Below are 248,955 nucleotides of genomic sequence, written 5' to 3'. Positions count from 1 at the left end.
CACTAGACATCTGGTAAGACACTGTAGGAGCAGAATGAAGGACTAGAGAGTTCTTTGGTGGCTCCAACAAGGACATTCTTCCCATATTCTTAATTTACCTAACTGGGTTCTTGTGAAAATAAAATTGGGGAACCATATAAAACTGCATCAGGTTTTCTAAAAGAAGGATAGCATAGAAATGTACTCAAAAACTGTACATGTTCATCTCCACTCTTCTTTTGCTGAAATGCAAGACTCTAGCAGCAGTGTGATTCTGCAACTTAATGCACATTTAATTGAATGAAGGAATTGTGTGCTGGATTGCAGTCATAGGTTTTGTACCTCCCCACTCTACCCCAAGCTGATGAAAAGTAAAGAGTGTCTTTATGAAGAAGATCTGCCTTTATGTGGCAGCTCAAGCAGGGATTTGTTGTGACAAAGCACATGTAAGCATGCAGATATCTGTCACATTCAGAGCAACTAAAGATGTGACAAGGCATATCATTTTATATTAATGAAGCTAACATTCATGTGCCTGAAGCCCTGTAATAGATCCACGTTTTTCCATTTTCAGTGTCTGTAAGATAATATTATTCTCACACACAACTATTCCAGAAATGCTTGCACTCTGACTAGACTCAATTGATGATGTGTGACAAAATAGCTAGAGAGGGAAAACTGGAGAAAGGGTACCAATTTGTATGATATACTGTATTCATGTTCTCTATAGCTGGTGGCTCATAAGGGAGAAATTTTAAAAGAGGTGTTTGATGAAATGTTTGAAGCTAAATGGTCCATGGAAGTTGAGTGAGACTCTCAGCTGGACTTGCTGTCTCGGGACATTGGTTGAAGTCTCAGGAAATTCCTATGCTTCTTGTGGCTCCAGCTGGAGAGACAAATTTCAGGGCAAGTGATGCTGGAAGAAGAGAGCACTTGATTGTATTGTGTGTGGTGGGTCACTTGAGTACCAGAGCTCGCACTGAATCAGTGTAATTGTGTTTATATGTACGTTGCATACCTAATATTTATTTAGGCAGTAGGATGGGAAATCCATATACAGTAGTATGTCTCACTCTCATCCAAAAGGTGCACACACTCAAGCAAACCTATTTGGTTTTGCAGTTTCTGCTGTCAAATTTTAACTTATAAAGCCCCCCCCCCACTGTTTGGAACCTTGTTACCTGGTGAAGCACCTTTCCCCAAGAATATTGACCCGGGCTACCAGAACCTTGCTGGCCATGCTCCTACAGATTGCCACACTGAAGGAGGCCAGAAAGATTTCCAGTAGAAATTGGTCCTTCTCTGCTGTGGCACCTTCCCTCTGGAATGGGCTTCTGGTCAAGGTGTGCCTGGCTCCCTTCCTCTCAACCTTCAAGAGACTCCTAAAGATGATGCTCTTTATTGAAGCTTTTCAGGGCATCCTTTCATGATGACTGCTAAATTTTGTTTTCCTTTGCACCTATTGTCTGATGTTGACTATTACTTTTTATATCAATTAACTCACTTAATTATACTTCCTTTATTGTTGTTATACTGTATTAGTTGCATTGTTAACTGCCCAGAATAGAGCTTCAGAAGATCAATCAATCAATCAGTCAGTCAGTCAGTCAGTCAGTCAGTCAGTCTCTCTCTCTCTCTCTCTCTCTCTCTCTCTCTCTCTCTCTCTCTATCTATCTATCTATCTATCTATCTATCTATCAACCAATACCATGAGGTATTGAGAAGATAGCCATTTCAGGATATTGGCAAATTAAATACTCCCTCTACTCCATGGAAGGGCAGATGAAGTCCCCCTCCCAACTCTATTAGGGCAGCAAAAATGTACTACTTTCAAATAATGGGAAATTGAAAACTTCCTTTCAAAAACAGGATGAAACAGGAGGGGGCAAAGAGGGGCAATTTTCATTTCTTTCCTTTGTGATTTGTCTTATGGTTGGGTTGAGAAGCAGCCTGCAGCTGAATCCACCATTGATGGCCCATGGTGTATTTGGCTGCAGGTAGGTTCATGACCCAACTTTTAAGTGCTTTTGACCTCTACGCCTGCAAAGTAGGAATACCAAAATACTCACAAAATATACAGGTGCCCGGTAGGTGATCAAGACAAAGCCTGTTTTTAGTACCAACACTCTCTTATTCCCACAACAATTAAGCTGTTGTAAAAGTCTATGTTTTATCAAAGGTGGTGAAAAAAAGCCAAAAAGTTTAATGATTCTAAATAATTTCAAAAATTATAGAAACAGTCAAAAAGCCATGGAGAAAATAATCTTTCTTCTTCTTGCGATCTCCCAAATAATTGTTTACAAGTATTTTTTATATGCAGGCAAAAATGCTGTGGCCACTGGGGAAGGAGGAATTTTGCTAGCAAATAGACACCTGTTATAGCTGGGTTGGGGGGCTCAGCATAAAACAGAACTGAGTTAAATGCAGAAAGGTGCGTGGTATTTTTCCTCTCCATCAGAGCTCACCCAATGCCCATATATTTGGAAGATATCAAAAGCACTGTCACAATCCGGTGAACCTCCATCACAGTCAAAATATTGTACATCTCTTTAGCTTCAGCTTTCTGCTGACTTAAATATGTTTTAAGATTTGTTGCTGCATTAAAATAGCTGTGTATGCTTTTGCAGACTAGGAGATGAAACTATTCCTTCACTGCAATCAAATCACCTGGCTATTCATAGTGCAACATCTAAATCAGGTCACGTTGGAGGTGTACCTTGAATGCCTCTGCCAGCCCATCATCACAAACTACTGCACTCTGTTCAGAAGAAGAACATTATCGTGAACATAACTGTTAAACTTCCAGCCGTGCTTGTTATGTACAGTATGAACTGCTGCAATTTATTTTTAATTTAAAATCTACAAAAACACTGCAGGGGGCCCTGCAGAGGAGCAAGACAGAGGTTGCTTCCACTTGGCTGAAGAAAAGAATGTCCACATTTGTAAAGAGAAGATTTCCAGTAACAATTTCAAAAGGCCTGATTTCAAACCGAGTTGTTGACAGGGCCTATGATTTAAATATTTAAGCTTTCATTCTTGCCTTTTCTCCCTGCCACTGCCTGTCTAATTTTAGGTATAAAAATAGAATAGGAGAGATGTGAACATTAGTAAGGGCACATAGCTGAGATTCAGCATAGTTTCTGATTTGTTTAACTGCTTGGAAAAATGCTACAAGAAGAGAAAAGGCCTTGGCTTTGCAGCACCACACTAGATTTTGTTTAAACCAAGGATGGGCAACCTCACCAAGACCAGGGACTCTTTCCTGTCCACTGCACATGCTATATGCCACACCAGTGTCTCTTTACAAACTTAGACCACTTTAAAAAATAAAAATGAAAAGTACCTCCAGTTTTTCCTTGGGGGGAAACAAAACTGTTTTCCCTGATGAAACAACGTTGTTTAAGAACATAACTGTGCCCCCTGGAAGCTTCTGAAGCACAGTTCCCCCATTTTTGTAATGGGTAGCTCTTAGAAAAAAGTATCTTTACTTACAGTTATTAGTTATAGTTACAGTCAGAAGAAAAAGCAGGGGGAAAGGGAGTCTCTGGCATGCAGGAGACTCTACATGCTTGCTGTTTGGAGGATGGTCAGAGCAAAAAGAGGGCTATCAACCATACAAGGGAATCAAAAATAAACTTAGAGAAGGTGGGGACTTGCCCCAAATGCTAAAGGTGGGAAAAGAACTTTACCAATGATGTTAATGGCAAAGGACAATCATAGTAGATTGCAAAGCCCCCTCCCACTGGTAACCAGTGTTAGTTCATGCAAGATTGCTGTTATCCCAACATATAGGAGAACAGTATATTTGGCACCACAGGCTGGCTGCTTGTGGCATTCAAGCATTTTGATGTAATCAAGGAGTTATGTAGTTACTTTCCAGAAATGACTTGTAAAATAATTGTGGCTATCCTGGTAATTAATTACTAGGAGGGGGTGTCAGAACTCAAACTATAACCAATTAGCATTATAACTGTTAGTCCTAGAGTACAGAAAGTTAGTAATAGTTATAATGCTTATTTAGTTTACTGCATTGTTTTTTCTATAGCCTGGCCAGTCATGGATCATCCAAAAGGGTGAAGATAGTCCTTCTAAACTCCCGTTGTTACCAATATGTCCCCATCAGCGCCAAGCAGCCTGTCATGTTTACCAGATTGCATTGCTCAATTTCACTCCAGGTGTCTGTTTTCTACACACATGTGTGCATGGCCACCATCCAAAGAACCATGCAAACACTTGGGCAGGACCTGAGAAGTTTCTGTTTTGTTTTGTAAACAAGCAACAGGGTTTTTCTTCCTCCCTTGTCTCAACAGGGAAAGCTTGGGGAATTTTTGAAGTAGCTTCCAACACTGAGTGAAAAATATGATGGTGAGGCTTGGTACTGGAGAGAGAAACAGTGATAAGAAGTTTTACTAGATCAGCATAGGTCTGTGCAGGAGTTATTTGGATTGCAGCCTGTGTATATGAATTGCAAAAAATTATAACCATATAATACAATGCTGTTTTCAGATAAAAACTGTTGGAGTTTTGTTTGCAACCTCACATGCTATATGTAGTTTGTGTGACTTGAAACAATTTTTCTGGGTTGAAGTCACTGTATATCTCACCAGCACTAACCAATTGTTCCTTCCAGCCTTTGAATTCAAAGAGAACCCTTTCTGATGAGTGCTTCTTTCCCTTTCTTTGGTCTGTTGGTGGCTGCTGTTTGTTTGCTGTTGATCTGTTCAGTTGGAGTTACTAAGTATGTGTGCAGTAAAGAAAGCAGCATATACAGGTCTGTAATTCCAAGCAACTGTAAGTAAAGAAATGTTTTTTATTCTTTCTCCTACAAATGTGTCAGAGTGAATTACTGAGACTTCATGTGCCAGTTAATGATAAAGAGGTAGAACTTGTAGTTAATCTCCTTTATGGATCTCTGTACTTTTACTGCATAGCAAAAAAGAATTTTATCAGAAATTCAAAACTCTACAGTAAAAAACATGATAGCAAAGCTACTGGCAAATCAGTTCATCTGGAAGAGGTTTACAAGCAGTTGTTTTATGACCTCTAAGAAGTGTTATCTTGACAGCCAACAGGTCCTGAGACATCACGTACTTTGGAAAATACAGTTTAGAATGAATGCTGATTAGATAATGATACATTCAGTCCTGGAGTGAAAGCAATCAACATCCACATCTTCAATAATGATTTGTGCAGCAAGCTGGCTGCATATCTGGGATAGCATTTGACATGCATGTCAGGCTACCTGATTGTTCTTAGATGACTGTCAGTTCAACCTCAAAGAAAGCAGACAGGAGGAGGAAAGCAATGCTAAAAATTCTAGGCTTTTTAGCAGAATACATCTTAAGATTCTTTTGATTAATGGGCTTTCCATGCTAGGGGGGGAAATAGTTTTCACATATTTTAAATAAATAAATGTCCAATTACCAATGTCCCTGTAAGGTGATAAAAACATGATGCTGAAGATTTAAGACTGAATCTCTTACCATATTTTATTTATAAACAAAGTATGAACGGATAAGGGAAGTGCCAACCTACTCTGGCAGGGACAAAAGAATGATGGTGGTGCTTAACCCTTCCTCCCTACAACATTCCCCCTCCTTCTTGTGGTGCACTGGAAGTGCCGCCACTGTGTGATGTGAGTTCGATGCAGGACAGCTGCAACTGCACCCACCTACATTTGTTCCTGGGTGATCAAGAATTCTCATTTTACATGACTTGATGTCATGTTATACATGTCATCTTATACCCATTTCATTAAAAATAATGATGTGCTGTCAAGCTGACTCCAACTTATGGTATCCTTCCCAAGGTTTTCTAGTCCAGCTTGTCCAAAGCCTCGCACGTGTCAGGGCATATCTGAGTGATCTTCAGTAGCCTCTTTTCAGGAAGCACAATGGAGATTCAAACTCTGCTGTGCTTCCATGTCCAGCTGCTTCAATCCACTAAGCTATACCAACACATAGCCCATTTAAGTTAACTGACATTAAGGACATGTAATTGCTGTACTTGGGTTTGTGCTGGGCAATATCATCAGTCTCACAAACCCTTTCTAAAGTGTGTTGAAGTGATACCAAACGCTTGCATAGATGTTTTTTCAGTTCACCTCTCAAAGTATAGATTGTCAAAGGTTTTCACCTGCATGTAGAAGTGAATATTTGATTGGTGGCAACTGGCATTGTTAAAGGAATTTTTGAAAACTGTAGGGATGGCATATCTTTGCATGACAAATGCAATCAGTAAGCAGCAGATCTTTTCATGACAAAAGGAAGAAGAATTATATTTCTGCATATGATCAGGCTGGATGTGATTCATTAGGATTCTGCCAAGGCACACACAGTGCTCATGACAAAGAACAGGTTCAAAAGAACAGAAAGGGCAAATTCTTCAAAGGAATACACTGTTACTCTCTGATGGGTCACAGTGAGATTGTTCTATGAGACAGCAATTTGTCAAGACAATGGATCAGGAATTGTCCCTTCCATCTGCCTTCCTGCCCCTCTTCACGGCTGCCATCTCCCTGACCCAACTTCTGTCCCTGCCCACAGAGTGCCTTTTCTGCCCAGCTGATACTGACTCCACTAGTCCACAAGAAGCTGAATGTCACTACTTAGTGTACATTAGTGTGTAAAACAAAAATACAACAAATTGTCTTATGTTGATTTAATATGCTTTGCATTTAGTTGCTCTTTATTACTGTATTTTATTGGCTGAAATCCTATTCAGATAAATTCCATGACTTAAGGCTTATTATATCATCAGGCAGGACAATTTTTGGATATCAAACATTCCCTCCTCCACCCTGAAGCCTCCACAGATTCCATGTAATCCGTTTTATCATCTAGAACCCATGGGGGCCATGGGATGTGACGAGAAAGCCTTTAATTAGTGAAAATCACCAATGTCATTAAGGTCATCTCAGTAGCTAAAATTTTCAGTAATTAATGCCTTCTCTCTCCCATCCCCCATAGGTTCCTGATGAAGAGATGACTTGGGATCCATAATGGCCATTGGACAGGAAGAGGAAATGTTTGATTTTAAAAAAATATGATCCTGCTGCTGATGCCATCAGCCTTATACTACAGAATGTCCATAGTTTGGGTTTGAATTATGAGCTATTAGCTTTACCAAAAAAATCCCCTTCTTGTTTGCTATTACTGACTAATGAAATGTTCTAAATTCCTTGATTCTCCTGCTGATGAGTGCCTGCGTGTCCAAATTTATCACTACAATACTGCTCTCAACTGGATTTAAAATTTAAATTTGATTAGCAAAGATTTTTAAAGGGCATCCCAGACAGATTTTAGAAGTCACCACTGTCATCTCTGGCTACTGTTCCTCTCTCCTCCTCCTCCAGCAGCTGAAGCAGGAAGGAAGGGGCAGTGCAGCACAAAAGCCTCCCAGCCTCCACCTCTCTCTTTCAGCAATAAAGAGAATGCAGTTGCCCAGAGCTGCTGTAAACCTTCTGCAATGCCACTGTTTGGCGTGGCCAAGTTATGATTTGCTTGTTGCCATTTTAATTCCTTAACTGTTGAAAAATTCTTTAATAAAATACACAATCCCAAATACCTCAGCAAAACACAAACCTATCAAATCCTCCTGTCTCTAAGCAACAACCCAGCCTAGATGCCAAACCTGGTCAAAAGAAAAAGTCTTTGCTGCCAATGGAAGGACAACAGAGAGGCACCAGCTTAGGCTTTCTATGCTAAGAGTGTTAGACACGAGGAGAAAAGAGACTTCACCCCTGGCAACTCACCTTCTTAATGCTTAAGGAAGCCTTGAGCAAGTTACACTACAAACCTGTTTCATCAGGAAAAAAACCCTAAAGAATTCACTGGAAATTAATTTCTCAGTGAGTGGTAACTCAGTGAGTTTTCTGCCTGCGTAATTCTCAGTGTCATTTGCCGCAAAAGGTTGATGTGAGCAAAAAAATGTCCTCAGCGCACATATGCCACAATGACTCCTTGGGGAAAGGGTATGATAAATACCATATTTTTCCGTGTATAAGATACCCCCATTTATAAGATGCCCCCCACTTTTCTAATCCAAAATTAAGAAATCTAAGTGGGGCTTAGCAAGTGTAGGGGGAAGGGATCAAAGCACTGCAGGATCGCTTTGATCCCTGCTTTCCCCTTCACTTCTCAGCTTACTTCCGTGTATAAGACAACTCTCAATTTTTAGTCTAACGATTTTAGAAAAAAGTGTAGTCTTATACACGGAAAAATATGGTATATGCTAAATGCTGCCTCGCACCATGTTTGTTATCTGAATGTCAATGTCTTGTGCAGAAGCAGAGGTTTTGGACTATAACTCCCAGAATCCTCCAGCTAATATGGCTATTAATTATTATTTATCTACTATTTATCCAATCTGTAGTCTGTTCAACTTCCAAATACCTTCTTTTTAAAAATATGAGATGCTCCATTGATAAACTGAAATGCTGCATTTCTGATTTCAAACTTTGGAACAATATTTGTTATGTCAATTAAATGTGGAACTGTTTTTCCTTCTTAATTTTTATTCCTAGCCTTTGGTTTAGGCTTTTTTGTTAGTTGAGGACATGCACTTGAGAAAGGCAATGTAGTTGTGCCATCTGCCCCCTGAATGTCAGTGTCCTAGCAATGGGCCTGGTGAGCATGCAGACAAAAAGCAAGAGGCAGACATGAAGTCATGCAGAGAGAGAATGACAGCTTTAGGCAGTCTTCTTGCCATTTGAAATTCATAACCCATAATCTAATTAGCACTCAGCTGCTTCACTTAGAGTGATGATTGAAATGCTTTTATTTTCTTGGATCGTTGGAAGTAGGGAGTTGAAGACACCAGTAGCTTACTAATGTATGCGCTGCCATGGGCTATCGACCTACTAAAAAACAACACTTTTGTCACCACTTGGAGCACAGGAGAGATAGACAGGGATATAAAATGAGGACTCGCCCAATTGCTTCCTTCGTTCTTTGAGTTGCTGACATGGTCTAAGCTACTGCTGCATAATTTTGGTTAGCACATTGTCCTCTTGATTCACAGTATTCCCCCCCCCAAACTTCAACCAAAATACATGGAACTGTCGTACAAGGTTGGGGGGTGTAAGTTACTTGTGGGTTCCTCAGGACCGTAGCCCTCCCAGTCCGAGAGATACTGAAGGCCTTCCTGGTGGATTCAGGAGTCTAAGATCTGACAAACCTCGTATTCTTCCTCACCAAACGGGTGGAGGTGGAGCCAGGGGTGGACATCGGGCAGGGTCCAGTGCTGCAACAGGGATAAGGAGGGACAGATGGAAAACCGGATGAATACGGAGACTGGCTGGGAATTGTAATCAAAAAGCGACAGGGTTGATTTGATCTGTGGTTAAATAAGGCCCCACAAACCGAGGGTCCAACTTGCGTGACTGGCCAGGTTGGCAGAGATAATGGGTAGAGAGCCAGACCTGGTCCCCTGGTTTCAGAGGTGGCCCTTCTTGCTGTTTCCTGTTGGCCACTGTCTTATAGGCATCCATAACTTGCTTAAGCTGCTCTTGGAGTAAATCTTGGAGAGCCTGCAACTCGCATACATGAGCATCAGCAGGAGGAACTATGGTCAATGGCAGGACAACTGGGAAAAAACGAGGGTGGTATCCATAGGTGGCTCCAAATGGGGTTTGTTTTGTGGACGAATGTATGGCGTTGTTGTTGGTGAACTCAGCATGGGGTAGCAATGTAGCCCAATCATTTTGCTGACAGCAGGTATAGCAACATAAATATTGTTCAAGGGTGGCATTAATACACTCAGTCTGTCCATCTTTTTGAGGATGGCACACCGATGATAAGTACACCTGGGTACCTAAACTGGTGTGCAATTAAGTGTATTGGGAGCCTGCGTAGATGAAAAACATGTTGAAGACAGAGCTGAGCTGTTTCAGGAGCTGTGAGAGGCTTGGAACACGGGACAAAATGAGCCATTTTGGTGGACAGGTCCACTATTACCAGAATGCAGGTGTACCCTTGTGAGCGTGGTAGGTCAGTGATGAAGTCCAGAGATACTGCGTCCCAAGGGCCAGCTGGTATGGGTAGTGGAGGTAGCAGCCCTGGAGGTTTGGCTGATACATCCTTGGCTCAACGACAAACCTCACAGGAATCGACGTAACGAGTGATGTTACCGTGAACCCGGGGCCACCAGAAGTCCCGTGTGAGTAGATGCAGAGTCTTATACTGACCAAAGTGTCCTGCAGGAGGCGAATCATGGATCAAATAGAGCACATTGGTTTGGAGGAGCCCTGGAGGAACATACAGGCACCCTTGGTGCAACAGGGGACCCTGGTGGTTAGCAAAGTCTCCAGCAGAGCCCTCTTGGAGTTCCTGCAAGTGTTGCTTGGCCCAGGAATCTTGAGCTTGGCTGGCCTGAATTTCCTCATCCAGGGACAAGCGGGTTGTGGTGGCTGTGAAGACTGAGGGTGATAGGATAGGTGCATATATGTAGCGTTGAATTGTAGTTGCTCCTAATGGTGTTGGATCTGGGTCACAGGGCTGGAGCGGAGGATACGCCCGTCTATGGACTCAACTAGGGTCGGGGTTTCTTTGTCCTATACAGGGATCTGGTGTTGGTTCACGAAGGCTGTGTCAATGAAAGTGGTTGGTCCCAGAATCGACCATGGCATAAACAAACAGCCAGCGCCCATCCAGTAAGCAAAGTTTCACTGGCACATGGAATGGACTCTGGATATAACATAGGGTTCAGGGGACCCGGATAAGTGCCCCACATCTGGGGGTCCACTCAGACATGGGGCAAATCTTTTACTGATGGTGGTAGCGCAGAGCTGGGGGGTGCGTCACTTGACCAAGCAGTTGGAGGTGAAGTGTTCTGCTGCCCCACAGTACAGGCAGAGATTCTGGGAACGGTGTCGTATTTTTTCCTCGGGGGTGAGGTGTGGCCGAGCAGCCCCCAACTGCATGGGCTCAGAATTCTCTTGTCCAGTGCTAATGGGCATTGAGGGTGACTGCAAGGGACGGGAACCACCCCGTACTAGGCGTCAACTCTCTAGGCGGCCATCAATGCAAAGGCACACCGTGATTAGTTCTTGCAGTGTATCGGGTCGGTCTGTACATGCCAGGTCATCCAGGATATCATTAGCCAACCCCTCCATATATTGGTCCATGAGAGCTGCCTCGTACCAGAGCAAGTCTTGAGCCAAGAGTCTGAACTCAGTGGAATACTGGGAAACTGAGCCCTTACCCTGTTTCAGGGCCCGAATCTTCCTATTGGCAGTAGCAGCTTGCAAGGGATTAGCAAAAGCTGCTGAAATATGGTCCAAAAGTCCTAGTAATTTGTTAACAGGGGTGAAGGAGCAAAGAGTAGAGGAGTAGCCCATTTAGTTGCCTGTCCCTTAAGAAGGCTGACTATGAAGCATGCCTTGGTTTTGTCTGTGAGAAAGTCTCTGGCATGCAGCTCAATATACACTCTGCCAGGAATGCTGGAAACCCCTCCACCTTTTCTCCAAACTTTTCTGGAGGAAGCAGAGGGCACTTGACCTGGGCAGCAGCGTTGGCCTGGGATTGCAGTTGTTGCTGCTGAAGCTGTGCCACCATTTGTGTAAGAAACTGCACCTAAGTAAGCACAGCATTCAGCTGACCAGAACCTTTGCTTGCTTCTCCCTGTATCTTGAGGAGAGTGTGTGTGGTGGAAGCAATCTGTCACGTTCCCAGGGGGTTTCAACAGGCAACAGTCCAATAAGCCAGTCCAATATCAGAAGTCCAGAAGATGCAAAGCAGATATCAAAATGCCAGAGCCAAAACACAAACCGTAGTCAGCAGTCAGAGCCCAAAGCCAAGGGTCCAGAGAACAGGGTACAGAGAACAGGGTACAGGATAAGCAGGAGTGTGGATGCGAGCCAGAGTGTTGACTTGTTGCTTCCACAAACTTCCAAGCCTCTAGGTGCAGATTTTATAGCAGCACCAGTCATCTAAACACTTTGTCCTGCTAAAACTCAGGGCTGGTTGACCTGATATTCCTACAGGAAGCATTCATGCGATCCTCTGTCTTTGTGTCATGAGTCTTTTCCGAAGCTTAGCCCTCACCCTGGCTAGTGGAGGAGGAGAATCTGGTGGTGATTCAGCTTTCTGTGCTTTTAATTGCCCAGCATTTTCCTCAGCTGTAATTAACACCTCAGATTCCAGATCTTCTTCTGCTGAACTCACGACAAGGTGTTGCAAACAGTCCACTCCTGCCCTGTGCCAAATTTGGGGAAGCTTAGATAAAGGGCTTTCAAGTCATTATTTTAAAAACTAAAACTATTTAACCTCTTGTTCAGAAATAAATGACCCCAAACAACCCCAGATTTAAAACAGATTGCATACATTGAAAAGACCAATCCTACCTATCTTGAAAAAGAATGGTTGGCCCCATCTACTTTTTTTAAATTTGGAAAGAATCCAGGCTACAGGGTATGAAATTTTAATGCTCAAAAAGGCCTTTCAAAACAGTAAAAAAAAACCAGCCACTTTGTTATAAGATTGACCATAGGTGGTACAGGCTTGCCAGCAGGAGGTTCACAAAATGAAACGCTGTAGACATTCATGGGGAACGACATATCTAGAGAGGTGCAGAGCAACAAAAGGCCACAGAAACAGACAGAAAATACATACACTATGCTTTGAACAAAAGTGAAATGATTTGATTTTTTAAAAGTAGAAGAGCCTCTGGTGGTGAGGAAAATCTACAGATTGGGGCTGTGGGACACTGGGATGTTTCACATTTCTTGCTGTGTCGTGTGATCAATGGGAAAAATATAATAAGCCTGCCCCAAGCCCGTAATATTTCCTGCATTTTTCTCTGTGTAGTCAGGCTCATGTTGACTTTTTAATTCCTTCCTGGCCAAAGGTATCTTTTCTACCATGATGTCTTGATTTTTTTCTGACCCTCTCCATGGTTTGCCTTTTTCCACATTTATCATAGTCAAAACCAAATAGTTAACTAAGAGGATAACATAATTCAGATGGTTCTCAAAATTTATATATTCAAACAGGTCCATGGACCAACAAATTGTTGCCTTTTGCTATAATTTCACTTACTTAAATGAATGACATGGAAATATGGCTGGTTCAATATATACAACTTGTATACATTGACAATGAAATGTATTGCATGCTAAAGTTAGTACCAAATAATGGGGGTGGGCTTGTTTTCCTGTGGTGTTAGTGAGTTTTAGATAGTGACATGACATTTCAAGAAATATACTGCTGTACTGAAGTGGCAAGGCAAACGCTTTAGGAAGCAGCATTGGTTCATGTTTCTTTTGAAGCAATTTTTTCTCTTTATCGCAGCTGCGGTACAAAACAAATCAAAGAAAGCTCCCTTAAGGCTCATTAACCAGCTTACTGCCAACACATTAGTGTATTGTGCTAAACATATTTGCTAAAATTCATGTCAGCTAACATTTATGAAACGCTTACACAATATGAGAAGAGTGTAGAAATATATTAAGTGCTCCACTTAAGAAAATCATATCATATTTAGCACCAATTAACCATCCACAATTGCAAAGCATCAAGTCAATACAGCTCAAATCTGAAGTGTTAACATTGTTTGATTTTTATGGAACAAGGGTTGTTAAAGGGACAGTTGTAAATGCCTGAATTCCCAGAAGATGTGTTTGTTTTGCTTAACCACTTAGATCATTATTTAGTAAGTGCAGCAGTTCTCTTGGGAGGCTAACCTATAACTAAAATCTAGGACAGGGTTAAATATGTTTAAGCCCCTTTGACATCTTAACTGTAACCACTTTACTAAGATCAATATTTTTGAAATGCATAGATAAAGTCTGTATAACTGGCAGTTGGAAAGCAAATCACAAGTCAGGTACTGTTTAATATTTTATGCTTCATAATCTGAAGCACTCTCCACTTGTTTAAAAAGTGCGGTACCAAGCAGGCAAACAGCAACAATAACTACAGGATGTTTCTTTTGCCCCTCAATAGCCCTCACACATGGGTGGCAGCTTGGATTCAAGATGTGACATTAAACAACTATATCTTTGAATTCTGCATTAGGAGTTAATATTCTCTTTTCCTAAGACTAACAGCAGCTATGGGGGTTCCTAAGCCACATTGCAGATCAAAGGAAAGGAACCTACTTCTGCTCTGTTTTCCTGCTGCATGCCACACTCCTTTTGCATAGTATTGCTATTTGCAATATATTAGAGTAAAAACATGCTTAGACCTGCTGTACATGTGGTAAACATACTAAATGTTGAGCTTGTTAGAAGTGACTTGAGGCAACACAGTTTAAACTCAAGAAGAGGCATATCTTTTCATGAAATAGAGCATAGAGGACCTCCTTGGTTCTCTTGACCATCCTTTACCTGCTTTACCATCCTTTATGTTCAACCTTAAATTCTTTTACTTTTCAGATTCAGCCAGCAATCCATTAAGGCTCAGCCAAAATGTATTGTTATAAAATTCACGGAATTAATATTATAAAATCACTGTGCCCAACAATAACCAAATGGTTTTCATAGCAAGAAACACAGTCACAAAATCTGTACAAACACTCACTGACACTGACTGACTCAGCCTCTCTCTTCCCGTGGCTTCTGATTGTAGTAGCAAGAAATGTCATGTGCTGTCTCTCAGCCACTCAGTGTCATTTACTTGTATGTTCTCATATTTTCATAACCAATTTTTACTTTTGTTCGTTTTTAAGGGAGTCGGTAGGTTAGAAAAGCCAAGATTTACACAAACGAGGAAAATTAAGATTTTGTTCTATGTTTCCATTCCTCATTTTCTTTTCTTTTTCCTTCCTTCCTATTTTAACTGCAAAATATCATAACATTTCTTCAAACCTTCATGGACTCTTTGTGAGGACATGGTTCCCCCCCCCCCCCACGGGTGTGCAGACCACAAGTTAAGAACTTATGGTCTAGATTGTGCTCAACAAGATTGCTTTGAGGTATGGTATTGTCATTTGAGTGATTGCTGCATCCACATGCAAAGATCAATCACAACGCACTTCAAGCAACCTGTTCAAGGCTACTTTCTCTTTGAAGGGAAAACTTCCCTTTAAATCTTCCTTGCCACTTTCCCTTTGTATCTTTTTGCCACTTATCTTTGGATGGGAAGGGAAATTTTCCATTTCTTAAATCACTCTCTGGGCACTTTACAATTTAATTAATTACATATTATCCCACCCCCAGCAAGCTGGGCACAGTACTTGATTTACCAACCTCAGAAGGTAGACTTTCTCTGCTATAGAGAAAGTCCTATTTTGTGCACTCATCCCTCCATCTTTTTTCAGGTGGTGAGACACACACAAAAGGACTTTTCAATTTAGACCTGGGAGATTCTGGGTTGGGCTTATGCAGGTGGAGATGGTGTTTTAGCTGTTCTTGCCAGAAGAAGTTTACAATGTTGTAGGCAAAAGCTCAGTACCTTGAACTTTGCTCAGGAACAAGTTAGAAGTCGGTATAATTGGTTGAAGACTGATGACATGAGATCTCTTAAAGTCTCTGTCATACAAAAGTCTGGCCATCAAAAATTTAAAATATCACAAATGGAGTATTGTTAACCTGACATCTACCCACATCTGTTCAATGTGAAATAAAGTATGAGCTCAGTCACACTGTAATAAGAACTGCTGTTGAATTGGGCTTTGCTTAAATAAAATCAATTTTAAAAAGAATTGTGGCTTTTAAAAAAATCAGAAGCAGGGTATTTAACTGGGCCAGTAGAGGGTTGTTTATTTTAATGTGGATGTAAAATCAATTTATTATTCATTGGTTTGTCACATGTGAATACCTCTGTCAGTATAAATTGTATAGTATCTGTTGCCTCATGCTGGCTGCCTCCTATAGCCACGTGACAGTGAAAATTGACTAGCCAGTAGAAACAGGTAAAGTGAAACTGATTGGAGAAATGTACAGTATCTGGAGCTCTTTCACTTTGCAAAGGAGTGAGTGCTTTTTAATTTTTTAAAATTGAAACAAGTACAGAAAACAAGAATTAGCATAGAATTAAAAACAAGCCCACAGCAGAAGCAGAGGGTGGCTGTGGGAGGCAACCAACGTGAGGGTGGGTGGGTGCAGGACAAACCTGCAAATACAATTCTAAATGCATTGCAATATTGAGAACATGTCCGTAAGCATGCTGATTAATGAAATGATTTAAAATCTCACCTATAGTTTCCCGAAGCAGTTTGGAGTCTCTACTTTATACTGGAGTAATAATTTTCAAAGTGAATGTGCAGAGTGATGCAAAACCATGGGACTGTAAATCGATTTAAAATACATTGGAGCAAAACCTGATAGAACCAGGAGTGTGATCCTGCCCTATATTAGTATAAGTGGCAGAAACACACATTATTACATGAAAAGAGCTGTCTTAATGGATCTGATAATTAGATGTATCTTTTACCATCTTAGGTAAAAGCCTGAGAGTTCAAAAGATAAAGTAGGCAAGCTGCGAAATCAAACAGTTTCTTTTCCATATTCACTTTTTTTTCTTACCATTTTTCCTCTCTGCCTTCTGTAATGCAGTAGAACCCCAGTATTTTGAACAGACTGAGGAGCAGATTTAGTCTGTGGCAACAGCAGAACTCCCACCTATGGTTGTGCTAAACCACCCTTAGTCAAAGCAGAAATGAAAGAGAAGGAAAAGAAATTCCTATTAACAACTTAAAAATTAATTTTAAGAATACATTTCAGTTAAAAAGCAAGCAATAGATAATACTTTTCAATGCTCTAGTGTTAATACACATCTTCAGTAAGAAGTTTGATTTGTATTGATCAGCATGCTGATGACAATAACAACAAAAATCAATGTTAAACATATGTAGTTAGGTTAGTTCATGGACTACTGGTCTGGATTTTCAGACCATATCCTCAGGGAAGCTAGGGCCTCTCTCTGTTCTTATGTCTTGCAGCTGCTCAGAAGCAGGCATGTCAATTAATAAATGCTCCATTCTGGAGTTGCTCTTCTAGACTGGGCTGAAATGAGGTCAAACGTAAGGAAGCAGCCAGCCCACCTAGAGTTCTTGCTCTGATATAGAGACTACATATCAATAGCATCCCTTACCTCTTCAGACTCATATCTGCTTGTATAAGCAAAGGTATGAGGAAAGGTGGCAGGGCTAGCCTCTCCATTCTGTTCTTATGATCCAGGATTTCAAAAGACTGAAAAGGACTTAGGCGATGAAGTAGACAATCTGAACATATTAAAACAACTATCAGAGGCTTTATATGGCTAGGTAGAACCCCACTGGCTCTTTATGACATTTGACTCTTAGTGATGTAGCACCTGCAGCAGTATGTTTTGGCTATATGCAGTGACTGTGTCTCAAAGCAGTTGTCTCTTACCTGAAAAGCTCTCTCTTTGTAAACCAAGTGTAACGTCCCTGGATCTCACTCCCAGAGTATTGAGTTTGGTAGTTTACCTGTACTCTGAAGGCCAAACTTTACATTGCAGATAGTATCTTGTTAGAAGGTAAAATTGCATTATTGTTTTAGAAATGTGATTCTTTTTTTTTAAAAAAAATTATTTTTTTATTTTTAAGAACTAGGGATAAGGTAAGGAGTACAAAAGGTAGAGGGAGATATGGGGGGGGGAAGAGGGGGAAGGAAAACACAAAATGTACTGTAATCCAATCTGTTTGTTCATGTTGTGATATCAAGTTGACTTTTTGCTTTTCTACAATTTGATTGCCCTCCAGATTTCAACTTACAGTTACATTTTAGTTTAATTCTATGTTATTCAAGCTCTATCTGGTGACTCAAGCCATTTATATAATAAACCCCATCATTCAATTGTCTTTTGTACTGGACAGTCTTTCAAGACTTCTGAAAGTATATCCATTTCTGCTGCTTCTCATATCTTCTCAATGAGTTCCTCTTGTTTCGGTATCTCTGATTTCTTCCAGTTCTTAGCATACAGAATTCTGGCTGCAGTGACTATATATATAACTAGGTAGTTCTTTGTATATATTATCTGGTATAATGCTCAGTAAAAACAATTCTGGGGTTAGTGGAACATTACAAAGCAGTATTTTTGTAACAGAATATGTACTGCTATCCAATACTGTTTCACTACTCTACAAGTCCACCACATATGGCAAAAGTTTCCCTCTTGCGCTTCACACCTCTAACAAACATTTGAGACCTCTGTATAAATCTGTAACATTTTTGGAGTCATATGCCACCTATAAAACATCTTATATATGTTCTCCTTGAAATTTTCCAATTTTGTGAGCTTTATGTTATTTTTCCGTATTTGCAACCATAAATCAATATCAATATTATGTCCTATATTTTGTGCCCACCTAATCATACATTCTTTTACCATCTCATCTTGCATTTTAGTTTCAAGCAAATAATCATAGATTTTCTTAATTACTTTATCATTTGAGCCCAGTAGAAGTTTATTGAATATTGTTTGTTCTGTGTAAATGTCTTCTATTTTATCTTTTCTATACCTAGATTCCCCTTGTGCTCTGGACCACCAGTCTAGATATATGTTTTGTGTTTCTAACTCTTCTTTGGACCTTAATGCACAATCATTTTTAATAGATCTTGATATCTTAAAAGTTTCACTTCTGTCATGAGGTTAGGTTGTGTAAAGGCCTCTATGGGTGATACCCAGCCTGGTGTTTTATGGTAAATCTGCTGGATGGTCTTTTTCCAAATCCCTAGTAGGGCTCTTCTTATCATATGTGAGTTGAAAATTTTCTGCTCTTTATCTTTTTTGTACCATAGAAAAGCATGCCAACCTAACTATAAGATATGTCCTTCCAACTTGAATAGTTATCCTTTATCCAGACTAATGCACAGGCTCTATAATACAATACAGTGATGCCTCGAAAAAGTGATCGCAAAACAATGTTTCCTATGGGGGAATTTCGCTTTGCGATGATTGGTTCCCTGCTTCAGGAACCGATTCTCGCAAAATGACAATTTTTGGCCAGCTGATCGGCGGTTTCAAAATGGCTCCCGGGTAAAAAAAATGGCTCCCCGCTCTTTTCTGGGACGGATTCCTTGCTGCACGGGCAGCGAAAATGGCCACGCTATGGAGAATCTTCGCTGGACGGTGAGTTTCAAGCCCATAGGAACACATTAGTCGGGTTTTAATGCGTTTCTATGAGCTTTTTAATTTCGCTTTACGATATTATCGTTCTACAGCGATTTCGCTGGAATGAATTAACATCATAGTGCAAGGCACCACTGTACTGAATCTGGGAGACCAAAACCTGCTCTGTGTTTCTGTCAACCTTTGGTCCCAGCAACCATACTTGCAACCAAAACCTATATTTACCTCCTCGTGTGTGTGTATAATGTCCCAAGACTGTTAAGAAATCAGGCTATACAACATTATGGTCGGTATATGGTTGTAATAAATAAATTAAGAAATAACAATGGATTTGAGTGTATCCAGAGATATATTGCTGGGTATCTGTAATCACCTTTTTTGATCAGATGCACAATTCTGTTTATGATAATGGGCATGGGCAAAAGATTATTCTTGTTTCCAAAAACCAGTTGTGTAGATTGTTGACCGCCTGACTCATGACACTCATGGAATGGCTTGCCTCTGCTTCTCCCAGCTGGCTATGCAGAAACATGATTGGCCGGCTGACCACTGACATAATTCTGAAACTACATCCTCTTCTTTTACTCAAAGCAGTGCTTTAATAACAAAATAAATAAGTAATTCTAGATGGGGGGGGGGAGGTTAAGTGCTGCAAAAATTGGGTTACTATGCCAGGCACAAGAATTTTTTTTAACCCCAAAGTCTGCCCCTGCATCAGTACTGCTTTTAGAGCTTACCTGCATCTAAAATTAGATGACAGAAGTACAACGGCCCAAACAGAAAGGTTACTTACCTGTAACCATAGTTCTTCGAGTGGTCCTCTGTGAATCCATACAAATGGGTTTAGACTGCACCTGTGCAGGACTCCTCGGAATATTCTAGAGCTTAAAATAAGTGATTAATAGTACACTGCCCCGTGGCGCACATGCTCCGCCCGCCCGTAAACCTCAGTTCCAAATGTTCGCCACTGTCAAAGCTCTGACCCTCACAAAGCTCAAGACAACAAGTGATGGACAGTGGGGAGGCTGGGCGGGATGTGTGGATTCACAGAGGACCACTCAAAGAACCATGGTTACTGGTAAGTAACCTTTCTTCTTCATGGCATCTGTGAATTCATGCAAATGAATGACTAGCAAGCTCACTTACCGGAAGGTGGGTCGTCATGGCAACAACAAAGTCAGCACAGCCCATCCAAAACTCACTTCCTTCTTGGCCCGTAAGTCCAAACGGTAGTGTATCACAAAGGTGGATGGAGTGGACCATGTGGCTGCTTGGCAAATGTCCAAAACATCAACGCCGCGTAATAAGGCAGTTGAAGTAGCCATGTCTCTTGTAGAGTGTGCCTCTGGTGGAACTTTGTCAGCCAGTTCGTAGGCCAATGTAATAGCAGACATAATCCACCTCAAAATCATCTGCGAAGATGCAGGAAAGTCTTCATGTGGGCCGTGGAAGCCGTGGAAGCAAACAAACAACCTGGGCTAAGTGCGAAAGTCTTCAGTTCTAGATGTGTAAAACGCCAACACACGACGAACATCTAGTGAATGGAGCATGCACTCAACATCTGAAGAAGGATCAGGAAATAATGTTGGAAGAATCAAGGGTTGATTAATGTGGAAACTTGATACAACTTTGGGAAGAAAGGAGACGTCAGGACACAAGGTTATCTTGTCTGGGAAAAAGTGCAGATATGGGGCATCAGCCTGAAGGGCAGCCAGTTCACTTGCTCTCCTTGCAGAAATTATTGCCACCAAAAACAAAGTCTTGAAGGAGAGGAGTAAAAAATCTGACGAAGCCATAGGCTTGAATGGTGGATGAGTGAGGGCCCGCAAAACGACCTGAAGGGACCACTGTGGTAATGGAGGTTGAGCGGGTGGTTGGATGTTGCGTAAGCCCTTTAAGAACATCTTTAAGGTTGGGTGTGAAGACAAACACAATGCTTCTAATCCCAGCGGTTGATATGAGACTATTTATTTATTTATTTATTTATTTATTTATTTATTTATTTATTTATTTATTTATTCATTCATTCATTCATTCATTCATTCATTTATATATATATAGCTGATATATAAACTTTGAGAATAGAAAGGGCTAAGCCCCGGTCAAATAAGTGGCGTAGAAAGATGAGAAGGGTATTCAAGGACACCAGAACAGGTAACAAATTTTTAGACGCAGCAAACTTCAGAAAGTTATTCCATTTGTAGGAATATAAAAGTTTAGTTGAAGATTTTCTAGCCTTTTCCAAAACCTCTTTTATCTTGGGAGAATCCTCTAAGCTGTGAGGTGTAGTGACTCCAGGTCTGGTTTGCAGATGTTGCCTGCATCTTGTGTGAGAAGATGTGGACGAGAAGGTAGTCTGAGGAACTCAGCTGCCATGGTCCTGAGTGTGGTAAACCACGGTTGTTGAAGCCACCATGAGGCCACTAGAATAACGTTGGCTCCTAGCTGGCAAATCCTGATCAGTGTTCTCTGGATTAGCAGGATGGGGGGGGGGGAACAGGTAGAGGAGACTGTCCTCCCAGTCCACTATGAAAGCATCTCCCAAAAACGCTCCGCCTCTCCCCGCTTGAGAGCAAAACATGTTGCATTTGATGCTGAACTGATTTTGCAAACATGTCTACGGCCAGGATTCCCCACTGATCACAGATCATTAAGAACATGAAATCGTTGAGGTCCCACTCGTGAGTCTGGTTGTTCATATGGCTCAGCTGGTCGGCTACTTCATTGTCGTCTGTCGATACATAAATGGTGATTGGAAAGACATGATGTTCGATAGGAGTAGGGGAAAGGGAAAAAAGACTCACAGAAACCGTTAAGAATTGTCCGATGTTCAATGCTGAGGTCAGTATCTGAATGATGACAACCGATAATTACAATAAAAATTTGAATTCAAAGAGAAGGTTGATAAACAGCCCGTATGTCAGAAGCCGAATAATCACAGTCGAGTACGAAATCAGTCTTGTAATGCAAAGGGATGTGGTGGCGCTCCGGGCTAAACCGCAGAAGCCTGTGCTGCAGGGTCAGAAGACCAAGCAGTCGTCAGATCGAATCCATGCGACGGAGTGAGCTCCCGTTGCTTGTCCCAGCTCCTGCCAACGTAGCGGTTCGAAAGCATGCAAATGCAAGTAGATACATAGGGACCACTTCGGTGGGAAGGTAACAGCGTTCCGTGTCTAAGTCGCACTGGCCATGTGACCACATAAGATTATCTTCAGACAAACGCTGGCTCTATGGCTTGGAAACGGGGATGAGCACCGCCCCCTAGAGTCGAACACGACTGGACAAAAATTGTCAAGGGGAACCTTTACCTTTACCTAATGCAAAGGCGGGAATCGTTAAACAGTCCATAATTCAAAAACCAGGAGACAGCTGTGACGGACAGGCCAGAAACCACACCTGTCCATCACAATGGAACACTGACTCAGTAGCCAATGGTTGTGCAGGACGGCAGAACCAGGGAATATAAGAAGAGAATGGAGGACAGTTAGAGTTCAGTTAGAGTTAGGATTTCAGTTAGCCAGGAGTTAGGTGCATCGGTTAGTGATGAGATAGGACAGTTAGTCAGGAGTTAGGGAAAGAGTTAGGTAGTTTGAAGAATTGTTTTGGAAAGAAACACTTGGAAAGAAAGTATAAGAGAACTGAATGCAACTGTTATAAAGTGACTGAAACTAAATACAAAGTAACCTGCATATTTCTAAGTTAAATGAAGTTTAATAAATACCAAATAAAATTCCATCTATGATTTCCTTGATTCTTAAATATGTTAATCTATTAATAAACAATATTATATTTGACACGATTGATTCTGTGGTCCTAATTGGTAATTGAAGGAGGATTTCCTCTGGTGGCAGCGGAAGTGGAGACAAGAGAAACTGTCATGCCCGAAGGCAAATCTGTTTGTTAGGGAGAACATACAGAAGAGTTGGCTGTGTGCGACAACAACGTACAAGCAAAGTCCAAAATCGTAATCCGTAGGCAATCCAAGGTCGAAATTTCCAGAGATACAGAGGATAATCAGAATAGACCAGAATCAAAAACCAGAAGATTGAAGAAAAGGTAGCTGTAGCACAAGAAGTCTGATCGCAGCAATGGCAAAAAAGAACAGAGGCATTACGGGTGGGTGGAGCATGAGCGCCACGGGGTAACATACTATAAATCACTTACTTTAAGCTCTAGAATATGCCGAGGAGTTCTGCGCAGCACAGTCTAAACCCATTTGTGTGGATTCACAGAGGCCACGAAGAAGAACCATTTTTAAAAGTAAAGCCAGTATCTTGTTGCATAGTTCTGCCTGTGCAACGAGAGTGGCTGTGATGTCGTCATGGGGGCAAATGCACAGATCTATGAGATAGCCAAAAATCTGGAACCCCTTCCACCATATGCCATGCCTTCATTGTTGTTGTTGTTGTTAAAAAATCTTTTGTTTTTCCTCTTGCCCATGACTTTCTTTATATAATCTCCATTCCCTACACTTCACCTTGTATTTCTTGGAGTCACTGGGAATATGTGTCACCTATGTGGCTTCCTGCAAGCATGCTAGTGATTGCTGAAGAACTATACAGTTTTAATAGCTTGTGATAACTATCTATGGTAACAGTCTCCTGCTTCTGATTTGTTTACAACAGGGAAGGGCAACATCTTGGGGAGGCACACCATGCTCTTTTGGCTGCTGGCACTGCCACTGCCACTGAAATGTTGTGACTACTACCACAGACCTTTATATCATTCAGGTCCAATCCCCCAGGTTGCAAAGACACAAGATGAGCTCACTGATAAGAGCGAGCTCTTACATGGAATATTCCAGTATATATATGAAAATAATGGCCATATTTTGCATTAACTGCTCTAAAATAATGTTTCAGAAATTATTTGGGTCACGGTGAACAAAAGAACAGCTCACAAAGCAAACTGACAAGATGGCTTTAGGGAACTCATTGTCCTCTCAGTTTCAATTAATTGCCCCAGTCTATAATATAGCAACAGTACTGACCTTGGGAGCTCTTGCAAGAGCCTATATTTTAAACATTTGAACGGAACACTATAAAATTTAAGTATTACTAACTTTTGAGTGGAAATTATATACAGTATATGTGAATTGGCTTTGAGTACATATTAGACAAGGCACATCTTAGAGCATATAAAATAAGGCATCATATCAATAGTACTGCTTTAAAAATTGACAGGTTACACAAAGACTGGAAGAAATATCAGATATGACTATGAGCACAGCACGCAAACATTTACAGAGGTGGTAGTCATTTATCTTCATTTTGTCCTGTGTCAAGAACCCATTTATTTGGACATCCCAAATGTGAGTTCCCTACAAATATATAAATCTTGTAACACATACACATACAAAGTATACAAATATTACGGATATTATAAAATATTTTTCTTGGATGACCCATTTTTGGGTCATGTAATTAGTTACACTTTGTGTTTTACTGCTGCTAGTCATGCCACTTCATCTGACTACACATGCTTTGCCAAGAGCATTTTAAAGTAGCAGCAATGTATTAGTTGTAAGGAATATAATTTTAATGCTACTTATTAAAAATGAATAAAACTAGAATTTCATTAGACCTTTGGGTGCTTACTTTATAAAATATTACAATTCTAAATCCTAATAATCATGTAAGAGTCCACATAAACCTAAGCAATTTTAAGACCCAATGATGTCCATAAGACAATAAACTCAAACTATCTCCTACACTCTCCCATTAAAATTCATGCCTAACTTCAACTTTCATCATCATTATCACCACCACCAATATCTGCACCATTATCATTACTTGCTACCTTATATTGCTGTGTGTAATTTTTCTTTGTTTTTAACTCAGCTATGCACAAAGGTTGCCATAGTGGAGGAGGAGGAGCACACAGATACTTAAGTCCTTGCACAAACAATTTGTCACAATAAAACCCACAATAAAACCATGAAAACAGGAAGTTGCCTTGTTCAACAGATTCTTTTGGATACAGCTAAATTTTTCTTATAGAAGGAAAAAAAACCACTCCTGCAGAAATCAATTTCTGCATAAAGAAATGATTTTTTGTCATAAACAGGGCTTTGTAATGATTGTAATCAACCACAGATACACACATTTGGGAAGAAATCTTAGCAGTGGACATGGTTGTCTTTTTGTGGAGCATGTTTTAGGATAACTAGTGCTACACTTTGCAATCTTCTATCTACTTAATTGGTTTGGATATAAAGAACAACCCCTTGTCTTGCAGCTATGGAAGCTATCAGATCTCTCACAAGTTTTCTCTCTGCATTTTAAGGACCAGAAGCACAATCCATTGTGAAACATGCAGAACCTCTAGGAAATTTTTAGTTTTGCTGTTAAATCTCTGTTCTTGCACAATTTCAGTGGGATATATGCAACAGAGGGTTCCAGATGATTAAATTCTGAAGCAATATTACTCAGTGACTATTGGATACAGTTTAACACAACAGGTATCTCTATCTGAAATAATACTAGGAAGCTCATTTGCACTATATTAATTATCCTTTGGAAAGTAAAGTGTTCTTACAATATACCAACAAGCATCTAGATAAACTGTTCTTGTCTCACATTTTTAAAATACCCCTCCCCAATCTATTATCTACAGAACAGGACACAGCAGAAAAAACAAGACATTTTAGTACTTTCAAAAATAATAAGGGAGTCCAAAACTAGTCAGTATTTCTATTTGATGGAGAAAAGTAATAAAATAAGAACACAAAAGAAATGCATATGATTATTATGCTATACCTATGGCAATTTCACATGTCATTGCTTATTTGATTACATCTGTTGCTAAGAAGAAGACATACAATCCAGAAACTCATGGCATATACACTGGCAAAAGCCATAAACCATGAGAATAACAAGACTCGAGGGAACGAGACTAACAAAGACTACCCCAAGGGTAACTTTCTTTGATACCAGTAAGTAAATCCCTAAAGGCAAGGAACTAAAATATAGCAAGCCCAGCAACCAAACTAGGACTCGAATCGAAGTCTGGAAGATCAAGGAGGTACAGTTCCACACTGTCCAGTTGTGGGGCACAGATGCAACCGAGTCAAAGCTTGTGGGCCTGTAGAATTCCACAACAGGGGTTGAGTTCAGTGTTGGGGGGCTCTCCCTCTGCACTTCCATAATAGTTATTACTAGACAGTTGGAGGAAGTATGTGAAGGGCTAACAAGAGAGGCCAGCCTTTTGGGAGTCAGCAGGAGTTCAGTTGGATTGTCTGGCAGGCACTTCTTCACCTTTCCCCCATAAGCCAAATTTATCAGGATGTTATTGTCATCAGGAAGACTACTAACCTCATCATCAGGAAGACAGGTCTCAAACCTGCAGAATGGGCACACAACGACTCCCTGAGGAGAGTCCCCAAAATCTATGATCTTGCAAAGGCATTTGGCACATACTCTGTGGCAACACCCTAGTACTTTAGGTTTTCTTTGCCTCAAGTTATAGCGGTTGTAACAGATCTTGCATTCAAGCTCATCTGAGCCCTGGGACTCCACAGTATCCTCTGGCAGTAGACTGGTCATTTCTTTTTACTGCACTTTAGACTCCTGATGACGTCAGCCAAACACTGGTCCTTTTTTCTTTCTTTCTTTCTTTTTAATAAGCTACAGTTTTGGAGCTTCTTTCTGATCATCACATCACTCAGGTCATTCAGCTGGGGAGGAAGCGTCCACCATCTTCATTAATAGCATCTCTCCATCACTATCTGCTTTGTCTTTCAATAAGTTGCATAGAACCATGTACAAAATAATGATATATTGTTGCTAGAGGGAAACAAAAAAGATAGATGAATTCATATCAAGTCTCTATTAACTATTTCATTCAGTATCATGTGCATCTGGAGTCAATGAGATACTACATTTTGTACATTAGGGTTAATCATATATATGTCTACCTCCCATCACTTGTCCCAGCTCCTGCCAACCTAGGAGTTTGAAAGCATGTAAATGCGAGTAGATAAATAGGTACCACCGCGGTGGGAAGGTACCGGCGTTCGGTGTCTAGTCATTCTGGCCACATGACTACAGAAACTGTCTACAGACAAACACTGGCTCTATGGCTTAGAAACGGGGATGAGCACTGCCCCCTAGAGTCGGACACAACTGGATAATTTGTCAAGGGGAACATTTACCTTTACCTTACCTGAGAGTAAACACCATTACCTGAATTGGACTTACTTCTGAATAGAACCTGAAAAGTTACTTTTTTCAGTTGTCATATTGGCTAAGGAATTCAGGGAACTATTGTCCCAAAGAAACCCCCAATGCTTCCATTTTTTTCAGAATATATGTGTAGGATCACACTATTACCTATTTTTCTAAGTAGCTTATAGGAGTTGCTACTACAGTAATTCTGTAAGGCTAAATTACACTAAGGGTAGAAATAGAGGTTACAGATAAGCTATTTTTAGAAAAAGAAAATCTTTAAGGGCTGTTTGTGAAAGTCACAACAACAGATGCTCTTCTAACCTCCTGAAGTTTGCAAATTAGCTTGCTTTGTTTTCTGATCCCCAGAATTTAAGCAAGGGTTTACTTTGAAGTGTCAAGATTTTTGAATAAGTCGCCATTAGCAGCTCTCCAGCACTATGTCATACTGTCTATAATGTCTACTTTTGCCCTAAGAAGTGTTACCTGCCACGAGGCCATCAGTTAGCTTTATGGTGCAGTACATATTTTAATTTAGTTCTGGCTGAGGCCCACTACTATATCTACTATTTCACACCTAAGATATACATATAAGAAAATTTGAAGTAGCAAGTTTCATGTTCTTGTAATTTTACTTCCTCCATCTAAAGGAGTAGTACCTGATTACAGCAGGATTCAATAGCAATAAACAGTAGGTGAGAGTTAAATCCACAATTCTCAAGTCTGTACTATATGTTATGTATTTCTGTATTCATTTAATTACATCATTTAAACTCTGATATTCATCAAAACAAGGCTGCAAGAGTGGTTTACAAGAAAAGAGGGGGGGAAAGAAACAAGACATTCGATGGCACAAAACTTATAATAATTATAGCAAAAGAAAAAAAAGGGGGGACAAGGAAAAGGTAAGAGGGGAAGGGAACAAAAAAGCTAGCAAACTTAGGCACCAGTTCTTAAAATCATTATGTTTTTATAACAATCAGCTCCAATGAGAACATTTCAGGGAAAGGAGGAGCCAAATGGAGATGGTCTGTCAGCAGGCTTGATAGACTGGTCCTACTTCCCATCTTTCCCTCCAGATACTGCTGGGTGAACAAATGCATGTGAAGGCCAGTTTAATTTTTAAAATACTAATTCTCTTATATTTATAGGACAACTCCTTGTGCTTTCTTAGAATGCTCTATTGGCATTAGGCTGGTGAAAACTCATTGATCATTTCTGTTACTGTCTCCAAAATAAATGGAGGAGATACAATACTTGTGGTAAGAAACCTTAAACTATAAACAGCATGTTCACAGATGTATTTTCAATCATTTGATAAGTGCTAGTGATAGCTTATGATATTACTACCAGTGGTGTCACATCACATCAAGTACTTTGGCAGCAGAAGCAAGGTGGGCTCTTGGTTAAAAGCCCTCTGCTGTGCCTTTTCTAATACTGATGCCCTCTCTGGTTTAGTTTATGAGAATGAGAGTACTGCGAGCAGGCAGAAACACTGTAACCTCAGCCACCTGGCACATTGCCTACTACAGTATGTCTCTGAGAAAGCTTGACCCTGTGGCATTGTGGTTAAAGAAAACAGAAGCCACTCCTGGGCCTGGCTGCCTCAAGGACTTGGTCCAGTCGTGAGCCCTCTTTGGAGACTGGGTTCTCATAGCTGCCTGATGATGCAAGGTGTTGACCTTGACCTTGAAAGAAAGTAATTTGTTCTGTCTTGTTTTATTCTTCAATTAGATTTATATCCCACCTTTGTCTCCAAAATGTGACCCAGTGCTCCTCCCAATAGGATTAGATAACACATTATTTCAGACAACCATTTTCAGTGTTTTCTAGGTAGAAAATGCTCAGAAGTGGTTTCACAGTGTCGTTTTCTGAGGGCCTCTCAGGACTGTGCAACTTGCCTAAGGCCACACTGGCTGGTTCTTTTCCCTGGAGGCACAGTAAGGAATCGAATTCCCAACCTCTGGCTCCACAGCCAGATGCCTAACAAGATACCTAATTTGTTGAACTATCCTGCCAGTATAATCCATGATTTGCATAATATGCAAATAAATTGCTCAGATTTGGAGAACTGTAATATGGTGACCCTAACAGAATCTTCAATGATGCAGAAGGTCTGAGATTTCTGGAGATTGGGAAAACTTTTTCCCTGCACCATGAACAGTTGAGTTCTGTAGTCAAATTAAACAAACGTACAACTATTCATTTTTAATTAGCTGTGAATAGGCAGCTGTATATTTTAGAATAAGCACAAATATATTTTGCATAATTTATTTTGCTTTTTGCTGATTTCAGGGGACAGGAGTCTTACAAAGGAGTAAAAAGCCCAGTCCTTGAGAAATTTACATCCTGATCATTTCCCTGCTTCTCAAATATTGCACTTGAGGAAATGTAATGTCATCACTAATGATACAATTCATACTGCTCATGATATTCTAGACCAGTGGTGGTGAACCTTTTTGGGCTCCTGTGCCCAAAATGGGGGGGGGGGAACAGCAGGTGGCAACGGACCCAGACTCGGAAGACTGGAACCGGAAGTGGCAGTTTATGGGGGAATCATGGTGACAAACCTGGAGGACCCAGAACTGGAAGTGCGGTTTAAAGGGGGATCATGGCGACGGACCCAGAGGACCTGGAAGTGGCAGCGGAAGGGGGAATCCCAGCTGCCTCATGAGGTTTGGCTGTGCAGGGAGGGCAGGGGGATTAGCGACCTATGGCTCGCATGCCAGAAGGGCTCCATGTGCCAGCTGTGGCACCCGTGCCATAGGTTCGCCATCACTGTTCTAGACGTTAATAGGGCATGTTACAGGAAAGTCTGAAATGTAAATTGGGCTTACTTTAACCAGTTTCAAATCCATTTGATGTTTTTCACAGATGCACATGCAATATATCTGTTGAGGAATGACTTTTTTAAAATGGCTGTTTATTAACAGACTGACTATTTGAATTCATAAATTAAGGCAAACACAACAAACATCAGATTCATGGGTCACTCTTTTGAAGCCAATGGCAAAGTCCCCCTTGATTTTAATTCATACACAGATTAGAGATCCATGTGATTTCTGTTTATGATCAGATATGAATATTAAAAACCAACAAACTACTCAGCTATCCAGCAGTTTTTTTTGCAGTAGGCAAACTGTGAAATAAAATCACATGTGGAAATAATAAAAGGCAATGATTGCTTTGCACAAAAGAAGCATTCATACAAATAAAAATAAAAATATTTAGAAAATATTTATTTTATTTTATTTTTTAAACTCCTCCTTTATCCTTAAAAGGACCCAAATATTTGTGCAGCATATTCATCCTTTACCTCAAATGTACAGCAAAGTTTCTAACAATGCACATGTATTTTGAACTGGACAGGTGAATGAACAGTTCTTAACACTGGGGGCAGATGAAAGTACATTAGGTAATTTTCTTGGACTTTTTAAGAACTGTTCTAAATCATCTAAAATGCTGATGAAGATGAGAAGATAAAAGGGCTGCTTCACTGGTCCCAGGATTGTTGGAGTGTTGCAGTGATCAAATTAATGCTGAGATGGGATTTTTCAGGCATCAGGAAAAAGGAAAGTGATGATCTTGTGCATTAGGAAAGGAAGAATAGCAACAATCAGAAGCTCAGGCTATCCTGTTGACTGAAGCAAAAAGGCCTTCCTGTGGAAACAATAGGTCTCTTTATTCAACTGAGAGGCAGAATCTTTGCAGAATAAAAACCCTTCTACAGTGTCATGGACTGAAGGACAGTTTAACCAAATGGCTTCTTAGGCTCAGACTATGGTGGCCTTTTGACACCCAACAATTTAACTGGGTGAACCACAATGTGCACTAGTATCTCTCATGGTTTATTCTGCAATTTGACATTCAGTCATATACCTCTCTATCCAGGAGGAAGTACAACAATGGAATGCAATGAAATTTACCATAGTAGATGAATGCATACAAGACTGCAGCTCAATGTACTTGGGAAGTTGGTTTCAGTTTCTGTTTGTAAGGAAATTTAGTATTTCTGGCCAATCTTTTGAATGTTTAATTATCTTTTAAATCTCAGACTATGAACCAAATACAGTATGCATCTGAGATCATCTACGACAAGAAGTCTGACCACTTAGAAGTATTATTACATTTATGTGTTGTGTGGGTCACTTGACACAATCAGTTAACACAGGTCAGTTAATAGTCTCAGTGATTAACTCATATGTGAAAACAGAAGTTGCCAGATCACAGTAATCTATCCTCTACAAAATATGGATGCCAGTATATTGTACTCGGTATCACATACCCAAACCTCCACGCTTCCTGTCGTCATTTAACTGCAGTGGCATTATTAGGTGTATTCTTCAGCAGCATAGTGACAGATGTGGTCTGGCACCAGGGCTAGGGAAGAACTGCAAAATTTTGGGTAACCTCTCCCAGGGTCATGAGTTATTCCTGTCAATTGCTCGAAGATGTGCATTTTTGGAATTCATTAATAGCAATGCACTAACATTTTTGTCACTTTCACAATTTCCCCCCTGTACACTTACCACAAATGCTCCCAATTAATGATATTATTTGTTACATGTATTTAATAGAAATAAAATAATTAGTTAGATAAATCATTACCATATTGGAGTAGGATCCCATCAAAATGTCTAAGTCTTATAGCTTTAAAATATGTTGTGTGCCATCAAGTCACAATTGACTTACAATGGCCCTAACAGTGTTTCAGAGAATGTGAGATATTTAAAGAGTAGTTTTAAAATGCCTCCCCCACATGGCGGTTCCATGGCTGAATAGAGATTTGAACTATAGCATCCTGAATTCTAATTAATTATTCTATGCACTACACCATACTGGTTCTTCTTGCCCTTAAAAGTGCTCACTTCTATTTTGCACCTTCTGTGCAAATTGGATGAAGCACATTGCTGCCTCCTTTCCCAATAAATGATGTTCTAATACTCAAGAAGTCAAAAAAAGTATGTGAATTATGCATTTTATAACATTACATGGCATTTTATATCAGTTAATTTTCAATCTGCATGTGTTTTCCGAATACCAGTTTAGTACAATACAGAAGACCGTAGATTGTCATAATTGTTTAAAAGCCTTTAATCTTGTTTTTAATCAGTTGCCAGCTCCTCACCTAATAATATCCATACCATTGATGCATAAAGCTGCAACTGTATGCCCACTTTCCTGGAAATAGGCTAGGAAAGGTGAACAGTAAAACCTGTTCAGTCTGATGCCAACTACAGATAGGGGGAAATGGATAGTTTTGATTGAAGCACAATGCACATTCTGAGGAAATATTGTGAGGAGCACAAATTCCTCACTAAATTTCAAGATCAAGAAAATTTAAGGTTACTAATACAAATTTTTGAATGAAAATTAAAAAATTACTTTTTAAAACTATGCAGTGTTTAGCTCTATAATATCCAGTGGTTATATACAAGGCAAAGGAAGGGGTTGCAAGTATCTGAAATTCATAAGGACTCAGTAATGGGTGTGCAAAAGTATTTCTAGAAAGACAACCACAGCAAACACTAGCACTTACAAAAGCCTCAAATGGATCACCTTCCCATGCACACAAGCTACTTCCCCAAAGTATGAAAAACACTTGTGCAATCATCCTCACCCACCTAACTTTGCAACAGAATTTGTATTGGATAAACCACTACGGCTTCACATCTAATTACTGTACTTATGAAGCAGCTTGTATATTTTCTATAAATGTCAGTTATGCACAATTTTGAAAGATGAAATCTATGCCAGTGGCATTGCACTCCTATAAGAATTAAAACAGATGTGGAGATGTGAAAAATACAGACTTTATACACAATTCCCTGTAAAGTTAATCCACTCTTACACATGTGTCATGGAGTCACCCAATTTTACAGCAAATCAAAAGAACCTAAACCTGAATTAAATAGATTTTTAAAAAAGCAATGTAACCTTCTATTATTCTAAATATGGTCAGGATTAAAAGTGTTAGTATCAGACCTCTAAGAATATAGTTGCGTTGACCGTGATCTAAGAGCAATCTGAGTTAACTATGTGTCTTCAGCTTTGTTAATGTGACTCCTGCAACCTTTAGAGTTTAGACCAATTCTCCCATTACCTTTCAAATTTATTTATTTTGTGAGTTCATATGTGTTTTAGGTATTAAAACATATTCTGTCCTTCCCACAATTCCTTCCTCTGTGTCGTTTGTTTAAAGAAAAATCTTTCTCTATATATTTTGTGTGTATGAATCCAACTGCGTATTCCTCTGGACTTTGCCTGGGAATTTATCTTCTTCAAAAAGCACACATAATATGAACATGCTGTATATTTAATTCGTATTGTGAATCACAACCACATGCACTATTATTTTTTTATTTCTTATTACATTCATATTTTTATGAGCAGAACTGCATTTAATTTCCAGTGCATTATATTTTCTTATTATTTCAACACAGACAAATATATAATATATAATATAATCATGTGCCGTGAAGTCAATACTTATAGTGACCCTTTTCAGGGTTTTCCGGATAGAAAATAATCAAACGTAGTTTCCTGTTCCCTTCTGGGATGCTCTGGAAGCCTAGGGCAACATAGGCTGGCTCTACCCACAGGAAGCACAGATCTCCTGGAAATATTCATGACTAGATACAAATGTAACAGTTTTTGCAGACTGTACAAGCAGTTATGATTTATGACCCTGTTACAGACTTGTGAATAAAAGGTTATACTGTACTGTATGTTCCTATTACCTCTGCTTGCATATAGCTGGATGATATGTGGATTTCTGCACACTACTATAAACCCTAAGAGAAACCATAAAACCTAACAGACATCCCACCTATATCTCTGGTAGAATTCCTTATTACCCACTTAAAAGCATTGTGGTGGATTAGAAGCAGTGAAGCAAATTGGGACATAAGATCCCAAGAAAAGTCACCAGAGATTGAGATGAGCTTGGCTGTGACTGCTATTTTGGGATTTAAAGAACTGCTGGAAAGAATAAAGTTCTGTGGCACCTTAAAGGATTTTCTTTAAAGCATAAGCTTTCCTGGGCTTCAGGTAATTTCAAATGAGAAAATGACCACATTTTCATTTAGTTTGTGTCATGACTAATACTTCTAGTATGAATTAAATCAACAAAATGCATTGTTGAAGTCAACAACAAATACTTTGGAGGCAGATAGGTTGTCCATGGGGACTTAGCGTAGTTCTAAACCAGCACTCTGTTCTACAATACTTTTTTAATCCAATGCATCAGCAGTAAATACATCTGAGACAGAGGCATTAAGAGGGAAATTAGAAATAAGATGACAAAAATATTGTCAAATTATAATTTCATACATGCTAGTATGTATATTCTTATACATCTCAAGATACATACTGTAGTATCAGTCACACTATGTACAACTGATAGCTAGTGTGTTTCACACAGACACAATGTACCCTCTAATTTTCAGCCTCAATGGGCGGGGCTCTGCCTCTCTCGGATGTGACTTCACCCCTGTGCGCACACATGACTCTGCCCCACTGCCTGCCCACAGGGCTCCATCGCGACCAGAATCCAAGGAACAAAACCACAATTGCTGCACGGAGGGAACTGTGTGGAGGGAAATGGAGTCATGTGCGCCTGCCCGTATACTTGGCTTAGAGAGAACCTTGTACAGACTCAAAAGACCTGGGTTCAAATCCACAATTGGCCATGAAAGTCATTGGACCATCTTGGACCAGTCATACTTTCTCAACCTGATTTACCTCATAGAACTCTTGTTATGATAATATAAGAGAGCCATGTTAGAGGAAAGGTGGAATATACTGTAAATATAATGAATGGAATACAAATATGTGTTTGTTCATTTGTTCACACGTGACATAATTATATTATATATTTTTAAAATATAATATAAATAAAAAATAAAACTATATGTCAGCCTTGAAATATTATAGGCCTACAAGTGTTGAGAGGTATATGTGTAAATTTCAGTTTTCAACATCTTTAATCTGTCTAGCAAACATGTTTTTTGTGCTAAAACTCCTATGACTGTCTTGTGAAACACTGTGCTGTTCTCTGTAGATAGCATTCTTCCTGCTACTCCATTCCACCTTTCTGAATACATTTTATATATGGTTCATATGTGGATTTATATGTAGAAGTTAATGTTAGATCTTATGATAGTTGGTTTTTTTTCTTGTCTGTTAAAAATGCACAAAAGGCATAATTTATCACATGAGGTGAAATACAGTATCTGAGAAGTCTGGCTGGTAGCCCCTTTCTGATCACTTTTTAATAAAAAATTGCAGTGACAAATAAACATCTACATGCAAAGAGTTCTTTCTGTGCATGACAGCATCACGAAGCAAGCCTAAATTTAGTGCCCAAAACAGAATAATACCTAAATTTACTCTCAACATGATATGTTTACACTTTATGAATAGCACTGAATCAAAAGGAGTCACAAATCTAATATTCTATCAGCATAATGTGCAAGGATAATTTATAGTCCAAGAACAATTCCTTCCGCAAGGATTTCTTACAAATACTTCCCTTTTCAGGACCATGTAGCACACTGATGTCATTGGTGAAGGTTTTCTTAGAATGTATGTGCAGTTAGGGGTAAAGCTTCATGAACTAAATTTCACCTTGCTGCTCAACTATTTAAATGAACAGGAGTGCAAAACAAAAGAAAACAAAAGAAAAAGAGCAAAACTAACTCTGCTCAACCTCAAACTTATCAATACTGTATGTCTCTTCCTGTCAGCACAGTTAATCAATCAGTACCATCCAAATGTCAATGAGAAAAGCAGGAAAGAGGTACATCACAAGTGGTGCCTAAACAGTAGCAATACTAGATGGCTCATGCAATTGGTACGCAGAGTTAGGGTAAGGAGAATGCTGTGATATTACTGTATGAAGTCTTTCCCCCACAGCTTTGTCAAGATTGCTTTTTGCTGAGATCATGAATAATGTGTTGCCACCACTTCATTCATCACACGCCTAGTGTTCTGAAAAAATGAATTGGTTAGAACATTATACTCTTGGATTATTTTTCAGAAAATATAGGCTTTCTTAACTACAGGGCTGATCTTACCATTAGGCATTCCTATAGTGTTACTATATTTTACTGTCAGGGATAGAGAGAGGTACTTGTGGGATTTTCTGCCTCAAATGCCAAAATAATTTGGTTGGCCTTGTGGATTAGATACCTTGACTTCAGTGAGTTAAGGGCGCGCTTGGATGGCAATATGTCTTGGGCCATTCCTACATAACCAAATTCTTCCACAACACTGAAGCTCTCAAGACAAAGCACGGCTATACAACATTACCTTCCCTAGCAGTGGCCACAGATGAATCTCTCTCAATAATACTCAACCCCACACACATTTCCTACAAGAACAATTCAAACATCAGTTTTATTAATCTCTGTCTAACAAGATCTAAAAAAGTATAATCGGCAACTCTTTTTCTTCTCTACAGATTTATTTCCCCATTTCCACAGGGTTCAGTTTGTGCTTTTTGTTATGAGGCCCAATACTCTGGGAAAAGTCACTGAGAAACTACTGAGACGTGCACTATTTTGCTGAGACATTATCACTATCATTCTCTCAATTGTGGATTGGGCATTCTTTTTCAACTCAGGCACTGATATAAGAACAGTAAAAGCATACAAAAGTCTTGAAGCCTCAGATCTAGTGCTAGGATCCTATCAAATTTCACCTCATGTGGAGGAACATACATGGTAGAAACTTTCATTTATTTCTACTCCATTTTGCATATATATTGGGTGAAAAGAATGAAATAAAGTTTCCTCTTAGGACTTTTCACTTGCAATCTATTTCCCGTAGAGCAGAAATATATGTATTATCTAGTATTGTTTTCATTATTTGTTTATTACATTTTTATCCCACCTTACCACTAAAAGACAGCACTCAAGGCAGCTTACAATTTTTTAAAAAAGAGTAAAATCAAATGTTAGTTTAAAAAACCCAGGTAAAACAGCCCCATCATAAAAATGTGGCCAATGATTAGAGATAAAAGCACTTTAGCTTACTACATTTGCTAAATCAGATTTCAAAAATATTGGAAGCCCTGGAAAGGATTCCCATAAGTCAGAATCAACCTGACAGCATGAGATATTATTATAAGCCTTGAACACAAAGCAAGGTAATTTGCAAATTAGGTGATTTAGCAGAAATTCCTGCTGTGTGCTCACATATTTTCATTAGATCAAGAATTCTCTCTTCTAATCACAAGCTATCTGTTATTTATGCTTCCATCCTGTTTCTATGGCCAAAATCCTGTTGGCACAATTACACCAGCATAAACTAGATTGGGATGCAGAAAAATACTTATTAAGTGGTGGTCATCTGGTGGCAAATTTTGACTATTAAAAGCTTCCCCCTCCCCCACTGTCCCAGCGCTCCCAAAGGCTTCCCAGGAAAAAGGGAACCCTAGGAACCCTTGAATACATTTTGACTGAAACAGAGGAGGAGCAGGAAACTTTAAATTAGCTTAAATTAATTATTAATTATTTATGGCCTCCCAATCTGCCCTGTATGTGGATACAGCAAAATGAAGGAGATACAACTGGAAATAGTGCTCAGGACATGGGATATATACACTTGCCCCAGCTTGCATATTTAAAAATTTTATGGAGCCTGCATATATTTCATGCACACATTCAGAATAGCAAAAATAGTGCTTTGCCCTTCAATGTTTTCAAGTTTTCTTGGGGCTTTCCAAAGTATCATTGTTCAACCAGAAATACCACTTATTAACCTGGGCTCTAATCCTATAAGTCGGGCCATATTCTTAATGCCATATTCTTCATGCCAGAAGATATTAAATCAAAATGTATTCAATGATCTCTTCTGCACACCCAGAAATGCCCACAACACTGCTCTCCCTACATTTTATCTTGTCTATTTATTTAAAAAATATATGCCCTAGTACTTTGCAATTCAAGGTATTTTATGTCAGTTAATAGTAGTTGACATTTTCTGACCTGGGACCCTTGTTTAGTACCCACTTTTTAATTATTATTATTTTTAGTATATGTGTGCTTGGAGTGCTGCTTTTGCTACCCACTTTATGTCAAAATGCAACATAGTAGTGATTCATGACCTATGGGCTGTACACCTCAAAACATCTAGAAATTGTTTCTCTCAATTTAAAAATTGTGCTACAAGTCTGGTGCGACAGAAAGCCAATCTTTATAAATCACAGAATCAGCTCAGGTTATCATCCTCTTGGAGAAAGATGTGAGAGAAAGATGTGAATATGTGCTACTGTCCAGTCAGTTCTTCTTGGCAGTAGCTCCTAAGAAAAATAAGAGTTAAATGCTCAAGTACACTCTGATTTTTACAATCAAGTTTATCAGATCAAAATGTCAGGACACAGACTACACAGTCTTCTGTAAGGAAAAGATTCACCTTGACAATTTTTGTCCAGTCGTGTTCGACTCTAGGGGGCAGTGCTCATCCCAGTTTCCAAGCCACAGAGCCAGCGTTTGTCCGAAGACAATCTTCCGTGGTCACATGGCCAGTGTGACTTAGACACGGAACGCTGTTACCTTCCTACCGAGGTGGTCCCTATTTATCTACTCTCATTTGCATGCTTTCGAACCGCTAAGTTGGCAGGAGCTGGGACAAGTGACGGGTGCTCACTCTGTCACGTGGATTCGATCTTACAGCTGAAGATCTACAGACCTTACAGCATAGAGGCTTCTGCGGTTTAACCCACAGCGCCAACACGTCCCTACAGTCTTCTGTAGGCATGTAATATTCAGCAAAGTGGGGCCCTTCTGGCACAGGATTATTTTTTTAAAAAAAACAAGGACAATTTTTTACAATAAGAGATACCATTGAATTTATGGGATATCTAGGTTTAACAAAGAACAAATTATTTCAGATATGAAATCAGAACAAACAGCATTTTCACACATGGACACTTGGAAAGTATGTATGAATAGCATCATGGTTGAGGTGTTTGTTGATGCCTTGTTATTGCTACATCATTAAACTTCAGAAGTAACTACTTTTCAGAACATCTTTAATGGCCACAGGAGATTTCTCCAACACACCTCCTGTTAAATCTCCTCAGGGTATCATAGTAACAATGAAATCACTATCTCTAAGGGGACCCTGGCAAATGTCTGTAAGTATCTTAAGTTGCTACTGATAGGCACCTAAACCTTCAGGAAAATGTATTTGAGACATTATACTGTATTCCAACTGCTGCTCCATCCTCACTGAATTTTGAAAGGCATGCCTCTTCTTCTCACTCTTAAGAGGACAACTGGATGAGGAAAAAAGGCTTTAGAATGTTTTTTAAAATATATGTTAGACTGTAGTTTATGTAATTTCAGTGGATTACACAGTGTACAATAATAAATGGTAAAGATACTGTAAGATATTTTGAGCATGGTGTTCACGTTTGGGTTTCATAAGGACAGTATTATCCGCTATACCAGGGATCTCCAAACCACGGCTGGCGGGTCACATCTGGCCTGCCTTGCCTTTTTATCCGGCCCAGCATGCATCCATGTAGGTGGGCAGGCATACACGTATGTTCCTTTGCCCCTCGAAAATGTGGGAAATTATGATGTGGACCTCACGGTGAAAAGTTTGGAGACCGTACTGTATTAGTTTCCTGATAGTAACAAGCAATTATTTCACTATATATGCAAACATTGCACCCTTTTATTAGAAGCAGGCGTCTTTTAATTTCGTTGCTGCTGTCACCATCTGCAGTGATCATGCAGCCCAGGAAGGTAAACTCTGTCACTGCCTCCATATCTTCCCCTTCTATTTTCCAGGAGGTGATGGGGCCCCTGGCCATGATCTTAGTTTTTTTATGTGGAGCTTCAGACCATTTTTTGCACTCTCCTCTTTCACTCTCATCAAGAGGTTCTTTAATTCCTCCTCACTTTCTGCCATCAGAGTGGTATCATCACTGGTTCTTAACCTTGGGTTACTCAGGAGTTTTGGACTGCAACTCCCAGAAGCCTTCACCACCAACTGTGCTGGCTGGGGTTTCTGGGAGTTGCAGTTCAAAAACATCCGAGTAACAAAGGTTAAGAACCACTGATCTACATCTCTAAAGTTGTTGATATTTCTTCTGGCAATCCTAATTCCAGTTTGGGATTCATCCAGTCCAGCCTTTCGCATGATGTATTCTGCATAGAAGTTAAATAAACAGGGGGACAACATACAGCCTTGTCATACTCCTTTTCCAATTTTGAACCAATCAGTTGTTTCATATCCAGTTCTAGCTGTTGCTTCCTGTCCCACGTATAGATTTCTCAGGAGACAGATAAGGTATTCAGGTACTCCCATTTCTTTAAGAACTTGCCATAGTTTGTTGTGGCCCACACAGTCAAAGGCTTTTGTGTAGTCAATGAAGCAAAAGTAGATGTTTCTCTGGAATCCTCTGGCTTTCTCCATAATCCAGTGCATGTTAGCAATTTGGTCTCTAGTTCCTCTGCCCCTTCGAAATCCAGCTTGTACTTCTGGGAATCCTCGGTCCACGTATTGCTGAAGCCTACCTTGTAAGATTTTGAGCATAACCTTGCTAGCGTGTGAAATGAGTGCAATTGTACGGTAGTTGGAACATTGTTTGGCACTGCCCTTCTTTGGGATTGGAATAGAACTTAGATATGAGTAAAGAAAGCATAACATTGGGCCATTAACATACAAAGTTGGGGGCTTTCTTTTGTGTACAAGGATGACTTCTAATGTCAATTCCGTGTTAGGTTCAAATACTGTATTTCCTCTTTTTTGTGCCATGCTCATGTGGACATCTGTGACTCATTGAAAATATATAAATTGAACTGATTTTTCATGGCCAGATATATACCTTTTATTTATCATAGCTCTTAGAAAATGATCTAGCAACATAATAACTCTTTCTACTAACCTAGTAATACAGGTGACTGACTGGTGCAATGAATTTCAAAAATACAAAAGGTGTCAAAGTGCTACATAATAACCATCAGGTATTGAGAATGACAGTGCTTTTTCAAAAACAAAACAAAACAAAACAAAAAAACCCAGCTGAGTCCCTAGTAGACAATAAAAGGAAAATATTTTGACACTAAGTATTGCATAAAGCCAATCCCAAAGAGTGTTTTACAGTACTGTATTCTCATAAAACTCACTATTTCATATTTTATTTTCTATAAATTTGAGAGAAGGATACGACAGTTTGAAATTAGGATATGCTCCTGCGTACACTCCAATAATAATTCCTTCAAAGGAAACCTCAGACTGTAATCACATATATATTTACTTCGGAGTGAAGTGACACAGTAGGATACATGACATTTTAAGCCACTGACATATGTAAATTTATCCTGTGAATATAATGGGATTTACTCCTGAATAGTGGATTGCAGCTAAAACTGTGCTCACGACCTGGGGTTCAAATCCCAGGTAGCCGGCTCAAGGTTGACTCAGCCTTCCATCCTTCCGAGGTCGGTAAAATGAGTACCCAGCTTGCTGGGGGGGGCAATGTGTAGCCTGTATAATTAAAATTGTAAACCGCCCGGAGAGTGCTTGTAGCGCTATGGGGTGGTATATAAGTCCAAAAAAAAAAAAAAAAAAAAAATAGAGTGATGGACTAGGACTCAGGAGGTCTGAGTATGAATTCCTGCTCAGCCAGCGAAGCTCACTTACCTTGAAAACCCTGTTAGTCCCAACCTGATGGCACACAGTACAACAACTCCCAAATAGACATGTATAAAATTGCAGTACATCTCATACATATGCTACTAGACAAAATAAAAATAGTTTGCTAACTTTTCAGAAGCAGGCTGGGACTCTATCAGCTACATGAGAAACAAATATTCAACAGATGAAATGTTTTCACATCACAGCATCTTCATGTGAGAAAGCCTTCACTTTCTGAATTGGTGCAAGTTACACTGCTGTTCAACATACGGAAACTTAGAAAAAAATGGTAATTATGCATTCTTGAACTATGAATCTTGTTGCAGTTGCCTAAATTCTGGGTTCTGTGTTGACCTTTACTATTTATTTATTTATTTGATTTATATCCCGCCCATCTGGTCTGGATGACCACTCTAACAACAAACCTTTAGTCCTATACTCTCTTTGAAAGTTTGCAAATTTGAAAAGTAAAATAAAACTGCTTAAGAACTGCTCCAGTGAATTACCAAATTATTCCTTTTCAGCTGATTATTAGGCGCACCAGAATTTTCATAGCAGTAAGCAGTACCAATGTTAAATGTTAACACTGACTGTACTACAAGATGAGATGTTAATTAAAATGTCAAATTAATGTTAACTAAATGTTAATTCAGCTATAATTTGCACTGTAGACCTGTAAAAACTTGAAAATGGCTCGGTTTTTTGCCACTGAACAGACAAACCCAGTTTCCCCTAAATGACTAAAAGATAGTATTCACATATAAAGTTCTTCCCTCCAAGTCTGTCAGAGACTGATAGCCATTTAAGACAACCTCATACCTTTTAAAATAAGGATTATATTTAAGGATATAAGGCTGTTTCCAATAACATTTCCAAATGCATATATTTAATCCCAAACCCAATCAGACATCTGTCAGCAGAGATTTTTTACATAAAAAAGCAAACATCTCCTCCTCAAAAAAAGCAGCAGCAGCACCAGTGCTAGCTGCTGTTAATCCCACTTTCTGAAGCTCAGGAAAAGAAAATGGAAGAAGTCGTCTCAGTTCCCTGTAAGAGTATCATTAGACAGATTGCCAGTACTTTTAGTCTACTAGAAGAAAGTGACTCTCATTAAGAAAGCAGTCACTTGTTTTCTATTATTTCCACACCTCTGTGAAGCAAGGTCATAACAGACAACAGATCAGACATTCCCACCCACCCCTTTTTTTTTGCTCTATCATGTCCAACAACCCTGCAACATCTCTATAAATTACTGGAGCCACACCGAGCCCCACTTAAAACAGACTCAGTGAAATCAACAAAGACCTGCGTTAATAATCAGTAACCTAAGCCTCCACTGATTGGAATGGGTTTCCTCTAAGTATATATAAGGGGTTGGAGCCAACATTTCAGAAAACAGAGTGCAGTCCAACTCTATTGAAAGGAAAGGGAGTTTTGCCACTGATGAAAACTAGTGCCCCCCATGACATACTGAACTATAAACTTCCCATTCCTGTGGACCCCCCCCCCGCAGCCCAGATAACGAAAACTTTCCCCAGGTGTTACTGAATAATCTTTGCCTCCACTTCGATCCATGTCACTTGTTCCCATTTATTTCCACGGAGTGGGGCTGCCCTGGTCTCCCCATCCCACCCCACCCCCAAAATCCAACTTCTCTCCGTATTACCCCCTGACACTCACTTGGACCCTCTGAGATCTGTGAGTAATGAGACAGCAGAAGAGGATGTTTATGGGGTTGTTGTTGCAGGAGCCTCCTCAGGCGCGCCTCTGCCTCTCCCCTCACCCCCCACCTTTTGGAGAGGTGATCCCGGGGACCGTAATAAAAACGACAGCACGACCCAAATGTGGGCTCTGTGTGTGTGTGTGTGTGTGTGTGTGAGTGAGTGAGTGAGAGTGAGAGTGTGTGTGTCTGTGTCTGTGTGTGCGTGTGCGCGCGCGTGTGAGGGGGAGGGGTGAGAGGACGGGATGGGGGACGCGGTGAAGGGCACAATTCGCCTCAGACTGTACCTTGTCCGGGTGCTGTAGCCCGGCAACCCGGGCTGGCAGGCGGGCAGGCAATCAAGCAAGGCAGGCGAGATTTCTTGTGGAAACGCCGCTCGCCCCTCTCTCGCTCGCTCGCTCTCTTTCTGAGCTGCAGCAGCTTCGCTACTACCGCGAGGAGCGCAGGATCAGTGCCGTCGCTATAGAAACTGGCGGCTGTGCCACCGCCAGCGATGATGTCGAGGAGGGGCCTCCACATTCATTGAGGAATATTCGCCCTCCCGCGGCTCTGCCTCAGCCAATCCTCAGCCCGAGCGAGGGAGAAAAGGCGGGTGGTGCTGCCTCACCTAACGGTAGCTTTCATCCGAGTCCTCCCCTCCTGCCTCTTAAGGGCTTTGAGGACCTGGATAATTCATTTTTCAACCCTCCTTCCTCGAGGTCTCTGAAAGCAACCGTCCTGAAAGGAGGGGGCCCTCGTCCCACCTTCAGATGCTGCCCCATGGCAAGGGAGGATGGGACTTGTTGCCCAACCAGACAGAAGCCCTTGTTTTTTTTCTGGCAAGTTTAAATAGAAGGTCACACCCCAGTAATGCAGACGGAAATGATTAGGGGCATCCTCCTATGGACCAAACGGCCTCCTGTAATGCAGCACTGTTGGTTACCTCAGTATGCGTTTGTACCTGTCTTTATTGTTTTTAACACTTGTGTGCGCAGGTCATTACAATAACCCTGCATAATAAGCAAGGATATATGCTGTTGTTCTTATATGCTGTCAAGTCATCTCCGACTTATGATGATCCTGTGAATGAGTGAGCTCTAACATGTCCTCTTCTCAGCCACTCCACTCAATTCTTGTCAACTCAAGACTTAGTTTAGGGAGTCAATCCATCTCATATGTGGTATTTTTCTGCTGCCTTCCCCCTTTGCCAGCATTATTGTCTTTTCCAGAGGATCTTGCCTTCTCAAGATGTTCCCAAAGTAGGACAGCCTCAGTTTCAACATTTTTGCCTCCAGTGATGCAACAATAAACTGTAAACTGCCTCCAGAGATGGTTCACACTTGATTTGATCTAGGACCTCCTTGTTTGTCTTCCTGGCAACCCAGGGTCTCTGCAAAGCTCTCATCCAGCACCATACTTCAAATAAATCATTTGCCCCCTGTCAGCTTTCTTTCCTGTCCAGTTTTCACACCCATACATGGTGATCAGAAATACAAGAGGATGGATGATCTTGGCCTTTGTCTCCAGTGACACATCCTTAGACTTGATTATCTTTTCTTATTTATTAATTGCTGCCCTTCCTAGTCTCAGTCTTCTGATTTTTTGGCTGCAATCTCCATTTGGATTGATGATTTAACCAAGGTTTACATAATCTCTATTTCAGTTTCTTTATTCTCAATATTAAATTTTTGTAGGTCTTCTGTAGTCTTAATTGTTGTCTTCTTAACATTCAAGTGCAGTCCTGCTTTGCCACTTTCTTCTTTCACTTTAATCAGAAGTCATTTCAGGTACAGTATTGATGTTTCTTTCACCAACTTTCACTCCTCCTTCATCTGAATCTAGTCTTACTTTCTGTATGACATGTTCTGCACATCAATTGAACAGATTAAGGGATAAATGCTCCCTTGTCTGACATCTTTGCCTATAGGAAACTATTTTGTCTCTCTATATTCTGTCCAAACAGAAGCTTCTTCTCCACAATGCAAGTTATGTATTTATTTTTATTTACTTATTTATTTATTTATTGGATTTTTACCCTGCCCCTCTAGACCATGTCTACTCGGAACAATCAAGCTCTGTGGCACATGCATTTCTTTTGGAATAACCCATAGTTTCTCATCTACACAGCTGAAAGCTTTGTTATCGTCTATAAGGCATAGACTGATTTTCTTCTGAATTTTTTGTGTGCTCTCCAGTAGCCAGCAGATATTTGCAATATGATCTCGAGTGTCTCTTCCTTTCCAGAATCCAGCTTGAACATCTGGCATCTCTTGCTCCATATAAGGTAAAAGCCTTTGTTGCAACATGTTAGGCATCACTTTACTTGCATGGGAAATAAAAGGAATAATCTTACAGTTACTGCGTTCCTTGGCATCACCTTTTTTAAGCAACTAGAATGAATAAAATGTTTCTAGTCTATTTTGTTTTCTATATTTTTTGCATATTCTTCTTTGGGATTTTGACAGATTCAGTCTCTATGGCTTGGCTTGAAACAGTTCTCTTGCCATTCCATCTATACACTATGATTTATTTCTTCCTAGTACTCTCAGAGCAGCTTTCCTTTCACTTGCTGGAACTAGAGGCTCTTTGTTACATGATTCCTTTTCAAAGGAGTCTGTCATTCTTTTGTCCCTTATGTATAGGTCTTCAATATATCTTCTCTTTATTTTCTCCTGGCCAGATAGCATGCTTCCTTGTTGGTTATTCAGCATTCCTAAATTAAGCTTGAATTTCCTTTTGATTTCTTGGATCTTATGGAAGAGATCTTAGGTATTTCCATTTTTGTTGTTCTTTGTTTCTTTGCACAGGTTGTTCTCTTTGTCTCTATGTGACAGTTGCTGAAAAACTGAGCTCAGGGTTATGATCCTACTTCTCTCACTTTTTACTTTTGCTTGCCACCTGTCCTTTGCAATTATATGTTTCTTCCATCATCCATCTAGCTTATTATCTTTTTTAAAACTACAGGCATTTTCTTTTTCCCCTGATAATCTCTCTGGTTTCACTCCATAGTTTTTCTGGGTCACAGTCAATTGAGTTTAGTAGTGTACAACTGGTTTTTTATGTGGACTTTAAATTAATCAGGAAATCTGTTCAGAATGTATTTTGGAACTATGATTCTTTTAGGGTTTTTTTTCTCCAGCTGAACTCTAATGTTGAATACCACAATCTGCTTCTGGTCTTGTTTTGAGTGTAAGAATACAGCTTCTCCATCGCCTGCTTCCAATTACATTGTTTATTTCATTTCTATTTTGTCCAAAGTAGGACAGCTTCAGTTTCAACATTTTTGCTTCCAGAGATAATTCAGACTTACTTTGATCTAGAACCCACTTGAGGTATCTGCACAGCTCTCCTCGAGCTACACATTTCAAAAAAATCATTTTTTTCCTGTCAGCTTTCTTTATGTAATATCCAGCTTTCACAAGATACATGATGATCAGAAATACAGCAATATGATTATATTGGCATTGATCTCCAGTGATACATCCTTACACTTGATCTTTTCATGTTCCTTCATTGTTGCCCTTCCTAGTCCCAGGTCTTCTGATTTCTTCACTGAATCTCCATTGGGACTGATGACTGAACCCAAGTATGCAAATTCTCTAAATATTTCAGTTTCTACATTGTTAACATTAAGGTTGTGCAGCTCTTCTGTAGTCATGAGTTTTGCCATCTTCTGTAGTCATGAGTTTTGTTCAACTGTGTGAGCCAGGAGGTGAGTTTGAGTCACCGCTCGCTGGAGCGCCATCCATTCCCACTAACAAGACAGAGAAAGGAGGGGAATATGGACTCCGGATGACTCCAGAGAAAGCCCCAGAGTCCCTCTAGCGGGCAGAAGAGGAGGAATTATCCCAGGGCTTGAGGGGGATAGGAGTAAAGGAAGAGCAGTTAAAAGAGGTGGGAAAAGGAAGTAGAGAGAGGGAGGAGATAGAAGTGAGGGAAGGAGAAGTGATAGAAAGAGGAGACACATTACCTCCATGTTGGGAATGGATCTGCTTGCAAGATACTTGGACTCAGAAATGGAAGAGACTGACGGTGCCTAGGGAAGAGGCAGGAGAAGGGTGATGATTCCTCTCAGACCATCTTATTGGGGAGAAGCAGAAGCTAGGGAGTGGAGGAAGAAGTTAAGAGAAGAAAGAGAAAGAGTAGAACAAGAGAGAAGGGAGAGAGTGAATGGCGAGCATGGGAGACGATGAAGATGGTAGACTGGATAAGGCCTGGGAGGCGCTGGAACCCGGGGGATATCTCAAGTGGGAGGATTTCCTTGGAGACAAGTCTGTGCCCCTGTTGCCTCTACTGACAGGAAGGACGATGAAGGAATGGTCGCCATCAGAGCTGCCAGGACCATGGGATTCTAATTTTGGTAACTCCTTCGTTTTAGAAGATTGGAAGCCCCTTCCCACCACATTGGAGGAAGGAGAAAGAGACTATATGCCAGTTCAAGACAATGGTTTATTTGTCAGTCCAAAAATAAATGTTCCATCATTACCAATGCAAATGGTGTCTGGTGAACTTATTGGGGAAAGGAAAGAATCCTGGGATCGTCACATCGAACCCTCACAAACTGTAGTTCTGTTTTGCCACTTTCTTGTTTCACTTTAGGTCATTGCTGCTTTCTGCCAATAAGAGGGTATCCTCTGCATATCTTACATTATTGCTGGTTCTTCAACCAAAGTTCACTCCTCCTTCATCTAATTCTAGTCTGACTTTCCATATGATATGGTCTGCCTCCAGGCCGAACAGAGAAGGAGACAAAATGCACTCTTGTCTAGCCTACAGGAAACCATTCTGTCTCTCCATATTTTGTCCTAACATTAGCTTCTTGTCCACAGTACAGTTATTACATTAGGGCAACCACACCCATTTCTTTCAGAACAGCTCACAGTTTGTATGTAGATATTTTACTCATTCAGGGAAAATTTTTTCTCACATCTTTATTAGAGTAGCGTCTAATAAATCATTAATTATAATGTAAATGAGGTGCTTCTGCTATAGAGTTTGAAATGAGATACTGCTTTCCCTTGTTGCTTATTTCCTATATACTCTTGCAGGGCACCTTCTCTAATTTATTCTGCTCTCAATTTTATAGGCTTAAGTTTGCCTCCGGAGATGCAGCTCATACCCTTGTTGGTTTCATTTGACTATGCTTCTGTTGGATTAATTATTCAGTAATTATCTCCCTACACTTCTCAAAAACCGTCAGAATTACTGATAATAATATACAACTGACAAATCAGTGATATCTTTGGCATATACATCCTATATGATATCTCCATAATACATTCAGGGATAATTACAATGCATCTCTGAGATTTATATACGCACTTGAACTAAATATCAACGGTTCTTGATACCAGAATCCTTGTGATTACATAGGTAAGATTTACTCTGTTCAGATTAATCCAGGTTAAACCAATTGGTTCCATATTCACACAACTATTAACAACTACTGTTTTCACTTCACCCTGACTATACCAGGATATTATGCTATGTTTTCAGTATATTAAAGGCTGACCATATTCATATCAATAGAGTGTACACTCTGGATACTTGAAGACAGAAATACCTTAACTGTGCATTTTATCAGGATACACCAGATGACAAATTCTTCATCTTTAGTTACTCCATATTACTAAACAAAACAAAAAACCAAACAATCACCCTGTGCTAGAGTACTTATTCAGGGATTTTATTTCCCTCCCCTTCACAAACAACAACAGTTTCTAGCAACAGCTGCTGATGAGTAAGCACAATTAATTATATGAGCAAACAAATGAATTTGTTCACCCTTCTGACATCCGTTCTTTTTCAGCAGGCATATTCTTGTACACATCCATCAGTTAAGAGTTTGAAATTACAGAGTATCTTTTCTAGTAGATTAATTTATGTAGATTTTAATCCCATAATGTGTTTACCCTCCCTTTGCACATGCCATCAAGGTTACAAAAGTGCAGTAAAAAGAGTGGCCATTTCCATCCTATCAGTGCCTATCTGTGGCACATTACAGAACTGGAAGAGGAATGCCTATGATTCCTGGGGAAAAAAAGAACTGGTAAATTCCCACCAGTTTGTCTAGACTGGGATTACTAAACCTTCTGCCAACAACTTCTTGCTTCACATCACGTTTATGGGAAGGCAGGCAGGCAGGGCAGGGCAGGGAAGGCAGGCAGGCACTTTGGAAATTTTTGCAAAAAACAAACCAGAACTTTTAAACCTCACTGGTGGCAGTGAGGGAAACAAAGACTGGAACCTTTGTGAGGGGACAGAAAGTAGGAGCTTCTTAGAGGTGAACATCACAATTACCTACTGGTGTGTGGATGTATTACCACAGTTCCTTAAAAGTTATAACAACAGCATTCATAGAACTATTAAATGTAGACCCGTAGATGTGAATCATCACAATCCTCTGGCTGTCTGGAAAAGGGTCTATGGGACCTCTACTGAAACAAAAAAGAGGTTCCAAGACTCAGAAAGGGAGACTGTGTGAGGGTTTCTAAAATGATGGGGGTATTTGATAAGGGATATGAACAGAATTTCACCACTGAAATATTTATAGTGGGTTGGGTTATCAAAGGAGCAGAGAGCTCTCTCATAGGATCATGCAAATAAGCTCTTGAGCTTGAGTGGCAGGAGTGACAGGGCCAATCACCACAATCACAGAAAACATCTCATAATAAAAACAAAGAAAAGCAGCAAATAGATTAAAACAGAAAAAAAAACTAAGCAACTATAATGCCTGTGCAAACAGAACAGTTTTGACCCTGCACCAAAACAATTCTATTGCTGGTTCCAGGCACACCGCAAGGGGAAGGTTGTTCCAAAGCTGGGTGCTAACAAAGAAGGCCCTCTCATCCTCACTGCAGGATATTTAGAAAAGAACCTCATTGTTAATCTTAAACCATTGGCTGAGTGAGAAAGGTGGAATGATATAGGCAGAAGCACTTCTACAAAAACTTGGGTAGCAACTGATTTAGGCCTTTATAAAAGCACAAATGTCTTCAGTTGGACTCAAAAGCAAACAAACAGCTAGTACTGCATTTTCAGAATTGGTAAAAAATGGTTTCACTGGTTACAATTCTGGCTGCCAAGTCCTTCCCTAGTTTTGGAATTATCTTCTAGAACAGCCTCATACACAACACCTGATAATAATTCAATCAGGAAGTTACCTGGTCATGAACCACTGTAACTGAACTTTCCCTGAGCAGGAGCAATTGCAGTTAGCAAATCAGCCGAACTTAATGGTGCTCCTAAATGATAATCCTAAATACTGGGGCTTCCTGAGCTTCAAGTGGCAATGCTGGATCAAGGAGTATCATTAAATGAGAGACTTGCTTTTTTCATATAGAAGAAGCTTCCAGACCCATCCCTGGATATGAAAACCACCTGTCAAAAAGGCCTACTTTGTCAGAATTCTGTTTCTGTTTATTCACCTGATCCATTACTGACTTGAAAAAATCCTGTTCAATACCTGTATTGCCTCAACAGATAGCAAGGTGAAACTGTGTTGTGTCAGTCGATGGCATATTTCACCAAATCTTCTAAAGATCTTATCTGTTGGTTGCATATCGATAATAAAGAATAAAGATAATAAAGCTCAGAAGACAGGATGGATCCTCGTGAGATCCTACAGTTCAAATGCCAATGAATTTAGCAAAAATGCCCCCATACTACTTTCTGAAATAGATTCTGCAGATACGAGTATGACTGACCATCATACCACTGTGCCTCTCTATTCAAAGTGAGATCAAAAGCTGCTGAAAAATCACAGAATATCAACAGATTTACATCCCAACTGTGTTTCTCACTTCTTACAAAGTCATCTGTCAAGCCAACCAAACTTCTTTTAGTAACAAACCCAGGTGTCAAACTAAATTGGAAGAACTCCATATAATCTGCTTACGGCCACTAGGATGCTGACAGAATCAAGGAGTTATAATAGAAAAAGTAAAATTTCCAGGATTTGTCATAAAATGCATGTGTTCTGAATGAACCCTTGCTCAAATATTCCTGGCTAGTATTTACTTTTATTCATAATTTTTTAAAAATGATGAAGGACAAGCTTCACGTACCCTTGTATATTGATACTACTTGTTAGACTAAACTTTAGTTAAACAAAATCCAATTAGCAACTCCATCAGCAATAACTGAGAATATGACCTTTATCTCCCCGCTCCCGACATTGGTTCCCCTCCCCCCATATTATGGCTTCAAGAAAACAATGTAGTGATCTGCGAAGAAAGTTGCACAATGTTAATCAAGACTTTGATATAGGTTAGATAATAATGTTACGAGACTATCTCTTCCCTGCGAAATGTAGGGAAATTGAAATGATGTCATATCACTTTTTATTATTTATGTCAATTGAACATTGAGTTACGTGGGCCTTTCCCCTCGAGAATGGCATGGAAAACTTTCTAAATATAATACAAGCTGCAGTTTAATATATTATGAACCTAAATTTATCATGGAGCTATCTCTGTCTGGTGCCAAGCCCATGCATCTCTTTTATTATCCCTCTGTCCTTAGCACATCCAGCATCTACAGAGATTTGAAGGTTGTCTGGACTGATGTTGGTTCCTGACAGAGAGATTAAAAATGTGCCTTCTTGTTCTTTGCTCAGATAAAGAGTACTAATTGCTCAGTGGTACAACTGGTCTTGTACATTCATTTTGAGATGCTTTTTTTTTACACTTGCGTTAGTCCTTACATGTCAAACAGGAGCAGAATGTGTAGCTGCGAGCCTGAAACAAAGGGTCTCCAGATATTTACTCATGTGTTAGCTTCATTGTTAGCATTATATTAACCAGAGAATATTTCTAGCATTCTTGTCATCTTTACTTCTTTTCTGTAACTGTTTCTCACTCATGCTTTCCTTGATCAAGCTTAATATTCCTCTTTGTTGCCTAATTTGATTTCTCATGTTCTTTTAATCTTTGCTCTTCTTTTGGAAACAAAACTCAAAAAAAAAAAAACCCTCAAATGCTTGTCTTGTTTTCATTGTGCTTGTAGCGAAACCCCCACATCACACCTGTCCATCATTGGAAGCTCAAGGGGAGGAGCCAATGAGAAGACAGGAGGGGCGGAACAAAAAGGACAGTTAGACAGTTAGGCAGACAGTTAGGGAAGAGAGTTGGAGAAAAGTGGTTTTGGAGATAGGGAATTGAAGAGAGTGAGTTAGGAGATTGAATTGAGAAAGCTATGACAGAGATTGGAAAGTTGGAAGGTTTGAAAGAATAGGAAAGAGTTCAAATGCATAGAGAATAAGTAGATAGTCAAAGAATATTGTAAAAGTAAATAAGAACACCTACAAACCCAAGTGAAAGCAAATGATATTTAATGAATAATTCTAAACATCTGTGATTTTTCCTGTGATTTGCATAATATCTATATTATCAGTAAATCTATTGTATTGGCAGCATGTGTCTTAGATTTCTCTATTTGGTATTGAGGGAATAATGCCTGGTGGCAGCGTGAAATGAGGACAAGCATCCAGAGGGTGGACTTGTGTTTAAGAGAAAATAAACAAAGGACACAGGGTGTACGTCACAGTGCTAAATCCTAATCTTAGTCCGAATCAGAGTAGGCACATTGAATGAATGGGTATGTTAATGTAACTAATGTAACTCCCGTTGATCTTATAAATTTACTCTAATTAGGATTAGAAATAGTCTTTAATAGCCTATAGTCTTTAATAATACCATTTTATTGCCTAAAATGGTAAATAAATAGCCTATAGTCTTTAATAATTCCATTTTATGATTACTAATAATACAATACTGTCAAAGTTTTGATATATTTCTTTCTAGCTTTCTTCTTATTTCAATACTTTAATATTCAGGTAAGATACATATCAGATGCTGTTCAATTTTGTTTCATTCCGTTTCGGGCTTGTGTCATTTTGTTCTGACTTCCTATCTAGTTGTATAGGTCATATCCGTGATCTCGAAATAAGTTTGCTGTCTTCAATACTCTAGAAACTGTTTGGGCTAGAAAAGTATATGCTTCTTACTCATTTTTCCATGTTTATTACTTGGCCAGGGATTGCATGTACAGCTCTTTTATATCATGTTGTAAGCAGCATTAAGGATACAGATAAATTTTAACTTGATAATCAAAGAAGGTTCTGAATCCAAAAATATTTTTATATTATTATTGAAACCTGTGAGATGTTTAAGAAGAATTATTCTAACTTGTAAGATACAGAGGTCATATGAAACAAAATATTGTATGCTTTTCTTAGCTGATGAATAGTAAGAAAATAATTTCATTCAATTCCATTTTTTATTGTGTTAATTGTACTCTTTAACTAATTTGCTTAATTTATTTATTTGCTTATACATAGGACTGCCATTTCAAGAAGCTAGGTGAAAACTTAGGAAATTACTAAGCTTCTTCAGGTCCCTGGGCAGGGAGATAATGCTGGGATAATAGCAATCTTGCATGCACTAAAACTGGGTATCAATGGGAGGTGGCTTTGTGATTGTCCTTTGCCACTAACCTGACTTGCAAATTTCTTTTCCTGCCTTTTGCTGGCATTTGAGACAAGCCCCCCCACCCCCTTTCTGTTTGTTTTTATGCTTCTGTTGTTTTGTTGATGACCCATCTTTCTTCTGCTGACCATCCTCTAAGTATCAAGCATGCAGGGCCTCCTGCATGCTGAAAAACCCTTTCCCCTCTTTTCTTCTGCTGACTGTTGTTAACTACAGTTGGTAACTGTAAATAAATACAGTATACTTTTTCTACTTTAAATGCTTCTAGAGTGATCTTATCATACAAGGTTACAAAACCAGGGAAGATGTTGATGAGACTTGGTTGATCTCTTCATGTTTCTGTGTTGTTGTTGGTTTTTCCCCCCTTTGTTTTGCCTTATACTCTTCTAATTAAAAGCAATAGCCAAATTTCTAGAAACCCCTCTCCCTTTCACCATTAAGAAACCCACCATAGCTACATCTCTGGAGAAATGGTGCTAGAGGAGAAGTTTTTATGTGTATCTGTGATACGTCTTTGAAGCCCAAGCACTGTTGTGTCGTCCCTATGGTAGTAGGGCTCACTGGCTCAACACAAAGTTATTCATATATCTGCAATACACATACAATATTTGCTCCTTTTTCTTTTTTGGTCTGTTAAACTTTTAAACATTACAGATAATCCATCAGTAGAAGATGGAACTCTTTAACTGCATTTTAGTGTTACAGCTGGATTTTCATATTCACTGCTTTCTTTTTGTTTTTGTGATTGTTATTTGGGAGATAAGCACAGCCTTGTTTGCAGATCTGATATGTCAGGCTCTCACTGGGCAAGACAATGATTATGCACATAGAAGCACTGCACCATTAAGAGGAAAATCTGTTTATATATACATATCCGCAAAGGCTTTCATGGCCAGGATCTAATGGTTGTTGTGGGTTTTTTGGGCTCTTTGGCCGTGTTCTGAAGGTTGTTCTTCCTAACGTTTCGCCAGTCTCTGTGGCCAGCATCTTCAGAGGACAGCACTCTGTGCTCTGGTGTAGTTGGCTTGGGAGTGCAGTATTTATGGCTGTGAGATAGTGCTCTACCCAGCCACAAGGACAGGTGATCACTACACACAAAAGACCAGCTAATGACACCCATCAACCACAGTGACAGATAATCCCTTCTCCTTAGCACAACAATACACCCACAACAAGACTCACTAATCACCCATCTACAGAAAAAGACAAAAGCCTATCTCACAGCCATAAATACTGCACTCCCAAGCCAACTACACCAGAGCATAGAGTGTTGTCCTCTGAAGATGCCGGCCACCGAGACTGGCGAAACGTTAGGAAGAACAACCTTCAGAACACGGCCAAAGAGCCCAAAAACCCACAACAACCACTCTGTTTATATACATTTAGCAAATAGGCTTGCTTTTGTTTTGCAATTCATCAACTAGGAGATAATATGGCTTTGTTTGCATGTTTATTGTTTCAGGACCATAGCACCAAAAGATTTGCGTGCCTGGAGGGGAACCATTGTCAGAGAAGAAAATAAGCACTCACCTTAATGTAAAATCTGACCCTTAGATACAAAAGTATGTCTGAATCTTATGCCTGGGACAGAAACATGACAGTTATAATGATGGGAGACCTCTAAAGTAAAGTTTGGACCTTTGTTGTTTGCCTTGCTCCCTCTTCTTGGGTGTCTTCCTTTCTTTCCTTTCATCATAGCCATGTTTTCTTCCACCTCTATTCACTTTCACTCAAGTTTGAAGCATTCTATATGTTTATTGATGCAGGTGGAAAATCCACAGCTTTGTATAATTTGTGTAGCACAAACTCATAATAATACCCACATGCCATTTACACAGGTTGGCTCTTCTCCTAGATGCACAGAGGAAAATCAAACCTCTGGCTCTGCAGGCAGATACCTACATCACTAAGCTGTCTAGCCAGTTGGCAGAAAATTATAAATCCCCCTAAAATAGCAGCCAGCTTTTTTATATTTATTTGCACACATATACAGTCATGCCTACACCTCCCCATACACACATTCATACAATTTTTTTTAAAAAAATATTGGAGCTGTGTTTAAATCCTTAATGATGCAAGTATTTATGACAAAGCTGTCCCTATAAAATCTGCACATTGTGGCCAATGTGGCTAGTATCAAGCATTTATATGAGGAAATAAAACTTTCATTTAACTACCTCATTGACATTGATATGATATGCTTAACTTATCATATCAAAACTGGATTTTGCACTGTGGGTAGATATATGATTACTTAATCGAAGCTGCCAATGTAATACCAAGAAGAAGAATTCACAGAGGGAGCTTACATAGGCTTAAATTTAATTCCAGAGCAGAATGTGAGAGCAATTAGGTACGGTAATTAGATACACATAACTAGTTTCCAGTTGGCTGGATAGCTCAGTGTGTTAGGTATCTGGCTATGGAGGCAGATGGTGGCAATCAATTCCTCAGAAGAGCATTCCAGAAGAGCAAGCCTGTGTGGCCTTGGGAAAGCTGCCCAGTCCCAGAATGTCCCCAGAAGAATGGAATGGTAAACCACTTCTGAATACTCTCTCCTTAGAAAACCCCTCACAAGGGTCGCCATAAGTCAGAATTGACTTGACAGCACACCATTACTATTATTACTATTATTAACCAGTTACTTTATTTAGGTGGCTGTAACTCAGGTGGCTCTAACTCAGTGAGGGATAATTTCACCCCTTTTGAGGAATAACTGTTACAAATTGGGTGTGCAAACCATAGTTATCACGTGATTCAAGCACTGGCATATATCTCCTGCTCTGTTAGTCTATTAAGACCGAATAAACATCAGACACAGCTCATAATTAAAGCTGAAAGCATCTTTGTTTGCTTTCCACCACAACTGCATAGTTCTTTTAAGAGTCATAACTCTAATGGTAATTAAGTACTTTGGGGACCTTGAAATTAAACTGTAACAATTGGGCTGCAGTTTCTGGTCTAGGTTCAGCATTCTCTAACTGTAAACCCTAAAGCACCAATATTCTTACTAACTTCTCAGCTGGCCTTTGGTATCAGCAAAACAATGTCTAAATATTAACTAAAATGTGAACACTCGTGTTGACACTTTAGAGTTGGAGAACTACAGATTCAATCATGCAATTTCATTTTGTAACACCTACACACGTATTATCTAAAAACTATTGTTCACAATCATGTAGCCACCCTCATAATTGCTATGGTATATGGGGGAAGGGAACTGCACATGGTTGCGGTATACTGTATGATAATCTCTTAAGTGCCTTTGAACCTAACCAGAATCTGTTACCATCTACCAGAAGCTTCCGGAATTGCAAGCTCATAATTCACTAAAACTGCAGACCATATTTTCCTGAAATGTACAGGAATTTCTGGAAAACATGAAAAAGCCAGCTCCAGTTTTTAAAACACATACAGTATTAAGTCTATTATGGTAAAAGCATGAAGCTTGCTGTTGCCACCTAGGGTTGGATTAAGGGAACAGAAAGCTTATTATAGAGGATACCCATAATAACTCCCAATATTCTAAAAGTTCTCTGGTACTTTGACATATTAACTGGAACACAATCATGAAACTATACAGCTATAAAACCTTGTGATTTTTTAAAATCTTATTTAGAAAGAAGGATAGAATGCCAGAAGGTATATCTTTACATCAATGAATACAATTTGCTTTCTGCCTTATAGTTAGATGAAGCTTTCTAACTCATACATGAGCCGTGATAAATTATGTGCTCAAGTCTTTTTTCTGTTGTGATTACTTCTCTTTTTCAAAAACAAATGTTAATCTACAAGGACACCCACTCTATTTTCAAAAGCACCTACTCAGGAATCTTGCTTCTCCTTTCACACTGAAACTATACTCATTCATTTGTTATTTTTGCCACTTAATGACGTCAGCCACTAACTTTCATTCTAAAGTTCCTTATTTTCACTACCGCTGTTTAGTCTTTTTGAGTAAGGGATTGGTAAGTATCTCTGCCAGCCTAATCATTAATTTTTTTTAAATAATTTTTTTGTGAACTGTAAGAGGACAGTGTCACCTGCACAGCACCACCAGGGACCCTATGGGCTTGAGCAGTAAAACAGAAAAAAGAAAAGGAAGCAGCCAACCGGTCAGGCAGTCACTGCCTAGCACACTGAGACACCCACTCACCAAAACAACCACCAATAACAGAACAACAAGAACAACAAAAAGAAATTCCAGAAAGACCAATGACATAGTGGAACATTTACAATGTTAGCCCCTCTGGCCCACACCCCCTCACATAAAAAAAACCCAAAATGGTCCCAACCCTCCTAAAATATACACTTTAAACAAAATTAAACGAAGTAAATTAACCAAATAATAATTCTTTTTTTAAAAACAATCGAACAAGGAAAACACCTGTCCACGGTAAAAACAGCAAGAAAATGAAGAGAGAGAAAAAATACAGTTAAGGCTCTTCTAATAAAAACTCCTAGAATATAGGGAGATTTCTCCCACCACCACCACCACCACTGGATGCCTCTTCTTTGAATACAGCAGGCAGCTGCAAAATAATACAAGGAAATGACAAATCCCCAAAGAAATCAGGAAGGATTTTTAAAAAACAGTCTAAAGGAGGAATACTGGCATATGTAAGGTGCCTGGGAGCAGAAAAAAAAATAATCCAAACAGATTTGAGGGATTCCCAAAAAATCAAAGACTAAAAAAAAAAAAGGAAACTATCCAAGATGGAGAGTGCCAGAAGCTTAGTAGCACATAGTAATTCCACAGGAAATGACTGACACAAAGAGCATTCCTCATTGTTTTCCAGGCCATTTTACAGATTGGAAATTCCATCTCCTCCCAGACATTGTGATTGGGTGCTAAGAGCAGGCCTCACAATGCTTTTAGATGAAAATTTTCCCAAGGCAATTACACAGATAAAGTGTAAAAGAAAGGTTACACAAAAGAGGGAGCATGAAAGAAACCCCAAACTATTGTGTACATCTCTTTCTTATACACAAATCATTGCTGTCTTTTTAGAGGTTCTCAGCAATCAGTGGAATAACATGAAATAAACAAAACAGAGCTTTTATCATAGTTCTGATCTTTTTTAAAAACACAAAAAGCCCATCTTTATTGATGATCTTCTTAAACAAATGGCTGAAATCCTGCTGCTTAGCATAACAAGTCACATTAGAGTAGGAACATTGAATCAATGGGCAAATTGATGCATCAGTTCCTCCATGAGTCCCATTGATTCAAATGAGCCTATTCTAGTTTTGCCTTACTTTGGCGTACTAACTTACAACTAGAGTAGGCTGATTTGAATCAATGGAATTTACAAAGAGGTTGACTCACAAAATCCTCACTGACTTAGTTGGCCTACTCTAGTGCAACTTATTACACTAAGCAACAGGATTTCAGCCAGTATGTTCTTGTTCCTAATATTGGTCTCCATACTGGGTAATTGAAAAGTGACCAATGTAACATCAAGAAGGGATGTAGGAGAGATCCAGGAAATAAAGGCAGGTTATTTAATGGCTATTTAAAATAAAATTTAACAAAAGCATTATGAAGTACAAAATGACCCAACATTAGAGCAAGTCCTCCTGAAAAAGATTTAGCATGGCTTTGGCTCACTATGCTTCAAGACTATTTCAACATGTGTATAAAAGTGACTGGCAGACATTGTGCACCTGGACTTCCCCAGGGCTTTTAAGTAAGTCCTTATTAAAGGCTTATTCAGGTACCTGAGTCTGAGATCTTTTAGGACTTTGTAATCTTCTTCCTTTTTTAAGGACTAAGAAGGAGAGATATCTGTATATGCCAATTAAAAGCTTTTTGCCAGCTATCTAATTGTTTTCTTGTCTATCAGAATTTGTTTTATAATCATGCTTTTACTCCTGTTGTACACTGCCCAGAGTAGCAGTTTGCTAGATGGGTGGTATAGAAATGGAATAAACAAACATGTACACTGGTGGGATCAGAATCAGTGGAAACGGCTGGGAAGGAGTTCATGGTATCAGCATGGACAGGCCAATTAAAATGTTACCTCAGCAGCTGTGAAACAGGCAAATATCAGGTCAGGAAGTATTAGGAAAGGGGTTGCAAATAAATTACCATTACTAGTTGTGAATGCTTTTCTACAAGCCTACAGTCAATTATGCATTCAACACACAATGCATATTTCTAGTTTTTGTGTCTCAAACAGGATATTAAGAGCTGGAAAGGCGTAATCAAAATAATCAGAGGGTGGGGGTATAAAAAGAAACAAGTCCTAAAAGGTTATAATTCCTAAAAACGTTGGGTTTCTGATACCTGAAGAATTAAGACTCATATTCATATGAGTCTGCTTACATATTTCCATCTTCAAAGGAGGTCCTACTGTCTGTCCTCGTGGATGAGGTGCAGCTAACAGTCATGAAAGACAGGGTCTTCTCACTAGTGGAGGACTGCAAGTAAAATCTTACACCTTTTTCTATCATCCAAGCACTAAATTTCCTAGTATATTCAGGAAATATATTGACTAAGAATATTTGTTGTTACAAAGAAAACTCAAGCCTTACTCGACTTCCTTAGCTAAACTTTGAGAAGCAGCAGGAAGCCTTCCATTCTTATTTTTTCCATCCTCATTCAGGTGTTCAGCTTGAAAGTGTGTCAGATTCAAAGAGGGGTAGTGACACGGAGAAACCTCTCCTACAGCCTCACCTGGACGGCATTCAGACTTTGGTGAGTTAAGTGAAAAGGTCTGTGTATATGCTTTATGGAACAATTCCAGCTACTTTCTGAATCTTTAAGACAGGTATGTTGAGTCTAGAGAAAAGAGGGTCAAGAGGTGATATAATCACCTGGATAGCTCAATGGTTTAGGTCAGAGGTCCCCAAATCCCAATCTGTGGCTGAGCCTGACTGGGCTGCGGAGACAGACCTCCCCCCACCCCCGCATGCACTCCCCTCTCCGTACAGCCCATTTGCTCCTGGCCACAAGAGCAAGTACTACACTGTCCTTTGTGCATGTACAGGAACTCCTTTGCACATGTGTTTACGCGGAGGGGTGCCCCGCCTTCCCTAGCTGGTCCACGGGGCTAAAAAGTTTGGGGACCGCTGGTTTAGGTAACTGGTGGTGGAGCCAGAGTTTGGGAGTTTGTTTCCCCACTGTATCTCCTGAAAGCAAAGCCAGCCTGCATGGCCTTGAGAAAGCTATACAGTTCCAGAATTCCCCCAGAAGAAGGGAATGGGAAATCACTTATGAATATTATCTGCCTGGAAAACACTGAAGAGGGCCACAGAATTGACTTGATGGAACATGATCATTATTGTTACTATTATTATTATTATTAAAAAATACCAGACACAGTCAATCAATATTACAAAAACTTTGACTGGTATTATATAACAGGTACATGTTTTAACCAAAAACCTAAGTATCAGTGCAGTATGTATGCTGTTCCTAATATTGCTGTTTTTTGTAACTCTGATGCTATTATTTCTGAGATCTGTAACTGCTTATAATATTGTGTGAATTTTCTTGATATTCTTCCCAAAGCTCCAATGACTATGGGGACCACTGAAGTGTGTTTCACCCATAAGCGAGATGTTTCAATCGCAAGATACTGTATTTTGTTAGTTTTTTCAATTCTGACATCCCTTAGAATTGCAATGTCAATGATCCAGACATTTCTTTGTACTACGTCTCATTTTTTAATCTGTTTGTGCAGTCTTTGGACACTGGAACTTAATAATATTAAATCTTCTATCAGTGATGCTCTAATTGGGGATTTCTGCATTGGCAGAAGTTGGAAGTTGAGTAAAATTATCTTTGGGATCCCACTGAATTCTACAGACCTACAATTCTATGAAAGACTGTGGGACTTTCCCTTTCTTCTATGGTCTTTCAGACTTCCTTAGAAGGGGGGAAATCCCAATTTGCCTGTTTTATGAGTTCAGTACACAGGGCTATAGTGTCATCGCTTTCACTTCTGTTCATGTCTTTTCTCAAAAGGGCAAATACCTCCCATTTCTACAACAGAATCATGGCTTCAATACATTATGTTCAGCTTCTCTTTCTAACTCAAGGTAAACGGATTTTCTTTCTTCCTTTCTTTTTCTTCCTTTCTTTGATTTCTTTCCAGATTCAAGGTATATTCCTTTCCCCGACCTTCTTTGGAGTAAAATATTGTAGTAGTCCATGCAAAAATACAACTTCTCCTTCCTTCTATTATGTAACATAAATGTTTTGCCCCTCAACCTCCCTTGATACTGTATTGATTGTTGCCACTAGTCTATCTCTCTGTCTCTCCTTTTTAATGACAATAAAATGTGATAGAAAAATCTCCATTTGCAATTGGCCTCTCTTCAGAAAGAGTATTTCTCTGTTCATCCTTTTTTCTTGCAGTTTGGTATGTAATTCAGGGAGCTGGTGATGACATGCTACAGGTTGTGGCTACATGTCATGAAGATGTGTTGCTCCCTTGTAAGGCTTTACAGGATGTACAAACCACAACTGGGGTTGTCTCCTGGTATAAGGTAAGAATCTGTTCATGTACATCCATATTGCATTTAATATGATCTGAATAAAACTGTTGGGGGACATGTTTCTCTTAATAGTCTAATATGTGTATCTGGATAATCATGGATACAACCAGGATTGATTATGGAGGCTAGAAAACATATTGTCAAAACAATACGTCGTTTCAGTTCACAAGCATTTGTTTGATGACAACTGAGTGTGGATTGCTTTAGGTGAAAACATTTTAATGTGATTTGGTCTTTATTTGAATTAGATCTGGGGGGAGAATGTGTTGCATCTGTGTTCTTAACTGTCCTATAACACTGTTGGCACTAATTAAGTGTTAAACAGGTAATAACAGCTCTAGTGATTTTATTCAAGAAGCTAGCTGTGAGATCTTCTCTTTCTTTATTTGCATAACTGACCTTTATTTTTCTCTATGAAAACATTTAAGAACCAAGGCTGTGAGGCTATGAAGATGATAGAGTGCAGCTAGGGAACCAAATTGCAGTATTAATCACTTAAAAAAAATCTATTGAGAGCCTGATCAATAACCAGTGTATAAAGCCCCCAAAGGGCCAATTAAACAGTAATTTCAACAAAGAGTATGACATTTTGACTGTAAAGCTCAAATAGCTTTCAGGTTAAATCTCTAGTACAGGGTCATTCTGAACTATGTAGTAAATATAACTAATTAACCTTTGACGTCTGCTGCTTAAAAATATATATGACGATGATGACCGTGCAGAGTGTGCTGCTGTTGGTGTAGAATGAATTATTAGACTCTAATACCAACAATGATTGATGAGCATCTTCTGTGATGCTTCAAAGAAAACTTCCACCACCTTAGACTGCGTAATGGCCAGAATCATCCACCAATGTAACTCCATCTGTGTAAGTTTCAACAGCAAATCACCACAAGTTGAGAAGCTGACATAGGCATTTGCTGTCACACACCTGACATAACTTGTGATGGTTCCCTGCTAAAAATTACACTGACAAGAGTAGAATTCCATCCATTGGCAAATTGTTTTAAATACTTGTAGAGGAAACTTGCCACCACACCTATGAAGAGGTTTGAATGGTTTACTATACAGAGCCATATAACAATTTACTTCATTTCACCCGATAAAACACTTCACCATGAGTGCATTTGTAATTATGTTTCATTGTTTTTTTAAAAAAAATATAATTGTATTTTGCAAACCATACGTAAAATCTCTGCATCGTAATCTAGGTAGGCAAATAAAAATATTTTTAAAATACACATCTAGGCAATTTTCATGTGGCTTTTGAGGAATGTCATCCTTTTGTTGTTATGTTGCAGCACTGATTGAAATTCATTCATATATTCATTCAATTTGCCACAAAATGGTTCAGAATTTTGTAAACTTTCCATCCCAGTTGCCCCGCTATAACAACACAAAGGAAATGTTCATCCATTGCACTGGATTCCAGGGGAAACAACATTCAGAAAGATATGCATTCCATGTCATTCCTTGTTGGCAGCCTTTTTCTTTTGTGGGAATTCTCTCTGCGTGGTTGTTTTGGCTAATAGTTATGTTCATTCTACCTGAAGTAGAGCTATTTTCAGGCAACATTAGGTTACACAAACCATAGCAGCATTTTCAAGCTGGTGTCTCAGCTCCTTTTTCCAGATCCGAGGTACATGGCCAGACATCCCCACCTGATTAATTTTTGTATTGTGCTAAATTTTGCAACAAAACCAAACAAACATTAACACGCTAGAAACTTGATAACTAGCTTTAAAAAAAGAGATGTGTGAATGTGGTGTTTCAGGTTGTTATGATGGTCTTTAATCTTTGTTTCTTTTATCTCTAATGTTCTGTTCTCTGTGTTAAAACACTGCCCCAACATGAGGAAAGGGGGTACACTCTACTGGGGTCTGAAGGTTTAGATGGGCCTGGTCCATAGTGCATTTTCTTTATTACTGTGAGGAAGAAACTGAAGATAAACAGTAGATGATGCCAGAGGATATTATGGGGATGCAGGATTGTGGTGTCATTGTATATAAGGGTATTACTAGTTTGTACTAGGTCTTCCAAAATACTTGAGTCCTACAATCAAGGAGACACAAGCCCTATTCAGGTGTAAAAGTTCATGTACATTCCCAAAGTGAACAACAGAGAACTCTAGCCTTGCCCACTGTATCATCACTTGTATTAGCCTCTTGTGCAGGAGGGACAGTGAATCCAAAAAGAAATAGTTCCACTATCTTTTACATGGGACTTGGGGCACTGGAAAATTAGTAGCCTGACTCAAATACAGAACAGACATGGATAGTAGAGCTCTTCCTCTTCAGATTTGTCACTATGAGTAGGAGGGCAATGACACATAGGGAAGGGCTAGAGCACTCTGTTTTTAGAGTTCAGTTTTATTTAGGCATGTTGACAGAATGTCCTGCATTGCCCTTCAAAGGGTAAATAGAGTGGTGAGACACAAGAAAGGTATTTCAATCTGGACAATAACTTCATTAATTTTAACTGTGTATATCCCCTAACCTGTGTTGGGTCCTACCGTAGAGCATGAACGTGGAACTTCAGGCCCCTTTTCTAAGTACAATGTGGTCTTGAATTTTCTTTTTGAAATCTTGGAAAAAAACTACAGTAAATCATTCTCATTTACAATTGCAAGATAGCAATTGTGGGAAGATATACCTTAGTTTAGCAGAAGGATATGTTTCAAAATGCAGGTTTAGAAAAAGTGGGGGGTTAAAATACAGAAAAGAAGAGGAAGGAAAAGGACAGTATTGATCTCAGAGTAGTATGAAGGTGTTTTCTTAATTTTCTGAGATTTTATTGGGAATGTCATAATTTCCTTTGGCATATTTGACACTAACCTTGACATCACTGGTCTTAGCATAGTCAAATTATGTATGTGTTGCAGGACAACTTCAAGTAGAAGCTGACTGAAATGTTTGAATGATCTATATTTTGGTATTTGTAATAGTATATATTACAAGGTCATCCTATGTATCATCTTAGCACCAAGACTAAAACTGACCTCTCATCTCATCACTATAAGCATTTCGCCAATGGTTTCCGTGGTATCTTGTCTTGTGAAACAGGTGCAGAAAATGCATATGATCATGATGAGAAGAAAGGATAAATCAAACTTGGCCTTACAAGTTAGCTGTAGGAATCTACTGCTAGATAGCTCAGTGGTTTAGATATCTGGCCAGAGGCTGGGAGTTCAATTCTCCTTTGATAAGGACAGAAATCAATGATCCATAGGTCACTTCCAACTCTATACTGTAGTTCAAAGATTCTAAGATTCAACCAATCATGAGGTGCTGTTCTCACTAGGGTTCTTTGCAGATCATAATTTTATGCATCATTTCAGTCTGTAGACATGTGAACCAATTCTTGAATGTTATTCTAGTAGGATCCACTGTGGAAACAAGGAAAGACTTAGAAAAATATTGCATCATGCACTTGCAGTGGCATTTTGTGGGAAATCCAGTCCATTGCACATTCCATACATTTAATCTATTCGCTCTAAAAACTACTTGCCCAAGAAATAAGCCAGGTGGTGGTGCTTCCATATTTTTCATTGGATTGGAAGCAGAAAGATCTTAGGCTGATAGCAGATATAAATATTAGGATTAGGATAAAGCTGTATGTAATATTACACAAACATAGAAAGTACACGCAGTAGATTGTTCCACTTGTAATTACACAAAAATGAACAGAACTAGTATTGGAAATGGAAGGACGTGCTCTGCTGATGAATGGTCATCATTTCTAGAAGGTTTATGCAACACCTTGCACAGCAGCACACATAAGAGCTATGCATAAGGGGAACAATGCTGGATAAAATCCATAATGTGTCTTGACTTGAACATTTACTGCTTGTGTTTTAGTTACTGCAGGATATGGGGAGAGGTTGTTCATATTAGTAAAGTAATTCTTACATTTTCTTCTAATTAGGCAAGATAGGAAGAGAAAAATGTTGAAAGTAAAAAATTGAGAAACAAAATACAAGTAATTTCAAGATTGTAAATAACTTGGCTGTTAAAAATTCAGTTTCAGAAGTATATTTGTAAATGTCTGTTTGGAACTCTTCGGCTTCTGACAACATATTTACAAGTAATTAATCTTAACAAGAATGTGCTGGAAAACCCAGATGCATTTGGACTTTCCAGTCAAACTAGTAATTTACCACTAGATGTCTCTACAAGCAGTATGTTATTATTTAGCTGTGAAGGAATGTTGAGCATGTTTAGTCTGCATGCAACTGAAAAAAGTTGTCATTGAAGCATTAATGAATAGATCTAGCTCCATATCCGTGTATCATGCTGTCTGTTTTTCCATAAACCGGAAGGAGTGTGTTGGGGAGCATCTCTTTTGAGTGTGTTATTTACTTCTATGTATAGTACTTGAATAAATTACAATAAACACTTGAAATAGTTACTGCTCATATGATTCCCTCACTGAGATGTTAGAGATCTCTTTGGATGCTACATATCTGCATAGGAACTAGGCAGGAGGCAACTTTACCATGGATATTTATTTAACATAACTTGCTCACTGGGCAAATGGATATTTGTCTCAGCAGCACTATGCTGAAAATTTGATTGTTTCTGCTAATTTCCACCCATCATTTAGCAGGCATGGTAGGTTGCTTTGTGGCTATCATTTTACAGGAATGCTGAGTTGCTAGATAACAGCTGGAAACTTTCAATGATCATAGGTGATAATTAGCCATGTGTGAGGAAGAAGATTCCATCCTTTGGGCTATCCCGCCTTTCCCTCAAGCTGGGAAAATTTGAGGCCAGCAGCTCCTCAATAGGCCAGGGCAATGTGGATAGAATGTGTACCTGAGAAACCAAGAGATAGAAAACTCAAGACCCAGGAATCTAGAACCCCCGCTGACATCCCTGGGGAGGTGACATCAGAAGAAGACCTAGGTGAAGGGGAATAACCCTAGAACAGGGATCAGGGAAGTTTTTTACTTTTTACCCCCCAAAAATTTATATACAGTGGTGCCTCGCATAGCGATTGCTTCGGATAACGATGAAATCGCTTTGCGATGAAGATTTTGCGATCGCTTTTGCGATCGCTTTCCGATGTTCCCCATGGGGATGATTGGTTCCCTGCATGGGAAACCGATCATGGCAAAGCAATGCTTTTAAAATAGCTGATGAGCGCCGCAAGCAAGGCTTTTTAAACAGCTGATTGGCGCTGCATAAATAGGGGACAGCTGGAGGGGGGAGCAGGGCGCTCCGGATTGGTGCCTCGGAGGAGGGAGGGAAGGAGGGCGAAGGGTCTGGCCCCAATCCCCGCGCGCACTCCTGGGGTGCCGAGCCATAGAGCAGTCGTGGCGGGAAGCACTGCAAAGGAGAAGGCGCCCTCTGGGGATCGGGATCAGGGCAGCAGCGGCTGGATGGGGGGTGGCACGCCAGAAACCCGCTCCTCGCCCCATCTGCGCCCCGCCAAGGAGACCGGGCATCCAGGGTTGGCTAGCTGGAGGTGGATGGCCCGCTTCTTCCCATCCCCGGCGCTGCCTCCGAGCCCTCGCTCTTCGGCCCAAGGAGGCCGGGTGTTTCCCAGGCTGGCCGGCGAGCGGTGGGTTGATGGCGCGCTGGCGGCTGCCTGCCTCCGAGCCCTCGCTCACCGTCCAAGGAGGCCAGATGTTTCCCAGGCAGGCTGGCTGGCTGGCCAGCTGGCGAGGGGGAGTGGATGGCCCGCCCCCTTCCCATCCCCGGCGCTGCTTCTGAGCCCTAACTCTTTGGCCGAAGGAGGCTGGATGTTTCCCAGGCTGGCTGGCTGGCAAGAGGCGGGTTGATGGCCCGCCCCTCTGTGCCCCGGAACACCCAAAATGGCCGCGTGCAGCGTTTTCGCGCCCTGCCATCACTTACCAAGGGCGCGAAAATGCCTGCGGATGGGGGAAACATCACATAACAGTGAGTATTGAAGCCATTGGAACGCATTAAACTAAGTTTAACACGTTCCAATGGCATTTACTATTCCGTTTAACGATGTTTTCTTATAGCGATGGTTAATCTGGAACGGATTAACCTCACTATACGGGGCACCACTGTACGTTGATATTACCCCCCCTTGGCTCTTGCCGTCTGCGGCCGACCCCTGCCCCGCCTCTGCGCTCGCCCGGGACTGTGGCCATCATCCGGGCAGCCAAGCTGGAGCTGCCACACCGCTGGGAAAGTGCGTCCTTGGCGAGGGGAGGCAGGCGCCGCAGGGCTGACAGATCCACTGGCCATGAGCTCAAGGGAGGCGGTGTGGGAAGGGGGCCTCCTCGTCAGCGCACCAGGCAGGTGGGTGCGGGCAGGAAGGAGAGCCCCAGCCTTGGCTCTGCCGGGCAAAGAGTCCAGCTGGCCAGGTACGCCACCCTCCCCCCATACTTTGGAGGCGAGGAGGACAGGCGGGTGCCCTGTGCAGTTCCTTGCCAGGGCTCGCTCTCCTCGTGATGGAACGCCCACCTACACATAGCATCATCAGAAATAAAATGCCTGGGAGTAAAATGCCTGCTGCGACTGTCCTCATTCCCCCAGGATTTTCATTTTTACCCCATTTGAGGTAATTTACCCCTGTTCCCTGACCACTGCCCTAGAGGAGGAGGGGGCAACTGGCCCCGAGGAGCTGGGGAATAAAAAAAGCGGGCTCTGGAGGTGGGAAAGAAAGACCAGGAGAAAGGGAGACAGAAAGCAAACAGAGCAGATGAGAGAACACTTTGCAGATATGATACTGGAGGAGGCTGAAGAGATGCCTTATAGCAGAGGTTGTCAACCTCCAGTCCGCCTGTGGAGACAGACCTCCTCCTCCCCCGCACACACTTCCCTCCCCACAGCTGCTTTGCACACATGCCAGCATAAGCGCTCCCCCACCCCTTCACGCATGCGGCCTCAGAGGTTTAGCCGGTCCGTGGTCCCAAAATGGTTGGGGACCACTGCCTTAGAGGAACCCCAGGAAGTTTATCAAGTAGCGGTAGAAGCCCCAGAAGAACCAGAACCCCCAGGTGACTGAGTATGTCTACAAAGAATATCTCTGGATTGGGGTTATTATACAACTAATAGTACCCTGGAAAAAGGCTGAGGAGACACCTAAATCCTAAACCTCAGAGAATGGGATACTACTTACTCAATAACTGAAGTACTGTCTAGCCTGAGCAAGCCACTTTTCTCTGCCACATGTTATATTATTAATATAGTAGCTAGAGATGGGGATATTCGTATAGGAATACGAATACTCCTGCACAGGTGGCAATAACGAGGGTCCAGCCCCATGGGGCCAGACAGTCCACTCGCAATTCTGCTGCTGCTGCAAGCTCCAAGATCCTTCCTATCACTCCGGAGCTTGTGATCTGTGAGCCACTTTTTGGCCTAGCAGAGAATATTGTTGTCCCGCCTCCTCCCAGGAGGGGCAAGCCAATCACAAGCTCCGGAGTGATAGGAAGGATCTCGGAGCTGGCGGTAGCGGCAGAATTGTCAAGATCATGCCCACTATAGCATTAAAAACCACTAAATTTGGGGGAAAGTGATTCAGAATCATATTGACTCTAAATGCACCAAGATGGAAGAGGCGTCTTTAACTGAATATGCTGTTCCTAAGCTTCCCATATTCTAAGAAAAGAAGTCTTCAGTTGTAACATACTTGTTAGCACTTTCTGGTTGTTCACTGGCATAACTTGAACCATTATTATGTGGTTGTTTTGTAGATTGGTGGAAACAGTGAAGAACTGAAGAGTCTGCAACATAATACAGAACGTGGTTATTTAAGAGGACTTAATGAATCCTTGGAAAGCTCTAATGATACCTGGCATTCTCTGAAGATTGAAAATATTACAAGATACAGTAGTGGGACGTATAAGTGCATCTTAAGGACACCAGTTAGAACACATAACCAAAGCAGTACAATTATACTGAAAGTAATAGGTACAACTGATTAACTTTTATTTCCTATTATGTATCTTTCATTGTATATCCATGTGAAAGCATCTATTATTTTTCCTTCCAGACTGTCCTGACCAAGATGAAAAAATTAAAAAATACAGGACAGAACTTCTGTTGCTGTGCTCTCTCGGGGGTTTCTATTTGCTGCTCATCATCTTCACTTGTGTAAGTATTTTTAGCTTGTTTCTAACAGTTTCTATGCCCACATTTCACTTGCAGTTGTCACAATATTCACTAGGGACTTCATGAATGGGACCCAGTCATCTGTAAGAATTTTCCTGGTTTGTGCAAGAACCTGTCTACAGCATATCTGAGCCATGCTTACCCATTTTTGGCAGAAGAGAATTTAATAACAGAAATGGAAATTTTTTTGTTTTGCACTACAACTCCCAGAAATCCCACAACCAACCTTGTCAGTGAACATACTGGCTGTGAAATTCTGAATGATGTATTCAAAGAAAGAAAGAAAGAAAGAAAGAAAGAAAGAAAGAAAGAAAGAAAGAAAGAAAGAAAGAAAGAAAGAAAGAAAGAAAGAAAGAATGAATGAATGAATGAATGAATGAAAGAATGAAAGAATGAAAGAAAGAAAGAAAGAAAGAATGAATGAATGAATGAATGAATGAATGAATCTTGAATTACATGAGATGTGCTTTTTGTATTGCAGTTTAACACTCATTAATTTATAAGCCTGAGCATATTGTAGTTGGGCTTCCAGAAATGCACATACATACACAATAAAGCTGGCTTTTAAAACAATAAAAATTATACCTAAATAAACAATTGTTTTTTGTCTTGTTACCATGTCCACTGGCATAGACCAGATGTTATTTGAGAATACAATTTACAATAGCTCAAAGCTTAGTTTTGTACATCCTTGAGGAGGAACAACTAAACATGAACGTGTAATGAGACAGGCAGTCTTTGGCTGTAGTTTGTGTCACATATCAAAAGATCTGGTTTGATAAATTTTGAAGGAAAGTATCAATAAATCAAAAGAAACAGAAACAGAAGGTTGATTTTTGCTATTCTGAAAATGGTTAGTCAGTAATATAAGGGTTCTTTGTTTCTCTACATATAAGTACTATAAATTCCATGTTGAAACTTCATGGTTTGGGGAGAGAAAATCTGAGAGATGCTGGAGATTAGCATCTTGATGAAAAATTCTATGTAACATGTTCCCTTTAAGGGAATAATGGCTCACAGAGATTAAATCAACTTTTATTTATGTTTAATGTTGCTTAAATCTCAAAAAGGAAGCTTCTCCTGTTTGTTATACCCAGTGTTGTCTTGCAAGTTTATAATGCTGGTCTGCAGATCTTTTGATGAATGTTAATGTCACACTGCTCTATGGCAAAATCTGGAACTATTAAGATGCTGATACTGTTCAGAATGGAGACTAGTGTACAGAATCAAGACTACCAATTCAGGATGACCCTCACAGTCAAGAATCAGAACATCTTCCTAATCAAGAAAAGTTGAAGGACAACAACAGAAAAGGACAACTAGGACAAATCAGCTTAAAAATGAGTTTAATAAAACTGTGAAGAAGAAAACAGAAAAGAAGAAAAATATATTTATCTGCAGAGTGGTAGAATATACCAGATGGGCGGGATACAAACAAACAAACAAACAAACAAATAAATAAATAAATAAATAAATAAATAAAAAGTTCTAATACTGGAAACTCAGATTAGCCCTTAAGATTCCTTGACCGTCATTTAGGACATACAAGAGACATATGTTTTCACAATACGCATAATTAATTTGTTTAATTGCAAGTCAGAATCACAATCACTTGCTTAGTTGTTTTTTAATAAAGGTAAATAAACTTATGGGGTAAGGATGGGTCTATTATTATCTATGAAAGACAGCTAAGCAGACCCTTCAAAGTCAGAGGCATGGCCAAAGCTTACAAAACATACTATTGTTGGACTACTTGTCCCAGCATCCCCCGGCAAACGAGATGATTAAAAGTAAGCTACTGTAGTCTGTAACTTGCAGTGGGAAAAATAAATGCTCTTTGACTCTGAAGGTTGCTCTGCTTCTAATTGCAAAACTGGCATCTCATATATTTGTGCACCAAGCAATTTAATTACATACCCACAAATACTAATTTCTATCTTTCTTTTTCCAGACCTGCTTACAGGACAAGGGAACTTCAGGTTGCTATAAATCCAGAATGAAACAAACAGACAACAGACTTCACCTTGTCAACATCTCTTAAAAAGATTGACTCGCCAGTCTGGAGCAGCACTTCCAAGGAAACTAGTGACAATTTTGCCAGCTTGATTTCTTTGTTGAGTCATTGAAAGCTTGTCAATTCTCATAACAATGTCAAGATGCTTGATACAGACTTATAACACACAACTTTTCCCTTTGGATTAACCTGAAAAGGTCTCTTCAAAAAAAATTAAAAAACAGTAGTGTGGTCCTTGTACATCCACTAAAAACCACCACAGGTAGAATAATCTGAAACCTATACCTCCAATTTATGTCTGCAGCCCCCATTTCAAATCTTATTTTCGACAAAGAAACCCGGCATACAATCTGGCCATTATATTTGGAACCTATATGTATGTGTTTTTTGTACCGCCTGCCACTCTAGTATAAAGTCTGATGAAGACCTGCGTGAGATCAAAGAGTAGTTTATGACTGTGATATTTTAGTAGTCTAATAAAAGTATCACTGTGGCATTTGCCCTTGTGGTCCCTGCTTGTCTTTCCCTTACAAAGGCTCACATTGGTTTCTTCTAAGGTCTTCTGCATTTAAGAAAAATCTAGAATATACCATCTTTCTATATGCCTCAAAATCTCTAGCTTGCTCCAGAGGCATCTGAGAATAAAGCTCAGTTAAATCTCCATTTATTTGTGATATCAACACTAACATCCTTTCATCATCCTTAATCTCAAAGTCCCAGCACGCTCTCTCAAATGAAATCAGGAAAGATTCAGGGCAATCTCCTTTCCTATATTGGGGAAATTTCTTTAGATTAATTTCTGAGATATCCCCCTCACTAAAGTTGTTGTTTTTATTATTGTTATTTTGAGAAGTTAATTCTAATTTTTTCATCTATATTTGAAATTCCATTTCTCTTTGTCTTAATTCCATTTGTCTGGCCCCTTGCTCAGCTTTGAGCTGCAGTTCCTGAGCTTTCTCTTCAGCTCTGGCGTTGATTTCTAGTTACTTGAGATCTAGCTCCTTACCTTCCTCTTCTCCTCTGGCTTTTTCCCTAATTTCCAATTCTATGGCTTTTTTTCTCTAATTCTAATTCCATGGCTTTTTCTCTGAGTCTATACTCCTAGTTTCCATTTCTCCAGATCTAGGAAGCTTTGAATAATTTCCTTTGAGGGTTCCTCGGGTATTTGAGGGTCTCCATTTCCATTCCCCTCAACCTCTTGAGGATCAATTTCCTCAATTACTGGCTTTTTAGTTCTTTTGGGTGGCATAAGTATGTTCTTTCTTAATAAAAGGAACAGATTTATATTGCTGAGTTAGTCAGGCCTCTTTTTATAAGACTCTTACTACTCTTTTTTACTACTCTTTTTTTCTCCCAGTATTTTTCTGGGTTGCTATGTAGCTCTCACTCAGCAGCTAAAGATGGCTACACTTTCTCTGGCATCACACAAGCCACCGTGTTCCTTGGTCTGAAACAACCTTCTTGCCTCCAGACACAAAACAAAGTCTATTTTCAACTCTCTGCTTTTTATTTTCCTATCAATTCAGATCTGCTCTGACCCTGGCTTCCACATTTTATCCACCAGTGCTCCCGTATCTCTCAGAGCCTTGGATTTCAAGCTAGTCCACTAGGTCTTTCAAATCCTGAGGTAACAAAAATGATTTTTTCCTTCAGAGTCAGTTCCCTATCTTTAGTTCTCCCAGATCTGTGTTCAGAAGCCCCGCCACTAAGCTTTTCCACAAAAGCTCTAGCAGGTCACCCACTTCTTCACCACAGACCTCTGACTAAAAGGTACCCATGACTCTAGAAAATTCACTTTTAAACTTTGGCTTCCCTTAGGGAATCAATCCATCTTCCTCTTTTCCTGCTGCCTTCAACCTTTCTGAGTACTATTATCTTTTCAGAGAATATTGTTTTCTTAAGATGTGCCCAAAGTAGGAAGACCTTGGTTTCATCAGTTTTATCTCCAGAAACAGTTCAGGCTTGATTTGATCTAGGACTTACTTGTTCATCTTTTTTGTGGTGCAGGGTATCTGCAAAACTCTTCAAATGAATCATCCCCCCCCTGTCAATTTTCTTTACTGTCCAGCTTTGATACCCATACACAGTGATTGGGAATACAACAGTTTGGATTATTTTCATTTTAGTTTCCAGTGACACATTCTTACACTTCATGATCTTTTCTAATTCCTTCATTACTGCCCTTCTGAGTCTCAGTCTTTTTTAAATATTTATTTTTGAACTACTAGGAATAGGGTAGGGAGTACAAAAGGTAAAAGGAAGTGGGGAGAAAGGGAAAAATTTGAGGATGGGAGAACACAGAATAAACAATCATTCGTAGTATTCATATTTCAATATCAAATAAACTTTCTGCTTTTTTAAAAACTATTTGATTACTCTCCACTTATCAACCTACAATTATATTTTAGTTTAAACCTAAGTTACTCCAGCACTGTAAGGAAACCAAGACCATTTGTAAAATACATTCCATCGTTCAATTTCCTTTTGATTTGGACAATCATTCAGCACACCTGAAAGAATATCCCTTTCTGTCTCTTTGTATATTTTCTCAGTACACTCCTCTTGTTTCGGTAGCTCTGCTTTCTTCCAATTTTTGGAAGAGAAGAATGGATCCAAGACAGTAATCCAATTTTTAACATAAGATTTTCTGACTGCAGTGGCTAAATAGCTCACTGAGTAACTCTTTAACCCATCTGTATTACCTGGTACCTTACTCAATAAACGCAGTTCTGGAGTTAGTACAATTTCATTTAACTGCTGTTTAACATCTGATAACTTCTCATTCATCAGATCTTCTATCTGCCTGAGATGCTCATTTACTTGCTGAAATCCTGTTATTATTATCTTTTGCATGGTAGCCTGCCATTCTTCATCTGATTTTTTGCCCCTATTCCCAAATTTTGAGATTGGGCAGACAAAGTCTGCAACATTTGGTATTTTAATTTTTTTTGAGGCCATTTCAATCTTTCCAATAAATTGGGTCTGTATAAATAGTACTATATCCTTGACCAAAGTGGCCAACCCACAAATATCTTTCCGAAATTTCCACTATTTTGCCAAGATGGCTCCCGTATCCAATCCATGCTCGGGTGAATTTTCAGAGGGAAGAAATATCAGGTTGCTGCCCAATTTTCTTCCTTCTGGCACTCACCAACTGCTTCAGAGAGACCTCTCCTGGTCTCCCCTCCAACCCCCATTTCTAGAGGGACCCCAGACCGGGTGGTTCCAGCTTTTCCCAGGAGCTATTCCCGGATGCTGTTGCCAGCACTGCGACGAAGCTCCATCTCCTGAGTCTCAGTCTTCATCTGATTTCTTGGCTGCATTTGACCCTTTCTCTTCTTGCGGACCTGGGCCTCAAGGTCAACAAAGAAAAATCCATTATTGTCCCTACACAGCAGATCACCTACATAGGTGCAGTTCTTGATTCCCAGAAGGCAAGAGTTTTCCTTCCTCAGGAAACAGCATCCAAACTTCATGCTCTTATCCAACATTTCCTGCCTTATTCGTCACAGCACATATGACCCAACATCTTCTAGGCCTCATGGCTTCCACCACATTGACCAGTCAACATTCCAGATTGAAGATGCGTTTCACACAATCATGGTATCTCGCCCTCTTTGACCCTATGACAGATTCATCTTCCAAACTTCTCAGCATTACTCCCGAACTCTCCACCCGGCTCCTCTGGTGGGATACTCCAGCCAACCTCTTCATCAGAAGGTCCTTTGCACCTCTCCAATTATCCTACTGGATGGGGGGCACATTGCAACAACCTACACATTCATGCTACCTGGTCTTGCACGAAGAGCAATCTTCACATCAACAACCTCAAACTCTTAGCCATTTTTAAGGCTTTTTATGCCTTTGAACCCGTCACTCTTGGCACAGCCGTCCAAGTCACAACAGACAATACTACCACATTGTTTTACATAAACAAACAAGGAGGCACCCACTCTGTCCCACTTCTATATCTCACTGTCCAATTCTGGAAATGGTGTCTCAAACACCACATTTTCCCATAGCTGTACACATTGCCACTCAAGACAATCTAGTGGTGGACACTCTCAGTAGGATGCACACTCAGATAGACCCTCAATCAGACTGTTTTTTTCTCACCTCTGCAAGCTTAAACTGAAGAAAGAAGGAAAAACCAGTGGGCTAGTCAGATATAATCTAAACCAAATCCCTTATGAATACACAGTGGAAGTGAGGAACAGATTTAAGGAACTAGATTTGGTAGACAGCATGCCTGAAGAACTATGGATGGAGGCTAGTAACATTGTACAAGAGGCAGCAACAAAAACCATCCCAAAGGAAAGGAAATGCAAGAAAGCAAAGTGTCTGTCCAACGAGGCCTTACAAATAACAAAGAAGAGAAGGGAAACAAAATGCAAGGGAGATAGGGAAAGTTACAGAAAACTGAATGCGAACTTCCAAAGAATAGCAAAGAAAGACAAGACTTCTTAAATGCACAAAGATATAGAGGAAAAGAATAGAAAGGGAAAAACCAGAGATCTGTTCAAGAAAATTAGAGCTGTTAAAGGAACATTTTGTGCAAAGATGGACATGATAAAGGACAAAAATGTTAGGGACCTTATAGAAGCAGAAGACATCAAGAAGAGGTGGTAAGAATAAAGGGATTATACCAGAAAGAACTGGATGTCCCGGACAACCCAGATAGTGTGGGGCCTTGAGCCAGACAACCTGGAGAGATGGGGGCCTTAGAAAGCATGGCTAACAAGAAGGCCAGAGGAGGTGATGGCATTCCAGTTGAACTATTTTAAATCTTAAAAGATGACGCTGTTAAGGTGCTACACTCAATATGCCAGCAAGTTTGGAAAACTCAGCAGTACCCAGAGGATTGGAAAAGATCAGTCTACACCCCAATCCCAAAGAAGGGCAGTGCCAAAGAATGCTCCAACTCCCGTACAATTTCGCTCATTTCACACACTAGCAAGGTTATGCTCAAAATCCTCCAAGGTAGGCTTCAGCAGTACGTGGACTGAGAACTCCCAGAAGTACAAGCTGGATTTCAAAAGGGCAGAGGAAATAGAGACCAAATTATTAACATGCACTGGATTATGGAGAAAGCCAGAGTTCCAGAAAAACATCTACTTCTGCTTCATTGACTATGCAAAAGCCTTTGACTGTGTGGACCACACCAAAGTATGCCAAGTTCTTAAAGACGTGGGAGCGCCTGACCACCTTATCCATCTCCTGAGAAATCTATATGTGGGACAGGAAGCAACAGTTAGAACTGGATATGGAACAACTGATTGGTTCAAAATTGGGTAAGGAGTACGGCAAGGCTGTATATTGTCCCCCTGCTTATTTAACATATGCAGAATACATCATGTGAAAGGCTCGACTGGATGAATCCGAAGCCGGTATTAAGATTGCCGGAAGAAATATCAACAACCTCCAATATGCAGATGAAACCACTCTGATGGCAGAAAGTGAGGAGGAATTAAAGAACCTCTTGATGAGAGTGAAAGAGGAGAGTGCAAAAAATGGTCTGAAGCTCAACATCAAAAAACCTAAGATCATGGCCACGGGCCCCATCACCTCCTGGAAAATAGAAGGGGAAGATATGGAGGCAGTGACAGAGTTTACCTTCCTGGGCTGCATGATCACTGCAGATGGTGACAGCAGCCACGAAATTAAAAGACGCCTGCTTCTTGGGAGGAAAGCGATGACAAATCTTGGCATCATCTTCAAAAGCAGAGACATCATCTTGCTGACAAAGGTCCACATAGTCAGCAGTCTAGTCCATAGGCCATATAACTGCAGGCCAGTTCATTCCATATGTCCACAGGCCTTTTGTCCAGTGTATCCTTGTACCATAAATATAAGACCTGATTAACATCCTCCACCATCTATCTAGGTTTTTCTTTTCTTTTTACTACAGGAATTGTCTTTTTGCATTCTTCCTTAATGATACCTCTTTAATCCACAGTTTCAATTATGTAGTCTATTTGATTTCTATATCAACTATCTGGTTATGTTCATGTGTACAGTCATCTGGTTGGATGAAGAATGCATTTACAATAAGCAGATTGATTGCGTCAGATAACTCTGCAAGTCATTCTTTTGCTTTACTTCTGTTAAAAAGGTAAAGGTAAAGGTTCCCCTTGACATTTTCAGTCCAGTCATGTCCAACTTTAGCGCCCATCCCGCTTTTCAAGCCATAGAGCCAGCGCCTGTCCGGAGACAGTTTTCCGTTGTCACGTGGCCAGCGTGACTAGGGAACACCATTTTACCTTCCCACCGAGATGGTACCTATTTATCTACTTGCATTTATGTACATGCTTTCGAACTGCTAGGTTGGCGAGGAACTGGGACAAAGCAACGGGAGCTCACTCAGTCACATGGATTCGATCTTACAACTGCTGGTCTTTTGGCCCTGCAGCACATGCTTCTGCGGTTTAGCCCACAGCACCACCACGTCCGTGTACCCAAGGCCAAATTTTTGAGTAACATTCATTTCTGCTTTGTTTTCTGCGTTTGTGGTCCAGTCACCTATGATTAGAAATATGACTTGTTTTGGTGTGTGATCAGTTTCCACCTGGATGCTTGCATAAAAGCTTTCAATTTCATCTTTTTTCAGTATCAGTAGTTGGAGCATAGACTTGAATGATGGTTATTTTGATAGGTTTTCCACAGAGTCTGATGGATATTATTCAGTCAGACCTAGCATTATAGCCCCTAACTGCCTGTGCTACATCTTTCCTCAGTATTGGAGATACTCCATTTCTTCTGAGTTTGTCATTTCTCAAACAGAATATATTTTAGTTGTCTGACTGAATATATTCCAGTTCAGTCCACTTTAGTTTGCTGACGTGGAGCACTGAAATGTTTCTACATTCTTTTTCTTGTTTATTGTTTCCAGTTCCCCTTGACTCATACTTTTAATGTTCCATGTTCCAACTATATGTGCTGTGCAGCACTGGACTTTCCTTTCCTTTCTGTACATGTCAGTCACTAGACGTCTTTTCAACTTTAATCTAGTTGCACCATTAGCAACAGCACTATTTGTATTTTTCCCTTACTAGTCCCCAGTAGCTGAGTGCTTTCCAACCTGGGAGTCTCATCTTCCAGCACTATCTCTTGCTTCATTTTAGATTGCCCATCATAGAGTTTTCAAGGCAAGAAAATTTCAGTAGTGGTTTATTACTGATTCTTGCTTTGTAGGTAATAAAAGTTCAGCAGTGGTTTACTGAACAGTACTAAGAAAAGTTATCTTAAGTGTCATCACTGTTGCCCCCCCCCCACAAGCATCACCTTCAGCTACTGCTGCTGCCCTGTAGCTGCCGCCTCCATCACGTTTGGAGCTATTCATTTCTTCTGTTGATGTGGAGGTTACCTTTGAAAAGGGTGGATACATCTTAATCTGGGGTCTCAGCAGCGACGATTATGCCTTGGGTAGTCCTGCTAGGAGTTTAGGCTCAGAATAGAATCTGGTCTCTTGACAGCATTGTTCTTAGCTTCACTGACACACTTAACCCCTTCATCATGTTAAGGTTTGCATCCAAGAAAGGGAATGGATAGTTACAAGTTGATATAAATAGTTACAGTGTCACTTTTTAAGGTGTAATAACTAACATTTTTTCAGATAATTTAAAAGAGCATTTGAAGACACCTTCAGGAGCATTTTGAAAATATTTTTTCCCTAGGTTTTATTCTTGTATGAATTCTAAATGGCAAGGGAAGTTATCTTTTGGTTCCGTCTTCTGAATTTTTGTAAATATTTGCAGGTTGCAGTATAGGAATTGCTCACTAGAGGGAATTGTAGTAATGGTAATGTTAGAACTGCAGAGCTGGAAAGGACCTTACCGAACATTGAGTTCAGCTCCTGTCAAGGAGGCATGATGGGGAATCAAACTCCCAGCTTCTGTCTCCACAGCCAGATACCTTTGCCAATGTATTTCCATACAGTTTTCTGGTCCGCTGGTGTCAACACAACATGTTAACAATGTGTAATGCTATGAACTGCACTGAGTGGAGGATGAATAGCAATAGTGAAAAACTCTGCTGCCAAGAAGTAAAGTAACACAACAAGCTCCTTTTAAAAAGCTATATTATAAACTCTGATCTTCATGTTGGTGTGTTGTCTTATTTATACACCCTGATCTCCTACTTCTGACTGCTATCTGTTCTTAAAATGCAAAAATTTCCCACAGAGTGGGGTTGATTCTTTAACTTAGCAAAATAAATAATTGATTGAATCTGCTTTTCCAATAACCACACACAAAAGTTCCTGAAGCACATCCTTTCAGACCGTAATGCTTCTTCAAATGATTGATCAGGTGAAGGCTTGGAGGAAACATTACCGAAGCCTCTATTTCAAGTGTATAGTGTGACACACTGTATTTATTTCTGCAAATGTTTTAGGCTGTCAGATATACCCTTTATATGCTGGAAGGATCACTTGCATAGAAATGATTTCTCAGAAGAAGCTTTCCACAGAAGACAGTATCTATATATTTCTTAAAAGAAGAAACACCTGTGTTTTAAAGAAATTCTTTTAGGACTTCAAACCTATATCCACTGATTTGGAAATAAGCTACCTTAAACTCAGATTTTCTTAACTGTCCACTAGACATATATAGGAATGGCATATAAGGTCAAAGGCTACTGTGTTTTCAGATCAGTATTCTAAACAAGGAGGTTTTGATAAAGCCTAAGAGTACAATTCTACATTGGCTCAGATGAAAGGCCCACCATATGAAATGGGGCTTACACAGGAGCACATTCATAAGATTACCACCAACATGGTCAGTTCCTTTTAGTGAAAATGTTGGCAATGACTCTCTTAGCTTTATGGGTTCTGTCCACCAGGGCTCAGAACTATATGTTGATTTGATCCAATCTCTATTGAAATACTACTCTCTCTTACTTGAAGAGCATCACAGTAACATGAGGAAGACACTGGGTAAAATAGGTGTTGTTGTTGTTGTTTCTAAACCTCCTCTTTTTACATAACAGAAAGTGATGTAGAAGTTGTGCCCTCAGCTCTGCAAATGTCTAATGACATTCTGCACAAATAACTTTGCCTTTGGAGATGAAGATTGATTGGGTGTGACTGATAAAAGTTCTGTGACTAACATTTGCTAATGTCTATTGTTTCTCAACCAAATACAATGGAGCACGTAACGTCCCCATTTCTTCATAGTTTTCATGAATTGTATTCCTGATATTGCACTTCTTGTTAATAATATGTATTAAAATATTTTAATAGACTTCTGGGTCTTATTTAGCTTTCATTAGTATTAAAATCTAAACAAGCAGACTTTACAGCCAATAAGCAATGAAATGAGACTTTGAGATAAAGAAACATTCTGAGTTAAAATGTACTTATCTAAAGATGTTTACTGAATAGTAGTAAAAGAGTAAAATATGGGCTTGGTAACAATCAGGTGTTTGCCTTCAACATTTATTATTCTCTCCATGCAGCTACGGGAAACCAGAACAATACAGTCCAGATTCAGCAGATTTGACAGATAGTGGTCTAATTTTCTCTTGAATGTCCTTAGTGTTGGAGCACTCACCATCTCTCAAGGTAATTGATTCCATTACTATAACAATTAGGAAGTTTTTTCCCCAGATATTCAACTGAAAACTGGCTTCCTGTAACTTGAGCCCATTACCATGTGTCCTGCACTCGGAGATGATCGAGAACAGATCCTGCTCCCTTATCATATGACAGTTTTTCAAGTATTAGAAAAATGGTATCATAGCTCCCCTCAGTTTGCTTCTTGGTTCCAGTCCCCTGATCATCCTTGTTACCGTCCTCTGAACTTGTTCCAGTTCGACAGTATCCTGACAAATCAGTGCAGAATAGAGGGCAACGAGAACTTCATGGGATTTCAAGACTATACTTCTGTTAATACAACCTAAAATAGCATTTCCCTTTTTTGCAGCCACATCACATGATTGGGTCATATTCAGCTTGTGATTTACAACAATTCCAAGATCGTTCTAGCTCATAGTATTACTGGACCAAGTATCCCCCATCTTGTAACTGCGCTTGGTTTTTTCCCCCTAGGTGTAGAGCTTTTCACCAATCCCTGTTAAATTTCATTGTGTTGTTTGCAGCCCAGTGCTTGAGCCTACTGAGATCTTTTCGAATTCTCTTTCTGGCTTCCAGCTATTCCACTCAATGTTGTATTATCCTGTGAGACGAAGCGTCACCTCAACCAGGATCAGGAGAGTGTACCGTCCGACTCTCAAACAAAGACAGAAGAGCAAGAGATGGGAGTTATAGAAAGGGAATTAAGTAAATTAGAAGTAAAGGAAGAGATTGAAGGGGGTGCAAATCAGGCGGGAAAAGAGGAAAACAAAAAAGGGGGAATAAGGAGGGGGTGAGGTAGAAGCATGCTGGGGAAGAGAGGAGAAAGTAGAGGAAAAAGAAGAGCTTGTACAGTTGATCCAAGAAGACCCTTGGACAGGAGAGTGGGTGGAATTCAAAGTGTTCCATGAGTACTCTGAAAGGGAATGGAGACAACAGATGTATAGAAAGCCACCCAATGGGGGGAAGGAAGACAGAGGAGAGAAAGTAAAAGAAAGAGTACAAAGTGTGGGTAAAGAGGGAAGAACAGAGAAGAAAAAAGCAGAGATGTATAGTGAGTCTGAAGACATCCTGTGGGCCCAGCCGCTTCAGACCTCGATGGAGAACAGTTCATGGCTTGATAAAGGGGGAATGCCAAGAAGGTTCGACGTTCAATCCACCAAATTGAAGTGGGCAGAGAACATGTTGGAGTTGATGAGTGCCAAACCCAAGTGGTCTCACGATGTTACTAGTTATTCCCGGTTGTCATATCATGAAGAGATACTCAGTTTTAATAATGTTATGACTTATGTTTATGTAGCGAGTGCGCTGAAGCCTCTATTGTCTCAGGCCTCCAGGAGTGCTCACTATTCCTACACAGTTGCTGCCACCAATAGTATCAAATATTTAAGAACACAAGTGTTGTTTTGAAAATAAAACTGTGTTTATTTGATCAGCAAAATAAAATGGGTAAATCACAAGTTGTTAATCAAGGTCTCTCACTCACTGACACACACAGGCTCTTCTCTCACTGACTTTTTGGCTCACAGGCCCACAGTGATTTTTTGGCTGAGCAGTTAAATCAATTTTTCAGCTGTTTTGAGGTGGAAACAGGAACAACCATTGTTCCAGCACCTACTGTCTATAATACATTACTAGAATGTACCATCGACAGACAACCACTACTACTGCAGATTTCAGATGTGAGACGCGCTTTTCAGAATATTAACGTTCGAGAGGCAGCTGGACCAGATGGAATCATGGGACGAATTGTTAGGGGCTGCACTGCAGAATTAGCTGGAGTATTTATGGATATTTTCAATCTATCCTTGTTGCAGTGTTCAGTCCCCACTTGCCTGAAGACATCTATTATAGTGCCAGTCCCCAAGCAGTCAGCTGTGGTATCTCTCAATGACTATAGACCAGTAGCTTTAACATCTTTTATTATGAAATGTTTTGAGAGATTGATGGTGGATTACATTAAGGCTAGATTTCCACCTTCTTTGGACCCATGGCAATTTGCATACAGGAGAAATAGATCTACTGATGATGCTGTGTCCATTGTACTCCATACTGTATTGAGCCACTTAGAACAACAGGGAACTTACGCGAGGCTGTTGTTTGTGGATTATAGCTCTGCTTTTAATACCATTCTACCAAATAGGTTGTTTTTTAAAATGATCAACCTGGGATTACCTCAGAAGATCTGCGTGTGGATAAAGGATTTTCTGACAGATAGGCCACAGTCAGTAAGGATGGGATCTCACCATTCTTCTACCCTGGTACTAAGTACAGGAGCTCCCCAGGGCTTTGTGCTAACTCCCTTCCTCTATTCCCTGTACACACATGATTGCACCCCACTGTATAACACCAACGCAATTATTAAATTTGCGGATGATACGACAGTGGTGGGGCTCATAAATAAGAACAATGAGTCTGCTTATAGAAAGGAAGTACAAGGGTTGATACTTTGGTGTAAAGAAAATCATCTCACACTTAACATCAAAAAAACGAAAGAACTCATAATTGATTTTAGGAGGAAGAGAAATGTACATTTACCACTGTACATAAATGGTGAGGAAGTGGAGAGAGTTGGTAGTTTTAAATTTCTGGGCACTTATATCTCAGAGGACCTCTCATGGAATATAAATGCCAACATGGTAGTGAAGAAGGCACAGAAGAGGCTGTATTTCCTGAGAATGCTTGGCAAGTTAAATTTATCTCAGCATTTACTTCTGTCACACTATCGTAGCACCATTGAGAGTGTCCTAACCTATGGCATTCTGGCATGGTTTGGGAGTAACTCTGTAGCGGACAAAAAAGCTCTACAGAGAACTATTAAAATTGCCCAGAATATCATCGGGCTCCAGCTACCAACCCTGGATGACCTCTTCACATCCCGCTGTCTGAGGAAGTCACACAGCATCCCGAGAGACTCTTCCCATCCTGCTTATAACTTTTTTGAACTGTTGCCGTCTGGCAGAAGATATAGGACAATTAAGACTCGGACCACACGTTTTCTGAATAATTTTTATCCCAGAGCTATAATTGCACTTAATAATGAGCTTAAAGACCACCAGTAGTGAATAGTTAGTTGGACTGTGTTACTTGGCCTGCGGTGTAGATGTTTGTATTTTTAGTGGGGACTTTTAGTGGGTGGGGAGTGTTGGGGGATTTTTTAGTAGGTGGGGAGTATTTGGGGAATTTAATGTGTGTGCATGTGTCTGGTCTCTGGGTGTCTGTGAATTTCATTGTATGGGTATACTGTGTATGTACTTACAATGACAATAAATAAATAAATAAAAATAAAAAATGATATATTGTTGAATTTGGATGATGAGAAACAAGACTCAAAATTGATGAAGATATGTTAAATAATAAACCAGTTTTATTAGAAGAACTGAGTGTGACGACTGCTTCTTTGGACTATATTAAGAAAAAGGAGGTAGATAACAGGCGGCGAGATCACATATCCACAGATTTGATAAATATTCCCTGCACTCCCTCATCTAAATCATTAATAAAAATGTTGAATAGCACCAGGCCCAGGACTCAGCCTTGTGATACCCCACTTGTTACCTCTTTTTACCCTCTCCACGTCACTGAAATAGTCCAATGGAAAGGCAAGAGCCAATACAACTGGTTCCAGCAACGTTGCAGGAGTTGCCAGAACAGCACAAACTGCCTCTGGGACTCGGGCTCTGGATTTTGCCTTGAAGTTAACTCCTGAAGCTTTTTCCATCAGTGGATATAGCCACAAGGCAGTGGAGGTTTGAAATCAGAGTTTTCCTTCTCCTAGATGGGCTACCTTCCAAGTCTGACGAGCCCCACTTACCCGGGTAACTGAAGAGGCATTCAATATCATTGAGTTCCTACCTGTCTTGGAAGAGTTGGACAGTGAATCAACTTTAGCAGAAATAAAAGTGGCCTTGGATTCCCTCAGCTCCAGCAAGGCACCTGGGAAGGACAACATTCTTCCTGAAGTGCTGTAAAGAGATCATCACCACCAAGCTGTATGAAATATTTTGTCTTTGCTGGAGGGAAGGTGGAGTACAACAGGAAATGAAGGATGCAAAGACCATCACTTTGTATAAGAACAAAGGAGACAATAACTACCGTGGCATCTCTCTTCTCAGCATTGTAGGGAAGTTGCTTGCCCATGTTGTGCTGAAGAGACTCCAGGTGCTTGCAGACAGAGTCTATCCAGAATCACAGTGTGGATTTCAAGCTAATAAGTGTACCACTGACATGGTATTTTCCCTTGGTTGCAGGAGAAATGTAGGCAACAACAACAGCCACTCTTTGTGGCCTTCATAGATCTTACAAAGGCCTTTGATTTGGTTAGCAGGGATGGTCTTTTTAAAATACTTCACAAGATTGGATGTCCACCTTGACTCCTTAACATCATCAGGTCCTTCCATGAGGAAATGAAGGGCACTGTAGTTTTTGATGGCTCAACATCAGATCCCTTTGACATCCAAAGCGGAGTGAAACAGGGCTGTGTCCCCATGCCCACTCTGTTTGGGATCTTTTTTGCTGTCATGCTGAAGCACGCCTTTGGAACTGCAACAGAAGGTGTCTATCTCTGGGCTAGATCAGATAGAAAGCTCTTTAATCTCTCTAGATTGAGAGTGAAGACCAAAGTCCAGCTGAAATGCATGTGGGACTTGTTCTTTGCTGATGATGCAGCCATTGTTGCCCACTCTGCTGAAGTCCTCCAACAACTCATGAATCGCTTTAGCAAGGCCTGCCAATACTTTGGATGAACAATCAGCCTGAAGAAAACACAAGTCATAGGCCAGGGCATGGACTATTAGCATCTTCACACAAGAATTGGAGGTTGTTCATGACTTTGTGTACCTTGGCTCAACAATCTCTGACACTCTCTCCCTAGATGTTGAGCTGGAAAAACCCATTGGCAAAGCAGCTACCATGTTCTCTACACTCACAAAGAGAGTATGGCTTAATAAGAAGCTAACAGAATATACCAAGATCCAGGTCTATAGAACCTGTGTCCTGAGTACATTCCTATACTGCAGTGAGACTTGTACCCTTTGTGCACGGCAGGAGAAGAAGTTGAACATGTTCCGTATGCATTGTTTCCAATGCATTTTTGGTATCACCTGGCAGGACAAAGTTCCAAACAGAGTAGTCCTAGAATGAGCTGGAATTTTTAGCATGTATACATTACTGAAACACCGACGTCTACGTTGGCTCGGGTATGTCGTGAGAACGGCTGATGGTCGGATTCAAACAGATCTCCTGTATGGAGAATTAGTGCAGGGAAATCGCCCCAGAGGGAGACCACAGCTGTGAATTAAAGGGAACATTAATCAGGAAGGGGTTTCTGTGTCCCTCTGTTGGCTGTTCCTGCAGAAATGCATTGCACACAATGGACTTGGGATATCTGCAGAGCTTTGAATCACCCCTCCTCTTGTGAAATTGGCATACCAATGTTTCAGTGTATCTTCCCACAGGAAAAAAATATTCTCCAGTAATGTAGTGGCAGCATCCCCTGTTGACATACTGTTGACATACTTTTACCAACATATTGATGTATTCATGCTGCAGTAATGGCAGCCACCTTCCTGGCTTCAATTCTGAAGAGAAGCAGGGCAGGTTGTGCGAACAGGCAATTCTGGTAAGGAATACACCAGTACAGTGAAAGTACAATATAACACAACTCTCCTGGGAATGGGGAAATGATCTGCGGTCACACCACTATCCAAGAAAATGTCTCGGTCTTGACTCTGCGTTGTGTAACCAGTCCTTGTGGCTGGCTTGACCTGGGGGCCAAGTTTTGTTGAGTTTCAAATTTTCCTCTTTTTTGTTGAAGTTCTGCTGGTGGGGTTTATTGTTGTGTGCTGCAACAGGAGTTGCTGTGCTTCAGTTTAATTTTTCAAGAGCATCTAGTTTGGACTGAAGTTCCAGCTTCCCAAAGAGTGTGTGAGGGAATCCCCTTGTTATCTCTGACCATTGTTCAGCAATAACAACAAGATTCTCAACCCTTCCTGCTCAGCAACATCTGTGATGTAAATTGAATGCTGCTGTTAGTAGCAAATAAAATTACATGAATAAAACTAAATAAACTTGCAACTAGAGAGACAATCGTATAAAAATGAAGCCTGTGCCAGAAATGCTCTGCTGAGAAACTTTAGGCATATGAACAATGAAAATTGTCAGATTCTTGAACAGATTCTAATGTGTATGCCCACATCACATCTCCAGAGTCAAATTTAGTGATAATTCAAGTCATCTACATGAGGGATTTTTTTTTTCAGATTTATAATTTCCAAAGGGCACATCTGCTAACATTCTATTATAATTTTCTTAACTCCATTTCTTTCATTAAGAAGCTAATTTTGTTCCCAAGTGGATCATTAGCTTTTTACCCACTTTGATTAATTTAATTTGTACTATGAAGAGCTACCTACCTACAGCTTCATGAACTGAATAGGGACTTTTGCTTGTGTTGTAACCTAGTCTTTGGAAATCTTGTCAATTCTAATTGCACTGAAAAGAATTTATATTCATTTCCTGTGACATCATTTCAAAAGCTATAAGAGACAAAGTCTGTACAGCTCTCATCATGCGGCTCTCTTCATTCAAGAGAGGTGGGCAGGATGTGTTTCCCAAGAGTGCCTCAGTAACTCCCAAATCTCTTGCTAGAGAGGGATGCTAATCTAAGGAAATATCTGAAGCTTTTTTTCACTTCCATGTTTACACTGTGACAAATTCCTTTAATATTTTTTTTTTTTGGTAAATTACTGCCACTGATTTCCACTCGTATCAATGATTTATTCCTTGTGAAGCTTTTGACATGGTTATTGTAGAGTAATATTATGGCAGCTTGCCAACAAAGGCATTTTGTACCTATATTTCTATTCTTGGATAATATCCCAGAATGCACTTGATTCCTTCAGAATCTAACTCCTGAGAAAAGGCTAGAAGTGGCTACACATTTGACAGGCTATTTCTCCTCAGTTAGTTCTGGTACCAGAAATAATCTTAAAAGAATGGCAGATACAGGGTAGAATTTCTACTAACATACGAAACAGAAGGAAAATGTTTGTGAACACTTTATAGGGAATGCACCATAAAAACTTAGAGATAAAAAAATGGAGGCAGCCGTACAAACATAGCAGTTGTCTCAGTGATTGAATTGAACCTGACACTGGTAGGTAAACACATAATGAAACAAAATTTTAGCACTGTGTAAGCAGTGTTATTGTAGGGTGAAGAAACGGGAAGTGTTGCCTACCAGGTCCAACACCACCCTGTTAGGTTATAATAGCTGTTGGGTTTTTGAACTACAGCTCCCAGAGTTCTCCAGCCACTTTGGAAATTGTCATCTCAAAAGTATCTTTGCAAACTAAACAGGGGGACAGCTGGATGCCTTTCTGCTGGTGAAATTGGACAAGATGAGATTTTCTTGCAGGTGAGCATACCCTTGAATGCAGTGGTTCCAACGGGTGGGGTATACGTAGGTCTAAACAAACAATTAAATAAAATAGTCAGCCTCTGAGATCTTCAGTGGAGGCCTCATTGCTGGTCCAATACAGACAGAAAACTGCCAAGTAACACCACCAAGATTATCATTCATAGAGATGGGAAGGCTTTCCAGATGTCAGGATGCCAGCTGATTTATCAGGGAATGGCTATGCTTCAATGGGTCTCCATACAGGGGCATGAATACTGAGGTGAGCAGTGCTGGAGAAAAAGTTTTATTCTTGTGTGTCATTCACCATTCATTCCTAACTGGTGCCAGGGCTAACTAGCACAGTACCAAAGTAATTATGTGCATGTGATGGTTCCTTTCTTCCAAAATCTTGCCTGCCTTTCCTCTTTTTCTGATGTAATAGGGATGCACCTGATTACAGTGGACCCTTGACTTACAGACGGCTTGACTTACAGACTTTTTGAGTTACAGACTTCTCTGGCCGCAAAATTTAGGTTTGACTTGCAGCCTGAGAATTGACTTACAGACCAGAAAAAAACCAAAATGGAACAAAAACGGCCTGTTACGTTACGGGATTAATCAGTTTTCAATGCACTGTAGGTCAATGGGGACTTGACTTACAGACTTTTTGACTTGAGAACCGCCTTCCAATACGGATTAAGTTCTCAAGTCAAGACCCCAGTGTACATCAGAAAGAATTCACCTCATCTCAGGATTTGGTCTGGATCTCTAGAGAATCAGCATTCAGCATCACAGGGTCTGAGAGCCAATTTTGCCTCCCTAGACCCATCATGGTTTTTATCCCCTATCAAAAATTCAATTATTTTGCTCCCTCCCACAAAAAAATAATAATAATAAAAAAAACTCCATAAGGACACTTTTGATCTTGATGTGAAACACTGGAAACACCTCCTTCCTTTAGCCTGATCCTGTGCCTTGCCTTAGAAGAAAACTGCCACTCTTAGAGACTTCAGTAAACAATTATTCTCTTTGTTTGACCAAAAATATCCATGTTTGTTTTTCCAGCAAGGGGATCAAGGAGGGACTTAAGGGTAGCTTTGACAACATGATTTCCACCCTTGACTTAGCTTGTGAGTGATCTTCTTATTCAGACAGATCATTGTACACAAAACCTATGTGAAAGAATCCTTAAATAATAAAAATTAAGTACTGTCTGATTCAATATATGGAGTACTGAAATAGTATGCCAGTATTAGTTAGAAAATGCACTCAGGGCAGAGCTTGACGTCTATTATCACATTCAGAGTGATGTTATAATCCCCTCCCCGCCTAATTCTTCCCATGTTTGCATACCTACTCTTAGTCAGGGACTATCATGATTTCCTGGGTTGTAGACACCATTATGACTTCCATTTATTATGGCCTGCTTTAGACACACACCAATTAGATTTGAGTATATATAGACTGATTTGGATCTTAATGACCTGTATATAGTCAGCTAAGCCACTCTGATGTGAAACCCGTTAACCTCTTTAGCCTATTTATCTTGGCTGACCATCTCCATCTATGGCTCCATGAAGCTATTTCATCCAGCAGCCTTGAACATTTTCCTTTGATTGAAGCCCCCCTTCCCTTATGTCAGTGTGTGCATGCACACACCCGTTGGTGAATTATAGCTATAATGAGATAAAGATCTCTAGCCAAGGAATGATTCTTATTATAAAGTCCCTGTGTTCCTCCAAGAGGCCTCTCCTGGGTATATATTAAAGCCAAAATGGCCCTGCACAATCATTTAAATCTACAAAGCTCAATTCATTTCTGATTCCCTCCAGGCAATTGTCTTATAAGTGACCTAATAAGGACGAGTTGTGGCTGTCTCAAAAGAGTACATGGGAACATTGTACAGCCGTCCCCCAACATTTTTCAGAAAGACTAAATTATTTTAGCTTTCACATGTTGAGTTCTTGTGAAAGAATCTAGTAAAAATAAATTCTGTGATCCAGATTTGACTCAGGGGTTAACCAGAAGTTATGTATCTTAACTATATTATGTATGTGTTTCAACAAAAACCATAGATAAAGCGTGAGCCAAATACCCAAATTGCTTGTCAGTTTATTTTTCAGCTGGGCCAGTATCCTATAGACCTTCTGCTGAGCGGAAAGTCTCACCAGAGTAGTAACATGGAATCACACTCCTTGTGCAAACAACTGCTCTTGCACAAGCAATGATCTTCAGAAAATCTACCCTCCCTCCACTAGTAGGATGACAAAGCTTGCACAGGTGGTGCAATTAATTCTCTGTAAATCGTGGTATAACAGTTTTATGTGTTAATTGTTTTATATTCTCTGTTGTGAGCCGCCCAGAGTAGACTGTGTCTAGATGGGCGGCATATAAGTCCAATAAATAAATAAATAATCCCACGTTACTGTGCTAGACAGACTTCCTTCTCAGTGGAAGATCAGTGGGTCCCTGGCCTGGATGCTTCACGTTTTAAGGACTGTCTTATTTAGCAGTGGCTTCTGGGCTGCAATATCAGTTGCACAGGTCAGACACTTTGGAGCTCCATTTCATATAGTTAGCACAATCGAATCCCACAAAGGTTTTGTGACTCAACGTTGCATGTCAGTGTATGTGACAACCTTTGGGAAGAAGCAAATTCTCAGAGAACCCTGGAAGGGATAATGGCAAGAGTACTTGCCTTGCATATCAGCATATAATGCATACAGTTACAATACAATTTAACTGGATAGAATTTGGGTGGGGGCAGGGGGTAAGGGCATTTAAATGTCAAAATAGTTATGCAAACTTAGCAGAAGATATTTTATGGATATAATGATCCTGTTTTGACTTCTTTTCTTATACTCTTCTCTGCCTGTTAGTTGATGAGTCAACTAACCGTAATATTTTAAGTGAGTGGGTGGAGAGGAAAGCAAATAGCCTTCCTCAACCAGTATTTTGCATTTAACATGTATTTTGTGATCAGTCTTTGGAAAGTAAATATGACTTTAATGTTCAAGCTAGAATATGGAAGCACATATCTCTGAGCAGCTCCTTTAGAGGAGTGCAAACAGGTTGATAGGGAGAAATGCATTCCTATTCATGTATAATTTTGACCCTCTGGCATCCAGTTAAGGGCTGCCTCTTTTGACACACATTCAATTTTTAGTTTCTATTTTATTTTTGCTTTTACTGTTTTATTGCTACAGGTAACATCCTAATATTTTGCATTGTTTCAACTAATTTTTCTTTGTATGTGTATGGTTTTATTGTTTTGTGTTTTTGTAGCTGTAAGCTACAATGATGGCACTTGTCAATGGGTGATATATACAGATAATGCATGTGTATATGAACAGCTGAAATTCTGTTGCTTAGGACTATTTGAATCAATGGAGCCTACAGAGGACTCACCAAATCCCCAATGATTCAGCAAGCCTGCTTTAGTTGTGACTTACTATGCTAAGCAACATGATTTCATCCAATGAATAAATGAATTCTGTTTAATGTGAAATTGCATCCTATGTTTACAAACATCGTGGGGTGGATTTCTTATTTCTCTGCTTGCTTGTTTTAGAGATTTGTACCCCACCTCTTCCTCCTACAAGATCTCTGTGCAGTTTTCAAAATTCTAATTTTTCTAGCAATGTTTAGTACCTGCTGTGTTTTTTGGAGCTTGGTTTCTCCAAATGGTCAATAGGGCATCATTTGGTTCCTATTTTCTCCCTTGTCATTTGCGTTTATATTCTGGTAATTGCTTCCACATGATCCTTGGTAATATAAAAAAGAAATTCAGCTGCTTTTTCTATTGATGGATTGAATCATTAGCTGGAATATTTTCAGAGCTCCTAAAAGGATAGAGATGCTGGAGGGGGCTGTTTTAGAACCAAGGTTGTTTGTTTGTCGTTATGTTTATTATTATTCTTAAATTAATTTTACAAAAATTGTTCCCAATTGTAACTTTAAAAGCATCAAGTGAATATCGGAACATTTCAACATTTTCAGCTCCTTTGTGCCTACAACAGTAAATGTACAAATGCAAATTCTATGCTCAACTTGTGCAACTGAAATGTGTAAAATATACAAAATCATGTATTGTATTATATAAGCTATTACTATATATAATTTTTGTTTATCATTTATAATTCATATTTCAAGATCAAACCTGCACACTCTTCATTAGGTATAGGCATTCTGTCTCCTCTACATATTGACAATGCTATAGAAGCATCTCTGTGCTGTCATAATTGAACTGTCACTGGAGGATATGCCTATATGATGCAAATTTGCATGGAGGGTGCATACAATTTTAATCTGTATATCCACAAATTTTAGGCCAGTTTTTACTGCTCTTTTACTTACTATTATTGTCAGGACTTACTCTGAGTTGGGTTATGCTGTACAGATAGCAAGTTGTTAGATGTGGGAATTCCTTAAGTATTAAAAGTTATTTGGGTCTCTTAGCACCATATCCCCTCCTTACAAATTAATTTGCTTTGTTTTAAGATTAGTCACCAGGAAGTAAAAATACAGGCTTCAGTTTGCAAGACTGATTATGCAGGCATGAAGTTCTTTGAAATTGGTATCAGATTTAATAACCTATCTGTATTGCTTGGTTTAAGAGATGCTACTAATTAAAATCTCATGCACAGCCACTCCACTCTAATGCATCTTCTTTTGTTGATTAACTTCCCACCTCATTAACCCACCCACTCCCATTTATTTATCTCTCCATTCAGGATCTTCACAAATTCAGTTTCCTTTGGTTGTTGTGGGTTTTTCGGGCTCTTTGGCTGTGTTCTGAAGGTTGTTCTTCCTAACGTTTTGCCAGTCTCTGTGGCTGGCATCTTCAGAGGACAGCACTCAATTTTCTTTCCTTTCTCCACATGAGAGAATGAGAAGTACTTACCTACCCAGTCATTCCTCCTCTTACCCCCTACCCCAGGCAAGTGCAAATACATCATAGCTGGATGAATAATTAAACCAGCTGTACACTAAGATACTTTCTTGGTATGTTTTTTATTCCATTGTGTTTTGCTAATATTATATTTAATTGTCTTTTAATAATTTTAATTTTTTGTGTTTTCCCCTTCAGCTTCTTGTTGTAAGCTACTTTGAATTCCAGTTTGGAGACAACAGTGGCCTATAAATCAAACCAAATACAGAAATCAGTAAAAATCATAGCTGGAGAACATGCTCATGAACTCACCCTAAATAACATGCCCAGTAGGTTTGCTTACAAGGTCAGGTTGAAGTTTTACTGTTTACCACATAGCCGCTGGATTTTTTTAAAAAGGAACTATACAGTACATGATAGTTTTCAGCAAACTCATTGTTGCATGTACAGGGTGGAGTGCCTTGGCCTTGGCTGCCAAAGAGAAAGGACTGATCATTTTATATTTTTCTTTTTTTGTATCTATACATGCAGTATTCAACTCAAGCCTGAGTGAGAATAACCTCCTCTTTTTAGTATAATTCAACAGGATAAAACTGAAGACTGTAACAATTCCACATGGCCCCTGATTGTTTCACCAAACTAGGAGCTCACGCTACGTGTCCCTCAGCTGCCACCAGTTGATTTCATCAACATTACCTATTATTAGGTAATGTCCAGACCATATGTCATTTTAAAAGAACCAAATATAAATTGTTTATTGATACAGGTGTTGACAGAACAAGCAATGTTGTTAACTCTTAAACAAACATTCTTCTTTTCCACCCTCAACCACCATTCTCCTGCCCAAACTCCAAAACTCCAACTCTCTAACACTCTAATTCACCATCTCAAAATCATCTCTAAACCTTATGTCTATCTAAACTCCTCCTCCTGCTGCTAAGTCTTTTATACTTCTTGACTCTGCCCCTCTAGCACTCCTATTGGTCTATGCAAATAGCATATGGATATTCATGACTTGGGCAAACACCACAGAGACCAATATGACCTAAATAAAAATACTCTACTGTGATTTCCCTGTATACAACAAGGCAGCCACACAGTACTTAGAGGAAAAATAAATAATTATATTGAAAACAATTAAAGGAGATAAAATGAAAAGAAGAAGAAGAAAAACAAGCAAAGGACAAAATGTTGTGGTGTCTTAACGGCTAACAGTTTTCTTTCAGTATGAGTTTTGAGGAACAGAATCCATTTCTTCAAACATCAGCAGACCCCATCTATAGATACTGAATGTTCATATCAAAAACATTCTTAATATAGCAGTCTGGGATTTTTTTTGTTAATGTGTTACTCACTGGTTGCTTTGTATATCAAGTTGCTCTAGAGTAGCCCCACTGAATCAATCCAGATTTGGTGAATCAACTTTTTTGTAACTTTCAATGACTGAAATGGCCGTACTCTAGTTGCAACTTTCTGTGCTAAGCCATTATGTCATTTTGTTCAAGCCAGTTGAAGGATTTTGGCAAATATTTTTAAGGCACTACTTGTCCAATAACATGTCCCCAAGAAGTAAGTAGGACTTACTATTGAGTAGATATACATAGGATTGCATGCTGTATTCTTCCTAGAAATTTTATAAAAGTATTCCCAGTTGCACAACTAGAACTGATATGTATGCTGATCTTGGATTTTTTTTCTTTAAATCTTACTTTTGTCTTTTAAATGCATTAGATGGTAAAAGAAAGAATGTCAGATATAAAATATCAGTGTCAGTGGAAAGAACCAGAATTCAAGACAGTAGCAAATAAGAATCTGGATGATTTCAAAATGATGTGTCTTGAAAAGAACCTGGGCTGGTAAAGAGAACATGTATTGCAAATGTTACATAATAGATCTAGATGCAATGAACCAAGAATTTAGGTGGAACAGTAATTCGCAGTAAGTGGACCAGAAAGAAAAAATTGCTCCAGGGTTTATTTTAGTAAAATCCTTGCAAAGATTAGGACAATGTATGACTCTTTTATAAAAGGCAACTAGGACACTGTAGTGAACAAGGGGATAAGATATAAATCTGACAAAATGATAGGATTATTAAAAAGAGCACCTCCCATCTTTCTTGTGAATAGTGCTTTTATTGTTTCAAAAAGGGCATTAATACTTTGGAGTGGGGTCAGCTGAGGACAAACAAAACCATTTCAGACTTAAGGAAGATTTCCTACCAGTGAAGTGAAACTTTTCTTGCCAGAGAAGAGAGGAAGTTTATGATGACTAAATGAAAGCACTCGGAAAGCAAAAAGGTCAGGTTGGCTCAGCCCCTCACTGTTCCACTTTTGCCTGATTAATGCCTAATTTTTTTCCCCACTGTGAGTGTTAAAACACATGCCAGCACCTCTGTAGCTGCAGAATTGAATAGTAACCTACTTCTACCTTGCTTCCAAATCCAAATGTGAATAATTGAGTCATCAGGGCAAGACATCAAAACGGAGGCAAGCAATTTGGGGCCCATTCAGATGCCATTAGTTGTTAAGACTGCAACCCCTAGCATCCCTCATGATTGGTTATTCTCACTAAGGACAGGATCAGGGCCACCTTTACTGTAAGACAAAGTGAAGCAGCCGTGCTAGGGATGTCAGGAAAGGACATCAAATAGCTTGGTATTTGTTACTATACTTTTACTGCCTGTGGAAGGTGCTTGTGTGGTTTTCTGTCTCTTATGCAAAAATAAGTTGGTTGGTTTTGCATATTAAGCACTTTAACTTGGTTGGGGGATGGTGTTGCCTTTTCTGCTGTAGGCAGCAAGATGTCTTGGGCCAGCCCTGGCTAGAGCTGATAGAAATACAATCTAATGTCCCCTATGTCCAGATTGTGGTTCCTGGTTTCAGTTCTCAGAATGAGCAGCAAACCTTTTGGTTCAGTGCTTCCAGTGGCTCCACACACTTGAACCTAGTAACAAACCCATGACTGAGAAAGGGGTGTTATGTATTCCTACAAGCTGGATGAAACAGATGATCTCTTTTGCTTAAAATTAAGAATATTAAATGAACCATGCTGGATCAGACCAAAGGCCCTGCCTGACTCACGATTCTCTAGCTAGAGGCTTCTAGCTAGAAGCCTCTTCCACAAAGAGAGCATATGCACAAGAACACCCTCCTACTCATGTTTCCGAATTTGTGTTTAGAGGGAGAAGATACAGAAAGTCTGATTGTCATATCATGGCCAGTGTGAAAAACCTCCATCATTATACTGTACTATGATTTGGTGCTCAATGGTATGTGTGGTTTTATTAGATGGATAGTGGTAACATAGGCCACGGGGCCTATTTGCTGATGGATTCTGCAGGATGCTTGCTATAAATGAGCAGTGGTGCAAATAGTTCTTAAAAGATGCTTGCTTCCATATGAACGTACTTGAGTGTTCAGATCAGCTTCTGTGACCTGCTTCAAGTCTCCTGCCTTTGGAGGTGAGGCAGGTAATGATGCTAAGTAACAGGACTCTCCCTGTTATAGCATTGGAATTTGTTGCAAGCAAAGGTTTGCCTAGCATTTTTGTTGCTTTTCTTTTCTTCCCCTTGTTGCTAAACCAAATGTTTTATTTGTCCAGGTTTTTAGGTGTTTAGATATGTTGATCTCTGCTGGCCAGCATTATGCTGTTTGTTGTGATTTAATTATTTCATTCTTCCTAAACCTCTCCAGCTGAAGAGGGGGCCAATAAGTATTACAAAATACTCATACATGTAAATAAATGTGTACATATTATCATGGCTACATAAGCATATCCAGAGCTTGGACCACAACTCCTCAAATCCAAGAAAACAACTTTCCCAAGTTCTATCAAACTTCATGATGCTTTGTAAGTTTCTCCCCTCTGCACTCTTGTCTATTGTAAATATGTGCTGTCCTACCCAACAGAGATCTAAATAAGGAATTCCTACTATACTAAACATTTATTGTTCACTGTTAAATAATTGTGCTCCAGACCAGTGCCAAGAATAATGTTGTCTCCTCAATCGTTAATTTTAAAAACAAACAAAATATTTTGACACAAACCTGCCTTCTTTAAAAATGCAAGGTTTGAACAAGTATATGTAAAAAAACAAAACAAAACCTTGTGTGTACACTGACACTTTCTTCCTTACAGGTGTGAATGACTGTTATAAACTTATGTTAATGAAAAGAGCATTGCAGTCTGCCAAATATCTTGCCACTGTGAAAGGAGTGCATTTCCACCCCTTTTCCCAGCTGACCATGGGAAAATACAGCTCAGACTTTAGAAACCTAGGCTAAAATGATATCATGCAATAGGCTGGCCATATGTAGTACCCCAAAGAATGTGGAATACCTTCCACTTGGAGGCTTGATTGGTACCAGCACTGGCATCATTTTGGCACCAAATGAAGACATATTTATTAGAGCCTCTGGGAGTTAAGGATCGTGACCTATGATTTTAGTGCAATATTTCTAAGGAGGGGAACGCCTAAAAACCCACACAATAAGCCCAAAACAAATAGCAAAAGTTAGCATATGAATCTTTAATTTGTATTACAGGAAATGTAGATGAGAAAAATAAATTAAAGTGTACTATATTAATGCCAAGAATTGTTTTATACATGTCTCTTCTTTTTAATGCTTATTGCTTGTTAGCAGCTACCCAATCCTGCAATTATCGCGGTTGTTTCTGGAGGATTCTTTTAGATTGTGTATCAGTACCTCACAACGCTTCAGTGACCAGCTCGCACTCATGGTTTTTATTGGGAATGGAGGCTGTGAGCTGAAGTGTCTGTGAGCTGAAGTGCCACAATGGCTGCTTGGGCTGATGTAAAACTAAATGTAAAGTCCCAAATCCAATACCAGTGAAGAAAAATGGACAAAGTACATGGTTGTTGTGGGTTTTTCCGGCTCTCTGGCTGTGTTCTGAAGGTTGTTCTTCCTGACGTTTCGCCAATCTCTGTGGCCGGCATCTTCAGAGGACTGGAGTAGGAACTCTGTCCATGCTCTGAGTTCCTACTCCAGTCCTCTGAAGATGCCGGCCATAGAGACTGGCAAAACGTTAGGAAGAACAAACTTCAGAACACGGCCAAAGAGCTCGAAAAACCCACAACCATCAGATCCCGGCCATGAAAGCCTTCGAGAATACTGTACATAGAGTACTTAGTGGGCAGGGGTTTGGGAGATACCATTTCTCCATTTAGGCATATTTGGGACAGCAAAACCTTGGGTTGGCTACTCTTGCTATTAGCTTGCTCCACCTCACAGGGTTGTTGATAATGTGGGAAGGAGGTGCTACCTTGAGTTCATGCCATATAAATGTAACCATCTTCTCTTTCTTTCTGCGTCTTTTCCTATTAACAGAGGCAGCTCTTTTCTTCAGGAGCGGCTCAAGGAAACAGGCACCGATTCTGATGCCCCAGAGCCGTGAAACCTCGTTTCTATTATAAACGACCATATTCAAGAGAGGGCAGGGGTTGAGAAAGGTGGTGATCTGAAGACTTTCTTTCTCACCCTCCTTCCCACCCGCTCCACCTCATCTTCCCGCTGAGGCCCATTTCTCTGTTAAGCCGACGTTTCGCCGCTGTTTCTAAGGCTCTGCCACCACCGCTTCTTCTGCCAGGACCCAACAAGCTGTTTCTTTCGCTCCTTAGGGAAAACACGCACGTCCAACGAGAGTTTTTCTGACATTTTTTAAGATGCATTTTTAAAATTTGCTTTTGCACTATAGTTTAAGGTTGTGTGTGTGTGTGTGTTGTTTTTCAAAGGCGCTACATCCAGCGAGGTCTTTCACTTAAAAAGAGAGAAGCGTCTTTCTAAAACCGAGGAAGGTTCCCCAGCCACCCACCGCTCCCCGCCTTGCCTTTCCCTCCCGCCTCCCGCGAAACAGCCCTCGCCAGGCATGCTCCGTGCGAGCCCTTGATAGCGCGAGGCGAACCACCTGACGGCCTCCTTTCTAACTGGCTGCTGCCTGTTGCTAACCCACGTGACCACCGGGCGGCTCACGCGATCTTCCCTCTCGAAGGCGGCCGCCTGCTTGTTATCCCGCGAGCGTCCGAGACCGTCGGGCCAACCTTAAAACTTCAGAGGGGAGTTAAGACGTTTGTCTCATACGTAATCCTTGATGTAGCCGAACCTCCTTGAACAAGCACGCCCGAGGGAAAGTGCTGTACCTCAGGTGGACAGAAGATGGCACTGGAAGTCCTTCGTTTACTAGATCTCCTTCCTCTCCCTGGCCCGTTCCCTTGGTCTCTCCTTTTGTATTTTGTGTTTTAGGCACACAATAAACAATATTGCAGGACCCTTGTCTGGTTGACTCCTCTCTCTCCCTCCCCCTCTGATGCATTTAGAGGTGGATACGGGCTGTGCGAAGCAGAAATACTTAAAGATGTAATGTTTTGGACTGAATTCTGAATCCAGATGTGATCCACCCTCAGTTGATCTAGGGCACAGTTCGAAGGGGTTTTCATTGGGGTTACTTCATTTCATATCAGGCAAAACCAAGAGAAAAATAAAACAAAAACATGGCATCTTAAAGACTAACAGCTATATTTTAATATTAGGCAAAAACAAAAGAAAAATAACAAGACAAAAACTTTGTAGCACCTTAAAGCCTAATGGCTATATTTTAATGTGAGCTTTTTGAAGCTCTGAAGAAGTGGACTTGCCCACAAAAGCTTTATTTTTATTTATTCTTTATGTCTGTTTTCGTTTTTGCCTGATGTGTTAGCTCAGACTAGCAGGGCTACCTCTTCTAGAACTGCTGCTATATTTTAATGTGAGTTTTTTGGACTGGACCACTTCTTCAGTTATTCAGACTGTGACCAGATTTCTTTCTCTCTTATTCTAAGCAGGGCCCTCCTGTCTCTTGTCTGTGTTCTTGTGGCCCTCCAGATAATATACATCTGCAGTGAGATACTTTAGGATAAATTTAGTGTCTCTGTGACTGTTTCTGTGTTGTGATGTGCCATCAAGTGGCTTTCAACTTATGCCTACCCTACGAATTAGTGACCTCCAAAAGACCCTGTAAAGCTGAAAAAGAATACTAAAAGATTCGTAGTGCCAAAATATAATTCATACAACATTTCTGGTGAATTTAAAGGCCACATAAGGAACAAATTTGCATTAGTAAACCCAACTGACGGTGAACCAGAAGAACTGTGGATTGAAACCAGATACTGTATGCTATTAGGGAAGAATGCAAACATAGAATAGTAAAAAGAAAAAGAAAAATCTAGATGGGTGACAGAAGAAACACTCAAAATTGTAAAGGACAAGAGAGAAGCAAAAGTGAAAGGTGACAGAAATATTGTCAGAACCATGAATGTAACTTTTCAGCAACTGTCCTACAGAGATAAAAAGAACAACTGGAACAACCAGTGCAAAGAAAAAGAACAACAACAAAAGGAGAAAACCAAGAGAAATCAAAGGAAAATTTAAGCTTAGATTAGGAATGCTGAATGAAGTGGAAACAGGGTAGCAATGGAGGAATTAGAAAAGATCATCAAGTGTAAGAATATGTCACTTGAGATCAGGATCATTCACATTCTGTTTCTGATTAGGGGGAATGGGAGGATTTCTGTGACATGTAATGTTTTTTCTACAATCTATGTTTAATTTTATGGGTGGGTTTGAACATTATGAGTAATCTGGTCAGAAAGGCCAGATTACTCAAATATGTTTGAACTTCTTTATGGGTTCAAATGTAGGTTGCAGAAAAAATGTGAAACGTCATAGAACTCCTGTACCTACTGATCACCCTGTATGAGTGTGAAAGCTGGAAAGTAAAGAAAGCTGAGAGAAGCAAAAGCCCTTTCCCATTTTTCTGAACTTTGGCAGGCTGTATCCCCTCATAAGCAGTTTCTACATTTGGAAATTTAATCCAATTCAGTCAAACAGTAAAATATATCACTATTTTTAATTTTCTGATTATTTTTTATTCATTCATTCAATTTATGCATTTCCTGCCTTTCTTTTTAATAAATTGAATCAAGGCAGCTTTGGGGAACTAGAGCCTAGTCTTTGGAGAAGTCCAAAGTGTTGTATTTCCCCAACCAGATTCTGAGTTGAACCCATCAAACTGGGCAGCCTCCCAAATGCTTTGAGTTTTATTAGGAGAAAAGTGACATATACATAAAATGAATCAGACTATGTTGTGAATTCCTGAAGTGGGATTTAAACCAAAGTATCTCTAATAAGCCACATATACACAGTAAGATCTCCAGTGGTCATATTCTACCTCTTCCTGCACCAACATTCAAACTGACTGTAGAACAGAATGTTCAGACAATTGCATGGACAGATCCATTTGAATACTGTACTCTGTACGGTTGGGACCAATTTTCAGTTGCATCAAATTAGTGATTTATGACTGCTGAATAAAGTGTTGATAAAACAGCTGGTTTCTAAGCAAAAAGCAGCAATATATAATTACATGCAATGTTCATCTAAGGTGGATTTTACAATCTGACCCCAAACTATAATGCCTCACAATCTACCCTGTGAAAATATAAATTAATTTAAAAATGGAGTGCAGGTGAGTGAAAGATTAAAGTACATAGTTCTGAACAAATTTAAAATGTGATTGAATGAAAATAGACAAAAGTGTCTGAAAGTCAACATCAATACCATCCATCATAGTTACAAAAGAGATGAAAACTGACTTGTGTTAAGCTCACTAGACACCAGTGCTTGATAGTACATGCTACGTTCTACTTAGAATGCTGAGCCAAGTCAGTAAAATGGATTAGCATTTAGAAACATATGTAGTTGGTTTTTGTAACTACACAGATAGGTTGGGGAAGTATTGCTTCAGCAAGGAGCCAAGTGCTTTTTTGCGGCATGTGGTTGATACAGTGGTGCCTTGCTTTACGATTGCCCTGTTTTACGACGAAACCGCATTACGATGAACTTTTTGAAAGAAAATGATGTTTCCTATGGGGGAATTTTGCTTTGCGATGATCGGTTCCCTGCTTCGAGAACCAATTCTTCGCAAAACGACGATTTTCCAACAGCTGATCGGCAGTTTCAAAATGTCCGCCGGGTAAACAAAATGGCCCCCTGCTGTTTTCTGGGACGGATTCCTCGCTGCACAGGCAGCAAAAATGGCTGCCCTATGGACGATCTTCACTGGACGGTAAGTATACAGCCCTTTGGAATGCATTAATCGGGTTTTAATGCGTTTCAATGGGTTGTTTCTTTTCACATTATGATGTTTTTGTTCTACAGCGATTTCGCTGGAACGGTTTAACATCGTAATGCGAGGCACCACTGTATATCTTTTTCTGGCTTGCAGCCTTCACAGACAGGTTGAGGGATAGTTTACCTGGTTCCAGAGGACTGGTATACTTTCATCTCTGTGCTCCTATCTGGGCTTGCTGTCACATGCATTTCTGGGATCCTGGAGCTATCTGGTGAATCTGAAGCAGGAGGATGTGCTTGGTTTCCTCCAGTTCTAAGGCCTGCAGGTGTGGGACATTGCAACTGATGATGGTTTGGGGGAAACTATCAGCTTTCTCGAACTCTTTCTCATCCTTGCAACTACTAGATCTCACAACAAAATTCTGTTTTCTCCAATGCTGGGGTGTCTTGTCAAGAAAGCTGCAGGTCTGATTCAGAGGCTGGTCTGTTTGGCAAACATGCTTATCTGAGTAATATGAATGGAATTTGAAGAATTTATTTATTTATTTGATTTATATCCCACCCATCTGGTCTATGCGACCACTCTAGAAAGCTCTGGAAAAGGAGCCTAACCTTCTCCACATCTAAAAGGCATAAGTCTGGATTCTGATACACACAGGTTATGCATTTATTGACGATTAAATATTGAATGAATTTTTTTATTAATACCTGTAATACTTGGACAGTGAGAGCCTTCTTCTTCTGAAGTCTTATCCCCTGTCCTCACTTGCAGGAGTGGAGATGCAGACTACCCATTTATCACCATTCCTTAGGTCACAGAACACTGTGGCCAGGTGATCTCTATGCCTTCTGTGCAATGTGCTGATTGTCAGTGAGCAAATTCAAGGTCCTTACTTTCCCTTCTTCAGCCAGTATCCTACTGGTATTCGCAGTGAGCGTAGATGTGCTGACTCAATGGGGTTTACACGTTGAGCTACCATTGAGCAATTGATTCAATGGGTCTACTCTTAATTGAACTTAGTAGTATAATACGGGCCATAATCTTTTCAATGGTTTAGACCCAGACAACCCTTTAAATACCAAGAAGATGTAAAGCAGGAAATGTGGTCACTCTCTGTTCTTAGATAAGACTGGGGCTGAATTGTCACTTCCACCCAGGTTTTCCAGATTCAGGACCAGCTGGGCTCTTTTCTACTAATAATACGGATATAAGCTCCTGTTTATTACAGGGTATATTTGCTAAATAATTATTTGGGTGGCTCAGTAATCTCAGCATATCCTGCAGTAAACGCTCTGGGCTCAATACCTGTTAAATAAATCCATTCAAGCAAATAAATGCTCCACAGATCTATCATGCAGAGACTTTCCCATGTTCTAAAATGGATTCACTGATTTGTACACAACTATCTCCTTTGTAAACAAGTGGTTGAAAGAAATACTGTATGCTGCACTACATAAGGTCAATAAGGGTATGAAACAACAACCCATTTTATTCAGATGTAATTCAGGCTATTATTGTTTCTAGTGCTTTTGGTAAACTAAGTGGTAGCCTTCCCTGTTCTGTGCACCAGATCCCTGCATGACTAATGGAAGCCATACTGATCCTGTACAAATGCCCTATTTGTTTATTTTGCTGAATGAGGAAAACCAGCCAGGAACTAAGGTGGGCAGACAGTAAACAAATCCACCAAGGTTTGTTTTACACAGAGCCCTTTTTTCCTGGCCCTGTTTCTCAACTGTCTGGGTTTTGTGTTAAGGTATCAGAGAGTTAGTTAAGAGTGTAGACACATGTTATGCCTAGTTCTGAGAGCTAGAAGGGGCAAAAGCTGCAGAATGAAAAAAAAGAATTATTTCACATGCATGCAGCAGACCATTATGAACAAATTTAATCACCTAACAGCTTGCACAGAATGGGGACAGTGGGATCACAGCTAAGCATTTGTGTCTGCCAGAGTGCCTAAACTGGCCTTTGGGTGCAATACCCACCCACATGTGGACTGTAACCTTTTGTGTAAGGTTTAATGTACTATGCCCCCCAAACATTGCCAATTTCTAGATTCTTTGTAGACAAATTACTGCATGGAGTTGGTCTAATGCATATGGTATAATGGTCAACAGATTCAGGGGAAAGATGATCTTCTTCTCACTTTCCCAGTGTGAACAGGACTTACACTAAAAGCAGACAGGCTCTTGGGGTCCAGGCACCATTTTTTCTAACACGGAGACTCTCTGGAGCCACACTAGCCTCTCCATGTGAACCTAGAATTGAAATCAGAAGGATCCCTTCCCCTCCCCAGGGATGGGGGACCAGGTTTGGAACAAAAGAGCACTTGCCATTTCAGCCTCCTTGGTTTTCTGCTAGAATTGGGGGGGGGAGCATCTTGCTCAATAGTATAATTGAGGATGAGCTGTAATAATTTGTACTTTTCATTTCACAGTACAGAACCAAAGTATTCTAGCTTTCTGCATTTTATGATGTTTATAATCTCTTTGTCTTTGTTCATTCATCTTACTACTTATTCATTGTTCACCCTCTCAATCTAATAAATCATTAGCATTTTGCAATAAATCCACATTTCAGATGCTGCTCTCTTTTTGTAATAGTTGCAACAATTCTCGTTTTACAGTAAAAAAATATTTGGGAAGAGTGGGGAGGATCCACGAGAGAGCACACCATTCCCACTTTATACCAAGGGTGGACCAAGTGGTAGCCTACCAGATATTGTTTCACTACAGTTCTTATCAGGAGCAGAAGTCAGTGGCAAACCCTCACTGCTTTTACACACTTAAGGCTTTGTCTAGCTTGCTCACTGAATCTGCTGGAAAATATGCAATCCACCATCAATCTCACCATCTGTCTTTACACAGGACTTGACTCTGGCCTACATTCCTGTGCCATACTATTTCTACATCCTGGGGCTTACTATTGCATTGGATTTGATATGAAGCATGGGTTGAATAGTTTGCTTTCTGCTAACTTTCTATATTCATGTTTTAAAAATCTCTTGGAATGAATGCTGTTCAAACTTTCCTGCAGGATAGGAATGTAGGGGGAGTTGGGGGTTGGTCTAAGGATCACCTAGCTAAGTCCATATGAAAAGTGATGGCTTAGTTGGGAAAATAATACAGATTATTTTCTACATCCAGCCCATAGTGTATGACCGGAGCACAGAAAAATTAATTATTTGAACCATAACTTCCACAGTCCGTTAGTGGCTTAGCCAATAAGGCCACTGCCCAGGCTGGCTGAGGGATTCTGCAAGTGACAACCTGAAAAATTATCCTTCCCAAACTCTGACTAAGGGCTACAGCAGACACATTTGTCCCACTTCAGACAAGAACAATTCAAGTTCTGCCAACAGCATCCCTTACTTCACCTTCTCAGACATGCCAGGGGAGGAGACAGGGAAGGCCAGCTGTGCATTAAATCAACTTGAGGCTAGCAATATGTAAAACAGCAGTGCAGAGGAGCCCTGGGCCATTGACCCAAGGCTTCTTTTCTGTAGCTCAGTTCACAGGACTGAATACATTAACAAGCCAAGTTCATTTGACTGTAGTGCTTTGTGCATCTGTTCATCTGCAATGTCGCAATATTCGCAGGAACTAGAGCAATATACGAGATTCTGTTGCCAGTTTGTCTTGACAGAATTACTGTACTCTGCTGTTAGCTGACTACCTGTTGAATAGCTTTGGGAAACAGGATCCAGCAGTACTTTTGCGATTCCTTTTGGGCCTACAGAAATTGTTTTCCTTCTGCCTAAACCTTCTGTTTGCTGCAAGTCCCATTGCTAAAAAGGACTCACTGGAGAACTTTAGAGAAGTGATTACACGACCCATACAACAGAAATAAACTATGCAATATTACATAGTTCTACAGATTGTCACACCTTATATACTTCTGCCTATATATTCCACAGTTTTGCTATCATTTTCACACAAGGTTTAAGTGCTTCCCATGTGATGATGAACTGCATCCCAATTACTTAATCCTTGGGAACTCAGAGGGAGTTGCATGTTCCTAACTTCTTAATCCAGCACTTTAGTGCCTGTAGCCCTCTCCTGAGGGTTTAAAATTTTATTTATTTATTTTTGTTATCTATACCACTATTCCACAGCCCTCCAGATGACCCTAGTAGCTGATGATGATTAGGGTGGTAGTTCACATTTGTCAAGGGTACCAGTTTAGGAAATCTTATAGAGGTGTTCCTTGGTCCTTGAAACTATGCAGTGGAGTGCAGGTTCCAGCAGAGTCTGTCAGGCCCATAAGGCTTTGAGTGTGACCATAGAAGCATACTGTGTCTGTGTTATCCAAGGATGAGCCCAGTCATGAATCGAGAGGCTCATCACCTGAGATATGAAGGTTTACCAGTTTTGGGTTTTTTTAAAAAAAACTTTTATTTTAGGGGTTAGGGATGCGGACAGGAGATTAAACAGGGGTTGTAAATCAACGTGAACATTTTACAATATCCGTTCTTATCTATTACATTTCAAAGAAACATAAGTTTCTGGTGTAACTAATTTATAGTAGATAATACATATATATCCCCTTGAAGGAGCAGGCACAGTTTGGGGGGTACACCTAGATTCATCTTTGCTATTGGAAGTTCATGTGAGCTCAGTGGCTCAGAGAGTCAGCCGTGACTGTTCCACCAGCTATAACCATTCCTGGAGAGGGATAACCTGGTCACAGTAGTCCATGCCATGCTACCCTCCCAACTAGACTACTGCAATGAAGTCTACATGGGGATACCCTTGAAGATAACACAGATGCTGTGGCAAGTGCAGTACACAGCAGCCAGAAGGCTATCAATAACATCTTTCAGAACCCCCACAAAATCAATTCTGAAGGATTTGCACTGGCTGCTAATATCCATTTGGAGTCCAAAATACTGACAATGACTTACAAAGCCCTGAACAAATTAGGACCTGGATATATGAAGGAGTGTATCTCCTTATATAAAACTGCCCACTCACTAAGATCTGTTTCCCTCCATTGAGAACAGTTCATTATGTGGAGACATAGGGGAGGACTTTTTCCTGCTGCACCACGAATCCCCTCCTACTGAAGTCTCAATTGGCATAGACATTATCATCATTTTTCTGAGATGTCAAAAGACTCCCCTACCCTTCAGGACCGGGACCCTGCTGCTGCTGCTGCTGCTGCTGCTGCTTTGGGCAACCCCACCCCTTCCTCAACACCAGCCACCTGGCTGGGAGGGGAGGGAAGCTATAAAAGCAAGAAGCCGGTGCCAGGGCCCTCTGAGAGCAGCGTTCCTGTCGCCGGGGGAGTCGCTGGTAACATCTGCCGTCCCCGGGCACTGGGTGAGAGACAGTGCCTGGGAGTATTTCTGGCCTGCACTCCCCTACCCTTCAGGACCGGGACCCTGCTGCTGCTGCTGCTGCTGCTGCTGCTTTGGGCAACCCCACCCCTTCCTCAACACCAGCCACCTGGCTGGGAGGGGAGGGAAGCTATAAAAGCAAGAAGCCGGTGCCAGGGCCCTCTGAGAGCAGCGTTCCTGTCGCCGGGGGAGTCGCTGGTAACATCTGCCGTCCCCGGGCACTGGGTGAGAGACAGTGCCTGGGAGTATTTCTGGCCTGCACTCCCCTGCCCTTCAGGACCGGGACCCTGCTGCTGCTGCTGCTGCTGCTGCTGCTGCTGCTGCTGCTGCTTTGGGCAACCCCACCCCTTCTGCAACACCAGCCATCTGGCTGGGAGGGGAGAAGGGGCATTAGAAGGGTGTGTGGGCTTGTTTTGTTTGTTTTTAACTGTTACTGAGTTGCATAGAGACCCACAGTGGACCTGATGGAACAGGAAGGGGGGAGGGCGTTGGAGGGGGCAGCCATTGAGGTGGTGCTGGGTAGGGGAAGGAATGGTGGTGGGGGTAGAACATGCCCGCGTAGGAGAAGAGAGGTTAGATATCTTACATCTATCCCCTCTTCTAGTCCTACCTCCAACCAAATGGTATCAGGCGACCATATCAGCAAACCCTCGAGCCACACGGTGCTGTTGATGAACGCCAGGTCAGTACAAAACAAAACTGCCCTCATCCATGATGTAATTCTGGATGAGGGGGCTGACCTGGCGTGCATTACTGAGACCTGGGTGGGAGAGGAAGGTGGTGTCCCCCTCTCCCAGCTGTGTCCTCCTGGGTACTCAGTCCAGCACCAGTGTCGCTCGGGGAGGGGGAGTTGCTATAGACTATAGGAGTTCTATCTCCTTGACCAGGCTTCCTATCCCTTTGAGAGGAGGTCTTGAGGGCCTGTATTGTGTGTTGGGCTCACGAGACAGATTAGGGATTCTGTTGGTGTACCGCCCACCCTGCTGCGTACCAACAGTCTCCCTACCTGAGCTGACGGAGGCAGTCTCGGACCTGGTGTTGAGGACTCCCAGGCTGCTGGTGCTGGGGGACCTCAACATCCATGCTGAGGCTGCCTTGACTGGGGCAGCTCAGGACTTCATGGCCGCCATGACAACCATGGGGCTGTCTCAATGTGTCATCGGCCCGACACATGAGAAGGGCCACACCTTGGACCTAGTTTTCTCAACGGGACTGGAAGGTGGTGGTTTGGATGTGGAGGGGCTGGTCGTGACCCCATTGTCATGGTCAGACCACTTCCTGGTCAAGTTCAGTCTATTAGCGTCTTCTTCCCTCTGCAAGGGTGGGGGATCGATTAAGATGATCCGCCCCCGGAGACTAATGGATCCGGATGGTTTCCTGAATGCTCTGGGGGAGTATCCGTCTGATATGGTTGGCGCTCCTGTCGAAGCTCAGGTCACCCTATGGAATAGGGAGATGACCCGGGCGGTTGACACGATTGCGCCTAAGCGCCCTCTCCCTGCTCGCCGAGCCCAGACAGCTCCCTGGTATACTTCTGAACTGCGGGCGATGAAGCAAGAGGGGAGACGGCTAGAGCGCAGGTGGAGGAAGTCCCGCTGGGAATCCGATCGAACACGACTTAGAGCCCATTATCGGGCCTATTTCGTGGCAATACGGCTGGCGAAACGGCAATATTTCTCCAGCCGTATTGCTTCCTCAGAATGTCGTCCAGCAGAGCTGTTTCGGGTGGTCCGGGATCTTCTTCAATCGGGAAACCCCGTGGAGGTCCCGGACTGCTCATCAGCTCGCTGTGATGAGTTTGCTATTCATTTTGAGGAAAAAATCGCTCAGATTCGCAGTGGGCTGGACTCCACTGTTACTGCAAAATCGGAAGATGTGTCCAGTGTGCCGTGCTTAGGTCAAACTTTAATGGATGAGTTTCAATTGTTGAGACCCGAGGATGTGGACAGGGTGCTTGGATCTGTCCGTTCTACCACCACGCCGCTCGACCCTTGCCCATCTTGGCTAATTGGAAGATCTGCCAGGGGGGTTTGCACTTGGGTCCAGGAGGCCGTGAACGCCTCTCTGAGAGAGGGAGTGGTCCCTACCGCCTTGAAAGAGGCGGTAATTCGACCACTCCTTAAAAAGCCTAACCTGGACCCAAGGCTGGTGGTCAACTACCGACCAGTGGCGAACCTCCCTTATTTGGGCAAGGTGTTGGAGCGGGTTGTGGCCGGGCAACTCCAGGCGCTGCTGGATGAAACGGATTTTCTGGATCCATTTCAATCGGGTTTCAGGCCGGGTTTTGGTACAGAGACAGCCTTGGTCGCCCTGTATGATGACCTTTGCCGGGAGAGAGACAGGGGGAGTGTGACCCTGTTGATACTCCTGGACCTCTCAGCGGCTTTCGACACCATCGACCATGGTGTCCTTCTGGATAGGCTGGCTGGGTTAGGAGTTGGGGGCACTGTTTTACGGTGGTTCCGCTCCTTCCTAGCTGACCGTATCCAGAGGGTGGTGCTGGGGGACAGTTGCTCTGCCCCATGGCATTTATGTCATGGGGTTCCTCAGGGCTCGATACTGTCCCCCATGCTGTTTAACATCTACATGAAACCGCTGGGAGAGGTCATCAGGAGGTTTGGGCTGAGGAGTCAGCAATATGCTGACGACACTCAGCTCTACCTCTCGTTTTCCACCAATCCAGGTGAGGCGGTTTCTGTGCTGAACTCGTGTCTGGACCTGATAATGGACTGGATGAGGGTTAATAAATTGAAACTCAATCCAGACAAGACGGAAGTGCTGTTAGTGGGTGCTTCGCCGGACAGGTTGGAGGGCCACTTCCCTGTCCTGAATGGGGTTACACTCCCCCTAAGGGACAGGGTCCGCAGCTTGGGGGTGCTCCTGGACCCCAGTCTAACACTGGAAGCCCAGGTGGACTCGGTGGCCAGGGGCGCCTTCCTCCAGCTGCGGAAACTATACCAGCTACGGCCCTACCTGGACGAGCGGAGTCTCATGACAGTTACACATGCACTGGTAACATCTCGTATTGATTATTGCAATGCGCTCTACGTGGGGCTGCCTTTGAAGACGGTCCGGCGACTGCAACTGGTCCAGAATCGAGCGGCGCGGCTGGTGAGTGGTGGGGCCGCCAGAGAGCACATCAAGCCGATTCTGTATAATTTACACTGGTTACCAGTTGCTGTCCGGGCCCAATTCAAAGTGCTTGTTTTGACATATAAAGCCCTAAACGGCTTGGGCCCTGGATACTTGAAGGACCGCCTCCTTCCATATGAGCCTACCAGGCTGTTAAGATCTAGCCAGGGGGCCCTTTTGAAAGAGCCATCCCTCAAGGAGGTAAGAGGGATGGCTTGTAGACAAAGGGCCTTCTCGGCAGCTGCCCCCAGACTATGGAACGCCCTCCCAACTGAAATTCGCCTGGCGCCGACACTGATGATATTTCGGCGCCAGGTCAAAACCTTCCTGTTCCAGAAGGCTTTTAATTGAAATAACATTAACTGTGGGTCTTAATGATGGCAATTTTAATTGTATTTTTTAATTGTATTTTAATTGTATTTTAACTGTATTTTGATCATTTTATTTTATCGCATTGAATTTTAATTGTTGTAAGCCGCCCAGAGACCTTTGGGTAGAGTGGGCGGCATATAAATTAATTAAATAAATAAAATAAATAAATAAATTTATTTATTAGAGCATTGGGGGTTGAGGATCATAGTCTACATAGGTTTTAGTGCAATAGTTTTAATGTTTTAATTGTATATTTTAAATAGTTTGGTTTTAAATTGTTCTGAATATCTTATGTTTTTTAAGTTGTTTTACAGAGCTCTATAACCCACCCTGAGATCTTGTGATATAGGGCAGATAATAAATGTTTTCAATAAATAAATACAGTGAACTTGATTTTCAAGCTGTGCTGAATGTCTGTTGTTTTGCATTCTGAAAGTTTGCTGAATAATCCCCCTAGATGAACATGGATATACTGCCAAAAATAAAATAATTTAAAAAAATCAGAGTGTGGTAAGGGAAACTAGTGATATAACAGCAGTGGTTACCGGGTAACTACCTTCTGACCTCAGGGTTTCTGAATACCAGTGAATGGATCTTTAGAACTCTAAAATCTTCTTTCAATCTTGAGAGGCCTCAAGGATTTTTGCCATTCTGGGATATGATGCCTGCTATAGGAAAAGTTAGAGATAAACCTAAGAGCAAAGCAAGAAGAATACTCAAGTGATAGCAATTGCAGCTGCTTAGAATTGTGTTGTTAGGTTTTGTTTCATATAATCCAGATTGCATTAAAATGACAATCATAGCTTGGAACAGTTATTTTTTTAAGAGGAACTCAATGCTTCATGTTGACCAAACCCTGGGAGGCAGTGGAAGACAGGAGGGCCTGGTGTGCTCTGGTCCATGGGGTCATGAAGAGTCGGACATGACTTAACAACTAAACAATAACAATGCTTCATCAGTAGAAGTATTTCTTTGGGTTATGTATTTTGGATGTGTGACATTGTCCTTACCAGCCTATGGGAAAGGAAAAAGGAAATATTTTCTGGTCAACTCTAGAGCCCAATTCTGATATTGCACCTTGACAATACAAAAATACAAAAGATTACTCTAAGCAATATATTTCTTGATGCTATGAGAATGTCATAGATTGAGAAATGTCACTAAAAAACTAAAAGTACTTTAGATTTTATATTATTTTTAGAACAGTGAAACACTTTCTATAAGTGTTAAAAACTTTCTATAAATAGTTGTGTATAACTACAGTACTTACTTCTAGAGCAGGGGTCTCAAACATGCGGTCCGGGGGCCATTTGCGGCCCCCTAGATGATAGTTTGTGGCCCTTGCCTTGCCTGCCCCCCCAAAGCGCCCACACATCCTGTGCTGTCAAGAGTAAAAAAAAAGCCTTGCCTCGCTCGCCGGCTCTCTCCCAAGACAGCACCTCTTGCACCCTCCATCCAGAATTGCAGCCTGCCAGCCAGCCCACCTGTCTATCGGCTAAGGAAACTCCTGGGTGGCTTCCTCAGGCTCTTGCTCCACTTGGTGGAAAATCTGATGCGGCCCAGCCTCACCCAGACTCTGCCTCTAGCGGCCCCCAGATAAATTGAGTTTAAAACCTCTGTTCTAGAGTGACCAGTAATGTGAGCAATGCAAAGCTACAGGAAAAATAATGTAGCAAATAGTCACAAGGTTACTTTTTAAGTGTTAACTCATGTTTTCTAGTTACTTTCAAAAGTTTTATGTCATTCTTTTATCAATTCTAAGTGACAAGTGAAATAAATAAATAAATAAATAAATACATGTATGTATGTATGTATGTATGTTTATTTATTTATTTATTTATTTGTTTGTTTGTTTGTTTGTTTGTTTATTTATTTATTTATTTATTTATTTATTTATTTATTTATTTATTTATTTATTTATTTATTTATTTATTTATTGTCATCAAGTTGATTCCAACTTAGATCAACCCTTTACAGGGTTTCCTACAAAGGGTACTCATAAGCACTTTATCATTTTCTTCTTTTTGGAGTGCTCTGAGACCATGGAGCTCTACACGTTGGTAATAAGGTACAGTGGGAAATCAAGCCCCTGAGTTATCCAGCCAGCTTTTCTCTTCTGTACTTTTGCAAGTATTTGCAATAGACAGTATCATATTCTGGCCTTCTATTAAAGTCAATACCACACATTGATAATGCATTACATGCAAAGTAACTTGCACAATTAGAACAATGACAATGATAACACCAACCTAGCTGCCAAGAAGTAATGAATAATGCAGCAATTTCCTTTAAAACAAAGATAATGTTTTGGGCTCTGGTTACTTCCAAGCTCTGGAGGAAATAGATTCCAAGTGTGGCCAGATTATGGATTTTTTTGTTTGCATCCTTATAGCTTTTCAAGCAGCTCACTTGGCTTCCCACCCACCTATTCCTTTTTTTAAAAGAAAGGAACAAATAGCATTTGATGTACATGTGCACATTTACACACAAAGGAACTAAATAGTTACCATGCACATGACAAGCCATATTGCAAATTTCTCTCTCTGCCGAATCTCATACTGCCATTGTACATCAATGTATTTTTTTTCCTGCTACTTCATGGTTGTGTTCTTTTGATTTCTCAGACTGCTTGATAATATACTCACACATTTCCTGTTTCTTTGACTGCTTTCAACAGGCTAGAATTTCCTTTCTTCTTATCAACTGAAGAGAGTGAGAATGTCTAGCTGAGATTAATAGACATAGTTGAAATAGGGAAAAAATAAATTTTAAAAAAATCTCTCTGCAACCTTTTTTATGGGAATCCAATGTCACAGCATGTTGGAAAGGACTGGGGGGGGATTCAGGAAAGGAAAGGAAGGCTTTTTGTGTCTTTGGAAGAATCACAAATATTAAAAAGGTGTCAAAACATTTTAGGCTGATTCTGATTTTCAGTGATTCTGATCTTTAAAAACACCTGTCCCAAGTTCTGCTTCCCTTTCCCTGTTGCCATCTTGTTTACTGAAATGAGCAATGAAAACCTGTAAGAAGTGCCCGTGCCATGTCAATTGTTCAGAGATTAGTATCAATGCAATACATCATATCTCTTTGGGATTAGGAGACTGTAGTTCTTCATTGGTTTGGAACAGAGAAGGCAGGGTTGGAAGGAACTTTCTGTTTAGAAGGGAAGATGGTGGACATGGTAGCAGTTCTGAAATATTTTTAAAAGGCAAGAAATTTGTCTCCATATTGTAGTTCTAAGGGGGTTGTGATCTAAGATCTATTGTAGATCTAAGGGAGATGTGATCATGTACTGTAATTCACAGAGAAGTAATGAACCAAATTGCCTAAAGAATCATTGGTGTAACAAGTTTCATATAAACAAACAGCTGTAATGCAAAAGTCTTACAAAACCAAGTGCATAGGCAGATGACCTGTATTCCAGCTGTGCAATAAAAATCAAAACCATTCTGTATTAAGGATCATCACACTGCATAACAGCTGGATTCCAAGATGGTTCCAGTAGACATTCTAGCATTCTGATCCAGTGGCTTTCTCATCAGCCATTTTTTCTCAGCTATCCTGAGTTTTATATAAAGGCTTTTTCTGCTAGAGCAGTGCTGGGAATATCATTGCATACAAACTTCATTTATGTCTTCTGTAAAAGAGCTGCAAGCTGCATGACAGTGTTTTGTGTGTTCTGTGCTGTCAAGTCAGAACCAGCTTATAGTGACCCTAATTGGGCTTTCACGGTAAGTTGAGATATTTAAGGAATATTTTTATCAGTTCCACTCCCCTGGTGAATTTCCATGGCCAAGTGGGGTTTTGAACCCTGTTCTCCAGAATTCTAGTCTATCACTTTATCCACTACCCCACACTGGGAATCATGACAATAGAATTCCCATATCTACTGAAAGCTTTGTGGTCATAAAAAAGCTTTTCAAATACTGAGTGCCAAAGTATATATTACGCTGAATGCACAGCTACTGCTGAAAATGGCAGCCATCTGTTTCCTTCCCCCACTCTTTCCACCTGTAATATTTAATACAGAAGTGGGGACAGTGCACTGCAGCTTACATGTCACTGGTGAGGGAATCTCAACATCATCTGGTGGTCCATAAGTTCTCCATCTACATGGACTATCTAGTTACTGAACCAGACACCTAACTAACCGAGCTGCCAGACAGTGTGATACTAGATATCTCATTCCAGTAATTCTTTTGCTTCATTTGGTGAGATCGACTCACTGGATTCTCTAGAAATCTCTTAGGAGCCCTTTCAGCACATAACCTATTTGATTAATCTGTACACACCTCACTATCACTTGGCCTTTTCTTTAGTTTATTTTAATGTTTTCCCTTCTTGATTGTTAAGGAGACAATATGCTGGTTCTTTTTCACCTGCAAGCAAGGTTAGCTTTACCATGAGCTGGAGTGAAGTGGTAATGTCACTGAAAATCTGTCCCCACTCTGCACAGAACTGGGAATTTTCTTGATCGGTGAACGCAGGGTTAAAGTTGTGGTGGAGGGGTGCTGTTGCCCCAGAAAAAGAAAGAAAAGGAGTTGTAGGTAGTCTTGGAAGTGGCCACCACTTCCACATCCACAGCTTCAGCTGAGGCCAGCTCTACCATATTGAGCTGGCTGTTTCTCCATTCAGTTCAGTGATGCTCTCTGGGTGGGGGTGGTCTTTGTTGCCAGGACACTTTGGGAAGTGACAAAAAAATTCACTTTTACCATCACACAGCTGGCAGGAGAGCTTGGCCTGTTCCATCTGGAAGGGTTTGCACTTATAATAACCAGAACATAGAATTATTGGGGCATATTCTTCTGTTTCTATACTGTATGTTGGTGTTTACCAGGCAGTTAGTTTTCTTTACCGCCTCTTGCCAGCCAATTGTAGCTACATTTCTGTCTATAGTATTAGCACTAATCGTTGATACTTATTGGAAGTTTCCCAAAGTACTGTATCATATCTGTATCCTACAGTTCTTGTATGGCTCTTTACATTTGACCTGTGGACCATAATAAATTATATCTTGCTTTAGATATGTGACCTGTGACATGGTTTCATAACATTCTGATTTCCTGGCTCCTTACCATAGACCCAAATCCAACGTTAACCTATTGTTGTTGCACTGCTGCAATGTAAGGTTTTTACCCTGACCCCTTGACACAACAGGAAAACCAACTCCAGGAGGCTTCTCAGTTCCCAAAGCAGGTTTCTTCCTCATGGGAGAGGGCACTGAGGGGACTGGAAATTGCTATCAGGGTTCAGTAGAAAAGGCACCAGGACCCAGTCCAGAGCAGAACCACAGGAACAAGTTAGAAATAACTCCACAGCCCAAGCAGAGACCAACCAACTAAGGTTTTGAGTGCAAACAGCAGCCAAGTAGAAGGATGACACAAATTGTGGTCAGACAGTCCAGGAGTTGAAGTCAGGAGGAACAGTATCAAAGCAGCAGGGTCCAGGGGCGCAAGGAGAAGGCAAGTCAGGAACAACAGGGTGAGCAGGAACAAGCAGGCAGGCAGGCAGGGCAGGAATAAGGAGGCTGGCAGACAGGCGAGGCAGGAATAACACATAGCACGGCCAGAGACCTTCATTCCTGAGGCAAAGGTATGTCGGGAAAGCCTGTGCTCATGGAGCCCAGTCCTCAGATTCCACAGGTGGCACTCCCGAGGAGCTGGGCAACAGCTGCAGGGAAAGGATCCAGTCCTGCAATCTCTAGAGGGATGGGGTTGATCCTGCATGCATTAAGGTTGCACGGTGCCAGCATGACCCCAGTCCTGTTGATTGCTTCCTTCTAGTTCTGTTTACAGAAGACATTTTGTCAGTGGTTGTCCTAGGCCGGATTATGGCCTTTGTTTCTTGCTGTCCTATGAGGTCACAAATAAGTTCTGTAAGAAATGCAGGGGTGGAGAACTAGACGCATGCCTGCTGTTTTCAGCAGCAGTGGTGTGTTTAATGTAATGTCATTTTGCACTAAGATTTCTAGTAAAAAGACTTATCCAACAAGTTATCCTGCTAATAATAATAATACAACAACAACACGCCTTCTCTTTCCTTCTGGTCTAATTATTATTTAATTGGTCTTCAAATCTATGAAGAACTGTCAGTGAAGTGAAGTTCTGTTCAATATCTTTGTGTTCAGATTCAGCAAGTCTTTGGCTACCAAGTTCTTCACAGCATGCACCAACACTTTGCCCTCTAAATCTAATGTTTATTTCTGACATCTTGCAGGAAAAGCTTTGAGCTACAATATGGAGATAATTAGGGTAATTCCAGGTTTTAAATTACTATATCCATAATAACATTCACTTTCTCGCTTTTTATTATAACAGCTTGGTGGATATATATATGGCCTTCTTGATTTAAAATCAGTCACACACAAAAAAGAGACATATAGACTGTCTCTAATGAAAACTGCATTAGAGGGAAAAACTGCAGAATTTATGAAAGCATCTGCAAATCATTTTCTAATTCTGAGTGTAAATATTTTCATACTGAGTTCATGAACGTTGACTGGATACCAACTTATTTCTCTCTATTCAGAGTCTTTTAAAAAGTTGAATCTTCAGTGAGCTGACTATTCAGGACATATAATGGGGCAGAATCTGTGATCTTCCAGCTGTTTTTTTGACTAGAATTCCCAATTGGCTGTGCTAGGTACTGGAGATCAACATTTTGGAAGGCCACAGTCCCTCCCCCATCAATATATATGATCAGAACATCCATGGATTATGAGTTACCTATCTCCCATTAGCCAGTTTATTTTCAACAGAGTAGAAGCATTCAAATGAGACACAGACATTAAGCAAGATTTAAGAATTACTTTATTTGACTTTTTGTCATCTGTATAAAGCTGTGGCTTCTGTCCAGTGTCACATCAAGAGAAAGAAGCTCTTGAAAGCATATTTTAAGGCCAGCACCCTCTGGAAAATGTAACCTATGAGTTAGGGAACTCTTTTGGCTGTGGTGATGGGCGTGAATGGGGGTGTCCTCCCAAGTGTGTGCCTGAGTTGGAATAGGGATACCCTCCCAAATTAGACAGAAACACCTTCTGTGGGCACGACTTCCACCTGTTACTAGAATATCACCACTGGGTACAACCAACATACTTTGAAGTTTTATGTGTCCAACTACATACTACTGCCTTCTGGAAAAGTTTGGTCTGGCAACAAGTGATTCAAAATCTAGGACTTCCCCCCCCCCAACAAAAAACTGCTACTTAAAAATTTGATAGATAAACTAAAAAAAATAGAGACTATCCTAAATAGAACATTAATATAGTTTTGCATACACAAGCCATATAGTAACATTAATAATTATACACAGGAATGCACAGTTTTACATTTTACATAGTTAGATGGCTATATTAGTTCCAAGTAACAGAATTATTTATTTATTGGACTTATATATTTATTTATTGGACTTATATACCGCCCAATAGCGCTACAAGCACTCTCCGGGCGGTTTACAATTTTTAATTATACAGGGTACACATTGCCCCCCCAGCAAGCTGGGTACTCATTTTACCGACCTCGGAAGGATGGAAGGTTGAGTCAACCTTGAGCCGGCTACCTGGGATTTGAACCCCAGGTCGTGAGCACAGTTTTAGCTTGCAGTACAGCGTTTTAACCACTGCGCCACAAGGCTCTTCTTAACAGCACAAATGAAGAAACAATGGGCAGCCCAGAGAGAAGCTGAAATCAAAGGCATGCTTTACAATCAGAAGCAGTCCAATAAAACATTTCCTTCCAATGATAGGCAAAGATCTTTCAATTTAAGCAAGACTTTGGCCTGTGATCTCTGTGTTTTCCTTTTGCTGCCTTTTGGGGCTTTTCATTGATTTTTATTAGGTGCTGCTCCTAGTGGATTATTTTAGCTGCTCTTTTATTTTCAGTATTATTTTTATATAGTATTTCTGCAGCAGTTTTAATTGAATATTTCCAGTAGCAAAGTGTTAGGTTTTAAAATAGCAAGTATAGCCTTGATAGTCCATGAGACTCCCCCAGGGATGGGATCTTCATCTGAATCACTTTTCCCTATGCTTCAACTACTTTTAAATAAATTAAAACATAGGAGAATGTTTGAAGATCTCTTGTATCATTTAATCTCATCGCTGGCCCCTAATCCAAGCTAGAAAAGTCCTGTGTGTAGAGTGTTACCCGTAGTTCTGCATGACTGAATAAAATGTTCAGTCAAATCATGATCTCTCCACTGTTGCATCTGAAAAATTGTCATAACAATCTCCTCCTGACTCCTGGAATGCCAATCAGTGTCAGTAAAATTATTTAATTTCTAAGTGTTCATTTACATTATTCCATTTTACTACCTAACGTTCCTGAGCTTCTGTAAGCAAATGAAAACCTGGCTTTTTACCAAGGCCTTTAAAAACTTCACCCCTTTGTAATGTTACTTTTGTACAGTACTAGGTTTATGCTGGCCTGTGGTTTGCCAAACAGGTTTTTGTTTTCATATACTCAGTTTTTTCCCCAAAAATGGTTGTATACTATATTTTTGTTATTTCCTGGAAGCTGCCCAGAGTAGTGAATTGTCCACTAAATGGGTGGGGTATAAGTTTAAATAAATAAATAAATAAATAAATAAATAAATAAATAAATAAATAAATAAATAAATAAATAAATAAATAAATAAATAAATGAAATTGATGTTTGTGGGTCTGTGGAGCACACGTGGCAACTCCAGCCATTTTTCTGTGTCCTCCATGCAGCCAATTTTACTTCTTTGCAGCCAAAATTTAGTGGTATAGAAACAAAAGAAAGCAACAGTTTATTGGTTGTTGTGGGTTTTTCGGGCTCTTTGGCCGTGTTCTGAAGGTTGTTCTTCCTAACATTTCACCAGTCTCTGTGACCAGCATCTTCAGAGTGCTGTCCTCTGAAGATGCCGGCCACAGAGACTGGCAAAACGTTAGGAAGAACAACCTTCAGAACACGGCCAAAGAGCCTGAAAAACCCACAACAACCATTAGATCCCGGCCGTGAAAGCCTTCGCGAATACAAAGCAACAGGTCTTTCAAGACAAGTTTTATTTGAAGGATGCACTTGTTTCCAAGCTCAAATACAGTCATGAAAGCTTCCCAGAAGTGGATTTGAAAACATAGCATCTCTTCCCTCAATGCCTTCTTGAAAGAAGAATGCTTCTTTTAAATCACTGCTACCGTGCTTCCAAATTTTCATGGCATAGTGGCAAAATAAACAGTGGTAGTAGTGACAAAAGGGGTGAGATACAGCTTCCCCTAGAGCAGTGGTGGCGAACCTTTTTGGGTTTGTGTGCCCAAACTGGAAAAAAACCCCAAAAAACTAGCAGGCGGTGTGCTGCAGTGGCAGTGGCAGCACCGGCACCGGAAGTGACAATGGCGGAACTGGAAATGGTGTCGGAGGGGGGAATCCTGAGCATGGAGGTGCCTTGAGACCCCTCTCTGGATCCACCGCCAGTGCCAGCTGCTCTGAATCCGCCAGCTGAAGCACCAAGCCCCGCAACTGCAGACACCTTCTCAGGTTTGGCTGTGTGTGTGTGTGGGGAATAGCGATCTGGTGACTTATGGTTTGCGTGCCGGCAGAAAGGGCTCTGCATGCCAGCTGTGGCACATGTGCCATAGGTTCGCCATCACTGCATTAGGGCCAGGAGGACAATATGTCCCTTTGGAAGGTGCCAGCTACTTTTTTTTTACAATAATAATAGTTCTCCAATACATATTGCAAACTGAGCTTAACTTTTCAGTCCAGATCCTGTGACTATCTGTAAAGAAACAGCAGCATCAAACACAGGCATTTTAGGAGGAGGACTCAGACACTTCATTTTAAGGCCATCAAATCAACAATGTTGTGCTATGCTGTGGAAGATCAGAGAGCAGTACTGAAGCTACCAACTCAGCAGCTATCAATACCAGAGACCAATAAGGTATCACACAGTGTTGTATAGCTGCTTCTATTGGCAATTATTAGTTACACTAGCATATTAAAACTCAATTTTATGACTCTAGACAAGGACTGGCATGTGGCAATCCCTTGAATTTAGAGGGATATACCCACTTTTTTCCCCACCATAAGGAGGAAAATATAAACACTGGTTTTTTTAACTGAAAAAGTCTGTTTGTGCTATCTCTCTTTCTCTCTTTCATAATTTTATTGTAAGGGGGGCTCCAGGGATCATTGCACCCTCTCCCGAAATATGGCAAAATGCCTCCATTCTCTCCAGAGGGCACAAGGGGAATTTTTGAGCCTTTTTTAGTTTGAGAACTAGTATGCTGAGGGGCACATGAGGCGTTTGGACCATATATTGCCCACTGGTACTTTAGAGCAGTTCCAATCAGTTCCCCAAAAATAAGATAAGGTAGCTGGGATTTTCAGCTCAGAGTGTTGACTTTGCCATTCAGCAGTTAATTAAATGGAAGGATTCTAATTGAAATTATCAAACCAGACACTAAACAGAATGTTTAGAAATTCAGTCAGCTTCCACATTGATCAGTGAACTCCCCAATATTTTTTTTAATATGACATAGTAGATCATTGCAAGTAGTGTATATCTAACAGCAAAGAAAGAGCTAGAAAAAACACTTTCAATTTTTTTTTCTCCCACAAGACAATCAGTTAGATGGGAATGACATGATCAGGCTACTCCTCAGGGACCTTCTGGAGAATTAATGACTTCATGGGGGTTACCTCAGAGTATCAACTTCTCTCTGTTAGTCGTTAATCATAAGCAAATGCCTTGAGTGCCGTTTATTCTGACTTAAATATTTGAAGGTAACCTTTCGCCATGGTGCATCTCTTCCTTTCCCCATTTCCCTGATGAAATTTAAGTAGCTGTATGAATACTGAAGGTAATGAGTAGAGATGTTTCTGCTGGCAAGAGGAGAGTGATTTAGCTTTGTTGTGTGAGGGCTGCAGAAAGGTTGCCTGTTCTTTCACAGTGCAGTTCAGCCCTGAAAAGTGGGGGCAGGGAGAGAGAGAGAGCATTAAAAGTATGGGTGTGTCTGAGAGGAGTTGTGGGAGAGAGTCACCATATGATGGGATAATGCTTCTGGGGAGAGAATAACTTGGGTGACGCTTCCTTTTCAGAAATTAGTATGGTTAAGAACTGGCCTGGAAAGTAATAAATTAAAAAAAATGCTGTTAAATATACTTTCTTTTAACAACGAAACAAGGTGGAGTTTATTTTATTTCAAAGTGCAGGATAGCATAACAAGGTCTAATACTCTGTGTGAAAAATTCAGTGGTTTGCAGTCTGAACTTTGGGGTGTTTCTTTCGGAGAGACAATAAAAATTCCTACTACTGGTTCAGATTAGGACCATCAGTGGTGGTGGTGGTAAGATAAAAGTTGCACTAACTCTTACATAGTATGGGGTACAAATCCAAATCATGTTCCCAGTGCACACTAGAGTATTGCGTGGCTTGGCCTCCTGCTAAATATCATGCCCTACTCTGCAGATGTACTTTATTTGGATTTTGTATTAACCAAATATTAGCATGGTCTGTTTGTTCAAAGCAGTAGGGCTATATTTTTACTATTTCATACACTTGTACAACACCACAGAGAATGTTGGAATCTAACACAGCTAGTGGAGACTTGGCTGTACTGCAGAGTTTTAAGTGAATGTTAAATCAGATTATAGTAAAAGAAAAAGTGGTCTGACAATGTAATAAAAAGGACAGTCAATTCCCCATGGAATACAGAAATGAATTTAGTGGAAATGTCAACAATGTGAGGGCAGAAGACAAGCTCCCTGCCTCTCACTGTATACAAAACATATGATATGCTATTGTGGAATGTGAATTGAATTATATTCTATTTAGTCATTTTGGATTTGTATATTATTCTACCTCAGAAATACAATTATTATTATTATTATTATTATTATTATTATTATTATTATTATTATTATTATTATTATTATTATTATTATTATTATTATTATTATTATTATTATTATTATTATTATTATTATTATTATTATTATTATTATTACTACTGCATTGAGGAGAGGAACACTGGGACTGAAAATGAATGTTTCAGGGGAATATCTACCTCATGTCTAATGCTGACATCAAATAATATTAATAGAAACACATGGCAGATAACTGTAAAACGTAGGAGAAAACTGGCACTGCTGAAGTCAGTTGCAACACTTAAGCAATAGAGCCTGACTGTAAGTTTAAGAACCTGATTTGCAACCTATATAAGGTGTCATGGTTGGATTGAATTCAATTTAGACTTGGAGAAAGTTTGCTTAAATACAAACATAGCAGATGAGTGGAATTGCCACCTGAATAAATGGACATAACCTAAATTTAACAACTGTGCAAACTGTTCATTTATTTATCAGTTGTTTTTCTGAAATAACCAAACAAAGCAGGTATAAGCCAAAGGCACAGATAAAAGGATAGATAGCCTGACTGATTTTCACTTAGTTGATAACAGAATATTAACCTAGTTCCATGTGAGATAGTAGCCTTATTTTGGGACTGTACACTTCATGTGATGAGACTGGGACCGCTTGACATGATTTTCTTCCAAAGACTTCAAATATAATTAGTTACAAATATGAAGCAACAGATTCCTCTAATAATGAAGGTGTATCTAATTATATTACAATTACAGTGGTGCCTCGCTTGATGAGGATAATTTATTCCGTTCAAATCGCTGTTAAGCGAAATCCTCGTCAAGCAAAATTAAAAAACCTATTTAAATGCATTGAAAACCGGTTCAATGCATTCCAATGGGCGAAATACCTGCTCGTTTTGCAAAGATCCTCCATAGGCCGGCCATTTTCCGGTGCCTGTAAAGCAAGGAATCCGTCCTAAAGCACAGCGGGGAGCCATTTTGCACAGCGGGTGGCCATTTTAGAGCTGTCAATCAGCTGTTTTAAAATCGTTGCCTAGTGAAAAATCGGTCCCCGGAGAAGGGAACCAATCATCATTAAGCGAATTTTCCCCATAGGAATATCCTTTTGCGATTGCAATAGCAATCACAAAAACTTCGTCATAAAGTGGCTTCGTCGTTTAACAAGGTAATCGTTAACTGAGGCACCACTGTATAACATAAAAGATAATATCATTCTGTTGCAGTAACTGTTTTACTGTTCTGCTACCCTATCTATTTTCAAAGTGTGTTGAGTATCTGTAGAAGAGGCCAGGAGCTGATTTTTTTAAAAAAAGATAGTTAAAATGTAACTAACTTAGTTACTTTTCAACTACAAGAAACAACAACTTTTTAAACAACTGCAAATATAAAAGTAAGCACTTTTTGCCCTTCAAACAGAGGTGTAGCTTTTAAAATGTAACTTTCCAAATGCTTTTTGTCCATCCCACTCCCTCCCTGCTCCAAAAGTAGATTTTGGGAAGAAATACTCTTGTCTAGTCTTTATATCAACACTTTGGGGTTTTTTAATGTTTGTTTTTGCAACAAGAGGATGAGTTCATGTGTGAATCCTTATCTTCTATTTCAAGTGGTTTAGATCAGCCACAAGTTGAACCACTACATACTGCCGCATTGAAAACTACGGTAAGTCATTGAGGCTCTCACAGGTTTTAGAGTTTCAAATAGTAGGAACTCAATCTCCTGGTAGTAAGTAAAGATGGGGGTATCTTATATGAATACAAATATCCCCCCACAGGGGGAGATAACGAGGGTCCAGCCCCATGGGGCCAGACAGTCCACTCATGATTCCGCCACTGCTGTGACCTCCACCGTGCCTTCCAATGACTCTGGAGATGGTGTTTGTCTTGCCACTCATGGCAGGAGGAGGATGACAGGCCTCTTTGCTAGATTGAAGAGTGGCTCACCGAACATGATCTTTGGAGCCATTAGAAGGCTCCACAGGGGTTGTGGCAGCAGCAGAATCATGAGTGGACCATCTGGTCTCATGGGGCTGGACCCTCATGATCTCCACCTGTGAAGGGATATTTGTATATGAATATGAATACCCCCATCTCTAGTAGTAAGTAGAGAGACCTGGAAGGAGCCTGCACAATGAAGGTGAAGACTGAAAACATCTGGGTGTTCCCTGGCACAGGGACACACAGCAGGGCTGAAGCCCCTGTCTTCAAAATTTGTAGAATATAAGGAGGGACCACAATGGGCACAACAGCCAAATACTGTATATATGAAAGACAGAAAGGCATGTTGTTTTATGAATAATTTTATTGTGAGCCATCCTGTGTAGACATAATCTAGAAGGGCAGCATAAAAATCTAACTAACTAACTAACTAACTAACTAACTAACTAACTAACTAAATAAATAAATAAATAAATAACTAAATAACTAAATAACTAAATAACTAAATAACTAACTAACTAACTAACTAACTAACTAACTAACTAACTAACTAAATAAATAAATAAATAAATAAATAAATAAATAAATAAATAAGAAGGTCCCAACTTGAGAGGAGATAACTAAATTACATTTAAGATTATCCACACTATATATTCTAAACATATTCCTATTTATTATTCCAGCCGTGAAATTGCATCCAGTTCTATTTTTTAATAATGTGCCCTCAAAGTCTTGATAAGATGTAAATTGCTTTGATTCACACTAAGGTCAGACATGACTTAGTTATGAGAGAACAGCAGTGGGAGAGCATATTGGAACTATAAGAGAATTACTTAGCATAGAAAAACTTTACGAAACTAGCATTCCAGCCGTCTATGAAAAACATGCATTACAAGCAAACAAAGTTAATAGAAATCACATAACTTTTCTATTTAAGAGCTATTCAGGAAATATAAAAGCTAAATGTTTATTTCCTTGCATAGCTCATACTTCAGTTTTTATAGCATCTGTTTTACAGCATTATAATTGCAGTTGTCAAAAATGCGGTGGATGCTCAATCCATTTTCATGATGGTATTCATGGCCATAATGCCACATTAATGCAAGTGTTTTGCAGTGAAAATATGTGATATTAAAAGGAGGCAATAAATTAAGTTAAGAAGTTAAGATCTGATACAGTTTAGTTGAGCAATTTCTTTTGAAATTACCAATCTTTATCCAATCATTTGTAAATAATGGCTCAGTTTATTGTACTTGTGCCTCATTATGGAATACATGGCAGTCAGATCTGGTACAATTTTGTACAATAAATTGTATGCTTTTCAGTTGCTTTTTCCATCATTACCATCATACTACCCAACAGGCATCTCATCAGTTTTCTGGAAATTCTTTGCTAGTGGCACTGTAATGAATGGGACATTGGTGTTACCTAAAGTTAGTACATATAAAATAGGGGTGGGTGGGTTTACAACCTGTGGTCTGAAGATATGGAAGGCAACTTTGGCAGGTCCAGATTTTTCCACTTTGGGATCCTCCAGGGCCTGTGACCTATTTAAAAAGTGAATGAACAGTCCAGGAATCTTCCAGGAGTTGCATTTCACATTTTCTTGTTGGGAAAACAGGGTACATGGGAGCTGGGGGCTCCAAAAACAGACTTAGGGGTTGCATTTGGCCACCGGGGCTGCACTTTGCATAGCCCTATCTTAGTGTCACATGTGGTCCTCTGCTACCCCTTCGCTGGCAACTTACTAGTCAGGAAAGAAAAGATAAAGAAAGAAAAGATGCAGCCAGAAAAGAATGAACTATTTAGTCTTGGCTATAGCCATTCTCACTACTGGTTTCAACCTTGTTTATCACCCACAAGCAACTCCTGATAGATTTCCTGCAAGGAATGTGACCCTTGACAATAAAAAAAAGGTCACCATCCCTGATCCAGGTAAAAGCAGGTTAACGTCCACCCACTTGTATTCACTTCTCAGCCTCTCTTGGCTTTCATTGGCCACAGGAACTGGATACATGTGTACATTGGGGTACATCTAATCAGTTACATGGTAAACAAAGCAAAGAAGTAGCCCAGGGGTTTTGGTGGCTGAATATGAAGCTATGAAGTAATATTTAAGTCCAGTGGTTTCCAATCTTGGGTAACCCAGGTGTTCTTGGACTGCAATTCCCAGTCATCACCAGCTGTGCTGACTAGGGTTTCTGGGAACTGCAGTCCAAGACCATCTGGGTTAGCTGAGGTTGGAAATCATTATTTTATTATATTACAATGGAGTGTGGGAAGAGGCCATAGACGTTCAATCTTGGCTTGACATTCTTGGCTTGACAATCTAGGCTTGACATTGTAGGCTTCACATTCTGCTGTAATACTTCAAGATCCTCTCTAGATGAGATGCTGATTTCATATCCAGAAGCATTTCATCATCAATAAGAAAGGTCTGCTCATTTGTTCTAAAATTACCTTGCTTTAATGAGAGGGGCAAGAACTGCCAGTTCAGCTGTTTGCAATGTTTTGTGGGTGCCTCAGCTCTTCTGTGTCTCCTCTGGTGGACTTCCACATGGACCACTCATCAGCTGTGCAGGGAGAATCCCCATCCTGCCTCCTCATCGGAGTGGTTGGCTGAGGGATGAGGTGGGGATGGGCAGGATGAGCTCCTGCCTCGGTTGGAGCACTGCCAGAGAGTAAGGACCCCAGCAGCATGCAACGAAAGGTAAGTAACCCAGCCAGTCCAGAGGGTGGGAAAAGGGTATGTGTGGCACCTTTGGTGCCATGCAGACCAATTTTGTCAAAAAGAACACTAAACTTCTAAAGATACTACTGTAAATACAGTGGACCATCAACTTATGGAATTAATCTGTATTGGAACAGTGGCTGCAGGTCGAAAAGTCTGTAGGTCGCGGCTCCATTGACCTACAATGCATTGAAAACCAATTAATCTTTAACTGGCCGTTTTTGTTCCATTTTGTTTTTTTCCTGGTCTGTAGATCAATTCTCCAGCTGCAAGTCGAACCTAAATTCTGCGGCCAGAGAAGTCTGTAACTTGAAAAGTCTGTAAGTGGAGCCATCTGTAAGTCGAGGGTCCACTGTAGCTAAAATGTTAATAATGTGTCATGACACTATCTTACAAAAAGGGAACTGCTGGACAGCTCAGTGGTTTAGGTCTCTGGGAGTTTGATTCTCCACTGTGCCTCCTTTTTTAAAAATTTATTTTTTATTTTTAAAAACTAGGGAAAAGGTAAGGAAAAGGTAGAGGGGGATGTAGGGGAAAAAAGAGAGGATGAAGGAGAACATAAAATGTACTGTCATCCAATCTGTTTGTTCATGTTGCGAGATCAAGTCCACTTTTTGCCTTTTTATAATTTGATTGCCCTCCAGGTTTCAACTTACAGTTGCATCTTAGTTTAATTCTATGTTTTTCAAGCTCTATCTGGTGATTCAAGCCATTTGTATAATGAATCCCATCGTTCAGCTGCCTTTTGTATTGGATGGTCTTTCAGCACTTTTGATAGTATATCCATTTCTGCCGCTTCCCATATCTTCTCAATGAGTTCCTCTTGTTTCGGTATCTCCAATTTCTTCCAATTCTTAGCATACAGAATTCTGGCTGCAGTGACTATATATATAACTAGGTAGTTCTTTGTCTTACCTATATTACCTGGTATAATGCTCAGTAGAAGCAATTCTGGGGTTAGTGGAACATTACAAAGCAGTATTTTTGGTAACAGTATGTACTGCTATCCAATGCTGTTTTGCTACTCTGCAACTCCACCACATAAGGTAAAAGCTTCCCTCTTGTGCTTCACACTTTCAACAGACATTTGACACCTCTGTATAAATCTGTGACATTTTTGGAGTCATATGCCACCTATAAAACATCTTATATATGTTCTACTTAAAATTTACAGATTTTGTGAGCTTTATGTTATTTTTCCATATTTGCAGCCATTGATCAATATCAATATTGTGTCCTATATTTTGTGCCTACCTAATCGTACATTCTTTTACCATCTTATCTTGCATTTTAGTTTCAAGCAAGTAATCATACATTTTCTTAATTGCTTTATCATTTGAACCCAGCAAAAGTTTATCAAATACCGTTTGTTCTGTGTAAAAGCCCTCGATTTTACCTTTTCTATACCTAGATTCCATTTGTGCTCTAGACCAGTGGTCCCCAACCTTGGGCCTCCAGATGTTCTTGGACTTCAACTCCCAGAAATCCTGGTCAGCAGAGGTGGTGGTGAAGGCTTCTGGGAGTTGTAGTCCAAGAACATCTGGAGGCCCAAGGTTGGGGACCACTGCTCTAGACCACCAGTCTAGATATATGTTTTGTGTTTCTAACTCTTCTTTGGACCTTACCTCACAATCCTTTTTAATAGATGATTCTCCTCTGTGCCTCCTTAATAAGGGCTGGACTTGATGATCCCTTCAAGCTCTGAATCCCTTCCAGCTCTGTAGTTCTAAAATGATAATGAAGAATTTAGGGAGTAAGCATGATAAGAATTTCTAGAGTAAAGATGCATATGATTGCTCTATGAGGCTGTGCAATTGTGGGTGCGTGTCTTTGGAGTAAGCTCCTTAAACTCAGCAGAATGTGTTCCTGAATAAGCCTGCAAAGGTTTGGACTGCATGGAACACTTTCATGCTCCATTAGCTTTGCATGTTTTAAATGTGAATTAGTGCAGTAACAAGCATCAGTATACTATTAGGGATCTAGGAGTCTTGGTAGACCACAAACTGAACATGCGCCAGCAGTGTGATGCGGCTGCCAAGAAAACCAATGCAATTCTGGGTTGCATCAATAGGAGTATAGTGTCTAGATCAAGGGAAGTGATAGTACTACTCTATTGTGCTTTGGTCAGACATCACCTGGAGTATTGTGTCCAATTCAAGAAGGATGTTGACAACCTGGCACGTGTCTAGAGGAGGGTGAATAAAATGGTTGAAGGTCTGGAAGCAATTTCATATGAGGAACGACTTAGGGACCTGAGAATGTTTAGTCTTACAAAAAGAAGGTTGAGAGGGGACATGATAGCTATGTTTAAATATTTGAAAGGATGTCATGTTGAAGAGGGGACGGGTTTGTTTTCCACGGCTCCAGACACTAGGACAAGGAGCAGTGGTTTCAAACTACAGGAAAAGAAATTCTATCTGAACGTTAGGAAGAACTTTCTGACAGTCAGAGCTGTCCGACAGTGGAATAGGTTGCCTCAAAGGGTGGTGGAGTCTCCTTCTTTGGAGGTTTTTAAGCAGAGGCTGGATGGCCATTTGTTGTGAGTACTTTGATGGATGTTGCTGCATAGCGGGGGGTTGGACTGGATGGCCCAGGTGGTCTCTTCCAACTCTATAACTATATGTGTCTATTGTTCTTTTGCAAAAAAAGTATATACCATTGTCTACCCATCTGTCCATGCACATATGTACATATGTTACTGAAAGTGCATATTGTATACAAAGGTCTACATATTGTATACAACAGCTACAAATCAGGTGATTCTCAACATTAATTAAAAATGGAAGCCCCTTGATGAAATCACAAGTTCTTTCATAAATGGTTTTGTTTTGTTTTATTCTTTTACCTAATAATTAGGGGGTGGTATACATAAAAAAGGCAACTGAAACTTTTGATTCAGACATTGATGTCTGAATTTTTATTTTCTATTCACAGGCCTCCCAGAGATTGCTGAGTGGTGACATTCATGTTATTTACAGTAGTTAGAGTTAGAAGCCAGAAGCAATATTTGGACTTTAAATGAGAAAAATGTTCCCCATGGACTGTTCTATGCAATGAACAACTGAATCCTTTCCTTTGTGACTTCTAATCTCTGACCAACTGTGGTTTAGACAAGATGACAAAGAAATCCTCGTATTATCACTCCATCATGACTGCATTTATCATCATGTTTGATGAAACACTAGTTAAAACATTCTGGCCCTCCTGATTTAAAATAACAAACTGAGCTGACTAAAGCTCTGTTGAGAGCTGTTTGGGCCCTAGTCAGTACCTTGTCATCTTCTGGAAAATCTTCCAAGAAGAAAAAAACAAAAAATGAAAAGTTCAGTTTTTTTTTCCTGGCACATTTTTCCATGTTAATGTTTAATTTTCAACTAATGCTTTTGCATAGGATAGTTTTACAAAAAAGTTGTCTTCAGGCAACCTTGTTTTCCTCCTCATGTGACTGTTACATATCAAGGAACAGCATATATGTTTTTAAATGGTCTCTTTAGAGTCTCTGTCTGGAAACAGATTGATTATAGTGGTCTTTTGAAATGGTAAATCTGTTTTCTTGTTGACTGGAAGATCCTGTCTTGGTTTGTTTGAAAGCCTCTTATTTATGCTAAGTATCAGCTACTTGCTTGAAATCCAATTAAAGTTCTTGTCTTGAAATATTGCATGATATTCATTTCATCTTTGGGTGTTGCTTTTCTTTCCATATGACAGACCAACATGGCTACTGCTCTGTAATTTATCTGAGATAAATTGGTGTGGGTAGGAGAGAGAAATCAATCAAATTTAGGGCCAGTCTACACATTTTGTGGGAGATTTGTGATTTCACTTTAAATCATCTAGAGGAGAATGGGGTAATCTAAACTGTATTGGACCAGCAGTACTGGGAGACAAGGTTTAATGCTGTTGCCCAAGTCATTCCCCCAAAATATATGTGCAGGTTTTATGGGAGCCGGGGAGATAAATGAGGGTGGAAATATTGATAATGATGCCTGAGGTGAAGATCCATATGAATATCTACATGGATTTCTTGCCCTTATTATATGTGGCATCTAGTATCCCTAATATTTCCTGTATTTTCTTGTATGTCACCTATACCCATTGTGTCAGTCAGGAGTGAGGAGGGAGCAGAGCATGGAATGCTATTTTTAAAACTCTATGTGTTATTCATTACTTGCCTCATGCACTTTAGCACTAAGAGAATGACATGTGTGTGTTCTGCTGTGTAAGTCAAATCACAACCAACTTACAGCTACCCTAATAGGGCTTTCAAGGTAAGTGAAATAACTATGGAGTGGTTTTGCTAGTTCCAACCCACCCAGTGAGTTTCTATGCCCAAGTGGGGATTTGAACCCTGCTCTCCAGAGTCCTTGTCTGTTACTCAGTCCACTACACCACACTGCAAATGCCAATAGAATAGAATAGCACCTGAGAAATTCATGTCAAATGCCAGATAATATTTGTGTAACTTGCAGCAATTAATTATGGCTATAATTTCAATCCAAGCAAAATTCAAATGAAATGGACAGAGGTCTGACAAACAGCTCTAGAATTTATAAGGCGCTGGAGGCAATGTGTTTTATCCAGATTAATAATAGTAATAATCTTAGAATGGCAGTGTAGCACCATTGTCTCTAAGTGTGTGGGTGCGCAGGCATGCAACACTGTATCAGGGTCATGTATACATGTATAAGTGTTTGTTCTAATTGAAATTCCTTCATAGCCCCTTTCAGAATTGTCAAAATCCTAAAAGCAGTTGATGGGTGAAGTCTGGAAGTTGCTATAGCAACTGTCTTGCTTGCTGGGAAGACAGCTATCTTACGAGAATATGACTGGACATATTTGGCACCTGATGAACTTATTGGTCTTTAAAGGAGGAGGAGGAGGAGGAGCACATTCTTAAGTATAACACTTTTTGCTCAGCTCTAATATAACCTAGTAGCACCATAACAAGAGAAGTAAGAAGAAATTTCGGCCTGCTTCTGAAGCTATTCACTGTGGAAGATGAGAGGCAGAGGAATATGGTAATACACACACCGCTAATATGATTTCGCTGTTGACCTTTTTATATGAATTGCTTCAGAATGGTATTAACATCAATCACTTCAACAGTGGCAGAATATGAGCTTGGTGACAGTCTCCTGATTCACTTGTGAGCTAACAAGATATATCTGAGAATAAGTCACAGATGAACAGACACTGTTCCCACACATCCATACTTGCTGGTTTGATTTCCTAGTTTTATTTGCAGTAAAAAGCAGGATTATTTCAATGAGGCATCTATAGGTGACATGTTTGTCCTGAGCTGACTCCCCTACTCCTTATGTGTTTTCTGATTCTGAATACTCTTATTAACAGACCTTAAGGCATGTTCACACATTATATTCAACCCAGGTACAGTCTGTGTACTTGTGTACACAGATTGCATGAAGCTCGATTCAGATGTTAATTATCTGGTTTTCTTCAACCTGCTAGAAAGGAAGCACTTTCTCCTCCCTCTCCTATCACTGCTTTCCTCATATGGAAAGTGAGGCATCTGAAAGAGAAGTGGTTCCTATTTGGGTGGAGGCTCTCCACATGAGGAAGAGCCCTGATTCTTTCTTCTTTGGATATGCTGTTTTTCACATGAGAAAGTGATGCTGGAGGTGGCAAAGCTAAGCCTACCCTTTCTTGAACATTGATGAAAATAGCACAAGTCACAGCTGAAATCAAGGTGTATGGATTAACAGCATGTGTATACACATAAACAGACAGTTCATGCGTTGAAAGTAATGCACACACACACCTTTAAGTGAGGTGGCCTACTTGTGTCTGGACAATGCTAATTAAGACAGCAGTTGCAGGGTTAACATGTGGGTGTTCCACCATAAAGAAAGAAATTCCTTCTGTTCAGAAAACTAAATGTCATAGAGAAGTCTTCCAGGCTTTGAAGGATTCCCCCCCCCCACGCCCCTTTACCTCAGTCAGGAGGAGCATTCATTTACATGAGGTGGTACAATCCAATTTCACCATCTCAATAATATCTGTCATGTGTTGCACAATCTAACTTATCCTCACTGTTTTTTCTTAGTGCTAGCATGTTGTCTGTCATATCTGTTTTATTCTAGGGTTCACTCGCAGGAAAAAGCTATATCCTAGTGTAAAAATGGAACAAATTGTTAAACGGGGCCTATTACAGCTGGATGGCTGGATGGCTCTGTGACAGAGATGGGCATGAACTAGGAAAATAGCAGTTCGTTATCTTTCATGGCTCCTCGCTATTCATGAACCACAAACTGTCCGACAAAACAACAGTGCATATTTCAAATGCTCCTGTCTTTTTAAAATAGTTGCCTCTGTTATCATTCACAATTCCATGCCCTAATATAGAAGCATGAACACTGTGGTATATATATTCTCAAGGACAAATTTCAATTTATGTTACATCTTACATTCTTTATCTTAAGGATAAGCTCATCTTATCCTTAAACTCTGTCCATCTTTATTCTGACTGTTATCGTATGATTATGATTCAACTACTCAATCAACCAATTTCCAAAGTACTTATATTGCCACCATGCTCCACACTTTCATTTTTGTTCTTTAACTGCTTTCCTTTGGCTGCTTTCTTTTTACTGATTACCCCAAACTTGTTTTTCTTAATATTCATTTTTAGACTATGTTCATTAATTCGGTAACTTTGTTGTGTAAACTCTATGGTCCATCTAAATTGTCAGCTATTAATATTTCATTGTTTGCACCGTGGATGCTGTTGATAACCTCTCAGTTGACAAGTGATGCCATCAGCTGAATCACCAAATACTCCTCCAAAGATGTTCTCAGAATATAAATTGGAAAGCAGTAATTTGAATATTTAAAGCTTCTTCATCTTTCTGTGTCCTCTCTCATCTGATCTTCATCTTTTACTGCAGCTGTTTGTTGCCACATATGCAAGGGTGGGTGATCCCTTTTATTGGACCACCATAAAAACATACAAATTGCAAGTCTTCATAGAGAAAACCCCATTCAGCACAACGCTTTTATGGGTAGTGCAAAAAAAATTGTAGACAAGAATCTGAAAATTGATGTTACATGTCTGAGAGGTGACCACAGTTGGCTGCCAATTACTTTTTCATTGCTGACTCTCACATGCACTCACATTTGTTTGTTGCCAATTATATCAATATCTTTGAATTAAGCCTTTGTTTACCAATAATTCCATTTGCCAAGTTGGATTTGTCAAGAATTTCCTTGTAGTCAATATAGCAAGCGAGCGTAAACATCCATGTTTGTGTTATGGCATCTTTCCCTAACCACATGCAGGCATAATAACACATCTCTTGTTCCAAAACCAACTCTGAATCCAAACTGCACTTTCCTGTTTCCTCTTCACATTTCGTGAAGAGGAGTTGGCATTTGAACTGTCAGGTATTATCTTTAAGAAAATCGTAAGCAAATGCTTGATTAAGTTTATTGTTCTGTAATCACTAAAGATATTGATTTATTTTTCTTTTTAGATAATAATAATGGGTTAATCTGTGTCAAATTGTAGAAAGTATTCATATTCTGTATAATTTATTGAAAATATTATATCACCATTTTCTAATAGCTTCTAATAGCTAGTGGCTGATGTCCATGGGGGTGCTGCTCACTAAACTCAGTCCAAAGGCCAACTCATCTTCAGAATTTATAATATTATAGTATATGTGAAATAAAGGTGCTATTTGGAAAAATTAAAAGAAATATTCAGTATTTACTATTGCAATGAAGAGTAAAACTGCTATATCTTAATGGAAATCAAAATTCAGATGCTTTTCAACATAAAACTCAGCTGTTGAAAGACAGGCTAGGGTTTTCCAAAATTGCAACACTTAGCCAGGACATGGGAGAGGATTTCTCATTTTACATTATAAAACTATGGCCTTGCCAATCACATTGGCAATAACTTGAATCGTTGGCTAACCACACCAAAAACCGGTAGCTCATTCATTTACTGCAAAACAGCAGGGCAAGAAATTTACCACGTCATTTGCTTCATCTTCAGAGGAGAAGGGGACGACCGAGGATGAGATGGCTGGACAGTGTCTGCGAAGCAACCAACATGAACCTGACACAACTCCGGGAGGCAGTAGAAGACAGGAGGGCCTGGCGTGCTCTGGTCCATGGGGTCACGAAGAGTCGGACACGACTAAACGACTAAACATACACACATTGCTTCATCTCTCCACTACTATGAGAACTAGAAATCTAATTATTTCTTTAAGAATGAAATCTTGGGAATCCTACAGGCAACAAGCAAGGCAGGACACACTTAAAACTATTTTGGAAAATTCTGTGCACAACGGAACTGTTGTGTGTGTGTGTGTGTGTGCCCCCCCCGCTGCAGGTTATGAAAAAGCCTGCAGCACTCTTGAGTTGAACAAGAGTAGAGCCCCACTCAGATGGGTTGAGGCATCCCCCTGCTCAGTTCATGAGCTAACCTTGGGTCAGATTTCTTATAAGGCAGTCTGATAGCATATCAGTACAAAGACATGACTACATCTAAAAATCTTAAGAGTTTGCAGCTTCTGGAGAAGAACAAGCAGTGCACCTTCTTTATTATAAGAAGAATCCACTTCAGTTACAGCAAAGGTCAGTACAACATAATATACATGTTTTGGGTGTGCTATTTACAGTATTTAGAATGGCACAGAAGGCACTAGTGATAGGCTTTTTAAGTGTTGGCACATATAGCAACTTTCATCCCTGTTATGGCTATAGCACACAACAAACTTCCACATATCAAAATACGTGTACAGTAGTGTTCCCTCATGCAAGAGTTGCAGTCTTCCAGCATCTTGAGTCAGTGTTCTTCTAATGGTTTGTGCTATAGTTCTCATCATCATGCTGCAGCAGTTCAATGACAATGCTGCCCCAGAGGATAATGTAAATTGTAGTCCAAAACAACTGAAAAACATAAAATTTGGGTACATCTGGGCTACTACGTTGAGTTCCTACAATAACTGATTTTTCTATAGTGGGAGAGTGAAAACACCTGGACATGTCAGCTCCTCTTAAGTAAAACAGAAAATCTGCCCATGTCCATAGCTTGCCCATTTTTTGGCAAATTTGTTTCTAAGAATTATGATATACCTTCCTCTCAATCAATATGAAATTTAAATTAATACCATGGTTCCAGAGAAACAAAAGATCTGTAATAAAGAGTCAGGAAACTTTCTTTAAAAAAGCAAATATGTTTAATTACTACTTTCCAGCCATGATAGCAGAATACAAAACTATAATATACATTCTCTGTGTAAAGTCTGTACCTCATGCAGTGATAATGTTTCAGGTCTTTTGAGCAAAGTTACACATTAATCTATTTCTAAAAAGATTTCTAAGTAATTTAAATCATAAATAAAACTGCAGGATGCCTTCAACATTTCTAACCTAATAATTTTTAGTATAATACTGTAGGGTACTTCATGCTGTGGAACTAAGAGCTCTTAGACTGTTCAGCCACAGCCCTGAATTTCTCCATTTTAAGGCTATGTTATGCTGAAAAGACTATTTTAATGAAATAAATATTTTCTGCTTCATATTTCAGTGCTGAGTTTATCAATAGTATGCCTTGAGGTGTTTTTGTTCCCTCCAGAACAATTTTATAGTCCAAATTACTCAGATAGGGTTGCTCGGAGGCTGCATGTTCATGCCTGTTAACATTTTCCAGTCTAAATAATGGCAAAGCCTAATCAAGGAAAAGGACAACGGCAGTAGTCTAGAAAAAGCAAAGAAGCGGGGTTTTTTTTCTTCTCCTAAATCTGGTTTTGGTTTTCTTGTGCTTCTAAAAGCAACATCTGCTCACTACAATTTAGGCATTTTTCTTACAGCTATCAGACATGGCAAGAATCCATGGGGGAATATGCCCTGACAGAAGTATTACCATCAGTGGAATTGGCTGGGGTGGGGGAGGAATCTCCCCTCCCTTCCTCACTGCTCAGCACCACTCGAACCTGCTCCAGAAAGCTCGGAAAATCTCTGGAGCTGATTTTGACGTGGACTAGAGAACCACAAAGAAGGAAAAGACTTTGTTAAATTCTACCAGTATGATGTTGGATCTTGGCCTATATTATTCTGCTGTTAATCAAGTTTGCCCTGGTACATCCAATAGGATTCATTCTCTGCCCAGCCGAGGAGATTTTGGGGGACCATCCAGTAAGTTAAAGTAGCCAATGAGTATATTTACATTATTTAGAATGTGACTACACAGGTGTTCAGCCTGCTGTTTGGATGGCTGCAGGGATAGGCTGGTGTGCTCTTAAAGATGGTGACCAGACATATTTGCTATAGTGAACCAGACTGCCATCAGAGTGTTTCTACCTGCACCTTTCTGGCCCCTTTGGTGCAGGTAGGATTGCTCTGGTTTGGATCAGTTCCAGCACATATGATCATTGGAACCAGTCCAAAGCAATCCTTCCAGTTTGAATTTGCCAATATCATGAAATGGCTTATAAGCAAGGCATTTCAGGATGCTGACAAATTTATAACTTCTGCTTGGCAGAGGGCAGGGGAAGTGATTTTTGTTACTGTATATAGACTATTGCTGATGCACTGCATCAATTAAACAATTTTCTTTGCTTTCTCTTAAAGGGCTGGTCAAGAAATGCTGTGCAGTCGAATTCACAGTAGAAGCTTTTCTGTGGGCAGTTTCGCAATCAGCCTTTTAAGAGAAGGCAAAGAGAAAATCAGCAATAGTCTATATCCATTTTTTTAAAAAAAAACACACTTCCCCTATCCTCTAACAAGCAGGATGATTAATTTGCCAATATTTTGAAGTGGCTCACTTATTAAGCACTTCATGATCTTAACAGGAACTATTTCCATATGAATGGTCGGGCTTGATTAGATCATTCTAATCAAACCCAGCTATTCCAAAGCAGCCTACACTAGCTTGCTCCCTGCTGCTACTGTAGCTGCACTCTTAGTCTCAGCAGTTTGATGCCACTTTAAAAGTCATGGTTCCTGGAATTTGCAGTCTGGTGGGGCAGTTACAGCTCTTTGTCTAAAATTCATAGTATTACAACTAAAGCAGGCCTACTGAATCAACTGAACTTACAGAGGAATTAACTCAGCAGTTCCTTGTTGAATCACTGAGCCTACTTTAGTTGCAACTTACTACTGGATTTCTGTCACTCTTAGAGAATGCTTGTATTGACATTCAAGGAAACACACTAGATTTCTGAAGCAGAGAGTTCTAGCTATCTCACTAAACTAAAATTGTGAGGATTCTGTAGGACGGAATTATAATGGATAAAGTGATATCAGAAATGGCACAACTGTATAGTGTAGCTGCCTTTAGTGACACCTGACAAACAGCAATGGGCAGGATCTCTGCAGCACTTAAGAAGCTGTGAAAAAGTATTGCAAAAATGTATACAGGTACTAGCTATGGTAATATGCTTGTACATATACTACCTGAAAGTAGGGTGGATTGAAGTGGGATGAAGGTAAAATAGTAGCTCTTTTTTCTGACTCTTCAATGAGCTTCAGATAATTAACTCAGTATAGGAAGATAAAAATCAAATTAAATCTATCAACCTTGCAAATCTGGTCATCATTATCTGAAGATTAGGCTGTGAAAAAATAGTTGAGTGATAATGGCTCACCATCTATTGTGGCCACAGCTCATGAACTCAGAACACCTTAGTCAATAAACCAGCTCATAAATAACCACATCATAATTAGGCAACAATTTTATTTATTACATTTTAATTCACCTTTATTCTAAAAAAAACACTACATGGTTCTTTCCTTTCCTTTGCATTTTATCCCCCATAATCACCCTGTTACATGAGGTGAGGTGAAAGATGGTAGCTTGCTCAAGGTCACCCACTATGTTTAATGATTTCCTGGAAACTCCCGGCTGCCAGTTTAACCCTGCCATGGGATACCATTTCCAGAATCCCAGCCAACACAGACAGTGGTCAGATTTTCTGGAATCTGAGCAAACAAAACATCCAACTTGGGAACCACTGCTTTAACCATTACCCCACACTGACTGGATTGCAATAGTCAATGCTCAATATCTCTTAGAATGTACTCAGCTTTCCACAAGTAACTGAGAGTTAATTTGCAGAGCATATTCACACATACTCTGCCTCAAAATGTTTATCACAAAAGAGTTGCATTAATTGAGTCATCAGAAGTGAGGGGGCGACAACATTAATAAAGCATGAAGGAAATGCTACCCGTTTGGGGTGAGCTAATCCACATTTCCCCCATTGATCAGATGCTGCAATGGGAAATGTGAATCAATCCAGAGTCCCACACCTCCAATCTGTAGCTTTTCCTCCCCAACAGAGACCCTTTTTAAAACTCAAATTCTTTCACCTTTGGTTCAAAGTATGTGATCACTTTGAATGCATGCATGATGGAGAAAATGGGGAAATGAGGTACATGTATGCATGCACAAAATACCTGTCCCCTTGCCTCTTCCCTCATGAACACACACACACGCGCACACACACACACACACACAGCAGCAGCACAAAGCTCCCCAGCAAAGCCTTTCTCCAAGACTCTTTTAATTTTTTAAAATTTTTTAGCTTCTCTTCCCTTTAAAAACAAAACAAAACAAAAAACAGCTTAACTAGCAAAGTTCTGAGTGGAAACATGGCAATCGAAACAGGAAAAAGCCTGTCTTGTTGTCTAGCATGTTTCCCCCAAAATAAGACAGGGTCTTATATTAATTTTTGCTCCTAAAACATATTAGCGCTTATTTTCAGGGGATGTTTTATTTTACAGTCATGTCATCTTTTTCTGGTTGCTTCACAATGGTGGAGGGTGGGGTTTCACTTAACTGGGGCTTATTTTTTGGGTTAGAGCTTACATTATGAGCATCTTGAAAAATAAGACTAGGGCTTATTTTCAGGGAAACAGGGTATTAATGGTGTTCTTTGATCAATGCCACCTTCAGGTCTGTAAGACAAACTGCAAACAGTTCGATTTAAGTGTGCAACTTAACAGCGAGTGGATGCAAGTGAATTTGCATTTTCCTTGCAGTGTCATCACACCCTAAGTCAAGTAGAAGAAAGTCATGACATAGTCTCTCAACACTCTTGTTTTCCAGTGTCAGCCCATTTTCCCTAATTTGCCTGGCCTTTTTTATTTGTATGTGTACCTGCATCTAACTGCAAATAATGTATGGATCTAAAACTTTACAAAGTTGTCTTTCATCCTTTTTGTTTCCCTCAACTATGGAAGAAGCAGTGCAACTATGGAGTTACAAGTAAAAATGTGGTCCAGGGCTGACACAGCAATTAGGCAGGGTGAGATGGCTGCTTCAGGTTGTGTGAGTTTCAGAGCAGATGCAGCTATATGTGGCATGTGGCCTGATCTTTGACCCTCCAAGCTAGGTGCTTATCCCATGTGCAGTACAGAATGCTATCTCACTTGCTAGTGTTGCGTTTGAGGCTCTGTCCTGTGTCCGCCTGCCCTTGCACTGGCTGCCTCTTACAGCCACTCACTGTTGTGGTATTATTTTATTTCTTGCAACCTGGTTTGTGAACAGAATGACGGGGGGGTGGGGTGGAATTAAGAGTTTTTCCTGCAACCTGACACATGCACATTCAGACAGACAGACACACAAGCACGGGCGCACATGCACATGCATGCATGCACGCATGCATACATGCATGAATGCATGCACACACACACAAATGTAAAGGGTGAGACTTTGTTGACTAGGCTTGCAAAAAAAGGAGACATAGACCTAGGGCTGAAACTGACCAAAGACATGGCACATACACACAGGAGGTGGAGAAGGAGCCCAGAAGGTACACCAGTGAGTGGCAAATCTCACAGATACAATTTATACCGACAGAGGTATTCATGTATGCAAAAGCAATTCAAAATAAATCAATTTGACATCTGAGTTAAAATAAACAACCCTCTGTCAGAAGAGTAAAATACCTCACTTCTGATCAAAATTACACAATTTCCTGTCAAAATAATCTATGCTTTCATGTGGATCAGGTAGTCAGCTTTTAAACAATTGAATTAAAACATGTTAATCCCGATCCAAATGCAGGATTCCCCCCCCCAAGTGTAACTGTGTTCTGAGAAACAGTGACTACCTCAAAGCCACCTAGTAAGTTTCATATTTTAGTAAAGGCTTGAACTTGGATCTCCTAAGTTCTAGTTCACGATTCTATAGCTCAATGATTCTCCTAGATAAAATTAGTTCCAAATTCTAATTTTGTTTTGAAATGAAAACATTGTACTGTATTATTCATATTGACTGGCATTCAATAACTTAAAAACTAAAGAATAGGGAAAAAAAGCCCTTTCAATCTGAGCTCATAGGCTGCACCATCTGCTATAAATCTCAAGAAGTCAATAAAAAAGTTCTTTAGCCAATATCAGTAATGGGTAATAGAAGCATTTATGTGATTGTTAATGGCTGAATTTACATGATGCCTCAAAGCGTCAGTTGTGAGGTTTGGCAGCAGTACAAAATTAGGTCTGTGATTATCACTATAAATTAAGTTTATGTTGATATAATTAGCAGTTGCAGAATAAAGAAATATTTATATTGGCATTTAAAAACAATAACATGTTCATGAAAATGTAATTCTAAAAGTCACATCTGTAATGTGATGTCAGGCATTTTATTGTTTTCTTTTCCTCCACAGAAAACATCACAGAGTTGTTTGGACTGGGCACTTTGGTTTTTACATTGTCAAAAAATGAGAGAGAGTGGCTTGCTGTCAAGCAAGATATATGCATAATTTGGTTTCTTACCAGGTCTTTGTTAGCAGGGGTGGTGGATAAATTAGCTGTTTTTTTCCCTGTAAGGTACCATTTCAGATAATGCAGCACAGAGTCCCGTTAAGTCACAAATTGAGCCTCAGAGCCTGTTTCCTTTCCTAAGAATACTGAGCAAGTTGGAGAACTTCAACAGGATCCATCTTGGCCCAGGTTTAATCTGAAACCCCAAAGATTCCAAATAGGGATGGAGTACAATTTCATTTCTGCCCATTTCTGAGAATTTCCCAGAATCTTCTCTGTTTAATGAAATGGAAGGATTCAAGAGACACTGAGACTGGCAGATTAAATAAAACGACATAACTTGCTGGATCTCACATAAGTAAACAAATTTAAACCATAGCTGGACATAAAATAGCAAACTTTAACACATACCTATCCGGCAAGTGAAGCATGTGCTCCCCATACTGGGATTACTCTACCCTTTGACTTCGACAAGTATACATGGGTGGAAATACCAGTTCTGTTCATTTTTTCAGAACTGAACAAAATTCTCAAATCGTATATTCAGAACTGAAAGAACGTAAGTTTTTTTAATGGCTAGAACTTCTCTCCATTTTTAAGCCCATTCCCTGATATTTTCCAGGGCCAAATGTTGAGTGAAAACTGCAGAATGAGACTGAACAATACAGCTAGAGAAGCTCACACATGCCAGCTGAAGGCAATATGAGTTTTATACCAGCAGTAACGGAAGGCCGAGTTGGAAAATGTTAGCCTAGGTACATAGGTCTGGCCTGCAGAATTCAGTAGATTGTGCAAATCAAACCTATGCAGAATCAACTGGTTGTAGAATAAATATATTGCATCTTTTCCCCCTCACATTGTTTTCCTTACGTTTTCAAAACTATCTATCATTTTTCAAGTTAGCTATGGCTCATTCCTCTATTTTTTTCTCATTGGTACAAGAGAGATGTCAGAAGCTCCTCATAGTTTCTATATGTTACTGTTTATTGTTTCTGAACCATAATTTTTAGAAAGTGTGAAGAGAGTGGGGCCATATCATCCAGTATTATGCCTATCAATGCTGTATAATTAATTTTACATCCTCAACTTGTGTAAATTAAAAGTAACCACATGAAACGTTACAAAAGATGAAGCTCCACAGAGGGATTTTAGGTGCTGGCTTAGTTAAAATAAGTCAGTCATGAGGAATGATATTGTGTTGAAGGGGAGAATCCTCAACTGAATTGCCAGGTCAGTAGGTTTCATTCTCTGTGATTTTAGAATCAAAATCTGGGACCAGGGCTTGTGTCTTGGTATATATGTGGCTCTTGTAGTGTCACAGAATTGTCAAGTAACATTTCAGCAGGACAAAATCGCTTCTGGGCCAGCTGATTGTGGAAATAGACACGAGAAGAATAATGGTAAGTGAACACAGAATCCATGTAAAGCTCATCTACATGCTACATGCTATCTGCCATATGCTATATGCCTATAGCAATTCCGAACTCTCTCTCAATCTCTCTCTCTCTCTCTCTCTCTGTGTGTGTGTGTGTGTGTGTGTGTGTGTGTACGCACACATGCGTGCAATACTGTTTTTCAGCAGTGGGACAGAAAATTTATCCTGCAGTTCCATTGCTTTTTACTATATGGTTCATATTTCACACTGGCTTAGTTGTATCACACAAACACATGGGGAGTTTTTCTGGGCTCTTTCTTGTTCCTGGGACTTCAGATAAACTCACTGCTAGCCAACAGGAAGTTTTCTCCTCAACTTCAGCACTACTGTCACCAAATCCTGTGGAATAAGAAAGCTGCCACATTGCAATCCTGGAGCTAAACTCTCTGTCTTGCTCCATTTAGCAGGAGAGACCCGAGTACATGCACCCACCATCCCACCCCCCTGCTTTCATTCCTGATATCATCTTGATATATAAATATATATTTGGCATGTTCATGCTGCACAAGCACAACAGATGTAGAAATATCTTTGCACTAAACCCATGAGTCCTGGAGCAAGCTGGGAATGGGTGATGATGAGAGTCCAAACTTTAAAGCTACCTCACACAAAATCAAATGAGTTCTTCCTCCAGCACTACTGGGCTTAAGCTTTGTCCCTCTGCCTCAACAACCAAAGAAGCAAGCAAAATCTTGGAGACCCCAGCTTGTGCCCTGACACCGGGCAACCCTAAGCCCCAGTTAATAAAGTTCCAGTTTCAGTGGTTATATTATCCTCACAGTGACAAACAAAGGCATAGATAGGCATATTTTCTAAGATGGAGGACAAAACTTCTCAATGTTTTCAGTTCCCTGCAAGTCTATAGGTTAATCTGGGGGCATACCCTGTTGTCCTACATTACCTGATATGCTTTGTATGAATGCTTGTAAATCTGTCCTTCTCTCTTAAAGCTCAAGTCACTACGAAGACTGCATGGCCTTAAAATCGAGTATCCCCACTTTCTCTCTCCTCCAGCTTACTTTTGTAGCCTAACTTCCTTCCTGAAGCAGAGATCTAAGATCTTGAAGGCTCGTGGTTCAACCTTACACAGATAGCCTGAAATTACAAAAGTGCCATTTGACAGCTGGGCTACCTCCTCCTTGGCCCACATGAGTAATCAAAATAATAGCCTTGTCACACACAGGTTTGCCCCATTTGTCAGCTGTTCAATTTTTGGTCATAATTTATTTAAAAGTTGTGACCTAATTATATATCAAGAAAACCACTTCATTGTACTCTGAAGAGGTTATCTGCCTTTTTTTTGGTCAACTATGAAGGAATAAAACTTTATTTTTTTCCAAAACAGACCCTCAGTACTTTGTCATTTTGTCTTCTTCCTCTTCCTCACATCTTTGTGTTACCCACATCTTTCCTGGGTTTTAAATGGATAATAAAAGCTCTTTAAAAACAATAGTCTAATTATGTAGACATTGGATTTCACATCTAGGAGGAGTGCCAGGCCTCAAACCTGGCTGAAATTTCCTCCTCCTAATCCCATTTAGGGCTGTGATTTGCCTCAGATGATTCAAAGGGAGATGAACACTCAGTGACACTTCTGCCTTATAATCTTGCTTCATGCAATCCAGGCACTGTCTTGGCACGGAAACTAGGATCCAAGCGTTGTGTGTATTTATATATCTGTGGCGTACATGACTATACAAGAGCAACAGAAGAGGAGTTCTAAGGATATGAGCCTTTAAAAACTAGCATTAGAAAAGAGGCTATATAATATTACTATGCAAACAATTGGGAAATTTTCCTTTTCCCCTTCAGAAGTTACTGCTTTGCACTTCAGAGCAGTACCCTTCTATATCACATCAGTGTGAGAGACAACACAGATACAGCTCAATTCTAGGCTTGTCATCTTTCTTCTAATACATGGCATACCTCATTTGTCTTCTGGGGTCAATAGGATAACAGGGTCAAAGAGAACCTCGGCAGGAAAAACAGGCATATATTTTCGAACCAAAATGCATTTTCTACTCCAAATACTATTCCTTACATATGCTGACATATTCAGCAGGATGCACTGTGTGTATGGATGAAGAATAAGATATAACATATAATGCAAGAATGGGGACTGTGTAGCCCTCTAGATATTGCTGGACTGCAACTCCATCATTCCTTATGACTGGCTATGCTGGCTATACCTAGTGGGAGTATTTCTGCTTCAGAAGAAAGGTCCCAAGCTTTCTGCTTCAGAAGAAAGGCCCCAAGTAGCAATGGGGCAGCAACAGGAAGTGTGGGTGGACTGGTTAAGCCTTAGAGTTCAATGTTGGCCTTTCTCCCAGGTGTGGCACATTCAGATGTCTACAAGGTAGGGAGAACTCTCAGAATTGAGAACTATAAGATCAGCAATTGAGAAAATCCAGAAATCACATGCCTACCATCTTCTGTCTCTGGTTGACATATGGGAGAAGCAGCAGCAGGGGCCCTCCTGTGTGAGTTAGGCTCAAATCACCTCCAACCCTCCGCTCGAATTAGAGCAAGTTCTCAAATGACTACCTTAAGTCCTTAATACCAAAGGAGTGATATTAAATTACGAACTCTTTAGATTCCTAGGAGTGGCGGCACTGTTGCCCTAAGTTGTGCCATCTGAGTCTTCTGGCACTGTATATTTGTCTGTTCAGTATGTGCTATTTTGTTATCCCGTAAAACAAAATAAGAAGTGTTATCTGATTCAGAAAGCAGTTTATGAAAGGGAGGGAAGCTAAACAAGTTCAAAAAAGAGAGCCTACTCAGCTGTTTCAGAGGTGTGAGAGTTCCAGAGAGAGCCAAGTCCAACTAGCGTTGGCCATTAAAACAGCCAAGCTAAACAAGTTGCAATTAGAGCAACAGCTTCCTCACAATCTCCCTTGGATTGCCCTGACTGTGGATTTATGAATCTTAAGGGGCTGAGTTAGCCATAATTGTCTCTTGTATAACTTGGCCAATTAAAAGCATTGGCTCTTTTGCTCTTTCTTTTCCCCCCTTTTCAGAACTCACACATTTACTGCTGCTGACTGCTTTATTATTCACAGTTTTCAAGTATGCACATCATATATTTTTGTTATGGGTCCTTGGGAATTTTCTTCAAAATCCCACCAGTCAATATTTACCACCGCTCCATGAGTAATGTTTAGATCTTTACTATTTCACTAAAAGCAAAAGGGGGGTGAAGGAGAAAAGCATGGTGCCCAGCGTAGACAGGAACCTCTATACAGTACCTACTTCCTTTGAAAATGGAAACTGAACACAGAGATCTGAAAAAGATAGTAAATAATACTTTTTCTAAAAGTATCTGAATCACCTAGCCTGACAAGTTCCTATCAGGGAGGATTTTAAGAGCACCGATTTCTAAAAGTCAGGGATATTGATTTTGAAACTAAATTTTAAAATTAAAATTTACAACCTCAGTAGTATTTCACTAAGTGAATTTCAAAAGGATTATTTATTTGTTTGTTTTTATGTTCATTATAATTATAAATTGTACAAAACTTTTTAATGATAATAAGATATTTTGGATTTTCTAGTTTTCTGCAGATACTGTTGCAAATCATGGAAATGGTTTGCCACGATCCTTCTGTATAGGAGAAACAAGGTAACAAAGACTGAGGACTAAATCCACTTGTTGATCCCAAGTAGAGCCATTGAATCAATGCAACTTGGATAAGTATAAAGTTGCATAAGTCCCATTCATACAAATATATATATACTCTAGTTGGGTCTAAAAACTGGATGTAGTCTTGGAAGTTTCCAAAAAATCAACAGATATTCTCTCTTCAGTTTTAATTTGGCAAAAATCTGTCCCCCTTCAGTAAAATGTTGAATTTTCTCACTAAGATGCTCAATATAAAATGCTGGATAGTTACAATGTGTAAAATTCTGTTTACTTGTTAACTATCAAGGCACTGTTTATTTTCAAACATGTGAATAAATCACCTAAATGTAATTTGCAGGGAATGATGAACTACTAAAATTATTCAAAGTCCTGCTATTAATATGAAGCTGGAGAAATCCAGTGCAATTATTTGAGCAGTGTGGGTGTACTCTGCTGGTCTCCTTGCTGCAGTTCTATGGAGCTATTTTTGCTACTTAGAATATCTTTGCAAACAATTTCTGTTTTGAGAGTGAATCCCAGAATTTCATGTGCTGTGTGTAAACATGAGAATGTTACCAGACTCTCCTATGTAGACCGAAGCAAAGCTGCATTTTCTAATGGAATGTTTTCTCAAGGGAAGGGGGGAGCATGGGGTTTGAAAGAACTTCTATTTAATAAACCTTGTTAACATGCCCTTCATTTTAACTCCTTTTTGTGGCAGCATGTACTGTATCTCATGGACACCTAAATGACAAGATGTAATTAGTGTTTTGCAGAATTAAAGGAATTGTTGGTGGCAGGGGGAAGAAGGTTATACATAGGTTTTTGGTTAAATAACCATAAGGCCTCATTAGGAGAGTTTTCACTTGTTGGTACTTGTTTTAATCTTGGTTTCCAAAGGCCGTTATTTGTTAGAACAAAGATGAAAAAGAGAGTCTACATACATACAAATTAGAAAAAAGTGTGTGTGTGTGCGCGCATGCACCCCCAGGTGTGCACACATTTGTATGTGTGTTCAATAGAGAGCAGGATTAAGAAAGAGATAATGAGCAGATAAATGTTCTAAGGTGGACATTCATGACATTTCTTCTTGTTACACAAGTTTTAGATCCACATATTTATAAAGGCAATTGACTGGAAAACTCATATTCTGATTTTGCTTTTTGGAAAGTCTAAAGATGCCTTTTATTATTAATGTGCATGCACAGGCAATGCGCTGGAGTTTGCCAGCTTTCAATCATTTTCTTTTGAAAACCCACCTCTGAAATGGGAAAGATTCATCTTGACACTCCTGCATGTAAAGTGTATGCACACTGGCATAAAATGTCAATATATTGCTTCTCTTGCACCTCTCCACAGCCTAGATAATAAATGATGTTGAACTTGCAATTGCAATTACTCTATAAAAATGTAACTAAATCTGTTGAGAGGCTGAACAATGGTTATTGCTATATTTTGTGCCTTTTTTGGCAGGAGGAGTCAGGTTACCTCAGGAAGAGTACTGGTTGCACATACATTATACATATGTAGTGCCCTCCATTTATTATTCTGTGATACATATACATAGATGATGATGATGATGCCACATTTGTCCCAACAAGGGACCCAAAGCAGCTCACAAAATTAAAAAAATCACACAATTTAAAAACACAATAGGTTCAATATTAAAAGATAAATTAAACAAAATGTGATTTAAAAATTAAATTAAAAGATTAAAATATTTGGAAAAGATTAAAATTATTTGCTGAAATGGGGTTCAGGGATTTAGTTGTAATTGTTAAAAGCCTGACTGAAGAGATTATCTTTAGCTTTTGTTGGAAGCATAAAAGGGAAGGGGCCATCCTTATCTCCCGAGGGAGAGCATTCCACAGCCTGGGAGCTGCCACAGAGAAGGCCCTCTCCTGTGCCCCCATCAGCTGTGCTTGTGCTGGCAATGGGACTGAGAGGGGGGCCTCCTCTGCTGATCTTAATCGCCAAGAAGGCGCATATAGGGAGATACGGGTCCTTCAGGTAGCCTGGACCCAAGCTGTATAGGGCTTTATAGGTAATGACCAGCACTTTGAACTGGGGACAGAATCGGACTGGTTGAATTGAGAATTCTGGGATTTGTACCCCAAAACCACCACACCAAATGGCACATCCCTAGTACCTGACACAACTTATTCATCTAAATCCGTGCAGAGGCCTGTAGCTACCAAATTTCCTGCCTTCTATGTACCCAGTCCCAAATTTCTGTAAACGATCTGACATGGATCTAGACAGAGACATATGTTTCATGCTGTGTCGAAAGAACATGTCAAAACAAAATTTGTTCCTTTTACATTCATATTATGCCAGACATGACTAGCCACTGAAATTTGGATTTAAATTTTAATCACATACAGTGGTGTCCCTACTTACAACCATTTTGAGTTACAACCCACTCCGGCAGCAAAATTTTGCTTCTACTTGTGACCGGAGCTTCCGCTTAGGAACAGAAAAAGGCAAGGGGAAAAGGCAGGAAATTCAAATTTCTAACTGTAGGTGGCGATGAGGTTGTAGCTCTTGCATGCTTCCCTTGCTTTTTCCGTTGTTTTCTTTGCAGTTCCGACCTGCCCCCTTTGTTCTCTGTGCATTTCCGATCTGCTCCGTTTTTTTCTGTGCATTTCCAATGGGTCTTGCACGATTGATTGCTTTTCTTCTTTTTTCCCCTCTTCGACCCGAATGGATTAATCGTGTGGATTAATCCAATTAGTCTTGTAGTGATTTTTTGGGGGGTGATTTTTGTTCTTTGGCCAGAATGGATTAATTACATTTGAATGCATTCCTATGGGAAATGGTTCTTCGACTTACGACCCTTTCGAGATGTCCATCTTCTGGAATGAATTATGGTCGTAAGTCAAGGCACAATTGCACTTAGAATATCTATCTATCTATCTATCTATCTATCTATCTATCTATCTATCTATCTATCTATCTATCTATCTATCTATCTATCTATCTATCTATCTATCTATCTATCTATCTATCTATCTATCTATCTATCTATCTATCTATCTATCTATCCATCCATCCATCCATCCATCCATCCATCCATCCATCCATCCATCCATCCATCCATCCATCCATCCATCCATCCACATGTGCATATAAATACTGACTCCATATCGTGAAGCTTGGAAAAAATGGCTGGATAGCTCAGTGGTTTGGGTATCTAGCTGTGGAGCTAATGGTTTGGAGTTCAATTCCCCACTATGTAAGTACAGCCAACCTGTCTGGCCTTGAGCACGCTACACAGTCCAAGAGTGCCCCCAGAAGAAAGGAATGCTAAACCACTTCTGAGTATTTTCTGCCTGGAAAACCTTGAAAACGGTCACCATAATGCAGAATTAACTTGACAACACATGAGTATTGTATTGCCACTATAATTTAGCCAAGGCTGCCTTTGTTCAGTTTGAGCCTGTCGTTTTTAAAAGTTGCTTGCATCTCCTCTCCTCTCTCTTTCTAAACATTGTTTCTACATACCAAACTTTTTAAGTACTACATGCTTTTGAAAATCCCTAGAGCCTGATCATTTCTCTCATCCCAACACAGAAGGCAAACTCACTGGCCACGCTGGCAGTGGGATTCTGGGAGTTATGAAAAGCATGCATATGGAAGGAAGAGGAGCTCGGTTCTCTGGAATGCCATCATGCCCATTCAGAGACAGGCCGCTGCTGTGCCAAAATATAAGTGCTTCTTTTTGGATACACTGATTACTGAGCAAACTGAATGGCATCAAATATGTTGAGGCAGGCATTGCCAGCAGATGGATGGTGCGTATGTTTACACTGGGACACCTCTCAAGTACACATTGGCTTAGAGCTTTAGCTTGGCCAATGGTATTTCAGTCAGAAATATTTCAGTCAAATATTTTGGTAATGTTGAATGGTATTCACAATAATCTGATTTGGATAAAAACAGGGGGGAGTCCTCAATCCCCATGTTTTTCCTTTGAAGTTTTAGACCCCAGTCACTGCTGATAAGTGAGAGGTCGGGCAAAAGATTGTCTGACTGTATGTGTGCTTATTTATTACTGAGTTTTGTGTGCCACTTTAATGCAGTGAAGCCACATATAAGTATAAAAATGATTTAATACCAAAACAAAATGGTCTATTAAATAAAAGACCTCATAAGTATAACAGAATTTAACTTAAAGCAAGACCAAAATATCACAGATGGTACCCTACAGCAGTGATCTCCAACCTTGGGCCTACAACTCTCAGAAGCCTTCACCATCACCTTTCCTGGCCAGGATTTCTGGAAGTTGAAATCCAAGAATATCTGGAGGCCCACGCTTGTGGACCACTGCCCTACAAAAATACAAAAAGTAAAAACTTAAAATGAAAACACTTCTAGGAAAATAAAACATTCTGTGTGTGGTGCTGTATGGTAAGTTATAAGGAAACTTCTCTGGGAAAGACATTTAATAACAAAGGGAACCTCAGTAGCCACCAACAGACCACATTTAGCTAGGTTGTTGGTGAACGAGGAGATTTCAGGTCACCTGGCCATATGCTGATTAGGCCTTTAAAACTTTTAAAAGGGCACTATGAATTGGGCCTTGAAATACAAGAGAAGCTGCTGCAGACAGCAAAACACTGGCTTAAGATAATATAACAGCATTTCTACTAGGCCAAAATCCTGTTAGATTTTTCTGCACACACAACAGCTCATTGCACAGTCATCTCCCTTACTTTGTGTAGTTGTCACAAAGCTGGGATCAGTTGCCAAGACTGGCTTAATGGTATCAATTTTCCTCGTGTGCTAATTGTGGATTTGTTCTTACATAAGATCCTATCAGATGATATTACTGATAGTTACAGCGACACCTTCATATTTCAGAGACAAAAATATTTTCGCCCAAGAAATACCTTCCTCTCCAGCCAAAGGTTAATAGGGGAAAGAAAATAGAGCTTATAAAGAATTCTAAGTCACCAAAATGCCATTGCATTTTGTGAACAAGACAGGATGCTTTCTCCCCAAAATGCTAATATATTCATTTCTCAAAACAAGGGAATCAACTCCTACACCCACAGAATAAACAAACAACACCAAAAAAGAATAGCCAGAAGAAAAGTACAAATATTATAAGATGTGTTGAGAAATGTGTGACTACTTGAGCTTGTGGACTCTCATTTTCCTCTGTCCTAGCCAGCATAGCATAGCCAATAATGAGGGGTTTCAGTCCATCGACATCTGGAGGGCCACACATCCTCCATCCCTGCTGTAAAAAGTGGCAACTCCCCACCAACTTCATAATAAAGCCCCACTCAGGAAGCTCAGCTTCCAAGACCACCTAACTGGAGGCAAGAATATGTGCCTGAAGTGCTTTTGGCCAAGGTTTCAGAAAACACTTGTAATGAATAATCTTGAGCCACATAGGCAGCAACATTCACTCAGTGTCCTTGCACTTTTGTCTGTGTCAATCTTGCTTCCAGCAGGGTGGTCCTGTGGTTACATATTAGGTGCACTTTCAAAAACCTCCCTTTATGTTCTCCCTATCCCAGACATTTGAACATTTCCACCCCAGCTCTTCCATATCCACAGGTGCTGTTCACCAAACCATTCCATCCTCTTTTCAGATTGAAAAGCCAACATTTTCTCTTCAGCTTGCAAAATAGTTCATATTTAATTACTTTTTCTGTGACTAATTCAAAGTTGAAATATTATGTGCATGTATAACATAATGATGCTGGCTGGATATCTCAGTGAGTAAGCATTTGGCTGTGGAGCCAGAGGATGGGAGTTCCAATTCCCCACTGTGCCTTCCAGAAGAGCCAGCCTTGTGTAAGCTTCACAATCCCAAGGTGTCCCCAGAAGAAGGGATCTGTAAACCGCCTCTGAGTACTCTCTGCCTAGAAAACTCTGAAAAGGGTCACCATAAGTCAGAATTGAGTTGATGTCTTCTTCTTCTTCTTCTTCTTCTTCTTCTTCTTCTTCTTCTTCTTCTTCTTCTTCTTCTTCTTCTTCTTCTTCTTCTTTCTGTTGCTGTTGCTATGCTATAGTTTAGAAATGTTGCTCTTTTTTGGGAGATGTTACTTTTTGGACTACAGCTGCTGTCTAAGGATTCTGGGAGTTTTAGTCCAAAAAAGGAATGTTTCCAAGCTCACACATATGCTAACTGCCATTTCCTATTTCTCTTGAGTATTTTGCTTGCTTGAATTCAGGATTTATGTCAACTGTTTCCACGTCTGTGTTTTCCAAATTCATTTCATTTTCATCTCTGAGTCACTCTTGTTTATCTGCTTCATGACAGGAGAAGTAAAATATTAAAGATCCATTCTAAAAACAGCTGCATCATTGTATTCTTTTAGATCTAGGGAAGATAAGCTACTTATCAAAGCAGTCATGCATGCCGCATTTTTGTTAAATCTGTATTATTTCAGGCCATACATAGGGAATGCCATATTTTACTATCTTCCACTCTATTTCAAATCTTTCTCTTTGTACAAGGAGGGTGTTTTTACTGTACATTTCTCTCTGTGTAGGTTTCTCTGTGTGATAGGAAAGTCAGGCTGATGTTCCTATCACACAGCGAACCATCTGAGGTAACCAAACTAAGAGCAGTAAGGATGACAGCAGTTCCTGCATTCCCTGAGTCTCCTACACTACACTATTGCCCTCAGATGTAGTGGAGGCTGTTGTCACATTACTAGATTTAATGGTGAGACTGGTCAACTAGACACCTGCTCTTTACCTCAGGTAATTAAATGTCTTCAGTCTGCCCACCATCCTTTCCCTTGTTGGAAACTAGTATTTATATCCACTGTGATTTGGGGGAAATACTTTTTTAAAAAAAAACCTATTGAAATACAAAACAGAAACAACAAACTGTGGAAGTAATTACACAGGAAGATTGATGATTTAGCACCTTCATCCTTCAAATACTGCTCCTTTGCAGAATCCCACAATGTGGATGGAATCAAAGTGGGCAAGCAGATAGGCATATAGCTCATTGTTCGCTTCATTGTTTGGTGCAGTTTCGTTCATCCTATTTTCTGGTGACCAAATGTGTTCTCAATAAGAGTGATCCATTCCAGCCCCATTTACAAGATGTCCCACTCCTTTCTGGCACAGTGTTAGGGTTGTGGTTTATTTGGTGCAAATAGGAGCCTGTATGGTTGGTTAATTCGCACCCAAAAAGAACTGTGAGCTGTGTTATCTGAGGTGACAACCTCGTGATGTATTCAGTGGGTTGTGACATTAAAAAGGAGGATGGAGAAAGCACAGCCGCTGTTTTTATATTTTTCTCCCTGCGTTTCCCTAACTGATGTAGTGCAGTTTTAATACAGTGAATGTATCTTTTTATACAATACTGTATGTATAACATCTATATAATGCTGGGGTGATGCATTGCTGTAGCGCTATGTCACTAACTTTAGTTAACAAAAAGGGGAGTAGTTGCTGTGGCCCACAGAATGACAGCCACAAAAAAGAGCAGGGGAGAAGGCAGGGATGAGGGTGTCAATGATTGCAAAAGGGACAAATTCAAGTGATCTGAAGAGCTATCTGGATCTTTCTCATGGAAGAAGAAACATCGCCCATGCGAATGGAAGAATTGCTCAAGTGCAAGTTAAATAGAATGCATCAAAAATAAAAACCTTTAAAATGTGGAGTGGATCACTCCAACTTCCCATGTCTGGCCATGATCTAACTTGCCTTTATCCACTGATAGTTACTATATTTTTCATGCAAAGACCTACACACTTTAGTCCAAAATAGAGTTTTTACGCCTGCAAAATGCTGATGATTACACACATGAATAATAATGCATGGATTTCCACCATTTAAAGTTTTATTTTATTTTATTTATATCCCAGGTTTCTCTGAGGGAAGAGATTCAGGATGGTGTACAGTACAGTAAATTGAGATATTAATATTAAAGCTTGATTAAATCTAAACAGTGGTTAAATATCATTAGTTAAAATAAAATCATAATTGGACAAAGGGGTGGAGTTGAGGAGAAAATCCACTTTAACTGACAAAAGTGGTTGAAATAGTAAATGTTCACTTTTTAGAATCTAGAAAACATTCATTCACTTATGATTGAACCAGCTATCCCAAACTACCAGCCTTTCCTTTTTAAACATGCTCATTGCATTGAGAATGGAAATGCTGGGCAGCTACATCACTGAAACCCCTTCATCTGCACCACAATTAAGGGTGCAGAACCATTTTTATTTGCATCTAGCTCCTCTAAAAGCAAGAGAAAACCCACACCTTCTCATAAATTAGAAGCTAAATGTCCATGACCATTCATCTTATATCCCATCTTTCCTCCAAGGTGCTCAAAGTGCTTTATACAGTCCTCCTCATCATGTTTAATTTTACAACAACCCTTTCAGGTAGGTTGTAGGTTGACTACCATTTCCAGAATCCTTGAGCTAGCACGGCCAGTAGTAAATGTGTCTCCCCCACCCTGTTGTTAGAAAACAGCTTGTAAAATGTGAACTGTCACAAGAAACTGTCACAGCAGCGAAGAAAACAAAGTGTCATTTTAAGCAGGAGTTACAGCAAAATAATCTGATTGTTTTTAGCGGCTGCAGTTTCAAGTCTGGATGCTTTATTTCACTACTGAGAAATTTCAGCTGCTGCCACCACAGCCACTGTTGGTCTCATTTGCAGATTAAATGGGTGGGCTTGGCACCAAGCCTCATCAGTAGTTGCCGCAACATTGTTATCATTATTAAACTATCCAGGAGAAAGTTGGGAAGGGTTTAGCTTGAAGCATTCGTTTCTAATAAGTTATAACTTGGCCACAAATCTTATTCATTTCCCTGAATGCTCGTCCCTTTCCCCCAACTCTTGAAAGCCTTTCCCATTTGCCCCTACGTGTTCCTGCTCTCAATTTGATCTGCTCTAAAATTTGATATTTAATCCAATACTTAGGAGCATCTTATGTAATTGAGTTTGAATAAGAGAAGAAAATTACAAAGGCTTAAAAAATGGCATCTGTCGGCAGCATTTCAAAAGGATTTCAAAGTCCAAAGAGAAAAATGACACCTTCAGACAGTGGGCCCTTTGTGCTTTGATGACATCAATCTCCACTCCGCATTTTTTCACCTCATTTCTAATTATCTGAAGCTCATATACCAGGAAAACTTCAAATAACTACACATTCTGTCTACTGAAGTACAAAAAGAGACAAGAGAGGAGAATGGGGACCAATGTAGTCCTATAATAGGAATCTGAACTGCAAGTCATCTGAGAATTATTCTGATTGAGGAAGACCTCAGACATACTGTCTTGTCAGTACAGAGGTTCTAGGGAAAATATTTGGTTGAAAGGATAATTTTATAATCTTTTAAAGATGTAGGTCCACATTCCCTGGGGAACTACATATTGACAGTGATTGGGGGCCAAATCCAAAAGTGGGCAGAGTCAAAATCAAACATTTCCTCTGTTCTTTATTCATCTATCACACAACCATTTTCTCTTCCATTCATTCTCCCTCCCGGTGCCACTTATATGTGTGCTTCACCACCCACATTCCCACTCTTTCTTTCCCTCTTAAAGTCTAGAATTCCGAATTTTAGATCACAGCCATGACCTTAAGGATTGATTGAAAGAGTACACACACAGCCACTGCAGCTCCTCCATTACCAGTGGTATTTTAAAAATCAGTTTTAACTGTTCCAGCTATTGTGAAAGGCCATTCACTGCTGGTGACACATGTTTTTTTTAAAAGAAAGTGTGTTTCTTGGTTCAGACAGTAGCTCTCTTTCAGAGTTGGGAGTGTGTAGTTTGCATTGGAGTGAAGAAATATATTCTCATCAGACTACTTGAGTACACTATATATGAGTGTGGCCCCTTGCCTGTGTGATCCTAGCTCCAGCATATGCTATAAAATGACGAACTGGGACATCTTCATTTCAGAAGATATGTCCAGAAGTTTCTCAAGTCATGACAGATGTCTCATTCTGCTGCTTAAGGCTAGATTTTAGGTGAAACTTTAAGACCTCACAGCCCTCCGTTAAAATCATTACAGGGAACATTGATAATAGCCGTTTCATAGAGGGTGGAAATGGTGGCAGAAGCAAGTGCGCCAACATCACTCAGTGTTGGTAGCCAGGACTCTGCGCAGGCTCATTATCTTCACATCCTCAGAATACCTTTTGGGGAAATGAAGACAGTCAGCATGGCTGGAGGGAAAGCAGGAAGCAACAAATTCCACAGTACATACTCAGGCCAGGGCCACTTCCTGTCAAAAGAGGCCACTTCTTGCCACTTCCTGGTAAACTGGGTAGGGGAAGGATACCACAACTATTAGGGCAGCAGGGTAAAGTTTAAAAGTAATGGAGCAAAATGATAGAAAGAAATATGTCCTTATTGGGCACAGTGTGTGTGTTTCCTTTTTAAGACTACCAGGGAGGGGAAAAATGCAGTAGCAGCTGAACCCCCGCCCCCAGTATACCACACATTATTAGGCTTCCAGAGAGGACAACATATCCAGGGCCTGCTCAAAAGTCACTTGTCTGAAGCATGCAATACAAAGCTTCTATATGTGGGACTGTTTAATTGGTTCTCACTGTGTTCGGGGAGAAAGTTCAGGTCCAGAGATACCCTGTTTCCCTGAAAATAAGACATTAATATATTATTAATTATATTAATTATTGCTCCAAAAACACATTAGGGCTTATTTTCAGGGGATGTTTTATTTTTGTCATATGCAACCATCTACACTTATTCAAATCCAGTCATGTCATCTTCTTCTGGTTGCTGCACAATGGTGGAGGGCGGGGTTTCACTTAACTGGGGCTTATTTTTGGAGTAGGACTTATATTACAAGCATCCTAAAAAATCCTACTAGGGCTTATTTTCAGGTTAGGTCTTATTTTCGGGGAAACAGGGCATACCCACCACACATGTTGGTTCCCTGCATGAAAAACTATACTGAACAATGTGGTGCCAATTACTGAGGATCTAGACCAGTGTTTCTAATCTTGGTTCCTCAGGTCTTGTTGGACTACAACTCCTAGAAATCCTGGCCAGCACAGGCTGTGGCGAAGTTTTCTGGGAATGTTAGTTCAAGAACATCTGGGGATCCAAAGCTGGGAACCACTGAGAATGGGAAATGGTAGTTTCTGGATTACAACTCCCAGAATCCCCAGATGATCATACTGGCTTGGGATTCTGAGAGCTGTAGTCCAAAAAGCAAGTGTTTCCCATTCCTATCAGTGATGATGCACATGATCACATAACCAAGTACATGTTCTGTGCTTTCTTAGTTTTTTTTTTTTTTTTTTTGAAGATACCTCAAACTTCACTTCACTTGGCTCACCCAACATGCGCCCTTCACTTTTACGTCTTCGTATATTTTGGAGCTGGGTGGATGGGTGTCCTCGTCTGCCTTCTTTGTTCTCTCAAATGCTGAAATCAATGCAGCAGTAATTCCAAGCTCTATTAGGCTCCTTATTCCATACAATAAATGAAGAGAGGCCAGGATTTTAAAGAACGTATTATATTCCTTTCATTTTCTGAGTTTAAAATATGTACTCCAAGAAGTTCCTAATTGCTAATTTAAACAGTAACTCTTTTAGTCAGTCTTTTCCCATCTCCCATGCTCTTTAAATAATTTAATTGCTAATTCCTCTTCTCTCCTTCACCAGTTGCTTTCCTCTGCACAAAGACGGGGAAACAAAGGAGACTTTTTACTATTTATCTTACACGTCTTTGGCTGCCAAACAGTTTGCTATTAGTGAAGTGGAGATTCTTACTGGTAAAATGAAAAAGAAAAAGCCAGGAATTTCACAGTTATATCTAACACTTCAGGGTGACAATAATTGGCTTTAATTTGCACCTTTTTATTTTCGTTTGTTGGCACAGCGGTCCCTGTTAAGGTCAATGTGTCATGCTAGACGTAAGCAATCACTGTCTTTCCTTGTTTTTGTGAATTCCTATTGGAATAAGAATAAACTAGAATAAACTAGAATTACTCTGTTAGATTACCCTTTGGAATAATTCTGTTCTGAGAATGGGTCATGCCATTTAAAAAAATGCTACAGCATAGTATGGTTGACAATTTCTCAACAGCATGCACACACTTTTACATGGTCTTGATAAATGCATTCCCAACTGTGTGGTGTTAGCTGTTTTTTCCTTGTATAATTATGCAGTGCTTCTGTATCTGCTCTGATAACAGGATCACTCATTTCCTCCCAATGCAAATATATGTCAAAATTTCTTACCCCTGGAAGAGGGAATCACCCAAAAATAGGGTTTAGTTCATCTGTGTACAGATGGTGTACAGAACTACAGCTATGCTTCTTATATCTAGTTATAAAGGAAGTACATATCAGCTCTTTGAGAAATACTGGTCTACAACAATGAACAGAGTTAATGCACAGATTTGAGTGGAATATGTCAGAAATTAGCAGAACTTGTGGTACACTTATTGGCCCTTTTGCTTTACATAGGCTACATGTCCATAATAAAGCAGTTTAGATAAATTATTTTATCAGCCCAAAAAGTTCAGTCTGACCCACATTTTACACACCAAAGCAATGGGCATGGATATTGGTCTTAAGAATGCATTGTGAAATACTTGCTGGCCCCTTTTTAAAAATTTAATCAAGACTAAACAATTTTATTTTTATTGATTGGCCTCCTAGTTCCTAAGTCCTTGTAGGAAGGGCATTTTGCAAATGCAAATGTGATTGATGGAAAGTTACATTTATATTCATGAGAGCTACAAAGGTTAGGGTTATAGTATACTCCAGTCTTGTCAATAATAATCAGGAAGAAGCGGATTAATCAGAAGTAGTGTAAATGACTGGAACCTTTAATCTGATCATATCAGTGCAGTTTTACTAAAGAAAACAAGAGAGAACATTTGTTTTGGCCAGTCAATATTCTTTCTCCTAATTGTAACTACTAGGTTTCTTCAGAGCTTGAAAAGTTACTTTAAAGAGCCATTTGTTGCAGTTATCTTTCCAAGCCATCCAACCACAGTCAGTTACTATTGTGACTGCAGTGGGTTTTTTTTCAAGCTAATGTTTACATTTCAGTTTTCTCAAAAGTAACTACAATAGTTTTAAAGCATGGAAATGTTATGAGCTACTGTCCTCTGATATAATCATTTATCCTCTCCTCAATACCCAGAAGATAATGTGAGGTGGCAGCTTTGTGGGCCGAATTTAGGACCAGAAGCCCGAGCTTCATCTCTCCAATTTATTCTGATTAGTAGGATATTTTTTTGAAGTTCAGGTCATCTACCACCAGAGGTTTTTCTATTACAGAAGAGAGACTGCACAGGTGGTTCTAAAACCAGACTGATATCTCTCTTTACTGGCTATTTTACCTATTTCTGCCTTTAAAATTTAATCACTAGATTTTTATAACAACAGCTATGATTTCTTTGTATTAAAATGGCACGAAAGAAATGAAAATGGCATGTTCTGATTAATAAGTTCATGTTTAGAAATAGCAGTTGTAATTGAAATTTAAAAATGCACACATCTCATCATAGCAGAGAAAACTATGGCCAAATGACCTATGTTCCTGGCTCAGAGTGTGCTGACCAGGTGCTCACTGTTTATGAGCTATTTCAAGGACTGCCTTCAATTCTCTTTTCAAAGGGTTCTTTGGACCACTGACTGTGGAGTTCAGTTCCCTGACTCTGCCTTGTGGAAGAGACAGCCTGTGTGGCCTTGGGCAAGCTACACGGTCCCAGAGCACTCCCCCCCAAAAAAAGGACTAGTAAGCCACTTCTGAAAACGTTACACCTGGAAAATGCTGAGGAGAATCAGCATAAGTCAGAATCAACATGACAGCATGTAACAATTATTATATAGAATTGTTATGTGCTGTCATGTTGATTCTGACTTATGCTGATTCTCCTCAGCATTTTCCAGGTGTAACGTTTTAATATATATTAAAGAGTATATCTGGGCAGCCTTTGAAAAAGAAGACACCTTCATTTAGTGGCTTTTCCTCTGCAAAATTAAGGCACTTGACCACCAGACTGGATGTACATTGTTGCAGGCCAAGGTACTTTTCAAAGCACAGAAGCAGTAACTGGCAAGAAATGTGTCAACCCCACTAAGCAGTTACAATGCACGCAACTCTAAACAGTAAAGTCTTTTTTAAAAAAAATCTCTGACTGAAATGCAAAAATGGCCTGCCTCCCTTGCTTTGCCCACTTGAGTCTTTAGAATAAGGCAGTCTCTTGTGAAGCTGGAACCTTTTTTAAAAAATTGTTCTGTGGCAGTCACGAATCCTGAGCCTTGGCCACTGAGGAATGACTGGCTCTAGAGTACTGCATTAGCACTCCCAGATGCCCTGCTTCAGTACAAGAGGAGCCGGGGGGGGGGGTAAAATAAAGAAAAAAGAAGTGGAGCATTGGTTTGAGTGTGTGTGTATGTGTGTGGGAAAGGCAGAAAGCTTGGGGAGTAGATGCCCTTGGGTTTCTTCAAACTCCAGTTCAAATCAGGTTAATTGTTTGTTAGATGAACAATGATCACTCTACCCTCTTAATTAACAATGTTTTAAATGTGTTAAGGAAGGAAATTTAACAATATCTTAATTGAGAAGGATTTCTAATTTGCATCAAGGGCACATTAGACAAACAAGACACAAGTCTCCCTTTTGTTTCTGCAGTGGGAGAGATTACATGATATGCCACAACATGTTCTCCATTTGCCATTTATCATTCTGTAGCCTTTCACACACTCACACTGTATAATTAGTGCCTTGCCTAATTTTACCTGGGTTATTGTTTGCCCTGTAATTTGGAAAGAATAGGCCCCAGTTGATGCTGTGTGATTTAAACTGGGGCAGTCAGCTGGCATTTTGCCACAGGCCTGCTGACATCATGTGACTGAAATGAAGTGCACATGCTGCAAAATATGGAAAACCTTTCAGTGACTTAATTTAGTTAATTATATGGTACAAGTTTAGTAGCTCCCTTCTGTTTTCTCCTCTTTTCCTGTTCCCCTTTGCTCATATGCCATCTCCAGCTCAGGCAGTGCGCATCATTGGAAGAAAAACCCACCCATTATCTATTACTTAATTATTTAAAAGTGTCTGCTCTGTTTTCATAAATTATCAATGTGTCACATACATTGGCACACAAGTGTGTAAGGAACAGGGAAAGAATGGAGTGATGGCAAAAGCAGGCTGAGAAATGTCACCAGCTTCTCAAGAGGCTCTCTGTGTCCGCCCTCACATACAGTACATGCGCATGTGAGACTGTATGCATGCTACAGGCCATAATTTAAATCAAATATATTTTGATTTAAAATATACTGGGACTGACCAAGACAATTTTTAGCATTAGCCAGTTGGAACTTGAAGCATTTGGGGGCCATCATGCTATTTGCTAATTCTGCCCTAGAATATGTGCCATAATAAAGCATATACTGTATTTTGTATTTTGTTGTACTGTTTATACTGTCTATTACAAGCCTTTGAGCTGCTCTATCAGAAAAGTAGAAGAGAAACAAAGGCAACTAAAACAAACCTCTTCTGTATTCATTCTTTAACATTTGTACATCTAACTAGACAATATGAAATGATTTCTGATCTCTAGGCATGCCTGTATGTCTCATCTTAAAACTGGACTGTGAATGTAACATTGGATTTTAAACTGCTGCAATGAACATTACTAATGTAGTGTTCTTCTTTTTAGTGATAACATGCAAGTATGCATAGTCTATACTCTGCTTGTTTGATTTGCTGCCAATAATTAGAAATCTGGACCAAGACATCACATAAAGGATTTCATTCTGGAAATGATAATAAGTATATGCACAGACAGAGCCAGAATGTCCATTAGGCAGAGTGAGGTGACTGCCTAGGAGGTCCCGTGTTACTCCTCCATAAAATCAGCTGAAGAGGTCCTGTGCTACTGCTCCAGAAGACCTTGTTCTCCAGACCTGACAGGTTTCCAAATGCTTGGCTCTGAGGGGTCCTAAGAGTAAGACATGGGGCGGGGGGAGTGACAAGGTAGCAAATATGCAGAGCAGCTGAAGGTTGTGGCAAATATGCCAGTGCCATTTTTTCTTCCACTTCAGGTGATGAGACAGTTTTACACAACAGGAAAAAACCCCTACTTGTACCTTATTGGCAGCAAATAGAATACAGGGTGAATGATTCTGCCTTGGCAATCATATGTGAGAAAATAATGACCTTAGTAGACCCCAACATCAACAGCCTGATGTGGTAGCAAAAAAGCTAAGGCAGTACTGGCTGCATCAACAGATATATAGTATCTAGATCAAGAGAAGCAATAACTACTCTGTTTTGCCTTGGCCTGACCTCACCTGGAGTAGTGAGGAAACCGGTGTCAAGGAAGGATTCTGGACACTTTAGCCAAGGAGTTTCTGCATTGGCAGAAGGTTGACTTTTGGGACACCTTCCAAATCTACACATATTCCCACTATATTATTCTAGATAGGGTATTGGCTGATATTCTTGAGATCTGGCAAAGAAGTGGTTGATAGAATTTTTTTAAAAAACTATTATTTGTTTTAGAATTAATGGAATGTGCCTGAAATGGCAGTAGTCCTAGCCAGACCTCCATACGAAAGACGAATGTGTGGAGAAAGAAGAAACTGAACACTACTGCTAGCATCACATTTCACTTTATATATACTCTACTCCTAGAAACAAATGTTACAGATAGCACATAATTACATGAAAAGAAACATCAGTGCTCGAGAGCAGTGGCTGAATTGGTCTTTCCTGTCTGAAAGTTTTGAAGACCGGTCACCAAATGAAATAAGTTAATTTGTACATTTCAGGAGGTGAGTTCTTAAGGATTTTTGTCTGGATGTCACATACTAGTTATAGTATCTATTCCTGCCTTGGAATGGAAAAATGTAAACTCAGTATCCATGCTATTTGTTTTCTTTCAGGTGAGCTTAAGTTAAAAATATTTTAGCACATGCATTAATACAGAGAGACAGAGAGACAGACAGAGAGACAGACAGAGAGACAGAGAGACAGAGAGACAGATAGATAGATAGATAGATAGATAGATAGATAGATAGATAGATAGATAGATAGATAGATAGATAGATAGATAGATAGATAGATAGATAGATAGATAGATAGATAGATAGTCAATTACCATATTGGTAAATAATGGTGAAGACTTTTCTCTTCACGTAAGCTTTCCCTTAACAACTGGGTGCCTGAGTGAGGTTCTTAAATGGATCTGGAAGTTGAGCCATGGCAACTGGACTTCTTTCTTATTAGGCTGAAACGTTTTGCTACTCATCCAAGTAGCTTCTTCAGTCTGAGGAGAGTTGGTAGGAGACACCTTGGTTTCACTTCCCCTTGGTCTGAATAGTCTCATTAGGTGGACAAAGGACTGGGGGCAAGTGAAAAGTCCACCTCTGCAGAGTGGGATTTTCACTCACTGAAATGTGGCGAAACGTTTCAACCTAATAAGAAAGAAGCTTCCAGATAACCTCACCTGGATGACTGAGAATCTTCACAGATATATTCTTGAATGGGTTTAAGAATTAGGTGCCTTACTGCTTTGAATGTGTTTTTGATATTGCTTTGTTTACCATCGTTTTAATGTGGTGTTTGCTTGATCCTTTTTAGTATTTGTTATACTTACTGTTTTCAGCTTCAAGTATTGTCTTTTAATGATGTAAACCACCTTACGTCCTTTTTAATGAGAAAGGAAGAGTAAAATATTTTAAACAAATAAATTACATTAAATGTTGTTTTTATGAACCACCAGGTTGCTTCTGATTTAGAGGGACTGTAATAGGGGTATGTGAGACCTTCAAGGAGTGGTTTGCCATCGCAACATCCACATCTAAGGAAGGATATGAACCCAGATTTCTTGAGTCATAGTCCAGCCCTCCATCTATAATGCCATACTAGTTCTCAACTAAGAATTGTTAATTTCAGTCAGTTTCAGTTGGTTATGGATAACTCTTACTAACTTTTAATTACTAATAAGCAACTAAAATTAAATTTTATGAATTGTGTACCCTTCCAGTGTTTCTGTATATAAACAGAACTTTAGAATTCTTGTTTCCACATTATTTTCCCTTTTGGTGTTGAAGTAAACTCCAGGGCCCCTCTGGCCTTTTCTATACATTTCCTTAAGCATCTATTTTATCCTGCCTGGTGTGGTGGCAGCTTTAAATCCCCTCTTCTTAGCTGTCCCAATATTTCATCCTTGGCTCTTTTCCCTTCTCTTTTCCCATGTGCTCATTCTGATATCCTTTTTCACTGCTTAGCTGAAGTCATGATAATTTCACTCATTTCATTTTCCTTCTCAGTCCCAAATCTCATCAAGCATATAGAGTTCCACCAGTTACATTACAACTGTCAAGAAGGGTTCTTTGCTCTGCTTCTGCGGTTACAATTTTTTTGTTCATGGGAATAAAGTCATAAATGATTCCCATGGAGAAAAAAAATTGTATTAAGCAGATTCATCACCTCTGTATGTCTACTGACAAGTCAGAAAGCAAGATAGGTTAGTCATGTCCTGTCCTTACATCACCTGTTCTATGTCTGTGGACATTTTACACCTGACATGGAATACCTTTGATGCCTTTGCCTATGTTAGTTATGTACAAATGTGAAAGTTTTTAATACATGTTATGAAATGGAGAAAGCTCATTTTTCATTTTAATGTACATAGTAGCTATTGATTTGCCATTCAAATGACAGATAATGGTTTATTGTGGCTTATGCATTCTGCACCCTCGATATACACCACACTTAACAATGTACACTCTAAATGTTTCACATACTGGGAAGAAAAGCAGGAGCCAGTTTTCTTTTTTCTTTCCATTCTCACCCCCAGAAAATTCAGTAGGTTGTGAATCCAATACAGGTTGACCCAAATGGTAGTTTTCATCCTGAAGACCTTTCATAGCACACAGTCTGTGTTTTCTGGCTGACAGATACTTGAGACACTCCTATCATTATGGCCCCATATAACTTCATCCTTTAGGTAAAGGTAAAGGTTCCCCTTGACAATTTTTGTCCAGTCGTGTCCGACTCTAGGGGGCGGCGCTCATCCCGCTCTTCAAGCCATAGAGCCAGCGTTTGTCCGAAGACAATCTTTCCGTGGTCACATGGCCAGTGTGATTTAGATACGGAACGCTGTTTACCTTCCCACCGAGGTGGTCCCTATTTATCTACTCGCATTTGCATGCTTTCGAACCGCTAGGTTGGCGGGAGCTGGGACAGGCGACGGGTGCTCATTCCATCGCGTGGATTAGAACTTACAACTGCTGGTCTTCTGACCCTGCAGCACAGGCTTCTGCGGTTTAGCCCACAGCGCCACCACGTCCCTAACTTCATCCTTTACTACCCTCAAATGTTAGGAATCAATCAATCAGCTTCCTGGGCTTCAAAACCCCCTCTGCTGCCCTCGACGGGAGACTGGTTTTGGCTTTAGAAGAATTAGCTTTAACTGGCAGTGGGTTGAGGCTTCCTTTTTCTGACAAGAATCTATTCCTGTGAGGCTCCCAACCTTTACCGCCAATTCTATTTCCTTCAAAACCATGATCCCAGATCTCATGAAGTCTGTATGCTAATTCAGAGGCTTCCTGTATAGTTTTGGTATGTTTTTCTTGGACTAAATACCTCAGCTCTCCCTGAATAGTGGAATAAAATTGCTCTAAAGGAACGACTTCTTCACAGATTTAACATCCTCCTGCTCTAACCACTTAGTTAAAAAGTTAGAAATCCTAGCCCCAAGCTGAGTATATGTTTCTTCTTTGAGTTTTGTCAGTTTTTTCTTAGCTGTTCAGAGGTGATTCTGAATCTGGTGTAAATCATACGTTTAAAAAGTTCAAAATATTTGGACTGGTCATCAGTCATTTGTGAATACAGTTTTGCCAAAGGGCCACTAATTTTCAATCTCAAAATTAACATTTTTCCTCCTCTTTTACCCCAAAATCTCTGCAAGCTCTCTCAAAAGAATTAAGATATGTTTCAGGGTCATCCTTTAAATTCTGGAAACTTTTTGAGATCTACCCTAAATGGGGTCAGGCCATTTGAACTGTTATTGTTGTTTTGATTTGCAAGGGCTGCAAGTTCCTATTTCTTCATCTCAATTTGAAACTGGATCTCTTTTTCCCTCAACTCCTTGTCAGCCTTGGCTTTCTCTTGCTCAGACTTCGCTTTTTCTCTGATCTCCAATTCTTTAAGGCTAAATTCCTATTCTAACCTCCATTTTTCAAAATCTTGGAAGCTCTTAGAACACTTTGTCTCTCTAAGGCATAATCAATTTCCTCCTTTTCCACTGGAGTTAGAGGGTCTCCATTTCCCTCCACTTCTGGAGGTAAACTTTTTGCCTCCTGACTCCTTTTTTGGCTACATTTGGGTGACATATTTAAATCTGAGTGAATTAGTCTTAACATCTGTGCGACTTTTTAAAAGGACCTGTCTTTCTGCTGTTAATTCTAGTAACTGTGTTGTTGCACTTCACTCAGCAGCTCTCTCTGGCTGTTCTTCAGCTAACAATCATTTAGTTATGGTGTCTCTATGTCTGAGTTATTCCTGCTCTCAGACACCAAAATAATGTTATTTCTCAAGCCTCTGCTTTTATTTTCCTATCACCTCAGATCTGCTCTGACCCTGGCTTCCACTTTTTGTCCACCCTTATCTCTCAGAGCCTTGGATTTCAAGCTAGCCAACTGGGTCTCTCAAATCCTGAGGTAAACAAAAAAGAATTTTTCCTTTAGAGTCAGTTCCCTATCTTTAGTTTCCCCCAGATCTGGATTCAGAAGCCCCGCCACTAAGCTTTCCCACAAAAGCACTAGCAGGTCACCCACTTCTTTACCACAGACCTCTGACTAAAAAGTACCCACGTCTCCAGAAAATTCACTTTTAAACATTGGCTTCACTGGATTATTTCATATCCTGCTGCTGAAAACCAATTTTGACATTTACCCCGTGGCCCCTGTTTGTTTCACCAGTTGATCTCTGTGATGTTCCATGCAGTGTTCCCTGTTTGTTTTCCCCCAAACCAAGGTTCACTCTGGTGACGTTTTCTCTTTCATTCACTGCCACTGGTGGATATCCCTTATCCACACATGCCCAATATTTGAATCAGACACTTGCTGCCAACATAACTTGTTTATTTAGATTGAATTTGAATCACAGATGTTCTTTTTAATCATCCTATAGAATCAGTCATTAAAACTTCTTATCTTTGGTTACACGTTCAGTTCGTCATTTGTTTTATTGATGTAATTCCTTTAACCAACGTATTAATATTATCAGTTCTCTCAAGTTCTCTGACTATCTATCTTGACTATTTCATTTCTCTCCTCCACATACTCATTCTCTCTGTCACCTTCTCTCTCCCTTCTCCAACTCTAACTGCCTCTAACTGCCTCTGCCCCTCCTGTCTTCTCATAGGCTCCTGCACTTGAGCTTCAGCTATGATTGACAGGAGTAACGTGGGCATTCCGTCACAATCTCTTTATCAACTTATATTTCCTATGAGAGACTAAGGTCCATCCAGTACTGAACTTTTAATCAGAAACAGGTTTATTGATTACAAGTTGTTTCAGGAACAATTTTTAAGCACATTATTAAAGTTACACAAAGCTTCAGTATTTTACTTTAATCTCTTCTATCTTAATTAATACAGTCCCACTCTGAATAATCACTCCTGCAACCCTCTCTGCTTCCAACTCCCCCTACTCCCTCTTCGGTGGTTCTCATATCTACCCTTGGGAAAGCACCCCCCCCGCCCAAGATTGCTTGGCTGATTTTAACTGTTTCAGGACCACAACCATGGTACCAAGTTGCAACATTAATTCTTCCTTGTTTCCTTTTACAGTAGGAACATCTTTTACCATCCCTCTACTTTATAGATTACACTAGCCATTCATTGTAACTGCCCTTTGTCAGGTAACTTAGGTTTCCTATCTATCTATCTATCTATCTATCTATCTATCTATCTATCTATCTATCTATCTATCTATCTATCTATCTATCTATCTATCTATCTATCTATCTATCTATCTATCTATCTATCTATCTATCTATCTATCTATCTATCTATCTATCTATCTATCTATCTATCTATCTATCTATCTATCCATCTATCCATCCATCCATCCATCCATCCATCCATCCATCCATCCATCCATCCATCCATCCATCCATCCATCCATCCATCCATCCATCCATCCATCCATCTAATTTTATACCACTTTTCTCCTGGTCAGTTTCTTATCTCCTGGTGAGCTTCCTCGCTGCCTTGTGGGCAGCCCATCCAGAGTTCATAGTACCTGGACAACATAGTTGCAAGCCTTTTCGGGTCCTTTTTAAGGAGAAAGGTGAGTTTAAAATATTTGAAATAAACAAATTAAGTAAACATATTTGGCAGCACACAATCAGAGTCTTCCCCAGCCAGTTGAGATTTGTTACATATTTCTATTTAAATCATAATCATGATTCCTATGGAAATGTGCACTTGTGCATTTACACATGTACAGTGTATACAAATTTTATGCAAATATCCCTACGCTTTTGACATAAGAATATGAGCTTTCTTGCTTAAATTTTCTGCTGTCCCTAATTCTGAGTGAGCATTTCACTTTTTTTTTACTTAGTTCATTGCAGTGGCATAAGAGAAGTAAGAAAAAGAAAGATGCCTCAGAAAGAAACTGGACTTTCCTTGGAACCATAGACAAACCTCCTATTATTATTTGTGCTCTAAATATAGGAAAACTGTCACAAGTGCCAGCCAAGAGTGCATGAGCCGAGCAGCTAAACATCAGCTGTATTTTAGACTTTTGGTATTGATTTAGTAAATCCATAAAAGAATAAATTGCAAATATGTCAAACAGGATATGATTAATATGTCAAAAGAATTAAATCAAAAGCAGCATTTAAATAAAGAGCAAGCCTCCACATCCCCTCACCAAATTTCCAGGACTGCTTGATTGCAGTGAAGGGGGGGAGGGGACTAAATATGAAGTAATGCTGCACATTATACAGATTTAACAATGCTGGTTAAAATCACTTGGAATGGTAGTTTCCAACCTTTGGCTCTCCAGATGTTTTTGACTTTGACTTCCATAATCCTTGACCATTGGCCATGCCAGCTGCAGGTTCTGGGAGGTGAAGTCCAAAAAGATCTGAAGCTCAAAGGCCAAGAAACTTAGATTTAGAAGAACTAAGATGGAGTTTTGGAAAAGTTGTTAAAATGATCAAAAAAGCTTTGCCTGTTGCATTTATGATCACAGCTGGGAACAGTTATTTTTCTGAAACACAGCTTCCTTCCTGAACCCCATAGTTAGTAGGCCTGTTGCCTCTGCTGGCTGGGGAATTCTGGGAACTGTAGTCTAGGAAAGTAACTTTTCCCATTTCTAATAATCAAATACTATTCTGGTTCAACTTTTGAATTACCCATCACAGTTTTGGTAAAGAGAGTTATCCCTTGGAGAATCAAATCAGGAAACCACCAGGATTGTTGCCACAAATATTTTGGTGAAAAGAAAGCAGAATGGTTATGGGGCTACCAAAGCTCCTGTAATATGTCAACATATTATTAGTGATTAAAGTGTGTGGCTGCTTATTGAACAACTGGATTGAATTATACTGCCTGCACACTTTTCCCTCTAGGTCCACAAGTAAAAGCACTGGAGACTTTTTAAAATAAAGGTCAAATATTTAATGAAGGTGTTGCATCTACAGACTCCACAGGAATACACAGCTGGATTTCTGTTGCAAAGGTGCTTGTGAAAATCGCCCCTTTTTTTTGGTACTGTAGAGAAACTGGCATAATGTGCATTGATTTTATAATTTGGCTTCTGAATTTCTGAATCAAGATGTGTTTTAGCTAAAATTAGATTCTCATTGGAAGATGAGGGTTCAAAGAGCAAGCATATCAAAGAAGTCAAGCTGACCAAGCTGGCCAAGAGTATTTTAAACGTGGCTCTGATATGCAGATGGTCAAATGGCTTTGAGAGAAAGTTCTGATAAACACAAATTGGAGATAATTGTCACACTTGAATGAGAAAGAGGCTATTCAGAGCTAAAAGGAACACCAATGGATCAGATCAGATCAAAGGGAGCCACTTTGAGGTTAGGAGGTAGAAAAAGGATTAGGAGACGGAAGTGAGATAAGTAAAGAGGCTTGGGCCTGAATTCTACCCATGACTGTTTTTTGAATACTAGCTGGCTTGGGTTGCCAACTGTCCTTTAAAAAGCATTTCTCATTTTCTAAAAAAGCAGATCTTGATAGATAGATAGATAGATAGATAGATAGATAGATAGATAGATAGATAGATAGATAGATAGATAGATAGATAGATAGATAGATAGATAGATAGATAGATAGATAGATAGATAGATAGATAGATAGATAGATAGATAGATAGGAAACCTAAGTTACCTGACAAAGGGCAGTTACAATGAATGGCTAGTGTAATTTATAAAGTAGAGGGATGGTAAAAGATGTTCCTACTGTAAAAGGAAACAAGGAAGAATTATTGTTGCAACTTGGTACCATGGTTGTGGTCCTGAAACAGTTAAAATCAGCCAAGCAATCTTGGGCGGGGGGGGGGGGTGCTTTCCCAAGGGTTGATATGAGAACCACCGAGGCAAATGAAAACAATTATGGATGTCTCCACACCTGTTGCTGACAATATTGTACCATCAAGCTAAATATGTATGGTAACACCCACTGTCAGAGATTTCACAACCATTGACCATCAGCTACATCGGTCTGCTGTGGGTTACTTCCTTTGGAATAATCTGAAATTATGTGTTTGGCTGGATGCCTCGAGGTGCCATTACGCTTGCTGGAGTAATGGAGGTAAAACACACTTGCACAGGGGCTGGATATTAAAGCTCAATCAGGAAAACTGTCTGACTACAATTCTATAAAATACTTGTATTTCTTATGCTGGATAACAAAGACCTGGAAATGTGTCAGGAAAAGATGTGTTACTTTTTGTGCCTTTATTTTATGCCTTCAAAATGATTATTATTGACACTTGCCTCTTATATCCGTGTGATGATAGGTTAGGGTGCAATCTACACAGAACCTGCTGTTGGCTTTATCCCCCGCGTGGGAGAGGGGCGTGTCAACACACTGAGCTTTCACCGCCCCTCCTAAGAACCTCATGCCCTTCATGCAATGTGCAGTGGCTAGACAAAGGTGGGCTGGGCAGGATAAGTGCCAGCAAGCATTGCATTCAGGCACTGCATAGGTCTCACAGCACCTATTGCTTTGCCGCTTCCACACTGGGATGTAACGCCAGTTTTACACTGCCTAAGGAGGGAGTATTCTGCTATCTAGTACTGTATTGGCTGTTCCAGGGAATAGTATTGACTATTCCTTCATTGCACTCTGCTGTGGACCTCTGGGGCTTTGCCTGCTCGCTGACTGTTCCCCAGGCTATCAGAAAAGTTCCTTTTGCCTGGGGAGGAGGTAGCTTACAGTAGACTGTCCTGGTCTGCCACTACATACGAGAACGCCTCTTGCCACTGTTTCTCTACTCCCCTACTTCACCTGCTGCAGTAGTTTTTTCTGTGTTTCAGCTGCCTCTGCAGACCCAGATGGTGCTCCCCCATCATTACTCCACTGTTAAGCAACTGGTTGTGGATGCAGCAAGGCTAGCTCTGTGACCTTGGTATCCACCAAAGCTACACAGATGGCCATGAGGAGCCTCAGTACTACAACACACTTGCTCGTTATTTTTGCACACTGTTATTTGTTTTTCCAGAGATGGGAAAGGTTACTTCTTTGGGCTACCATTCCCAGAATACACAGCCAGCAGGACCACTATTGATTGAAAATGTGCAGCTGGGATTTCATTTTCAATATTTAGCTTTCAGACATGAAAGGGCAACACCTCAGATGCTTGCCAGATGCAATATTTGAAAGTACGGGTTTTCTGCTCTACACACAACTGCACTGCAATCTTCACAACAAGTTTTCACACTAATTTACTGGTATCTACAGTAAAAACCACCACAACCACCATGACCTATAGCCATCACTGGTAACATACTCCTTGAAGCTGTGTGGAGTCAGGTTTTCTTGAGCTTTAGTTCTTTGCAGCTGTAGCTGGCTGGTCAGTCTGACCTTCATTACAGCCTTGAACAAGAAGGCATTCTAAAACTTCTAGCCAGATGCTTCATTCCAAAGGAAATGGAATTAAAGGCAATAGAAACAACTCAGTCTTCACACTTCTGTCAGCTGGTGAGTGTTTCTAAATGACAGCGGGAAGAATTTACCCTTGTAAAAACCCAAGTGTTTGCTTCAAGGGACAATATTCTGCATGAATCGTCCCTATAGCTTCCCCCAAAATATTCATTTCTGAGAAGATGGCAAAGCTCCCACATACACAAACAGAAATAGGAAGCAATTTATCATCACTGATTTGAAGAAAAGCAACCACACAGAAATATATAGAAGCAATATTGGGTGTGTGTGAGGTGGAAATGAAAACATAAAAAGACTCTTCTGTTTTTCATGGTGGAGAGAAAAAGGCCAGACTGTAAATTTCGATACTCAAGCCACAGAGCCTCTGTGGAAGCACAGCTTCATCAGAGTAATGGTAGAGGGTAAAAATCATACTCTCTTTAAGAGTCCATCCAATAAAAATCAGGATGACTTGTGTTCTCCTCTGAATATTCAAAATGTGGTATTGTTTCACATGGCCTTCTCATTTGACAGAGGTAGGCAACTGCTTCAGGCAGCATATTTTCTGTGTCCTGAAAGTAGAGCAAATTGTTAGCTATTCAATTTATTTTTATTGAATTTTAACAGCCAGGAATGAAAAAGGTATATTTCCTGCTTCATATGCAAAAACACTTTGGATAGCCTTGAGTTTTATGCCTTTCAGAGAGTGGGGGAAGGGAAGACATTTGCTGTTACAGTCTCCGGTAGAAAAATGACTTAGGGCAGGCTTATTCACATCAATACACACCTCTTTTTCTATTATGTTCTGTTGTAGTTTCTTTAAAGTCAATTAATGTTTATATTAAAAGAAATTAGGCTGAGGGTTGGAGTGTCCACGGTTCCCTTTTCAAGCTTGCTTCTTTTAGCTGGAGATATGAAACACTGGTCCCCAGATCTCATTAAAACAGCCGTTCATTCGAGGACAGCATGTCCTCTGGCAGAAAAAGTTTACATTAACAGCAAACTACGTATGGAAAATCACTCCCCTTTGGCAGGCTGCATGAACATTTCCCCTGCAAAGGGAATTCTCTTTGACACAACAGGCCTGCTCTGTGAGTTACTGTACAGGGAAAGAAAATATTTTTCGACACAATCTTGCTTCGGTTTTAATATCCTACCAGGTGACATCTGACACTGTGCTGGGGAGAATAACGCCTCTCCAGGTAGTCTTTCTAGCACAGCCTGAAAATGAACAGTCTGTGCCATTAATATGGCCAATGTAATTAGCAGAAACAGCGCGAGCCATGTTTAAAAATAAAGATGCTGCCAATGTTTCCTAAAGCTTTTCCAGCAGCTAATATTACATCTCAACCAACTGTGGCTGGTCTTATTAGTGGGCCTGAATGGAAATTGATTGTGATTTGGAGGTCAACAGTGTGAAGGCACAGTCGGAACTGTTCATTCCACCTGGGGTCTGGAAAGGAATGTTAATTCTTAAGAATTACAGTCTCTGGTTTTAAAAATCAAGTTCCAAGTTCTCAAGGCTATGGAGCTGCACTCGGCACAAGTATCTGATGTTCAAAGAGCAGAGATTTGTTTCCCCCTCTCTCATTCTCACTCAACGTTTCTGCTGCATTTGTGATTGCAACTGGGCATTCACACAAAAAGTACATGCTCCTTTCCCTCCAGTATATTCTGACTGTACTTGAGGAAGACAATTGTACATGTGAAGTGTTAAGTCCTACCCTTTTTTGTCACTAGGAATAATAATCAGATGCTATCAAGTCAATTCTGACGTATGCCAACCCTTTTCAGGTAGAGAATACTCAGAAGTGGTTTACCTTTCTTCTGGGGAGTGTCTTAGGACTGTACAGTTTGTGCAAGGCCAGAAAGGCTGGTTCTATTCCCAGGAGGCATAATTGGGAATCAAACTCCCAACCTTTGGCTCTGCAGCCAGATACCTCAACCACTGAACTATTCAGCCAGCTTTTCTATCACTACCACCTCCTTTTCATGATAGCATTTCTTCTTCATTTCCAGGTTAGAAGTGGTAGGATGTATCACAGAGTATCATCCTTCCTTTGCTTAGTGAGTCATGGGTAGCTTCTGCATGTCATTATCATAATTCTTACAAATAACTTCCTAAGCTCTGTTCCACTCCCAACATTTTTTCATATACAGTGTATTGTGCAGAATCCCTTCCCCATAGGTCTCCAATCTTTTTTGTTTGCTCACCACTGTTTTCATGGTGCATTGATTCATTCAGTAAACAGCACAGATTTTACTATTAATTTTATTTTATTTATTAGATTTATATATCGCCCATCTAGAACGAGTCTACACTGGGCGGTTTACATATAAAATAAAAAATGAACTAAGATAAAATACAGATTAATCCAAGATGGGAAAGGAAAAAGAAAAAAAGGGGGGAAAGAGGAAGAAGAAGAAGGAGAGAACAGAAAAAGAAGAAAAGGGGAGATAGGCTTGCTCAGTATTTATTCTTTATTTCAGTCCTCCCCAGCCTAGTGCCACCCTTAGGGCTTGTACTACAACTCAGAGGATTTCTGAGTGCTGGCCATGTTGCTGGAGTAGAAATAATTTACATTTACATTTTGGATGGAACTAGGTTGAGGAAGCTGGCTTCCTTTGAAAAGGTTGCACACAAAAAGAAGTATTTTGAAAGGGTGATGACCAGGAAAGGAAATGGTTTGCTCAGGCCCAGAAATGAATAGGTGTGGGGATTGAGTTCAGTCCCTCAATGCAGGAGAGTGAAGAGCGGCCTAATGCTGAACGAGTCTTTTGCTCCATTTAGCTCAGTATTATCAGCTCTGGCCCAGCAGCCACTGTCCAAAGTTTCAGGCAGGATTCCTTCCCAACCCTGCCTGGAGATGCTAAAAACTGAGCCCTGGGTTTTTCCACAGGCAAAGCACATATTCTGCCACTTAAGCTACCACCAAGGTATGGTCTCTCTCTGACAACACTGCAATCAACATCGCTCTTGGAAAAGTCAGAACAAAAGCAGGATGGAGATCTACACCTCTAGAGACTGAGTTCCTGCTCCATTCTCTGTGTGTATTACAGTGGTGCCTCGCTTAACGAGCGCACCGTATAACGATGAAATCGCATAGCGATCTGTTTTTTTTATCGCTAATGTGATCGCTCAACGAGCTTCAGATAGGGAGAATTTCGCTTTGCGAAGATCGGTAAGCGTTTCGCTTACCGATCTTCGCAAAACGAAGCTCTTACGATCAGCTGTTTGGCAGACAAAATGGCCGCCGGAAGCCTCAAAATGGCCACATGCAGCGTTTTTGCGCCCTCCCCTTGCTTAACAAGGGCGCGAAAATGGCTGCCGGCCATAGGAAACCTCGCTGAACGGTGAGTAGAGGAGCCTTTTGGAACGCATTAAACGATGTTTAATGCGTTCCAATGGCTTTCCCTGTCCCATTCAGCAATGTTTCGCTATAGCGAAGGTTAATCCGGAACGGATTAACCTCGCTATGTGAGGCACCACTGTATTTTCTTTTAACTCAGATTTTGTGTGGTCTAAACAAAGATGGAAACAGGACAGGCAAGACGTGGAAGGGTGACAATTTCATGATAACATCCTGTGGCAACACTGTGGAAAGCAAATGAACAAAATTATTCTAGGTCAAAGCCTGAGAAATTCCTTTTTAAAACTAATACTGTAGGCTGAAGTTATTACAATTTTCAAATTGTAACAGTAACAAAATATTGTGTTACTGTTACAATTTGAAAAAAAGCCACTTTCTTTTCTCATTTCTCCAAAATAACTATGCTTGCAATTACTTTAAACCTCAATAGTATCTCAATGCCAAAAGTTATTGCCCTGTGGTACAAAAACGATTCTCTTCCAATTCCCTATTATTTCAGTACCCCCCAACAGAGCACAAGGCAGTACGTAGTACAAGACACAGCCCTTGAAACATGCGCTATTCCTCCCTAATCTTGTGGCCAGGCCTCACTCCTGTGACTCTAATGGTAACTAAAGATGGGGTAGTTATGCCACAAAAGAGGTAAACTACCTCTTGTACAATTATAACGTACAGCAGAGCTGTACCTTTAAAACCTAATTGGTTGCCCAACAATAAGGTTGTAAGGAAAGCTTCTTGTAAGTCAGAGGCTGTCTACATGGGAGTTTATCCTACTTTGTAGCTCCCTGCTGGAATGGCTAGGATCGCTCTGAAGAACATCAACTACTGGATGTTCTTGTTAGAGCATTCCAACCTGTCCCTGATGGGGACAGATCCATCCCATATTGGTCTAGAGTTGGAGCCTACTGTTTATTTGGAACCATTAGGACTGGTTCAAATATGCACAGATTTCTTGCTGTATGATTGCCTAAAAAGGTCAAGTGTGGGTGTTGGTGGGGTGTTCTTCCAACACATCAGTGGTGATGTGCAGAGGTAGGTGTGTCTGGCTGTGAATGTAAGTGGCACTCTCCATCCTAGTTTGAAGTGAAAACAGGTGTTTTTAATTTAATTAAATTTGTTTTTATTTTTTTTAAAAACTCCACTATTGCACTGCATCACTTAAGTGCTATAAAATATAGGGCTGAAGATGATAATCCTGGCTATGCAGTTTTCCCTTTACACACATGTATTGCCTGCCAGTTTTGCAAAGCTGATGTTGATCAACATCTCTCAAAGAAGACCACATAACACAATAGTGCAGTAGACACTAATGTTTTTTTTTAATCCAGAAATATATTTTAGAAATGAAGAGACCCAAAGGGTCACTTAGGATTCTTAAGCAATGAAACAATGCAGCACTATGCCACTTACCAAAAATTAATTTTGAAAAGAGAAGGAGAAAAGTGGGGCTGAAACACAGCATTCTGTACCCCCCCTTGTGTGCATAAAAACCAGCATTAATGCCACCCTCAAGCAAACAGAAGTAGGATTTTTCCTAACCAGCTGATGGATTGCAAAAGAGAAGACAGGTGGCAGGGAATGTGAAGGACAGGGGAGTGTGTGGCTATGGAGCTGCATCATCATCCCAGGTGGAAACTGAACACTCTTGCTCTTAATCTGCAGAAAAATAATCATGGATGTTGGTAAACCTTAGGGACTGAGTCCCAAGTCTGAGCCGGAGTCTTTGGTACCAAGTCCTGAGTCCCAAGCCCTAGGTCTGAATCCTTAATAAAAACAAGCTGTTTTCCCCAGAAAAAAAGGAGGGTGGGTGGGTTCAAGTTGCAAGTTAAGTCTGAGTCACTGGGGGGAAAAACTGAGTTGTGTCCAAGTCAAGTCACTGGTGTGACTTAAGTCTGAGGTCCCATCCTTGAAAATTAAAGTCACTCAAGCCACACAATGTGGTCTCACCACAGTCTAGGAAAGTATGCAACAGTGACTGACATTCTTTTATCTGCTTCACTTGAGAGTATCCCATTTTAATAGGAAATTCTGAGAGTCCCTGCATTTCTAGTTGTAGTCAATTCGGCCTGAGACGTGACAATGAATGCACAAGGCATACGATGCTGAAAGTAAGTGGGCGGGGAATTCTTTTAAAAGAAAGTTTGTGAGATAAATTGGCTTGTTTTAGAGAAAGAGCCCTAGCTGCCTAGAAATACTTACGGAAGCAGGATGTTATTAAAGCAAGAAAGCTGACAGGATGGGGCTGTTTGGAGAGTATCTCTGGACATAGTTTTGCTCAAAATGTGTTTGTCAAAATTACAAAGCAGTAAAAGCAAATTGATTTTTCTGACAGTTCTCACCTGCGTGCGCACCATCCTGCCCCCTGCTTATACAAAATGGAATTGTTGAAATCGTGGTCAAGGATGGCAGGAGTATGTTTGGAGACAAATGGGGCGATTTGCCCTAAGTCCTGACCAAGTCAGGCTCCCCCACCTAAGTTTCTACGCATACCAGGACAGAAGACCAGGCCATACTCCTTTGGAGGCTATGACCAAAAACTGACAAATTTTTGGTTTTGAATGTTTTAAAGGATAATTGATAATTTAAAGAGGTTATGGTAATTAATTCACATATTGCAAATGTTATTGATGTTTATTTTGCTACAATTAATATAATCAGTAAGTTCTATAAGATTTTATACGGTTTTATTAGGTCTGGTGATAGTTCTAAACCCATTTTGCCTTTTTAGGAAATCAGCAGAAATTTCTGAGCTCCTTTTGTGGCTTTGTTTATCTTCAGTTTACAGAACATTAGTTTAACTTATTCAGTTATTAAAGGGAATTTACCATTTATATTTTTGTCTAAAATGTCTGATTTCCACCTTAATCTTAATTGAAGAAGCCTGTGGTTGGGTGTATTTACTGTTTGGAAGAGCACTGCTGTGTGGACTGGAATGTTTGTTGTTATCTTTAAAAGTCTCAATGGTTAGGCATGGGGTGGGATCAGAGAACCCCACAGCTGTGACTCTGTTATATTTGAATAGACCCCAACATTTGTGCAGTGCTTAAAGAGAGTTAAAGACAATCCAATCAGCATGAAATGTAGAAGACACATTCCAGGAAGCAAATGCTTATTCTTCCTTATTATAACTTCCTTATTCAGTTAAGATGATTAAGCCACACAACAGCTGTTTTGGACAATAATAGAAGTGGTGAGCCCTCTTCACTAACTAAATAAATTAAATGAAGAAACTAAATATAAGCATAGCAGAGAAGATGGCTGCAAAGGTTCCACAGAGCCACATGAGCAGTAGGAAAGCCACACGGGGACTTCCTGCACATTTTTTCCCTAAAAATATACAGTATCTGTAATGTTTTTGATGAACCGTGGTAGTGGTGGGGGCACCCAGGATGTGAGTGGGAGCACATTTGAGCCTCTGGGAGGTACATGCACTCACACAAAAAATGCACATTGTCCACCCTTGGCATATGTCTTTCCATTGCCATATTTCCAACACACATGGGTCCTTTCAAGGATGATTAATGTGCCACCAATGTAACACCTGCCTCTAAACCATAAACCACTCTGAGAAGTGCCAAAATATTGTGGAAAAATAGAAGTCAAAAGCTGGTCTTGTTTGGGTTGTCTTCAATAACACTGAAAGAAAACTGGCTTGTTAGTTTTTGCTCTTTTTGTCGTAATTTTCTTTGTTACTATTGTACGGGTTGTTATCCTGTAATGTTGAGGTTAAAACAAACCCTTAAAGCAAAAGCAGTATTGAATTCCTTGCTAAGAGCCATAATCTCTGTGCAGTAATTGAGACTCATTCAGTGCTAAAGTGACAGTCAATTATGAGTTGAAAACACTGTAAAACAGCACTGCCAGCAGTCACAAGCTATCAGTTCTATACATGACCTGCTTACTTAATTTTGGCTATATAGCCTTCTCTAATTCTCAAAATAATATTTGCTGTTATAGAGCAGCATGCTGATTCAAAGTGGGTTTCTTGCGCATTACCAGTACCAGCCAGTTCACACCTGCCTATATTAGCCACATCGTAGAAGGAAATCACTGAAGATGACTTTGCAGACGTAACTGTCAGAGATGTCCTCAAGTCATACTTTTCTTGGATGACAGCTAATATTTACAATATCTTGAACATCAGTAGGAATCAAACATTCTCTAGGATGTGGTTACCAGAATATAATGTGTTAGATGAACCCACCATTCCTTCTTCATCCCGACATGAAATACATCTAGATGTTATGTTATACCTGCACACCTGCTCACAGATAGCTTGTGACTGGGGCAAGGGATACCTCTCCCATCCTGCTCCACAAGCCACCCTGCGTCTATTAGTGACCCTTTCGGTCTAAAATCCTGAGACTGAGCAGGCAAATCTCATGGCCACAACGATCTCTGGCTAAATGTTTGGCCTTTTCTGCACCTTCTCCCCAACCCCTCTAGTTTTTAATCTTCTGTGATTTTTGTAAAATTTTTGTAGGTCCTATTAAAGAAACTGCTGGTCTCTGGATTTGTGTTCTGGTCCCTCCCCCTTCTGTGTAGAAATGTTGCTATCTTCAGTTTTATACAAAACCAATGTGACTCTCATCCTGTCTATGTGACTATCATCCTGTCTAAAGTATTGTTTTCATACTGCCTCCTTTTTCTGTCTGAATATTGAAAGATTGCTTCCTTTCCATTTTATTTGTTTTGCTACCAGTTCAAGTTTCTCTTGTAAATTCTCCCTGCAGGGAAGCAGCAGTAAATGATAGTACCTGTCATACATTTTCTATTTTAGTACAGCTAGCTTCATGACCACAAATTCTGGCTACAGACGATGTGGAACAATTTGTTCCATCAGGATGATTGGACCCTGTCCATAATTTAAAAGCACGACAAAGGAGATAATGGGGGACCCAGAGTTGCTTGTGTCTTCTCTTTATGAATCTACCACTGTTTGTCTACAATGTTGCAGGTGTCAGGATCTTATAAATACGTTCATGTTCATCTGACACATGTAGAAGAAGCCTTCTGTGATTCTAAATGGCATCTTCATGCAACTTTCCTGTTAATCAAGATTTTAAGTACTACGTTTTCGTTCTGTTGAAGCACACAAAGCAAGGTTGTTTTGAAGTGGTGTGCCTTCAGCAAAAGGGGAATGTGCCAAGGTCACTCAAAGATCATATTACATAAACTGCTTTATTAATTGTAACCAAATGGTAACAGCATTTAAGACCCTTGTGCATACTAATGGAAAATCTTGTGCTTTTTGCTAGAGCTTGTACCAACCTGAGCATTTCATATCACAGTTGGAGAAATGTTCTTTAGAATTATTTCCATTTCCATTTTTATTGTATTATTTATTTATTTATTTAAAACATTTTCTCCCACTTTTCTCCTTAAAAAGAATCCAAAGCTGCTTACATCTTTAAAAACATGATTTAAAGCTAAAAACAATGAATATACAAAAGTGGTGTACATAATTTAAAGACAATATTAAAAGCTAAAAACAATAAGTATACAAAAAAAACCCTTCATGTTGAATATGCAGTCCCAAAAAGGGTTTCCCCCAAAAAATTTTTACATAAGACCATTTATCATTCTTCATATATTTACAATTTTAGAGCGAGGGTGCTTCCTCATCCTGCCTGTAGCCCCTTTCTCTGAAGCAAAGATTTACCTTGTGCAGATAACAGAAATATGTGGGAAAGCTCTTAGAAGACATGTCTTCCAAGTCTTCTATATTGTTTCTAAAATTGTTTTTAAACGTTATATGTCTGAGTTCTCAGATTCCACAACAAACACACTGTCTATCTCCAGTGCAGAACTAAAAGCAGAACTAAAAGCAGTGCACCCAGAAATCTTAATCGCAATTCACTGCTGCAATTTCTAGAAAAAGTAGCCATGTTACTGTGCCTCAGCATGTTGACCAAAGGAAAACAGAAAAAAGGGAAGGAAGAAGGGGTAAGGGCAAACTCCTGTGGCATTTTAAAGAACAGATTGATTTCAGTGTGGGTTTTGTGGTTCAAAATCCATTTTTTCAGACACCTTCATTGCTTGGTGGGCAATGAACCTCAACCAGTTCCTTGCTGGTTTTCTTCTCTAGATAGAAGGGCTTAATCAGTAGATGCATGGAATATCAACATTTAGAGTCAGAGTGTTTATTTCAAGAATGTTGTTAATTAGTAGGTTTATTTATGTGAATTTGGCACCAGCAAGCATGGATCAAGAGCAAGGAAACAAGTGCTAGGATGGTGGATGAGATGCCACAAGAGGATTTAGGCCTGGAATATTTATGGAAACTTTGGTTCAGTGTGGATTATTTTGATGTCTCCAGGGTTCCCATAGTGGCAAGCAACAAAAAGAATATCAGTTCTGGTGAAAGTCTGGTTGCTCAAAAATATTTTTACAACGAAACGAAGTAAATATAGGTAGAAGACTCCAGAGGATTTGTTATTTACTCGCTACAACAGAATTCTTTACCAGTAGAAAAAAAAATCAAAAAAATATCCTGATTTATTCTGTTATAGAAGCAGTGACAATCTCTGCCTGAATAAACAAAAAATGAAATAGAAGGGAACACATCTGGAATCAAAGGAGAAAGCAAAGGAAAATAATAATTAAAGCTACAATTCTTTAATAGAAATTCTCAAGTGCATTTTTACACTGATGGTTGAGGAAGGCAGGGGACATTTGCTACCTTGCCTTGTGCATACATAACAGGTGGTAACAACATCCTGCTACCAAACTCTTAGCAGGAATGAGAACTATTGTTTTCTCTGTGATGACCACACACATTGACACTAGTATTGGAGAGATGCGATTCAGGCAGGACTTTTGTGTTTGAGAAATCAGTTGTCAAAAGAATCCAGTGCTTGTCTTGAAGATCAATCACAAAACAAAACAAGTTCATTTGCACATTTTATGAGGTGAAAAAGCTTCTGCTGTTCACAGTTGGAGCAATGAAGGGCTTTCTTTTTTTAATTATCTGGCTATCTGTAATGCATGTTTCTGCCCTCAGCTTGTAAAATACCCAGTGACTGCTTAAATAAACATGTGTTTTGCAGTAAATGTGTAGATAACACTGGGGAGATGGGGATTTTTTTTTTGGGCGATATAATTATAATATCTGAAAATGATTAACCTCCATATAGTTCTCTGACACATTTTTTATACATCTGACAGCTTTCTTCCAGCTCTCCTGCCACCTTATACATATTTGTTGTTGTTGTTTAGTCGTTAACTCCTGTCAATGCTTCGTGACCCCATGGACCAGAGCACACCAAGCCCTCCTGACTTTCACTGCCTCCCGGAGTTGAGTCAAATTCATGTTCGTAGTTTCAATGACACTGTCCAACCATCTCGTCCTCTGTTGTCACCTTCTCCTCTTGCCTTCACACTTTCCCAACATCAGTGTCTTTTCCAGAGTGTCTTCTCTTCCCATGAGATGGCCAAAGTATTGGAGCCTCAGCTTCAGGATCTGTCTTTCCAGTGAGCAATCAAGGTTGATTTCCTTCAAAATGGATAGGTTTGCAGTCTCTTTGCAGTCCAGGGGACTCTCAAGAGTTTCCTCCAGCACCACAATTCAAAAGCGTCCATTCTTCGGCGGCGAGCCTTCTTTATGGTCCAGCTCTCACTTCCATACATCGCTACTGGAAAAACCATAGCTTTGACTATGCAGACCTTTGTTAGCAAGGTGATGTCTCTGCTTTTTAAGGTGCTGTCGAGGTTTGTCATCACTTTCCTCCCAAGAAGCAGGTGTCTTTTAATTTTGGGGTGCTGTCACCATCTGCAGTGATCATGGAGCCCAGGAAAGTAAAATCTGTCACTGCCTCCATATCCTCCCCTTCTATTTGCCAGGAGGTGATGGGACCAGTGGCCATGATCTTAGGTTTTTTTTGATGTTGAGCTTCAGACCATTTTTTGTGCTCTCCTCTTTCACCCTCATTAAGAGTTTCCTTAATTCCGCCTCACTTTCTGCCATCAGAGTGGTATCATCTGCATATCTGAGTTTGTTGATATTTCTTCCTGCAATCTTAATTCTGGCTTGGGATTCCTCCAGTCCGGTCTTTCGCATATGTATTCTGCATATAAGTAAAATAAACAGGAAGACAATATACAGCCTTGTTGTACTCCTTTCCCAATTTGAAGCAATCATTTGTTCCGTATCCAGTTTTAACGGTTGCTTCCTGTCCCACATATAGAGTTCTCATGAGATTGATAAGGTGGTCAGGCACTCCCATTTCTTTAAGAACTTGCCATAGTTTGTTGTGGTTGACACAGTTGTGGTCAACACAGTCAAAGGCTTTTGCGTAGTCAATGAAGCAGAAGTAGATTTTTTTCTGGAACTCTTTGGCTTTCTCCATAATCCAGCGCATGTTAGCAATTTGGTCTCTAGTTCCTCTGCCCCTTTGAAATCCAGTTTGTACTTCTGGGAGTTCTCAGTCCACATACTGCTGAAGCCTACCTTGTAGGATTTTGAGCATAACCTTGCTAGCATATGAAATGAGTGCAACTGTACGGTAGTTGGAGCATTCTTTGGCACTGCCCTTCTTTGGGATGTAGGCTGATCTTTTCCAATCCTCTGGCCACTGCTGAGATTTTCAAACTCGCTGGCATATTGAGTGCAGCACCTTAACAGCATCATCTTTTAAGATTTTAAATAGTTCCACTGGAATGCCATCACCTCCACTGGCCTTGTTGTTAGCCATGCTTTCTTAGGCCCACTTGACTTCACTCTCCAGGTTGTCTGGCTCAAGGTCAGCAACCACACTATCTGGGTTGTCCAGGACATCCATATCTTTCTGGTATAATTCCTCTGTGTATTCTTGTCACCTCTTCTTGATGTCTTCTGTTTCTGTGAGGTCCCTAACTTTTTTGTCCTTTACCATGTCCATCTTTGCACAAAATGTTCCTTTAATATCTCCAATTTTCTTGAACACATCTCTGGTTTTTCCCTTTCTATTCTTTTCCTCTATTTCTTTGCACTGTTCATTTAAGAAGGCCCTCTTGTCTCTCCTTGCTATTCTTTGGAAGTCTGCATTCCATTTTCTGTAACTTTCCCTATCTCCCTTGCATTTTGTTTCCCTTCTGTTCTCTGCTATTTGTAAGGCCTCCTTGGACACCCACTTTGCTTTCTTGCATTTCCTTTTCTTTGGATGATTTTTGTTGCTGCCTCCTGTACAATGTTACGAGTGCAGTATCAAACTTTCCTTTCACTTCCAGGTGCTTCCACAGCTAAGCGTCATTTCAGCTTTGGCCCAACTACTTCATTAGCTATGGATCTACTCATACTTGTCCTCCGCTCTTCCTCAGGAGCATGCTGGACACCTTCCAACCTGAGGGCAGCACCATATCTTTTAGCCTTTTGTCTCTGTTCATGGGGTTTTCTTGGCAAAGATACTGGAGTGGCCAGTTCCTGCTCCAGGTGGATCGCATTTAATCAGAACTCTCCACTATGACCTGTCCATCTTCGGTGTCCCTGCATGGCATAGCCCATAGCTTCTCTGAATTACTCAAGCTCCTTCACCACGACAAGGTAGCAATCCATGAAGGGGCCTTATACATATAGGAGCTGCCTTCTACTCAGATAAGATTATTGGTCTTTTTAGGCCCATGCTATTTCCACAGACACATAGCAGTTTCACATAGAGGAGTTGCTATTATTCACTATGCCTTGCATTATTCTCTAGCTACAAAGCTGATAGAGGGAACCATGCATAGGTTGGGTGAGGTCAATAGCTGGATGCTAATGTCTTTTCCTCCAATATGTTCATAAACTCACCCAGTCAAACAAGCATATACTGCTCCACTAACATGTAGACCAGCGGTCCCCAACCTTGGGCCTCCAGATGTTCTTGGACTACAACTCCCAGAAGCCTTCACCACCACCTCTGCTGGCCAGGATTTCTGGGAGTTGAAGTCCAAGAACATCTGGAGGCCCAAGGTTGGGGACCACTGATGTAGACAACTCTGCTGTGGCACCACAGCTAAAGGACAGCAGTAGTTGCTAGAAGCTGTCTTGAGGTGATGTGTATAACATACTGGTAGAAACAAGCTGGCCACAGAATCCATTTCTTCCTCTTTCATGTTGGTTCCATATTTCTGTGAAGAGTAGTGCATGAATTCTTCCACACCATTCAGACTTATTCACCAGTTCTCTGACTGCTGCTCCCAAAAACTGTAGTCACATTGGCAGCCCATATATGAGAAATGGACTATATATTAATAGTGTTTGAACTATTCTTCCACTGGTGCTAACGCAATCGAATCCTTGGTTAGCATGCTAGCAGAGTCTTGGAGGGAGGAATTCTGGGGGCTTCAGTGGTAACAAGTAACTTTCCCAAGCTCTTATACTAATGCCATGTTACCTCTGAGGTCTGCTCTTCTTCATCATCTTCTTTTCTTAATAAAAGATTTATGGATTCGAGATGCATTACACTCATACACCAACATTAAAAATAAAACAGTGCTTGACTGCCAGCTTATAATCTAATAAACATAACACAAAATGAAGTGGCGATCAAGAGAGGAACAGATATTATTTTCCCATCATGAATTACAAAGTTGATTTGGGATGCATTTTGTGGCGCTTGCCCCTCAATTGCCCAAATTGCTAGTTACACCTCTGGGAAGTTTTTAGGAAATGTTGGCAGTTCAGAAGCATGCTTTCCTAACAGTGTCCTGTGGTAGCAGAGATGCACTTATTTGGTCACAAAAGATCCCCTTTGCATATTTTTTTCTGAGGTTGACATCTATCCATAGGCCAAATTGTGTTATGCAACTACATGCATTCAAATCAAGGTTATGTCCAGAGTAGTTGTGCAACAGCCAAGATGGAAGTGTGATTCCCTAAGTGTTTCCTCAGGTGCAATGTGCAGCCAGTTGTGCCAGAGATGCACGGCGGATTGTGCAATTGCATGGCACAGTCCCTTCTTGCCGAGTGAAATGCCTGGCACAGTTACATCAGCAGAACTTCAATTTATTTGGAATTACACAAACAGGATGTTGGCCATTTCCATGACTGAGATTATCACTGTAATTTTCGCCCTCTCTTTGCAGAGATTCTTTGCTGAGATATCTTCCATTTATCATTAGCTCTTTGATTTGTTCCCCCCCCCTTAAAATCCCAAATTGAGAGTTTAACTCACAAGAGGTTTCCCCATATAATCAGGAGTTCTAATGTGATGCAGCTGCAAAAATTCTCTTAGTATTTGTTTTCCCTTCTGGTCATGCTTCAGATCCAACCTTGTGCGTCCAAGGCCCTCAGCAAGCAGGGACCCTCTCTTTCTATTTTTATTTATTACACAATCCAAGTTCAGTGGGCCATAAAGGCTTCGCCATTCAGGTTTTAATAATACATGATCCTCTATTCTTCCTCCTCCACTCTCCCCCACCCCAAGGGCTTTGCATGTGTAACCAAGCTGTGGCCAGATAATGCAGCTGGCCCTTTGTTGGGCACATTAAGGGAAGAATGACCCCGGGGAAGGGGTGGAACAGAGGGCAAAGCTTTGTTGCTTCCATATACACATTTCAAGATATGGAAGGATTAGGAGTTGCCACCTGAAATGATTTTGACAGGACCGCCAAAACTGACACAAAAACTCACCATTATGTCTTGAACAACATAGATACCCTTTTTGGACAGAGATGCATGTGGGCTTGGTGAGATGTCTACAGAACAGGATAATATTTTTTAAAGAGTTACTTTTAAACAACAGTTTCCAAGATCCCCCAATCACACAGGCCATGGCCAAAATAGCTTGGGATTCTTGGAGCCTTGGAGCCCTCACACCCCCTAAAAGGTACAGAGGCATATTAAAAAGTTCTTTAAAAAAAAAAAAGATGCTCTAGAGACTTTCTCATAGGGCTCCCGGGAGGCCACATTTCAACTCTTCGAGCTGCATGTGACCCAGTAGCCACACTTTGCCAATCCTTTATCTAGCAGTTAGAGTGTGGAACTGGGACTGGGAGACACAGTAATTCAATTTTTCCTTTGACTTTCCGTAGTTTTTTTTGTCACTGCTGGATGCAGTTTTTTTTTTTCTAAGAGCAGAGTTTAGCACAATGCAACATTGCTTGAAGGTACTTCTAGTCAGAAACAAACAAGCTCCAGAAGAAAAACTCCATCAGAAAATGGCAATCCATTTATCATTTTAAAAAGAATTCTTCAAAATGTTCTGAAGAAAAGCTACTTTCTCTAAGACAAGAGAAGTGGCTTTTAAAGGGAAGTTTGGATGCAGCCCTGATACCCTTTATGCTCCTGTATGAAAGAGCCCTTAGACAAAATTGACGGTGATGAGGAATTCTGTGACCTGTAATGTCATAACATCCTGTATGGCCTTGGTTAACCACCTGTGAGCTAGATGAACAGAGTCCCATCCGATGCCTTCAAAAGCAGCCATTCTGATTTCATGGCCATTTTGGCAACAGCTATAGAAGATAATTTTGAATGAAGCACTGAGTGCCCTGTTGAAACATTGGTGCTTGATGTTCAGAACAGTCTAAGTGACCCTAATTTTACCTGAGGAGGATTGTGCCTCAGGTGGATGTGATGTTTGTTTTAATTGAATGCAGCTTCTTGCCAAAATGTTCGATGAATTAACACTAAAGGCATGGCTTCTATCCAGTCTCCAGTGGCTCTGGTGAAATCAGAATCAAACTATCAAAAACAAAGAAAGAAAGAAAGAAAGAAAGAAAGAAAGAAAGAAAGAAAGAAAGAAAGAAAGAAAGAAAGAAAGAAAGAAAGAAAGAAAGAAAGAAAGAAAGAAAGAAAGAAAGAAAGAACAAACAAACAAACAAACAAACAAACAAACAAACAAATGATGCACCTGATCCTTCATGACCCACTTGCTGTTGTGAGGTTTTTACATGTTGTACCAGAGCTTAGAGATACTGATCTTGGGAGGCACAGAGTTGTAATAGTTTATTCAATCTATTGAGAATATTGTCAAAATAACTTCCTAGGACAGTGATTTGTCAGTTCCACAACTCAAACTCTGCTCCAAGAAAGAAGAAAGAAGTTTTTTGCCATGAAAAGGTTGTGCAATTTGAAAGCTGGTTTTACTGAGAGCAATGTTAAAAAAAAAAAACAATTGTTAACAAGGTGATAACATCAAGATTTAATAATGAATGGAGGAAAAACCTCTCTTGGAAAACTCACCTTATTCTAACTTGCAGCTTATGAGCTAGTGGCTGCTGCCTAGTGAGGCCATGCTTCCTACACTACAGAGAACAACCTTGTATTTGAAGGCATCCTTTGCTTTAAAGAGTGTCTAGTTCAAGTCCCATGTAAAGATTAACAAATGTAGAAAGGGACAGAAAAGCCTTTGAATTTGCCTGTTAATAGCGGGCACCTGGACAACAGAGTAAGCAGATACATGGAGCTGCTGGGCACAGCCTTCCCTGATCTGGTGTGAAATCTTGAACTCCAATTTAAATTATAACAAATATTTCTACTTGGACATTAATACATATGAATTGGCACCTGCAAATTTGATTCAAAATGATGTCCTCTTTTCCAGTGGAGCATTTCATCATCTTCCTGGGCCAGACGTAAGTGGACAACATGTCACCATCTGCCAGGATTTGCAAAATGAAAATCAAGCTTCCTATCATTCTTCTCTTGGGGAAATGCTAAGGGACTTAATCCAGAATCAGAATTGCAGAGTGGGAAATGACTCCAAGATAATTTACTCTGACCTCCTATCGTGGCAGGAAATCCCCAACTATAGTATCCATCATAAATGGCCATTCAAAGTCTCCAGTGAATGAGAGACTCCCGCCTTCTAGAGCAGTCTGTTCCACTGCATGACAGCCCTTACCATCCGGACTTTCTTTTTAATGTTTAGTTGGTATCTCCTTTCTTCTTATTTCAATCCTTTATTTTGGGACCAACTCTCTGGGGCCAGAGAAAATTAGCGTTCTCTACCTTCCATGTGACAATCCTTTATATATCTGAAGATAGTTATCGTATTATCTCTCACCTTATCTGTTCCTGACAAAGCACTCATAAATCCCTTAACCAACCCTTATAGGACATGGTTTCCAGAACATTTACCATATGAGTAATCTTTCTCCTCCTCCTTGTGTGCAGGGTCCACCAAGATCCCTACATTCTTCTCACACATACCTGGTCAAGCCAGGTGTCACTCATTGGGTGGTTGTGCATTCTTCCCCTGCCATCAGTGACTCAAGGTGTGATCACACAGAGAAATGGATCACATTTTGAACCACTCCACAACCAGTCCAGTACAATCTATTTTCTGGTGGTCATGTAATATACAGGGAATTGAGCTCCAGCCCAAAAAGCCTTGGCTGTACGGCTGCTACAGTACTTGGAGGGGGGGGTGCTGGGCTAGAGCAATTCCTCAGCAGACAGAAGGGTTGCTGTAAGGGAGACTGCACCGTTTCAGCAGTAGCCTGTGCATTTGGAGCAGAGCACACAACTGCAGTCAGAGCCCACAACACAAAAGCAAACCTCTAAAGCAACAATCCGCCCCAGTCCAAAAACTCACTCTCCTTTGTCTCTTCCACCAATCACACACAAAACACCTCTGTTTAGTTTCCCCGTTCACTTGATTCCTGTTGACGAGCTCACAGGGACTGTGAAAGCAGAGCATCTAAAATTTATGTTCACACAGAGTTATGAGGTTTACCACTTTCCATTTCAGATGCAGCAGCAGTCGTAGCAGGCTATTCACATGGAACTTAAGACCACAGTTCTTACAAGGCCATCTTTGTGTCCTAAAAGTCTACAAATAGCTGTTATCTTAAGAAGACCTTCATGCAGAGAAGCAGTTTGCCTCTTGCTTTGGATAAACACCAAAAGAAAACCACTATGCTCATGCCCAGCTTGTAAGGATGAAAAATCAGTTCAGCATTTGATAAAATAACTTTTTGGATTACAGCTCCCAGAATGCCCTAGCTAAAGATTCTGGAAGTTGTTGTCTAAAAAAAGGGGGAACTCTGCCAAGTCCTGAGAACCATCAGGTTAGACATGATTGTAAGATACTAACCTAGATGATCCTTGGTCTGATCTACTAATGCAATACCAGATAATCTAAATGGCATCAAACATCTCACTCCCTGAGCCTAGACAAGCTTTTAGTTGCAATCCTATACATATTCTACTTGTGGACACGTACTACTTAGCTCAGTAGGACTTAGTTTTGAATAGATATAGTACTGTATATGCATACAACTGTATGCATTAGAGACTTAACACTAGCTAATCAGAACCTTCAACCATTTCTAAGTGAGGACAGGATGGTCAAGAAATGGCACAAGGCCAGAGACAACAACAACCCTCCATACAATGTTCACTCCATTTACACTATAAAAAGTGACTGCTTGCTACTAGGCAGTGTGTGTTCCCCAAAGAGTCTGCCAACCAGAAAGTCTAGAAAGCATTTTTTTTCCATGCAATCTTTGCCCTCTGACATTCTAACCCCCCCAGAACTTCATCAGGCCGTGAAAGCTAGTGGATAAAAAGATGTAAACGGCAGAGTAGAAAGTGCAGGTACCGACTGCCCACCCGCTGCTGTTCCTGCTGCTTCTGGAGAAGCCCCAGCTGTCTCTTCCCTGGGAATTATCTCCTCTTACCTCTGGATATAGAAGAAAGGGGAAAGTGTTTCTCTTCCCTCCCACCCACCTGGCATATGTCACTGCACACAAATCACTGCACTGGAAGAATCTATGTACCAAGCACATCAAGGAGCAAAGTTAATGAGAAAGACAGCAGATAGGCTGCAGCATTTGGGAGATGCATGATAACAACAAAAACAAACCAAAACTAAGCAGGTGTCATTACTGCTCTTTCCAGGATCAACCTTTTAAAATGGAAAAAAACCCATTGGAAGACAAGATGTGGTATCAGGAGGCACATGTCATGGGAGACTAAGACCATCCATACTGTAGAATTCCTGATCACTGATGCAGAAGTGGGACAATAAAGAAAACCAACAGGAAAAAATTGATTTGTTTGAAATATGGTGCTAGAAGAGTCCAGATACTTTGGACTATCAAAAAAGACAAACAGGTCTGTCCAGATCAAACCTGATCTTTCTCTGGAGGCAAGAATGATGAATCATAGAATCACAGAGTTGAAAGAGACCACAGGGGCCATCGAGTCCAACCCCCTGCCATGAAGGAACTGCATGAAAGCACTCCCGAGAGATGGCCTTCCAGCCTCTGCTTAAAAACCTCCAAAGGAGGAGACTCCACCACACTCCGAGGCAGCCTCTTCCACTGCCGACCAGCTCTGACTGTCAGGACGTTCTTCCTGACATTCAGGTGGAATCTCTTTTCCTGTAGTTTGAAACCATTGCTCCTTGTCCTAGTGTCTGGAGTCGTGGAAAACAAGCCTGTCCCAGAATGACATCCCTTCAAATATTATTTAAACATGGCTATCATGTCCCCTCTTGACCTTTTTGTAAGGCTAAACATTCCCAGCTCCCTAAGCTGCTCCTCATAGGACATGGCTTCCAGACCTTTGACCATTTTGATTGCCCTCCTCTGGACACGTTCCAGGTTGTCAACATCCTTCTTGAATTGAAGTGCCCAGAACGGGACACAATACTCAAGGTGAGGTCTGACCAAAAGCAGAATAGAGTGGTACTATCACTTCCCTTGATCTAGACACTATACTCCTATTGATGCAACCAAGAACTGCATTGGCTTTCTTGGCAGCCGCATCACACTGCTGACTCATGTTCAGTTTGTGGTCTACCAAGACTCCTAGATCCCTTTCACAGGTACTGTTGTCTAGCCAGGTGTCTTCCATCCTATATCTGTGCAGTTCATTTTTTCCGCCTAGGTATAAAAGGTAAAGGTAAAGGTTCCCCTTGATAAATGTCCAGTTGTGTCCAACTCTAGGGGGCGGTGCTCATCCCCGTTTCCAAGCCGTAGAGTCAGTGTTTTCCATAGACAGTTTCCGTGGTCATGTGGCCAGAGCAACTAGACACAGAATGCCATTAACTTCCCTCCAAGGTGGTACCTGTTTATCTACTCGCATTTTTATATGCCTTGGAACTGCTAGGTTGGTCTAGTGTAGGACCTTACATTTCTCCCTGTTGAAATTCATTTTGTTAGTTTTGGCCCAGCATTCTAATCTGTCAAGGTCATGTTGAATTTTAATCCTGTCCACTGGGGAATTAGCAACCTATCCCAATTTGGGATCATCTGCAAATTTAATCAGCATACTCTCTATTCCTTCATCCAAGTCACTGATAAAGATGTTGAATTGCATAGGGTCCAGAACAGAACCCTGAGGCACCCCATTCTCCAAGATGAAGAGAAGCCTGTTCTACTTTTCTACCTATTCTGTGCTGCATTTCCCCTACTACATCACCTGCTCTTCACCCCTCAGGTTGAGCACTATTTTCCTTTTTGGAGAAAATTGAGGCAAAGAAGGTGTTGAGAAGTTCAGCCTTTTCCCTGTCCTCTGTTAGTAGTTGGCCATCTTCTCCATGCAGCGACCCTATCATTTGCTTGTTTTTTCTTTTGCTGCAGGCATAACTAAAAAAGCCCTTTTTATTGTTTTTAATCTGTCTAGCAAGCCTGAGTTCATTCTGCACTTTTGCTTTTTTTTACCTTCCCTCTACATATACTGGCTATTGGCTTGTATTCCTCTTTGGTGTTTTCCCCATTTTTCCATTTCTTGTACATTTTTTAACACTTAGTTCAGTTGAAAGTTCTTTAGTCAACCATTCTGGTTTCTTTAGACATCTCCCATTTTTCCTTCTTATTGGAACAGTTTTAGATTGTGCCTTTAGTATTTCCCTTTTAAGAAATTCCCATCCATCCTGAACTCCCTTCTCTTTCAGTATCTTTGTCCATGGAATTACAGCTGGTAATTCCCTAAATTTACTGAAATTGGTCTTCTTGAAGTCTGGAATGCACTTGGCTTCCCCTTCCCACTGCATAACAAATTCTAGGAGAGTGTGGTCACCCCCACCTAAGGATCCCACCACTTTGACCCCATTAACAAGGTAATCCCTGTTCGTTAAGATCAGATCTAAAATAGCTGATCCCCTTGTTGTCCCTTCCACCTTCCTGGACCATGAAATTATCTGCAAGGCAAGTGAGGAATTTGCTGAACCTTATGTTCTTGGCAGAGTTTGACTGCCAACATATATCGGGATATATTGGGATAGTTGAAATCTGCCATTACTACTGCATCTCTCCCTTTTGAAGGGAGCTGCTACCAATTCGTGCAAGAGAGATGTTTCTCAGCATATCTGAATGTCATCTCTTAAAGCCAGGAGATGTAAAAGTAAAGGTAAAGGTTCCCCTTGACATTTTAGTCAGTCGTGTTCGACTCTAGGGGCTGGTGCTCATCCCCATTTACAAGCCATAGAGCCAGCGTTTGTCCAAAGACAGTTTCTGTTGTCACGTGGCCAGCACGGCTATACACGGAATGCTGTTTACCTTCCCACCGTGGTGGTACCTATTTATCTACTCACATTTACATGCTTTCGAACTGCTAGGTTGGCGAGGAGCTGGGACAAAGTGACGGGAGCTCACTCCGTCACGTGGATTCGATCTTATGACTGCTGGTCTTCTGACCCTGCAGCACACAAAGGCTTCTGTGGTTTAGCCTGCAGCGCCACCACGTCCCAAAGCCAGGAGAATGAATTGCTAAATCTGGATCACCAGGTAGCATCCATTTCCTTGAGATTTCAGATTCAAAACATGAGACTTGGTGACCCTAGCCCCATCTGAGTGCAAAACTACAAGGAGTGGTGGCTGACCTGTGTCTTCAAATGCAGAGTTGCAATGTATGTTTGCAGCATGGCATGATGTGTGATTTAAAATGGAAAGCAGTGCACACATGGGAGATTTTGAACTCCACACTGCATTGTTGCTTCACCCTTCCATAACCTTTTGATCAAGAAGAGTGGACTGGGGTAGGGAGAAGTATGGGAAGGAATCTGAGGGAAGGAATATCTAAGCTCCCTTCTTTTCATTCATTTGAATGTCACCACTATCTCCCCTATATCTGCAATTTTTTTTACACAGATCAGTGCAGTCTTATACATGGGCCTTAGATTCAATTGACTCTGTTTTTTCAGTCTCGCATGCTGATTGCAGTTTGTTTGACTGGGACGGGCTTTTTGGGTTGGAGCGATTGTCAATCTATTCAGCACTAACCAATAGTTCCCTCATGGCTCTAAATTCAAAGAGAGCCCCGCCTCTCTACTTGGCAGCTCTTTCCCTCTCTAGAGTCTGCTGAAGCCTGTTGCTAAAAGCAGCATGTTTATTTCTTTGTTGTTATTCAATTGTAAGTAATGAAACCTTTTATTCTTTCTACTGCTAATGTCTCGAAGTAAGTTATTGAGACTGTAAGTGCCAGTTAATTAAAATGGGGTGGGCTACTCTGGGGAACGTGAAGCTATTCCGTTCTGTCAATTCCTGCACTTCTGCTGCACATCTAGAGGAATTTAACAAAAAATGTAAAACTCTGCAACATGTGTAACTACATTGGCAAGTCGAATCAGAGTAATTTGGCTTTGCATCAGCTTGATTTGTAGTACCTTCTGCAACTGCATTTGAAGACCCCAGGTTGTTTTAGTGCCAGTGTCTACAATGGCCCCTCAATCCAATGTGGTTTGATCCATGCCCACAGCCCCCCCTTCCTTTGACACTGCCCTCCTGCTGATCCCTGGCTTCCTCTTTATGGTCTGCAGTCAAGCTGCTGGGATTGTCTAAAGGTTGCACAGCAGTAGGGAAAAAGGACAGTTTCCCGATACATGTACAAATGTACATATCATTGAAGCACTGTCATCTGCAGGTGTTCAGTGGCATTGTTTTGATTTTGATTTTTAATTGATTTTTGTTTGTGCAGAGGTGATCTAGTCTCAATAGTTTGTTTTTAAAAAACAAAACAACTTTAAAAAATACTACAAGGGAGAAAGAGCGCAGGGGTGGGTGTTCCTGCTGGCCCTAACTTACTATGTTATCAGAAAAAGTCACATGCCCCAAAGTCTTTTGGAGAACAAAACAAACAGGCAAAACACTATTTGAATCATTGTAATTAGAAAAAAGTAGAAGCCCCTGGCAGCAGCAGGGAAAAGTCGAGATTGGAAGGAAAAAAGGATGGGTTGATTCACATTCACCTTTACATTGTATAATCATTGACAAATACTTCAAATTCACTCATGCCAATTCCAGAGCTAATTGCTTGCTACGCGTCAAACACACTATTACACAGGAGAAAACACAAGACTAACTTGTATTTTTTTAAAAGAGCCTTACTAAATTAATAATTACCCTCGTTATTTTTAATATCATTCCTTTTCTTCTTTGAAGAGCTGTGGAGTTTTGGCACCTGAGGAGAAGAAACTGATTATGTTTCTGATACAAACTTTGGCACCAAAGTGTCCAGCCTTGCACACAAAAGGAACATGAAAAAGCAGGCACGCGCTTGTTCCAAATATATTTTCTCCCAGCAGAGGCTGGCGTTTGAATTTAAAAGCTGTTGCTAGCAACAAGTCCTTCCAAAGTGTGGAAATGACATGCCTGGAATAGCAGAGAAGCAATGAATGATCCTGACTGGCAGAGGAGGCAAGGGTGTGTGTGTGTGCCAAAGTTGTAGGAAATATGCAGTCTTGGTGTGTGTGTGTGTGTGTGTGTGTGTGTGTGTGTGTGTGTGTGTGTGTGTGTGTGTGTGTGTGTGTGTGTGTGTGTGTGTGTGTGTGTTCAAAGTAATCTATCAAGGCCTAGAAAAAAGTGGGTCCTTGTGGTAGACATCCAGGAACAGAAAATGCTGATGCAGAAAACATCTATCTATCTATCTATCTATCTATCTATCTATCTATCTATCTATCTATCTATCTATCTATCTATCTATCTATCTATCTATCTATCTATCTATCTATCTATCTATCTATCTATCTATCTATCTGTCTGTCTGTCTGTCTGTCTGTCTGTCTGTCTGTCTTATTAGATTTATACCCCACCTATCTAGACAGATAATCTACTCTGGGCGGCATTACAAAATTTAAAAGCAATAGAACCAATGAACATGCAAAAATCCAAGATGTAAAAATGTACATATTAAAATACAGCAAGAGCTACAGAAAAATGTGCATGTTTAACAAGGCAAGATGTGTTGGTCAAAGGTACAAAAGTACAAGATGTTATTTAGATCAGTGGTTCCCAACCAGAAGTCTTCGCCACTAGCTGTGCTGGCCGGAGTTTCTTGGAGCTGCCTTCCAAGAACACCTGGTTTACCCAAGGTTAGGAACCACTGATTTAGATCACATATCAACATCTCTGTTCACAAGTATTCAATTCACTTCTGCCATTTCTCTTTGTTTTCTATCCCTTTCCAAAACTTCATTCAGATGAAAGATTCCTTCCTGTAACAGTAGGGTGGTTAATAGAATAACCTGGAAAACCTAAAATGTGCTTTCCTCTTGTCTATGTCAATGGTTCCCAACCTTGGGAAACCCACATGTTCTTGGACTGCAACTTCCAGAAGCCTCAGCCAGCACAGCTGGTGGTGAAGGCTTCTGGGAGCTGCAGTCCAAGAACACTTGTATTACCAAATTGGTAACTACTGCTCTATGAAAATACACACTAATATGATAAGACCACAGGCATAGCATAGAAGCTATTTTTCTGGACTTCAAGTCTTTGTATCCCCGAGCCAGGATGCTTGGGGAATTCTATAGTACAAGCCTTGTCTTGCTTTAGAGCAGTGGCTTTCAAAGTGTGTTCCTTAGAAACATGAGGCTCACTCACACTTATAAACAGGCTGGGAAAGAAAAGGAGGAACACCTATAGCTCAGTGGCATATTCAGAAGATATTTGGCTCAATCCCCAGTACCTCTGGTTAAATGAGATACCAGGCTGGAAAGAGTTTTCTCAGATCCTAGAGAATTGCTGCCAGTTGGAAGCCCTAATAGTGAGGTAGACAGACCAACAAGTGGATTGTATGTTCAAAATCAAGCTGATGGAACAAAGGGATATTTGTGGACCAAACAAGGGGTATTCACCCCAAAATTTCAGAGGAAGTCTTCCTATGTCATGAACCACCTGTGGTGGCCTTCTTTGAAAGATACCATGGTCAACCTCTGCAATGCAAACTTGCAGAGCTATTTAAGACATGGGGGTGTGCAAAGGCATTGTTGCACTGCTATTCCCATCCACTGTAGCCAGTAAAGGCAATGGTGAAGACTGCTGGGAATTGTGCTTTGTGGAGGATTGCACTTTGCTTACTGCTTCTCTGCCTTTTTTGACCACAGTTATAAAGACAATATGAAAGAAATATAGGCTGAATCATATTGTATAAGTTGCATAAGGAGCCCTATAAGGTGATGTGTGAAGAATTGTTCCCAGTCTGTGCCCCCCTTTAAATGTGCCAGCCCCCCTGGGGGTCATCAGAAACCCCTCCCCCATTGAGAATGGCTGTGTCTAGATACACAGTGGACTCTAGACTCACAGGTGAGACTCATAGGCTTCCTCTTATAAAAATGGAGAGCTTCTGGGGCAGATGTTCAGGGGTATATTTCAGCAGAGACATCTGTGTGGAAAGCATTCACTGGGGGTTTAACATCAAGGGAAAACACTGTTATTGGTACTTGTCTTAAATGTTTCCATTGTCATAGATCTATGATTCTCAACTTTGTGTCCCCAGATATTCCTGGACTAAAACTCCCAGAAGCCTTCACCATTCGCTGTGTTGGTCAGAATTTCTGGGAGTTGTAGTCTAAGAATATCTGGGGACCCAAGGTTGGGAAGCACTATCATAGACTGAAGAAGCTGCCTGGATGAGTAGAGGAACGCTTCAACCTAATAAGAAAGAAGTTCAGTTGCCATGACTCAACTTCCATATATCATAGACTGTTATTTACACTGGTGGATTTATCCCAAAAAAGGAGGCTAGCACACCCCTTCCTATATCCTGGTAGAATACTGCCTGTGTTGTGCTCCAGTAGTTAAGTGACTAAGTAAGTCCTCAACCACCAGTATGTCCTTGTTGGTTCTCCACTGAATACATCAGTTGGCAATGTTGTAAGATAGAAATAGACCTACAATCACCTACATACCTATTTTCCTTTTCAGTATAAAGACCAAAGCACAGTGGACATTATTTGTAGAGCAGTGTTTTCCAACGTGGGGGTTGTGACCCCCAAGGGGAGTTGCAAAGTGTTTTCTGTGGGGTCGCAGGTTGCCTTATATGTATGGTTTGTTTGTTTAGTCGTTTAGTCGTGTCCGACTCTTCGTGACCCCATGGACCAGAGCACGCCAGGCCCTCCTGTCTTCCACTGCCTCCCGGAGCTGGGCCAAATTCATGTTGGTTGCTTCGATGACACTGTCCAACCATCTCATCCTCTTGTCGTCCCCTTCTCCTCTTGCCCTCACACTTTCCTAACACCAGGGTCTTTTCCGGGGAGTCTTCTCTTCTCATGAGATGGCCAAAGTATTGGAGCCTCAGCTTCAGGATCTGTCCTTCCAGTGAGCACTCAGGGTTGATTTCCTTCAAAATGGATAGGTTTGTTCTCCTTGCAGTCCAGGGGACTCTCAAGAGTCTCCTCCAGCACCACAATTCAAAAGCATCAATTCTTCTACATATATGTATGGTAGCCCTGGTTAAATAATTTCTTCCTTGCCCGTTCAGAGCTGGACATTAAAGTTAGTGTATATGTGCATGTATGAGAAAGAGGCCTTTTGAAGAAAAAAGAAGCCTCTGATTTCTGAGAAAGGTTGACTTTACCACATTAAAAATTCCTTTTTATGCAGCTGTGGTGGTGGGGTCACAAGTTATTTGGCTATTATGAAGGGGTCATGACTCAAAAAAGTTTGGGAACCACTGGGATAGAGTATCAGGCTAGGATTTAAGAGATCTGGGTTCAAATCCCAACTCCATCATGGAAAACCACTCCTTAAACATCTCATGTACTTTGGAAAACCTACCTCAGAGACAGGCCCTGGTCAACATGAGAGAAGTGTTGATACCTAACATTTCTATTGGCGTGGATAGGTGTGGGAACTCCCAGAATTATTCCTTGGGAATTTTCAGAAAGCTCTAGAAGTTGCAGGGGAAAGAAAAATCTTAGTAGTCAGGAGAAGCATCTTTCTTTAAACACGTCAGATGTTTAAAGAAACATACTTGACCTTAGCATTTTGAAGGGTTAAACACATTGTTGCCATTCTCCCACAAATTATGCTGCACAAAGAACAGTATTTACCTCACTGCAACCTCAGTCCTTGCACAACACATTCATTTACAATGTCTCTGCAATCAGTTTGCAGCTGATCTTATTGCTGCTCTGCTAAACAGAAACGCTTGGGGAAACAGATTTCTTCAGCACTTGATATCTGGGTTCCCTCCCACCACATGTATTACTACTCTCCAAACACATTTGTTAACTTGAGTGGCATTTGTAAAATTGCAATCCCATTAACACAGCAAGCAATCTAATACATGAGCCGCACATCAATCATTTAATTGGGACATCTTGCTCCCCTCCCAGATGTTCCCTTTCAGCAGATGCTATTGTGCTTCTCAAAAATTGGGATAATTATAGGCCCTATAAATGTAGTGCACAAGATTGGCTAGCTTTGGCCAACTCCCTTTTCTTGTGTAACAGCTTCATTGTATTGTATTGTAAATCGCCCCATTCATAGCTAGAAGGAAGGGTTATCAGACATGAAGCCTTAGAACTCCCTCTTACCAGTGGCTTAATAGTGGAAGTATTTTTGATAGCATAACCTAGTAGCACATTTTCTCATGGATTCCCCCCCAACACATGAGTGTGTACACGCGCGCACACATACACGAAGATTTTTTGTCTCCTCTCCTCTCCCATTGAAGATTGGACATATTTGTGGCTATAGGCAGCAGCATTAAAAAGTGATGTTGTGTTGCATCTAAAGCGGTCCCCCAAGTTTCTTCTTCCTGCATTTTTTCCCTACCATTTATGTCACTTTGAATGACCACTTGCAACAATCTGTGCTTTTTATTTTTCATGATGTGGTTGATAACTTCCTACATTGTATGGGTTCTGTGATTTTTTTGGGATCTTTATGCATTTGCATTTGCATTTGCACTTTTTTTTCTTGGTTGCCCTATCCCTCAAGGAAATTATTGACTTTCTGCAATAAATCCATATTTCAAATGTTTCCATCTTTTAAAAAATATCCTGTTTTGCCATTTTAAAGTCTGCAATTCTGTGCCATATAGAACCAAGAAGCCCTATGCAAGGCACATATGCAAAGCCAGTTTTCTGTTTGTTTGTTTGTTTGTTCTAGATCTCAGGTAGAGATGGGGGCTTCGTATTTGTATATGAATACCAAGCCCCCGGTACAGGTGGCTGGCCTGACTACCTCCCACCCCCAGGCCCCACCGGACCACTTACTGTGCAGTATGTGGTGTGCATGGCCGGTGCCATCTCCTTTGCCCCAATCACTGCTGCATGCTTGCCTCCCTGCTCACCCAGCCACTCTAGCAAAGGGGCAGGAGGATGAGTCTCCCTGCTGATCACCGTCCTGAAGAATGCCCTTTATTTTATCCAAAATAAGAAACAGCCATAGCAAGGTCCTGACTGAATGATATTTTTATGGAACAATGAATCTGCTTTGTGTATCTCTCATGAACAACAAACACTTTATCTCCTCTTCAGTCTGTTCTCTAATCTCCACAGTCAAACACTGAACCCATTTTCCTTTCCCCCACATTGACACCAATGGCTCCTGTGCCTGCACTAGGGCAGCCGCAAGAAATAGAGGGTAGGCCTCTTGTGTTGTTAATAGTTTGTGCAGAAGAGGAAAGCTGTTCTCTTCTCATCTACTCCTGCTGAAATTTCCTCTTCCATGCAAATATCACAGGTTCTGGAGCTCTGATCCCCACTTTGGAAGGCAAAGTTGATCTGCTATATTCTCAAGAAAGGAGAAACAGGTACAAAATCTACCTTTGCACCAAGTAGTCTTGCTTACACCTCATCCTATTTGCTGCTCCTCTAGCATTGAAGCGGCTTTTAAATTGACTGGGCATGTTTTTGCCTTTCAGTGTTGCATCTTCTTCTGGCTTTATTTGTGAAGCCCTTAGAATTGCTACATGTTGTGCAGCATGTTTTTGAAACAGACAAATTCCCAACCTGTGATCTAAAATTGATTGATGGGATAGGACCGGGTAAGAGAATAAAAGCTGAAGTCTGACAAGAAAGAGCACAGTGGATTATAGGCTAAGGTTTCTGGTTTCGTGGAGATTTCTGTTAGGGAAACAATACATTTCCTGTTCATGGTACAATACTAGTAGCATATTATTGTTCTTACATACTACTGAAATACTCTCCTGAAAAATCAACCATTCTAAGGTCCTTCCAAACCGAACATAAAGTTCTCTGCTAAGCACAGATTTTAATGGGATTTCTTCCGCTGTCCAGATTTCTCTTTATCTTAATATGTACAGCTAATGGAGAGGGCTTTTTGCATGAATTTTGCACACATTTGTTCCTGCCAAACCCCTTGACTTATTTTGTGTCATGTTGTTCTGTTTTCCTTCCTTATCCAAAGCTTGATTTTTTCCTTTTCCTTTCTTAAAGGAGTCCTGACATCTGCAACCAAAAGCAGAAGATGTGTGGATATCTAGCTTTAAAAAAAGTTTAAACATGACTAAAATACAAAGGACATTGGAGGAAGTGAGGCACTTGATGTCCGATGTAGAAAAAAGAGATGACCTATGAGTGGCAACACCTGAAAGCTGGTGGCAAAGAGAAAGTTTTAAAAATATGTCCAAGGGCACCAGATGGATGTAAAGAGCAAATGAGAGAAAAAATAGCAGATAACTTTGGGGTACTTAAAGCTGCCCATCCATGGCACTGGAACTGAGAAAATGTTCAATATTAGATCTGGACAGAACTTTTGGTAAATCTTATAAAGCTTTGACATAAAAGGAATAGATAAATAGAGGTACAAATGTATTACCTGGAAGATGCCTAAATATCATAGCGGTTGCTAATGGTGGTGCACAGACTAGCTGGTAAATGAAGAGATGCTCAGTCTTTCTACTTAGCGTATGAAGGACTGTCCAAAACCAATCATGTGACACCCAGTCCATATTTGTCCCATGAAGATAGTACCTAGAAATGTACAGTAGGACTTAGGAGGTATATTTCAATTTACTGGTAGATCGTGGAGTAAATTGATATAAATCTGCAAAGACTTCTGACCAGATCATTCAGGATTATTTTATGCAATTATCTGAACACAAAATGTATGTTGACAAATATATTCAGCTTAGATATGTACAAAATGTATAAATTAGTGAAATAACATTTTAAAAATACATTACTGGAAATAGCTAAAAGAAATCTGCACAAAAATGCCTGTATTTGGAGAAATACACCAGAAATGAGTGTACATTTTCATGTAGACCTCTTTAAAAAAACTGATGTAGAAATGGGGTGAAATGATCTTAATAGTGGAAAAATGTATATGCCACTTTTCCTCCAATATATCAGTCTTTTCTGGTTTTATTCTTATGACAGTCCTGTGAGGTAAGTCAGGTTACGAGAGAGGGAGGGAGGGAGGGAGGGAGAGGCCCCTACTGTGTTTCACAGCTGAGGGGAGACTCAAGCCCACATTTTCTGAGTCATCGTCCAGAAAGTGATCATTACTGACAGATCCATCCATTCATTATATTAAAATTAAGTTGAGAGAATTCAGTTTAGCAATAAATCTAGCTGAATTATCATAGCAAAGTATGAATGTTTTCTTGCAATTTAATCAGTGAGGGGTTTCTCCACTCAGGCACATGCAAGTTCTAAAAAAACTAGGCAGATGGGGGGCATGTTTTTTGCTATCAGTTATATGGCTCCCTGTGATACTCATCCTAGTGAATCCCAAGCAGTACTCCAGATTATAGCATTCCAGTTAGTATGGAAAGGGTGGTATTTTAACAGCTAAAAAGTACTGTCTGGATGTTTGTTTGGATCTCAGCATCGAACAAGAAGCAGATGTGCTGTAATATAAACAGCTTGTCTTATGAGGCCCAGATTCTAACCAAATGAAGTCAGCACCATCCTGGCCTTACACCTCCCTATTTCATCCCTTGTTTACCAGATTCCCATGTTGCTTTATTGCTCTAATTTTGATGGGTACAAACCACTCTTAACCTATTAGCTACTTAGAAGATCCGAGCATACATTCCCTGAATCTCTCACCTTGTTTTTATCTGAGAGGAGCATATAGACGCATTGTCAAGAGACATTTTGTAAATCTTAACAGAAATTTGTGCAGCCACAGAAATTGAGACAACAACATAGATGACTGTATCATTTTAGAATATGCTGCAGGTTCAAACAATTGTAGTGTAACTTTTTCCACCTCACTCTCACCAGCCTTTTCAAACAGTGTGAATAGTGAAAAAGTTCACTGCTGCTGATGACATCATCAGCCTTATACAGCATAACTCACCCAACAGAATTTCAGCCAGGGAGTTTTTTCATGGAGGTCACAACTTGTGAAATGGCAACAGCTGTACAAGCTTCATAATCCTCCATTACTAAGCTGACAGGACTTTTCACTGTAGGGTACTGGGCTAAGAAGGCTTGAAACCAAATGGCCATCCTAACTGGACTAGACCCATTGAATTGCTGGAATTTTTGAAAGCACCTAATCTGAGTCTCTGTGAGCTAGTCCTGAAGTTATCATTATAGCATCATTAGGGCTGAGTGAAATACTTTCTCTCAAGCCATTAAGTGATTAAATAGTTCTACTCTATTTGGAACTACTAATTGGATTTAGGCCTAATAAGTTATTATTCCTGTATCTATCAGAAAGCATTGTTGGGTGGTGGAAACAGTACACTCTGCTATCTTTCAGTTTTCAAAGTTGGAGTCCACTCTGTGAATGTAAAGCAGTTGAACATCCTGTGAAGTCTGAGTCACTTAGATCAAGATCTGGTGTACATCTACTCAGAAGTAAGTCCCATCATGGTCAGTAAGACTTACTAGCTGGTGAACTGGTGTAAATGGTATATCCTAAAACTGAAATAAGATATCCAGTTAGTGAACAAAGCCTCGTGGAGTTTAGTAGGACTTATATTTGGTTGGACACATTGGTCTTAGGGAATGCTCACATTTAATAATTTTACCTTTAATCACTCTGTAGCAGATACAGTTATCTCTGCAAGGTACCCCTGCTGATATTCACTGTAGTCAACTAACTGTGGACCAGTTAGTTGTATAAGTAGTACAATGATAGCTGTCTACATTGCTCACCTGACTGGCAGAAGTTGGGAGTTTGATTCCTCACTGTACCTTGTGGAATAGCCATCCTATGTGGCCTTGAGTACTAAACTGGAATCAATGGAACAGCACATGATCATAAACAAAAGTCTGCCATTCAAAACAACTCTAATAAAATATGTGTTCCCTTTCTTGAAAGACATTGCTATTGGGTTGCATTGTTTGGCATCCTATGAACATCTTTGGCTCCAGAGAATAAAAAAGATAACTTAGACAAGCTAATACTTTTATTATGCTAAACACTGTGCTAACAAGAGATATGGGAAGCTTTCCAACAAACAAGGAAATGGCAGTAACGGAAATAACTATGAATAGGGTGACAACTGCCCTCAGTTAACACATACTTACTATTCTACAGATCAAACAAACAAGTGACAACATCTTGAGAATTTCTGAAGGGTTTCATTACAGGCTTCCTGATTGTTATCCTGTTTTACAAGCAACCTGTGATTATTCGTCACTAATACTGCTAATTACTGTGTGGTATGAAAAGAAACCGAGGCATGTATTTTGAGAAATCACTCAATTTTTGCAATTGGAGTTTGAAGTGTAGGTCCGAGTATTTCTCCCCATGTTCTAGAGAAACTTGGAATAGTTTTAGCTTTGCTGCTATTTTGGTCTATGCAGCATGAGAGGAGTTAAATTGGTGAGTACATTCTCTTGAACAAATTATTGGATCTACTTGTTAAGAGCTTCCAGGAGTTATAGTTCAAGGAAGAAACTTCTCCGCATTTTGCAGTGACAATTTCATAAAAGCAAGGCACTTAGACATCTGAGGCACACAAATGTTCACCTAATCTGAGTCTCTGTGAGCTAGTTCTGAAGTTATCATTATAGCATCATTAGGGCTGAGTGAAATACTTTCTCTCAAGCCATGCTGGAATGCATGGTGGTTTTGCTTGTTTCCTTTGGGTGACATTTAGGTGGTTTGTACCTTCAAAGAGGCACATACCTCCACAGTCTTTGGCAGAAAACTGATTGAGGTTCACCTACCGTAAAACATAAACTATAGGTAGAGACCGTTTAGTCTCCATGTACCACAAGATCAAAAGAATCAGATATCCTCATCTTGTTTTACAATTTTCTGACTGCTCTTTTTTTCTCTGAGTGTTGTGTTTGTGTTAAGAGATACTATCAAGGACAATGTGCAGTCAAATTATTTATAGCTGTTGTGGTTTTCACGACATTAGATGATAACTGAATTATGTGAAACCAAGTCTAACAGAAATATTCTTCATTAAAGACGGTGTGACTGATTTTTCTCTTCTGTGCTCGTCTAGAAGAAGAAAACAGAAAAGCAAAACAAAATGGATAGGACTAAAAAGCAAAGAAAGCAAAAGAAAATAATGATAATGGTTTCTTTTAGGAGGTTACATTGTTTTAGTCACAACAGGGCCAGGGCCATCCCTCTTATAAGGGTTATTGAAACTGTCGCCTCAATGCAGAACTTGGGTGTTGTGGAGGGACATGCAGCTACCTTGTAGCCCTTCCTTTCTGTTGGAGGACAGAACTGTGTCTTGCATGTGGCCTGTTTTGCACTCCGCAAGTTGGCCGGCTGCCTCTAAGGGGAAATAATGGCGGGAGATGGTGTACAGTTACCAGCGTTGAAGTAAGATTCTATTGCCTGTCAAAATCTTCTTCGGTAGGTGGGTGGGGAATGCCATCTCATCTTCTGCCTCAGGCAATAAAGTGTCTTGGACTTGTCCTGACAGGATTGTTTAAAATTAAGGGTTTGGATTTCTAGAGATGGAAAGACTGAAGGCAATTGGAATAATATCTGAGTGTTCCCTCTAAAGGGAAAAAAAAAGGATTCAAGGAAGAAGTCTTCTTAGAAATGCAGAGCTGGAAGGGACTCTATGAATTACGTATGTAGTCCAACCCCTGTAAAGGAATCACAGCCTGACATCAAGGTTTTTGATTTGCCAAAAACAACAACAGTGGAGAAAATTCACTTATGTGACTAACCAACATTCACTTATGTGACTCACGAACACACTGGTAATGCTACTTGTCTGAACAACAACTCCCATCATCCCTCCAGCCAGCAGTGTCACTGACCATGTTATTCTGAGCCTGTAGTTTGCAGTCTCTGGATTCATCACCTGCAGTTAATGTGGGATCTGTTTTTCCAGTGTTCAGAGTCAGCACATGCCAGCAGCCCACCCTTCCCCTATACCTTCTACTTCTTCCTCAGAGTATCCTAGTCCTGCTCATCTTTCTTTTTCCCCTCTGTTTTCTCTCTCCAAACAAGCAACACAAAGACTGCTAGTTTCCTCCTTGTCCCCTCCAGCAAGTGGTGTCTGCCAGATCCAGGGAAGAGGAGACTGTAAAACAACCCTTTGTCTATACAGCCTGAGCTTCCACATCTGTTGGTCTCATGCTTTTCAAGCATCAGCCTTCTTTGACTGCATGTGTTCTAACTTGTGTTTTACACATTAGCTGTCATGTTTTAAAAGGCCATATTTTCTCATTCTGAACAAATGTAACAGAAAATGAAGATTTGCTGAGCAAGCTGTTTCACAAAACATAATGTCATGTGGGCATGACAGGAGCAGTCTTGCAGCCTCAGAAGAAGCAATATAGGTGTAAATGCTCTAGAAACAGGGATTTATGTATAGCTAAACATAATGTACCAAACAATGGATTTAAGCAGGCATTATATCCAGGTAAGTTAAACTACTGTAAAAGTGTTTATAGTCAAGGGTTTGCCTTGGCTTAAGATTGATCTGAATGTTTCCCTTCTCAACATATTGGCTCCAACCCAGCACAACTAGAGTAGGCCCATTTAATCAGTGGGCATTTGGTAAGACAACTCTCATGTAAGTTCCATTGATTCAGTGGGCCAACCCTTGTTGAGACTCACTACTGGATTCCAGCCATTATATATATGCCTTCTTTGACTGGAGAAGGTGCAAGAGGAATGAAAGTCATAATGAAGCCAGTGCCTGTAAAAGTAATTCATCCAGATTAGGGTGGCCAGGTGCCCCATAGGGTGGTTAGAAGTCAGTCCTCTACTTCAAGGGCATTCTGGCCTCATTTGAAGATGTCCTACATGTGAAGGAATTTCCAGTCGAAATTGGATTTGATAATAAGGAACCCTGTGGAAGGATCTCAGAGGGCCTTGAAGTTGCCCATCCACAGTGAACACCTGGATAGCAGGCTCACGCGGGACATAACAAATTACAAGTAATTTATATACAGTACTTTGAACTAGTTATTTCTAGAGTACATAAAGTACAAATATGGTACCATTCAAAAATAAATAGTTGTGAAGTATTTTTTGATATAGTGAGTTATGTTTTCTTATTATTTTGTTAAATTTTAACTTCTAAAAAGGCCATTTTAGCAGCACTCAAAAGGTTTTCTGCCATTCTGTAAGGTCCTTGTGTCTTTGTTGTTATTGTTAAGCATTTTCAAGTTGCAATATCATAATTGGCCACAAGAGACAACTGAAGAGCATTTCCTTGTAATTTTTCTGGTATGCCAGTACAGTGGTGCCTCGCTTAACGGTTTTAATTGGTTCCAAAAAAATCATCGCTATGGGAAAACATTGATAAGCGAAGCACGGTTTCCCATAGAAATGCACTGAAAACCGGATAATCCATTCCAATGGGAACGGATTGCCGTCCTTAAGCGAAAATCGCCATAGGAAACATCGCTAAGCGAAACGTGGTTCCCCAAGTGAAATGCATTGAAACCTATTCAATGCATCTTAATGGGGAAAAAAATTACAACAAATTTAAAAAGAGTTGGAACAAAGTCAAATTAGTTTAACAAAGGGTTTATTAAGTGCACTTATGATTTCAAGCATTCTAAACATTTTTAAACATATAAAAGACAGCCAACATAAGGCTGTCAAAACCATCATTAAGCGAAACAGGGGGACCCAAACTGTCATCGCTATGCGAAGCATGGTCCCAAACATCGCTATGCAAAAATCGGCCATAGGGAACATCGTTTTTCAGAGTGCAAGATCGCTCTGAAAAAGCCATCGCTAAGCGAATTCATCGTTAAACGAAGCACTCGTTAAGCAAGGCACCACTGTAATTGTGCAATACAGTATGCTGTATTGTTAATGTGCAATGCAACAATAATGAGAGCAATCAAACTCTCTTCAGAATACACTGGAGGTGAGGTTATTAGAAGCAAGGGAAATCTGTATTCCATTATTTCTAAACTTCAGCAGTTGTTACTGAGAAGATGCAGAATCAAGAAATCTCACAGAAGCACTGTTAATGAGTCTCAGAAAAAACTCTTTCTACTTTTTTCTTCAGGATCTTGAAAGAAAATGAAGGCAGTGTTTGTATATGTTTGTTATATTGTTTGTTGAATCCATAACTGCCTTTTCTTTCAGGCAACTCAAGGTAGCATGTGTGTCTGTGTGTTATGTTCTGTCAATTCAGAACTGACTTATACTAACTTTAATAGACTTTAAGGTATGAGCCATCAGGACTTCAGAAGTGGGAAGCAATGCACTATGCCAGTGGTCCCCAGCCTTGGGCCTCCAGATGTTTTGGACTACAACTCCCAGAAGTCTTCATCACCACCTCTGCTAGCTAGGATTTCTGGAAGTTGAAGTCCAAGAACATCTGGAGGCCCAAGGTTGGGGACGACTGCACTATGCAACTTCTCCCTAGCTCAGTTACAATGGCTTTTTTAGTGAGTAAGCTCTAGTGTCCACCTTTGGTCAAGCATACAGTATTTTGCTGCTTGAACCAGAGCTCATGTGTCTCTGCTGGACCAACAGGTTAGTGTGCCAACTGTGGCCCCTCCTGAATTGGCCACCTAAAAACAGGAAATGTAGGGTGTCCACATTTCCCCGTTTTCAGGGAAGAGAGTCCTCCATTCCTAGGGGGAATGGTCCTCCATTTGAAGGACTGCCAAAGGACAGGGTTTTTTTTTTGGACAGTGTTCTCCATTTGAAGGACTGCCCATTAAAGGTCAGCTTTAAAGTGTAAGAATCATAAAAAGGGGAGATCAGGGGACCTTGATGTTGCCTGTCTACAGTGAACAGCTGGGCATAATGCTCAGCGGGCACGCAAGGCATCTGGCCAGTGTCTTCAGCGGAAGTGGCAAGTGCCCTGTAATTGTAATGTTACAATTTTAGAAACTGTTTCTAATTTTGCATCTGTTTCTAAATTAGCATTTGCAATTTTATGCAGATTGGTGCCTTTCTCTGTCCTCATTTTTGATGATGTGTTTGCATGGCCACCTTAGGACTTAATTACATCTTGTAGATTGATTAACTTCAGTGGTCAAACCATGTTAAACTTAGGTTTATCACATTACAGAAGAAGAACAGTTCCTTTTTATTGAGCCTAAGCGTGACTCAGACCTGTTAATATTAATTAGCATTCAAAACCTGGTGTTTTACCCAACCCCATGCACTTCTTCATTATTTCTCTTTTCCTCTCCCCCCCCCCCTTTGCTGTGACAAATTGCAGTGCTGCTTGTTTATCCTGAAAGGAGGAATTGAGTAATCATAACAAAGAAACTTTGGTTTCCAGTGCCCACTCCTACATAATTCAGTATGACATATTTCATGTTCTTCTGCTGATTTACTCCCAGCTGGTAGCAAAGTTTCTGCAGGTTTTTGTAATAGCCACTGTAGCCCCATTTGAACACAACAGAGCTGGCAAAGGCAATTTTTGCTGACTTGGTTTCCCAAAGGTATTGGATCATTTTTGCAAAGGACAGCATTCCTGAAGGGTGCCACGATCAGGTTAAAGAGGGAGGAGTGGTGACGGAGACAAAATTCTCAGAGGTCTTTTGTTTATCTTGAAATGACTCTGTTTTCCACTTCACCCCTGGCCTGGGATATCTTTGCTGAGATAACATTTTCTAAGACACTGCAGGCAGCGATGAATGGCTTTCTCCCTCTGCCTCCACAATATGCTATTTTTGAGAGGTTGCTTTATTTAGCCTAGATTTCAAAAACAACAGAAGAGTAAAAATAAAATACCAAAAAAACAAAAAAACAAAAAGCAAAAAAACCCCTAAAAACCTAACCAACCACCAGAAGTTAGCACCACATCAATCACTCACTGCTTGTTTGCAAAGTGTGTGCAAGATGAGATAAAGGAAAGACAGTATGACAAACTGCTGGCAGAAACAGAGGAGAGAGAAGAGGGAAGGAAGAGGCAAAGGGAGGCAGGGGGGAAGACTCCCACATGCTCTTTGCGCCCACATGTGTATGTATGTGTATAAATGCCACAAACACAGACACACACACACAACTCATGGCCACCTTCTAATGATATCACAGCTTGTACACAATAGAACAGCATCTAAAATATACGCCTCAACTTTTCAAGGTCTGGTTATTGCTACACAGACCCAGCGCCTAATGCAGTGTATGTAATAAACGCCTCAGTCACAAAGAGCATTGCGTCAGTTTGGGAGAGAAGCCAGAAAATCTCTCTGGCAGCCAGCAGATGAACTCAGACTCTAAAATATTTACATGATAGATGGCTAAGCCCAGGAGGAAGGACCTGTTATTGCAGAATTTATAGTCTTCCCACAGCGCGCTTTGTTTTCTGCTCCTCGGTCCCCATGTGGCTACGTTTGGGTACATAGACAGCGATCCTACTTTATAGAGTATCTCAGGTAACTGGTGCCACCCATTCGTTATTCATAGCAGGCCTTACAATATGGCACAATATTTGGACAAAAATTGTTTCAGTTGCTCAAATCCAAAGTTTGAGAGACTTTAACTTTTGGAGTACAACACCCAGAATCCCCTAGCCAACATACTCAATGGCCATGCTGGCTGGCAGATTTTCTTATACAATCACTGCTTAAATCAGTTTAATTTCCCCTTTTCCTATACCAGTGGGATTAGGATTGGTGCATGACATCATCATGATGTCAGAATCCAGGGGCATAGATTTGCTGTGGTAATAACAAGGGGAGAAGCAGTGGAAAAACATAAGACAGTGAGTAGCACAGTAGAAGATATTTTCTGAATCTGTTGTAGAATTCCAAGTTGAGACAGACTGATTGCACAATAAAAGTTTGATCTGGAAATACCCTTTATACATGTCTCAAAAAATTAAGATTCAGTGCGTTCATAAGGTCTTATTCTGAAGAAAGTGTGGAAAAGTTTGCAGCCTTAAGTATACTTATGTTTGGTTTCTCTCCTGCTTCTTGAAAATGAAGGCCTAAAAGCTTTATTACATTACAATTAAAATATTTTTTTCATGTAGAGAGAGTAGTGTAGAATACGATGATCTGGCTATGAACTTTAATTATTCAGGATGTTAATGGTAAAGTAAAAGAAAAAATATATACATTTATTGGTTTGAGATACTTCTTCAGAATAAAGCCTGCACTTGAATACAGAGGCTCCTAAAGCTGGCATCTATGTGGGCAAGAGTGCTAAAGGATCAACATGGAGGATCCTTTACGGCCAGCTTTGCATTGCAGACAAAAAAGTACAAAGTGTTGGAGTTTCATTTGCAATATCACATGCTGTCTGTGGTTTGTGTCACTAGAAGGGACTTTTCTGATGGGGAGGTGATTATCTATCCAGCACTAACCAATTGTTCCTTTCATCCTTTGATTTCAAAGAGAGCCCTGCCTTTCTCCTGAATGCCTCTTTCCCTCTCTTTCTTGAGTTAATGTCAGTCTGTTGCTTGTTGGCTGTTGATTTCTTCAGTTGTTTGCTAAGTATGAATGCAATAAACAAAGAATGCCATTTACCTCACATCACTAAGTCATGATGGTGGTAAGGCAACCCCCTCAAAATGATTGGGATTTTTTTAAAAGGAAATTTTACTGGTATGGCATTCTCTGGGATTATGAAAAATAAAACTCCCAGAATGCTTCTGATTAATATGGAAATATCCCCTCCTTTGCAGTTCTTTTAGCAAGGAATTTCTTTTATTTCAAACTACAGAAAAATGCTTGGAAAAATAATCTGTCCCAATGTGACAGAAAGGTTAGCCAGGGTTTAATAATGATAGTTGTTGTGGGTTTTTCGGGCTCTTAGGCCGTGTTCTGAAGGTTGTTTGTCCTAATGTTTCACCAGTCTCTGTGGCCGGCATCTTCAGATAATGATAATTTTTCAAAGCATTTCGACTGGATAAGAGCGTACCTGGATGAACAAAATCTATATTCCCCCAGTGCTACTCTTTCCCTTTCAGCGGGTAGCCTTTGACTTTATACCAAGCTCTATAAGGTACAGTGTGTTCTTTTGTCTCATCATCTGACAGCCTGGTTCATTGGCCAGTGCACTCTGTAAAGATGCTGCCAATCTCATATCAGCTTCAGAAAAAGAACAACATATTTCATGATCATCTTGTCAAATGCATGCCAAGCAGTTTAAGGACAAAGCTGATGGATGATTCTGTTCAGAGTCTGAACATGTTTTGGTGTTACCAGCATCCACCTCAGAAATGGAGAATGAACTGTGACTGAGGACTGAATAGGAGCAATGTGAAACTGATGATGAAACCACATCTGAATTGGCTGACTAACTGCCTTCCTGATCAGTTATTTATATAAAATGAATTTGCCTTTATAAGAAGATAACGTGAAATATAACATTTTAAAGAAGGAAACCATAAATATTTGATTTTGAATTGGGTTTATCTGTGCTCATTCCCACATAGAATGCAAACTTTTTCCTTGTTTCACAGCTATCAGCTTATTTTTTTTTTACTACCCCTTAACATCGCTATACCAGGAAAATAAAAACTTTTCCTTCTCCTTTCTGCAGAACAAACTGCTGTTCTATGGGAACAAGAACAAGCCAGATCACTTAGAAACCTGCCTGTCTAGAAAATAAACTTGAATTGAGTCATGCGGCCTACTAAAACTAAACATTACACTGCTAAATATTGAATGTAAAATCCAGAAACTTAAGGACTGAGAAGTCACACTGCTGACAAGTACTTAAAATACAGTCTATCCTGAGTTTAGGTTTGGGTGTAAATTTGCTAATCTTCAAGCCTTCATCCTGCTAGAAACTAAAAACATTGTTATGATGTTTCCTATCAAGGTTTTGTGAATCTATGTCAATTTCCTGAACTATTGCAGCATTAAAGGGGGAGCTAATTTGCAAGCATGAGTGGGAAGACCCTTTTAGGCCCATCTGTTGTCTGTTGCTGTCTCCACATGGGGAAAGGAGGAAGTAGTTTACTATGTTCTCAGCCTTCTCAGTGGCTGCACCCAGACTTTGGAATGCATTGCCCCCAGAGACCAGGTGCCCCCCTTCCACTTTTCTTTCATCATCAGGCAAAGACCTACTTCTTCAGGCAGCTTTTAAAGCACTAGGTCATCTCAGGAGTGCTGCTTTTAACTTGCAGGGTTTAAAATGTTTTTGAATTGTTTTTAAACTTCAGTCATAGTATATGTTTAATGGTTTTTAAATATGACATTTAATTAGAGTTTTTTTAAAAATCTGTTGTTTTATCTGTTGTAAGCCACCTTGGGTCTCCTATGGTGAGAAAGGTGGCATATAAATAAATAAACAAACAAACAAACAAACAAACAAACAAACAAACAAATAAATAAATAAATAAATAAATAAATAAATACGGTCTCCCCATGCCTAATCCACAGGGGATAGGGCCTCTCAATTGCAAGGGGGTGGGTGGGAGTCCAGATCTTCTAGTCCTCTGGGGCTGTTGTCAGTGAACCAATGCAGCCTGTCTCCTTCATCACAACTGCCTGTTCTAAGTTGGGGTGAGCTGGTGTTCCTCTAGAGTTCACCTCCCACTGAGCAGCCCTGTCACTGGCTTTAGCGAGTGATTCTGGAAGAGACCCCCAGTGAGGTACTTGCTCTCCCAACATGACAAACTCCAACACCCATCTTTCACCTCCTGCTCCTTGTCCCTTTTTCCCCTTCCCCCCACCCCACCAGCTCCTGGCATTTCTCTTTTTTAAACCTTGGGCTCCACTTTCCTCATGTGGGATCACCATGTGCTTGGTGTGAGTTCTGGATGGCTCCTCTGGAACCTTTGCCACCTGTTCACCATATCCTGTGGGCAGAGTCTCACTCTTGAGGTCCCCACACATACTTGCTATGTGCTGCTGATAACCCCTTCAGTGCAGGGCCATCTCTCCTTCTCAATCCCTTGTAGAGATGCGTATTCCTTCAGCCTGCTCCTCCTCATGTACTATTGTCACCAGGTGCCAGCAGTGAACCCTTGGTGTTGTATTGGCTTGAGGGGCAGGAGGCATGAATGTGGTTGTCTTTGTTGATCCTGTGAGAGTGTAAAAATATCAGATGGACACTGCATGTAAACCTGATATACAATGCAGGCTTTGGTTCATGACAGTAAGCTGTTCTAAGGTCAATAAGGACAGGCAAGAAAGATTGAAAGTGGTAAGAAATGTGCTGTAACAAGAGAAATGTATGATTGACAGCATGTTGTAGGATGTTAAGAAATAGTTGACCACAAGTGGAAAATCCCAACCTACCCTAGAGATTGAGAAAGTAACAAAGGGCGTGTGTGAACAATGTTTCTATCAACTCTATAAAATGACTATCTGTATGAACAATTTGCCTTATGTCTCAAGAGACTCCTGGACTCTTGTTGCACTGTGCCGCTAATTGCAATTAGATCATCTATTTTAATAAAGTGCTCCTACATTAGAACAGACTTTTATTTAAGTAATTATTTTCTGATAATCCTGTGAAACATATGTTCAAGGAAATGATTCTTTGTATTTGCAAAGGCTGATCTGGAAATCTTTCCTGCTGTTACAACCTATTCTCCTTTATTGTGTGCATTTCCATGAAGAGACATGCAAATGAAGTTGTTGTTTTTATTTCAGTGACTATTCTAATTACATAAAGCTTCTGCCTTTAACAAGTTCTCATAATCATACAATTTACACCACTTGAGGGAGCACTGCTTATAAATACAGAATCAGTGTCTTGTTTTGTCCAGTGAAGCTCTAGGTTTAGATAATAGGTGACTCCATGAAGCAGCCTGGACCAAGTCGCCACATTCAGATTTTGTGATGACACATGAGATAAGAATGAAAAGCATGGATATGTACAGAAGTTATTATTAAAATATTCACTTTTAAACAAAATATTCAAAAACAACATAAATCTAAAAGTTTGCCAACATAAATATGTCTAGGCTACATATTTTCTCATTAATTTATGTACCTTTCAAGTAATTTATATTATTTATATTGCAGCATTAATTGAGCATTTTACATATTATTTAAATTTATAATTTTAAATCAGTTGTCCCACAAACACATAATTTCTGATTTATATTTATCATTTGCTAAAACAAAAAAATAAATTTGTCTTCCGATATTTCAATCAGGAAGAGACGTGTTGGTGCTATGGGTTAAATCGCAGAATCCTCTGTACTGCAAGGTCAGAAGACCAGCAGTCGTAAGATCGAATCCACAAGACGGAGTGAGCTCCTGTCGCTTGTCCTAGCTCCTGCCAACCTAGCAGTTCGAAAGCATGCAAATGCGAGTAGATAAATAGGTACCACCTTGGTGGGAAGGTAACGGCATTTTGTGTCTAGTCGCTCTGGCCACATGACCACAGAAACTGTCTTTGGACAAAACGCTAGCTCTGTGGCTTGGAAACAGGGATGAGCACCACCCCCTAGAGTCGGACACGACTGGACTAAATGTCAAGGGGAACCTTTACCTTTACCTTATTTCAGTAAGGATTCTTTTGCTTCTTAAAGATATATTATAGTCTGATAATTTGGGTTACTATTTTTATAAGAACACTTTGTAAAGTTGTAAGTACCTTGTTTCCCCGGATATAAGACCTAACCTGAAAATAAGCCCTAGTATGATTTTCTAGGTTGCTCATAATATAAGCCCTACCACCAAAATAAGCCCTAGTTAAGTGAAATCCTGCCCTCCACCATTGTGCAGCAACCAGAAGAAGATGACAAGACTGTCTTTGAATAAATGTAGCTTGTTGTACATGAAAAAAATAAAGTATCCCCTGAAAATAAGTCCTAATGCGTTTTTTGGAGCAAAAATTAATATAAGACCCTGTTTTATTTTCGGGGAAACACCGTATAAATATAGCAATATGACAAGAGTATATACCATCATATGAGGGGGTGCTGATAAGTATTGAGCCTTTCCGAGAAAAAAAATTGAGCTAGGAAGCTGTAACTGCCACACTATTCTACCTATTCCCCCAGGAAGTCAATGCACTCGCGACATCTGTCCTGCAGCTTCTTAAGTCCCTGCAAATAAAATTCTTCCGACTGCTGGTGTAACCACTCATTTACAGCATTAGTTGCCTCCAGAACACTCCCAAATCGTTGTCCCTTTAGGTGTTTTTTGAGTTTGGGGAACAGATAATAGTCAGAAGGAGCCAGGCCAGGAGAATAGAGTGGATGGGACATCACTTGAAAGCCTAAGGACGTCAGTTTTGCCATTGTTTCATCTGCAGTATGGGATGAGGCATTGTCATGCAACAGGATGACACCTTCAGAGAGCTTTCCTCAACATTTTTCCTTGATGTTTTGCCTCAACTTTGTAAATAAAGCACATTAATATTTTGCATTGATGGTTGAACCCTGTTGGAGGTAGTCCACCAGCAGAACTCCCTTCTTATAAAGGAAACTGTTGCCATTTGCTTTTGTACCGACCTTTGCACTCAGAACTTCTTTGGCCTGGGGAAACCACTGTGTCTCCATTTCTTAGACCGTTTCTTTGTCTCAGGATCATAACTGTAGATCCATGTCTCATCACCAGTTACCAGTTTGCCCAGGAAATCTGACACATTTCTTGCAAAATACAGTATTCCAAAACAGCCACCGATGACTCCACATGTCTCCTCTTTTGTTTGGTTCTCAAAAGTCTGGGGATCCACTTTGCTGCCAGCTTTCTCATTTCTAAGTCATTGTGGATAATGGCACCAACTCTCTCACGTGATATTCTCAGATATATAGCAATACTTTTGGCTGATATTTGGCGGTCCTCCATGATCATGTCATGGATGGCTTTCACATTTGCAGGCACAGAGACAGAAACAGGCCTTCCACTAGGTTTCTCATTTTCAACACCGAAATGGCCAGCTTTAAAATTGACAACCCAACGTTTAACTGTTGCATATGAAGGGCCACTGTCACCTATAGTTTGTGACATTTCATCATGGAATTGCTTTGCACCTTTCCCGTGGAGAAACAGGAACTTGATTATGGTCCTATGCTCTTCCTCATTGAACTTTTCTGGAGATGCTGCCATGTTCACTTTAGACCTGAGCACGAAAGATAAGTTAAAATCATAGGTAGTTGATTTTTGCACCATTGAATACAGACAAATTGGCCAATACACCCTGCAATTTATAGCTTCCTAGCTCAATTTTTTCTGGAAAAGGCTCAATACTTATCAGCACCCCCTCATATTGCTATCTTTGAAGAGCTGGCAAAACTTTGTTGTTGTTTTTAAAGTTAGAGTTTAAAACATCCATAATAGTGGTAGAAAAAAAATCCTCCTCTGCTTTCCCTTTTGACAGAATTGTTTGATGGAAATGAGAAAGAAAAGCACCAACATGTGCATATAGACACACACGTGCATGCACACAAAAGAGACTAACCAGAGATTTTACAAACCGCCAAATCAAAAATGACTGTGAAATTCCAGCCAGAGAAGCGAACAGTAAGATTAAGTGGATTAGTCTGCTGTACAGGAATCTGAGGAATGTGGCCTACATGTGCTTTTGTTGTGGATTATTCGGAAGCAATGTTATGGTTTTACATCTCCCAAAAACATATGGATGACTGTATTTGTTTGTTTGTTTATTTATTATGCAAGGAGCAGCCCTTCCCTGGCATGTCATTCCACTTCTCTGAGACTGCTGATTTCAGCAGATAAAGAAAGGGCTATACTGCTGAAGACAAATCCTTTAGTGTTCTAACACACTGGACCACCAAAGGCTATTCGAAACACAGATGCAAATGCATAGGCAAAGTCACTGCCAATTTTTGTGAAAAAATATCTTTAACAATGTAAGTTGCAGAAAGAAGTCCCGCCACAACACCATCTATACCACAATCAATCCACAGTCAACAAGTTGTATGTGAAATTTTTTTATTATTCTTTTTTTTAACTAGCCCCATTTGTTCATTGTTGAAGCAGGAACACTTAATCATGGGTAGAGAAGAAAATACTAGCTCCATCCTTCTATGTTTTCCATTTCATCTCTCACACGCCGATGGAGGGCGACAAGGAGGAAACCTGTGCTATCTGTGAGTTGGGTTCCCAATTCACACGGAGCACCCAGATGTATACGGTGGGCCTATAAGTGGGCTATTCATCTTCAGACTTGTTGCCCTCCACATTTAAGAAACAAAGGTGGGTGTCCCTGGTCTCTCTTCAATATACATAGTGAATATGCCTGCTTTAATAACAACTGAATAGGGTTGCTGGCACTTCAAGCTTGCAGTGAAGGCACAACAAATAACTATTTCAGAAAATATCCCCCTTCCAGTGTAATGTAATAGGTACAGATCCCCAAATTAAGATTCTGCTATGAGGACGTAGCCTAAGTCTACTTATTTTCTGTCCTCTTGATTAACTAAGACGATTGTTGCACGAGAAGAAGACGGAAAGAGCTATTGGGAGAGAGATGGTACACAAGCACACAAAATGATATTTTAGGACACTGTCATACCAACTGGCAGTGGCCTAAATCTAGCTGGTAATCTCAGATGGAGGAGACCCATTGAATCAGCTGCTGAACGGTAAGTCAACGCTTATGTAAATCTTATGCATTCAATCAGCCCACACTAGTTGAAGTACCGACTGGATTCAAGCCAGTATGTTTTAATTTTTCTAACATCTTGTCCATTCTAAGCATTTTTTTCCCTTTTGGGGAAGAGCGATGTGTCAATGTTAACGGTCATGTTTGCACATCAAAGGTGCTGAATTCAGGATTTTCACCTGTGAGGAGCTCAGGGAGCATTGGGGGGAAAAACTTGCCTGAGATCATGGATAGTTCTTTTGCTCCTGTGAAAATGTTCACCAACTGGAACAGATAGCACTAGACTCACGACATGAATCAGCATTAAAAGGCGTTTATGCTTTCTCAGTACATGCATGCACTCCATATTTAGTTTTCTCATCTTTTCTTCTTTTGTTTCTACATAGCTAAGAAATGAAGTCTATCTGATGAGGAAGCTGCAGTCTGCATTCTCACAGCAAATGATTATTTTCAATTGAGGAAATTGAAAATCATCATTTGCTCAGAATTAGCTGACAGCAATTTCCTTCTTCCTAGTTTTCTTTTTTCCTTTTCTTTCCTTTTTTCCTATAATCCATTGAAGAACTCTCAAGATAAAGTGATTCTTCTAAAACTGGAATGCAATTAGTTTGGCTACAGCAATAAACTCAATTTAAAGGGATGTGTGTGTTTCTACTTTGTATACAGTACAGTATTTGGTATTTTTTAGAATGGTCTGTAGTAAGCTACTGTCAATATTTAATAACATCAAAACTGGAGTGATTTTTAAAAAGCTGAATCCCCAACTGAAGGGAGAGAGGAAGAATTGTGTTCTTTATTTAATTGACATAACTGAATGTGCCATAAACCTATCTGTGGAAAGAGAATAAAAAATCAAGCCAAGGGGGGAAAAATAGCAGTGGCTCATGGAACTGCCTATTTCAGGCCGGAATTAACAGTTTGTATTAGCAGTCAGTAATAAATTAATACAGCCCTAGGAAATTTAAAGCCACTGACATGGTATCTCTCATTTGGTTCTAAATGGAACTCTAGATAACCTACTTTGAACAGTAATGTGTTCTCAGCATGTGGGAATTAACTGCTCAATATAATAAGTACTATTGAATTTCCCATCTCTGTACAGATAAAGAGCAACTGTCACTAATAAAAAAGAAAGAAAAAGAAACAACAATCAAGCAGTAACTGTAAAAGAATGTTTTTCCCCCAAAAAGCAAACAAACCTGCTTTTCATTACCTCTTTTAAATGTTATAGGTTAAAATAATCTTAAAGGGCTTAAAAACAGCAATTAAATCTTTCCATGCTTGCTTTCCAAGACTGCAGCTGAGAAAAACGAAAGCAGGCCTAAGTGCCATACCGTGCTAGTCTCGCTAATAACTCTCTGTGAAAAATCTCATTAATTCAGTCTGGCTCCTCAGATCAGCCGCTGAGGCCTTGTATTGTCAGTCATCCTCTGGCCTTTCAGAATTTCCATAGCCTAACTAGCAGTGTCGCCATGGAAACCAAGCAGCTATGCTTTGCACATCCTCAGAACTTTTTGTTCTTGATAAAGCTTGAAAAATCACATGCAGCAAGGAGAGTTTAACATAGTGAACTAAATCCTGACCTATACTTACAAAATGATAAATCCCTGCGTCCCAGCTTTATTAAAAATGATTTCTTTACAAGATACTTGGTTAAGCTCACAAACATTGCAAATCAACAACATGGCAAGAATATAAGTCTAGCCAAAAGAGAGAGAGAAAGAGGGTGTAAGTTATCAAATAAAGAAAAGGCAGCAAAGGCACACCACTACAAACTAGTTGTGGTCTGGACTGTGAAGTGGAACCATGCCGAAGTAAGAGTCATCCTTTTACCAATCAACAACAAATCTTCTAAACTGCATGAGTTGCTAGTTTGTATATCTGGAATGTCAGCTGCCGTTACATTAACTCAGCTGGCAAGCAGTTATAGTAAGCGGATCTGGAGGTGTCAGTGATGAATTTCATGCAATGTGTGATCCATTGCCAAGGGCCAGTGAGATGGCAACTTGCTGTATGGATGCGTAATTGCTCTTCAAAAACCTAAAACCGGCATTTCCCAACCTTCTGCCCTCCAGATGTGTTATACTACAAATCCTATAACCCTCCAGACAGTACTGAAGCTCTCCTCAGAAAGGAACTCATTGGTCACATTAGCTGGGGATCATGATAACTGGGTTACACCTTATTTGGAGGACACCAGGTTTGGGCAAGACTGCTATAAAGACAGTCCACACCTTACCAAAACATTTTCTACAGAGCTGGTGAACACCCACAGCTGGAATCTCATTGACTTGGTGTGAAAGATGTTGCCTCTCCACAGAGAGGATCCACTTACCACTTAGCCACACTATCTGTTGTTTTCTGGTATGCCAGGCAGGTAAGTGCTAGTTATTGGGAAAGTTTCCTGTGAATCCCATTCTCCCAACATCTTTGAGCCACTTGCTCCTTGGTGCTCTAGGGAAACGAAAACAAACAGGTTGTTGCACCTCATTCTAAACCAACCCTGCAAAGTAGAAATCTTAAAACCCACAAAAAATGCTTAAAAGACTTTGAAGTGTGTAAGACAAGGGGTGTAGTATCTACAACCTCTCCAGCTGTCTAAATTAAAACACAGCTGCAAAATTTTATTATTTTTTATTGAAAATAAATGTTAGCAAAATATATAAATTCAGACATACAGTGATTGAATCCAGTAAAATAATAATGTAAAGCAATTCCATTAAAAGGCTGCACAAAAGTAGCTTCAGAGATTCAGGCAGTTAGACATCATTCCCACTAAAAACAATAAAATATGTCTAATCCTAATCACAAGTAGCATGGTTCCAAGACCTAAGCAGAGTTCAGCATAACAGCAAGCTGGATTTCATGTTGAAGCCAGAAAAGCCATGAAGGAACTCCAAGTTTCTATCCAAGAGTTGCCTAACTGATCCCTTGCTTCAATTGACCTTATGTGCCATCATCCCCTCATGAGCTGGCCCAAATCCTTTCACCAATCAAACAAAGCCAATTAATTGGTTACTGTTGCAAGAGCACCCCTATGATCTCACCAAGTGTGAGTAAAGAGTGTGCCATGAGAACCCAAGCACTCCCCACTTTTCAAAGATACTCCAAGGTTGAAAATAACATTCACACAGCAGTTAGAAATGTCTTCTTCTAAGTACAGTACGTGGGCATTTTTTTCTCAGTTCAGCTCAGGCAATTTTAAGAGAAATTGAGGAGATGTGTAACCTCTTTTCTGATGGTTTCTTTCACGCTTTGTCACAGAGCAAACTGATTTTGACATGGGCCTCAAAACAGCCAAAGATCAAATTCTTCAACCTGTGCAAACAGAATCTAAGCAGTAGACTTTAGGCAATGGGACATTGTTTTCTATGAGATTAGCAAAGCTGACCATACCACTACTTAAAGCTGCCATTTCTCCCCCCACACCTCCTTGTTCTCCTCCCCATCTCCTCAGGCAGCTTTTAAAGTACAGGTATTCTCCATGGCCTCATGATCCACCAAGTCATGTTCTGAACAAGGATCCTTCAGAATCAGACATATGGGCCTTTGTTTGAGGTTCTACTGACTGCCTAAAATGGTACAATCCAGAAACAGGTGTATTGTCTTTATGAGATATGGGCATAGTTGACTAGTAATCTAACCTACAATTTATGCTGACTGTCCTCCCTGCTTTGCACAGCACTCTTCCCATCCTGGAACGTTCACAGGTACACTACTAAGCACAAGGGCTTCCTCGCTCTTGGAGCTCCATGCATCTTTGGTTCCAGAAGGTGGGGAAGCCAGGTTATACAAATGGCAGGTATGGGGGAAAACAAGCCAGGTTAACAAATGGCAAGTATGGGGGAAAACAAGTCCTCCCTGCACTTATGCTTGCACCACCAAGGGAAAACAAATACTCATTTTTATGGTGATGAAATGGCAGATTTAATCAAGGAAACATTAATGTGGGAGCATAATAGTTTCAGTTATATGCAACAAATCTCTGCACGACATAAAGTCTAACTCAAAAATAGATATAATAATGCCTAAAATCATTAGTACATAGGATGATGCATTAAGGTGGTTTGCTGCTTGTTACAGAGAGCCAATTCTGTGTAGCAGACTGAGTGACAGACTAGGACTCAGGATATCGAGGCTCAGATCCCTGCTCAGTTGTAGAAATTCATGGTGGGTGGGTGGGTGGGTGGCTGGGATGGCAATGGTAAACCCTAGTTAAACATCCCATATACCTCAAAAATCCTATTAGGGCCACCCTAAAGTGACTTGACAGTACATAACAACAGGTTGTCCTGTGGCTGTATGTTACAGGATGATGCGATAACCCATGACTCAACAAAGGAACCGGTATAAATTTTTTATTCTGGTTTCCAAATAAAGATATGTCATAATGGCAAATATATATCTTCAGACCGTGTATGCCTACCCTGAAATCTGGCTCGAACTCACTTGCAGGGGTGGCATGCCCCAGTAATGGCAAATTACCATCCTGGGCTTCAGCCATGCATTAACCTCTTCCAATATCCCTGATCCTATAAATCTCTGAAAAAGGGTCTCTCCCTCACTCCATAACAAATCCATTAACAACCTTTATTATAGACTGAGAAGATATGATCAACATACTGTCACAAACATATGCACACACACATGTATGCATTTGCACATGCACACATCCCTAACACTAGTAGCAACTTGACATCTCTCCCCATCCTGCTGGTCTAAACCAGGAAATATGTCTGCTTCTCCAACTTTCCAGGCCTCTTCAACAACAGCAACAGAGTTCTAACTGTCATCCAGGATTTTTGAACAGAGTAGATTAGCCTTGTCAAATGACCAAGCTATGCCCCTTTTTGGCAAGTTAGCAATGTTTATAGCACTGACCAAGTGGTTTCAAGGCTTAGACTGGAAGTGGTTTGGCTTGAAACTGGTCCATCTGGAAATGATTTGGTCTATAACTAAGGATGGCGATTAGAATAATCATAACATGTAGATTAGAAAATTATGACTACTGATGTTGCCAAGTGTGTCTAACTCATAATGTTTTGTTACAAATAAATGAAGCATTTCCACTAAAAGTTCTCTTTCAACTCAAAATCTTAATCAGATTCTCTGCATGGATACTGCACATTCAGCAGATCAGGTGTCCAGAGCCAGCTTTGTAGGCACATGCACAAAGATTATTAATGTGAACCCCCTTACTTTTGCCAAAACTCTCATTGATTGCTGTAAAATTATGTGAATGACAAAGCCAGCTGCATTTTAGATTCATGCACACAAGTTAATTACTGTTTAAACCCCTTACACTTGCTGAATTTCTTGTTGATTAATGAGCAAGTATGTGAACTACAAAACCAGCTGCTTTATAGCCAGATGTGGAAAAGTTCTTTACTGTTAAATCCTTATCCCCACTGGAATCTTCATTAATGGTTGGAAATCATGAGACTAGCCTACCTGATTGTATTTAACGAGTAGCTTCTCTGTGGTGGTCAATTCTCTTCATTGCATCTTGCTAATTTGTCATGATGGTGCTGTCCTCTTTCCCCTTTCCAGAACCAAAACCAACTGAGCAAGAATGAGTCAACTGTTGAGCAGAGAAAATGGGTTGCCTCAGGTGGATGCACCACTTGGGTGTCTAAGGCAGTAATGTTCCTCTTGAGATTCCTGGCCACTTCTGTCTTGTAGGGCAAAGCTGTGCACTCCAGATCATCCGTCCTAATCCTTGAAACTACTCTGCAGTCTTCAGGTGTAATGGATGACCCTGCTTTTAAAGTAGTACTTGAATGTCAGTCCAGCTGGCTTCTGTAGGGTGGAGGAGATATGCGCCATTTGCTCTCAGGTAGTGAAATATCTTTGGCTTGCCCTGTCAATAAGGCCTGCAAGGTCTTCATTAGTTCTGCTTTTTGCCTGATCCCTAGACTGGGAGCTAGCTGCACCGGTAACTGCAATCTGGTTGTCCTCAGTGGTTCTGTTGTGGAACAGTTCAAATTAGCCAGAGACCCCCTCCATGGTGCTGTAAAACAGAAGATGCCTGCCTCCCCTGCCCTGCCATTCTTATATCTGACTTGATACATCTCATAACTCACACAGTGTTAAAACACAGCATTTATTTCCAGCTGAAACAATCGTTTTGACACAGGATCTTGCAATCAGGTGAATTAAACCATTTGTAATAATTGTGCTGAAAACAGCTGTTGCTGTCATGGTGCCATCAAGTCACCTCCAACTTATGGCAACTCTATGAATAAGCGATCTCTAAACAGCTGGGTTGTGTGTGTGTGTGTGTGTGCCTGTGTGTGCGAATCTTTTCCAGGAGGTTGAAACCGAGGAAAGCGTTTTGTTTTGTTTCGTTAATCAAGCATTTTCTCTCTGTTACACAGAAAACAGATTTCTTACTAACTACAGCATGAGATTGTTTCCTAGAAGCTGCAGACATGCTTGTGCCTGCATACCAAAACACAGCTGGCAGATCTAATTTTAGGTCTACCACTTTTGGCAGTGTCCATTTAGCAACTGACATATATACATAGATTCCAAGAGGTGAAATCTTACAGCAGACTTGGCCAGGAGCCAAGGGAGAGCTGAATGGTGAATCCTCTTCTGAAACTTTCTGTTTTTGACTGATAGATAATTACTGGTCGTGTTTAACCTTGGGTAGCTGCTAACACAAGTCAGAGGCAACTTCATGGTACATATCAGGCAGTCAGGTAGTTTTGCATACATTCGCATCCATAGGGCTGAAGGTTGGCAACCAAACAGGATTGTGAATGACTGCAAAATGTGTACATATCTAGTTCTGCTTTTGGCAAATATCTATTTGGCATTTAGGTGTATGGTATAACTTAACTTCTTTATAATTCTCATCCTTGCAGTTTTATTCAGTGACATCTTATGAATACCAGGATCTGTTCTTTAGAACCCTGCAGGCTTCATCCATGGGAAAGCAGAAGACCTGCATAGAAAAGTTGACCGCTATTATCTGAGCATTCCTGCACTTTTCCTTCAGTTACACAGAAGTCTTCATCAGGGAAGGATAATATAAAATCTGGGGTTAATGCAAGTAGTTTAAAAATTCGGTCAGATATGATGTCTTTGGCTCATGAAGCCAGATTGCCAACAAAATTAAATGACATTAAGGTTCCATACTGAACAGAGTAGACAAAAATAAAAATTGGCAGTTACTCCCTAAATGCAAATTGTTATCATTATCACTTCTGGTTCTGCCCAATGTGCAATCTAGACTGAGTTTTGCTTTATTGGCAGTCAGGCTTCATGAGCTAAAGGCATTACATCTGGCCTACTTTTTGAACTACTTGCCTTAACTCCAAGTTTAATATCATCTTTTCCTGATGGAGTGTTTTGCAGAACCTGAATAACTTTTCAGCAATCCAATAAAGGTATTGCTCAACCTCAGACTTTGTTGCTTTGATTGGATTGCATGGCCATTTTTTGCACTTAAGTTACACAGTTACTATTTCAGATTCTAGAATATGGTGAGGCAAAGTGTTACCCACAGTTGTGTTCCAAGAAACAATACTCTGAAGCAGCCCCTGTTGCCTCTCAGCCACAAACACTAGATTCAGAAGCCTTTTATGTTTATACCAGTCATTTCTTTTCTTTATTATGCAGTCACAGACACAGATTCAAATAATACAACAATAAGAACAAAATGGTAAGCAACCATTAAAAGATCCACAAATTTGTGGAAAGCAGTCATTTAGCTTAATACAGTGTTGTTGCAAGATTATATCAACAAAACACTTTGCTCACAATACTCCAGTCTTTCTCAATGTCACAGTCTATCAATCATGCCTCCTTCCAAAATACTCCCAATTCCCTCTTTCCCCAGCTTTTCCATTTCCCATTCAATTGGTTGATCAGTGAGTCAGTTATTATTTTTTTAACAAATGAACATGCTCTTTAGTGAAAGGTGAATGATTTATGTGATCTGAAGAGAAACCAGAGTATATAACAAATAAAAATGCTCATTCCACAACTCAGTCTGTTGGGAGAAATACCCCTGAGTTTCCCCATCTCAAGTGTTTGTTCTAGTTCTTATTCAAGGAGACATAAATTCCCCCAAACATTCTGCTACCTGCTTCTTGATCACAGGAGGTACTGTACAGATTACTAAGTATCATTGCCCAAATAACTAGAATGCTCTTTGTATATCTGATATAAAGAGGCCATTGCCATTTATTTTGAAATTGAAAATGATCTGCAGGCTATGGTTACTGTCATCTTCAAGATGATGTGAGCTTTAAGAGCAACTGTGCTGTTAAACTGAGGCAGGCTTGTCTTAAACATATAGAACAAATGCTTCTCTTGCCAGTTTTCATTGTGCCTGCTAATTACTACCATATTGCTCCTCTTGTCTTGAATCAGATGTGTGAGAAGCAATCTGGATAATTTATGGAAATAAAAATAGTCTACAGCAGCCTTTTTTGGGCCACCGATGAGCTGGGGGGGAGCAAGCTCCATGCACGGGGGGCCGGGGGCACGTCACGATGGTCATGTCACACTCGTGGGGGGGTGTCACACTTGCACACATGTGTGACACACCCCTCACACAACCGTGACACACCCACTGCGCGTGCGTGGGGGTTGGAGATCCGTATCCGCGGCCCAGTTCTGGCAAGTCCATGGACCGGCACCGGGCTGCGGACCAGGGGTTGACGACCCCTGGTCTACAGCACTGAAATAACACGTCAGTGTATAGCAACAGTAATGAAAAAAAAAATACACTTTCTGTCAACACACTGACATACTGAAGTTGTTTTTAAACCAATGAATTCTGAACACTCAAAGGTATTACTTTTACATGGTAAAAGCAAACAAAATAAGACCATAGATACTTAGGTTTACCCATATATTCATGGAAGATTTCAAGGTTGATCAATGCTTAATAATTTGCTGGGGTTTGTAGCATTTCAGCTGTTATCAACATACATAAAGAAAAATGTCTAGAAATGATTTAATACTGCAAGGTGCCATCTGTCAGATAGAATGGAGAGGTACGGAATTTGCTGTCCAAGAAATTTAAAAAATCCCTAGTATTATACTTAGTGGTGGCCACCAAGTTAAATGCCTTGCTTTGAAGATCTGTGGAATAGACCACCAGAAGAGTCTATTCAGGCAACTTCGAGGACTGAATAGGTCTACTGTATAAGGGGGAAAGTGGTCTGTCAGGATTCCAAATTGTGTAAGGCTTTGAAAATGGCAAGAACCTTGAAAACAGCAATACACAGTCCTAGCAGATCCACCCACAGAAGTGATGTGTGCTGCTTGTAGCTCACCCAAATCCTAGCCAAAGCCTTCTACATCAGCTGCAGCATTGAGGCTGCTCTTAAAGCAGTCCTGCGTAAAGCACAATGACTACAAAGAGGAAAGAATATGCCTAGAAGTTCTGTGCACTGTCATTCTTTAGGCTGCAATTCTGTGTACATTTAACTGAGATTAAGCCCAAATGAACATAGTGAGACTTACTTCCAGGTGAACATGAAGAGGATTGTGCTGCAAGTTTTAACAGGTTAAGCACTGACTACTACGTTGTCACATACTACATCCTCTCCTTTTACACTTTTTCTACATTTGGCACCTGGCTACATTTCTTAGATTCCCCTTTTAAAAAATTCTTCTCTTTGTTGTTTCTTTCTATGGCAAGAAGCATTTCTAGTTTATAACTCACTTAAAAGGCAACTCCAGGCACCAACTGAAATATATTTCCATTTCCTCTCTTAAAAGCACTCTTTGTATCATATGCATTGCTGCTGTTCCGGCCACCCGTTTGCATTAGCTGAGGATCATGCTGTTAAAAATCACCTCCTTCACTCCTATACTATGGTAATTTAATGAAAAAAAACCTTTATTGATGTTGGAGTTACCCCTCTCATCAGTTTCACCAAGTGGAACTATCCTTTTTCATTTTCAAAACAATTGGAAAGTATAACAGGGAGAATCCACAATGAGTATGTGTTTTAACAGCCAGAAAGACAATTCCTTGCAATAGATCTTCCTCTGTGCCATTCTGGTTTTCTGTTCTTCTGATATTAACAAGGTGGGAATCTGAACACATGAGTACAATCTGTCTGTCCGTCTTGAGTTGGCAGTCATGGTAAGAGGTTCATTATAATCCAGCACAGCCAGACAGAGACTGTTCTGTGTAATGCTCTGCAATGGAGAAAACATGATCTATATGATTTCAGTCTCTCTCTCTTTCTCTCTGTTTAATTAAATGGGAAAAGTGTCAAGAAACTTTCTTCAAAGGTGCTAGGTAGCTGTTTCTTCTTCTTCTTCTTGAATCTTTTGATAAGAGCCCTCTAAGTGCTTTCCAGGTTAAGAGGATGAGAGGGAATAGATGGCAATCATGATGCCATTGCATGATAAAGCCAGAATAAACCCTCAGATCAATAAGAATGCAGACAGTTGTAACAGTAGACTGCCTGGTGTCTGTTCCAATTTTGACTCCCCCTTTCAGGCTGCATGCAATAATCATCAACCTTCTGAGCCACAGGATGTTTCTCTGTATCCCAAAGCTGAGAGTGCCAGGAAGGATCTGTAGAAGTAGTCTGCTGCATAAACCTGTGCTTTAAAATGAGGAAACTGAAACCCCCAGCCATAACGATGCTGCATGTATTTTTTCCTGACTTTTCAAATCATCATAATTGTGAAGAAGTCAATTAGAAGCAATTAGAGGCAGAAATTAACACCCAAATATGGTTAAATCCAAAAAAGTTCATGCAACGTGTGTATTTGTGTTGGGGAAAGTGTACATTTCCACATCTTTGTTGTATTTCTACTACTGCTGCAGAAATAATATGTTGTTCTGTTTTAAAAGCAGATTGTTACTTCAGAAGGGGACAGTGATGAAGTTAGAAGACCAAGGTAATTCCCAGCTATAGCTACAGTTCCTTTCGCCTTATTTTATTAGTTAATCATATGTAAGTCTTCTGAGATCACATGGATAAGCTGAACACTGCCCAGAAACTGTTATAACTCAGCAGGAATTTGAAACCCGGCCTAGCATGCTAATTAAGTAATATAGCATGTGGGCTTTTAATGTGCACACTTATGCAGCTCGGTTAACAATTAAAAGAAAGATTTTTAAAAAACAAACAAATGAACCACCTGTGTACCAGAGCCAAAGATACAAAACCAGATAGAAAGATACAGTGGGGTCTTGACTTAAGAACGGCTTGAGTTAAGAACATTTTGACTTAAGAACCACTCTCATAGGAAAATATTGACTTGACTTACATACTTAGATTTGAGTTAAGAACTGAAAAAAAAAACCACGTGGGAGGCAGGGAAAGTGCAAAATTTGAACTTTCAGTTAACTGTTGGCCAGTGAAAAGGGTGCCTGTCTGTTTCCTCACTCCTCCCAGCGTTTAGAGAGTGGATTGGGAGACAGTCTTCAGACTGCCTGGTACTTGTACTGCCTGGACTGTATTTTCCCTGCCTTCCCTGAACCTTTCTTGACCTAAGAAAAAAAGAAACAAAATATCCCCCTCTAGTGGTTGAAGGCAGAATAGCAGCTTCCCATTAGTTTCTATGGACGGAAAAGAGCAGATACGGATCAAATGGTTTTCAATGCATTCCTATGGGAAATGCAGATTTGACCTGAGAACTTTTTGACTTGAGAACCGCCTTCCAATACGGATTAAGTTCTCAAGTCAAGACCCCACTGTAATGTCATGTTTCCCGGAGCACAGCCACTTTCAGTCTGTATTGGATAGACAATAGTGAAAGCCAGCCCTGCCATTAGGCAAAGTAAGGCAACCACCTCTTGTGACAGTTGCACTCCCATCCATTGGCAATGCCCCCCACCCCTGAGCTGCTTTTCACAGCTCTTCAACCGCCAGGTTGTGAGGGCCAGTTAGAATCAGGCATTGATTATCAGTTGTCCAGCAGAATTAACTATGCCATGTGTGGACAGCTCTCAGATAATGTCTGGCTCTGAAAGATTCTTAGAGCCCGGCATTTAGGAAATTATTGCTCTGTGGAAAGGGGTACGCACAGTGCTGATTTCCACGGAATCCTTTAAAGGATAAGCTGGTGTGGCAGAGAGGTGGAGACAGGAATATGGAGGTGAAGGAAGCTACAGTGGCCACAGCAGTAGTGGCAAAGCAGCGGATGGTGGCAGGTCTCTTCCTGCCTTAGGCAGCAGCAGAATAGCAGTCCTCCATGGAAGTGACTGAGAATAGCTTTTTTCTTCTCGCAATGCCTTTTTGAGTTTAAAGATTAATGTCAAGTTCTTAAAAAATCTATCAATTTATTATTTCATTTAAAATTTATATCCCATTTTTTAAAATCTGAAACAATTAGAACTCAGTATAGCAGAAAAACAACGTCGTATTAAAAAAAAAATCACAATCTTCTCCAAGAACAATGTCTTTGGTAATCATTCCAAATGGCCACTATGGTATAACATCAGTTTCTAAATTATGTAACATTAGTAGCTGGTAACTGAATCTGCTCATTCAACTCTTCCCTTTCCATCCATCCATCCATCCATCCATCCATCCATCCATCCATCCATCCATCCATCCATCCATCCATCCATCCATCCATCCATCCATCCATCCATCCATCCATCCATCCATCCATCCATCCATTATACAGTGCTGCCTCACTTAACGAGCGCTTCGTTTAACAACGAATTTGCTTAGCGATGGCTTTTTTGGAGCGATCTTGCGCTCCGTTTAACAATGTTCCCTATGGGCGATTTTCGCATAGCGATGTTTGGGACCATGCTTCGCATAGCGATGACAGTTTGGGGCCCCCTGTTTCGCTTAACAATGGTTTTGACAGCCTCATGTTGGCTGTTTTTTATATGTTTAAAAATGTTTAAAAATGTTTAGAATGCTTGAAATCATAAGTGCACTTAATAAACCCTTTGTTAAACTAATTTGACTTTGTTCCAACTCTTTTTAAATTTGTTGTAATTTTTTCCCCCATTGAGATGCATTGAATAGGTTTCAGTGCATTTCAATTGGGGAACCGCATTTCACTTAGCGATGTTTCTTATGGCGATTTTCACTTAAGGACGGCAATCTGTTCCCATTGGAATGGATTATCTGGTTTTCAGTGCATTTCTATGGGAAACCGCGTTTCGATTAGCGATGTTTTCCCATAGCAATGATTTTTTTGGAACCAATTAAAATCGTTAAGCGAGGCACCACTGTATATGGTCTTTCTTCTGATAAGGGACTCAAAGTAGCTCACAATATAGAAAAGAACAGAATTAAAAACACAATAAGATGTACATTAGAAAACAAACTACAATACAGATTAAAATACATTAAATGATTTAAAACATTTAAAACTTTAAAAACAAACTTAACTAAAGAACCCAGCATTCTGGTACTCAGATCTAATTGTTAAAAGCCTACTTGAAGAGGTGGGTCTTGAACTGTTGGCACAAGGATAAAAAGGAGGGGGGCAGCCAACCTGACCTCGTGAGGGAGAACATTCCACAACCTGGGAGCAGCCACAGAGGAGGCCCTCTCTCGTGTCCCCATCAACCGTGCCTGTGTAGGCAATGGGACCAAGAGGAGGGCCTCCTTGCATGATGTTAAGATCTGAGAAGGTTTACAGGAGAAGATATGGTCCTTCAGGTAGCCTGGACCCAAGCTGTATAGGGCTTTATAAAGTAATGACCAGCACTTCGAATTCTGGCTGGAAACAAAATGGTAGCCAGTGCAGTTGTTGCACAAGAGCCTTATACTGTATGCTCCTTATAACTGGCCTCAGTCTGGTTGCTACATTTTGAACAAGTTGAAGTTTCAAAACCATCTTGAAAGGCAGCGTCATGCAGAGCATGTTATAGTAATCAAAGTAGTATGTAACAAAGGCATGCCTCACCATAACCAAATCAGACATTTCAAGGAATAAGTGCAGATGGCACACCAATTTTAACTGTGGAAATGCACACCTGGCCTCAATTGAAACCTGGCAATCCAGGCTCAGGGATCAATTCAGAGGACTACACCCCAACCACAAACCTGTTTTTTCAGAGGATATATAACCCTATCCAGCACAGGTTGCATCCCTATTCCCTCATCTGCCTTCCAATTGACCAGAAGCACTTCTGTCTTGCCTGGATTAAGCTTCAGTTTGTTTACCCTCATCCAGCCTGTTACTGATACCAGACACTGGTTTAGAACCAAGGCAGCTTCCTTGGAATTAGATGGAAAGGAGAGATGGATGTCATCAGCATACTGGTGATAACAAACCTGAAAACTCTGGATATCCTCTCACAGCGGTTTCACGTAGATGTTAAAAAGCGTAGGGGACAAAACAGAACCCTGGAGGATGCCACAGGCCAACAGTCAAGGCATTGAACAGGAGTTCTCCAGCACCACCTTCTGAATTTTCCCTTCCAAGAAGAACCAGAGCCACTGTAAAAAGTGACTCAAAGTCACATCCCAGAGAGATGGTATCCAGAAGGATACCATGGTCTGTGGCAGTGGTTCTCAACCTTGGACTGCAGTTTTTTGGACTGCAGTTCCCAGAAGGGTTGGGAGTTGAGTATCATAAATACTCAACTCCCAAGCCAACTACATCAGAGCACAGAGTGCTGTCCTCTGAAGATGCCGGCCACAGAGACTGGCAAAACGTTAGGAAGAACAACCTTCAGAACACGGCCAAAGAGCCCAAAAAACCCACAACAACCAATTCCCAGAAGCCTTCACTTCTGGGAATTGGCTGTGCTGACTGGGGTTTCTGGGAAGTGCAATCCAAGGTTGGGAACCACTGGTCTATGCTATCAAAGGCCGCTGAGGGGTCCAGCAGAACCAACAGGAAACACACACCCTGTCCAGTTCCCAGCATAGATCATCCACCAAGGCAGCCAAAGGTGTCTCCGTCCCATAGCCAGGCCTATGGCTTCTCCTCTTTTCTGTACCTTTCAAGATATAACCTGTGGGTTGGTCTACCTGGTTTTAAAAGTCTCTGAGTTGGGTATCTGACTATAGAGCCAGAGGTTGGGAGATTAGTTTTACCAATGTGTATCCCAGAAGAATCAGCCTGTGTGGCTTTTGAGTAAGCAGCATAGTCCCAGGATGCCCACAAAAGAAAGAAATGGTAAATCACTTCTGAGTACACTCTGCTTAGAACATCAAAAAAGTCACCATAAGTCAGAATTGGCTTGACACACTATTAATTAAAAAAAGTATAGCAACCCCCAATGAACAGCTCTTACAGTCAAGATGTTCTACCTAATATTTTGGCGAAATATCCTTTCCTATCTTAGGTTCTACCCTTTGGAGCTACAGAAAACAAGCCTGTTCCATCTTCCACTTGACAGCTCTTCGGTATTTCAAGATGGCTCTTTTATTGCCCTTGAGTCTTCTCTTCTCCAGGCTTAACATACCTAGTTCCCTCCACTGTTCCTCATAAGGCTTGGGTTATAGGACTTTTTCCAGCCTGGTCACCCTCCCCTGGACATGTGCACTCCTTGTCAGTGGAAAAGAGCTCCGCCAATGGATGGGGGCTGCTCTGCCACAAAGAGTCCTTTGCTGTGCCCACAGAGACTTCCAAGAGCCAAAAACTCCTAGTGGCCCTTTCTCTGCCAGCATGAGGAAGCACCTGACACTGAGAAAGGATATTCTGGCAGCAAAGTGGAGTCACTTAGAGGCTGCTGTTCATGTGCTCACTGTGGATAGGTAACTTCAAGGCCTCTGATTTCCTTCCTTAGAGTTCTTTATCCTTAAATGAGGCTTGGATTAGACAGCCCTTCAAATGAAGTCAACTATATTGAAGATCGTATGATCAAGTTCATTTAAAGCCTCTTTTTAAATGCTGCTTGCATCTGACTCAAAATTTTAGGCAGAGGTTAGAAACTTTGCTTTTCAGACTAGAAGCTCCCAGTCAGATTGGTCCAATAAAGTAACTTTTCTAAACTTCAGTTATATGATAGTGGAATCCAGCTTTGGGTCAGGAGACGCATGCAGGCTCAAGCAGCTAGGCTATTTTGTACATGCGGCTTTAATTACCTTTGAGACCCTCTTGTGCTATTTATGAAAACATCTGATTATTATTAGTGCAAAAGAGAGAGAGAGAGAGAGAGCCATACATAATGTAGGTTTTGCATTTACATTTCAAGCCAGTTGAAGCACCATTTTAAACCAAACTACAGAGGTTCCCCTCCTGAACAGCCCAAGCAGGGCCAGGCATACATTTTAGCAAAACAAGGTGGCTCCGTCAACCAGCAGATCCTAGGAGTAGGTTGAGAATTAGAGAGGGACAGATGCGAGGAAGTGGGAATGATTGTTGTAGAGGAGTTGTGGGAATGCAGAGCTGTTACACTCACGCTGTTCCTGAGAGCTTCCAGTGGGTAACTGGCAGACTTCTATGCAGTGACATAATGGAAAATTTAGAAGTTCATGTGCTCATTGTGACAGTCTTCATAGCAAACCTCCTCCAATAAGGAGAATTCAAAAATACAGATGATACAATTTTCAATATCAGCAAATGAGGAGCAGATATTTTGGAAAGTTAATAGAGCTTAATTGCTCATTCATGACCAAATCATCCTCAAATATGTGAATTACAAGAGAGGTCACTTTCAACCTGGTTTTACATTGTTCAGGGCAGGCAAACATTTTTGTTCCAGCTGTTGTGATAACTGTAACTAAGCTCAACGGGTCCGCAAAAGCCAGAGGAGATGATAGAAGATGTCATAGCCAATCTCCAGAGCTTCAACCCTGCAAGCTAGGGCTCCACTATGCTGCTAACACTGCATAAAGAGAATGCTAGATTCAATAAGATCTGGGTCTGAGCCAGCAGACCTCTTCTTACATTTGTCCTGACTTACACCTACTTCTGCTTCATTGACTATGCAAAAGCCTTTGACTGTGTGGACCACATCAAACTATGGCAAGTCCTTAAAGAAATGGGAGTGCCTCACTGCCTTATCTATCTCCTGAGAAACCTATACGTGGGACAGGAAGCAACAGTTAGAACTGGATATGGAACAACTGATTGGTTAAAAATTGGGAAAGGTGTACGACAAGGCTGTATATTGTCTCCCTACTTATTTAACTTACATGCAGAATACATCATGCGAAAGACCGGACTGGAGGAATCCCAAACTGGAATTAAGACTGATGGAAGAAATATCAGCAACCTCCAATACGCAGATGATACCACTCTGAGGGCAGAAAGTGAGAAGGAATTAAAGAACCTCTTAATGAGGGTGAAAGAAGAGAGTGCAAAAAATGGTCTGAAGCTCAACATCAAAAAAGCTTAGATCATAGCCACTGGTCCCATCACCTCCTGCCAAATAGAAGGAGAAGATAGGGAGGCAGTGAAAGATTTTACTTTCTTGGGCTCCATGATCACTGCAGATGGGGACAGCAGCCACGGAATTAAAAGACACCTGCTTCTTGGAGGAAAGCGATGACAAACCTAGACAGCATCTTAAAAAGCACAGACATTACCTTGCCAACAAAAGTCCACATAATCAAAGCTATGGTTTTTCCTGTAGTGATGTATGGAAGTGAGAGCTGGACCATAAGGAAAGCAGACCGCCAAAGGATTGATGCTTTTGAATTGTGGTGCTGGAGGATGCTCTTGAGAGTCCCCCGGACTGCAAGGAGAACAAACCTATCCATTTTGAAGGAAATCAACCCTGGGTGCTCACTGGAAGGACAGATCCTGAAGCTGAGGCTCCAATACTTTGGCCATCTCATGAGAAGAGAAGACTCTCTGGAAAAGACCCTGATGTTAGGAAAGTGTGAAGGCAAGAGGAGAAGGGGATGATAGAGGATGAGATGGTTGGACAGTGTCATCGAAGCTACCAACATGAATTTGACCTAACCCCAGGAGGCAGTGGAAGACAGGAGGGCCTGGCATGCTCTGGTCCATGGGGTCATGAAGAGTCAGACATGACTAAATGACTAAATAACACCAGCAACAACATAGCAAATATAATGGAAAGTCTGCTTGTGTAAGTCTGAACACACTGATGTCAATAATAGGTCATATTAATCTTAACCTGCACTCATCAACTGACTCTTAATCTCATGATCAATTTAGAAGCTGCAACAGTTCTGAGAAACAGAAGCAACAGATGAATAGAAGGGGGAGCCTTTATTTAACTGTGTAACGCAACACTTTCATTGTCCTTGTTGGTCACTTGAAATAGAAGCCGGGTGAATTTCCTTCCCTTGATGACAGGTTGCAATGAAGTACTTGGCAAATCTATCCCATTCAGACTACCTTCCTGTCTGAAACCAGTTCACACATCCTTGCAGAGCTTGTAGGAGAGGAAGTGTAAATTGCTATCTTTGGCTGCCCCTGCTCAGTTCCATTAAAAATGCAAATATTTTCCCCTCCCCATTCCCATAACACAAGGATAATTAATATTGTACATGTCTCTTTCCATGCAGCTGCTCTACCCACAATTCCCCCTCCCCCTTTTTTTGCAAAACTCTCCAGCTGCTTTCAAGCTGTTCCTTTGAATCTGCCACAATACTGGCATTCTCCCCTCCCCCATCCCAGATTTGTTTCTCAGGCGATACACAGACAATTATGGGGGATGGGGCCATACGTGACTTCCTTCTTACGATTGATGCCATGCTAGTCCTGATTCTGTCAAAAGGAAGAAGAGAGTTTGAGACAGGATCTCCCTGTAGCCTCTTTTGCCGCTGCTTTTCTTAATTGCTTCTTCTTTAAAAAAATAAAATAAAATACAACACATAACAAAACCGCAACTAGATGTTCATTCCAGTCCTGGATAGGAGCAGCACCTAATTGTTTAAAGAAATATATATGTCATCAAAACACAGGGCATTGCCCTGAGCGTATGCTCAGATTTCAGTGTGGGGGGGGGGAAGAAGTGCTGTGCGGGGTGAGAAGTGCTATCTTATCTTGAACAGCCATGAGCTCTGGTTTACTTGTAGTGCAAATTGCATGCATAAGTCTCCCAGTTCAGTCCTGGTGTTTCCAAGTGAGAGCATCTTCTACTTGAAGATCGAAAGCAGTGGTTCTCAATCTTGGATTCCCAGATATCCTTGGACCACAGCTGGGAATTTTACTCCAAAAACATCTGGGGACCCAAGGTTGGGAACCACTGTGAGTCAGTGTAAAGGTGTAGCAGAATTCTGCAGTCTGCTAGAAGGGACTGGAGACTGGGATGGAAGGTATTCAGTGGTGTTGTGAATAGAGCGATAGACTAACACTTAGGAGACCTGAGTTTGAATCACAGCTCAGACATGGAAACTCACTGGGTATGTGTGGCACTGGTAAAATTACTCCTTAAATGTCTCACTGTGGCGTTCGCCCTCGTGCCCCTTGCCTGACTCTCCCAACACAGAGCACACGAAGGCAAACTACTACTCCTTTTTACCCCGCTGCCACCAGTTGATCACTAAATCAACATTAATTATGGAAAGATGAAGATGCAGGTCCAAACTTCACTGTCTTTTAAATAAAACATTTTATTGATTACATAAGTTATTATTATTAATCATAGGTAACTTCTATTATCATTAATCACAACCTCCTATTCGTTATTACAGTTCTTATTCATTTTTCACTCTAATCATCTCAGGTCTACCAAAAACCACACTCTATCTCTCCACTCTGTCACTCTGACTCTCTTACTTCTCTGACTGACTGACTGACTGACTCTCTGACTCCGCCACTGGGTACGTAGACAGAGAAGACTCCCTTGAAAAGACCCTGATGTTGGGAAAGTGTGAAGGCAAGAGGAGAAGGGGACGACAGAGGGCAAGATGGTTGGACAGTGTCATCGAAGCTACCAACATGAATTTGGTCCAACTCCGGGAGGCAGTGGAAGACAGGAGGGCCTGCCATGCTCTGGTCCATGTGGTCACGAAGAGTTGGACACAACTTAATGACTAAAACAAAACAACAATAGGTAGAGAAATAGCCTTATGATCATCTGCTCTTTGCCAAATTTGCCAAAAATTTGAAAAGATAGAGATGTCTCCTCTTTTAAAAGATGTATTTTTAAAGAAACAAAATAAAAACAGTGAAAGTGGAGATTCTTAGAAAGTTGAATTCTGTACTGCAGACCACATTCTGCACTCTTCCCTTCCACAGTCCAAATCATTTCTGTCTTGGTATATGCAGAGTTTGGGAAAGTGGCATTTGGACCATGCAGGATTCTGGGAGTTGTGGTCTAAAAATTAACTTGTACGCAGGTTTGAAAGTGAGATACTGTACAAGAAAATCTGTTTTGATGCTGAGAACAAAATACTGCTACACCAGCTATTTGGTGCACAATGTTTCAAACCTGTCTGTCTTCCTTTATTTCTTAGGGAATCAAGGCAGTTTACAACATTTAACAACATGGGCAACACTGTACTTCAAGCTACAATTCCTCCATAGCAATATCCCCACCCAACACTGCTTCTCCCCAGAGTCCTGTAGTTTACTTTTTTGAAATATTTTTTTATATAGTAACACTAAACAGGGCTGTCCCAGCTGCTTGGCTGAATTCTTCTTGCTGCCTCCAGCTCCTACACCATCTCAACAATCGCCCACTGACTCAGTCTGACAATGTGAGGAAAGAAACAGCATCCAACAATTCTCCTTGGAGACCTGAAGGCTGTGGTGCTAAGCAGTACTCCTCACTGTGGCAGCTTTTCTCTTTACAAGATAATGCCCAGGTGGTTCTTGGGAACAAAGTAGAATTATTATTATTTTTTGTCTTCAAATGGTAAGAAAGTTCAACTGAATTGAGCTCTCAATGGGAGACCTAAGAAAGGTTCACTCCAGCTCAGCTGAAGCGAATGTGATGAATGTTTTTCAAACAGACACTGAAATTGCAGTTTATTGGCCAAAATTGCTTGTGTAACATAAGATATTTTGTAAGCTTCATCTGTTCCAAACAACTGCGAGAATCCCACAACATTCCGGTGAATAACTTTTATTTGACAACAGGTTTCCTGTCCATGAAAGCTTATGCCAAATAAAACTAGTTAGTCTAAAGTGCTACAAGTTTGTCAATTTTGCTGCAAGAATGGCTGAAATCCTGTTGTGTAATGTAAGCAAGTTAATAAATTTGGTCAATTCCTCTCTTGTAAATAAAGAGACCCATGCTGTGATTGTCAGGGATGCACACACATCTTTGGGTTCATGGTTCATTTTGTGCCCATCTCTACTTCTAATATAGAAGAAAGTGTCTTCCTGTCATTCCAGCAGGTTATGATTATGTGTAATTGTCATTTTTAGCAAAGAGGACTGGCAACGTTTGATTTGGACTGCAAGAGTTTTATGAATTACTGTATTGCAGCTTGAGATAACCTTCCTTATCAGATCCACAGCATTTTTGGATTTATTGTAATATTCTCTCTTATTTAAATGTTGACAAGAATTGAGGGGTTTTTTGGGGGGGGAGGCTGGGGCTGGTTAGGGATGGTGACTTCAATCAGCCCTAGCCCCAACACAGATATACAGTATCTGCACATGCAGCCACCCCTCTGATCTGCAGACAGTGGTGGTCACAGCTGTCTCATTCCAGCTGCCAAGTCAGCAATTTCCCCTTCCTTAAGATTTCAGGGCTAAAACCTGACACCTGGGAACCGGCCCTTTGGATGTTATAGGGGAAGAACCTTTGCGTAAAAATGGCAACATAATATGTGAGTGTATGTGTGCGAGAGAATGGGACAGACAGCTGGATGCTTTGCACTGTCTCCCAAATCATGTTTACAGTGCAACGCATGTACATCAGCTTTGCACTGAAGAGCCAACAGCTGGGAATAGGTGGAGATGGGTGCTTGATCAGGCTTTCAACCTTATGCAAGAAATCCAGACTTTCTCTTCCTCCACCGTTGCTTGCCTGGAGATTTTTCTCACCATCTGGAGACCAGGGAAGGCATCACAATTCCCTGAGATTACAGCCAAGGTCCTGAGATTTGGCAGCCTCCCTGTGACAACTGGTTTGTTTTTTTGTTTTGTCTCCAAAGCACCGTGGAAAGGACAGTCTTCTGAACTGACATGGGTTGTAATAATTGCCTCTAGTTAAAAGATGGACATAAAATGAGAACTTTTTATTCTCTTTATCTTAGGAACCTTCTAGACTCTGCTCACAACCTATATTTTATCTCAGTGGGCTCAGAAAGCTGACTCAAGGTTGATTCAGCCTTCTATCCTTCTGAGGTTGATAAACTAAGCTGGCTGGGGTGTGGGGCAAAATGTAGACTGCACAATTAAATTTTAAACTGCCCAGAGAGTGCTGGAAGCACTATGGGATGGTATATAAGCAACATATTTTGCTTGGTTTTACTGTTAGGCATACTGAATGGCTTGGAAATTACCGTAAGTAGTTGATTCATCCATGTGAGGGCAGGGATGATTTCCAGTAACCCTAATTCCCTTCACGTACCTTGTCCATATCCTTGCTTCAGCAGCACATATACTAAAATTGGAACAATAAAGAGAAGATTGGCATGGTGCCTTGGCTGCCCAGAGCAGTGGTTTCCATTAAGTTGGATGGGATATAAATGTAAGATATAAAATAAAATAAATACTATTTCTAAGGATCACCCAAATCTTAAGAACAAATTTTTGAGAGTTAGGGGAATGGAGGAAGAAGTGGCATGTGGGAAAACCTTGTTCCATCAAGGTGAATTCTGTTCTTTTCATGGAAGCAACATTAGGAGCTCTAAACCATCAGTTTTAGCGATACTCCACTGAAAGAATGAAAATACATTCATTTAATAATCCTGAATTCTAAATCATAATCCAAAGCTGCCCCAAAGGGGGGAAATAGTTATATTTAGTTACTCAAATACCACACCAGTTTGTTTTGAGATCCATCTTGGTTCAGATGTTGCATTTGTGTTTAATGGGACTTTCTCTAAACGGGAGAACAGTACCCTTTTATTCGGGGGGGGGGACTATCTGTCCCAGATCTTCCCAGTTAGTCATGCTGGCAGGAGGATTCTGGGAAATGTAGTCCAGAAAAACAACATTTTCCAGTGTTGACGTGTATAGACATGATGAACAAAAAATGGTTGTAAAAAGATGTGAGATGCTTTTAAAAAAATCATGTCATTTTATTATGTACGGAATGTACACTTTGGTTTCTTTAGAGGCCCTCACAACTCTTTGTGACAAAGATGAGCACTGTGTGCAAAGAAGATATTGATTATATGCTGTGCAAATGTCAATAAATAAACTGCCTACAAACTCTGCACATGTTTGAGTTAGAATATTAATGAGAAGAAGGTAAAGGTGATGTTTTATCTTCAGAAAGGCAAGCCAAATGCTTGGTGTGCAGAATATAACCTGAAAGGAGAAGAAGAGACAGAGGGATGAGGTGTTCACTTCTCTGGCCATTTATTGTTTACACAGGATATACAAATATTGCCAGATTGGTTGGTTAGAGTTTTGCCTCATTTCCCTCACCTCCCTCCTAATATGAATGTCCTAAAAGTAAACATTAAGTTCTATAAACCTGAAGTTCAATTTTTAAAAATGATAACTAGATTAACAGCTCCAAGTTTAGGAACAACAGAGAGCCCGTGGCCCTTTAATGTCTAATGAAGTAGGTAGAGCAGAAACATTCACGGACTACATCAGATTTTCAGACAAAATGGACTGAGGTGCATCAAAGCTTATGCCCACTATATGTTCGTTAGTATTTAATGAGCAACAGGCTTCTTTCCTGCACAATAAAAATAGGGGGACTCTTCTGGGGCTGGGCAGTAGGAATTGGCATATGGGACTGGACTTGCAGACTTTGTACTGAGGTGGCAAAAATTCACCCTTGTCCTAGACATCTAGCTTTTCTACTTGAAGGATGATAGTGATGGTGGCGGGGTTGATGATGGTGATAGGATGAATTGCAATGACTGCTAGTGGATTTCAGCTATACAGGGACCGTTAGCTAAATAATTCAACAGAAATCAGGTCTGCTTCCATCCAATCAAGGATGAATTGCAATGACTGCTAGTGGATTTCAGCTATACAGAGACCGTTAGCTAAATAATTCAACAGAAATCAGGTCTGCTTCCATCCAATCATCCAAGTATGGCAATGTGCCCCACTTTATAGAGGACAGTATGCTACTTTAAGATGTTTTCTTCTGTTTGAAGGGACACTCAGTCCAAGCCTGCATTAAGAATTTTTAAAAAAGGGAGAGAGCGAGAGAGCGGGCGCCATCTGAAGTGAACACCTGGACAGCAGACTAAGCAGGCATACCAGTCACCTGGTCAGTGTCTTCCACGCAAAGGTGAAACACCTTCTATCTCTCTCACACTTGTAGCCAGTACCTTTGACTTTGCCTCTTGGCAGATGGATTGTCACATGCATATTTTATGCAAGCCTATGTCATCTTTTGCCCTCTTGAATGGAGAGAGGGTGATACATAAAAGCCACCCTGAGTGGTCCCCATGATTAGCTAATACCCCACAATGCATATGCTTCAATTAACAATAATACCACATTATGGCCCATATGTCACATAGATGCTAGTTTCGGGGCTGCTCTATGAGCCAAAATTCCAAAGATAATACCACAGCATGATGCTTAGCATGTAATTTTGCAAGTCTTTCACACAGCAGCAATTTTGCCCACTAGCTCTCTCCCACTCTGTGGTGTTCAGTTCTGGCAGTGGCTTTTTTAAAAAAAAGCCTGCACTTCTGGTTGTTGCCCTTCTGGTGCTTTGTTTTGTGGAGTTTGTGTGTGGGTGTGTGTTTTGCTGCCAGCAGAGCCGTTTGCATATCAGCAGCTATTAATCCCATTGCAGCAGACCATTAATTGGGCTCTGCCACAGCCCTGATTCCCAACCTCTGTTCTCTTGCCCCTGCCCTTCTTTCTCCCCATGACATTTATAGGGATGTACAGACTCCGTAGTGTTTCTGCATTTGAATGGAGCAGATAAAAGCGACTTGCTTCAGGTTTGGTTAATTGGAAAGGGCTCAGTTTTGAACTAAGGAGCAAGCTTAATCAGGGATGAGGAGGGGAGCAGCAAGGAGAGGGCAATTCTTTTCTTTATGGAAAATGTAGACCTCCCCACAGTAATTCCTCTTCAGCTGCTGCCTCACAGATGGACCTTTTAATTGAATTTTCCTACAGGCCTGAGGGAGGGAGTTCATTTCAGGTCAGGTGAGACAACTGAAGTGAATCTAATGGCTGTAGTTTCTTTTCAGCAGGAGCACAGGGGGAAAAGTGTGCTGTTTTGTTCGGTACCCTTCCCTTGTGCTGAACATGTTCAATTTAAAAATAAATAAATAAAGGTTCACATGCACAAAGATTTATAAATGTTAATGTTGTTTCCTTTCCCTGCATAAGTGGCATGAAGGTCATTTGATGCAAAGGTAATAGTCCCGTGGTGTTCTTGCCTGCTGTTTTGAATAGACACAAGCCAGGCTATTACACTTGTATGGTCACATATACTGTGTTAGACATGGCTTCCGCTTCAACATGGGGTGCTGGCAACTGATGAGCTAAAAACATCTCAGAGAGAAGCTATAGTACTCAAAGATAAGGTAGTTTTCCAAATCCATTCTCTGTCATGTATTGCTTTAGCCAAATTTAACCAAATTTAATCACAGTTTGATCTCCAAATTTAAAAAAAAATATCCTCCCTGGTGACATATCTGCAATGGTGAAAAACATTTTTGAACATTTTTGTACCTTCAGTAGACATGCTACAGCAGACGTAGCCAATGTGTGGGCAGGGTGCTCTATAACAGTGGTTCTTAACGTGGGCGATAATGCCCCCCAGGGGGCGATTTCATTTTTCAGGGGGGCGGTAGAACGAAAAGGGGCGGCGTGGGGGCGCTGGAGCAGAAGGGGGGCGGTAGGGGGGCACTGGAGCAAGCCAAACCTGTGAAGATGGCTGCAGCCTTTTTACAGTGTGCATGAATAAATATTTTCCTCCAATCTTAATTTAGTTTCAGAGTTTTCGTCTTGAAATTTTTAGTTCCTGCATTGCGGTATATTTTATGCCCTTTTTATATTTCTTTTTGCGTCTTAAAATTCACTTGCAACTAAATCTTAAAATGTTACTTTTGGGGGACATTTCATTTTCTTGCAATTGAATTTTGTTTTCAGGGGTCATTGGATTTAAGTGTCATAAATAAATAAATAAATAAATAAATAAATAAATAAATAAATAAATAAATAAATAAATAAATAAATAAATAAATAAATAAATAAGAAAGATATCACCGCGGGGAGGGGGGCGATGATAACTTCCTCAATGGCTCAAGGGGGCGTTTCTTTCAAAAAGGTTAAGAACCACTGCTCTATAAGACCATTTGGCCTAATTTCATGCAGTCTTCTGCCTATTTCAAGTCTTCTGCTAGTGATTCGTTCTGCTCCCTGGCAAAGCTGCCCTCTCCTGGCAGCTGGTGAGCAGGGAAGAACTGCTGAAGAGGAGCACGAAAGGTGAGCAAAAGAGAAAAAGGGGTTGGAAAGGAAAGAGAGAAAAGGGGTTGTGCTATCCATTGTGGTTCTAGCCCTGTCCACCTCTGATCACAGCCCCAGCATTTGCTGACATGCAAACACCCCTCCCAATAGATTATTTTGCGGGAACATCACATGCAAGGGAAGGAAAATCCACCTACTTCTGTGCTACACTCCCGGAACTAGCCTGGTGCCTAAACTAGCCTGTTGTCTTATTGCCCATACTTAGGTTTCAACTCTCAGTCCGGTTTCCTTTTGTACAGGAAATGTCCCTTTATAGCCCTGATGTACCTTGATGGCCAGATCACATATTTAGATCTAAATCTCTACATTTTAGCAGAATATGGTTTTACTAACAAATCAGGTG

At 40.4% G+C, this 248,955-nt stretch overlaps 2 protein-coding genes across 4 annotated transcripts; one reads left to right on the top strand and one right to left on the bottom strand.

Annotated features, from left to right (window-relative positions):
• Positions 1 to 21,066: 21,066 nt before the first annotated feature.
• Positions 21,067 to 224,639, bottom strand: RNF182 (ring finger protein 182). 3 transcript variants are annotated; one of them, XM_078393494.1, is made up of 2 exons: positions 224,539 to 224,639; positions 21,067 to 26,800 (listed from the first exon to the last, which is right to left on the bottom strand). In XM_078393494.1, the coding sequence occupies exon 2, from the start codon at positions 26,558 to 26,560 to the stop codon at positions 25,820 to 25,822; it is 741 nt and encodes a 246-aa protein (XP_078249620.1). In that variant the 5' UTR covers positions 26,561 to 26,800; positions 224,539 to 224,639; the 3' UTR covers positions 21,067 to 25,819. The 3 variants fall into 3 exon arrangements, with proteins under 3 accessions (XP_078249620.1, XP_020654264.2, XP_020654265.2); XM_020798605.3 differs by lacking the exon at positions 224,539 to 224,639 and adding an exon at positions 43,844 to 49,441; XM_020798606.3 differs by lacking the exon at positions 224,539 to 224,639 and adding an exon at positions 43,517 to 43,709.
• CD83 (CD83 molecule) lies at positions 60,636 to 73,132 on the top strand. Its single transcript, XM_020798608.3, has 6 exons — positions 60,636 to 60,722; positions 61,995 to 62,068; positions 62,388 to 62,518; positions 70,200 to 70,416; positions 70,499 to 70,599; positions 72,569 to 73,132. Exons 2-6 carry the CDS (start codon positions 62,026 to 62,028, stop codon positions 72,656 to 72,658), a joined length of 582 nt encoding a protein of 193 aa, XP_020654267.1. The 5' UTR covers positions 60,636 to 60,722; positions 61,995 to 62,025; the 3' UTR covers positions 72,659 to 73,132.
• Positions 224,640 to 248,955: the final 24,316 nt, after the last annotated feature.

The sequence above is a fragment of the Pogona vitticeps genome, chromosome 4, assembly GCF_051106095.1.
Source record: "Pogona vitticeps strain Pit_001003342236 chromosome 4, PviZW2.1, whole genome shotgun sequence".
In the NCBI taxonomy this organism is placed as follows: Eukaryota; Metazoa; Chordata; class Lepidosauria; order Squamata; family Agamidae; genus Pogona; species Pogona vitticeps.
Note: the sequence above shows the minus strand (reverse complement) of the source record. Positions and strands in the feature narration are given on the sequence as shown.

Excerpts from the sequence above, each read along its gene's own strand:
- RNF182 (XM_078393494.1), bottom strand. The coding sequence starts at position 26,560 with ATGACCAGTCTACTGCCAGAGGATACTGTGGAGTCCCAGGGCTCAGAT.
- CD83 (XM_020798608.3), top strand. The coding sequence starts at position 62,026 with ATGGCTTCAATACATTATGTTCAGCTTCTCTTTCTAACTCAAG. Across the intron at positions 62,069-62,387 it reads GCTTCTCTTTCTAACTCAAG|TTTGGTATGTAATTCAGGGA; the intron begins GTAAACGGATTT and ends TTTTTCTTGCAG. Across the intron at positions 70,417-70,498 it reads AATTATACTGAAAGTAATAG|ACTGTCCTGACCAAGATGAA; the intron begins GTACAACTGATT and ends TTTTCCTTCCAG.